This window comes from Argiope bruennichi, chromosome 1 (assembly GCF_947563725.1).
Source record: "Argiope bruennichi chromosome 1, qqArgBrue1.1, whole genome shotgun sequence".
Lineage (NCBI taxonomy): Eukaryota > Metazoa > Arthropoda > Arachnida > Araneae > Araneidae > Argiope > Argiope bruennichi.
The window spans coordinates 19,201,323-19,489,680 of NC_079151.1; the positions used below are offsets into that span (position 1 = coordinate 19,201,323).

A 288,358-nucleotide genomic window follows, 5' to 3' on the forward strand; every position below is an offset into this window, starting at 1 on the left:
TGTTTTTAAAACCTGATAAAACCTTTCAAACAGATTATTCTCTTAAGAATTTTTAAACGAATAATATTTTATTTAAATATGAATTGGGAGCTTTCTTTTTCTAGTTTATACTAAGATCAAATTAACCTAAAACTAAATTTCAGTATGATGTACGAACAGTTTGTAATCAATAAGCGATCATTATGATAAATTTTCATTCTTTCTTATCTAATTTTTTTATATCTGCATCATGTTACGGAAAAGATGACGAAGTATAGTGCTTTTCTCTTTTGAAGAATATAACCAAAGAAGAATATAGAAGAAGAAGAATCTGAAGAATACAACTTTTGATGAATGTAACTTTCAAACGTTTTTAAAAGGCAGTATAATTTAGCAGAAAAAACATAAATCAAAAATGTGATATATAAATGCGAATCCTAACTAAATATGACATACAGCAAAACTTTGTGTTGGGAATTCAGCTTAATCATTGTTGATGATTACTGATTCTAACTGGATCAGCAATGATTTAAGTAATCGTTACTGATTACTGATTAAGTAATCGTTATTGAAGTCATTAGTGATTTTAATGATATAATTAAAATGTACTCACTTTCTGGTTCATTGCTAAACAGGAGGGCGTCTCCCTCATAGTCTCATAGGAATCCACGGATCACAGGTCACTTCACGTGGCTAAGCACAATTCCAGCATAACACTTGCTGACCACTGGTCACACCTTACTTCATCCCTAATAATCCAGGCTTCACACTTGTTGAGTGCTAAAGCAAATCACTGGGCTGTTCTGCTACTGCAGCACGTGTGGTTGCTTTTGTTTTCACAGCGATATTAACACGAAACCCGACACGGTAGCGGCTCTTGTATGATTCCTACACCCAATTTAACATGGATGGCGCTTTCTTTGTTGGACAGAGTTATTGCACTGGCTTCAATTTTCACTGAACTGTTTCACCAAAAATTTGTTAACATAAACTATTACTATTTTCCTGAAATTTATCAGTGCTTAGCACTTCAAAGCACTCATTGGAGATAAATAGCAAAAAAACTGCAAGCAAAATTAAATTCTCAATAAAACCTAACAAAAAATTTTTTGTAAGCCCGGGTTATATTTTTTTTTGAAGAAAATGTTAAAAAATTCCCTCAAAAAAATAAATTAACAAAAACAATACGAACAACAACGTTTTGATTTGGTTTGATTCAAAGTTGATTAGCCGGCAAGAGCTGGTAGAATTGTTTATTTCTTTTTGGATTCTCTTGATTGCCTAAATTCACTCAAGGGAGTGGTGGCTGTCCACTGTCAATACGAGGTCAATCCTAGGATGAGCGCTCAAAATCTTCGAAGTGTGACGTCACAGATGACGTCACGCTTGATAGTCCAATATGGCTGCCGTCATGCAAGCCTGAGGCTCGATACGCGTCTGAGTACCGCAGAAGGTATCCACACTACTACATAACTACGCTAGTAAAAAGTCCTACCTGATGTACGGCTATAGGGTTGCTGTTTACCTGGATCGCCAAGACACTTGCAAGGGAAGTTTCTGGTTTGCGCCAAGGCTTGGCGAAGTTTCTTTTTCTCCGATGGAAGTTTATAAATATTTTTGTTTGCGTCGCACAGAAATGAGTGCATTGATGCGTGCAAATGCGCACTTGTCGCTAGCGCTGTTTTTTCTTTCTTTTCTTTTTTTTATATTTTCCTTTGTTGGCTCGTTTCGGTAAATATCTACTGAGCATGTCTTGTGACGCCTTCAACGTTGATACTCTGAAATCGTTTCGGCTTCGTTTGACTTAGTGATTTTACTCAAACACTGCCGAAAAAGCATATAAAAATGAAAGTGAGAGAAATTGTTTTGACAGAAGGAAGGATGAAAACATGTTGCTTCTTTCAGAGATCTGAATATCGCTTTGATTTAATTTGGAATGATTAAAGCGATGTCAAAATAAATAAATAATAATAATAATAATAAAAAAGCAAACATTCTTTCCAATCAATAAAAGAAATATATAGTTAAAAAAGTTTTAAAGTTTTAATTTAGAACTTTAATTTTTTTTTCTTCTTGAAAAAGACCCGTATAATTAACATATAATATTTATAATTATGTATCATAAAATATTTCAACCTTTAAATATTTTTTTCATTATTTTTTTAAAAAGTTAATTTTAAACATTCATTTTCTGAGTCATTTTTAAAAAAAATCTTACACCAACTTTTAAAAAGAAAAAGGGAAATTTTAAATCCAAATAAATTAGGCATTTGTCGAACTAGAGGCATGTGTGTAGTTATTAAAATTTGATGAAAAAATTAAAATTAGATTAATTTATTTATGTTGGTGATACGATATTAAGTTCGTTATCACCATGAAAAAGTTACAAATACGAATTATAACAAAATTAAGACGATTGTCAGTATTTGTATGATAAGAAAAAAACATTTCACTTTTTAAAAGAATAAAATTTTGTTTAAATCATAATTTTTTTTTTTTTTTGCTCCTTATTAAAAAAAATTTGATGGGAAATAACTTATAAGATTAACTTGGATGCGATCCTGGTGTGGAGATTCCAGCTCATGAGTCGTCCTCATCATCTGACAGCGGTTCAAAATTACGAGGTCAGTCCCGAAATTGCCCTAGTGTTGCTTTACAACGGGACGTTAATACATCTAAACTAAACTAAACTAAACTGGATACTGCCCATAAATACTAATATTGTCCTCATCATATTTGACTAGACAGCTCAGGGTGGGCCCGTGCCTTCCTCTGAATTCTGTTCCACTGCATTATATTTTTGGCACTTGTGCGCCACTTTCTTTCTTGGATAGCCAGGAAGTGTGTCCATCTCATTTTGGGTCTATCCCTGTTCCTACTTGTTATATAAAATAATTATTTTTTTTAATATGGAATCATCATCCATTTTAAATATATGAGAAGCGATTCATACAGAACTTATGCAAATCTTCGCAACTTCATACAATGAATGATGAATTTGATGGAAAATATAAATTCCATGACCCTACAAAGGGTAATCTGAAAATATGGAAAAATAAATACCTTTCAAGATATCAAAACTATAAATTTTAAAATGTACTTTCCTTCAAAAACAGAATTTTTTTCATCTATTATATATTATTTAAGATAACATTCTTGATGTTTATGTTATGTTATCTTTCCAGTTGAACTGAAGCTTTCATTAATAAAAATTGATAAACAGAAGTAATCACTAATGTTAAGATTTAAAATGCAAATATATAAATAAAATAGAATATTTATAAAATAGTGAATCATCTTTTTAAAGTTTCAGTAATCGAACAAATCGTTTACCTTTTAAAAAGGGAAAAAATTCTTTCAAAAGCGGTAGAAAAATTATTTATTATTATCAATTATCAAAAATACTTTGTCAAACGAAATGTAACTAGTTGCTAAGTAATAAGAGAATTAAAGAAATTGAAATAATGATGCAATTTTTAAGAGAATTAAAAACATATGTATAAGAAAAATAAAAATTGGAGACTAAATTTAAAATAATAAAAGGAGCAAGCGTAGAAAAAAAATACTAATGAGTTTGCCGATTTAATAACTATAATATATATTTTTGAAATAGTTCTGCAGAAATAATGAGTGTTTAAGTTGTTTTATCGACAGCATGCTAACGACTATCCAGTGACTTATTCACCATGCTGCTACAGACAGACAATATATTTCCAGTTGGAAAAATGATCCAAATTATGTTATAAATTACGTTTTATGTTATTTGAATCAATAAATGTAATTCCGAAAAGATTATAAAGTCTAAATTTGAATATGGAGCCTCGGTTTATGGTATAATCAATGTAGTCATACTTGGTATTTCAAAAATGTTAAATAAAAAAAAATCCATGGTCAAAAAAATGACCTAATTACGAAACTTTAAATATTTCTATTTGAAAGGCCAGTGAGATTTTGAAGGCCTGCTAGAGAAAGATACCAAATCCACAAACAGAACTTTTCTCTAAGTGGTTTTTAATTACTTTAAAAAAGGAAAATCAAAGCGTCATGATTCTGTTAGTTTTAGTCGCAGAAGAATGGAAATAATTGACCTCAAATGTTAACGCACGAGAAATATTTGATAAAATATGACTAATAAGAAAGAAGGACTGAATAAAATTTTAGATCTTATAATTTTTCAGAAGTAAATTTATTGATTATAACAAACAAAAAAATATTACTCTTTATGTTACCTATAGTATTTGTCCTTCTAGTATATGTCTATTTCGTTAGAAATTAGCTGTTGTGTTCTGATTAGAGGAGAAAATATATTAGCGGTTTTGTCAAAATTTGTGAATTTTTTTTTCATTACAAATTAATATTAATATCTTACAAGAAAGCAGCAATGTTTTTTTTCTTTCTTTCTTTTATTCTAAATTGTTTTCTATGATATTATTTCTACATATTCCAGTCACATATAATGCACTAACTCATTTTTTTACATCACTCTTTTGGTTTAATTATATTAACGTACCATCTGGAGAAGCGTAAAAGCTATTTGAAGACCGACAATGCAGTTTTAAGCCTCAATCAGATGACTAATACGATACATGAGCTCGCATCCTCCTCCCAAAGTTTCCGTACTAGACCAACGGGAAGATGTTGGATGATGAATATGATGAATCTTCAGTAGAATCAAGTTTCGAGCAAGGAACCATCTGGTCCAAAAGCCGAAACCTTATCACTAAATCATATTGGTCATCTTTGGCTTGGATACAGAAAGGAGGAGAAAACAAGTATGAAGTTTTATAAAAAATGCTGTTGAAGGAATAAATTCACGTTTAGATGATATTCATCAATTGTATTGTCTGATTTTTGATATCCAATCTAAGCTTCCGGACTGCAAAAAGGCAGAGCAATGTATTAAGCTGTTTGCATTTAGATATTAGATAATCTTCATCAATATTTCATCTTTGTCGGTGAAACTGGAAGCATCTGGAAAATATAAAACCCGCTTCTTGTATTGATCTTCTAAAATTGAGAATATATATATATATATATATATATATATATATATATATATATATATATATATATATATATATATATATATATATATATATATATATATATATATATATATATATATATATATATATATATAAATACCAAAAATAATAAGGTGCCTATTTCAAAATGAAAGATTTGTATTAATCAATAAGATTGTGTGTAAAAGGTCTCAAAACTTTAGCAGTCACAGTTAAGAAACAAATCAAACAAAATTTCCTAAAAAAAGACCTTTATTCCTTTTAATGCCATTATTTCTCGAAATATTTTGATAAAATAGAATATGAATTATGTAATAATAATAAATTAATATAACAGTCACGATAATAATTTTGATGAAGACAGATCTTACAGCTATGAATGTAATAAATTGTTTGGTCATGCCAACAAACTGAACAAAAGGAAAAGGTTATTTTCTTAAAATATGCATCATTTTATTAAACACAGAAAATAACGCAAAACAATTTATGGCTCCTTGCTTAATAACGCCAAAAACTAAAAGAGAGCCAAGAACAGCGAGAAACTAAAGAATCTGGTACTCCACCCAATATTTCCAAGTTCGAAAACACCTTCAGCTACCAAGACAGGTGATTTGTTCCAAGTTCTTATGACGTATAAATGCGTGCGCGCGGTGAGTGGCAGCGAGGTGCATCAAATAGGTGGGGCTTCTTTCGGCACGCCTTCCTTTTTCATGCCTTTTCCAAAAGAACTTTGACAATTATTAAGAATTTTTTTTTTTAATATTACAACAACGTTGTCGCTTTTATAAAATTTCTAAAAACAATTAACCTTGTGTAGCAATTTACATTTTATATTTTTAAAAGTCAGTAATATTAGAGCAACAATAATTGTCTGACATTAGAAAAATAAGATTTTTTTCCCCTTGAATATATAATAAATATTTAATGCCTTTAAAAATTAGGAAAAATAATAATAAAAAAAGACTTGCGTACATTCCTCACATCATTACATAGAAGTTTATATATTAGCTTTTTTTGCGATATCAAAGAATTTAATCAGAAATTTCAGAAAGGTGTCAAATCAAGTATTCCGCATTTTGGCTTATAAATTACTTTGACTTATTTTATATAGGTTTGAATTATGCCAATGATGTGGGAGGGGGATTGTTGAGAAGTGCATAGGCTCTGTGGCACTTAATCTTCCGCTCGACTAATTTGATGAATGAATGACAAGCAATTTATGTTGAGCATGACTGCTGAGCATAGATAAATAACCTTTTAAAGTTTTAATACTATTGCAAATAAAATTAAATAAAACTTAGGAATATAATTAAGATAAATCTTAAGGGAAATTGAGAGAAAAAAAGAAAGAAAGAAAAATAGGTTTGAATTAAGTCTCTTAGCTTTTTAATTTTATTCTCTGATACATAAATCAATGCATACGCTGAAACACATATCGAATATCTGAAGTGTACTTTTTAAGTCATGAAAATACACCTATTATTTCTGTTTAATAATAATACCGAACGAATGTGAAATTTTATTCTGTTAAAAAAAAAGGAAGAAAGGAAAAATAGGGGGGATTGGAAGGAAAAAAAAAGAATTCCACCGTTTTTTCCACAGACAACCGGATTAATAGTTTAGTTGCGTGTGATGTTGCACCTGGTTAAGTTGCATGCTTATAAAAAAACCCAACTTTTTTGGAATTCTGAAACGGAATGTTAAGAATTTTAAATGTTTGGCTCATTTAGGAGAAGAATAACAGTTTTTAATTAAAAAAAATGGCAAGCATAAAATAAAAGAAAAGGAGGGAGAGAATTTTCTTTACCCAAATTTTTATTTATTGTGGATTAGAAAAGAACTAAATGGCAGAGGAGTTGCAAGATTATCAAAGTATTTAGTTGCTAGGAGGCAAGTTGTTTTCAAATTTGAAAGCTTTAAATCTCAAGCCCCATGTGCTTATGGCGTTCAAGGGAAAAAAAAAAAAAAGAGCTTTAAGATCTTTAAAATCAGAAGGAGGGGGGGGGGGGTAGAATATACCTTCAGAAAATCAGAATTAGTTAACAGTGAATAATGAAAAAAATTCAACTTAAAACAGTTATTCAATTAATTGTAAATTTTTTTTTTATGACCAGCTCTGCCTAGCATTATTAATACATTAAAAAAATAATGAAACTGTAAAAGATTTCTGAAGTTTCCATTTTTTTTCTATGAACTATTAAATATTAGTTCTTAATCTTTAATCTTTAGTTTACGTTTAGATTTAGTTTAAGTTTTAGTTTAGTTTCAGTTAAATCTTTAGTTTACGAAACCCTGATATACAATACTTTAGAATACTTATTATTTCTTCCATCTACCTAGTACTATTGATGCATTTGAAAGATGATGAAGCTGAGAAGGATTTCTAATCTTTGTATTTTTTCCATGATTCTATGAAATGCCAATATCTACTGTTTATGAAAGCCTCTTATTCAATAATGCCTTTTATACATATATTTTTTTAGTGATTTTTTTTCAACTATTTGTACACGAAAATTTTTCTGGGTACAGATTAAACTTGTAAACAAGGGGAACAATATAGCCAAAAAAGTATTAATATATGATGGCTAAAAAGAAATCAAATGAATGTTTATTAGGGAAACATTAAATTGTCTTGGAATTATTTGCAATCATCGATCTGAGTCATTTGAAACAAGGTGTAAACTTTCATGTCACTTAACACCTTCATACCCATTTCACTTTGTATTCTCGTGTTCGTTAATTGGTTCAACATCCTTGCACAATCATTAACCAATCAGTAATACTTTTCCCCTATACATGACAAAAATATTAATTTCCTTCAGTCACACATAACTTTTTATGTATAAAAATTATTATTTCGCGCATGTCCCTACATTTACGAATGTTAATATGTATGTTATGGTAAATGGGATTAATCCGGTGACTACTAAACTTCTTGACGATAATGAATAATCACCAATTCATTACATTTACCTTAACATATATATTTATTCTCTGTCAGAGAAGACGGAGGTGAGTGGTGAAGACTCCCTCTCCATTCTTTTGGCACTTCCCTTGGTGAAGGTGAAATAGTATTTCATTAACGGAAAAGGAGAAAGGAGAGGATAAAGATAATAAGCAGATCAAGATGGTCACATGCATGAAAAAAAAATAAAGATGATTATTAGTTATTTTTTTAATCAAATTTCTAAGTCAATGCACCTTTCGGTCGATATGTGTTGTTATATAACTCCATTGTACATACACTATGAATCTTTTAAATCCAAGAACCTTTTAATCTTTTAAATTCCAGCCAGTTTTGCAAGCTGGCAGATACTAAAAGTTATTAGAGAACTGCCGATTTTCAACTACTTTTTATGTAAATATACAATGATAGGAAAGTAATTTAAATAAAAAGAAAGCGGTAGAATGTCTTTTTTGTCTATTTTTTGGTTAATTCATTTCGATAGACCATTAGTGTTTCCAAATTTTTAACGTGTTCCATTTTTATTATTTGATTGCTGTAATTTAACCAAACCTGGCACTTGCACCATTAAACGCCAACTAAACAAGCAAGTTTCTACATTATTTATCATCAAAACAATATAATTAACTTTTTCAAAGAAATACACCATAAAGAAATTTTTTAAATGTATAAAGAACTCTACTACACATACAATTACGGAAAACTACTTCTCAAGTTGACAAGAAGTTTAAGCAGGATAAAAATAAAAGTACTTTTTGATTTTCAAATTCACACTAGCTTACAATGTATGAATTCAAATATAGCATTTTATGCACTTTATAATTTTTTCGACTTTTTTTTTGTTTGTTTCTTCACATTTGATAGAAAACTGCTGATTCTTAGTTTTCAATCTTATTGTACCAACATTGGATTCCTTTAATATTATCCTATTTCTTTTCTTTTTCTTTTTCTTTTTTTTTTTTTACTAATCGCCTTGTTTTACTTTCCATTTATTCCTTACTAATGATTTTGATTGCATTTTAGGACTCTTTCTTCTGTTCCAGAACACTGTTCCACTGATTTCAGCAATATAATTTAAGTAAATATGTGTGTTGTGTGTCAACCTATTTGAGCAAATTTTGGTCAGCAACAGCGACAAAAGAAATCACTTAATTTATTTTTAAATTATTAAACTTTAATTATTATAGAAATAGTAGCCAAATAAGTTTACCCTCTGAGGAATCGTAACATATTTTGATTCAGTTTGTCACAGCTTAAGAATTGTAAATATTTTATTATTTTCTCATATATAAAGAATACAAAAAGAAAAGACTATTTAAAATATTTAATGGATGATCCCTAAAAGAAGAGACATTTATTCTAAACTTTCAACAATTTTCCCTAAAAAAAAAAGGTTTTCATATATCCGATTTAAGTCTTCGCAATAAAAATTGCTTATTTTACTCCTCAAATTTTTAATACAATTGAAATTATGGCTATAGTCTAATCTATGTCATCCTAGAATTTTTCAATTCTTTTCTATGTGTCATCATCGTTAGAAATTTTCGTCTAGTTTTATAAATAGCGAATTCAATGTTTTTTTTATATTTTTAAATACACATTATATCCATGTTTTAAGTTTTTCTTATACGAAATGAATAAAGAGAATGAATGTATTGTAATCACAAAAAAATGTAAATTCGAGATTTTAACGAATCTCGAATTGGCATCACAGAACGAAAAACACATTTTTGAAATTATGTCTGCGCATGAGCAAAATAATTCAAAGACACTCTTAGCTAGACGGTTGATATTTCTTTTGTGATATTTACGACAAATTAGTAAATTAGTAAAGTCCATAAAAAAGACGGATGTCTACCTATTTATTTGAAATAAATTTTTAATTCATGAAATAAATTCAAATAAAATTTTGAACTAAATGCGTGAGAACCTACGCCATGTTTAGGTTTCTATATTCGCACGAATTCAAACGCGCGGTAATTCAAAAGCTCAACAACTTAGAAAAATGGAATCTGGTATATAATCTCCTTAAAATTGAAATTCTGCATTAAATTTTGCTGTCAGTGAGTGGGGGGGGGGGAGGGACCTTCCAGACTTCAAGTTCCATTTTATTTCACTATGTTACTAAACAACGTTCATGTACTGTGCATGTAAAGGCTCATGAATCGGACTCTGAAAATAAAATTCTGAGCACTCGTGGTGTTTCAGTCATTGGGGGAAAAAGTTTTCAAAATGCATATTCAGTTTTTCTCTATTATGTTACTGACAAAGACACACACACGTGTATGGAACTCTAAAAATAAAAGGCAAATCTGAGTACTCGTGGAGTTCACAGCCTTGCTAAAGGTTCACAATTTTCATATGAGGGTTCATAATACTTTTATAATAGAGTATACAAGAAAGTTTCAGAAAAACTACTCCTACTAATTTTTTCATCTTTTATTGTATTTTATATAATTTCATAATTTAATGAAGGTAATGGAGGCTATATTAAGCTCTATTTCTATGGACTCTGGCGAGACTTATCTCACCATACATCCACCATCATTCCCATTGTGGAAATGCAATGATATTTTGCTCATATTCTATGCCAAGGTAGTTGGACTTTTAGAAGAAAATATCGGTAGAATTCTAAGACACCAAGAAACCAACTTATGAACAAGTCAGTGAGGATCCGGGCACTCCTTCCGACAACTTATTGTGGATTGTGTGGCGAGATTTCAAGAATAGTTGCATATCTTGCATCTCGTAGTTTTTAAGAAGTTGAATGTGTGTGTGCAGTCTTTGTGCAGTCTATAGCAAGCTAGATGCGGCGAACCGAATAATTTGACAGAAAACAGGAAAAAGCGAACGTGAGAAAGTGTTTGGAACTTATATATTTTTAGAAAATCTGCAGATTCAGCATGAGAAAAAGAATGGCACTCTCAATTTAGAAATTAAAATTAAAATTTAGATATTCGAGTGATTAGGAAATTGTCTTTAGAAGTAAATTAATTAGAAATTATTTCGTTTTTATAAATTTCTATATACAAATAATAAAATAATAAAATTGAATAGTGATAGAATAATTCAATGCTTAATACAATTCGCAAAAATTTATTCTAAGTGTCCAGTGTTTAAACCATTTAAAAACTCTTTTATCCAGCAAATAGTTGTTCAACTGATTCATCAAAATAGATGGTAAAGTTTCATTTAATAATATTTTCAAAAGAATGAGAATGTTGACATGTTGGATTATAAATGCTGCTAAATTCAATAAAAAAAAATGATTAAATTTTGCAGGCATTTTGAAAATTACATTTAAATTACAAACTGTTCTACCAAAATATTCACCAATTGTTTTTTATTATTCTAATATTACATGTATTTTCGCCAGCGTTCTGGCATAGGGGTAGCACGTCTTCCCTGTGCTCTGGGCGTTCTGGCTCGGACAAGGTTGTTCTTCTTCTGTGTGCTATCTGTGAGGTGTGTGAATGTGCCCCCCCCCAGGAAAAAGGGGTTGTGTAAGCGAATGTCTGACACATGAAGTAGCTAAGTCGTATTCTTGGCGCTACTGAAAAAACAAGAGACGCTCACTCGGTTTAAATCGCTGGCAGATAACTGTCAACGGTCTTATAAAGTGCGATAAGTCACAACAACAGCATTTATTTTCAGAATCATATGAAAAATAATTTAGAGCATTTTATATAGCTATCGGCTACATTCAAACGAATGTAAGTAATGAAAGTTGAGATTAAATTTTAACCGAGATTAAACTTTTTCTGCAAAAATCATAACCGTATGCTAGACATCTGTGATGTAAACAAATGACCTAAATAAAAGTTCCGTAAAAAATTATAAAATAAAATTTATTTCATAACAACTTTTCATAAAATCTGTTGTTATTCATAAAAATAATCTGTATCTTGATAGATTGTTTTTCCTTTTATCTTTTTAATATTCAAACTTTTTTTAAAAAAAATTATATTCTTAATTTTTTATGTATGTTTCATTTATTTCGGTCCTTTGTTTTTTTTCATTATTTTCTAAACTTTTTTTGAATGTAATGATACTTCAATATATCATGCACACAATATAATTTTCCAATTTTCGATCAAAAATAAAATCAATAGGAAATGATATTTTACTTCAAAATACGAGTGCGTTTGAAAATTTGTTGTCATAAAAATAGTTGTTTTTAAGATGGCAACGTTCGTGATTATAGTCGGCATTTTTAATATCTTGAGAACCGGTTCATTCGAGGGTACAAAAGAATATGCTTCATGGGAACAGAGTACATTCTTTTCGGATTCCGATTGACCACAAATGCTATAAAGTATGACTTTGGGCATGACGTACCATAAGCCATGGAAACAAGGTTTTTGGGAGGGCATCTTCCCATAGGACGGCGTCCTGGCCTAGGGGTAGTGCGTATTCCCTGTGATTTAGGCTTTCGGGGTTCGAGTCGTGGTTTGAGCATGGTTGTTCTCTTCCTTGTGTTCTCTCTGTGAAGTGCATGAATGAGCCCCCCCCCCCTCTTCTGTAAAAAGGGGTTGTGCAAGCGTGTGTGTGTGTGCTAACTTTATTTGATCTAGCAGTAAAACTTTTACCCTCGGGGGCTCAAGGGTCTTTATCCTCAGGAGCTACTGTGCAAAAATTTGGCTTAAAATAGTCACACGACAAAAAAAAAAAAAAAATCTTCCTATAGAACCATTTGGTCCAAAATTTAATTCCGATCTTTATTGTGGTTGACATTATTCCAATTTGCGCTCCTCTGCATTCTTTCATTTAAAGCTGTTTGCTCGTCTATCACATTCACTTACAAATGAATCGAAATACAGAGTTTTACCCGAATTTCAGAAAAACTAAAACAATTAAAATCGCCATACTTTCAAGTTAGAAACGCTTAATTATTAAAATATTTTTTTTTACGTATCTTCTCGTATGAGAGAATTAAAAAGAATGAAGCGAAATTTCATGATCTTACAAATTTTCTAACACAAGACCAAAACATTTACATTTTCCCCAATGAATATTCGAGTATTCTCAATTTTTGTATATTTATTTTTTAAATGTTTAAGTGCTAACAGTTTTTTTTTTTTTTTTTTTTGAATTTTTGAATAAGATTACTTTGCAAAATATGTTGTGATATTTTTTAAAAATTTAAGTGAAGATAAAAAATATGTAGTAGCGTCAGAAATTTTAGATGTGATTGCAAAATTCTTGTTGACACAATTCACTATTACATATGTAATTTATAAAATTCAAAAAAGGAAAGAAAAGCAGAAGAATTTGGTGTATTCTAACGTTTATCAAACATATGAAATGAGATTTAAAAAATTTAGAACTGTTGTAAATTGAAAAAAAATAACATAAAACATTCTAAAGTCAGCAAACATTTGAGAAACTTAGAAACTTAGATAAATACTTAAGAAGATTTGCCGAATTTCTCTATAGGCCTATTCAGAAACCGTTCTTTTATTGGTAGTGGGTGGGTGGGGGGTTAGTATAAAAGTCTCTCAATGCCTTATAAAGAAATCAGAATTCTACATTCAGGCTTTGTATAACCAGCCACCTCTAATTATAAAATCCAGTTATACGTATCAGATTGATTGTTTTGCAGTATTTATTAGCTCATGAGCCATGTTTGGCTGTTACAATAAAAAAATTGCTTAAATTTCTGAAATATATGTTCTCTTGAAAGTTAAGAATTTTTCAAAAAAGTTGTTGAAATCAAGTAAAAAGAAATAGTACGAAAAGAGAAAATGTTAGTCAAGACAGATAAATTGAATATAAAAAAATCTAAAAAACCAATGAATCTTGTAAAAAAAAAAAAAAAAGCAAATTGTTTTGTTAAAAACAATAAAAGAAGTAATGAACCCATCATCCTTTGTATTTCTTTGGTATAGTTATAAGAGAATACCTTTTCTCCCTTTTGGAATAGTAGAGGATGGAAGGGAAATGGAGGGCAGATATCTTTAAATGAGTCTTCGAAATTTTTAGACATATATTCTAAAGTATTACCTTCCAATTTTCTAGAATAACTCATCCCATCGTTAATGTCTGATTCCGAAGATCTTAAAACTATTGGTTTATCAGACGGGAAGAGTAGTGTTAAGTGTGGTTCGAAACCAACAAAATGAGTATGTAGTGATTCGGGAACCACAGCAGTCATTGTTATACTTTGTGGCAAAGAAATCGTTTGTTTGGAAGTAGAATAGAACACTTGTTTTTTATTAATTTAAAGCTTGGGTGGTACAGGTATGTTGTAATTAGATACTTTCTTACGCTTCATTTTTTTAGTTTTCTGCATTTATCTGAGAATCCTTTCTTTTTTTAGAGTTAATTATATGTATCCGTTAATCTCATTAAAAAAAGCACTTTACATGTCCTTAACAAACGACTTTCAGTGGAACGATCCGTCATCAGGAGTACTCATTAACCAAATTTCAGGCTAACAAAGTTTGAAGGGTTAATACAAGGCTGTGCAATTATATTATCTTACATCAACATTGTTCTGTGACAATTTTATGTAGAGAACTGCAATAATTTCATCTTCATCTTTAAATTTCTTGAAATTATAACAATAAAACCAGCTGAAGTGATCCCCCTCCCCAAACTCACCGCATACTCTCTAATAAAGGTGTTATTCCAAAGAATATCTTACTTGGAATCAGCGTACAATAATTACGAAATATTAACCTTTGGCCTAATTTTTTTCATTTTTACTGAATCTATCGTGCCGAGTTATTTGGCGATCAATCCCTGGCATGCGGTTAATAGTATCCAAAAACCGAATTTGTGATTTTAGACGAGTGTTTTCCAAGTGATTGGAACGAAATTTTATCACAAAACTACATTTGTAACCACAAAAATGCCGTACCAGGTTTGATACATTTAAGCCGTTACGTTTTTGAGTTATCGCATTCACATGTTTCTGAAAGTACAGACCGACAGACGGTCAACCTCTTGCCGAATTTGCCTCGAATTTTCCTGAGTATCTATATTATAGGGATTAAATCTGTGTACCAAATTTTATCTATCTAGCTCTCTTCCTTTTCTAGTTATCTAGTCCTATTATATTCGAACAGTCGGACTGATAGACTTCCTCTGAGCGGATTTTGCTCAAAATTCGATTACAATCTACGAATTTGGTGCAAAGACCGTATATCCAATTTCTTTTATTTATCTTAAAATGTTTTTGAGTTATCAATGCCGCAGATAGACAGATAGACGGATAAAATGTGCTTTCAGAACTCAGGGAAATCTAGAATGTGGAGATTGGTCAAAATCTCTAGTTAAAAATTTTTTACGATTACATCCTATTTTCTGTACTACGTATATGAGAAAGTAAAAATAGTTGATGATAATATGTTTGAATAATTAGTAAATAATAAGTAATAAGTTTTAAATAATGGCTAGGTGCAAGTAAATATAAAATGGCTGATGAGTCAGAGGATAAATATATTAATGAAGTAATTTAATTCTTACAATTGTCTTTTTATAATATAAAAAAATCTATATAAAGTCTTTCATGAAATCCTATTAGACAACACGGTATGCTCTAAACGGGAAATTGGAGTACTTACATTAATTCTTAGTCCTACAATTATTAAATAAACAATCAGAACATCTTTAATTTAGCAACCTATCGAAATGTCTATTAATGGAGGGAGTTCTAGTTTTCCTTCTTCAACAAAAATTGAATTCCTGCATTCACCAATCGTGTTTAGTAATTGTTTAACCTGAAATTTTAATTCATTACGGTAATTAATTGAAAAATAAAACTGACTTTTATCTTTCAGAAATTTGACGATAGTCAACATGATCAAAACTTACTAATATTCAATTCAATTCATTTTTTTCCAATGTTACAATTTAATAAAAAAATTATTTTAGACAGCAATTGATTACAAATAAAGTCGGTAAATTGATCACATGTGTAGGTAGTAGATTTGGTAAATGTTGTATTTTGTAACTGTACAACAAAATACAAATTCACCAAAATTCGTATGCTTAGATGACAACTTGAAATTTACCACAGAGAATTTTAATTTTGCATTTGATTAATCTAAAGAAAACTTCTCAATGTAATAAAATTATAAAGTCGGATAATAACTTATAAGGTCATTTTTTTTAATTCTGTCGTGACCGAAGCATCCAAACAGAAAGAAAGCTATTATTCTGAAGTCAAATAATTCAGAATTCGACCATGAGATTTTGATGAATCTCTAAATTTCAACCCTCCAAATACAAGGTGAACACAAAATACAAGGTGCTTTAAGCTAGATGGACTATATTTGGCATAGAATATTTGCATCAAATTTATTTTTGCCAAATTTTGAACCAAATCCCAAGGAAGTTTTTCTGTTCCAGAACAAATGAATGCGATAACTACAAAACGTACATTTCTACATAATTGCAATTCGACAGACGGTTTTACCAGCTAAAAACTTAGTTGGCCATATCAACTTTTTATTTTATCATATTTATACAAAATGTTAAGCTAAATTCGTTCGCGAACTGATCATCTATTGCTGAACATATTTTCATGAACGTAATTCAGAGCGATATAATTTAAATAAATAAATTTTAATATGAGTTCCTGTTACTTAAATTTTTGTTCTGAATCAAATTTTGTTTTCAACTAATCGCAAAAACAGATGCCCAAAATGCATATTTCTTTCTTTATTATACGAAACATAACAAGATCTGAGCTCTAGTAATGTTAATGATTCTTATTCAAGATCTCCAGTTATAATGCCAGAAAAAAAACAGTAAATCTTTTAATAAGTACGCGAGAAAGAGTCAGACAGAATCTCCCTTTGGTTATCATTAGTTCTTAAACAGTGATCACAGAAAGTGAAACAGAAAACTTCCCCCCTTCTAATATTAGAATATTTCAAATGAAAATATTAAGGAATATATCTTTGTAATATAGTATAGATACAGTAGCAATATATTTAAAAAAAAAAAAAAGGCATTTCAAAAATAAATAAATAAATAAAAATAAAATAATAAGCTTTGTTTAAACTCTTGCCAATAACACTCCTGGGTATTGTCTTCAATGACACCCAACCTATGAAGGCTGTTTTTTATTCTTTTTTTTTTATCGCACTACTATCCGGTTGTTGCGTCTAGATACCCTAGGGGCCCTTTACGGTTGGAGCATTAAATTAATGAGTGACTCGTGGCAACACCTGTTGATAGATCACGTGACTCGAATCTCCCCTTCTCGATGATTTTCGTTCTGTTGGGGATGTTAAAAATTTCCGCGGGCCGTTGATCAGGGTCCGCTGTACTTTTTAAAATGAAAGACGTGTTCCGGGCTGCAGTTACTCTAATAAGCGTAGGCTATAACAGATGTTTTGTGTAATTTTTCACAAGATGAACAAAGAAATAAAAGTGGATATTGCGCAATACTTAATTTTATTACTAGAATAGAATCGTTTTCTTTTTTTTTTTTCTTTATTTAAAGTATTCTTTTTATATTTTTATTGGTTCTTTTCTACATGCCATCCTAAAAAATAATATTTTAAAAAATATTATAAGGATGTAAACAATTAATACTAGCTATTTCCAGCTATGTTTAATGAACTTGTAAACTACATTTTTCTGTGTATTTAGAAGAAAAAACGGAAGATTTTAAAGTCATTCTAGCTGATCTGAATAAAGATGAATATTTTAGTTTATTTTATAAAAAATTTCTTTAAACATTAAAAATATTTTGTTTATTTCTAGTTTCGTAAATGTTTTACAAAAAAACGTGGCAAGCTGTCATAGCCGAACATATTTATCTCAAACTGTTTAATACAATTTGATATATATATTTTGATGTTTATAATTTCTACCGCACTTCAAAGGATTTTTTGTTGTTGCCGTGGCTTATGACACTTCACAAGCCCCCTGACGGTTATCTGTTAGCGATTTAAGCCGAATGCGTCTCTTGTTTTTCAGTAGCGCCAACTAGGGCCAAGAGTACGAAACATTCGCTTGCACAACCACTTGTTATATGGGGGCACATTCACGCACCTCACAGATAGAACACAGAACAACCATGCCCGAACCGGGACTCGAACCCGAAGCACCCGGAAAAGACGCGCTACCTCCATGCTAGATTTTAGTGTTATCCCGATATTTCATATGCTATATGGAAATAGGAATTCTTTTCAAAAAGTACAAAATAAATTCTGAAATGTCTCTAAAAAGGCCAAGTAATTTTTGCTGGTTTTAAAAATGAACGGTAGCAAAAATAAAAATCAAATTTCGTGTTGTTTGAAAAATCATGCTTTATTTCAAAACAAATCTCTAGAATATTTTAAGATAGAGAAGTCAAAGATCTACTTTTGCAACTTGTTACATAAAAATTGAGAGTTATAAATGCAGTGATATTGAAATTTGAAATCTATATGCAGTAATAGTGAAGGTTGTTGATATCATCATTGCAATTAATGATATCAATGAAATATTTGTCATAATTATACAAGTTATATTAACATGGATAGATATATAAGACAAATTAAAGCAAAATTTTTATTTTTTTTAATAAATACAAGAGATGAGTTTACACTTCCAAAAAAGAATGCTATTCGTAGGATTTATATCATTCGCTTCCTATTAAATGCACGATTCTAAATTTTATTATCAGCAAATTGGCTCTTTAGTTCGCGTTTAATAAAATTTATATCAGAAATATTTCGCATAAATAAATTGATGTGAAGATCGGGAAGAACAAATTAAAATGTTTTTGCTTTGAGGAAATAAACAATATTATAGACATAAAAAAATGAGATGCCTTTTAAATGAAGATATAATGTAATTTTTGAAATATAATTCGAGAAAAAATAAAATGAAAGGAGCTAACTTTTAAATTGAAAATTTTAATTACTTAAAAAAAATTGTATCGATATTTAGAAGGGAAATAAAAAAAAAAGAACTTTTTTTAATATTGTGCGTTGCTGTTAAATAATGTTTGAGGCTATTCGAAAAAGGAAGAAAAAAAAGTCATAGAATAGGAAGACATATACAGAGAATATAGCCTTTAATTGGATTAAATGTGTGAGAATCATAACATTTGCTGCCAACATTTCAGTCACTTGATTTTTGGTTTAGCAATATCAATTGATTGCCAAAGAATAGCTGACAATGTTAATTTAAAAAAAACAAACAAACAAACATATAAGCCGATTTGAAACCAAACATTCCTATTGCAGAAAAACTTGTTCTGATTAGTATTAAATCTTTTTTAATAAATCGTGATCAATCACTAAATTGATATGTTTAGAAAGAACTCGAATGATAAAAGAAAAAAAAAAGGGGGGGGGGATAGCAAAACATTAGATTGAAAATGTTTCGTTTTTTTGCATTTCATTTTTTTAATTCTGTGATCTATCACCTTTTGTTCTTACCTTATATACAGTAATTAATCTATTCTATTCTTTTTAGAGTAGAAAATGATGTGTTACTAAACTTAAAAATCCAAAAATTTCTAAAATTCTAGATATTTTTTAGAAGGAAGAGAGAGAGAGAGCAAATTGTAGCATCTTTGAGTCCTAATTCAATGTTATTAACTGTTGTGAAAGACGATAGCTGGTCGTTTTATATAACCTTCAAACAGCGTTTTATTTGTGGTATCTTTATTTGCAAATATTTATTCATAATGCAATACGAATCCTAATTTAATGTCCCAAACTATATACTTCTCATCCTTGACTTTGGAAGAAATTTGGTCATAGCCGACTCCATGCCATTTCTGTGCGAGAACCAACCACCATACTTGAGCTTTTTATCCTCATATCTGAGATGTTCCCGAAGGATTGTTCACTTGGAGATACGAAAAATGGTTTCTCTTTAAGAAAACACTCGTGAAAAGGCATTAAAGAAAGCTTCCAATGGCTATGAAGAGAAATCCATACCTGACTTCCCTTTTTAGATCCTAACTTCCTTTTTTTTATTTCTTGGATATATTTCAACAAATATGAATTATCATTCATTATCGCTATTAATAAAGACTAAAAATGACAAAAATTAATTAAAAAACAATTGTAGTTAGTTTTAAGCATCAAATTTCCAAATTTCACTATTTTTTCAATTTGAATACAATCAGCTGTTCTTGAAACAATAATTGTAACATTTAGAACATATTACTTGTAACATTATTATTCAGAATTGTACACTAAAGTGGTTTTCTCTGCAAAATTGGCCCAATGATTTCTTCATTCTGTAATTTTCTTGAATCGTGATAATATACATTTACGCAATAAAATACACTCGTTAAGGCTGCATGTGAGAGTGAAAAAGATAATCTTCTAACTCCTCCCTTAATCAGTGCTTTCATTTTAAATCTTCAACAAATCACAGTATAAAATTACATCTATGGACAAAAAGTAAATTTTGGTTATGATAACATCGCTGTTAGTTTTATTGGTAAGTATAAATAGGTAGGAAATCTTCATTTATGAAATACGTGTTAGAAAATACGATGAGTAAAAGCAAAATACAATTAAAGAAATAAAGGGACAACAATATAGAGAATTTAAACGAAGACTGGTTTTGGGTTCTAGGGACTATGATCGGAGAAGATCTACAGATATTTTCCCAAAGTCATGTCACGAGAATCATTGCAAAAGGTAGTCTTCCTATAAGGAATCTACCTAATTTTTGTTATTACGTTGCCCTATTGTTAAAACCTTTTTGTATTGTTAAGCCACTTGTTTGTTGTTGAACAAGTGGTGTAGCTAATTCATACATGATTGAATGAAATTTTAATTTTTAACCTGAGAGGACTGGTAAAGAAAAAAAAAAGAGCAAAAACTTTTTTTTTGAAAAAAAATTACATGAAATGAAATGAGTGATTTTTATTCAAGAGTAGTTTAGATATTATTATGCATGTTGGCCACATCATTTCAAAATAAGTAAACATTTACGGCCAGAACAATAACATAACAAATGCTGGGAAACCTATGGTGAGAACTAGAATCATTTTCATTAGTAATTCTGCCACTCATAACAATGCATTTCCAGCCATAAGTCGAGTTTCAATTCATTTGAGCACTTTTACATGAGCCTGCACCTCGAATCACAAAAATTCGCCATAAATTGATATATGAAATCAATTAACATCCTCTCCCTCCCAAAGAATCGTCACTACTAAGTGCTTTTACAAATGTTTATCAGCCGCTTTCCTTTTCTGAACTAAATTTAACAACCAATCAGAGTGAGTGTTCTCTACAAAACTTTCTCACGTATTCCCTGATAAAAGTTATATTTCCTCTTCCTCCACTTGGGCAGTTGGGCAAGGCCGTTGATGCACTAAAGCTAGGATTTTTATTTTCCGTGTCCCACACATAGGCGATTTATGCACCGTAGTATAGTGGTGGAAGTAAAGGCATTTTGAACGCCTCCCCCCCCCCCCGCTTTTTTTTCGTCTGATTGAAAACGAAATTGACATAGAACTACAATTTAGTTACAAGATCTCATACACAATTTCATTGATCTAATGGCTGCATTTATAAGTTATCGCATTAACATACATGAAAAAATACAGATATACGGATGGTTAAACTGTTGATGAATTTAGTTCTAAATTTGTTATGCAACTACAATTTAGGATCTAAAATGGCATATTAAGTTTAATCCAAGTCTTTGCGGTATGCAGCAATCACATTCACTTGCATTTGGACAGAGAAATAAATTACCGGTGATAAAAATCAGTTCACAATTTAATAAAAATTAACAAATTTGATCCACAAGCTCTTGTTCATAAGCAAAAAGACATTATACCAAAAAAAATTTAAAAATTCAATGAAGTCTAAAATATGGAAATTCATCAAATTTTCGAGAATGATTACTATATGTTCGACTTGCATGATTTTCTACGTAAAAGTATAATGCCATATTTCAAAAACTGAATAATGTATTTCTGCCAAAATTCTTATTTACACATAATTTGAGTTCCTAATCATTTTGTCATTAGCTCCGCAATAGTGATGAAAATCTAATATACATTTGGGAAATGTTCCCTTCGATCACCTGATTTGAAAATTTGATATAAACTGTACTTTTAGCGCCAAATGTTGGTTACTTAGATTGTGTTTTAAAGTTATCATATTCGTTTGCACATGATCAGGCAAACAAATACAAAGTTTTCTCTAAGAAAGCTAAAATCAAACACTGATCACATTACAATTTTGAAATAAAGATCAAATACAAAATTTAATTCATCTATACATTTTTAAAAATAATGTTGGGTAATTTTGTTTACAAACACACGAATAACAGTTCGAAAGAGAATTGAATCTTCGATGAATTTGAACTAATATTTTATGCATGTCTATAATTTTAGTAAGGAAAATCATTTGTCGAATTTCAGTTACTGATTTTGTTGCTGTTCAGAGCTCTCATGCTCACAGACAAGCATAATTAACATGAAGTTTTTTCCCTGAATTGGAAATTTTAAAGCTTGAAAATTCATCCAAATGGTGAAATCGCATACGTTTCTAAAAAATCTTGATTGCAATACTTTCTGTTTACACAAATATATTTTTACGAGAAATTAAAATAGATCACAGATCTGGAATGACACGGATCTACTCTTAAAATTATACTGTCCCTTTTATTTGTGTGCAGCTCAAGCGAGTTGTTTCGAAGTGGAAACCTCCCCTCCAAAACGAAACCAAATCACTTTTTCATCCCCCGGTTAATTATTCTGTGTGTCCTTTCAACTATTTCACGCATTGGAGGCTGCTAATAACACCGACTACATTACACTTCAAGCTTCGAGGAATGTTCAGTGATCGTAGCACCCTGATTTTATGGTGCCCTCCTGAAACGGCTTCACGCAGGATGCGCCGGGTGCCGTCGCTCAGCTATGCCGGCAAAGAGTGAGAGTTTCGCCGCCACAGATGAGTGAGGGCCTACCGCATACGGAGCGTTCAGAATGGTTTGTACAGGATCAAACAGTATTATTCAGAGAAGTTTATTTTAGGCTTTCAGCTTCATTTGAGCAGGAATGCCGCATTACCAGGCAATGAGTCAGTTTTGGATTTCCAATAAGTGAAAAATCGGTCGTAATGGAGATTGAAATGAGTCAATTGAAGTAATAGATTTTGCTAATTAAGAAATTCAGTCGTCTGTTTTATTTATTTCTTTTTTTGTTTTTTCTTTTCTTTTTTTTGAAATGACAGACTAGACATCAATCTTTCAAATCGAATTAAGGTTATTTTTTATTTCCAATAGTTTTTTAAATTTCTTTTGGAATTTTTTTATACGTTTGTTAGGCATAGTTACCGAAAGGTTATTGCCGGATGGACTTTGTAGTATTCTGAAAGCGAAAGAGTTGAGAACTAATCTTTTAAATTGATGCTTATTTATAAATATGTTGATTTGGTTTTTATTTTGTTTTTAAATAATAGATAAAAATAACAGCATTTTTATAAGCAAAATATTAGCAAATTATGAAACAGTAGGAATTAGCTATAAGTTTTAATCATGTTTTTATTGCCTAAAAATGGTTCAAAAACACGAGTATTTTTTTTCCAAGAATTGTATGATGGTAAAAAAACACGCTTTTCAGTGAAGTTTGCATACCAATATACTTTATTTCGATTCTTTATGCATCTACTTTTCCTTTATAATTAGAAGAAAGCTCAAAATTCACAATTAAAAATATGAACAGCTTTTTAATCAATTTAATTACTTGATTTACTTGCAAAATTGATATCGTGTATGTTTAAGATTTTTAAATTATAGTAATGCGAAGTTTATATTTACTTAGTAATATAAAGTTTTTGCGATTAATTTAATTCATTTTATATTAACACAGCAATGAAATGGTCTTCGATATTGGTTTGTTTAACTAAAGTTAATTTCGCACAAAACATCCATTCTTCAAAATCATATCTAGCATCTGTAAATTAAAAAATAAAATTACTTAGGCTTCCCAGAGAAAGAATTGCTGATTGAATAATGTTACATTTTTTTTTTCGAAATTAAAGTGTAACTTTTAAACATCAGCTTGATTAAATAGTTTTTTTTGAATAGATGATTATTGAAAAGCTATCATTACAACGACAATAGCCATTAAACTCTGCTAATGGCTTAATTTGTTTGTAATAATTCTTAAGTCATTTCCTTACAACTTAGGGAGTCATTACAATAAATTAAACCATTAAACTCTTTTAATAGCTTAATTTGTTTGTAAAATCTCTAAGTCATTTCATTTATAGGCTTATTTATTGATTTCTGATTTTGTAACCAAAATTACTAATGACTTTTTAATGTCTATATTTTTCTCCGACTCTTATCGGCAGTTCAATTGCCTTTTGGCATGAAGAATTTCCGATTTCCAGTTCTTGCATTCTCATTTACGAAATGCACTTGTTCAGGAAAGATAATGTAATTATCGAAAGATTCAACCTAATATTTTGATAAGTTTTGACTCTTTATGTATTCCTGAGTTAGAATAAGTAATTTTTCTGTATATTTTCTCAATTTTAAGTCTGTATGTTTTTCCGCATGTGTCGAAACATGATTAATCAAAAATACAATAAGGTAGATTGAAAAAAAAAAAAAAAATGATTATTTGACACTGACATCTAGATGCTACATCAACCATTTTGCCAAATTAAAACCAAGTTTGGTACCGACGAGGCTGCCAATATAAAATCACTAACTGTGTGCCAGACGACAAAGATTCCTTTGCTTTGATTTTCGAATTTTAAACCGCCAAATATACGAAGAATGCTAGATCTCTACGGATTTTGCACACAAACACTGAAATTGTTTGGAACTAAAACCAAATTTCAAACAGATGAGCTGCCAATATCAAAACATTGATTTTAATGCCAGGGGATAGCGAGTCCAACTTTTGCTTAGATTTTCGAATTTAAAACCAATAAATATAATAATTAAAACATGTTGTATGCCGTTTACAATAGAGTAGATGTTAGACCCCCACAGATTTTTCACATGAATACAGAAATTGTCTGGAACTAATTGGAACCGACTAGCTGCGAATATCAAAACTGTGGCTCTACTGCCAAAAAACAAAAATTCTAACTTCTGCTTTGATTTTAGAATTTAAAATCACTGAATGTAAAAAAAATTTACAATTCCTGCATATCATTTACAATCTGATGAATATGATCATGTCACAGCATTTGAGCTGGTATAACAGTTAGCAATATTTCACATCCATGCCATGAGCACCTAACAACAAAATTGTGAATCCATTTGTGTAACAAATCCGTTACAACAAAATTGTGAAGTTTTCAACAAAATTGTGAATCCGTCTTGTAGTAATTCTATGAAGAAGCTGCAAATCAACTTCAAAACAGTTTTAAATCTTAAGATAGTGCTTTCTTAATTTGCTTATATGTACTGACGACAACATGTAAGTCTCAAAACGTTTAAAAAAAGAGATAATCTTATATAATGCGATATAGAGTCGTACAAATTGAGATCTCAAGTCATATTCTTGTTCCACCTCCAGAATTTTGTCTGCCCGACCTTAACCTTGGCTGTTTTATCTTTTTGAAAAAGATTTTAAATTTTTGTTGCGCATTTTCTAATAAAGCAGGAAGGCGGAAAAGTTTCACTGCACAGCTGAGTTAGTAATCGTAATCGAAGCGTAACTAAGATAGGCTTTCCGTGCATTTATAAACAAATGTTGCAAACACAAAGATTAACTTGAAAGGCAGATAATTAGAGATTTTTACCTTTGTGAAATGCAAATAAGCAATTAACAGTTTTGTTAAAATGTCATTGAAATCTTGTTAAATTCTCAAATTTACTTTTTTTTACTAATCTTTTGAAATATTGACTTCTCTGTTAGGAAATCTCCTTTGTTTCATTTATTATTGATTTAATATGTAAATAATGTGCAGTCGCTTGCAACATAGATTTTTTATAGTCTTCTCAATATAAAAAATTTCTTTCCCAAATTAAAATCCTTGTTTTCAAGCTTTTCCTCAATTCCTATAGCTTTTTTATGCACACTTGACTAGTGAGGATATTTCTTCTACATTATCTCACGTTATATATATCATTATTTCTCACTATATTTCATGTTTAAAAGTTTTTCAGCGGAAAAAAGTCAATAGGGCAGTCTCAAAATTCAGGAATAACGAATCTAACGAAATAAAATAAGTTATTATTAATCACCTTATCTGTTTATGTTCTTCTTTAAAAGGCATGTGGTATCTTTCTTTATGTGTAGATGATGCTGATCATGAGAATTTAATTCTGCGCTATCTTATTTGACACTGACAATTTAAAGCAGCTTGAGAATAAATAACCTGATTTTGCATTAAAGAAAAATTCGCGCTAGAAGAAAAATTCGTTTTTTTTTTTTTTTTGCAGGAAACTTGCTTAGTCATGATATGACTAGGCCTTTCTTGATAATTATTAAATAAAGGTAATCAGTATTGCAATAAAGAAATCATTAAAAGTATTCATTATTTTTTTTCTGGAATATATAGCAATTGTCACTTGTTTATTACAGATATTCATTTATGTTTAACCCTCCATTGCGTATCCCGCGATTTCCGCGGCTTGGCAATCAGTTCATTCTCTTTTGCATCTCGCATTTTTCGCAGTTTATTGTGTTTATTTTTACTGTTACAGATTTTTATTATATCGTATAACATATAGTATCAGATCACTTAGTTTGAAAAGTATTCGAGCTTATTGAGAAACATCGCATCTAATAAGTGATTTTAAAAAATTGCGCAATCAAAGGGTTAATATTTTGCTAAAGACGTAGCTGAGCGTATTATTTTTTAAAAAGTTTATAATAATAAACATCTTGATAGCGTAAAATTTTTTTACAAAAATATATACTGTCTTAATAATTATAAAATAATAAGTTCTTATAATTGCAAATAATAAATTCTTAAAGTTTTGACAAATTTTGAAACATTAACAAAAAGATAACAAAAGTCTAAAAAAATTTGTTTACAAAAATAATAGCAAATGCCTTATAGTAGGCATTTTCGAAAAAGTTTTTTCATGTTGCTGTCAAATATACTCCACTCTAATTTTCATTTCAGATCTAAATTAAGCTGCTTATTTTCTTTTTACTTCGGATTGGAAAAATCGCAAATTCTAATCTTTTCTCCAAATTAAAGCAAATTTCTCTCGACACTTCCTGGAAGTGGTACGATTCGAATCTTTGCTGTTCTTCGAGAAAGAGTCTCTGATTGGGCTATTTCCTGCAGAGCCCGAGATGCGCGATTGTCACGCACCTTCCCGTTTCCTGCCCCAAATGGAGAGAGAGGGTCCCCGAGAGGAAACGGCCGAAATTTGCGATGATCATAAAAAGTATCCGAAACCACCTACGCATGAAGTATGCGCATATAAACCCTTTCGACATTAGTTTTCCTCTTTTTTTTTTTTGAAGAGGGAGGATATAGTGGGAAGGGCTCGTCAAATTTCTAATATTTTACACTTTGTTATTATTTTTTCTTCTTTAATATGCCAATTATTTAGGCAAAGAGTCGTTATTTGACTTTTTTTTTTGACGTGCGACTATTTTAAACCTAATTTCGCGCAATAGCTTCTAATGGAAAAGACCCCTGAGCACCCAATGAAAGAAGTCTGACTTCTAGCTGAAATGAAGATAGCACACACATATTCGCTTGCACAACCCCTTTTTACAGGTAGGCTCATTCACGCACTTCACAGAGAGAACGCAAAGAAGACAACAACCATGCCCGAACCAAGACTCGAACCCGGAACGTTTAGATCACGGGGAAGGAGCTCTACACCTAGGCCAGGACGTCGGCGTTATTTGATTTATTTGCTATAATAGAGGCATTTACTAAAAGGATAAATTATTTTTTCTTCAGTAGAGAAAACTGATAAGATTGGCACTGCAAGAAAACTTCTCATTGCTGAAGGCAAATGAGGCATGTGAATAAATTTTCATGCATGTGGAAATATTGTAAATAAAACTGTAAAAATCATTATATATATATATATATATATATATATATATATATATATATTTATTTATTTATTTATATATATATATATATGCTTTTTTAAACAAATACCAAAAAAATTTTAGTCGATAGTCAGTAAAAATTTTTTACTTTCGGTCATGAAATGTTGGATGACGTTTTCATATTCACCCCAACAATAGAAATCAACTACTTTAATTAAAATTTTGTGCGGTTTATAGCACTTGCTAATTTCCAAATATTCATTATACTCACCAACCAATATAAGTTTATTCAGTCTACTAGATGTCATAGTCTTGTATATGATATCTAGTTTCACCAAAGTTATTTGAATATTCATATTTTAAAAATTCCTTACGAGTTATGCCTTGAACACATAGTCTGTGCTATTGCTACAGTCACTATAATTGGAAAATTACAAGTTAGCAAGGGAAAGACACCCATTAAGACTGAATTTATGAAATCTATTGCAAATCAAAAGTTCTGTAGGAGAAGGGAATGTTATTAAGTAGAACACCAATTAAAATCTGATCACCTTTTAATATTATGAGGATCACCGTCTTTATCATTAGTCCATTTATGCAAATGTAACTAATAAAATCATCTAACACAAATATACCGAGCAAAAAATGTATACCTTTTCTAAATCATTAATCGGTGCTGGTCATTGGTCGTATGGAAGAATAATTGGAAATTGACAATTGTAATCTTGATTCTACGAAAAATTTTAAATGTGGTAAAGGATTGGTACGTACAAAATAAAAATGTGCCGCCATCCTGACCTAGGGGAGCGCGTCTTCCCCGTAATCTGAGTGTCCCGGTTTCGGGCATAATTGTTCTTTACCCTGTGTTATATCTGTAAGGTGTGTGAAAGAGCCCCCCTGTAAAAAGGGGTTGTGCAAGCGAGTGTGTGAGTGTCATTTCATGTGAGCTAGAAGTCAGACTTCTGCCCTCTGGTGCTCAGGGGCCTTTATCCTCAGAAGCTAATACACAAATTCGGCTTAAACCAGTTGACTTCGTCAGCGGGCTTGTTTATGGCGCCATAAGTAACAACAACAAATATGAATGATTTTAAGAGAATGCTACACGTGAGAGTTCAACCATGCGCGCTTCCTATAGCATGTATAGTAAGGTATTTAATTGCATAGAAGTTGATTATTGCAAAGATATCACCAACAGTCAATGGTATGATTTTAAATTAGGATATTAATCTAAACAAAACAAGAACGAGTCAGTTGTTATACGGAAAATGAACTACCGAGTCATCTAGAAAATCTTTAGCAGCCTTGATAAATTTCAGAAAAGATTTTTTAACAATTTTGCCTGCAACAATCCAGCCGGTACATCATTAAAAGAAGAAATCTGAAGCCCTAAAGAAAAATCGTTGGTTTAATATTCACTTATCGTAACAAAAGATAGCATTTAAGATATGGATTATTCATTGCAATTGTCTATCACTCCAATTGATAAAAAGGAAACTGATACTAAATTCTTCCCTCAAAAAAGAACTAATAAAATCCTCGGATTGAATTAAGTTCTCGAGCGAAGAAGAGGCAAACGTTCTCCCCTTGCCAGAAGACGCCCTGCGCAGGAAGTGGCCGGAGATGAAGCGAATCCATCCTCAGGTGAGTGTGACCTCCGTGACCTCCGCGCACTTCCTCTTCGAGAGGATATAATCACGGCGGCACAAAGCCTTAAAAATAGATGAGACTGGATGACATCTTGTTGCCGTCTATGGTTCACTTAGCCCCAACCAAAGGTCAAGGAAGCGTGGGTGGATTTTGCAATGGTGGAGCTTCTGTTCTGAAAGCACCTACCACACATACTGCTGTCAAGAACTGCTTTGTAACTTGTTGGAAAAGCCTTTTTGAGATCTGAATTCCTAGAATTGGTTCTAGGACCACCGTGAGAAGTCTCTAAACCGCATAAATTACACTCAGGTTAAAGCCCAAGTATTATGGTGTTATGATATTAAAATCCGAATGGAATTTGAAGGAAATTATTAAATGAAATAATTCTTGAATTGAAATTACTATTGAGTTTTAAATTACTCATAAAAATTTAATTAGTTTTTTTAATCATTACTGAAATTCTTGCTGGAGGATCTAATGAAATCCGTTCATGAGTTTCATCACGTTAGCTTAGAGCGCAGTTTAAATTTTAGAATGCATTACGCATCTTATATTATCCGTTTGGTTTTGTCGGGACAGGCAGAACGTGACCAGACGTTGAATGATATGCATTATTACGTTTGCCAACCGGCATACCGTATCGGTATTGACTTCCTTTTTGATATCTTGCCTACACTAGTCCGAAAATTCATATTTCTTTTTGATATCTTGCCTACACTAGTCCGAAAATTCACATTTCTTTTTGATATCTTTGTTTACACTAGTCCGAAAATTCACGTTTCTTTTTGATAGAGAGAAAAATATTTTCATCTTGACTTTGTTAGATTATTCAAAGCCTGTTTCATTTTTTATTTTAATTCATATGTAGAAATGCCAAAAATCTTAAAATGAAATGTGTTAAGATACATTTAAAGTCATTATCGCAGATTTACGCTGGAAAAATTTGAAAAAATAAATGTGATGACCTGAGTCTGTTTATAAAAAAATGAGGATAGTAAAATATTTTAACATATAATATAATATAATATTTTTGCATAGTGAATTGGTAATGCAAAAAGATAATAAAAGAGATTAATCCATCCATTCCCTAACCACATGTAAAGGATAGAAGAACAACAACAGCTTGCATTAGACTAGTAAGTGATTTTCTAGTTTTGAAATTTATTTAGACAATATCAGTACTAAATGATTATATTTCATTAATTGCTGGCACATGATTAAATTTTATTATTATGTGGATGGTTGTATACACAAAACGGATTATGTAATTTTTTCATACTTTTGAAGATTATGTTTTCTCCCCCAAGAATAGAAAACAATAGATAATAGAGAAATTCGTAGAGTAAGTTTTTTCATGGAGGAGTTTTTCCAGTTTAGAATGCGGCTCAAAACTTCATATATATTTAAAAAATATAATCAATTTATTCAATACAATTTTTAATTAATTCCTAAAGTTAAGTATTTACTCTTTCTTTTCTTTGTAACATTCAATCGAGACAATTTTTTCCGAATCCTTTTATACGCTAAAGGAAAAAAAAGTACTTATCGTATTTATCAAATTAAAATTTCTCAGAGCAAGCAAATTACAACTTCTGTAACTTCTATCAATCACTGACATTGCTTATGGATTGATTATTCGACTTATGTTAATGTAAACTGCAATTACGTGAGTTATTTATTACTCGTATTTATAAACTTTCTTTTACTCTGTTATTGGAATTTTATTTACATTGAAAAGATAAAAAATGATTTGAAGTAGTAAAATAAAAATAGCAGAATTCTACAGTTTTTGCTTTCTTGTGTATAAAGCATGGAAGTGGAAATTTTCATGATTGATAAAAAAAAATTATCTTGCCTTTATGTATTTCCATGCTTTATATCTATATGTTTGCCGGAAAAAGCGATAAGACAAAAATATAATGATTCAGTATTATGAAATTTGTTATGTGATTGTTACATCAAAATTGCTAATTTTTTTAATCAAATTTTGGACGAAATACATGTCAAGTAATTTTATCTATATTAGTAATTTTGGACGTTACATGTCAAGTTATTTTATCTATCATTAGTATGAACACAATAATTCCTGAAAAGCAACTAGCAAGGTGAATGAAATTTGTCATACAGTTTTATCGTCAAAATTGTAGATATATATTAGATTTTAAAGCAAATACGTCAGATTGAATTCCTATCGGTATGTCTTACCAATAGTCTTGTGAGCTCTTAATTCATTCTCAATATTCCTCCATAACAGACAAGTGAATTATAAACAGCAATAGACGGTAGCGGATTTCCGATTAGGCAGACTAGGCAGCGGTCTAGGCCCAGAGCTAAAAGGGGCTGCAAACACATCATTAAAAAATTTAATTAACACGATTACCAAATAATTAAATTCGGGAAAAAAGTAAAAATTCTATTAATTAAAAATAAAGGATTAAATTAATATTTTGCCAAGTTTAACTTATTAGTTCCTTATCAGTTTCATTGAGTTCTTTCTGGTTTTAAAATATTTATAAGCATCGAAGATATGAAATATATTGTGTTTAAATGCGGGTGGTGGTTATCCATAATTCAAACTAGATGCTCTACAAGGCAGACGACGCTGTGACGCTGCTTAAATTCATAACGGCGTCTGCTAATCCAAACAAGCGACATTTACCTGTCATTTATTGGTTGTTGGCATGATTGGCGTAATAGTTGGCGTAACGGTTTTAGTTATGTTTCAGATCAATACCAATTTTATGAATAAATTCTTTCTATTGGACCGTGTAAGGTATTATTAATTTTATTAAATCATAGATATTGCAAAAAGAAAAAAAAGGAAAGGATTTACGCAATGTTTGTGATATACATATTAGAAAGTTGAAGAAAGAAAAAGAAAAGGTCTTTTCCGAAACCTTAAAAAAAATCATTCTCGATTCATTTCTTGGTGTTAAAGAGAGCTTCTGCTAATAAAATTAAAGTTGGCGAATCATCAACTTTCATATCAGCTACATTTATAAGGAAATTGGAAATAAGCTAAGAGTAATAAAGTGGATTTTGAAATACTGTTTTAAATTGACAATGAAAATGAATCTAAAGTTCTTTTAAGACCCATTCAGAATGTCAGTTAAATACTGATAACCCTTCCCCCCCATATATATATATATATATATATATTAAGCCAACTGAAGTAAACTTAAGAAATTCTGGAACTAAGTATTCTAAAGACTTAGATTGTAGATTATATTATAGAAATATACTACAACATTTAACTGAAATAAATAAATAAAAAAAAACTTTTTTTTCTAATTTTTTTGAGTCCTAACTTGTTTATATATTGACCTTATGTTTGAAAATAAACTGATATTTTTTATGCAAAAGAGAGAGGGGGGTTGAATGAAGTAGTAGAACACAAAAAGAATGTTGCTGACCCTGTGAATTATTTTGTGTAAAAAATTTTGGTGACTTTAATGATTTGAGAATTAATACAAGAAATGCATTACACAAAGAAAGCACTGAGCACAGCATTAAATTCTTGGTACTAATAGGTATGTAGTTCTTCGTCATACTTAGGAAAATCTCATAGTAAACATAGAAAGATCTTATGAAATGTTCTTATAAGAATAAAGAACTACCTGAGAAATTTTTCAATAGAAGATAGACTTCTAAAAGCAGAATGGTTTGTTTATAATTTTGAACTTGTTCAATATGATGAATTCAATGATATGAAAAAAGATTTTGCTGCTTTAAAAGAAGGTCGAGTTGAACTCTATAATTAATTTTTTTAATATATTGTTTTAGTAATCAGCTATTTAAAGGATTATGTTATATTTCACTTGACAGATCCTATAAAATGATAAATTTTAATGTTGCATTTTTTGAAATTTACTATAATTATATCATCTATTGTAACGGTTAAATGCTTTGATTTGGTTTGAATCGTTTGACTCGCTTTAGTCAATTATTTCTTTTATATACATATATGTGTGTGTTTGTGCGTGTGTGTGAGTGCGATATGTAACACACAGATAAAGCAAAAAATCATTCAAAATACATGATGGTACTGACCATTGGACCTATAGCTACCTATTCATAAATGTAATTCAATACTTCTTGTATAATAAGTATATATCTAGCATTTTAAGGTAGTAGTTCTTGGGTTGTTCGAAATATTAAAGAGATTTTTAGTTAGAAGTTAATCATAAATGTAACCTTTTTTTTAAAATCATTTCAGGGCATATAGTTGCACAAAAACTATTTTACACCACTCCAAACTTTAAAGGAAAGAGCTTTTCGGGGATACTAATTTTATTTCTCTGCACTCCCTTTTTCTCTTTATGTTTTAAAAATTACCTTTGAGTATATTTTACAATAATACTTTCCATTGGTTTAATGACTGCATCTTTTCATTCACACTTTGCAATGACATTGAGTACGTTTCTTTTGGGCACATTACTGTAGCTAGATGACTAAGGATAATTATTTTTAAATAATATCGAGACCTCCAAATCAAATTTAAAACATTATCATGCTATGAAGTTTCGACTCTAAAGAATTGAATATCCTTGAATTTTTTTCATGATTTTTCATAATTATTTAATATATTATTAAGATTGTAATTTTTTTCATATTATTAAAAAAATTTAAAATTCAAAATATTTTTCTTTTTTAAAAAATGACTACATAGAATCTAATGACAATTACACTTTTATTTCGCTTATCCATCACGATTATCTATTTATAGATATTATTTCTGTTTAGAATGTTCCTTGTAGAAGATTAAAAAATTACAATTATTATTTGTATTAAATATATTGTCTATATTGTATATATTAATAGCATTGACTCTATACAATAGTCTATCTTGGTTTTCATTTTTCTTCGGGAATTAGCAAAGAAATGTTGAAATCGTAATTTTGTTCAAAAAATATTTGTTTATATTGTTATGTAAACTGATATTTCAACTTGGACGAATGATTGAAAATTGTGAAATTTCTCATATTTCTAGTTGGATTCTTTACCAGATTTAAAATCAAACAAAATGACTTTCAAGAGTTAGTTAAAATAGTAATCGGACAATATCTAAGAATAGTATAAGATAATGGGAATACGAAATATAAATGTTTCACTTATAATTTCTGAAAGTAGTCTAATATTTCATCCATATATATTACACCATGTCAAAATTACGATTTATTTTGAGTTTTGTCTGATTTTTTTAAAAAAAGGTAAAAATAAATTGTCTATCAAAAGTAACTGAAGCAATTAAAATCAAACTTTTATATATTTGAATTTCTTATTTGCTAATATCAAGTAAATCTTTCTAAATTGTTATAAGATTTTAAAAAATAGCGCTTTTGATTATGAACATAAATCTGTTATGGAACTTTGGATTATAAATATTTTTACAATAATCTGAAATTTTTATTTAAGCATAATTTCATATTCCGAATAATGCAAGTGTAGTAATTTTTGATTAAATTCAAATTTTTCATCTTTGCGCTTGAGTAGCTAAATTTTTTTGTTTACTCTACTGCCTAACTTCAAGAATACTGCTTTTAGAACTTCAAGAATAACTACAACCTAACTTCAAGAATACTCTTTACTGTGTTATAATGCAAATTCAGTTAAAAGTCAATTAAGTATTTTTGATATTACGGATTTCACACCATTTTTTTTACTGAATTATAGTATCTCTGTATGAGTTTTATTTAATAGGTTTAAAAATATGACAACTCGACGACCGATTCAGGTAAGTAAGAGATTAACGTTATATTCCTCTATCAGTTATTCCAAAATCATCTCATTAAATTACCGTCCAATACTTAGAATGTTAAGATTCGAAGAAGAAGAAGAACGCATTTTTCAATGGAGACGCTGAATTTAAATTGATTGAATTTAAGCATGTATTTCTCTCGATTCATTCTCATGACTAAGATGCAATTCTGGCTCATCAATCATAAGCAAGTATTTCGAAGTTGAGGGTGATCTCGTTTTTCGTTGCGGAATGCCATAACTTGTATAGTTCACGTTCTGTCATCTCCCAAGGAATGCTCATTACATAATGTGAGCATTTGTTCTGTCGAACGCAGAATTCGCGTAAATTCTCTAGAAATTCGTTTGACCTACATAGTTGTCTAACCGTGGTCAGTCCAGTCACGGCGTCTGACCATTGGGAACAGACGGACCTGCCTTTCCTCGAAAACATATTGGCCAATGAGAAGAAAAAGAACTTTAATTATTAGACAGGGCCCTTTCGGATATCAGGCCAAAGGTGCAGTGTACTTTGATGGTCACCATAAGACTTTCGATTACATTTCTCCACCTTGGAATGCGTCGCGTGTTTGGACACGTGTTGCAATTCTGGTTACTGACACGCTCTTCAAGTTCTGTTCGACGATAATGAGCCCGTCGAAGGAATCGGCAACGTTGAAATATAATTTGGATTGAATTTAATTCTTATGATTTAAGGTTTTCAAGAAAAAGAGAAAAACTGGAAGTGTTTTATGAGTATAAAGCCAGCACTCAATTACCCATGAAAAATGGTAAAGAACATACACTAGATTTTCTTCGTGATGAAATGAATATTGCGAAAGTCTGAAATGGAATTTAACTGATTCCGAGTTTCATTTGTTCAAAGATTTACTATGGCTGTTAGTTAAAGTTTCATGCTAAGTTAATCTTTGGTATTGTTGTTTAATGGTTTGTTAAGACTGACCATTTGTAATGGATCATTCATCATTCATCATTCATTCGAACGCTGAAACGTTAAACGAAGCGGAGATAAGACAGTCTGTACAAGAACAATTTTTCAGTTTATAAATTGTTTTTATTTTCTCGTATACAGAATATTCAAAAGGAAAATAAAATCAAATTTTCAAAATGTTCGGTTTTAAAATTTTCATCAATCTCCATGTTTCAGATCTTCCTAGGTTCGATAATAGCATTTATGAAAGTAGATCTACCTGACAGTTAGAGATCACGCTAATATAAAAACTCAGTAAGCTGTAGGTATGTAAATTGGCATTTGACCTTCTCACCAAATTTACATCTAATTTTGGACAAAATCCACCAATCGAAAATTTGTCTGTTCCTTCATCCATGTTCATAAAACATGATAATCCAAAATAGCAAATAATTACATGAATGCAATTTTGCACATAATATTAGAGAACTGAATTAAATTATAGATCCAGTCAGTCAAAGAATTGACTTTCTGTCCGTTCTGTATGTTTATGAATATATGAATGCGATAAGTGAAAAAAGCAACAATGCAGTCTAATGAAATTTGATATGTGGTCGGTCTTGTCATCATTATGGGAGATCTGCACCATATTTAGGATTCAACCACAGGAAAGAAAGACACCCAAAATTCATATTGAGTTCGCCATATTATGAATCACAAAACGTACCATAACGTCTGAGTATGCAAGAAAAATTGATACAGGAAATTTTTCCGCTCGTTCTAAATGCATTCATTATGTTATTCTTCGTATTAGAGTATTTCCTTTTTTTCAATACAGAATAGCGTTTAGAAAAAATAATAAACAATTCAAAAAATAAAACATAGGAGCGAAAAGCAAAATTACATTAACGATTTGTCTATTAAATTATTTTAAATTAACAGACAAAGTGATTTGCACTATCAAACAGCATGGCTGAATACGTTTAATGTAAAAACATGTCATTTAATACGAATAAATGGATTTACATTCAAGACATTTTTACTTGTTCATATCTGAAACCCACATAAAGCATATAAAAGGAAAGTATTGTAATTGTGAAAAAATTCGAACTCGAAATTTAGGGGAATTACCCCACTTCAGACCTTCTTAAGTCCGAAAAACACATTTTCGACATTTCGTCTGTCTGTCTATTAGTAAACTCGATGAAATTAGACGGTAAAAATTTGTTATATAAATTCACTATCTAATTTGTAGATTTATATTAAATCTTTAATGATATCCATTCAAAAGATCTCTCACTGTTTGACTATTCGAATACAACTTAATTCGATAACTAATACAAAAGATACACGTATTTACCATTTAATATATTGATACTTACCAAATTTTGAACCAAATCTGCAAAGCGGTAGACTGTATGACAGCCTGTACTTCGTATACGTGTGAATGCTATAACTTATAAATATAGTGACTTAAATCAATGAAATTCGGTATGTTATCTAGTGACTAGAAATGTAACTTTGTGTCAAATGTTGCTGCCAGTCAATCGGTTAAAAGGCATATTCTCGCTCTGGACTCAGCAAAATTCCTATATTCAAGCCAAAGTTCTATATTTCGTAATTGTAATTTGAAAATGCCATCCAAGGGATTGGTAACCTTAAACAGAGTCCAATATTTTATGTGGGGGAAGGTGAATCAGCTCTTATTCGAGAGTATTTGAGAAAGCTTTGGGAGGACCACTCCTCCCGGTTAATGCAAAGTTGTATGAGATAAATTGTTGTCACTCGGTTAAGCATTTTCGCTATGCTGAATTTTGTTGCATGTATTTTCCCATGAAGTCAGTCTTTTTTTAACAATAAAATCGTAACTTGTGGCAAGTTTCTCGCAATCAATAATAAATCTAGACTCACGGCACAAAGATAAAAGCTAGGAAATATCCATTTGATCAAATTTATTGCATACGAACAACAATTATTGAATTTTTTGGATGAATTTTTTGGTTAATTCCTAAGTATTAATAAATTTTCAAAAAAGGATACTTTCATAACGCTCCCTAAAAATTATTTAAAAAAACAATCGCGTGGATTTTTCTGGAAATAACTGCCTTTTTGCTAGTTATAATATTAACCACACCATAAAAAAAAAAATAAGAAGAAGAAGAACCATTGCAATGAAAGCCGAATTTAATGATTATAGCTATTGGATAATTTGGCAAATTCGTAGTTAAGGAGACCGTAATTAAAGTTCACTTTATTCAAACAATCGAATTAAGAGAAAATTGGATTTCACACGACGCTTTTATCATAAATATGGCAATAGTAATAGTTTCATGAATAAAAATATAAATAATAAATAAATGGGAAGAAAAATAATTTTTAATCGATAGTAATTCCGTTATTGTACAAAAAAAAGTTAATGCAGTTTACATCTATCGTTTTTAAAGTTCTTTTTAAATTGTATAAAATGTTTAATTTGATTGTATTTTGATTTTTCATTTAATAAGTGATATATAGGTAAAATTACTGAATCATTTAAAAACCTTAAAATATTATTCGCTAAGTATTATTGAAAGCACAAACTATGGAAGCATTTAATTAACGAAATAAAAATGATTTTTTGTGAAATTTAATGATTTTTAATGAAAGCAAATTCGAACTCAATAGAAACAATTTCCTTCTAACATTATTTCAATAGGAAACTCAAAGGACCAGAGAAGAATTTGAACTTTGAGTGAGATCGACTTAAAAAAAATGAGAAATTGAAGTTCTTCTGTATTCAAAACTTTTCTTATGAAGTTTTAGCCAAACGGATATTAAGATTTTGAATCTTTCTGTAAATGAATCTTTCTTAAAAGTTTTCTGTAGGTTTACTTTTTAAAAAAAACGAACCAACATTTTTCTGCAGAAAAAATCGAACTTGCAACTGTTTGAGCATAATTGTCCTACGAAAACAGATACAATATATGATACGTAGAAATAAAATCTGCCAAGTCCAATGCTTTTCGTACCGTTGAAATTACTAAACTACTACATTTCACCAAAACCGCGAGTCCGATCATCTACCACCTGGTATACCAACCTACTCCTACAACTAACCGCAGAATTGGCCCTCTGTCGTTCATTATTATTTTTTGCTTGAAACGTACCATCCTACCCCCCCCCTCTTCTATATCCTCCCACCCCGTGCAAGCATTTGCTCGTGAGTTGCACGTGGCATCCTCACTTCTTAATGAAAAGGGGTGACAGCGGGCACGGGAATCGGCCATGCGTGCGCCATCAACCATCTGCTGCTAATGGCCAAACCATTGCTTCTCGTTTATTAAATTGACACAAAAGGTAAGATTGCCAGATAGCGAAACTAGAAAGCGCGCGATGAGCTACTGAATACAACGGAAGCGAACTAAATGGAAATTTTTTTTTATCCCGCCGTTGCTTCGTTAAAACAGACTTTTTTTTCCTCTCTTTCTCTCTCTCCTGATCTGTTGTATCAATATACCTGAAAGCCAGTGTCTGTTTTTTGTTTAGTAATCTACGAAACCTATTAAATCAATTTTTAAAGATGGTTTTTCCGTGAAATATGATCTGCCTAGCAAACTTGTTTGTTTGGCAATCGTTTCCGCTTAGAACTGCCTTTTGTTTCAGGTCTTTTATCAATTTGGGTAATTACCAGGGACACACGACTGTGGTTTGGCAAGAAGATAGCGACAGTTGTTGTCTGTTTCTTGCACGCGACATTCATAATAATTGCTTTAACGGATTTGGTATTAACAGTGTAACAACTAACTTACGCAATAAATGATTTTGGAGATATCTCAACAAGGAAAATTAGACGCTGCGCAAGCCATTATTTAAAAAGATATCGAAACATAGATTTAGTTTGGTTATATTAACGTAGTGTTTTAAAACAATACTAAGGCTATTTTAGGACGGATCCTCGTGTTTGGAACCGCGGTCAGATGACGAAGACGACACCATAGATGGCCCCCCTCTACACGCCATACCATACCAACGGAAGGACGTTTGGCACGGACGGTTTTGGCGTGAACCAGACCCACTTACACGACGGTTTTTCCGTGGAAGTGGGTCTCGAATCTGAAGCTCTTCGGTTCCAAACCCGAGACCTTTCCACCTGCCCACCGCGGCCCTGCAGAAGCGCCGATTCATCTCGATTATAAAATGTTTTGAACTATAGATTCTTCAAACAAAGTATGTTTCTTGGTCATTTTCACATCTTGATCTGACAGTTAAAAATATAAATTCGGTTTAAAAACATTTTAACTTTAGATTAGCTAGAAGAAACCTCGTATATCATTTTGAAACAAGGATTATCACGAAAAAAGAGAAATAGTTTTCCTTTTTCTCAAATAATTGCGAGATAAGATCTGTAATCTCTTCCGACCGTCTGAAAGTTCACCTTACTTATCATCCTTCTTTTAAAATGCACGCGTCTGATATTCTTAGGCATTGCAAACCTTGGGGTTCCCATTTTTCCTATCCTCCAAATTCAGATATTTATTTATTTTACCGATTTCAATAGATTCTCTATATAAACAATTCTAAGTTGAAAATTTTGGCTGCAAAATAATAAAACAAAATAACAGAATACCTATTAGTTCCAAGGGATTTTGTTTTACGATACGAAAGCAATATTAAACTAAATTCTTTTGCTGCTTAATTATGAGATCTAAAATTTTATAAATTGTCATTGCATTAAATTAATGGAAAGTACAACTTTAAGCCTGAAAATAAAGTTAAAAATCGCCTGAACCTCCAAAGTGTAGGCCCTTTGGGCAGTTGCTCACTTAACTTATTTGATAATCCGGCTCTTCAGTCATGGAGTAGCTGAATAGAAGATTGCGCATATAAGATATTTAATAGGATTATTTCACAAAAATAGTCTTCATCTACGATTCTCTTATCTGAATGAGCAATAAACACTTTCTGTCATTGTTCTGATTATTCATCAGATTTACCTATCAGTGTTAATAACAATGCGATAAATCCATAATAAGTTTGAAAAATACGCTACGCGTAATAAATTCATCATGAATAGAAGAGGAGCATAGAACAATCCACACTCAATACAAAAATGCCTGACGATTTGGGATTCTTTTATTTATATGTGTTTTGTATTACTGTCTTGATACTGAAAAGCTTGAAAGAAAACAACAAACTCAATATGATCTCATTTCCTGGGCGGAACAAAAATATTGTACATTATTTTTACTGTATTGCTTGAAATTCGCAATATAGGGTACAATATTATAAGAATAAATAATCATATTATAGAGTGGGTAGTACAGTTTCTGTTGAGTTACGGTTTACAGTTTAAAAAAACTTGCATTATAACCTGCTTATTTGTCAAAAGAGTTCATACTTCTAGCAATTACTCTAGTTTTGGGAGAGAAAGAGGATTTGGAGAGCACTTCATGATTGAATTTGATTTCATGATGAATTTCATCTCGTCAAATGATGAGAATGGCGACTGAACCGGAACGCCGGAATTCTCCTTCCAGGATGTACAAGAGAGTATTTAGAAATGTAATTTACTCAACTTTAAAGGATTGTTCTAATATTTATTTGAAAAATTTCTGACTGACAATTATTCATCATTCTATTTTGTAACAAGCAATAATAAACAATTTCTATGCAATCCTCCTCACATAAAAACATCCAAACAGTACATAATGTAATATCATTTCAAAATTGGGTAATGCATAAAGAGAAAAAGTTTTCTTGCACAGTTTCAGATTTCTTATTGAACTTTTACAGATTAAAAATATAAATTTTACTGAACCCTTATCTCTTCTTTCAATAAAATGAAACGAAATTTTTTAAAAAAATTGTTGAAAATATTAAAAAAATTGAAAGTATATATTAAAATATAAAAACTGAGCATTGTCCAGAAAAGTCGATCTCGATGTTTTAATAGACACATGAATAAGAATAATTCGATTTTACTTTCTCCATACGAAATATACAAAGAAAAAGTAACTTGATAGTCAAAAATAAATAAATTGAACTCGAGATTTGATGAATCTGTACATTTTAGACCTCTTAAAGCAGGTTTGGGGTCTTTAAATAAAATTTATATTTTTCTATTAAATTTTTGACGAAATCCGATTGGAGGAAATTGGTTGTCGGTTTTCGAGTACAAGTAAAAACGATTACTAAAATAGTGGAAATGGTATCCTAAAAATTCTCTAGCATATTCTCTAATAAAGGTAGTATACATAAAACTCTCAGATAAAACTAAGGATTTAGAACAAGGTAAGCCATGAATGCTCAGCTTTTTATTTTCTCACTGCTGGATGTTGGAGGCTTCATAGTATATTAAGAAAAATCGTACTTTAGTATTATCTGCATACCATTGATAAGCAATTGTAATAAAAGATCGATCTTTCAAGATTCAATATAACTTTTCAACTAAATTTAATTTCCAGTTTTTGATGATCAGTCGATGAAATCCTATTAATACACAAATAACTGAAAACAGAATATGTATTTTATGCTTTTTTCTGATAGATTGAAGTCACAATTTCGCATAGAACTGCAGCTGAAATCATAAGATCACATATTAATTTTTATATATTTAAGTCATTGCGTTTGGAAATTATCGCGTTTCAGATGGTCAACTCTTGCAGATTTAGTTAAAAATTTGAAAAAATAATCTATATTTTTGATATTAAAACCGTCAATTAAATTACATTTACTTTTGTTGTTGAGTTTTTGAATTATCTCCATTGCATTCATGTAAATGTGCAAATCAAAAGACAATTCAATCAGTTCGTGGATTTCTTTCCAAATTTGGTAATCTATATTTAAATGATAAATTTGTGCAAGATTATTTTTTTTCAGACTAAATATTTCCGTTTTATAATTAGCGTGTACACTTGTACTTGAAAGTCGAACAGATAAAGAGATTTCGTTCAAAGTTTAACACGTATCTGCAAATTTGATGTAAAAGCTACATATCCAATTTTATATGTCTAGGGTAAAGCGTTTTTTAGTTACAGACAGATTGGCAGTTTCAAAAATGCGTTTTTTATTCAGGAGGTGTCCCGAAATTGAATTCTGGTAAAATGAAAATATTTTCTCTTTGTATATTTTGCATTTGAGAGTGTGAAAAAAAGGATTCGGACAATTAATATTATTTTATATGGTTTGTACCAAAAAATTGAAGAACCGAGACATTTTTTTTTGTTATAAAAAGAAGCTATGCTCCAAAATGTATATTCAAATCTCTTCACTATCAAACAAGGCTAAAAGTACTATTTAGCCGAGACCTATGAAAAGATCGAAGGGGCAACACTTCCAATATTTCCACTTTAATCCTTTAGAATTAAAGTGGAAATATTGGGAAAATCCTTGATTCTTTGTTAAATTTGCTCAACATTGCAATCATTATTATTCAAAATGTTTCAGTAAATCAAATACTTCATAACAAATAATTAATATAATATTAGTTACGAAGTAATGTTAGTTATAAAGACGAGCTTAAGTGTTTTATACGTAGGAATATCACTCAAGTAATTTGAAACGAAGGGAAATCTAATTACCACTGAGTATTATTTTTCAGTCAGAGCATATATTAAAATGTTACATACAATCTGTTTTGTTGATAAATCTTTAGTCTCTCATGTATTTGGAAGCAGCAATTCATAGAGTGTTGTCTGTAATTGGAGGATTCATCGAAGACATTAACATGGTGTCACTAACATCCATGTTCTGATTACATCAATGACATTAACGTGCGCTCGTCAGAAGTGAATTTGCCCTATAGAAAAATGTAATATTTTTAATAAAGCAATGTAAGATAAATCTAATAGGATAAATAAATGCACCATTTACTAATAATAGTATAGATAACAATCGAAAAAATAGAGTGTGTGTTGTTTTTATTTCAGAAAACTATGTTTATGTCAAATATTTTCTGAAACTTAATATTCTTAATTAGTATAAAGGCTATCATCAGAATTCCCTCAACATTATTCGATTCTCTTTTTTACTATCTCGTTCTCGAAGTAAACGAAAAGAAAGTACTACAAGCGCCTAAAATTTTGAACTCGAGATTTTGACGATTCTACGTTTTAAACCTCCCTAAGTATGAAAAAAAAAATTGGAATTATGCATGTTTGTTTATCTATGAACAAAATAACTGAAAAACACTTTAAGCTAGACGGATGAAGGCGGTATATGGTCTTTATATCAAGTGTGTATACAACCAGAAATTCTGATCGAAGTTCATTCACAAAAAGTCTGTTTATTTGGCTATCTTATTACAATGAACATGGTAACTTAGAGAGCAACGAGAAAAATGAATGAAATTTGGTGCATGATTTTAACATCTAATATAATGAATCAAAATTTGAACTAAATCTGCCAATGAATTGACCGTTCATCGATCAGTGTATTCTCATGCATTGAAAAACAACTTAAATAAAAAAAAGTGGTCAAACTGTGGTAAATTTTGACTTCAATCGTTTGAAAAAAAAAAAAAAAAAGGATTTCTGAAATTCATAACTTGCTTTTATTCATTGTACAAGGAAGCACAAATCGCTGTCTGCGGGAAGTTGATAATAAACGACCGTAGCTAGTTTATTGCTTTGATAACAATTAATTTTTATACAATTTTTGTGCTGAGGGGAAGAGAGTAACTTTATTATGGTATATGAGAGAAATTTCGAGAAGATTACTTCCACTGGTTTCAATTTACTGGCCTTTTTTAAAAAAAATAATAAATAAAATACAAATTTAATCACACTTCGAAATTTCGAGGAGATTACTTCCACTGGTTTTAATTTACTTACATTTTTTAAAAAAAAATAATAAATAAAATAAAAATTTAATCACACCTTTTTAATCAAAAACAGTTTATATATATGATAAAATATAAAATATATTGCATGAATTTTCTTTCAATAAATCAATACGAGGTATGCAAACGACCAAATGTAGCAACATCCCGGATTTGGAGTCATGATCGGTAATTGCAGGTGATACACCCGAATGCTTTGGAAACACACCCCATCGCTTTACTATTGCATTCAGTGATGAATTATATTAAAAGAAGGAATGCTAAATGATGATAGCTTAGTCGAAGAAGGAAAAGATAAAAAAAATTATACAAAAGTCAAAAATAATATCTAAAAAAAGAAGTTAATAAGCCAAATATGGCAAATAAGGAGGGATTAGTTTAAAAAATAATGTTGCATGAAGACTGAGCATACATGAACAAGCTGAAGCTTCTAAATAAAGACGAATAAGAAGTTTAAAAAATAGAAATAACCAATTGAAATTTAAAGGAACATTATAATAGCCTATTTACGACATGTTATGGAAGCTTAAATTTTCTATCATATTATTCTAACATAAATTTAATGCTTTGTTGGAACACGTTAAAAAAATTTAGAAAGATACGAACCATTACACAGATCAATTTGTGAACATTTTGCAAAATAATAATTTTATAAGCTGTTACATTTTTAATATAATTTTTCATAGAATCCAAAAACAAATATCTGTATACATAAATATTATTTCTTTTTTCATTATCTTCATTGTTTCACGTTTTGTATCCTGCATAATAATTCCTATTATCTTTCATTTTTTAACTATATATTCTTCAAGAATATTTCAAGAAAATTTATAATATTTTATAATTAACCTTTAAATGACTTTTCTTTAAATAAATATTTCATCACATTCGACTCAATAAGAAAACCCAAAAGTATTTTCTATATTCTATTATTCTGTAATTCCTTCTATTTTCGAAATAATAAATTTTTAGAAACTATAAACGTCTATATTATCCGAATTGAATTGCTATTTAACATTATTGCAAAAGAATATTATTGTTTAGAAGGGTTAAGTATAATTATTTTGATAGATTAAATTGACTGGCAGTCAAGAACAATTTTTTTAGTATCTCCAAAATGACTAAATAAAGCATTATAAAAAAAATTAATTAAAATTCTAAATGTACACAGAAGCACAGTAAATCATTTTAATTAATTTATATCACAGACAACATTTGATATTAAATTTTGCATTTTTAAAATTACTTTAATTTTATTCAAAAATGTATTGGTTCAAATGAATCCTTTTGAAAATTTTTATTAGAGCTGAATTCTGAAATCCTACCTTAAATTTATCCAAGTTATTCTTAGGTAAAGATTCATTTGACAAAGATTCTTACATAGCTATTTAGCTGCAATCCTTATAAAAGCATGGGCAAAATCAGAACAATTAGAGAGCTAAAAAAGGAAGCAGATAAATAAAACCACATAAATATGATAGATGAAAAGATGATCCTAACATAGATGTTAAGAACATTTTACGGTTTTTCACAATATTAGTAATCTATAACATCACACAGCTTTTAAATTGATTTTACATAATAATGGTATAAAGTGGAAGTCAAATTTTAAAACTTCCGATGCATAAAAAATATTTTTAAACATTCCCGGAGTCTGAAGGGTATATTGGATATATTCCAATTGTTTGTATGTATAAAGTATGTATAAAAATCCCCCATTCATCTAACATTTTCTCCTATTCCCCAATTTCTCAAAGGTAAGAATCGGAGGATGAAATGGGGACGGGGGAGGGAGGATGTAATTGATATTTCCAACAAGGTATTCCATACTAAAATTAAAAAGTTGCCATAGAAATCGTAAATACTCAATTCCTACTTCTATGCAATTGTAGCTATATAGAAATTTTCATTACTGAAATGGATCGTGGTAATGAGGCGATAATTCGCATAATTCGAACTATCCTTCGATATTGAACCTCAGGAGAATTATAGGGAAAGAAGATTTCACTTCCTTCCCCCCATTTCTATTGCATTTTGATTGAAAGCTAATCTACGAAGTTCGAGATTTTCACCCTTCCTATATTATATTATTCTTTTGTTAAAAAATCGGAAGAGAAAAATTTCACTCCCCTCAATTCTCCTGCATTTTAATTGAATGACCAATCTTCGAACTTCGAGATTTTCACCCTCGTTATTCCTTAGCTAAAAAATATATAATTCCTTATATATATTATTCCTTAGCTAAAAAAGTGGGAGTTGTTTTTCAACGCGAATGCCTTTTCCTGAAGTCGCGTCATTAGAATCAATGAAATAAGTTGTATTCCGACCTAAACTATAATAACATTGGCACATCTTTTTTATGTCGAAATTTTATCTATTTACTCACACACTTTAAAGTATTGATTTTTTTTATCTCTGAAATTTTATTTTATGCTACAATAATGTAGAATCTGGGGTCTTTGAAATTCCTTTTAGAAATCTTAAAAACTTACGTAGATATTCTTACCGAGATTCGTCAATGTCTAATTTCCAAGAATATAACTGAATCTTCTTATAAGCAGATAATATTTCGAATTAAGTTAATGCTTTTTAAACAGAGACAAGTTAGTTTTAAAGAATTTTAAAAAGCATGAAAATGCAGGCATGAATGATCAGGGAAATCATAGACAAACATCATTTTAATGCAGATTATCTTGTGAAATTTATTGAAAGATAATTCAAACTACTCTTCAGCATTCCTCATGCGGCAAGAAAATTTAATTGTATTATATTTTAACCAAATTTTTAGTTCTAGTGAATTTTTTTGGAAAAATGTTTTTAATAAGTTGAGTGAAAAATTATACCAGGTTGAAATAGATTGTCAAGTGTATAATCTATGTTATTTTCTACAACATTTGGTCATCTTTCAGTTAATTTTTCATTTTTGTCTAGGAAAAATCGTTCGATTTTGACTAAAAATATTAGTTATTTCAATTTCTAAATAGAATTTAGAATGGATTTTTTTTTTCTGTCATGAAAATATTATTGTGAATTAAGCAAATAATTACCCAAGTAGTGTCTGCAGTATATGGTGGGCAAAAAACATAACTTCACTCAAAAACAAATTTTTTGTTAAATCATTCGGACAATCCCCGGGGAGGCAACTCGAAAATGAGGATGAGATGCTTCCGGCATGGTGGTTGGATTTCGCCACCCTGGAGGGTACACTAATAGGTGCGGGATCTGACTCCTCCCATCGATGACGGGACGTACTTCCTTCGAGGAGGGTTGTACCGTGGCCAGTGATGGCCCTTAGGACTCAACCACAGTTCCCGCCAATGTTGCTGTTGCGGCGGTCCGGTCATTCAGTTTTTATGGTTTAAATCCGTGTGCCTTCGTGGCGGGTCGGACAGTTAGATGGCTGACTTAAACCATTCGGACTGTAATAGGATGAGTGTTATTTTGCTCTATACAGGTGGTTTGGTGATTAAAATTTCTTTTTCTCGATCTGACAATGTTGCCATGATCTGATCATTTTATAACAATTCATAATAGGCCGAACCTTTCGTAAATCATTACATATAGAGCAATATTCCTTTTCATGAAATGCTGGCTTCAGTTTGGGTATATACTTTATTTTTAGAACTTATCTCTTGTTTTTTATTGTTCATTTCAGGAACTCATAAATGTCAGTTTTGCTGATTTTGCTTTGGAAACGAGTGATATGCAGTAAGTAAGATGGGTTCATTTCTGGAATTATTTGTTAAGTTTTGATTTTTACCCCATTAGATGTGTTTTCTTTCAATGTCTTTTTTTCCCTCTATTTCTTATTTTGAACCTACTTCTTTCCTACTTATCATTGTTTTATTGTAAGTCGAAATTTTTTTATTTATTGCTCATATAGGGAATTTGATTTTCCAAATTTGTTGAGGTTTCTTCTCTAGCTATTTCTGCTGATAAAGGGGTGGAAGGGGGGAGATCACTGTATGACTAAATGAAACACAAGCTTCTCCATTTTTCATCTCTTCCTATTTCGATGAAATCAATGCCTCTTGGCTTATGCAATAAAATAAGATTTATCGCATCTGAGAATAATCAGTAACTATCTTAAAGATGACCCAGAAGGAAAATGTTTGCTCAATCTTTCCAAATGTGTCTCCTGAAACTGAAGAATGCATGCACTGTCTATTTGTTATCAGTATAGTCGTTGATCATTTCCCTCATATTCTGTCACTAATAATTTGTCTCACACAAATTGGTTATGTGTATTGGGCCTAATATTCGGTGACAATGGTTCTTGATGCTTTTACCTTTGAACTAAGAGCTGTGTGGTTCTAGAAAAAAAAAACTCATAGTAATGTTTAATACGTTTTAAATGTTCCTTCATCATTTATTCTGTTCAATAAAGTTTTCTCGATATTTCGCCTGCAAGTGATAACAGAATTTAACACGAAAATTATTAAATTATCATTATTAAACTGCTTTGGCAGTTCACATTTAAGATCATCTTCAAGACGAAAATTTTCATTTCGTTGGCCTCAGTATTCTCTAACAGCATTTCGATGTACTGGGCATATCTTCCAAGTAAATTCTGCAGTTTCCATGCAGATGAAATTTTTTAATCATGTTTTGGAGTACATGTAACTTATCGTAAAATATAATTTGTTCTTGAAGTACAAAATGAATTTTATGGAATATTATATGGAAAAATAAGAGTATTATAATAATTATTATTCTCTCCATGCAAAAAAATAAATTTAAATGATTTTATGTACATAATTTTAAGTAGGTTAAAATCTTGGATTATTTTAGAATCACCCTGATACTCAATCTTTATTTTCTGGTAAATATTCATTATGGTCTTTTATACAATATTTTTTACAAACTCAGTCAACATTGGATCTTGTTCAAAAAAAGAACATAAATTCAAGATTCGTATATAACTTTTGTAAGATACACTCTAATCCTCAGGCTTAAAATCTCACAATTGAAAAATACCGGAAAATGCTTTTTAACTTGTATTTTTTGAAGTGGCGAATTATTCGATTTAATTTATGACTGGTATTTTCTTATTAAGCTAACAAAATTGTAATTAAAAAAATGTAGTTAGAAAATCCATGCAAATTTAGTGAGTTTTTTTAAATTTTTCTAGCTAACCTATTTTAGGTTATGCTTTTCTTTCCAGCTGACAGATACTACAAAGAAATTTTTTAAAAATAAGAAACACTCTTTATCTATAACTTGCATGTTTATTTACATATTATCTTTATATAAGAGGGAGGCAGTTATGGAAAATGTAATCTATAAACTTTTGATGGATATCGGAATCAAATCGGTGATAGCAAAATTGTAAATACATTTAATTTCTTAGACATTCCTCTTAAAATGTGAGTTAAAAATTCTTTTAAAATGAATTGTTAATTCATTTGAAGAAATATTAATACATTTTACGCATAAATCAAAATTCATGTTCTTTTAAAAAGATATTGAAAAATATCTTTATTGTCTCTTTTAAATGTTATTCTTTTTAACATTTAAAATTAAATGTTAAATCATTTGAAGAAAATATTAATGCATTTTTTACATAAATTAAAATTTCTATTCTTTAAATATAATAAATTAGAGCAATTAATTAAATTATAAGAAATAATTTTTAAAAGAAATTGTAGAGGTTTCCTGTAACTTAATACCGTGTTTAATGTACTCATTTAAGGCAATAGTTTTTTAATTCAATTACCCATTCTCTTTTATAAATTATAATTCAGTAGACTTTAATAAATTGCTATATTAATTTGTATTTCCTTTTTTTTTTCTTCCTTATGTAACGACTTGAGACTTAATTATCTCGTTTCCTTATTTGCACAGTTCACATAGCGGAAAATTTCCATTCCAACAATAAAATATGCTTATTTTCTAAAATGTGGGAATGTTTTCCTGCGTTTTACGATAATATGACATTAAGTTTCACACTCGCCAAGTAAATATAAACAAAAATCTTTCACGATGCATTGTATTCCGCTGAAAAAAATCAGGTCGCCGCAACTTTCCCAAACGACGAAACCGCTCAGGGAAACAACAGCATCAAGCTAATTGTAAAGTCAAAAAGCGCTGGGTCTTAAATCTACCGAAATCACCTTTTACAGTGACATCCCATCACCTTAAGTCCACCCCATTCCCACGTTCTGTCCCTGCAAAACGACTTTTAAAGTGAGTCACTTTATGAAAGTCCCGTACGCCATGTACCACCCACCTTTTTGGAAAACAGCAATCAATCACTTCAAAAAGTCAAGACAAAAATTGTAGTATCGTATAAATAAAAACAGCGCATTCTTTCAGAAATCTGAAAATCCATGTGTCGTAAGATTTTCGTAAAATGTAAACGTTCTGTAACCTGATTGGATGCTTGGGGAGTCATAAAGTATCCAAGTTTTGACAAAAATAGAGGAATTCATAAGCTTCCAGTGCAGGAAATGTGTTCTTGTCTTTGAATTTTAGAGTACTGGAGCAAGAGAGAATTGTGGATAGATGCTGCGTAGGTGTGTTTATTTGATGAAGTTTGACACGAAAATGGGTCATTGGGAGCATTTCAAAATATTATATAGTTTGGAAACAAATAACTTATTTGTTCGTATAATAGGTTGTAGCCAATTCCTCTTGCGTAGACTGAATTTTTATGCTTTTGGTCGCAGCTGTGAAACAAAGCTACCTTGAATTGGTAAAGAGTTTATGCATGAATTGTATTTTAATCATTATAATCCCGCTTAACAGCTAACTCAGAGGTAGTTTTACTTCCCTCTATTTTGAAATAAACAGAACTGAGTAATAGTTTTAGAAATATATATTGAATTGACCTTTTGTTGAAAATCAGCTAAACAGGAATACTAAGCAATCTGAATGTTACACAGAAGTTGCAACAATAGAATGAAAGAGTTGCTTGTCATATGAAATATCGAATCTAACTATAAAAAATGATTTATGTGCGCGTTAATTTCAATGTCAATTTTTCAACTGTTTCTGGTGTATTTTAAAACTATATTCAAATAGATAATGGACGGGGGTTGTTCCCAGTCAACTATGTGAATGTTAGGATGATTGGATAAAACTCATAAATTAAGTAAAAAAAAGATGGTAGACATAGACAAAAAACTTTAATTCAAAATATTTAATTTATTGAATACATGTTACTGAAAATTGCAAACAAAATATACAGAAAGATTTACATAAAACAAAAAGAAATTGTTGACTGATCAGACCACATTCTTATTATATAATATACATTTAATTATGGGATTTTTCCGCATTTTTACCCTTTTAAAAAAGGTTGAACAACGGGACGTTCGATAATTGGAATCCACTACATGTTAAAAATCCTTGCGATAGTTTTAATTTAAAAAAAAATAATGTAAAATCAATAATTTAAATTTCTTATAATGAAGCGGAAGAATTTCTCAAGGTAATACTTTAAATGGACAATTTTTTCTACCAATCGCATAATTTATCCGAAATCAAATATTTTATTCAATATTATTACATAATCATTTTATTATATATATATATATATATATATATATATATATATATATATATATATATATATATATATATATAGAGAGAGAGAGAGAGAGAGAGAAAGATAGAGAGAGAGAATTATGACAGATTAGAGATGGTAGTGTGTTGCACAAGGATTTATATTGATAAGAAAATAACAAAACCTATAAAAGAAATAACAGAAAATCATCTCTTTATCTCGGGGCATCATAGCATAATAAGTTGGGAGATTTGCTTCTTTCATTATGTACTGCTATTCATTTCATCTATGGAGATTAGCTTGTTTGCCGAGATTATTTACTTTTTAAGCAATTCAATAATTAATATGAAATGCAATTAAAAAAATTTCAGTGTGTTATTTAATGCAACTGAAATACATGAATTTAATTGAATAATTGTACTACAAATTACTGCGGTCAAATTAAAAAATATATATATAAATAAATATATAAATATGGCAAAATGTTGTCAAAAAATGCAAAATGAAATCATAAAATCGTTGTCTTCAAATGAATAAGAAATAAACTGATAATGTTTTGATAGTAAAATATTTATTTTTCTTAAATCGTACGAAGGACGAATCGTTGAAATGTCTATATTAATTATTTAAAACTGTTACCTTTTTTTATACATCACTATAATTTTTTCTCAATTTAAAAGCAAGAAGTTGAAATAATTTCATAATTTTCGTTTCATTTCATTGTTTGCTTTTTTTAGGGTATTTCTTTTATTAGAAAATACCGATTATTCCCAAGTCAAATTTCAAATTTCTACGGTGTATTTTCATAAGTTGAAATTTAATTTCTAGAATCTTCAAAATTTTTAATTTTTTTAACTTTTAAGACAAATAAAAGTTTGAAACCTGCATATTAGCCAAGTAGAAATATGTGTTATATGTGTATTAGCCAAGGAGATATATGTGGCAAATCTATAATTTTGTGTGGTGACCTTTACATGTACGGGAGCTTCAAGCCCCAGCTCCGTACATTTAACGGACAATATTCTTCGCAGAGCAGGGGCGGGATAAAAATATCCATTTACCTCTTACCTATTAATTTCCTAAAACTTTCACAACCTCTCATTTCCAGGGCGCAATCTCAGCTACGTAAATGCTTTGTAATTAGACGGGACACACTCCGGCCGGGGGAAGTGGGCAGCTCGCATAGAATAATAATAATAAAATATAAAAGGGGGGAGACGAGACATGCTCTTTATCTAGCCACTTTCCTAATCACATCCTATATCTGGCAAGCAAACTCCCGAGTTACATCAGGCTGACCCTTGCATTATAGATGAACTTACAGAGCGCTGGCTTTCAATTAGTCTTAATGCTCGGAGCAGTGGTCATTTGGTTAAAGTGGGCTTCTCTGTACGGCGTTTAATAATGCAAGGTCCATTTTATTATTATTGTAATTTTAGGCTTGCTCGGAAAAAAGGGTCCGGTGTTGCTAACGTTAAGCATGGACGTGATTTGGCTGGAATATCGTGTGGTGGCATTTTGCTTCCTAGAAGCTTTCAATGACGATAGCACTTTCACTTAGAAGTTTCGATGCTATGAGATAATCTGTTTTCTTACATTTCCGTATTCCTAACTTCACAGAAAACATGAAGAAGTCCGAGTCTTGCGACGGGAGTGGTTTCATTGCAATTCGTGTGAGGTTAAACATTTTTTGATTAGGCTGACTTTTAATTTATTGTGGGTATATGTATTCAGAAAACTATCAGAAACCTATGGGAACTTTCATCCTTCATCTTTCATAAAATACAGTCCGTTTTCTGATTCATTTTTTTGATACATTCAAGAAAAATGAATATATATTTTGAAAAAGTAGCCCTTCCGGCCAACTAGTTCGTTCCAAAGTTTCATAAACGTCAATGATTTTGGCCCTACATTCCTAATTTCATTTATCTACAACATTAAGTTCTTGAGATGTCGCTCTTATATATATATGCTAATAGATTCATTGATACACAGTCAACCTATTGACGAATTTGCCTATCATACAATAAATAATTGGAACTGTGAATATTATATTGTAAACTATATTTCACCCTTTTAACTCATTGCCTCTTTGAATTATCGGGTTCACGTGCAAATGGATAAATAAACAGTTATATTTCCCTTCGATGTATTTTGCCCAAAATAAGATACATATCTAAAATATTAATGAAAATACAATATTTCTAATTCCGTTCATCTATCATGCTCCGTTTTTATTCATTATATTCAAATGCACTCAAGCAATCAAGCATTCCAAAAATGAAATTTCAAATTCGAAGAGGGAGACTGAAATGCGAGGATTCTTCTAAATTTTCCAAGTAGGATCTTTCGGAGAATTCAATACTTAATCTTTGTGTTCTTTGTATACAAGAAAATAAGTAATAATAAAAGAATAAGCGATGGTCACAAGAAGCTAAATCTTGTCAAGCATTTCATAGCTTGTAAATGCAAATATTGTCAAAAAATTCCAAAAACGAATGAAGGTTATTATGGTCAAGAAATCCCTTATATAAGTTTTATTCGATGATGTTTGTTGCTATGTAATTGTGGCCGTTATATGTATTAGTATTGAGTTATAAAATGTATAAAAGTTTACGTATTAACAAATGTCATAGGTATCTAAATTTCAATATTATAAATGTATGTATATACATTTATGAAATTGAAATTGAAAAATTAAAGTAAAATAAAATTTCATTTGAAACCTGGAAGTCGAAAGTAGATTCTCTTTAAAAAGGAAAGGCAAATTTCGTCCTCTACGCCTAATTAACCTTAAATTTTATAATGCAGGAGCTATGAAGATGAAGACATTGGGTGTGATGAAAGCTTCCTAACAAGGTGTCCCATGCGTTAAGTGAAAAAGCATTTGAAATTTATCCCTAACCCTAACTGATTGTAATACAATGATACTAAACTTAGGAATTCGATTAAAGAATTGCAGTATTAAAATTACTCGGTATGAACAGCTAGGTATGAAGAATAAGATATATACGGAAGAAGGAAAATTTTAAACATACACCACCATTTTCATTCTCCTTGAAAAGTGTGGCACAGAAACCGGAAAATAAAAAGTTGTATCTTTCCAGATGATTTTTTAATAAATGAAAAGAAAATGCTTTTACTAACATTTCGAAGTTTTTATTCTCCCTATTTTAAACAAAACAGATCATTTGAAATCATAAATAAACTGAAGAAACAACATGGACATTATAAAATCTGAAGAAATTCCTTGGATATTATCGCATTTGTTTGGTTTTTTTTCTCTTCAGTTTCTATCACAAAACTGCTTGAAATGATACATTTTTTTCTAAATATTTTTAAAAGTTATTTATCTCACCATATTATCTCAGCATTCATTTATTATTCTTGAATGCCAATGTCAAGTTTGTTCAAGTAAATAATATGATTTTTTTTAATTTCAAAATTTATTTATTTCATACTTTGAAGTAAATTTGGAAAGCATTATTTTGTATATTCACAGAACATAAATAAGAGGAATTTTTCATTAAAAAACAATTCTTTATCGACTTAACCGAAACGCTAAAATTCAATAGCGCAGAAAGAGAAGAAAAGTTATAAAAATTACTGAAGGATTAAATGAAATATTTATTTCTATAAAACAATTTAGGACACTTGTTAAAATTAAAGTAATTATTGTATATACTACAATTGAGCCACAACTTATACTACCAAGTTTTAGTTATTTAGTGTGTTAAAAATACTTGATTTTTATTCTGCTAAGATAAATAATTTTTGTCGTCCTGTATTTTCCTTTAAAATCCTTTGACTGAGATAAATAACCAAATTAAGATCATTCGTGTTGGGGGAAAAAAATACAAATATTGCAATTCAGGTATCATTCGAAAATATGATTCAACGATATTTGAAGTGAGGGAATAAACTTGAAATTTGTTTCAGTAAAATGAAGCATGATTTTGGAAAGAAACAAAAGAAATGTTTAAAGAAATGAAAAATGCGGATGAAATATTATTAAGTCCGTGCAATTTAATAATGAGGCAAAATAATTGCTTTATTTAATTAAAAATGAAACATTTAAAACAATTTACGCAAAGAATGAAAAAGAGTATTTCGATATAAAAATGTCCAGGATAGAACGAATAGAAGCAAATCATGTGATATCACAGTGACATGTCAAACGTTTCTACACATTCCACATAATTGTCTACCCGCCTACATTTGATGCAAATGCAATGTCTTTTCTTCCATCGTATTTAAGGCACATACCATGAGCTTCAATTGGTTTCATCAAGCTAAAATCAGCAACTGTATTTCATGCAAAGAAATTTCTCGATTATATAATTTAAATTTTGGACAAACAGGAGGACTTAAGTCTCCCCTTGAAGAGTGTGTTTAGTTTTGGCATTTAGATGAAAACTATAATTGAATTTCAGTAATAGGAAGATGTGTATTTGAATTTGATTTTTGCATTTGAAACAACAAGGATGTTCAAATTTGTGATATGCTATTACAAAAGGTTTAAAAATTGGTTTTATCATATGATTTCAATACTGGAATGAGAAAATACATTTTACATTAAATAAACTTATAAATCAAGCTGATAACATACGCGATGAATAAAAAAATATGCAATTTTAATAAGAATCGACCAGCGGCTATTAATATAAAATGTCTTTTTCTGAGCAATATTTCGTAACAATGCATTTTTGATATATTATTCTGAATTGTGATTTAATTTTATATATGGTATCAGAAAATTTTAGAAATGTTATCAAATCTTTTACATTTTTCCACATTTAAGGTAGAGAGAGAGGGAGAATAAAAACAACAGCTTGCTCCTAAGTTCAGTCAATGTAATGGAAACATTTCTGTCATCCTCTCCGAAATGCATTTAGTTATGGTGAGAATTACAATAAAGTTACTTTGGCTTAGACTGAGCATATTTTATCACTAAAAATCTTCCTTAACATGAATAGAACAAATTATTTTTGCTGGATCATTTCAGAGAATTAAATAATTTGACAACTGTTACTTTAAATTGACAAACTAATTGTTTTGAAGTTTCCTGGAGATTATTTCGAAATAGGCCTTGTAAGTTTGAATAGTATTTAAATGAGGAAAATATCTCTACAAATTTCCATTGAAAGAATGATTAGACGATTTATCGTGCACCATGCCTGCACAGATTTAATTAGGTCACTAATTCTCGAAGCTCTGGCATCATATTCAAAATTACAGCACTAAGGCTTAGTATCTATATGGAATGTTTTGGAGATCTGTTGGAAATTGAATTTTTATCAAGAACAATACATTCAAGACAGTAGACTTTGATAGAGATGGAAATATAGTTTTCAACGCTATCGTAATATCCACATTACAACCTTCTCTTTATAGCCCAAATGCCTGAAAGTTTATTTTTCTCCATATATTTTTTGTTTGTAGTTTTCTCTGAAAATGCATATTGAAAAAAAAAATTTGTTTTATATCCCCCCCCCTTTTTTTTTGCTGATATAAAAAAAAATTTCACTTTGAATGACAAAACAGTATACCAGATTTTTTCTATCCAATCTCTTTTTTTTTTTTTGAGTTAATGTATTTGTGAAAGAATAGATCGACAAATGGTCAACCTCTTGACAGATTTAATTCAAAAGTTGCTAAATTTAAACTTTAAATACTTATATTTTAAACTTTAAAATTATGTACCAAATTTAGTTTATCTAGCTCTTTACATTTTATAGTTATCGTGTTCATTTATACTCGGACATCCAGACATATTTCCAGAAAATTTCCTGGCAGTGGATTTTGTTCATAATTTGCATCAAATCTGCAAAGTTAGTGAAAATATGATATTTCAAATTTTATCCGTCTAGCTCAAAGTGTTTCTGAATGATCGTGTTCAAAATAGCTCAAAAATAGCAGTTGCCATTCTATAACACTTAATTCTGGTATCCCTCTTACAGAACGATTTCTATACAACCAGAAATGTAATTATTGCAGAAGATTAAATGTTCCAGTTCTTTTAAAAATGATTTTAATATTAAAAAAACATACATTTCTGCTAAACTATAATTTTTTTTTTTTGCAAACTTTCTTTTTTCGTTTTTCTTTTAAATCCTATATTTAATTGATCAAATATCTATTCATGTTTTCATAACGAGTTTAAACAATTCATTCCTCAAATCGCGGCGTTTTATCAACGCATTGTTCGCAGAGTATTCGCGTGCCTCGCACGCTCGGGCCTTGTTAGGATTTGTCCGCGAATCACAATGCCAATGCTTCCGACTGATAGCCACGAAAAGGATATTACCGCAGTGTAAATCGCCATTGTCGGGAGCCCTTTGTGCAATGGATACACTGTTTTTTATTGTTTTTCGATGAGCTTCTTTATTCTAGTCGAGTATCATTCTTTATTTCGGCTGGCTCTTTTGAGGGACTGTAGTGAAATTGCATTCCTGTCTTGCCTCTAGATGTCCCATCACATTTCATGTTAAAATTTTAAAATAGTAAGAACAATTTCTCAATACAGCAATATGATTAGCGCTTCTTTTAATCAATTAACCATATAAATTATATAATCTAAATTATGTTGTGGAAGTATAAAACCAAAGTCATGGCACCATCGATAATATGAAACAAAGTTTAAATTTCAATGAAAAAAAATTATTTAAATACCATTTGAAATGATTATTTTATTTTATTTTAATACTTTTCATTAAAATAAAAAAAAAAATTATGCACATTTCCATCGATATCTTTTAACAACATTATTAGTATGATTTGAGGAATATATTAAACGTCATTTCTCTGCAAACAGAAATTTTATTATTTTTTTTTTTACTGCAGAAGCTAAATTTTAATATGCGTGTTCATCTGAAAAATAAATTTACTTTAATCGCAAGAAATTTTCATTTGATTCAACCTCATGTTAGTAGAGGAGTCTTGGGTTAGTTGTTAGATGAGGGAGCAATTAACCCCAGTTGTTATGTACGTAGATTCGAATTTTTAATTAACCGCTAATTAATATTCACTTTTTTCTTGCTGGATAGTTATTGTCATTCTGCTGATTTCTTTCGCCGATCACTGCTTCTAATGATAGGATTGCTTCATTTAAAAAAACAGTAAAGAGAGTGTTTATTGTAACATTGATTGTATAAATATTAGTAATTTTTAAAATTTTATTTTGTTATTTGTATCGAAACCTTTAGAAATATTTGTTTAAATTTTATATCATGACAAAACTTAGATTTTTGGCAAATGATCGCATATTTAAAAATTCTGTGTAACCTATTATACCTAGCACACTTAAAATGATGCCATAAGGGCCTAGTCGTTACATACCATCCACTAGTCCATAGGAGCTATTTGTAGACTAACTTGCCTTGAGCAATTTTTCATTTTATAATATATGTTTTATGTTCAAAGTTTAGGCAAGAAGTTTAAAAAAAGATATATAAGGAATAACTGCAAATTAAATATTTCTGAGGGAAGGGAAGAAATGATGACCGACTGCAAATTGCGAAATGTGGGTTTTATGTGAGAAATTATTTTCATGACACCTCCAGAAATTCTGCTGAAAATTGATAGGGATAGAAAATTGGAATTCTAAATAAGTTGTTATTTAATGATAGTCAAATTAAATTAATTAAATAATTAAACAATGTAGATATGATTTTACTAATTTTTAAAGATATTTCGTATCTAGATTTAGTTGTGCCTTTAAAAAGAATTTCGATAGGTCTTCATAAATGAACAGGAGGCGAAACTTCAATAATATGTAGTAGTCCCTCGAAGCTCTGTTATTGCCTTTTTTAATACTGAAGTAAATATCTAGTTTTATCAGTAGAGAATTAAAAATTTATATAAAAAAATCCTAGTGAATTGTAATAAATGTTATAGTGCTTCAAGTGATCAGTATTTTAAAAGTGCAAATCTTTCTTCGTACGCACTCCTCAAATGAATTGTCTGAACAGAATCAAAAGTTTCAATAAGAGAAATGTGAAAACCTTCTCCGCCTATCTCGGCAGCTAAAATTCCAATTTTAAGATAATTACATTGTTGACAATATTGAGTTAGCAGGTGTTCAGAAACTAAAAAAGATATTTATCATAAAAAGTACCGCCACGCTTACTGTAACTGCAAAAGAAGATACAATAAGACCTCGCTCAACGTGCTCCTCTTATAGCGAGTGATTCGCATAAAGGAAAACAAAAGAAAAAAATGTTCAAAAAATAATTCCCTTAGTGATTTATGTCTCACAAAATGATTGACGAGGTCATATAGTAACTTCACATTCAGAATCGTTCCTACATCTCAGTTCATATTTAAAGCTTGTTGTTTTTTTATGTTTCTTTTTCAAATTAAAGAGCGGAATTGTAAAATATACAATTAGTTAAAACATGGAAGGAGGAAAAAAACAAGACACTTCGACAAGCGACATGATTTCACGTTGCAGTATAAGGGAGAAGTATTTCAATATCATGTGGACATAAATGCAAGCATAGCCAAGAGTTGCATTCTGTATTACAGTAAGGAGTTATAAAGAAGATTTAATAAAAAAATAAAAAATAAAAAAAAGGAGGATATAACTACTTCAGTACAGCATCAGCTTTGTAATGAAATAAAGAAAATGCTAAAATCATGGGAAACTATTGCACCACAGTTTGAAAACAAAGCAGTAGCTACATGTGCTATAAATTCATTTATTGATATTACTGTGTTTCACTTTCACTAAGTTTTGAAACCCAAAAATAACTTTCGTCTGAAAATTATGCATTTCAAATAATGAATTAGAGTTTTTTTTAAATAAAGTTATGGCAAGTTTTTCGGCAATTTAGTAAGAGCATTGTTCGGTGAGGAAGGCTTCTTGTCAATAGCTATAATTGATTCAACAGATTCACCTGATGAATGAAATGTTGCCAAATATGTGCAAAGCAGTGATACAACAATGGAAGGAGATCCTTGTGTACGAAAAGGTCCTTCTAGGTCATTAGTTAGAAATAGCTCGCACTCCACATCGCTAATATTTTCTTCAATATCGGTGCAAGCAGAGTTTAATAACAAACCATAGGAAATAAGGACTTCTTCAGAAACTGACAATAAGAAAGTGGTTCATAAGCATAAAGGACTAGTATGTATCATTTTAACAGATTTATTAATAAAAAATGATTTGCAAACTGAAACCACAAAACGAATGAAGTTATAAAGAGAAAATAATCTTGTGATGAAAGTAAAACTGCAGCAACCAAGACAAATTACAGAACGAGAATGACTTTAAGCATAAAAAGAATAATGCTTTAAAAGAATAATAAGAGAACAATCATTGATTCGCCATAGTATAATGGTTCCTTCCAAAAATTCATATCAAAGTCCCAATTTCTTGGAATGAACTCACTATAATTGAGCTAAATTTAACAAATGACTAAGTTTTTTTTTTTTTTTTTTTTTTTTTTCTGAAACTGCAGTGCAAACAATAATTGTGAGGATTCTTCATCAGAATAACGTATAAAGTTAAGTGCATTTATAAAAAATGAGGATCATAGTTCTTTTTTTGCTTCTACAAAATTCACAAATAAACAACATAATAAAGATATAAAAACAATATAGTTATTTTTATTGTTTAGCATATTTAATGTCTTTTTAAAATATTCTAACAGTCAACCTCCGTCCCCTAAATGAATTTCTTGGGTTATTTAAGCCATTTATTTGAGCGAGCATCTATTCTGGTATAAAGTTATATTTAATTTTTCACGAATTCCGGTATTCCCCTTATGAATCTTTCCCTTCACACACACACACACACACACACACACACACACACACACACACACACACACACACACACACACACACACACATATATATATATATATATATATATATATATATATATATATATATATATATATATATATATATATATATATATATATATATATATATATATATATATATATATATATATATATATATATATATATATATATATATATACAACAAAAGACATTTATGTTTTATATGTTTAAATTTTCAAATCATTCGAAAGCCAAAATTTAACAAACACAGTGAAAAATAGAATGCATTTTACAATTGCTATGGAAAATTAGGTCTGGTTCATACATCCGATTTGAATCGGACAAGTCGTAAATGGCAATTGTCAGGCAAGCGATTGGGATAATACCGAAGAGCTCAGAAGTACAGTTGGGAAATCTAAGCATTCCTCCGGTTTTCCCTTTAATGTCTCAGAAAAATGCAGAGCTTGAGAAAGTATTGTAAATTTCTGAGATTTTGTAATCATGTATACGCTGTTTAATTCGACAATGTATTCCCCTTTGTAAATTGCCTCTCTTACAATTTGTAGCTAATAATTTGTCTCAGATATATGAGATATGCGTTAGATGCTAAATGCTGTACGATTCTGCAACCATGGATAATGTCATTGCAGTATTATCAAACAGACAAATTAAGCAATGCTTAAGAGCTCCTCAGTTTTGGTGAACCTCGGCCTCCAACAATTCTTTTTTTATATACTAGGGAATTCAACCCCAACTCGTTTTCGCCTCGCCACCCCCAATGTTTTCCGACACTATACGCAAGATTCGACATTCTGGATGAGATATACATTCTGTAATGAGAATATACATTTTCCGATCGGCCTATTTCCGGTTCAAAACTGAAAGTCCACATTGAGAACGTTCTTTGTCCATAGCTCCAATATCTGAATATTGAATCAATTTTTCACATTCTGCAGCCGGCTTAGCAACTTCACGATTAGCTTTTCTTTTCAAATTGTCAGATTCTCGCTCAGTCTTTCTTCGCCTTTTTTTTCGTCCGATATCGCTGGCTGCTCCATTACTATTTAAAAAAAAAGTATTGCAAGGTTAACAAGTGTATTATTTAGATGGACGATTGCTAGCCTAGAGACGAAACATTTCTGTTACTCGAGAAAGGTAAACAAATCAGAATGTGATTGATTAGTGTTCTACCAACATTTTGTCTAAAAGTAGAATTAACAAACAATACTGTTTTAAACTAATTTTCAGTTAGTTTGAATTTAATTCAAGCTTTACTTTCCCTTTCTTACTTTTTTTTGTAATCATTTTTTTATCAAGGGCAATATAAATACTTTCCATGACGGAATAATAATTTTCATTAAATATTTCAAGCAATACTGATGAAAAAAACCTCAAATGTCCTGAGTCAGTTGACTCTCTATCTACCAATCACAAAGTAAATACAACTTAGTGTTTACATAAAAAATTTTTACTTAATAAATGAATAAAAATAGAATTAACAAATTTTAAACCCATTTGCTGTTAATTTGGTTTTAATCAAAGCTTTACTTTTCATTCTTTTGCCGGAATTTCACTGTCAAATGCAATATAAATATTTGCTATGACGGAATAACAATTTCAATGAAATATTTCAAACAATACTACTAAAATAAACCTCAAATGACATGGGTCAGGTAACTTGCTATTTAACAATCACAAAGTAAATAAAACGTAATGTTTAATAAAAAAAATATATTATAGATAGATATGTCCAGGAAAATTTAATTTCTTGTTTCCTTTTATTTTGCAAGAGATTCGGATTCATTAAGAAAAAAAAATCAAAGTTTAAAATCAAATATGGTTTAGATTTCAGATATTTTTCAAAAGTTTTTATCCAGACTTTCAAACTCGCTTGGAAACTGGTGTAGATTTTTTTTTCAAGTCAGCAGGTTGATTCAAATTCCAACAGCTCAAATAAACTGGCTAATACTCGAATTAGATCTTTTATATTGTGTTTTTAAAAAAGTGATTTCCCCCTCCCCTTAATTTTTTTTTCAGTTTTTCCTCCCTGCCATTTTTAATTTGAAATTATTTTTAATCAATATTTTTTTACCCCGAGATATTGAAACCAACCTGAAAATGATCCACTAATGGATATTTTTTAATTCCTTTTTGACATTACGATATTTAAAAATTACTTTTGCACAATTTAAATTAAAATTATTTTTTTTTAAAATTGATTTTGCATGTTTTAGGATTGCGACCTTTAAAATCTCACACATCCTAAGGACCCCCTACATACATCAACTCAGCCCAGTTTTAAGTGCATTCATTTTAAAATAGTATTCTTTAAGATCTATTGTGTAAATAAAGAGTTTTCCTGCCTCAAGGGCAGAATCCTTAAATGTTAAAAGCGCAGGTAACAAGTTTCTCCTCCTATGAAACCTCAGTGCAAAATTAACCATACCCGTGTTCGTCGCGTGCCCGCCTTTGTTCCCGCCTTTTTCAAAAGACTTCCTGTTCCCATTGTTACTGTTCCGGTGCGGGACTCCATCTTGCCGCACGCCCCACTGGCTCCTCGGACATGCGACGGACAACAAAAGAAACTGAACTTCTCCGTTTCACTTGACTCCAAAGGGACGTCTTCGCAGAGGCTAACGATCTCGGAGCTCAATGGGGGTGAAGTTCAGGAACCTGAGGCGTTTGTGCCGGGGTAATTAGGCAAGAAATGAACAATCAGGGGCCATTTTGGTGTCCCTTCATTTCTGGCCATTTAAATATACACTGACGAACAAAAAAAAAAAAAAAAAAATCACCACACAAATGAAGAACTCTTTTCTCACCTTTTCTATTAAAGCTAAAAAGTTCAAAATCTTTTTTTTTTTTTTGTGTAAGTTTTGTTGTTTTTGCATAAATATAAAAATTTAGGATTCATTTCTTCTATGAAATACTTTTTTAAAGGGTCTTAATCTATTTCTAAACGTTAAATAGCTCATCCCTTCCATTACTTTAGTCAAAGCCATCATAATAGAGTAGATTTAGTATAATTAGACTAATGTCCTACTTTTGGACAAAGTGAAACTATTTGGCATTTTAATTCTTAATTTTTAAATTTTGATCAAAACCAAAGACAACACCTCTGCTGGCACACCCATCTTCAAACCTTTATACCACACCAACAGGAAGATTTTTAAACCTCGATGCCAGTGTGAGCAAGCAGAAAGCCAATATAAAAGGGGAATTTTTGATAGAACAAAGTTTTAGTCACGATTCGAGATTTTATCACCATGCCTTAAGAGTATGGCGAAACCTATGTCTTGTAATATTGTGCCAATTTAAATAGTTATGGTTATAATACTAAGGTGTTTAAAAAGAATTACCAAATTTTAGTAAAGCGCCGTTTGAAGAACTATGACAAATATTGTGCAGTCTAAAAGAATTCTTTAATTGTTAGATTCTTGGAACTCTTTCTATATCTCAAGAAGAATAAAAGTAAGCAAAATATTGCTCATTTGTGGTGAAACCTCTTTCATTTTTAAATGCCTTTTTAGTTTGAATTGTCTTATCAAACATTGCAATAATCTCTCTTTTCTAATAAGCTTTTTCGACTGTTGTGTCTCTGTTGTAATATTGGCTTCTTGATGAAAAGTCTGGATGACAGTTTGAAGCCTTATTCTCTAAAACATTCATCGTGTATTCCGACTTAACAAATATTTAAACCATTAATGTTCAGAAAATCTTTTAGCTGATGTGATATGGAAGTTTGAAGAAATCGTTTCGGATGTTATTCTTGTCATCTCCCCCCCCCCCAAATGTCTCCCAAGTCTCAAAATTCAGATTTAAAATATCCCCTTGTATCTTTAAAAAGAATATTTACCTGCGAGGAGGCTCTTCGGGCTTCCGAAATCCTAGATCTTTAAAAAAGTATCTTAGTAAATCAGTTTTTAAGTGGGAAAAAAAAAAACCCTTCAGATTCACAATAGCTGCATTCAAGATTGTTTAGAAACTAACACTGACATTTAAAGGAATTTATTCAGTTTCTTGTCTCGGGGAAATAGATGTCCGAGCTTCTGAAGTCCGATGAATATGTTTCAGTGTTGGATTGCTTAGAAGAAAGTCGTAATTAAATTTTATTTCCAGTTTACTGAGACAAGTTCCTCTTTGCTATCAATAAATTATAACTGCAATAGAAATCTTGTATTTTTTGAATATTTGAAGCGCAGTAATCATTAAAGTCCTTTTAAAGACTTTATGTTCAAAATATTTTTTAAAGAAGAATTTCAAAAGTGATATCTGAAAAAAATTATTTCCTATTTTATATATTCTGTTTTTTGTACAATTGATATTTAATGTAACATAAGTGCAATTTTCTTTGTGTTTTGTTACGAAAAAAATTCGATACTTGATTTCGAATAAGTTCAAGGAACGCACTTCTACGCAGGTTAATGCAACTAGACTATATTGTTCGTTTTCACTTATGAGATCAATTCATTAATAATTGCCTTTGGCTACTATAAGCAATGAGAAAGTAAATATCCAAATACAACTTATTATTTAAATAGATTTCGTTAAATATTCTTTGATTTTTTTCACTCAGAAGAGCCGAAACACTTATTTTATCTTTAGTAAATCAATTCTGTACAAGTGAATAATTCTTAACAGTAAAAAAATAAGTACCAATATTTTCCCTCTGCATGTTTTGCTTTTTTTGTATACATATCGCTTTTTCTTAGTTAAATTGAATAATTTCTTCTGATAGATTCATTGATTGCATTGATATCCAAGAATTAAGTCACCAAATCTACAGTGTTTTTTTCCCCCAAAAGTCGGTTCTCCAAGCAGCTTGCAATTTCTTAAGAAACATTCCGCAAACGTCTCCGAGATTGTCTACTGCATATGGTGGCTCGAGCTCTTTCCTGAGAAACCACAAATATAAATTGTATTGAAAATAACAGAATAGTAATGTTATAAAATTTCGTAATTATTTATAGATATCTACAGAGGGATTCAAAAGTTTCTCGTAAATTTAAAAAGATGTCATAAACAATTAATTTTGCATAAATACATATTGACGAAATAGTTAAACAGGAATTCCCAAAAAATATTGTTTAGTCTAAACTGTTTGGACATATTCCAACCTTATTTATTCAATTCAAATATACGGGAATATAAGTTGGAGCTAAATAGCAGCGTTTAGATCATAGATAAGAATTTAATCTAAGGGTCAACCGATGGAATAAGTTAAGAAACGGTGCATTTACTTTATAAATAATCATATAAAAGACTCATGACCTATAGGTAAGGGCTTTGGGATGGGAGCCATTACAAGTTGAAATCCTATTCTACATAATAACTGTATTGTATGTAAGCTTGGTACATGCAAAAGGTCAAATATCCTCCTGTAAATCACAAGTTGACTTCTCTGATCCATCCTGAAGCACACGGTTAAATCTGAATGACCGGACAGCCATGAAAACATTGGTGAAAACTATGGTTGAGTCCTGAGAGCCATCACCGGCCACGGTACAACCCTTCCTAAGGGAGGTACATCTCACAATCGGAACACTTTTTCTGTATCCACTTGGGTGGCGAGAACTATCTACCATATCGGAAGCTTCTCGTCCACCTATCTGAATTCTAACCAGTGGGAGATCCTCCTGTTAACAGGACGATAAAGTTTGGAAAAAGAACTGTTAACTACAGAGTCATTTTCGTCAACTAACTATTATTTAAAACTTCTATGTTGTCTGAAAGTATCAAGCAAGGTGTCACAATTTATCGTTTTCCAATTTCAGAATATTAATATACCGAAGCAGACGCATGCTGTACCATGAACTATTTACGGCGATGATCTTGCAACGTTGAAGGCTTCAAAATCCGAAATCACAATAGTTCTTGTTTATAAAGGTGTTGTTTCTATCTAAATTACTTAAACAATTATCTTTTCATACGAATGCCATAACATCGGGAAATGTGCAGATATACAAATGTACAAGTGCGCGCATTCTGCATCAGCATCAAATGCATATCTTACATCTCAACATTATTGTACTACTCTATCTAATAACCTGGGATTTTATAATATATATAAGCTTTTGATTTAAATAAAGATAGCTAGAATTAGCTATAAGGCCTTGAGCTAGTAGCATCTTCTTCCACTCCACTTTGCATTGCTATATTTACACTATATGATCAAAAGTATCTAAACACTTACAGATTAAGATTTCTTGTTATCGAATTTCTATAGAACGGTTGGGCTAGAACTTCTTTTAAATGTTTATGGTCCTCTGGTTATGATTTTAAAAAAATATATGCTTTAAATCACATTATATTCACCTTTTACAACGAAAATCGGTTTCTAAGATATTTAGATGATCGACATTAAGAGAAAAGATAGGTGGCTTCATTCGGCTCACGAAAAACTGATAATGATTTCAAACTTTCATTAATGGCTTTGTGTGCAATTTGAAATATTTAATTGAATTAAAAATATTTAACTGCATTCTAATATATTTGAAAAAATATAAATGATTTTTTTTTAATTCACAAATTTTTCTGCAGATTTTTATTTACAATATGCAGATTTTTTTTAATCAAATTCCATAAAACTTACAAACTTTGAGGAAATTTACCAGCAAAGCATTATATTAAAATCCAAAGCAAATACTTTAAATATTCAAAGAAATATAAATATTTATTGTAATATTTAATTGCGCATATGCGAGATAGTATATTTTTTCTTTTATAATATCAGAACCAGATGTATTGGACAATTTATATAAAAAAATTATAGTTAATATTGTTTTCATCAAAGAGTATTATAACGCAAAAAAAATTTCAGTCACATCTAAAAGAAGCTAAATAGAGTATGGTTTCCTTCAAATTGATATTCTTTAAACTTAAATAACACCTAGTAATTATTTTGAAATTATAAAGATTAGAAATATACTTAATATTTCTACATATACACATACACACACTTTCAGAAATATTAAGTATATTACCAAAATTATTATTATATATGTAATAGCAGCAATTTTAATCGGCTTAACTCCTGCCCAAGCAATTTTTAGTTCCAGTGTCACTCCCAAAAACAGAAAATCTCCTCTCCGAATTTGTAAAACGCCGCAATATATATATATATATATATATATATATATATATATATATATATATATATATATATATATATATATATATATATATATATATATATATATATATATATATATATATATATATATATATATATATATATACGTGTGTGTGTAAAAATACGTGTGTACTTCTTACAGAAGCAATCCACAAAAAATATTTGATAGCCTTGCTTTTTGAGAAGCAATCAGTATTGCTGCAAAATGTGGTCCCTTTTTATAATAATAAATGACGCATCTGCTGATAAGCAATACACTAAGGTATTTTAAATTTATTTATTTTTGATGTGATGATGCAGGATTGTTTTGGAATCAGCAGAGCACCGTAAATTTAGGTTCACTGGTGTTACTTAAAGATGACCAGTTACTTATTAATAAAAAAAAGGGCTTGTAAGTGAGTGTGCGAGCTTGTGGATGTGTGAGTCTCAGATATTCAGGCAAATCTGCCTCAGCATTGAAATTTGACAGCCAGTGTTAATTTAATAATGACTCATCGATAGTCAAAGTCCAAATTTCAAAATTTAAGGAAGAGAAATTTTATGAAGAAAATTTTTTGATTAAAACATTTTTCGAACAATTTATTAAGTAATTTTGTAAAGTGAAAAAATTTTTTAAAATCATTGAACTTCAATCAGCCATAGATCATGTAATAAAAAAAATAATGCAAATTTTTCAAAAAGTACAACGACATGTTAACTTGGACTTGAATTCTTAAATGTTTTTTTTTGGGAGGGGGGGCTTTTTCTTTTATCATTCCGAAAATTCAAATATTTTTATCAGCTTGTATATTTCATTTCATGAATTTGAATTAATTATATTTCATTTTCTTTTTTTAAGCCTTCCTTTATTTTTGTGTTGCTATTTTTGAGTCTGCAATAAATGTTTAAACATAAATTCAAGCATTTAAAAACTTGCTACAAAGATTTAAAAATGTCTATATAAAAGATATAACAAGAATTTTTTCTTTCGTCACATAGCTTGTAACTTAAAATGTCTAATTTCTCCCGCTGTAATAATAATTTTATAGAATTGCAGCATTGCAATTTTAAGGATCCTATAAAAATTTTATTTATAAATTTCTAAAAATTTGCAATTTTTCTAACTTATCCCAAAAGATATATTAATATTCGCCATTCTGAAAAATCTTAGAAATTTTTCTAAGAAAAATGGAAAGAGATATGCTGCCTTGAATGTTCTGTTCTAACCATTTACCAAAAATTTTACCCCCCCCCCCTGCAAAAAAAAGAATTTTCAGGAAAAGCCAATAAAACCAAGCATAGATAAATTTTTTCTTATAATAAAAAACCAATGATTTATATTTTAAGAGCTAATTATTTCATTTCACAAAACGCGTATGTCTTCATGCTACAATGAAGCTCTTGTGTTATTCCTGCTGTTGTGTTTGGTATATCTAGACCCAAAAGCTATTTAATTTTGTAATACAATTTAAAATGACATCGTTATTATGTTGTCGCTTCATAAATGTGCTCAGCTTATTATTTTCAAAATGTACTCGATTTTTTTTTTTAATTTTTTTTTTTAAGATTGCAGCATAAGCTAATTGGTCAAGAAAAGTGTACCTACATTGTGCTCGGGACCTTTCGGATCCTTATGCTAAAATGCATTGATTTAAAAAGAAAATTTTCTCTTTTGTGATGTGAAGAAGTCTTATATCTGTAAGTCAAAAATATATTTATTACTATGTATATGTAGATTATTAAGCGTGTAAATACATACATACATATATATATATATATATATATATATATATATATATATATATATATATATATATATATATATATATATATATATATTATGCTGCTGCTTAAGTCACGATGCATGCATTACGAACAGTGAGAGATTATTCACAGAATAATCTTTTATTAATTTGTCCTTGAAAATGATTGAATACAAAAGCAGAGATACTGGTTCCGATTATTTTTTCAGTCAGAAAAATGCTTTAGTTATAGATTTTTTAATTTTTAAGTAAAATACAATGTTAAGTAAAATAATTCGTAACTGCCATTACTTAAAACATTCGTGAAATATAAATATAAATAATCTGCTGATTATTAGCTAGCAAAAGTAGAATATTTAACAAAATTTGACGGTTTTCTAAAGTTTATTTGACTACCATCTCAAATTTCTGTATCATTTAATCGAAGAATAAGATGATACCAAATTGCAGACTGTTCAAAGACAAATTTTCAAAGTAACGGAATTTTCGGCATTCAGCAACATTGAAATGCTGCATTTATTTGAGAAAGTACACAAATAAACCAATAAATATTGCATTGTTTTTAAAGTTCCTAACATATTGGCCATACCATGATATCACTAATGATGTATTATTTTAGGCATTAAAAGATGTTAGGTAAAAATAAATTACCTAAAATTATGTTATTTTAGAGGAGAAGTAAAATTTTAAATTTAGTGAAAAGCGATTTAAGAAAATAACCAATTTTTAACAAAGAAATTGACGGTATTTGGGCAATGTGCTTCTTCTTTTGCTTTTGTCATTAACTTAGAAGTTCAGCTATGTATTTTTTAAAAAATTCCAATTTTTTAAAAATCAGAATCATTGTTTTAATTTTATCTGCATTTGTATTTAACTGATAAAAACAACCTAATAATACATTTAAAAACAGAAAAAAAATTGAAAATCTGCTTTATGAACCTAAGATAATGATTATTATCTCTCAAAATGATAAAAGTAATCAAAATGACTCGGCGCTAAAACGAGGCCATTCTCGTGTTTTTCCAATTTATTCCATTAAACAAACAAAGACATCCTTCGCGATCTTGAACCAATTCCTTCTCTTAATCCGAATCATTAACCCTGAGGCGAAGCCCCGTGTTTACCCAACCATAAGACACAAGGTCAGCTCTTTTTTTCCTGGACAAGGTACGGTATATGCAGTCTCCTGAGTCATTGGAAAAAAAGCACCTTTTCTTCCAAAAATCTGAGGCCGCCATACCTAGAACACTGACCGCTGGATCTTTGTCTATCACCCCCTCCCCTCTCTTTCTGAGGAAGCCAACAAAGCAAGAAGAAGGAGGGGGGGGGGGGGAATAAAAAAAACTGTCGATTGGGGGTGGAGAGAGAAAATCCCCCCTTTCCTTCTCTCTCTCATTTCGCTTCTTCCGGTCCTGTTGAAGCATGTCTCCTGCAAGCGTCCACCAAGGCGTGGACGCACAAATAATAAGGAGTTGTTAGTAGTAATATAGCAATAAAAAAGGAAAGAGAGACGCATATAAATATACTGTTGGGATCGTTATTACGAAGTGTCGCATGCAAAGGGGAAAGAAACCTGGAGTCAGCAAGGTGGTGTTTTCATTTTGCGTTTTCGGTGTTTTCCGGTTCGTGGGTTTGTTTCGTTATCGGTTTAATTAAAGAAGTTGGATTAGCATTTTCGATGCATCGGACGCTATTATTTCGTATAAGTTAATTGCAGCAAAAACTTTCTGATTTGAAACCCAGTATGCCAAGAAAAATACAAAATAAAGTAAGGGGGATAATGAAACAAATCATTATTATGGTTTTCTTCAGTTTTGTTTGTGGTTTATTTATGAAAGTATAAGAAGCCTGAACGTAATAGGCCATACTTTTGGTTAAATAAGCATCACTCGAAGGAAAATAAAGCTTAAATGATTAGATTTTTACAGAACCCCATTTTGATTTGAGAAATCTGATTAATGGTATATTCTGCGATTTATAAATATTTATGGATAATTTAGAAAGAAAAATAGATAAGGGTAGTAGTCATGGTTATAGTGCATTCGTTTGTGGCTATAGTGGCATTCATCATTTGTTTAACTTCGCTATACCCTAGTAAATTTGCTTCTGTTTGAAATGAAATAAAATATATTCGCTTTGAAATAAAAAAAAAACTTAATATGCATATAGAATTACTACACAGGGGTCTTATACAGAGATTAAACTCCTCTACTTGCTTCTCTCATCAACTTCCAAAAATCACATTGTGACTTTTTGAGATCAATACGTGATCACATGCTGCTTCGCTCATTTGTCGTATAGTTATGCATTTCTGCCAGTAAGGAAAAATTATAAATATTTCATTAGTAAAAGTAAATATAAATTAGTTCAAATTGAATGAATTGCTAACCATAATTTTGTATCAATTATTAAAATTTAAGGTACAATTCGATTTTAACGGCGACCAAAAAGCTCCAAGAAAAAATTTCGCCAAATTATTAAAATATGATTGTGTGCCAATCATCAACTTATATAATCATATGTTATATAGTTTGGCAATTGAAATCGTCAAACTGGCAGAATTTTTTCTTGGCGTCTTTTGGTTGCGTTACAACCGACAATGAACCGACCGTTACAACGGACAAAATTGAATGTTTTTTCAACACTTTCATTTTCCCTAACCACTTGTTTCCAACGTTTTTTTTAATCAAAACTACTCGATTTAAACTTATTTTTCCATACTATACAATTCCAATAATAATAATAATGTTCAAAAAGTAAATTTTTCTTGCAAGGTAAGCATGTAGATTCTACGTACGGGAGAGATATTGCCAAATGATGATTAATAAATTCGGTCTGATTTTACGCCTACATAAGGGTTTTATATAAACTCATGTCCAAAATTAAGGTCAGAAACATAAAATCTGCGAAAAAGGAAAAACTATTCACTGTATTGCCACGAAATTTGGCACAGAGGTACACTACAATGGAAGAAAGAACATAGACACTTAACAACATGGAAAAGATTTTAATTGGGAATTAAGGAACAGGGTATATCAAAAAGTGTTAAATTATGAACCAGGGATAGAGCATTTATCTCGGAAAAAGTCTGTCTAATATGGAGTATGACTACCGTGAACTGCAATACAGCTTCACAAAGAGCTTTCATACTGTTTATGATTGTGTCAATAAATGCTTGGGGCAACAAAGCCCATTCTCCCAAAAGCTCGGCTTTTCACTCTTGGAGGGTATTAGTAGGGGGGTTACGTTGTGCAATGACTCTTCTAAGACCATCCCAAGCATGTTCAATAGGATGGAGATCCGGAGACCTCGAGGGCCAGTCCATATGTGGAATATCCTCTTCCTCAAGAAAATCATCAATGATCTGGACTGTGTGGACGCGCGTTATCGTCCATAAACATGAAGTCTGGGCCAAACGCACCCCTGAACAACCTCACATAGGCTTCAATGATCTCATCCCTATAACGATGTGCATTGACAGTACCCACATTGAAGATATGCAGTGGTGTACGCCTGCCCAACATTATGCCATCCCAGACAACGATTTCTCTGCCACCAAATCTGTCGATTTCTTTTACTAGGAGGGATGATAGCGAGCTCCTCGCTCTCTCCAGATGAAGATTCGACCAGTGTCCCTCTGTCTGGTAAATATCGACTCCTCACTGAAAAGAACACGCTCTCATTCTTGCTGTGCCCAAGACTGATGTGTTTGGCACCACAACAACCGGGCTTTTCTGTTGGATGCAGTCAAAGGGACACACTCAACTGGTCGCTGAGCATAAACGTCTGTATCTGTTATACTAGACGTCTGTATACTGTTTGTCAGGAAATTCTTATTCCAGACGCAGCAGCAAGGTCACGAGCAAGTTGAGGAGCCGTTGTCAGCATATGCCGTCGTGCGCTTAATGCCAAATACCGATCCTGTGCAGGTGTCGTTGCTCTGTGACGGCCTTGGCCGGCCTTCCTGGTTACAGTACCACTTGTTTGGAATTGATTCCACAACCTGGATACCACTTTCGGTGCCACTTGTAACCATCGAGCCACCTCCGCTTGAGACTGCCCAGCTTCTAGCCTGCCAAAGTGTCTCTCCGTCTCAAGGAATCGTCTAAACGATTATGAGAATTCATTCTAATTGGAAACAGGTTAAATTTTTTGTTTTAATACAATTTTCACAAAATTGTAGGTAAAAATCCCAAATTCCTAAATGATCTAATTTCCTCAAAAACTTCCTTTCCTTTTTGAGGTAGATCCTCAAAAACTAATGCTAAACAACATTTTTTCCCACAACAAAGATTAATATCGTGTTACCGGTCCTTCACAATACATAAAATATTATTTGTTTAAATTTTACTGGTAGCAATTTAGAATTACTTTGAAAAACATTTTTGTAACCTTAATTTTGGACATGAGTGTACATAAATGACGCATTTGGTGATTTATAAATGATTATCTGCGATTCATTCTACATTCTAATACATAGTGGGCGCTTAGTGTGTGATACATTTAGACTAATGTTGGACAACAAATTTCAAGAGCATATTCTACAATCATTTATAATCATAGACTTATTTATTAATGAAAAGAAGAACACTATAACAACATTAAAAAATAATACATTTTACGGTTACAAAATTTAAAAAAAAAATTTCCAACTAATATTAAAATAAATTAGAAAAATTAAAATGTTCCATTCAGTTTACCAATTAATTTGGAAAGAGGATCAACGCATTTGAGTTTTGAAACATTGCTGAAAAGCTATTTTATCACATATTTAAGAATTTTAGCTGAAAGCTATTTAACCAAAATTGTTTTAGCAAAGTATTATTAAAATGTACACATTAGTTTACAAGCACGCTTGGTTATTTTGCAGTTACCAAAACTAATATATGTGAGACAGGGAACATTTTAGCTTTATAATCGTTTATGATATCATTTAAAATTAGGTACTGGACTTTCATGAATCTCCAAAGTTACAAATATTTAAGGTTGAGAAATTGCTAATTAATTCACCTATTACCTTTCTAATGAAATCGTAACGCTCTGATTATCTGCTTAATAACTGACATTATTGCGTCGGTCTAGTTAGTAGAATGTTTTTCGGAGGTGTCTCTTTATTCTTCGCTTTTAAAACTCGACCAATTGTAGATTCGGAAAAAAGTTAAAGTTGTTCAGAAAAAAAAAATTATTTTCTGCTGATTGTAGAAATTAAAAGGGATAAATCCTAAGAATATTCATTATTTGTATTCTTACAAGATTGTTGAAGTTGACAAAAGGAGATGTGACAGTTTTCAGAAGTGCCAGTTTGGCGAAATAAAAGTTAGTTTTTGAGATAAATAACCAGCTTGAAATTACCGAAAGTCAAATAAAAGTTATACTATTATTCCTATCTCTTATGTAGACTTTTTTCACATAACGTAAATGAATTGAAGAGGAGATAGAACGTTCTACTTGAAGTGAAAGCTGTGTTTTCTACTACTGAATTGAACTTCTAGTTCTTATCTCTTTTAAAGAAAGCTGTGCTTTTTTTTGTTAACTCTTTTTCTTGAGTTTCTAAGTCTCAGATTTTTCCTTCTGAAATTTCATAAAATTCGATCATTATTATTTTTTTTATAAAGGTTCAATTCCCGATCAAATTAAGGCCGTGGTGGCCCGGTGATAAGGCTTCGGAGTGACATTCGAATTCGGTTTCATGTTCGAGGCCTGATTCTAAAGAAGAACCGTCGTGTAAGCGGGTCTGGTGCACGTTAAATCCATCGGGGTCAAACGTCATCCAACTAGTGTGGTGTAAAAGGTTGGAGAGGGGGTGGCAGCTCAGGTGTCGTCCTTATCATCTGAATTCGGTTCAAAATTATGAGGTCCCTCCCAAAATAGCCCTAATGTTGATTTAAAACGAGACGTTAATATAGCTAAACTAATCCCGATAAAATTGGCATTGTTTAATAATTTCTCCAGAAAGAGATTATGCGTTCACATAAATCATAATCTATTTTCCATCTCATACAATCATTCCAAATAGAAGAAAACGAGAATAAAAAATTCGTTCCTATTTACCATAATTATCTCTGTTACAGTAAGTTGAATTTATTATAGATCTTCCTCTTTTCCACAGTTTTTTGAGTAGAAATATCTTAATTTTTACCATCGCATTTCCACACAACGCTCTCCTTTTTTCATTTTTTTTTATCAACGACCACCTCATAATGATATAAATTAGAAGATTAATGGTTCCTCGTCAAATAATACTATATTTAGCTCTTACTGTACTATAATTATGGTTTCTTTACTTTCCAGCATCTATTTAGACAAATAGATATTTTAATGATAAATAGATAATCGCATTTATTTTTCAATAAAAAGTATTCGAATTTAAGCTTTATATTTAACTAGCCGCCTTTGGCGACCAGCCGGTTCGCCAATCTTAATGTTCGTTTAAATTTTAATAATTAAATAGGTTGAACCGGAGTTTAACCCCCTTCTTCGCCAAGTTTCGATAACGCACCAAAGCTGCCAATCTTTATTATGCACTATAATTGAACATCTGCTCCTTTGCTTTTGAACATTTCGCAAGGCCGCTGTTGGCGATTTTTAAAAATTGCGCAAGCAGGGGGTTAAACTCCGGTCGTACCATTAAATATTTTACGCAATTCCAATTTTAATAGATTCTTCAGCAAAATATTTTAAAACTTCAAATTTTGATAGTCATATAATTCACTCATAATATTATAAACGCCTTCAGTCATAGCGTGATATGTATCTCTCTAATTTTCTGTTACCCCTCGTAAAAATTATGCTTTAAATTAAAGTGTAAAGGATTAATTTGCAATTAATATAATAATATTTTTTACTGAAACAAAGCATTTTTTTAATAATATGATTACTGATAATAGAGTCACTGAGCGTTTAAACTTTATGGGCACTAAAGAATATCTTTCTTAATTTATATAATATCTGAAGAATTTGTCAACAAAATTTTCTCAGATTCATCATGAACGGATCGATTCATTAACAATGTTTCATTTTAAATGCATCAAACACTAAGAAAATAAAATGAATCGTTTAAAATAATCGGTCGAAAACAGGTTTAAAAAAACTACTTAAAAAACGATGTACTTAAAACTATAAGCATATACAAAAAAATATATAACTAACATAAATACAATTTAATTACAAAGCATGCAAATAACCTAAAAATAATTTAAATCATTGAAAACAGGTTAAAAAAAACTACTTAAAAAACGATGTACTTAAAACTATAAGCATATACAAAAAATATATAACTAACATAAATACAATTTACTTACAAAAGCATGCAATTAACCTAAAAATAATTTAAATCATCCGTTGGTTGTCATGTCAACAATCAGAACACAGTGCGCATGCGTGAATTTTCTTCGCCAGTTACGTTAACGCAAATGCGTGAATTTTTTTACGCCAGTTGGGGTAACGCTATGCAGATTAGACATTTTTAATTTCCTTTATTCTGTGTTATTTTAATTCAAAAGTACTTCCGAATGAATCTGAAACATGGATTAATTAACGATGTTTAATTTTAAATGCATCAAACATTAAGAAAATAAACAGAATCGTTTGAAATAATCCGTCGAAAAATGTTAACCCTAGCCTCGTTACTGTTGGGAGAAAAAAACAGCTGAAGCCTTACTCATTTGGCGGTGGGGAAAATGGAAGATTTTTTTGGCGGGAAAGTTAGTTTTTAATTAATAATTAAAATTCTAAATAAAATTTCAAAAAAATTGACCCCAGGTGCACATTCCCGACCTCTAAGGTATACATGTACCAAATTTGATAGCTATATGTCAAATGACCTGGCCTGTAGAGCGCCAACACACACACACACACACACACACACACACACACACACACACACACACACACACACACACACACACACACACACACACACATCGAGCTTTATTATAAGTACTAACCGCGTTTGGCGACCAGCCGGTTCACCAATCTTAATGTTCGTTAAAATTTTAATAATTAAATATTTTATGCAATTCCAACTTTAATAGATTCTTCAGCAAAATATCTTAAAACTTCAAATTTTGATAGTCATATAATTCACTCATAATATTATAAAGGCCTTCAATCATAACGTGATATGTATCTCTCTAATTTTCTGTTCCCCTCGTAGAATTTATGCTTTAAATTAAAGTGTAAATGATTAATCTGCAATTAATATAATAATATTTTTTACTGAAACAAAGCATTTTTTTTAATAATATGATTACTGATAATAGAGTCACTGAGCGTTTAAACTTTATGGGCACTAAAGAATATCTTTCTTAATTTATGTAATATCTCAAGAATTTGATAACAAAAATTTCTCATATTCATCGTGAACAGATCGATTCATTAACAATGTTTAATTTTAAATGCATCAAACACTAAGAAAATAAAATGAATCGTTTAAAATAATCGGTCGAAAACAGGTTTAAAAAAACTACTTAAAAAACGATGTACTTAAAACTATAAGCATATACAAAAAATATATATACCTAACATAAATACAATTTAATTACAAAAGCATGCAACTAACCTAAAAATAATTTGAATCATTGAAAACAGGTTAAAAAAACTACTTAAAAAACAATGTACTTAAAACTTTAAGCATATTTAAAAAATATATAACTAAGATAAATACAATTTACTTACAAAAGCATGCAACTAACCTAAAAATAATTTAAATCATCCGTTGATAACGGTTGTCATGGCAACAATCAGAATGCGCATGTGTGAATTTTCTTCGCCACTTACGGTAACGCAAATGCGTGAATTTTTCTACGCCAGTTGGGGTAACGCTATGCAGATTAGACATTTTTAATTTCCTTCATTCTGTGTTATTTTAATTCAAAAGTACTTCAGAATGAATCTGAAACATGGATTAATTAACAATGTTTAATTTTAAATGCATAAAACATTAAGAAAATAAACAGAATCGTTTGAAATAATCCGCCGAAAAATGTTAACCCTAGACTCATTACTGTTGGGGGAAAAAAAAACTGAAGCCTTACTCATTTGGCGGTGGGGAAAATGGAAGATTTTTTTGCCGGGAAGTTAGTTTTTAATTAATAATTAAAATTCTAATTAAAATTTCAAAAAAAGGGACCCCAGGTGCACATTCCCGACCTCTAAAGTATACATGTACCAAATTTGATAGCTGTATGTCAAATGACCTGGCCTGTAGAGCGCCAACACACACACACACACATTGAGCTTTATTATAAGTATATAGATAGATAGATGACGTATGAAATGAATTGTTTCAAAATTTTATTATTGTCTAATTTCTGGAGTATTGAATTAAAGAATAAGTCTCAAAGAAATGATTCAAAAACTTGTTAAGCTGCTATCTATTGATTCTTTCAAAACAACATTTTGTACACACACACACACGCACACACACAACACACGCATACACACACACACACACACACACACACACACACACACACACACACACACACACACACACACACACACAGATATATATATATATATATATATATATATATATATATAAGAAATCTGTGCAAGGAACTCTATAAAAATACTCGCATTTAAAATGGTTTTTCTGTTCATAATTTCGAAAGTTCTGCCATTATTGACCTGAAAAAAAAGATTAAAAAATTAACTTTCAAGGTGAGGAAAATTTTTAAAACAACCGAAAAAACCTTCATCTTATTTCGTAAAATATATAATTAATTCATGATATTTTTAGAAATCATATAATTAAGTAAGCCAAGTACAATAAAGAAAAAGGAAACACCGTTCCAATTCACTGATCTTGTAATCAGTCAAAATATTTCATAACATGAAAAGTAATATGAATCAATGGAAAACATGTATAAACAGTGTAGATAGCAGACTTTCTAAATTTCAAACAATTTAATGTATAACAAGTTGAAGCGGTCTCCGGACGAGTTTCTAATAAAGGTGTAATTTCCAATCCCATGCAAAAAAATTATGGATCGTGGGCAAAGCAGAAAACGTTTTGCATGACAGTGGAATACCTTCAGCATGAATTTTTATTGAATCCCTCGTGTGATACTTGGCGATTTTTTTGGCAATTAATATCTGGCATGCGATTAATAATATCTGAAAATAGAATTTGTGTTTTTGACACATTTTTTCCATTCAAAAAATTCTCAAGCGAAAATTAGATATATAATTATAATTGAGGTAACAAAATCACATGCCATATTCGAGATATTTAAAGCACTTTGTTTTTGAGTTATCTTGTTTTCATGTTTCTGAAATTAGAGACCGACAGACGGTCAACCACTTGTTGGATTTGGCTCAAAATTTGGTAGATGTCTACTCTGTAAATGTTAAATTAGTGTACCGAATTATACTTGTCTAGCTCTTTTCATTTTGCAGTAATCGAGTTAATTTTTGAGTTATCTTTGTCACTAGCAGACAGAATTTTCCAAAAATGTGTTTTCCGAACTTTTTGAGGTCTAAAAATTAAAAAATTAAATTGAGGTATAAAATTAATTTTTTTTATGAATACAATTCTTTCTCTATACTTCGTATACGAGAAAGTAAAAAATAACATATTTATAAGTATAAAATATTTACAGCATATTCTCTAAATTCTGTTAGTAGATTATTTTGCAGGTATTGTCAGTTCTCACTGGTTAAAAAGTTACCTCTTTCATATATCAACAGAATAATGAATATCGAATACAAAAAAAAAATAATAATAATAATAAATTACAGAAAAAAGTGGAATAGGAATGGAAAATAAAGGAACTTTTCCCTTTGTAAATCAGATGAAATTCACGAAAAAAGCAGTAAAATAAAGCAAATTATCATCCGAGGAGGAAGTGTTTATATTTAATGCATCATTAAATTTAATGTTTATTAAAGTATATTTACTTTCAAATCGTGATGATTCCAAGCCGTTGCGTGATCGAGACATATCGTGAAAGAATTTTATTGATGTTAATCACGTCTTAAACCTGTTTCTTTAGAAATTGCAAAAGTAAAAAGAATTTTTTTGCAAGAATTCTGCTTAAGAATGATGGTTTGATTGAAATTGAAGGAAGAAGGTGGATATCGAATTGACATTTGAGTCAGCGCTAAATCATATTATTCGGGTCATTTATGTGAATTCTGTCATTAAGGAAATAAGAAAAAATGTTTTTAAATCATTTCGAAATAATAGAATTTTTTAAAATATTCAATTGATAGCTCGTAAATGAAAGCTTTCACTAATATTTTAATCTCTACATTTCTAAACATGTAAAAATATATTTATTTCGTTTTCATTTCTATCAGTAGAGCACTTGTCATAAACATTAATTAATCAATGGCTTAGAAAGACGGTTGAGTTACAATGATAAATCGGAAATTTCCTTCTTGTCAGTGTAGGTTTTCGTCATCAAAATAATGTAATTTCTCAAATTAAGATTATTTTATTTTTCATTGGTTGTACTTATTTACTTTTTTGTTTCTAGATATGACATCATGGTTTTTTAGTAGTTATTTCTTAGGTAAAAGTCTTAAATTATGTTTCTTAAATCAATCTCAAGATATTTTTAGTCAATGGTTCACTATCCTATCTAAGTTAGGACATTTGCGGTGCATCTTTCTTTTTTTCCGACGTCTTCAGTATCTGTTTTAAGAAAATCCCGATTTCATTACAATAATTTCCCTTTAATTAATTTAAATATAACCTGATAGTTTTGCTTAATCTTTCAAGGTCATGGTTCTGGACGAAATTTCGTTCATAAAAGTGGGCCCAAAATATTTTTTTTTTATCCACAAAATGTGGTCACATTAAGATAAATATCTATTTCATACAGCAAAATAGCTTTTTTGGCACTATTATTGATAATTGTTTGAACATTTTATGTTATAATGATTTTCAGAATAATTTAAATAAAAATATTCTCTCTTAGGTAATTCTGAACTATAACTAGATGAAAAAGAAGCCATAAATCCTCTTCAAACTTCTTTTCTACGTCAACATAAATCTTCAAAAAATGAATAATGATGTTAAGGGCGTTAAAAATGAAAACCCAATTCAAAAATTGAATTAAATAAATCATTGATAGAGAGATATGTTCTGTTATTTCATGATTGTTATATATCCTGTAATTTTTCTGCTAGTTCTTGATCATTGGGAATAAGTGGACTCATGATTTGAAAATTAAGCCACAGTTGGCGTTGCTGGAATCCCAGAACTAATAACCGGACAAACTATATAAAATTTATCTGTGATTTTTCATCTGTTTCTCCTTATAACTGCTTCATTATTGGCGGCTAAAATAAAGAGTTTTATTTCTATGGTCTAATTTGAGTAACAATGAAATTAATTCAATAATGTTAAAATTACATTTAAAAATGGGATTAGCACTATTTCAGCAGTTTTAAAATGCACTAAACAGCAAGAGAAATCCTTACAGACTCTCTATTTTCGGGAAATCGTGTTGTCAAGAAACATTGACTTGGAAAAAAAACAATATCGTCATTCTTTTTTCGAAAAAAATTGCTTTAATATTTTTAATTCTTTCACTAAGAAAAGCCTAAATGATGGGCTTGTGGTGACGCTTTATAAGCCAGATAACAGCTACAAGACATGAGTAATCATTTTTGTCTTGTGGCCTTGTTACTCGGCTACAAACCCAAACATTGCAAGTTCGGTCCACGCTGTCGCCAATCACTACAGGCTCATTGGCTATAATTCCGCTTTTTGTGTTGCAATACGATACGTAATTAAACTATTTTCACTTTACTGTAGTTTATTTCTTGCATGGAATTTTCCTCTTCCTTTTCACTTCCTGTTATTAAACGTTTTCTTTTATGAAGCATTAATAATTCTCCTTAAAGTTTTGTTATAGATCAAAGCGAGGAAGTGATGATATGCTCATTGAAATTCATCTTTTAGCATTGTGATTAATTTTACGAAAAATCAATTATTTCATCGAAGAAAGCAATCCAACGTATATTAAAAGTATAACATAAAGTTTCTATTGGAAAATTGATGCCGAGAAGGCATATAGTGACGGGCAGACCCACATAGAATCTGAACGCAATCATCATTATAATTCTTTATAGCAAATATAAGGAAAAGAAAATGGCGAAATAAAATATTCTTTCCCTATGAACAATTCGTCTATTATATAGATAGAGTAAAGCCTAAGATCTTTGATAAAACAAAAAGCTCATATTCGCCATATATTTTCCTTTTACGACATTCTATTGAAAACTGGATTCAAAGGCAATTCAAAAGTAGAATTCTGACGAATTGAGTTCTGGAAGTAACGGAGTAATGGAATGACTAACACATCCGAAGGAAGTAGGATTGTCAGTTCTGCTAACTCTAACTTATTGAGACTGGTTTCAAAGAAAAAAAAGTATATCAAGCAAATTAAGTTTAGTCAGAATCATTAACATCTAGTCAATAATTATTAACAAAATCAGAAAGGCATCTGTAACAAATCATTCAAAAACCATTCATCTAAACATGGACATCCATTCTATTTCAATGTGATTGAACCTCCGATTTCTTTTCAAATAGGATATAGAGATCTAATCACAAAGTCTAAGATGAACCTGTGTGATGATGGGAAAGTTTAAATAATTTATATGATTCCTACACAATTTGAATAATAGCTAATAAGGAATGAAATTGCAAATCAGCATTTTTTTTTAATGTTTAACTGGAGAAGAGCGTACTTATTCTGATCTAGGCACAAAAATCATATCAAAAATGAATTTGCTCACTACTCCGACAAAACTACTTGCACATCTGGTAACTTTCAGTCATCCTTCCCCTGACTTTCAAGACTGAGTGCCGTGATTAAATTAATCTGTTCCGAGATGGAGATATAACCGCATGGTGTGATTTATCCCCTCCGATTTCCTGAAAATCATAAATGTCCACAAATTATCTCCCACCATATGGCGGGAGGCACGCACCAGAAACAAAAGAAGACAGCTCCAAGACGCAGCGAAGGAAGGGCGGACGGCAGGAAGCGGGCTCTCATTGGCCGGATGGAGAGGCAGGTAACAATGGGAAACGGAGATGCCAAATGACAGGAAAAAAGCAATTTTGTCTTTCCATCGTTTGGAGGCCTTCGCTCTCCCCGTAAGATCGTCTGCATCCTACAAGATCGCCTATCTTTTCAGCCTCGATATGAAAACCGTTAGATTTTTGAACAGAAAAGGAATTTCGCTGGGAAAAAGAATGTCCATAAGCAAGAAAAATTGAAGAGTCCCTTGACTAATGAATTGCCTCCTTTCCCACAATTTTTTTGTAAGCGCATTTGAATTAAGGCTCTAGAACTTCACCGATTTTCTAGATATTTTACTTTTATTGGAATACGATTTATATTATATATCTTAAGCTAAACAATACAATCAATTGTTTCTACAACAAAATACTTAAATTATATCGCGACTTCAACTCGATTAAGTTCTTAAGTTGTTAGAAGTGTGCATAAAGTCGATGGTTTATCAATTACTTATTTAATGTGACACGAACAGCATTCGACTGCTTGCGTGTCTGTTCATATTGTGAAGAACACATACCCATTAATTAGATTATTGAGATTAAGAGATTATTGAGACTAATTAGATTAAGAGAAAAATCCACATTTTTCAGATCCCCCAAAAATATTTAAAAACGTAAAGGGAAGTAAAATCAGTAGTAAATCCCTTTATGAAACTTAGTGTCAGAATTTTGGAACTTCAGAATTCTGTTCAAAACTTCAGAACATCTATGCAAACAGAAGCTATATAAAGCATCACTTAAAGATAAGTAAAATGAAACTATAATGCGCTTTCATTCTACACAACTTATAAATCAAGAACATAAATTTCCAATGAGAAACGAAATTCATCGCATAGCTCTCTGAAGAGTTAATACTGTTCGAAATTCTGCCTTATGCGCAGAAAAATTGTTTGTACTTAGAGCTTCAGAATGTTGTAAGTGCTTTCAGTATATCCTCTAACTATCTACGGTACATGACATATATTTAGTCGAATATATGTTCTTGTCGACACGCAATCGAATATATGGAACTGCCAGTCAATCTCTTTGGTAAAAGACAAGTGATGCATTCTTAGAAAAAAAAGACATTGATCGTTGTGGTATCCATTTTGATCATTTTGAATTTTAAAAAGCAACTAAATTACTTTAACAAACAACTTAATAAAAAAAAGCCATAAAAAATGTGAATGCTTAATTAATGCGCTTTGCCAAATCTTGCCTACACATATGCACATTGCAGTTTCAAAAATACAAAAATATATACATCAACTATTCAAAAATTTATAAAGGGAAAAATATTTTTATAGAACTTTATTTAAATATTAAATATCTATCGCATATTATAGAATATTTAATCAATATGTATTTTTCTTAAAAATGTATCTTTATTAAATATTTTATTGTTTATAATTTATGATGACGGATTTAGTAGATTTTAAAAAAAAATTGTAGTAAAAAAAAACTTTACATGTTGACAGAGTCATTTCTTAACATAAAAATAAAAATAATTTTTTTAAAATAGAAATTTTTTATCATTTGGGAAACTGACTTATCCGTACATTAATCTCATTTATTTCATTCACCTATCATTAAACGAAGATTTTCTTCATTATGGTCATTTAATAAGATGTCATTTTGATATGCACTGTGAGGGAGTATCATTTTCCTCCCGGTGGATAATTCTCTTGATATTATTTCAGATCGTTGCTGAACCATACATTTTTGTGTCGTTTAAATTTTACTTCAGAAATATTTTTGAAATTTCATTTCCAAGGCAACTAGAAATAATAAGAAAAAAAACTTCACTGACATGTTAGATTTTTTACGATATACCAATCACTTGCCAGACAGAATATTTAATCTCCATAATTTTTAGTTTACGCAAGACTACAGAAAAGGATAAAATTTACAAACCGTTTATAAACTATTTATTTTTATTGTTTTATTATTTTCATTTAATAACATTAATTTTTAAATGTAATCAACTCTTAGGTTCACGAATTATAATTGTAGAGCTTCTATTTCTTTACATTTATTCTCAATCACTTACACCAATCAACTACTCTTATAAACTTTCAAAATTTATTTAATTTTATCTTTCCTGCTGGCAATGTTGATCTTATCGGAAGAACTTGTGATATTTTAAATCAAAACATTAATGACAGCCATTTAGGATTTAAATCGAAAACGCATTAAAATACTTCCATCTATGCTTGTATTATTATTAATCAGATAGCATGTGATAGCATCATATAATAATTAAATTTATAATAATGAAACTATTTGTAAAGTATTAAAAAATTTTTCTACTAAGAAATTATTTTGTATTGATTTAAGTTTTCTCGAATACTGCGACAATACAACGTATTAAGTGTTAATCTTAGCATTCCAAATAAAGAAATCGTTTGCATAATTTGGATATCTTCCTTCTCACTGATTAAAGTCCAAAATTTTATAAAGATGAATTTCTGCTATAAAATGAAAAATACTATATGCAAATTCCTTAATCTAGCTCATTGCGTTTTTATTTTCCTTATACGAAGTATAGAGAAAATTTTAAAATTGTCAAAAAATTCCAATTCAGGAGCATTGGCGAAGCTCTGTGTGTTAGATCTTTAGACCATACTATATTAAAAAACCATTTTTGGCACTATGTTTGTCTGTATATCTATCTGGTTGTCTGGGACAAAGATAATTCAAAAACACATTGAGCTAGATGTATGAAATTTGTTTTACTGTTTTTGCATCAAATTTATAGATTTTTTTTATCAAATATTGAGTAGAATCCGTTCGGAAGAAGACTATCTGTCCGCTATTCGAATATATGTTAACACGATAAAAAAGAAACGAAGAAAGCTAGATTAATAAAATTCAATACATAGTTTTGAAATTCATAGCGTAAACACCTATCGAATTTCGAGTCAAATACATCAAGGAATTGATCGTCTGCCGGTCTGTAGTTTCAGAAATGCGTAAACACGAAAACTCAAAGATGCGGTGACTTAAATATATCAGATTTGGTATGAGATTTTGTCACTACAAGTATTGTTTTGTATATAATTTCTGTTTCAGTTGGTTGAATAAACGTGTTCTAAAACACAAATTCGATTTTCGGATACAATTAAACACACACTGCTAAAAAAAATCGCCATGGATCACGGAGATTCTGTAAAAATGCTGTGTTGACGTCAAAGGTTAATATTTCGTGTCCAATATACGCCAATTCCATGCAAGCTTTTTTCTGGGACAAAATTTTTATTTATACGAAAAAATTTTTGATAAACCAACATTGAGGGTGAGTTATTGCCTTTTGAGTTCATATACACAAGAATATCCATAACAACAAATGTATTTTGTTCAACATATATTTAAAAATCTACAGTTCTAATAATAAAATCATATATCATATTTCAATTGTCTAGTTTGTTTCATTTGGGACTGTCCTTTCCGAAGTGTAAAAGCTTACATAAAGATTCCCTTTCCATCGGCGGACTTTACTAAAAATTTATGACGGAAAACTACAATATTGGTGAAAAGCAGCATACGAAATTTTAACTGTAACTGTTCATTAAGTTTTGAGGCGTCAACTTCACAGAATACAGAAAGACTGAAATAAATCCCTTTTTACCTTCTCAAATCTGAAAATTTTAAACAGAAAGTATTGCAATTGTCAAAAAAATTCGAGCTAAAAATACGATAATACAAAAACGCTTTGAGCTAGACAAATGAAATTTGGTATGAGATCTTTATCCCAAATTTGAAGATGTCTGTCAAATATCTTATCGATCTTATCGAAAGAAATATCTTATCAAAAAGTCTGTTTGTCTGGTTATCCACTTGCAAGTGAAAATGACATTTACAAAAACATAAAGAGCTAAATAGATAAAATTTGGTATATAATTTTGACATCTACTGTATGGATTCACATCAAATTTTGAATTAAATCCTCAAAAGAGCTGACCAATTATTGGTCTATACATTAGCATGTATGTTAATGCGATAACTCAAAAACACAAAGCAAATTAAAGAGATTTGTTCTATTATTTTCTAATTAAAATTCATACTCTCTATATATTTCTATCAAATTTTGTTTTCAAATGACCAAAAAATTTCGTTCAAAATACATACTCTGTTTTATTTTCGACACTATGAAGTACAAATCGCTTATCTGTAGGATTCTGGAAATAAAAATCTGGGCATTTGTGGAGTTCACGGTCTTCCCCAAGAAACATAATTTTTTTCCGGGGCAAAGTAGGATAATGCGAGAAAATTTCGAGGTGATAACACCCCCAAAGTTTTTCTCTACCCAAGGAGGTCCAAACCGGGGATTTTTATTAGAATCTTACTATCAACTCACTCTATACGAGAATATAGTCGAGATATATATAGAATAGTAAATCTAGAATTCGATTAAATATTACGAACTAAAGTCAGTATTCATCGAATGAACGTGGTCTCAGAGTGCCCGTGATCGTTTCAGAATTGACGCCTCATTTTGAATCTGTAGAAATGTATTTGGGATATCCCAAAAAGTCTTTCCACAATGTGTTTTGGTTTCTAAATGATAATACTAACTAAATTAGGATATAATCATAAATTTTTCTTTAAAAAAATAAGACGTCCCATAAATAAATGTTTAAACTTTAATAAACCTCCAATTAAAATCCATTTTTTAATTTTTCATGTTAAAAGTAGTTGCATTTCAAAATGTAAAAAGTAATAAAATTAAAAGTTATTTATACGAAATGCATCATAAAAGAATGTATTTAAAAAAGTTCCACAACAATCAGAATACTAAAGAAATCATGTTACAAAACAAAATTTTATTTATTTTCAATTAAACAATTGCAAACCATATAGCTGTCAATGTAATGTTATTTTTTATTTACTCATAAATTATATTCAAAGAACCTGCTTCCTAAAAGAAAGATTTAACACCAAGGAAATTTTGCATTTTTATAAAATTATCTAATCTGTTTAAACAACTCACAATATTTGAAAAGGATTTAAAACTGTCGAAGTTCGTATTATTTATGAGACACAAAATTAACTAACATGAGTGTTAGTTAATTTTGAAGGCAAAGTTAACGCAACACTTTCTTTTATCTTCTTTATCTACAATTAAGTGTTTTACAAATTTTTGTGATAACAAGGTTACTACGTAGTGATTGTGTGTTCAGAGTTTTCACTATCCAAAAATCAATTTTTTTTTAAATTTTTTTATTTTTTTATTTTCTTGACGCTATTTTTTACTCATATATTATTAGAAGTTTGCATATGCTTGGTAAAAAAAAATCAGTTGTTTTCTTTTCCTCATTCAAAATATTATCGAATATTTGCGTATTCCTTAATTAGACTTCCGCTTACAGTATCTCCTAAGTAATCCCACACTTTCGATATCGCATATTAAAACATCCTCTTCCGCAATCATACAAGTATCCGCAGCAACCCCTCCATCCTGTTTCTCCAATACACACACAACGACTTCTCAATGATCTATCGGCAGAAACCGCGGGAACAGGCTGAATAGTTCGGAAAAAATTCACGCTCTGTCGGCCAGCCGAGAAAACGAAAAATATACTACTCTCTCCCCCACTCATCTAGAGTGCGGGTGGAAAATTCTGGGGTAATTTGGTCGGAATGACAGAAAGAAATGCTACAGAAAGTACAGACAGCCGTATACCGGGTAATTATAGCGCCTGTGCCTTAAATGCCTCGATCCCACACACTGTGCCTCTTTAAAGTAAAACTGTGGAGGAATTTTTGCCGATTGTTCCCATACCGCTCGTGTCTTTAGATCGATTTTAAATAAAGTTCTCACAGAAAAAATGAGATATAATGTGGATTTGACAACGGAATGAATGTTTATTTATTCTCCCCTCCCCCCCCTCTTTATCCCTTCCTTTTTCCTTTTTTTATTCAAAAATATTTACTCTTGTAATGCAATTTTATTGAGAAGGATTAAAAAGTTCATGACAAGACATAGCAGAGTAGCAGTATTTAAGCAAACTGTGAAAAAAAATGAATTAATTTAGATTTATCTAGTCTTATCAGGGCCCATTCAATTGTTTTTTTATCATCATTTTAATTGCTCTTTAGATTCCAAACTTGCGAATTGTTTTGAAATACTTTTGCAAAGCAATAAATATCCTTAATGAACACTACAATATAATTACATGTTACTAATGTAATATACAACAATTCAATGTAAAGTAATGTAATTACAACTCAACATTGTAATAATATCATTACATATTACTAATGTGTAATATAATTCAGCATCGTAATAAAAAAATTACATGTTACTAATGTGCAATATAATTCAACAGTGTAATAACATAATTGCATATTACTTGCAATATAATTTAACATTGCAATAACATAATTGCATATTACTAATGTGCAATATAATTCAATATTGTAATAACATAATTGCATATAACTAACGTGCAATATAATTTAATATTGTAATAATATAATTGAAAATATTCGCAAATAATAACTTCTCTTAACAGAACTATCTCTTAAAAATTTTTGATTTTAAATTTGCAATAAGTTAAAATAGAAATTAATTTTTAAAAAATCCTTTGCACTCTCTTCAGTTATTCAGGTTACATTCTTGTATGAACTGAAATAACATACAAATATCCCAAATAGTTTATATAATAGATCAAGGAAAAAGAAAAAGACTTTTCAATCACCGAATTTCAATAAGTTTTATACTTTAAATCGTCAGCTCTTGTAAAGAGCTTGAAATTTGGGGAAGCAATTACAAAAAGGATCTAAATTTGTCTTTATGTTAAAATTGTACAGGCTACAGCTTTTGGGTTCAAACAAAGTCAAAATATATTTATTTTAATATCATGGTATAAAATATTTTACAATTTGTTACAGCTTGAGATTGCGCAAAAGGCCTAAAATTTTAGAATCTAATTTAAAAATTGAAATTTTATAAAAAAAATACTTGTCATATTACGAGCAGGCGCATTATAATATTTTAAATAGAAAATATATTTATTTTTAATGTATGTGATTTTATAGATTCTTTTATAATAAGAATTCTGTTATGATTCTATTATATAATTTTGCAATTCCCTGCTGATTTCAAAATATTTTTATAAAATGACTAAAAAAAGAAATATGAGGAAGTAGCTACAATTGTAATTCCACTCACACCCATCCAACCCCACAATTATTTATATCATGCTAATTTCCTTTCTTTAGTAAAAGATGTTGCCTTAAATCAGATTTCTTGTATAAATTTATAATTTATCTTGGGAGTAAAAATTGATATCATTAAGTCCTCTGTGTTTTCTTGTCAGTTCATTTTTTTTCTACAGACTCTGCAACTAGTTTCACAACTATTTCAACAATTTGATTTGGTTTCAAAAATTTAAAAAGAAAATCAAATTTAGGCGCAGTTTTACCTTGCATAGCTGATAAATTATTCTTCCTAAGATTTGTAGCTTTGAAGAGAACCACAGCTTTCATTTTATCCAATCTATCTGTAATCCAAACCATCAACATTTTTTAAAGGACCCTTAAATTCAGATTTGGAATTCTTGTTTTTAATATTCTTCTGTAAACAAAATCTCGTATGAATGATTCCTTATTCCTAATCGTAGTCCACAATGTATTCTCTGGGTGGCAGAGAAGCTCATATTACTCACTCTCAGAACAGGTTATTCTTTTTATGTTGGCGCGTCTAAGACTGATTCTTTAATTTAATATTCTTTATCTATTCGGCTTCAAAATATCCTTAGGGCCTTATTTCCCGAATGAATATCTTTTAATGTCGATCAAGGCAGGAATGTTGTCATTAGATAGTTTCCAATAATTGTTAATTCCTTTGTAAATCTTGGTTCGTAATTGAGCAACCGTCATACCTGGTTTGCACATGTTAGGACAAAGGTCCAAGATCTCCTTCGGCTAGATCTAGGAAATATTTTCCAACTTACAGTTGATGACGATGTCGTGTCCGCGTTACCACGGAAAGGGGGTACAGTAGCTTCTGAGGGTAAAGACCCCTAAGCACCCAAGGGCAGAAGTATGACTTCTACCTCATATGAAGATGAAATCACACATTCGCTTGCACAATCCCTTTTTACACGGGGGGGGGGGGCATATTCACACACCTCACAGATAGATGTAGAACAACCATGCCAGAGCTGGGATTCGAATCCGTGACGCCCAGATCACGGGGAAGATGCTCTACCCCTATGCAAGGACGTCGGCACCAATTTACAGTGCTTTGACATTATACAAAAAGTTGTTTTAGATTGTGCTAAGATTAGTTTCTTCTAATCTGTTGCAACTAATTTTATAACGGGTTTCTTAGTTGAAATGAAGCAAAAAATGAGTGCTGCAGACGGGGATGAATGCTAGCTTTCATGCAGCGAGTATCACCCTGATTTACTTTCTCATATACGAAATATAAACAAAGCATTGTAATCGTCAAAAATCTGAATTCGAGGTTTTGACGAGCCTCCACATTTTAGACTTCCTTGAGTTCGAAAAATACATGTTTGGCATTATTTCTGCTTGTCTGTCTGTCTGGGAACATGATAATTCAAAACCGCTTCAAGCTAGATAGCTGAAATTAGATATGTGGAATCACAACCAAATTTGAAGATTTCTGTCAAATTTTAAAACGAAATCTCTTTACAGAAAGTCTGTATGTCGGTTGTTCGAATATAAGTTTACACAATAACTACAAAACGAAGAGAGCTAGATAGATAAAAATTTAACATGCACCATGTAGGTACCCTTAACCTCACCGGCGTTCTGGCAGAGGGGTAGCGCGTCTTCCCCTTGATGGGGGAATCCTGGGTTCGAGTTCCGGTTCGGGCATCGTTGTTCTTCATCTGTTCTCTGTGTGAATGTGCCCCGTTCATGTAAGAAGGGGCTGTGCTAGTGGATGTTGCGCGTGAGTAGCAAGATCGTACTCTTGGCCCTAATTGGTGCTGCTAAAAACAATAAACTATCTCTCTCTCGGCTTAAAGTCGCTGAATTCGAAGTTAGCGGGCTTGTCCATGGCAAGTGCCATCAGAAACAACAACAACAGACATCTGACAAATTTTAAGCCAAATCCAATAAGTTTGACAGTCTGTTGGTCTGTATATTAAGAAAATAACTCAAAAATGCTATGACTTAAAATTTGGTATGCGATTTTTTAACTACATGTGTAGCTCTGTGTATAATTTTTCTTTCTAGTGGTTGTACACAAAATAAAAATATTATTAATGAAAAATGTTCCAAACTTTTAATTAAACCTTTTTGAATATGTTTTGCACATTTATATTTCTTAATGTTAACTATTTTCATCAATGATTTTTTATATATTTGTTCCCGTTCTTGATATTAATTATTTATTGTATTTTTATTTCTTTTCTCCTTATTTTAGTCTCATTAATAAGCTGTTTTAACCTGAAAATAAATTTCATGTTCGTTTTGTATCATTTGAATCAATATTTATATCAACAATTTGTTTATTCCAAAAAGAATTCCTTGTCACACAATGCTTACACACTTGCCAGGAAATGTCTTCGTACAAATTCACAGTAAACATTCTAGAGAGAATAAAAGTATATTAAAGTGGCTATATTAATTTAATTTTTATTTAAAGTATATCTTGAACAATGCATTAAATACGCATAACAATGACAGAAATATAACACATATTATTTTAAAATAATAATAATAATAATAATAATTTAAAATTACACAAAATGTTATCATAAAAAGTTTGCTTTCAGATGAAAAAAAAAAATTCTTCAAGAAATAGTTTCCTTTGACTGTTAATTAAACATTAATATCTGATTGGTTAGTCTTTATGTCTAAGAAGCCCTGTCAATCATTTAGGCATAGATTGGACTAGTCTGGTGGTTTCTTCAGATGAAATATTATTCCATTCCATAATAATCATTCTTTTCAGCATATATTTCGATGTTATGTTGCCGAATCTTGCGTTCTAATAAATCTCATAAATGTTCGATAGGGTTTAAATCTGGCGATTGCAGAGGAGTATGCAACTGATTTTGATATTACACAAAAGCCAAAACTTTACATTGTAAGCAGTATGTTTTGGACCATTGTCTTATTGAAACCAAAAGTCATCGCCAAGGTTCAAATCTTGTGCGCTCTGTTTCAAATTTTCTTTAAAAATATTTAGATATCCCATTTGATTTAATGTGGAGTCTATAAAAGTTAATCAAGCTACTCCACTTGTTGCCATGCACCCCAAGATCATTAAGCCATCGTTTTTAATCGTGTTTAACTGTAAAGACACTCTGTTGCTTCTCAAAAGTCGTACCTTGTTTTCTCCACACCAGTTTCAACCTTTTGATGCCAAAGATACAAAACTTGCTTTCATCAGAGAATGTTACTTTTTTCCAAAACTCGGAAGGTTTATTTGCATACTCATTGACAAAATTTAAGCGTTTTTACTTACTGACAGCTGAAATGTTTAACTTTCTACTACTTACATGGCTATGATAGTCAGTCTTTTCAGTATTTCCCACATAGTGTCTTCATGCAGAGATTTTTTAAATCGCTCTCTAATATCAATTACTATTTGAGGAACAGTAATCTTTGGATTTAAACGCACGGATTTCAGGATGTATCTCTTTTCTCGTAAAGTCAGCTTAGATGGACTGCCATTACGTGGCTTTGAGACAACTGATTTCGATGACTTGTAATTATGGATCACTCTTTGAACAGAAGAATGAGTTTCTTTCAACTATCTTGCCAATTTCTCGAAGAGTTTTACATTCATTCCTTAGTCTTAAGACAATATACTGAATACTTGTTTGCTAGTATGTACCATATTAACAAAACCATGTTTTTTATTCTATTTGCTGTATTGTCATCAAAGTTGAAATAATAAGTAGCAAAAAATAATTTCAGAAGATATTCCATTTCCGGCAAGTTCATGGAAGCTAAAAAATGAATATTTATAAATATCCTAGTAATTTGTACCTGTACGCAAACTTGTTCTGCTAGCTTTTTGCGTAATTTTAAATTATTATTATTATTACTTTAAAACAATGTGTGTTACAAGGGGTATTCAAATGAAAAGGTACGAAACGTCGTAACAACGTAACCGTTAATATATTTGCCTGTGCCGCTTTGGGAGAACGTAACGAGACATCTAGGGATGCGTTTGGAATCTCCGGTGTGGAGCGGAGCATTCGTGGGCCCCCACATGCGCAGGAGAGAACGAACCGCATGCGCCATTCAATTGACGTGGCATGTCCTCTACTTTTGAATTCTTGGAACACAGAGGAACTATTAACTCTGTTGTGTACTGTGAGATACTCCGAAGACTACACAGGTCCTTCAAGAACAAAAGATCGGGATAACTCACGGAGGGTATGGTTCTGCACTATGATAACGCGCGTCCACGCGTCTCCAGGGTCACACACGTGGAACTGGCCAAATTCAAGTGGCAGCAGCTCGACCATCCACCCTACAGCCCGGACATGTCGCCCTGCGATTTTCATGTGTTTGGTCCCCTGAAAAAACATCTGAAAGGGAAGCTCTTAAACTCGAACGGCGAACTCAAGTACGCTGCGAAGGACTGGGTTCTCTCCACGGCCACAGGAATTCTGGGAACAAGGAATCCTTCGGTTCGTTAATCAATGGAATCGTTGTGCTCCGGCCTATGGTGTATACTTTGATTAAAGTCTTCCTTTATACCCACAGTGTCGTTTCCTGCCTTTTCATTTGAACACCTCTTGTATATTTCTGAAATTGTTATTGGTATTTAAAAAATGTTCAAGAAATACTTTACATAAAAATTAAATTAATATAATCATTACAGTGCGCTTTTGTTGGATCTTGAATGTTTACTGCGCATTTGTACACAGATATTTTCGGGCAAGTGCATTTATTATTAAAATTTTTGTGTTCTTTATTTGGAATTAAATTATATTTTTGAAAGGCTGTCCTAACGTCTTTAAATACAATGCTAATGACAGAAAATTTATTGTAATAGAATTTGCACTCAAAATCCATTCTAAAGGAATCCTCACCCAGCATCAACAAACGCATAAATTATATTTGTTTGATTTTTTCCTTAAATGAAAATCTTTTTTTTTCTAAGACTGAATGTATATAAGATTTGTTTTATAGAATTTCATTAAAATAAATAATTTGTGTTTTCTTTTCAAACTGACGAAAATATGCAAATATGCTTAATCAACTTTCAGAATTTAAGTTTTTTTTTTCCATGAGAATCTAGCCATTTACTTACAACAGGTAACTTACTTTTTTATATACACCATAAATATGTTGATGTTATTAGTTGACAAATGATGGATTCCATGTTGGAGCCGGGAACAGGGTTTTTGGAGCGCGAGAGCTTAGTCAATATTTGTCTATCAAATTTTTAATGATAAGTAATGTTAAAGCAAAGTTATTTTCATTTGAACTATATCCTTGAATAAATAAAGCTAAATATTTTTTAATTGCTTTTCTTATTATTTATAATTGTTGAATTTTAGACCCCGCGAAAGAGAAAGTACTTAAATGGCTTTGATGTCGAATTTTCAAATGTGACGGAAGAATTTTATTCTTCGTTCCCAACAAAGATGTAAACCTATTTTTGTCCTCGATAGCTTTTTTTTCTGCTGCAAAATCCCATGCACATATCATCATCTGAAAAGATAGAAACATTAAAAATAATTATAAGAAAATATTTATCTGTATTGAATTAAAAAAAAAAGTTTACTGAATACAGTTTTCAAAGTTACGGATGTGATTTTCCACATTAAATTCCATGTGACATCCGTTCATTATACTAACCACCTTCATTCATTACAATCGAGTTTTCTTTCAAAAATTTTGATAAACATCATTTATCAAAAACTCTTTTTTTTTATTTCAGATAGCAAACGTTACCATTTTGCAATGTTTCAAAGTGGTAAACAGGTTATTTTACCTTGTAACATGTCACAAAATAATAGATGTTTGAAATACATTTGACACTTTAAATTTTTCTAATCTTTAATCATCCTATTCCGGTTTTCTTGTGATAACTTAAAATAAAAAATGCAAAAAGTCCAAAAACACAGTCAGAATAAACTTTTTCAGTTTGCTTTATCGGCGCTATTGTAATCACAAAAGCTGCCAATTTATAAGATACATTACCGGCTATATGTAAGAAATGATTAAAAAGCTAAAATTATTTCTATATAAGTTGTTGCGGAAATACCATGCGTTATTTTAAGTTCTATATTGTATTTAGCGCAGTAGAGTCTCCTCTTGTTCTTAGTGACAAAAACAATCTAAGCATTTTAATTCTTTTTACCAGTATTTAATTTTTTTCCCATTAAGTCAAATTTTTAGGGACAAAATTTTGTAACAAGCTTCCTCTTTGAAATATAGAATCCAAAGGAACCTGATGAAAACTTATATAGGATAACTAGAGTAATTTTGTTTGGATTTTAAATGGCTTGGAATATGTTGTTAGAAATGTAAAAATCTCGGACGAATTCATTAATGGCCGATCTATCCAAGGGGGTGAAAATGGTGGGAGGTTGACATTTTTATTTCTCTATAACTTTCTTAATATTGAAAATAGAAAAATAAATCGAACTATCAAAATTAGCGCCTCATTTAAAAGAACAACTTTTGTGCTTAAAATTTTCGATAACTGTTAAATTAGAGACTGAAAAGTGATTTCCAAGCTCTAATTTTGACTTTCTTTCAAGTTTAATAACCTTCTAATAACCTTTACTTTCAAGTTTGCCGAGAGGAGTTTTTTTAAGTTTAAATGTGAGTGCCAAAACGGTCAAATTTGCAAGCAATATTTTTAAAGGTAAAATTTTTGGGTCACATTTCATTTTTGGAATTTCAAATACAACAGAAAATAAAAGAAACCTTACATGGGACAAACCATTTTATCGCGAGTGTGTTTATATTTGATTTATCTGCTTAGGGCATTAAATTACGATTCCAAAAAGAGTGAACGATTATTGTATTGTGAAAAATCTCGTTTTCAAATTCAAATGTAACAAAAAGGCAAGTACATGCACATAATATTTTTAATGATAAAGTTTTATGAAACACACCATTTTTAAAATTTTAAATGCCATAGAATATAATCGAAACTTTATATGGGACAAACCTAAAGAAGCATCGGAAGTATGTTTCTTTGATTTATCTGCTTAGGATACTAAGTTACGATCCTAAGAAACGGTGAGCGAAAGGAAGCATAAATCCGTCCGTCTCCTCGTAGTAGCGCTGCCTCTTCGTTTAGCGTCATTATTGTTTGTTTAGTGTGTTGGGAAAAACCTCGGCGTTCACGCAGAGGCAGCGAGGCGAGAGTTTTTGCCTTCTTTCCTGGTAGAACACACGTGGGAAGAGTTTTTTCATATTTTTCTGGGGGGAGGGGGGATATTGATGGCTTGTTTCTTGATCATTATGAGTTCTCTGTTTCCTCTCGGTATTGATGGCTGTGTTCGTTTGGGTTCGCCAATTCTCATTGAGAGACTTTTTTTTAGAAAAAAAATTGTTCAGGTTATACCATATTCCCACTAATATGTTATTACTGTATATTACAATGATATAAATAATCTTCCGAATTTGCCGTACGTTACTGAAAAGAATCTAACAATAAAATCTTTGGAAATGAAAAAAGTTCAATGTATGTCAAAAAAGAAAAGAAAAAAAAAAATTGATAAAATATTGTGTATTTCCTTTTCTGTATTTTCAATTTCAAATTATTGAGAATAAAGTATCTGAAAACAAAAGCATTTTATGTATTAAGATATAACGCAAGTCATGCAATTCTGGAAAATCATGCGAGCATTTTCATGTTATAGTTTGATATTTAAAATATTATTTATTTATTTAAAAGTACCATTTTATTAATAATTCAATTATATTGGAAACTCTTATGTCAAGTTTAGTAATGTATTTTATTGGATTTTTAATATAATACATTTTTAATAAAGTAATTACTAGAGAGCTATATCAAAAGGGAAATGAGTAAAGGAAGAAAGAACTTCGAACGACTTTTAAATATTTAAATTATGTAGAAATTTTTTTTTAATACTAAAGTGAGGAAGAAGATAAAAAAATTTATCTCCTGCCGCAAGGAATTACAGAACTAGTTCCAAAAGTGGATGCATATAGATCACTGTTTTACACTTGCTGTCAATAAAAGAGCTATCATTTATGATATAAATTTCTGTATTAGTGCATAACATTATTGGAAAATACTGTGAATACTGTAATTACATCTGACTTCTTTTTTACTCATTCGCTCAAAGAACATTAATTCCACAGATGAAGAGCAGTAACAAAAAAAAAAAAAAAAAAAAAAAAAAAAAAAAAGAGTAGTTTATAAAAAAAATTATAATGGATGCATGAAAACTTCTTTTTTTCGTTTTTATTTCCGCCTTAGCATTATTTACTACAACATTTTTTTTTATTTCCTGGTAAATTTTAAAGTAAACTTTTTTTCTTATTATCTGATGAGGAACTTTAACTCCGATGTTGATACGTGACAGGAGTTTGCAAGGACTATTAGTATTCTAAAGACTATTAGTAACTTCCCGAGGTTGATTATAAAAAGTTAAGCAGACACACTATATATATATATAAAGTTTCCAGTAAATAAAAGATTACTTATACTGACGCACTAATATTTATATCAAAACTTTTTTTTATCAATTTTTACTTATTCTAAATAATTATTGACAAGAAAAGAAATGAAATGCTTTATAAGAGTGAATTTCTTCTGCAAAATGTGATTTCCCTTTCGAAGTTGACTTGAATTCTCCGAAACCTAACAATGAAAGGTGGGCAAACATTTCAGGAAGATACTGCTAGCAAAAAGGTAATATTGCTCAGGTTCAGTTTCAAAAAATAGAAAATAGAAAATTAAATAAACAATAACCGAGAAATTAATTGATTAATTTAAAAAAATGCCAATGAAAAATGCTTTCAGCATTAATTATTGTTTGATAATGCTTCTCAATATTTTTATAGATATTCCTTAGTGCTTGCGTTCAGTGAAATAAGGAATTAAGGAACATTTTTGTATGCTTAGAAATATTGTGCTGAAATTTTAATAATTCGATCATTTATAAAACTTGAAATTTTTTGTTAGAAAATACTGAAACATTATACTGATTATATTAGAAAATACTGAAAACATTATTTTAAAATATAAAGTTTAAATGATGGATGAGGAAAAAATTATATTAGTTGAAATGATATCAAAACTTAACTTCAGAATACGATTTGTTCAACAGTCAATTTTTTTTTCCTTTGCAGGCAAAAATGTTCACCATTTATTATAGAAAACTCTTTGTTAACAATTGAAACTTTATTTATGAAGTAAATAAATTCATACTCTCGTGCTTCCAATCGTCTTCTTTCTATACCTAAGTATGATATATATCTTATTATTAAATTAACGATATAATTTTCTGAAAATTTGAAAAAGTTTACAGAATATGTGCTGCCAAGTTTTGTGTTTCTACAGTCATAAAAAATGAAAAGGTTTGGGTAATAGAAAAGAAGTATATGACAGCTGTTTGCTAGGTTTTGATTTCAGTTTTACTGGTTTTAATTTTCACTAAGCCACTTCCACAAGAGAAATAATGCCTGTTCAGCAAATTTCAACATTCTTTATAGAAATTTTTGAGATTTACTGAATATGAGACAAGGTTTGTTAGAAATAACGACATTAGCAAAGAACTCAGACTTGCTATATTAAAAGATTTCCATAAACATTTATCAACAAGATTGTTTGATAAACTGGACAGGGACAACAACATCGCTCTTAAAGAAATTGAATCATTTGATCCCAAACTTCTGAAAGACGTCATTAGCCTTCGTCGCCTTATCCATTTACGAAGTCTAATTTTAGCTTACCACCTCGACATGACTTCTGACTGATTTTGTTGAAAATTCCTTACGTATAAAGTCCTGTCTTTTTCTTTCGAAATATTGTTAATATTTTATTATTATTTTTCATTGTCGCTTCTAGTCACCTTAAATGCAGAATCACTTGCTAAGTAATTTCGGTGCTATATTGATACGCTTATCATCTGTATGTCCGAAAGTTAAGAATTTTGAGTTCAAGAATTGTGTGACCCATCCCTGAAATCTTTCAAATCAAGACATGGTTTACAGATTTTGGGAGAAAGCTTTTCAATTTTGTATCTAAAAGATGGCTTAGATGGATTCCTAGTTTTGAACAATAGTTTAAATATCCCAGACTACACATGGACATGAACCTGCTTCCCCTTACTCACACATTTTAGAAACTATCATTATTAGAAGTTTGTGCCTGTGCGAATTAACCTCACTGCAATCTCCTGTTATCGATGTGTCTTCAATGAAATCGTTATTCAAATATTTATGAGGCCCATTAGGATATCAAGACTGTGTAGCTAAATTAATGAATTAAAAAATCAGGGCTCCATATTATAGTATTTTTGTGTACTTAAAACGTGCTTTTACGCACAATAAATGCTATAATATGGAGCCCTACTAAGTACTTTGAAAAACATAAATGCACAGTTATAGTATTTTCATTTTGTAAGGAAATGTAATTTTTAAATGTATTTTTGTAAAGAAATGTAATTGTTTATTATCACAGACAATAATCAATATTATATGTTATTTTTTATACACTCAAGTGAATAATGTCATTCTGTAAACATTATGGCATATTTATGTTTGTGAAATTCTTGAAAATTTTATTTTTCTATTTCACAATAATATTCTGTTGTCAGATGAATCAATTATTACACAATGAATGTTGTACTGTAAAAGACTCTTACGATTTTTATACTTTGAATGTTGTGCTGTAGGAGATTCTCACAGATTTTTTCCCATGGAATACTCCGATGTAGGAAACTGATAAAGTTTCTGAGATCTGAAATTCCGCATTGTTGGTGGAATTAACTACTTTTTACACCGCAGAAAATATTACGGTGCGAGTATTAACAATTCAATTATTTGGCTTTGAAGTGAATGTCATAGAAATTTTGTATTTTTTTTTAACTCCATTTAACTTAATATTGAATGATTTTTACAGACATATTCTCTTTCTGAAAATTTATTATCTTTTGTCTTACTTATATGAATTAAAAAAGAGGATAAGACGAAGAATGATAGACGAAATCAGTGGAGCCAGATGACAAAAGTAATAGCACATATCATCTAGTTGTACATTGACTTACAATATATTGTAGCTTTATATCACAAATTTCTAATACAAGATGTGCTATAGATCCCAAACATAAATTAGCGTGATCCTTTTAATATGTTACATTTAATACCATAAAAGTAAAACTATATATGAAGTGCAAAGTTTCTTTATCTTCTAAATTTTATTTGAAGGTTGTTTCAACATTTTCTTTGTGTTCTATACCAAAAAATTGGTCAAGGTAAAAGAAATTTAATCATCTCATATAAAAAGTGACTAAACTAGTCTGCATCTCTAAGCGTCAGATCTTTGCTCATTATCTGTGCGCACTATTGCGTAGAATTAAAAACTTTAGTAGAGATTTAATGAGGTTTAACGTTACCGAAGCAAAACGTTGATGAGATAGATCTCCAGAAACTAATGCAAAGATAAAGGTTCGTTAGTCAGGAAGGAAATCCAGGTCTCTGACTCAGGATTAATTGTTTACAAAGCCTCAATGAGAAACGAAATTTTGAATTGCATTTATTTACCAAACATCAATAATGTCCCGTATAATAACAGAAAATAAATCGTCGGTTCACATTACAACTCAAAATCATGGGTTTTTTTTTTCTACTTTGTTTGAGGCCTAATATGTCTCATACTCGAAGAAATCTTTTATTTTCCCCGAAACGATTTCTTTTACAACTATATTACAATTATTTAAATTTTCAACATTATTTAAATGTGTAAATTATTTAAATTTACACATTTAAATTTGTAGAATTATAAAATATCTGAAAAGGAAAAAAATTTCAGAATATAATTTTAATGATACGTCTGCTTATATCTGCGCGTTATGTTTTATCATTAATAATTCAATTCCTAAAGAACAAGAATAACGCCTAAGAATTCAATGATATTAAAAAAAAAAACCAGTCGAAGTGGTCTTCCCAAAACTTTCTCGCATAATCTCTAATAAAGTTGATGTCTTACTCAACTCGCATAAAATTTTGGATTTTGAGTAAAAATGCGAATACTTTATATGACATTGGAGAACAATAGTTACGAAATATTGATCCTAGTCGTGAAAGAACTTTTACTCAGTCAATCGTGCAATCCTTGATTGTTAGTTCTTGGCATGGTTAATAATACACGGCATTCGAATTTGTGTTTTAAATGCTTGTGTCCTAACCAATTGAAACAGAAATTTGACACAAAGCAATACGTATAGTCACAAAATCTCGCACCAAATTTGATATATTTGCATCATTCCATTTTTGAGTTATCGCGCTTCTGAAAGAACAAAACCGCAGACAGACATTTTTTTTCTTCTTTTTTTTTGTCTTGTGACTATTTTAAGCCAAGTTTTCGCACAGTAACTTCTGAGACCCCTGAGCACCCGAGGGCAGTAGTCTGACTTCTAGCTCATAGGAAGAAGAAACACGCACACTCTCGCTTGCACATCCCCTATTTACAGGGGGACTCATTCACGCACCTCACAGATAGAACACAGGGTAGAGAACAACCATGCCCGAACCAGGACTCGAACCCGGGAAGCCTAGATCACGGGGAAGACGCGACAGCCCTAGGCCAGCACGCAAGCAGACAGTCAATTCTTTGTTGGATTTGTCTGAAGATTTGATAGGTGTCTACAATATAGATCTTTTAGCAAAATATAAAATAGTATAGTTTTGTTTACAATATTATAGTTATTAAAATAGTATAGTTTGAAAAAAAATATCCTTCCACAAACAAAAAAAATTGTAATGCTGAAGAAAAATAGAAGTAATAAGTTCTGATTATTATGAATCAGCATAAATATGAAATAATAAAAATTTCAGATCTCAGCTTATTAACCTTTGCTACAAACCAGCATAAAAAATAAATAAACTGCGAAGTTTACTATTCCATAATTAATTTTTATTCATTATTCAGATTTATTCACATAGCGATCAATCAGGCAGTTTAAGCATAAAAGAAATATTTATCTTAGTTTCTATGCAGAAGCAAGGATTTCACATCGGATAATGATGCAGATCAAAGGAACGACGATATTTTTAACTCCGTCTAGCAAATCAAAGTAATTAGGGCATTTACGTATGTCATAATGATGAAATAAGATATATCAGATTATAGCTAATAATCAAATAATGTAGTGGTCAAGAGTGGTCTATTGTACAGTCTCGACCTTGGGTCTTGAAAGTTCCAAGTTCAGCACCCAAATCAACTACTTTTTTCGCTGATTTGTTACGTGTTTAATAAGGTCATGAGTCAAATATCTTTCTTATGCAGAAAACTTGTAGGTAAATTTGAAGAGGGGACAGTATTCTGGCTTCTATCCAAAATGATGAGTTCCAGAGAAAAATAGCCTTCATACATCTTAAGAATCAAATATAACTAAATTAAATCTAGATACAGCAAAAAGTATTGTGAGGAATAATTATGAAGAAACTATTAAACATAGATTGCTGATGTTTTCAAAGTTTAATGAAAAGAATTGCCGGTTTCAGCTAAAACTTTTTCACATTACATAGAATTTTTCAAAGTGATCGGAACCATCTTTAATTGTTGATTTGTATTGAAACTTAATAACTTTTTTTTTTCTTTTTGAGAACGATCCAAGGCACTGTAAGCAATTTTGTAAAAAATTAGAAAGATTACTGAAATCAGACCTTGACTTTTGAAGATATCATTCTGAATCTTATCTACACAAAAATTCCTGCTGCCGATAATGATTTAATAATAATCGAATGATCTCAATGATTTCCATCCAAATTTTTCTCAAATACTTAATGATTTGCTTGATAGTTCTACTCGAAATAACTGATCTAGATATCATTTTAAGTCTTTTGCACTCAGACAAGATAAAGTTAGCTCTTTGATTTCCAGTAATGAAATTCAAAGAATTTCATGCTCTGTCGATATTTTTTCAAGGCTATACGTCGAAAATAACTGACTTCCGAAAAGTATCTCTTCTTTTTAAAGCACAGAGATATAAAGCATCAAAGACAATGCGAATTATTTTTGATTTTTTACAGTTATTATAAATTACTGAAAATGCGTGAATTTATTGCAATTTTATTGCTGAATGCTTAGTTAAAAAATCAATGCTAATGAATAAATTTTACTAAAAATTTAAGGCAGTTAAATTATTAAAAAACATTAAAAAAACATTTACACACGCACACACATACACATGCATATATATATATATATATATATATATATATATATATATATATATATATATATATATATATATATATATATATATATATATATATATATATATATATATATATATATATATATATATATATATATATATATATATATATATATATATATAACCGTGTTAAAGGATAGCGTTTTTGAAAAAAAAATCTAAAAGAAAGAATAATAACATAAAAATTTTCAATATAGAAAAATCAAACAGAAATATTTCAGGATATGAATTTTATCCTTGTTTTCAAATAAATTTGAAATCATGCAATTCCGAACAAATTCTTTTGAAAGAATTACTTTAATAGCAAATCCTAATAGTTAATTAAAACTTTTAATTAATAGTTCCTCTTGTCTTCTTTTTATTTTTCCTATTTTTCTGCCCAAAAAAAGGAGGGGGGAGGGGCATTCAACCGCCTTTCAGTTAAAAGAAAAAAAATTACAGTTTTCTTTTTTTATTTAAAAAAAAATTCACGTAATTCCAAATGTACAAGGAGATCATACATTTTTCTTTTCTCCTTGATCAAAATACATTTTTCTTTTTCGAAACATTGCAATTAAATTTATGAAAGGAAAGAAATTAAGTTTCATATATAAGCAATGAAAGATACAGGAAAAATCATTGGAGTGAGATAAGAAAATGGGTCATAGTGAACGCGCGTGAAATGAATTATGCAAAATTTCATTAATGCTCGTGCGATAAAAAATGCGCATACAAAACTGAATGACATACAACATAAAATTCACAGGAAAAAATCTTTCACTAATCAACGTTAGGTTCCACTGGCCTACAAGCAATATTTTTTTTTCCGACATTGATTTCACTTGAATAAAAAATACTCCAGCGGTAACTTTGGGTACATTTTTTTTATTTACTAGTGCTCAAATTATACAAATAGAAAGTAATGTAATCGTCAAAAAATTCGAAATCATGGCGAAACCCAACTTTTAGACCTTTCTGAACATGAAAAAAAAATCTTATGGAATTATATTTGTTTGTAAATATGTTGACTTAAAAATACTTTGAGCAAGACGGCTGAAATTTGATATATGGGATTTTACACCAAATTTAAAGATTTATATCAGATTTTGAACGAAATCCATTCATCCAAATTCTGTCTGTCCGACGGTCCGAGAGCAATTTAACACGGTAACTACAAACTATAGATAACTATATAGATCAAATTTGATACCCAAGTTTAGCATCTAAAACCCAAGTTAAGCATCTAAACTCGGGTATCAAGTTGGGTATAAACTGTAGATTGATATAAACTGGTTGAGTATAAACTGTAGATCTATATCGAATCTGAGAAAAAAAACTAATCAAAGACAGCTTACTTAAACTTTTGTATGCATACAAGCGCGATAATTCGAAAATTCAACGACAAAGGTAAATAAAAATTTTTTGACAATTTTTAATGTCTAAAATGTATCAAAATGTAGGTATAATTCTATGAATCTTTTCAAATTTTGAACTAAATCTGTCAAGAAATGAGCGTCTGACGACCTGCCATTTAGCAACATATGAACCCAATAACTGAAAAATGCATTGATTTAAATAAATGAAATCTGGATGCAATCTTGTGACTATGTTTATCTATTCATTTTGTTTTCAATCGGTTGAAAAAAGTCCATACTCAAGTTCCAGTTAAATGTGTATTAATCGCATGAAAACGATTAATTGAGGATAAAAATTCTTCATAGGTGGCTCTCTATAACTCTGTTTTGTAACTATTGTTCGGTAAAAGTATACTATTAATATACAAGTACTGCTCTTCTTTATTATATTACGAAGCATACAACTTTTAAATGCAAGACTGAAAACAAAAGTCTGAGATTCGCGGCATTCCCAGACTTGTCAAATGTTTACATTTTATAAGCTGCGGAAAGGAGGACAACATATGAGAAAGTTTCGAGATGCCTCTCCGCTAATTAATTACATTTTTTTTTCTTTTTTGGAGGGAGGGGGGAGAATTTCTTTTTCCACAATTTTTACAGTCTATGAAATTTTGTGTTATTTCATTCATGGATTTTAACTTACAGATGTCTCGAAACAAGGAGAATCATTTTATGATAATCTTTTATTTAATATCAAACGAAAGAAAATCACTTTTATTATTTTTCAATGCAGATAAACCCCGCTGAATACTCTACTCTGCAAAAGACGAGGCATTTTTGATGCGTTCCTTTTTATATTCAAATTTCTTTATTTTAGATTCCTATGGAATAAGGACAATATATTTTACTAATTATCCTTTATGAACTGTTTGTGATTGCATTAATTCTGAAAAAAAGGAAAACAAAATCAAAACAGTAATGTTTGAAATTAATTGGTTCAGTGTTGTAGAGAAATTATGTACAGTTGCACACGGTTAGCAGTGAATATTTGTAATTATAATAATGAAACCAAAAAGACAACTGTGTTTTGATTTCCGATTACAGTGTAGTCAAATAGATAAAAAGATCTATCTAGCAACAATCCTCTGTTTTCCAATTATTAACGGAACACAATATATTCGATATATATCGAAATATATGTATTACTTAATTCAGTGTAATGTTTAAACTCAGATTTTACTAATAATTTTGTAGATAAGTAATAAAGTTGGAAAAAAATATTAAAAGGTCATTAAAATGTCCAAGACTAAATATCATAGAACGATAATGTTTAAAATGATATTAATTTGAGTGTATATTATTTTTAAAATTTTACATTTAATTATAACAACGATAATAACTCCTCAGAAATGTATTAAATATCGCTATAACTCATCCACGTATAACGTAGTAACCATAAGAATAAAAAGTGTCGTTGTAAATTATTTTCCTGAAATTTATTTTAGAAGAAAAAAGTAGGAAAATAAATTTATTGATAAGGACTTTTTAATTTAATGGTTTGGAGTTTTGTGGGCTTTTTCTAATTTATTTACTAAAATTTAATTAAAATTGTGTATAATCCTTTTTAATAAGCATTTACAAGAACTGAATGTCATATTTGGTAATTCTATGTCTCATGATCTGCTATGTCTGGGTTTTAAACGCTTTTTTAATCTTGTACTTATTTAGTAAATGACAATTTACTTATACAGTTTCTTTATATAGACTTTTTAGTTTCCAGCATATAAACATTATCATGTTAAAAAAAATTGTACTGCCGAATACTGAGATAAACTTTGAAATAATTCTAGATCCATCGTTACTGCTTATTACTATTATATCCTATCTATAAGAAAAATCGATAAATGTTTTTTTAAAAAATATCAAGGAAGTCATAATAATTGACCAATGAAAGCAAAGAGAAAAGCAAAAAGTAGAAGAGAACAATTTTCCTTTAATGCGAATGGCATAATTGGCCAGCATTTGGCGCTGAGTGGTTCAGCCAGTAGCCGTCGTCGCAACGGCTGACTCCCGCAGAGATCTGCTCTGCTCCCGGACGCAGCATCGAGCCGTTCTGTCTGTCGTAAACGTTCCCTGGCAGTGAGATGAAGCATTGCTTGCTCCCTTCTTTCAGAAAATCCACTCCCTGTTTCATGACTTTTCGGTAGCAACAAATCATAAATATTAATCTGCCGATTTTCACCTTGTGAGGTAAATTCTTCTTTGGGAAGTTGTCAAGTATTCCGTAGAGATACAGGAAGATGAGAAACGAGATTCCTAGAACAAAATAATAATAATAATTAAAGTCAAATGAAGAGTAATTACTCTCTGTTAATTTTCAAATAAAATAAGTGACAATAAGCTGTATTTAAGTCAAGCAACTGTTTGATTCAGAGGATACTCAAGGGTACATTGAGACAGTATTTTGAATTGTGATTTGATTGCGAGGGCACCCACCCTCCATCTGAATTATTATAACACATCAAAGGGATGATTATCGACACAATGCTGAAGCAGGGTCAGGCAGCACGTCATACTCAGTTTAAATTATCAGAACCCTGTCCACCAAAATATAAAATAAGTTTATTGAAGAAGAAATTTTTTTATGCAATTTTAAAGTAAAGAAGACATGATTTTAATTATTATGTGAACAACTTTTTTAATGAAAAAAAAAACCACAAATAAAACGTCTTTTTATTAATAAGCCAATTTAAATTGGCTTAGGTATATTTTATTATGTAAATAATATATATTTTTATTATGTAAATAATATTTTTTAATTGCATGTCTTAACCTTATGCATTATTATTTAAAGGATTTACTTTTTACCATTATGCTGAAATGCCAAAGCCGATTTAACCAAAATCATAGAACTTTCAAATGATTCATAGTTTGAACCATAGAATTTTCATCACTTTCAAGTAAAAATTATTAAAAAAATGTTAAATTAATTGCTTTTTAATTTATTGCATTTAGTATGATTGTAATTAGTTATCGCTGTATTTTCGATGGCACTTATGAGCTAAAAAAATTTGAAAGTAATCATGTTTTATTCTAATATAACGGAAAATAATTATTTATTTTTAATCTTAAGAGATCTCTGAATACAATAGCTTTTTAACTATATAAAAATGACCGAGGGCTAAAAAAAAGAAGCAGATGTCATGAAAATATTTCTTTTTGCAAGATGCTAGATACTTAGGAACATTGCTCAAATGTAATATCCTAAATTTCTCATGATTTTTTTATATACTCAACTTCTACTTTTTAAAACCAATTTCAAATGATTCAACAGCCTTGCCAAAAAAACAGAAAGAGAACTTCAGGAAGTTAAACTCATTCGGCAGGGCCTTAATCCCAAAGTAAATAACTCGAAACACTTTACTTTTTGAGAAAGTATTTCTTTTTAATATGATTCCACATGTGCTTCGAAGTTGAAAGCATCAAATTTTCAAACGTGTAATCGGTAGCAAATGAGGTTTTTTTTTTTAAAGTTACGAAACACACGGTGCGAACAGCAGCCAAAAGTTAGACAAGTAAATAGGCGTAGATAAGTCTTAAGTCTAAGTAAGACCGACAAAACCATCAGGAGCAATAGGTTAAACGTCACTCATAAAAGGCGAGCTTTGTGGTCAGAGGAATAGTCGAATGAAAAACCTGACGCGTGCTGCTGTGGAAAAGGGGATGTTCTCTAATTTACTTCAAAAACAGAGATTTTAAATTATTACCAAGATGCCCAAAAATTTGAGACCTGTAAAAAAAGAGGCATGATTGCTATCCCATCAAAGTAACTTTTAGAGGTTTCAAGTATGTGATTACGTTCGGGATGAATTTTTCGGAAAAAGCTGTGAAAAGGTTATATTTTTGAATTTTTACTTTAAAAAAAAATTGAAAAAAAATCTATGGAACTAAAATATACATTAAATAAAAAAAAATTATCTGGGAAAAAATGGCTTTTTTTAAATTAAAATAAAGTATAAAGTAAAATTCTTTTAATTTAGAGGTTTATGAAATGATTTGTTTAAAATTTCATAGACAGCTTAAAATATATATTACCTAGTTCCTGAAAAAATTAACTGTCTCTATCCACTCTTTAAATATTGGGAATCGATTAATAAATAATATAAAATTTTCAATCTTTTCTCGCATTGTGAAGCATTAAAAAAATTAGAAAAAATTTCTAAATGAATAGATTACTTATTCTCTAGTTCAGGAACTGCAGAATATATTGAGAAATTATTATATTTAAAACAAAAAATATGCATTAGTTATTGATTTATTAGGTATTAATTTATGAGGCTTTCCACAAGAAAATTCAGCAAAAGATAAGACATTAATAACACAGGAAGTTTCTATGAAATCGGTTATATCGAGCTCATTGTAGACCATTTCGTAACTATATAAAAAAAAAACTTTTGGATACAATGTGTCGAATATCTTTTCACATTGAAAGTTTTAGTTCAAAGAGGCATTTAAGTAGTTATATAATAAGGAAACAACTCCAGTTTGTAAAGCTTAAGATATATCTGGTTTTATAAGACATTGCCGTCAAACGCTATGTTATTTGAAATTGATTGCAAAGTTTTAAATATACTATTCGATTTGAGAAGCTACTTAAATTTTATATGACAAAACAAAATTTACTCGGGATTGCAACTTTTAGGCTCAATTTAAAATATATCTAATGAAATACACTTAACGATAATTGGTGAATGAATCTATAATTGTGTGTCTACCTAAAGCGAATTCACAGAAATTTCCGAATAAACTGAACTAAAGATCATGTATACAATAAGAAAAGAGAGAGAATCTATTTTTTTATGGGTGATACTAGATGCTTTTAGAAAGTTTAGACGATATCAAATATTTTTACAGAGACATACAAAGACATGATGTAATGATTAAATTGATCTAAAACCATATCGACATCTTATTTTTAAATATCTTTTTAATTGAAATTTAATTAAAAAAATACAATAAATTGCATTTTATACTCGTAATCTATATAATATCAATTCAATTTTTGTGCTATTTTATACAAAAAAAGGACAAAATCCATTTCAGATTGTTAAAAAGATGCAATGAAATCGGTTACTTAAAATACAATTTTTTTTAATTTTAATATTTTACAAAAAAAGGTACATTTTTTATTAAAAAAAAAAGGAAATAAATCCTAAAATGTCTAAATGATAATATTTTGTGTATGGGTACAAGGGTTCGTATAGAGTTCATTCTCGGATTAGGAAACACTCCGCGCATTTGAGCATGCGCCAGGAGGTATGTATTTTTTTTAAGGGGTGAGAGAAAGGATGGAAAAAGGATATGTTTACATTAGCATAAGGACTATTCGTGGATTTAGAAGGGGTAATAAAGGCTCACTTTTCTGCATGTCACCACTCTGCGAAGTACAATCGTCGAAAAGTGCTAGTCTCGAGATCTTGAAACGAACAGCAGGTGTCCGAATGTATACAAGCGTCCGAAAAAATTTTGTTTCTAAGTATTTTCTATCCCTTGTTCCTCTCACTTTCTCTAAAAGAAAGAATGGATATAAAATTTCAAGTAACTTCAAATCTAAAAAATAAAAAAAAGCAAAATCTATATCAAAAACGGACTTTTATAGAATCGCAGTTTATTTATCTCTCTTTCAAAAAGATTTTATCCATTAACACACAGTAAAAAACTGTACCAGTATTTCAATTCTTTTCTTGAACATCCGAATTTTCAGCATTAATAGCAATTTCTCCTTTCACTTAAAATATATTTTTCATCATAAAACATTACTTTTTTTTTTCGGATTTTTGAAGCTGCTACTATGATTGCATCTTTTGAACAAAGTTTAAGACGTCAACAATTAAAATAATATTTAAATTCTAAGAACAATTATGTCACAGAATAATTTAATTAATCGATTGCTCTAAATTAATAAAAAATTAATTTTCAAAGAAATTCTGAAATATAACAGAAAAATTATAATAAATTTTTAAAAACATTGATGTTTGAATTGTAATAACAATTACAATCATGACATCCTTTAGATTCTTCCCATTGCTATCTAATCGATCACATCCATATAACAAAAAATTGAAAAATCTAAACTTTTTACTAGGCAAAATTTCGTTTTAACCCTTTCTAGGGCAGTGGGAAGTATACTTCCCACCAAATTTATCAATCTTTGTATGAAATTATGTAAGTTAGCATAAGTTCTGACAAATTTTTTTAGTAAGTCAGAAACTTAGATGCTTCAATTCTTCATCTCAGACAAAATGATGTGTCTTGATTTGTTACTTAATTATTAATTAATCAAATTAAATTTATTTAATAAACTAAATGAATCCCTTTTCTTATTCTAATTTCAAGCCTTAAAAATATTTTAACATAATATGACTAGAAAAAAAATTGGCCCTTTAAAGGGTCAAAGTATTAATTTTACAATTTGAAACGTCGACTTTATTCATTAAATTTCATTTATAGAATAATTTTTGAAAATAAACCAACTTTCTTTTATAAGATTAAATTGAAATAAAAAAATTTCATAGTGAGAAAAAAAGAATTTTCATAGTGAGTTTCCAACTACCTTGTAAGTTTTCGCTCAACGAGCAAATATTTTTTATTTATTTCTCATGTCAATAAAAAAACACGTAAAAATGGTGAACAGAGCTGTTTCTCTACCCCTGCCCTCGTAGTACTAGAGTTTTACATCCATTGTCTCTCCCTTTTGCTGTACGCTCATCGCAGACAAGAGTCTGAAAACAGTACATGCTGTTCAGTAAGCCGACCCCCTACGGTTCTAAATGTTTGAGGGAGTTTTCTTACGTGCGTCGACCCTTCAAATCGTTTAATGGGCGCTCTTAATAGGCCCTTGTTGACCTTCGAGGTCCCAGGGTCTCGAGGGAGTGAAAATCAAACAGGACGGTGATAGATTTTTAAGCTCCGAATGATGGAAGGCTTTTTGCAGCCTGTCAAACCGTGTTTGGCGAAAAGGCTTTCGCAAAAAGCATTTTTGAGGCTTCGAGAAATAGTCATTCGGTTAACAAACTAGTTTGCTGCCTGTTTAATTCTGCTTTTTAAGTATTGGCTACCCTTGATATATAGGGTGAGGCAAAGAAACCTAGGCAAGCAATTTTGATATAACTTGATTAAAAATTAATTAATTAGCAAAATATAACAAATAATAATAAGAGTAGACTTTTACTAATAAATAAATTTAATAGGTTTCAAAGTGGCAACGATGCGAAGACGCACACGGTTATTGAAATTTTCAACAATGTGTCGCAAGTCTTCTACCTTTAATCTATCCTACCCCAGCCGAAACGATTACTTTGGAGAATCCAAACTTTTGTATGATTTAATGCAGGCTCTAGACTCCAAAATGGACCATACATTGTAATCCACGGAACTGGAATCCAGCAAGTAGGTGGCCATTCCCCAGATGATATTACGTCCGAAAAATGCTCCTTGCACCACTCTTCAGTTTTTCTTTTACCTTGTGAGTTGGTGCGGAGTCTTGTTAAAACGTAAAGTTTGTATTGCTGAAGTGCTTTATGGCCCAAGGAAATACAACAGCTTCTAGAATATTCAGCGGGTACAAATATTAAAAATATTATTATTCAATATTATAAAATATTAAATATTATAAAAATATTATAAAATATTTTATAATTAGAATGATAGACAAATAGAAATGTACACACAAATTAAAAAGAAATTAGTTAACTTCTATTCTATGATGCAATAACTTTATCCGAGGTTTTTTTTTTTTTCTGCACCCTGTAGAAACATCACAGCCTAGATAGATTAAATGTGTTCGGGACATCAAATGCCTGATAGCTATTTTAGGACGGTCATCATAGTTTTGAAATACGATTGGATAATGATCAAGTCATATTAAACCGGTTCCCATTTTGCTACTGTTGATTCCACACCAATGTCAGAACGTTTAATTCATGAGAATTTTTTCCCCTCCTAGATACATCTTCGATGGAATAGATCCTAAATTAAAATTTTCAGAATCTATCGCAAAAACTTCTAATAATGAAAATGATTAAATATTGTAAATCAATCAGAACCCTTCTCTCTTGAAATTTGAGGTAATCATTGCATTCTGTTCAATTCACAGATTCTCTTTTTTTTAAAATACAGTATCAAAATTTTACAATAATCTCTTTTCAGGACTTGAGAAAGACAGGAGCAATTAAGCTTACATTTGCTTCTTTAATTATATGATCAGATTAAAACCGATATCTTTTTTTTTTTTTTTAATACTCGCGATGGAATTTTTATGAGCTTAGAATGACATGCTAAAATATTTTTAAAAAAATCATAGCCAACATTGTAATAAATATGTTTTTAAAATTTGAAAATACATGTTTATAAACCATTATAAGCTTAATATCTTTTCATTAGGACTGCCTTTTGCTAAAAAAAAATAGTTTCAAATCTGATCATTATCATTAAATGTTAATATATTTGGTTTGTAAATCACATCTTCAGATCATAGATTACTCATTCGACTTGATACATCCGTAATAACAATTCCATCTCCATTGCGAAGGATTAGTGGTCCAAATATACGCAGTTGCAAGTAATTATGCTTAATGCAAATCTTCGAGGTCCAGATTTTGGCATAAATTAGCAGTTAAGAAGGATAAAAAGATTTGGCGACAGATGGTGAAAGTGGTGGAAATAATCCACGCGTCACTGAAGGAGTTCAACATGAGCGCGTGAATGGAAAGGGAATCGGTGTCTAATCGATGTGCCCAGAGGAACAAAAATAGTTGAATGTGCAGCAAATCTTCTTAACTTTTTTTTATATGGACTAAAGTATGCACATACACTATCAATAGTACTCGCTTTTCCTGCTGCTATGAGGATATATGTCAGCATAGTTATTATATATATATATATAAAACATTTATTGTTGAACTTAAATGATTTTTTTTGATACTGTAAGTTAAATCAGCAAAAGAACAAAATGTGTTGATTACGGATTAGTTTTCTTCCTTGATTTTGTAAATATTTAGAAGATAAATTCAACAATAAAATGAAACTGTCAAATAAAATTATGGAAGTGTAGAAAAATAACAAAAGGCAGATTGAGGGTATATAAACAGAATATAAATTTAGATTTATTAACAAAGAAATTGTGATAATTATCATAAGGAAGGATAACTTCACGAATTTACCAAAGTTCTATATTAATTTCCTTATTATTTTTTTTGCCTTAATCATTTAGCAAACAGCATGCGACCTTTTAGATTTTTCTTTTAAAAAAGGAGTACTTCGGTTTAGCTGCCAAAATTCAAATTTGGTTTAATGAGCTTTCACCTGTGTAATACCATTGCCCGAGCCGGCTTCCTGGCCTTCGGGTAGCGCGTCTTCCCCGTGATCTGGGCGTCCTGGTTCGGGCATGGTTGTTCTTTAATATGTGTTCTATCTGTGAGGTGCGTGAAAGAACCCCCTGTAAAAAGGGGGTTGTACAAGTGAGTGTCATCTTCATATGAGCTAGAAGTCAGACTTCTGCCCTCGAGTGCTCAGGGGCCTTTACCCTCAGAAGCTACTGCACAAAGTTGGCTTAACCCTTTAAAGGGCCATTTTTTTCTAGTCATATTATGTTAAAATATTTTTAGGCTTGAAAATAGAATAAGAAAAGGGATTCATTTAGCTTATTAGATAAATTTAATTTGATTGTTTAATTAATAATTAAGTGACAAACCAAGACACATCATTTTATGTGACATAAAGAACTGAAGCATCTAAGTTTCTGTCTTTCTAAAAAAATTCGTCAGAACTTATGCCAACCTACATAATTTCATACAAAGATAGATAAATTTGGTGGGAAGGATACTTCCCACGGCCTTAGAAAGGGTTAAATCACTGACTTCGTCAGCAAATGCTATAAGTAACAACAACTATTGTTAGTACAACCTTATCTCAATAAGCACCGAAAAAATCTCTCGTTCTTAGAATGGTTCTTTTTATATAGAACGAAGACATATTAAATAGTAAATGAAGCTAAGGGATTTATTAAAATTTAAGCATAAGAATGATTGCTGAATCTTTAAGATAAACAACTTATTAATATTTACATGTTTGCTTTTACGTAAATATTAATAAGTTTTTGTATATCTAAAAATTCTTTAAAACAATTAATATTCATTTTAAAATGATTAATAAAAATCACTGGATGAAATATGAACTGAATACTGGGTGTAACATAAGGGTTGTAATGTTGTTCGCATTGCAGAATTGCATCTCTTTTTAAACATGATTTTAAAAGCAAGCTGAGATCTTAAGACAAATCATTTTTTCTTCATCTTGATTTACTTTTTCAAAATTTCTTTGATGATTCATTTGCACGTTGAATTCCTCTTCTTTCATTCTTCAGATAATATTTAAAGTCCCGGATAAAATTCATATTTAATGCATAGAAAAAAAGACCACTACTCGTTTATTAATGTTTTGAAAAAAAAATTTCGAAACCATTAATTAGCAAATATTTTCAAGTCCTGTGATTAATCCTGCAACTAATAATCTTAATTGGAATAATATTACATTATATAATTTCATTATAAATGCAATAAATATTATGTTGTATATAAACTTTATTTTTATTTAGAGTTCTGACTCGCATTGCTGCATTTCCTCATATAAATCCCCCCCCCCTCAAAATCTTCAAAACCTAATTCAAAGTCAGCAAATATTCTATCCCAGTTAAAATTTGTAAGTATTAAAAATGTGCTAACTTAAACACATAGTTCACAGATTTTAAATAACTCATCAAAGTTTCACAGATAATAAGGCTCTAAAATGTCAGCCAGATCTTCCCCAACACATACTCCCTTTGATAAGGTGCGAAAGTTTGTGAGAAGATGTCAGCTCAAATGTCTTCCTCGCCATCTAATTGCTAATGTACATAAGGTACATCTAATACATCTCTATAATGTAATACATAAGTACCCGAAAATCAAATATGTATTTTGGACGCATTTTTTCCCAACCGATTGAAACCAAAATCATAGAACTACAACTGTAGTCACAGAATCGCATACCAAAGTTTATTTAAATAAGTCACTGCGTTTTTGAGTTATTGCATCTACATGCATCCAGAAAGTGCAGGCTGGCAGATCGTCGACCCTTGATGACCCCCATTCTTTTCTCTGGATGCGACGCGGATCTATATTTAGATACTTAATTTATGTACCAAATTTTATCCATCTAGTATAGTTTTTTTTTGTTTCGTATCATGTTCACTTGCACTTGGCTAATCATACGATAGACTTCTCCTAAACGGTATCGTCCAAAATTTAATAGAAATCAAAAAGTCGTTGGTTGTTAAGTATGTAAATCAAATTTCATCCATCTTTTTTAGTTATTCCGTTCACCGATTAAAAATTTCAAAAATGCATTTTTCAACCTCATAAGGTTTCAAACGTGTATATTTGTCCAAATCTCGAGTTTTCGATGATTACAATACTTTTTCTTGGTATACTTCGTATAAGAGAAAATAATCATGATTGCCATACTTGAATTTTTTTATTATGGTATCCTTTTTTTTTTGTTTTTTGAATAATGGTAATTGAAGCAATATTTTTCAATTTTTAAAAATCACATGTAGCTTAAAACTTGATAAATCATACAAAAAGAATTCTATAATTTTGGATGAGGAAAGAATTATTTGCACTAAATTTGGCCTTTTATCAAACGCACTCGATCAATCACAAATCACTGGAACAGTATATTTTTTTAGTATACTATAGTGCCATTATAGAATAACTTAGGGATCGAAGCAAAAACCAAAGTATTTAGAACGTGTAAGATTTTTTTTTATTCTGAAATCCTATTATTACTTTTTTTAAATTTTAGATTCTTTCTAAACCTTAAGAGCTATACAACTTTATAACAAATCACCATCCCGAAGATATTTGGTTCATTTCTTAAACAGTATCATAGTTAAGACGTGTCAAACTTCAGTAAAACATCAGCATTTTAGCTTTTGTCAATTATATAAGTGGAGTAAAGAAAGCTCTTGACCCTAAGAACTAAAACTAGAAAACGAGCACAACCGAGAAAAAATACCTTTTATATAAATGATATATATAACTCCAAAAATGCTTTCATTAACTTGTTTGCTTGATGCTTTTAGCATGTTAAATTATATGATACTATTATAAGTGGAATGAAAATAAATTAATAATATTGATGCATCAAAAATTATTAAATGATTTTTAAAGAAAAATCTGAAAAAAAAATTAACTGTAAAAATAATTTATTGTTAATTGTTCAGAATTTAAAAATAATTTTATTCCTAATTTCATTAGAGCTTCGTCCTAAATTTAAATTCATTAGGTAAACATGCTGAATTGAAAATTACTGAATCCAAAACCTTGCTTTTATTTAACAAAGACCGATTAAAGTGCATAAAAATAACCAATTTACCAATTACCAAACATAATAATTATTAATTGAAATAAATACAAAAATTCTTAATATTATTTTGAAGGCTGGCTTGTTAAATAATAACAATAATAATGATTAAAAAATTTAATCCGTCCTTCCCCCCCCCTCAATATTTGTACCACTATTGTTTCAAAACTAGAATTTTTCAGTAGATTTAATAAGTCACTGAGAATAATTACTTTTATCCGTTAAAAAATTCCCCTATTTAAATGTAATCTTCTCATCATTAAACTAATAATACCGTTAACGAATTTTTAATCGGTATATAATCGATAGGAATTGAGTCGGTAAAAAACAACTTAAATTATTATTAAAAGATACTGTTTAGCAATTTATTTTAACAAATATGACTATTACTTTTACAGAAAAAAAAAAGGATGGAGTATCAAGATCGCCGGCCGATCGAAAATGATATATTCACCAGGGACCAACAGATTACCAATTTACTTAGCACCTTACCACTAATTTACCTATTACTTACCTTATTACAATAGATTACCAATTAAAGCTGACAGTTTATAATATCGACAAAACACAGTACCATGAGCCGATAGCTGTCCAGTCATTTATGAGTGTCGGCAAGAAAGTAACTCCGGGGGGGGGGGGTCTTTATCATGCTTTCTAAATAATTCGTTTCACCAATATTTGGGGAACCATTGAAAATCTTTACTGGTGCAAAAGGCCTAAATGTCATGATCCAATCTTCTGGCTGTATGACAATGATCATAAGGTAGATATACGAATCGTCCATCTGTTGTGCAACTTTGACAGGATAATAAAGTGGAATCATATTCTATTGAAGTGAAGTTTCATATTTGACTGTTTTCTAAAAGTTATATTTTCCAAATTGAGACGTTTGATTAGAATCAGAAAATTTGTCTTAAAAATTAACACCTTAAAGCAATTTTTTTTTTTTTTGTTCTGCAAATCCAAAGTTATTATTATTATTATTTGATTTGATTTTTTTCTATTTCAGAAATTTAATATTTCGACTTTGACTCTTTCGTTTAGACAATTTTTTCATTTAAATAATTTTTTAATCATAAAAAAAAGAGCAAAATTTTTAGAGATGTTCAATGCCATTGATCACTGCATCTGGAGAGACAGCTGAGTTTCGAAATAATAAGTGCAAAGATTTAAACAATAGTACTTCAAAATAATTTTGATATTGCTACAGCCGTCCTGAAAACTTCTTAAATACATTATAATTGACAATCTTTCTCACAGGACTCACAGTGACGTAAAGTTTTAGGTTGTCCGAGACATGAAATCCAAAGTTCTCACGTTTAATCTCTGAATTTAGAAGTATTGCATACATCTTAAAGAATCAACTTGTTCTGAAATGGCTTTTATATCGTCGAATTTAAGATCTTATTCTTTAGAAAATGCCAACAAAAAAAATGGTACTTTCAACTATTTATTCAGTCAAACACTACAAATATTTGCTATATAAGGTATATAAAAGTTTGCTATACAACGACTATCAGCGTCGACTATCGACTAAAGGCAGCCTGCAAAAAAGCAATCTTTTTAAAATTCCCGAAAAGAAATGCCTCCAAAGCAATCTTAGTGGCATTAGAAGAAGAAAAGATTAGAACAAACAATATTCATTCCGTGTTGAATTCATGAGATGAGTCAAACGTACACAAATGTGATAAGTAGGAAGAAAAACTAGTTTTGCTCCAGACGGTAGTTATCTTAGCTATGATACTGTCGCGAAGTGTTGATGGTCAGTCACTAGTATGTATCCTCTGGAAAGACATTACAGTAGTTAATGCCTTTTATTTTTGAAATCAAATATAAAGGGAGGGCAAATATAAAGCGAAAATCTGCTATGTCTTTCGAAGACTTTTTACCTTTGGCGAAATGTACGCCTTCTCTTCGGATGGCAAAGAATTTTAGCTGCCTGTTGAAGTAATAAATGTAGAAAAGTACCCAAAACGAGTTTCCTTTTGACGCTAATGCTCCGAAAGATGATTAACCTCCTTTCGAGACGCAGAGCTCTTTGCTAATGCAAACACTCCCCATTGTTTGGAGCGCATGAATTTTACGAATATTATACATTAAACGCTATAAATAGCGCATTGCAAAATAGTTGAAAGAGACAGCACGCTCGCGGGCATTATTTATACCGGTATTTTCCACTCGAAATTAGTGGGAACAAGTAAAGTCTGCAAGTGAATGAAAACGACCCCGAAGAGGAGCGTTTCAGTGTCAAACATACACGCGCCACGTACAAGTGGTACCATTGATGACCTTGTGGTCGTCCTTTACTACACACATACTACTTCATTAATGGGAAACAAAAGATTGTGAGACAATACGGCTTCCTTCTCTCCATTCACAAAATACTTGGGCTGCTGCGTTTTTCTTCTCCCGAAACCGAGGGAACGGCCACAAATTCAAGCGAACGCATTCACGTAATAGTTGCTCAAATGATCTTGTCTCTTCTGCTTCTGAACGATAAGCTGAACCACAATTAGGATAATAATATAACGATAAATTGAACCACAAATAGGATAATTCGATAAATTGAACCACAAATAAAATCATTCGATAAATTGAATCACAAATAGGATAATTCGATAAATTGAGCCACAATTAACTTTAAAAAATACAAATTCATTCAAGGGAAATTTGTCCATAAGTGAGTCAATTCATATATAACTGAGTATGATAATTCAAATGGATTCAATAAAAAGTATGGGTTGCATGGATGGAATGCATTTCTCTTGATATAACTGGAGATCAAATTTTGAATAAATCAGCTATAAGAAATACTTTTTAAATCACCGTTCCTGTTTAACTAATGTGCGTTCTTATATACTCATAAACCAATTGTAATTTATCTTTGATAAACTTTCTCGTATATTCTGTACTAAAGGTGTTATCATCCCTACTTTCCATATAAAAATTTGAGATCTTATGCAAGGCGGACAATCCTCAGTTGCTCAGATATTTATTTGCAGAGTCCCGAACATGAATGCTTTAGGCTTCGTGACATAATGAAAAAAGGTCTTATAAGAAAGATCTGAAAAAGTTTGAAAATTAAATATCTAAAGGCAAAACGACAGTGAGTAATATCTGATACAATAATGTTCAAAAATGACAATTTAGTGGGATTTCATTTTCTAAAAAAATTTTGGAAAAAAAAGTGTTGAGAAGAATATGATAATAATGATTTGATTACAATTGATATCATCAATAACCAACTTTCAATTATTATTATTTTTTTTTTTTACATTTAAAAGACAATATTATGCAATCCTACTGAATATTTTTAAAAGTTGCCACAAATACGTAATAATAATAATAATTTTCTTAGAGTTGTTCACTTGTTGATGTGACTCTCAAATTTGGATAGATTCAGACATTACCCTTTTCATGTGACCACGACTCCAAATTATGAAATCCATCTCAAATTAGTCCTTGTGTTTCTTGAAAAATTTAATTTAATTTAAATAGACATGAATTTCACAAGTTTATCATTCGATTTTAAAATTTGTGTTTTTCATAGTTAAAGGTGCCATCAAGAATATGATATGAATAATTTTTAAAAATAAATTTGAATTCTGAAATTTTTTCTCTTTATGATTAATAGAAGTTTTCTAGCATTATTTGTGTTTCGAAAATATCTGAAGATCCTAGATAAACATATATGTAGGAGAATTACAAACTAAGTAATAAAAATTTGGATCAGCATAATTATTTGAAAAAAGTTTAATAATCTTTTAAAACAAAAAATACAATCTTAAATACATAATTTTTTATTAATAATGAAGCATTAAACAGAGGTACGCTCCAACAGAAATTTTGCTAATTTAAAATTCACCTACGAACTTATCAATCTCAGAATCAATGATTTAAAATAATTCATGTTAGTAACCCAACCACTGCATCATGCTATTATTCCCTATTAATATAATTTTTGTCTAAGTGATAGATATGGTAAATGTAATAAACTGTTGATTATGCATAATTACCGGTATTTACTTATAAGCTCCTGTGGTGATTATCCATAATCACTAATAAGTGTAATGGTAATTACGAATATTCACTGGTAATTACACAAAATCAGCTGACTAATCACATTTACCGTAACATATAGATTGTTAACTTGTTCACCATCCAATCTCATTGTGAATTAACTAATCCCCTATCCTACTACATCACTCTTTGTAAGATGGCTTCAGTAATTGTTAATGAAAGAGGAATAGTTATGGAAGTACCACAAGTTGTTGTAACTGACAATGGACTTTATAAACCTCCCAGTGATAACTTTAGGTTGTCTTTGGGACATAATCTTATCTCCCAATGATTTTATAAAAAGAAAATCACTCCTCTGTTTTTTATTCCAGAGCCCTAGTTTGAAATGATTGTTTTGAAAATTTATTCATCCTTAATCAGAAATTTGAAGAGCTTTAAATTGAAGAATTGAGAGAAAATTAAGATAAAATTGAATTTCAGAATTCATTGATTAATAACTTTCAATCAATTCTGAAAAATAAAATTATCAGATTATCAACTAAATAAAAAAAGACACTATCGAAGTATTCTCCTCGCAACTTTGTCGAATTTTATACAAAATGAATGATATGAATTGTATTTATGAATGATATTTTTTGAGTGGCATTGTAGTATAAGGAAAAGAATCAAGTATTCCCTTTCGATTTTATCGCATATTTACATAAATGTACGGAATTTGGGGATGACATCTTAGTATAAAGAGGAGCATCGAGTATGCATTTTGAATTTCTTTATGTTGACCGATCGCATTCATGGTATAAGATTTTGCTACATACCAAATTTCATTCATGTAGCTTATTGTGTTTTAGAGTTGTGGCAGAAACTTTTTTTTTTGTATTCATGTAAGTCTGAAGCTTGGAGATTCATCAAAAACCTATGGTAGGTTTTTTTTTTTTTTTTTTTTTTTTTTTTGCGATTACATTGCTTTATATATTAGAAAGTAAAAATAATTTGTGTTTTCTTCCTCACATAAGTTAAACTATATTCAACTTAGAAGGTAGGTGACTACGTTGAGAAGTCGATTTTTGGTGGAAGTGTAAAGCATCTTTATTCAATATTCTCAATTTCTCAACTATTTTCAATATAAAGAATAGTTGAATTTTGTTTCTAAGTTGAGACTTTGATGAGTTATATATATATATATATATTTCCATAAGCCTTAAATGATCTTTTCTCAAATTATAAATTTTGGTAAAATTTTCTTATGAAAACCATCGTAAATAAAAATCTAATGTTATTTATTATTCAAATTTGGTAGAATAATCTCTCAGTATTAATCGCTCTGCAGTTCCTAAACTGCAAAATAAGCAGTCGTCATTTGAAAAGATTTTGCAGTGGTTTTAATGATTCACAGCTTGATAGAAATTGAAACAAATCTCTTTTAATATAAGTTGAACGCCAATATTTAAAAATTGGGCAAAAATACAACTTATTTCATTCCTTACTTTACATTTATTACTTTATTTCATTTCTTAGTTAAAATCGTGCTTTGGTAAATTATCAAAATTATTAGTGTTGGAGGTTACGGAACGTGAAGCCAGTATTGCATCAAGAATTCCGTCCTCATCTTGACTATTTCATAGTACAGGAGATACTTAATATATACCTAAAGCAATTTGAAAAATGTCGAACAAATTATTTAATATATATCTAAAGCTATTTACAAAATTTTGAACAAATCATTTAATAATCTCTCTTAATAATCTAACTAAAAAGTTTTGCCTGATGCCAATTTTCAGTCTCCCCCCCCCCACACACACAAATAATCAATTAAAAAAGCTTTTGATTGATTGGAAAATTTTTATTTCATAAGCGTTTTTCAATCAATTTTATACAAAAATTCAAAAATATTAGCATTTTATTGTATTTTTCAAAAAAAAAAAAAAAAAAAACCCTCTTGAACGACAAAACCCTTAACTCCTTAATTCTCATTTTTTTGGGGGAAATTTTTGGTCTTATATGTTATATATATACGCACAAAAAGCTCTGTAACTGTATAATTATATTCAAATTATGTTTTGTTTTGAAAATTTTATATATTTTTTAAAAGGATAACATTATAAAATGATCAATAACATCATTCCAATAAAAAACAAAAGATAAATTCAATTACAGAGTTTTATTATAAACCCTAAATTACATATTAATCCACAGTATTTCATTATAATATTAAAACCAAGCCAAAATATAATGTTTCAATTATGGCATTTCTGATCCGTTCAACTTATAAAAGAATTTCAAATTTGCGCGCCTATTGTAAAGAAAAGAAGCACTGAATACACATTTTCTGCTTCACTCAATGTTGACTGATGTATCTACAATGAAACTAAACTGTCAGACGTGCCAAATATATTCTTGATACAGAGTAGTTAGTATACGTAAAATTCCAAAATCTCCAGACCAGGATAGTGTCAATTAAAGGGTTAAGATATCCAAAGATCGTTCGATTAGTGAACATCTCAATCGCTGTTCAGATGAAATGGAGACCTTTATGCAACTCCGTATCTCTTGGTCGCCCCCCTCGCATCCTTACTCCAACAAGTATTTACCCGCAATCAGTTCGCTTCCGGTTGGAATGGAGTTCTCTCTGTTTGCGAACGTCATCTGAGAAAGAGAAGGGATGAATGGGCCGCAGGAATGGACCGGATTGGACAGGATGAGAGCTCAGCGGGAGGCTGCCAGAGAAACGGGGTCTCCGACCCCCATTTTTACTCACGACTCTAAAAATGGATAAAGAGTAATTATTTATTATTTACTTGTGGAAACTGTTCGTTCAAGTGATTGTGACCTATTGAGGAAAAATTTACTTAAGTAATTGCTTGATCGCAACATTTTATTTTTATTTTTCATTTTATATGTGTTAGTATGTTTGTTATTTATTATACACAAATATTAATTATATAACCCATTAAGAATGGAATTTTTATTGAATATTTTCAATATGCTCATAATTTATTATACATTATTCGAAAATATTTTAAATAAACTTACAATTGAAACATTTTTTTCTTTTTTATTACATTCAGTTGATTCGCAAAAAGCACATTATTTATTACATAATTTTTTGAATTAAGTAAGAAATAGAATATTGGGCTTCTATGATTTAAGATTTACTTCTTAAATGAATAAAATGTAGTAATACCCTGTCAGAAGATTTACGCTTGGTGTAAATAATTTTATTTATATTTTTTTCGAGCTCGTGTAATCTTAAAGTGTGAATCCTAATAACATCTTAAACGTAATTTCTACGCAATGTTCTTTGATTTATTTTAGTTTTTAAAATATTAAAATGCAATTGTTCAAACTGTAAGTCCCATCTACAAACGAAATGATGTTTACAATTTCAAAATTACGAAAACATGTGCAGTACACGCTTGTATAAAATGTTTAATTATTTTTTAAAAGAAAATATTAATTAAAATTGAAAATTTACAGTGAAATTCATTTTTATGTCATTTCAACTTCATTAGGTTTCAGAGTATTCGTCCAATATTTTTAGCAAGTTTAATTTTAATCTTCATCAGTATTTTTGCCAAATATTTTTTTGGAGAGGATTCCAAAGATAAAGATTCAAGTCAAAGATGCAATGAAAAGATATTCAATTTGACCTCCATCGTAACTGGTGTAATCCGGTAATTTTCTTATCTATACAATAAAACAATCAAAAACTATATGCTAATCAGTTAACGCTGTTTCTTTTTATTAAGGAAGATAATTGCGATTTAACTTCTAAAATTATTTAAGAATTTCTTCATTAAAAGATCTTTATAAAAGTGGCGATACGATCAGGCCGCATTCTAAAAGTTTTTGTATCTTTCCATTTCACCCAAAACCGGTTAATATTAGAACAGGAATCTGTCTCAAGATGTGATTGAAGATATTCTTATGCATTTATTTATTTTTTTAAAGGTTTGTAAGATGGAATTTTTAACCGATTTTTCTCAAACTTCTTGATGTTTCAGAGTTTTACAATCTGTAAAATTGGATGTTCTTGATGATAGTGCCCTTTTTTGATATTAAGAACTCACATGTGTGTAGCTAGACACCTATTAAACAAAATTTTGATTTCCCTACCAGTTGCTCCACCTGAAAGAAAAACTGAGAAGAAGAAGAAACTATTTTTATTATCAGAAAACTAAAAACTATTAATTTAAAATATTTTTGCAATTTAGTGTGCTAATAAAAGTTTGCTTGAAGAACTGTTTAAATTGAATTTTTTCTTGCTGAATATAATATTTTATATTTTAGTTGCGTTAACGTCCATTTTGGAGCCACAGAGAACTATTTTGTCTGACCCAGCAATTTTAAGTCAGATGATGAGAGGCGGAATTTTCCTCCTCTGATGTGCAGAGGAAAGTAGGGGAAAAACTCTAAAAAGAAAATTTTAATGTGTTCAACCAGCAAACACGACGAATTTCAGGGGAATCTGGCTCCACTTCATTAAATGTCTGGCCCCGAAGCCGGAACATTTACACAGCTACTAGAGCCCAAAAGAATAGTTTAATAAATCATTCATAACGAAATATTAAGATTGATCTAAAACCTTGGTTAATCTATTGGTCAGATACTAAAGAATCTTTATTAGCATAAAAGCATAACGTACAGATAACGCGATTTTGTAAATTTTATGATTTTCTGTCCATAGCATTTGGCAGATTTTATATTATTTCAATTAGCTGCCAGAAATGTCACTTCACTAGAATAAAATGACTGTATGATATACAGGCTGAAAATACTTAAGATTTAGAATGACTCTAAAGCTATTGATTAAATTATAAATCATAAATTATATCTTCCAGCCTCAAGAGATAAGAATGTCAATATTTAGAAAAACGAGCTTTTATTAGGTTTGGGGGAGTTATTTAAAAGCCATTCTAAACAAAGGATCAGATTGATTGCATCTTCACCTAATTTCTACGTCACAATTTCATATTGAAAGAAAATTTTGTATTCATAGCAGCTCCGACCATTTAGATTTATATATTTTATTACTTCTGATATTCGTTTTCCTTTGATTATTCGCAATATAATCTCATAAATTTCCTCCCCAAGGGTCTTTTGAGCTTTGAACTGCATTATTAATCGTCGACAATACAAGTTCAGCTATTCTACTGTCTAAAAATATGAATTTAAATGCAAAATCAATAACTAAGATATGATTTGGACTGTTGATGTTGTTGAACATAAAGATAGAAAGCTAGAAAAGAAACAAAATCTTAACCAGGCCCACATTAAATATTCTATGTCAAGAACAAACTCCCAATTACCGCATTCGGAGCCTCACACCGAGGGGCATCTCAGATGAGAAATTTCGTCATGGTGGTTGGTTCTCACCTTCTTCCTTCATAGGCGCAGTAATGGTGTGAGGCTGAGTTATCCTTTCTCCCGATGATGACATGATAGCAGCGATGACAATTTCTTACAGAATTTCCTACAGGATATTGTACTGTGGTCGTTGATGGCCAATAGGATCCATCTATAATTACCGCTTCACTGCAATCGCGGCGTCCAGACTGTTCAATCAAATCAATATATCTTCGGGAATGAAAAATTGCGGTAGGATTTAGACAATTGATAAATGTAAGGATTGAAAGATGCTAACAGAAAATTTTGAATTCATTTAACTATTCTGTCAAATATTAAAATAAATTCTAATTGGTCTTGCTTAGGAGATTTAAACTTTGCGTATTGATAATCTAGAGTATCGTGGCTGAAGTCACGAAGACGAGATTACAGGGAACCGTAATGACAAGATACCAGAGATGCGTTAGAGATTTATTTTAGATTCATTAGATTATCAATCACTGAAATTCAATTCCATTTAAGATCCATCATGTATATGGGCTTGGTGGACATTAAATTTCCCTTCGTAGTATCTTTATACTGGGGTGATATTGAAGTGGCGTGTCAAACTATATGTTCTCATACGTGACAAGTATTCAATATTAGGAAGTATGTTCAAAATAACCTTTGTATAACGTCAAAATAAGATATTAACATAACAAACCAAATAAAATTAATTGAAAACATAAAATTCCTATTTGAAGTCCGATTTATAGAAGACATGCTATTTATCTGGGCAATGTATTTCCAGGTCAAACATTCTTGCGTTTCTACCGATTGAGAAATTTGAAGTTGAATTTCCAAATTTTATAATTTTGGCTTTTAAAACATCCTTTTAGAAGGGGAAAAACCGAATGATGAATAGGTTTTTGATAAATTCAAAAAATGTTGAATACATTTATTTCTTAATTTAATTTTTTTTTCTTTTATATTGTGATTGGTAGGTTTGGAACTTAGTTTTACTTCGGTTTAATAACATGTCCCGCTTTTGACATCATATGCTGCTTATTTTGAGAAAACAAAACTGAAGGATCACTCGGTGTGGAAGTTTCTATTCCCTCATTTGAGTACCTATTTCATAGATAAAGAATCATTTGAAAAGAAATATATTCAATTATTGTGATTCTAAATTTTTATTTCATATCTAATCTCTTTTACCTTTTCATCTTCATATAATGGAAGTTATTAATTGTTTCTTATCTCAGCAAACATGAAAATCAAGGAAAATAGTTATATTCTATCAAACAGAGATTGTTTTTGTGGAGGGAAAAAAATGAAAAAAAAAGTAATTTAGAAGAATAGCCTGAATATTCACTAGCAGTAAAACAGTTGCAGAATGTACCACATAAAACTTTCATATTTATCAAAATAAATATTTTGCCAGAGAAAGACGTCGATTAATTCAGTAAAATTTCCATGTGCTTGTATATTCCTTTCTATTATTATTTTTGAAATAAAAATAAATAAATAAGCAGGGAAGAAGAATGATATGCATTTTATTCATATTCAAAATCAGTTCCAGGAGTGACAGGTTAAAATAAACCGACAGATACCTCAAGGTGTTTAACCTCTTATTCCATCTCACCGCATACTGCTGTTTTACTTTTTTTTAACAGCTCTTACATTTAACCTCAATTCAAAAGAAAAAGGTGTCATTCATATATTCTCTTTCCACCCCCGCGCATGCGTATTCCCTCCTCAGGTGGAAGCGTGAGAAAATATCCACGATTAAAGTAACTCGAAAGGAAAGATGAAAAAAAGCAGGAAACACACAAAATCACTGTTGCGTGGCCCAAGGACGACGCACTGTGACGTCATCTCAAGATGATGGACTCTTGGGAGGGGGGGGGGACGTCTCATCTGAATGACATTTGGCTCCAACGCGTGCGACCTGGCATCCGGCCTCCAGTCCCCCCTCCTAAATTATGAACAATGAACGCGTTCAGCAGATTACTTTTTAATCTGGATAGCCTTTAACCCCCAGTTGAGAAAATGACGAGTCAATTGTTGTTAACAGGGCTTTTTAGAATGATATTGAAGAGATTAATCTTTTTGCTACCCTAAAAATGACACGAATGATCTATCTGAGTAGATGGAATGATAAATTCTTTGGGTCTGAGTCTGATCTTCAAAGATCTAGAATCCTCTTTAACTTCTTATTTTCTTGTATACGAACCGAAAGTATTTAAATCATTAAAAAAAAATCGACTTAGATATTTTGATGGACCTCCACATTTAAAATTATTTAGAATAAGTTTGTTTTTAAACTTATGTTCGTTGCCTTTTGGCACATTAATTCCAAATGCGACGAAGTAGGATTTTGTGTGGCACATCCATAGATTTCTGTCGGAGTTTTGACGAAATCTATATGTCATCCAGTTTGCATGCGAACACGATAATTAAGCATGCGAAGAGCTTGATGTATAAAATTTGGTTCATAGTTTTTTGTTTTTTTTTCACTAGGAACTGTAGCGAATTGTGGATAAATCAATCAATAATTTGATCTAATGTTCAGTCTGCTTATTCGCTTGCACATGAGCATGATAATTCAAAATGCGACTATTTAGAGTGATGAAATATGATATGGACATACATATGTGACCAAAACTGTACATCGGTATCTAAGCTGAACCAATAAAATCTAAAGGCGGTGTCTAAAATACATATTGGGTTTTTTTCATAGTATTTGGGTTTTTTTCATAGTATAGTACACTAAACACACCTTACTATGCAACTATACGCGAAAATCGGAGATGGGATAGTCTTAATTCAATTTTCTATTGCATTATCCTGAAACATGATTCCCACAAGGCTTTGCATCCTCATAAGTACCACTGAAGGGTGCAGACTTGAATAAGATAGTATATTTCGTAAGTAAATTAGACATTTGAGAGAAGAATCCCCACGGCTGCACAGCAAACTCCGATTACACAGAAAAATGGAAAGATTGACTGTTTTTGAAAGTGCTTCTTTCTTTGCGAAAAGCATATTTCCTGCGCTTTGGTTTTATACTAAGAAAGTTGAAGGATGATTGTGAGAAGCAAATTTTACAAGATCCAACCTTGTATCAAGCAACTAAAATTAACTCAAACAGAATCGAAATCTCCCTTTATGGGTTCAAAATGCATTGTTGCTTAGCAGTAAAACACATCATCATAACCCATGTTTCAATGTGGCGAAAGTGTTTCTTGCATGCGCTAAGCATTTTGCACCTGTACTCATCATACGCTTGCCAAACTTGGTTCTTGTGTCATTAAAAACCAACTTCCGAGGAGCGCTTGCCCATGCAGTTAAGAAGTTTAAAATTTGTATCACCTGTAGTCAGTTGCTAATTCAACGAAACTCACTGTTCGATATGTCTAATCCTGTGTTCTCTAAATTAACTCTGTTGTTAACTTTTTTATAAAAATCTCTAAAAATTTAAATTGTTAGTTAAATGCCTTGATTCCTTTGAATTCTGTATAAATCAATAGAACATGAAATGTCTTATGGAAACATAGTTTTCGGTAGTACCTCGCACTTTAGAGACAGCTCCCAGTATTGAATAACCAAACATTCCTATAAGACTAATTCGATTTCATACGATTAATATCACTTTAAAAGTCTTGTTGATATATAACCCCTTTTAAAATTCATTTTTATATTTATCAAATAATTACCAATTATTTTAGGATAAATAAATAATGAAAATAACATAAAACATTTGGTGTAGCATTGTTACGTGTGGATTTTGCGCCATAAAGCATAAATCAAACTAAATTGTGTCTCCTTCCATAAGAAGAACAAATATTATTTGTTCCATTTCCATCAGAAAAAATTCGTCATAAACCAATATTGCCAAAATAAATTTCCAAATACATCATAAATTAGCGATAGTTAAAAAATTCTGCTAAAAATAGTTAATACAAAATTTCAAAAATATTGTAATTTTAAATTCGTTTCTTGATTACTTTTACTGAAACCCTTAAAAGAATTAGATGGGGTGTTATCCTACTAAAAATATGTCCTATCTTATTGCGGCCGATTAACAAGCGGAAGTTGTAATTGAAAATATTATGCACCTTAGCAGAGTGCTGAAGGAATGTATATATATATATATATATATATATATATATATATATATATATATATATATATATATATATATATATATATATATATATATATATATATATATATATATATATATATATATATATATATATATATATATATATATATATATATATATATCTGCCGTACCATTGAGATGTAAATATATAGTTTTATTTTCTTGAAATGGGATTTTCTCTATCCATTATATTCACAATAGCTGAAATCAAAGCTAATCACTAAAATTGGATTGAAACAAGAAGTGATCCAAGAACAGGAAAAAATGCTTCATCAAATACAAAATGAATATAAAAAATGCTGAAAGAAAATATTAGCAAGAATCTTTAATTTGGTCCGTGAGGGAAGAATATAATGAATCAGCATAAAATATTAAAAATTGTAGACCTCAGCTCATTAACTTTAACCATTTATTCATGTTTAGCTTTATTCGCACATTAATAAATCAATCGATTTAAAGACAAAAAAAGCTAAATAACCCTGAAATGATCCTTAAGCTCTGAAAAATAATTATTTTATTTAATTATGGTGCAATTTTAAATGCTGATAAATGATGTTTAGAGTTAAATTGATTTTAAATGAAAGCTGCTTGATTTAACTATTTTATAACTTTAAAATGCAAAGAAATTCGTTTTCAATTATTTAGAAGAGAGGTGGCTTCTTTGCAATGTCAACTTGGAGTTGTTGTTGACAATAATCAATTTTCATGAAAATGTGAATATAGATTTCTTGATAATGATTCAACTTTATGAAAGAAATTTAGCTTCTACATATTAATTCCAGTTCTGCTGCAATTTCACTTGTTTAATGTTTATAAACATTGTAATCGATTTTTCTAATTTCCTCATGCATTAGATTTTTGAAATTTTTCATACTTGGACATTTTTTGTTATAAAACACGATATAAGTATTTTATATTCGAATTATCATTAAATCAATTTAACTATTTAGATATAGAACGATGGGAATTTTTTGAGAATAATTTCAAAAAAAAAAATTAAAAAAATAGGATTTTACAGTATTTTAAATAATTAAATATAAATTAGAGATTAAAAGACAAATATTGATTGAAATAAAAGTAATATCTACATCTTCAATACACTATAAAAAATATACTTTTGAAAATTGTTTTCATTAAATTTATTTAAATTAATAGTTGGATATGTGCAATATGGTAACCAACTTCCCAATTCAAATATATATATCCATCAAAATTTTCTTGTACGCGATATGGAATCTAAAATTTGCTTCAGCAAATTTCGAGTTTTTTTATTTATATACATGCCATGTAAACGTGATGTTATAAAGAGTGCATACATCTCATTTTTTATTTCAAGTATTTTCAAATGTTAATCTATTGTGAAATGGACATAATATATACTTTTGACATTTGTATTAATTAGTTTTCTATAAATTGCAAAATATGAGCTTTGAAATATGGTTATAAGTCCTTCTAAAGATCAATCTTCGTTACAAAATTGTTTTAATTTTTTTTTTTTTTTTTTTTTTTTTTTTTTGTGAATGCTAGTAAATCACAAATTTTACAAGGAATTAAAGGTACTTTAATACAAATTTAGAATCAGTGTGCATTTGTTCATTTGTGAGTAAATGTATGTGGTGGCTGTCGCGTGAATACTGAAATCACATTTGTACTCCACCTGATAAAAAATTTGGATAACGCTTTAAACAAATTTCACAACATTAATGACTTCTATCAATGATTTTATCTTTATATCTGCTTGTCTAAATCGGCGGTGGCTAGATACTGTAATCTAAGTTTCGGAATGGAAGAGTTCCACTTTCGAAACACGATTCCAACAAAGATTCGTCTATATGTGCCCTTGGCCTGAACTGAATCTGATGTTGAGGATAGAACTTCTTTCTGTTCGTGTGAGAAAGGGAAGTTCCGTCCCTATTATTTGACACTTCTCAAATTTGTGAGATTATCCCTTCAATACCCCTTGTAATGCTTCAAAATTTTATTTTCTAAAACGTAGAATAATGATAGGTGGTTTCTTTCCGATTAAGAATAAAACAAGTTACAATAATCCGTTATCTGACCACGGCTTGAAATTACGACGTTCGTCCTGAAATAGTTCTTTTGTTGCTTCGAAACAGAACATAAATATAATTTAAATAAATGAAACTAAATCCACTGGTAATCAGTTACCTTGCTATCTGGGAAAGGGATATTTACCAAAACTCTCGCGTGATCTTGAAGGACAGATTATCAAATAGGCAAAGTAGGCAACTGCTTAAGGGACCTACAAAATTAAAAGACTCCAAAATTTCTATATATTCTTTTTGCTGTGTTTTCTGAGTATATCAATTTTATGCTTTCATTTAATTTATATTCGAATTCGTTAAAATTAATTCCAAACAGCATTCAAATATGAAAGCATTATTCGAATATTTCTTATTAACTATATTTTGCATTAACCTTTATGTTCATTTTGTATAGTATACCATACTTACAACTTTATAAAAATATACTATATAAATATTTATATATATAAAAATAATAAATATAATAATATAAATTAATATAATTTAATATAAATAAATACAATAATATATATATATATATATATATATATATATATATATATATATATATATATATATATATATATATATATATATATATATATATATATATATATATATATACACATTTTGTTTTTGTTTTTGTTTTTCTTCAAAAAAGCAATCTTGCCACGATAAGGGTTAATTTGCTTTGAAAATCCACCCATGCCCCCAAAAAATGTTGCTTCATAATTTAAAAAAAAAAAAAAATTCTAGTCCTGTAATAAAATAGTATTTGCAATAGATTCATTTTTTTTTTCCAGTTTCGTTTAAAATTGTTTTCAAATTTAAATCTTGAATATTTGAAATATTGAAACCAATTTTGTCAAAAGGAACGAGTTATTAAATGTTTTGTCTCCTTATCATAATTTGCTACAGAAAGTTACTTATATACAGAATTAAACTCACTCATTAAAAAAATATCTGGGTAAGAGGTTAAAAAAGCGAAAGATGGGCAGCCGAGACTTGCATTGCCTAAAGAGGCTTAGAGAGTTTAGGTCTTGATAATCTTTATAAATTTTAATGCGTTTTTGTCGGCTCATCAAACAGTTTTAACAAATATTTAATCGTATTTTATGTTCCATAGCAAATACATTTTATGATATCAGAAACATGGAGAACGAAACAACAATATCAATAGAATCCTATATATTATTTCTTTTGTAAATTTTCTTTTCTCTGAATTATAACAAAGCATGCAGCAATGAATAAAGCACAGATAATTCCTGATGTTGATATTTTATGATATGATTTGTTGAATCAAAGTTCCTGTATCATATGTTGTTATATCGGTGCATAAAATAATCTCTACTTATAATAAGTGTGTGTGTGTGCGCGCGCGCGCCCTCTTGCGTGTGTATATATATGCATATGCGTGTGCGTGTATGTGTGTGCATGTGCGTGTATATGTGTATGCGTGTGCGTGTATGTGTGCGCGCGTGTATATGTGTGTGTGCGTGTATGTGTACGCGCGTGTATACGTGTGTGTGGCATGAAGCACACACATGTGTGAGTGTGTGTGCTCTACAGGCCAAAACGTTGGACTTAGAACTATCAAATTTGGCCCAAATATACTTACGAAAGAGGAAATGTGCACCTCGGAGTTATTTTCTTGAAATTTTAATTTGAAGAATTAATTAGAATTTTAATTAGAAGCTGGATTTTGACGTTTTTTACGTGATATCTTCCGATTATATTCAACGATTTTTACACCGTTTTAAAGTTTAAAAAGTTATCTTTTTAGAGATGTCAGGTTAGTAGCTGTGAAAATTTTTAATCTAACTTTAAATTTATTCACTGTTTATTTCCCAACAATATTTTCATTTTTATGAATGAAGCCGAAATAATTGTTTCATTAATCATTTGATCATGTTATTTTCTTCGATTGTTGAAAGTAAAGCAGGTTTCTGTTTAATATATATTAATTGCTTTTGACAATCAGTTGGTTTGCCAAGGATATTGGTTATATTCAATTTCATTTAAATTAGTTAGATATAACTTCGTATCCATGATACCGTCAAACTGTCAGACATTAAAGCCGTGTTATTTTAATCACTTTTATGCTCTGTTAATTTTGTATTTGATTTTTTATGAATATCATTCACAAGGCATCACAACACTATTAAAAACATAAATGTCCGGTTTATATATTATAACTTTCATGGTGATGAAATTTCCCTTTTTTTATTCATCTAGTAAACTACACAGATATTAAACAGAGTCCTTCTTCCTTAACTTTCAGCAGTGGGAGAAAATTTCGTGACAAAATATTTGATGAAACAATACGGACGATCTGCATTTCAGGAAAACAATGTAATATATTATTGGAAATTCAGCAAAAAAAAAATATTTTAAAAATAGTCAAAATTCAGAAAGCATTTTCACAATTATTAAATTGATATCATTGAAAAGGTATTTTAAACTTAGGAACGATGTAAAATTCAATTTTGTGCAATCTTATTTTCGAAAGTTATCGTGGAAAAACGAAAAACTTCTGCTTAATTTTTAATTAATTAAAATTTTAATCAAAATTTAAAAAAAAACGTGCTCCGAGGTGATCATTTCCACATTCCAAGGTATGTGTACAAACACACTCATCATTTAGTAGCGAAGCAATTTATAGAACGAATAAAAAAATGAAGTTCCAGTATCCTAATTATAAAAGATAAATAAACCAGACAAAATGAAGCTATAATGTCATGGAACTGGTCTTTATTAGAAAAGTTCATACACAGAAAGACCAGAACATACGTAAGACTATCAAAATAACGCGGTTTTAATCTCTGAAGAACTGATGGAATCATGGACATGAAATTACGTCTGAGGAATCGAATTGAAAATAAATGTAATCAATATATTTAGCGAGTTAGCTTGTCACTAAACACGACTAGCGTTTAACATAAACAGATCCAAAACTAAAAAATTCTGTATTTTCTAACATGTTTTCTTAATTTAAATAGTTTGGTTAAAAATATCCACATTTCTGTTATTGTTATCAGTTGATCAATATAGCCAGGGATTTGGATTATATGGATTTTATGGTCTTATATGGATTTGGTGTAATTGCACTTTTGAGTACAGTTATTATTATTAATAATAATAATTATATAAATGTACTAAAATTTATTCCTTTTAAAAACGGTTTTTTTTTTTTTTTTTTTTTTTTTTTTTGCCAGAATACAAACATAAAAACCAATTAAAAATTTTTTTACTTAAATATTTAGATTTCGATTTCAAGCACACATTTGAAAGATTATGCATCCTATAAATTAGTTTTTTGCGTTTTTCTAACAAATTTCTTTATTTAGATATTTTGGTTAAAAATATCCACATTTCTATTACTGTTATCAGTCGATTAATATAGCTTGGATCTAGCGTAATTGCAGTGCAGAAGATAGTCATTATTATTACTATTTATTATATGAATTTACACAAATTTTAGTTCCTTTTTAACCCTTTTTTTGTTGCCAGAATTTAAACATAGGAACCACTGTCCTTTTACTACTTTTACCTCCCTGGGCTAAGAAGGAGCTTAGGAAGTTTTTAATTCAATATTCTAATTACATGATCATTCTATTTTGAATATTTATGGTTGCTTCAGTCCATATTTGAAAGTAAATTACTTCTGAGATATTTAAGCGTTCCTGGTAATTTTTCTATTCAAAATTAATCGCTAAACTTCAAATAAAATATCAAAAATTCTTCATATCGATGTTGAAATATCAAAAATTCTGCAATTCGATGTTCAAGTCAGACTTGTCATTACTTGCGAAGGAAAGAGCATTTAAACATGAATCAAAAACTTCTTTTCTTCGAATGTCACAATGGTGTATTGAAGGGGGACCGAGGGTATACTGTATATGCTCCTGGTATTAATCTTAGAAAGTGAAGCACAGTCAAGAAAAAATAGGAGACCCCTTTTAAAAATTTGTAATGCCAGACATGAAGGCGGGGAATCCTACAACTGAAGAACCTCATTAAGCCTCTGTACATCACAATCAATTTCCGGTGTTGATTTTCCCAGGACTTAGAGAAAGGAATCTCAAAAACCGAATTCTCGTTAAAGTTTAATATATATCATCTAAATTGACAAATAAATACTTTTCGAATTCTTAGAACACAAGTGTTCCAAACAAGAGCAGGTAATAAAAAAGTGAGTGAAGAAGGGGGGAGGGGGGAGAAGTTCCACTATTCCACAAGGACATATTGTCCAGAGACAGTGAAGCGAAACGTACCGGTAATCCTTACACTATCATTTTCACTTAACTGACCAGAGTTGATTCTCCATGAGAAAATACAATTTTTTCAAACACGATTTCCGAATGTTTACCGTAAGGATTCTCTTGAAGTCATGGATCAATTTTCCCTGCTCTCTGTTTTTCTGCAGCAAGAAAGAAGATCGAAGGGAAAGTGTTCTGTTTGTCAGACATACCTCATTAAGCATGCAGAAAGCCATGATGTTGGATGGAATGGCATATTTATTATTTATAATTACAGTTAAATGCTAAAAAAGTTTTCTTTCTGAATTTTATATGAATTTTTGTTCCAGCCTTTTTACTGTTGCCTTACATTTTGAGACATACTTAAAAACTTATTCGATACAATTTTTCTCAATTTCTTTCACGGTTTATTTCTTACCTTTTTCCTTACTTTCTTATAGATTAAGTAAAAAATAATTTACCTTTGGATCCTGACGGTTTAGATTTTCCAGACTGTGAAAAAAAAATGATTTTTTTAAAAAAAAATTTAATATTAAAAGTGGTAGCGTTATAAGGGCCAAGAGCGAAAAATGTTGGGAAAATAGCAAACACCTAATACACTATCAAGTACTTTGCATACACTTTTTAATTACTTAGTGAACAGCAGACACTTTTCACATTTATTACGTTATAAAATCCTAATTAATTTCTTAATTCATATCTTAATTTAACACATATTAACTTCATTCTAAACTGTTCTCTTATTTCCTGATCCAATTCCACCTTTTTTTATTTAATTAATGCTACAGGAGCTTTAAAAAGGCTTAAATCAGCGGTTCTCACGCTCCGAATGAAGGGATAAAAATCTGTTGATCTAATCAAATTTTTTTAAAAGATACCTATAATTTCCTTACCTAAATCGATACATGTAAAGAAATCTCTATCAGATTATCATAGTATATAATAACCTTGAAAAAATGTTTCGTTCTTTTTCACTTTTCTGCTCTTATATCGCTAGCGAACGGACTTCAGTTTTGTCCGCGCTTCTTGTACATAAATTATGCCTCCCAGGACGGAATAAAGTGAAGTTTGAAAATTCGAGTGTCTTCTCTCTCTCTCTCTCTCTCTCTTTTTTTCACTCTCTCTCTATATATATAGCTAGAAATTACCTTTCTTTTATCAAAAGTCCTTGATTCAAGAACTAGATTAGATCAGCTACCCGAGACTAGAGTAAAAAATAGGTAACATGCAAAAAAAAAAAAAAAAAAAAAAAAACAGCAAAAAAACAGTATAGTGGTGTGTTGTAGTTTTCTAAGGAACTGCCCGGTTTTAAATACACTATTTTTAATCTTCACAAACACAGCTACACTACAAAATTCACAAACACTTATTACTACAGACACACATATAAAATTAGGTTAAAGAACATTATGGTGGAGGGATTTCACGGTTTCCAGCCGAAAGCATTCGGCGTTAGCGCAAGGGTTGTTCATGGGGAAAAAGTCGACCTCAGGGTGCAGGTCTGCAATTCAATTGGCTGTCTTCTTCAAAAGGCCACAAGGGGGCGCTCTCTACTCAAGGGGAAAAAGATGTGCTAAAACAGCTAAATTAAATTTTACACCAGAAAGCACATTCCTCCTTAAATTTTTCCTAAGCACAGGCTCGTTTTTCATTGTTCTATGAAACTAAACAGAAACAAGGATACATTTTCATACAAGGATACATTTTCAAGGATACATACATACAAGGATCAAAGAAAATTTTGCCATAAGTATTACCGCTGGTTTTGAATGAAAGTATTGAATGCCCTTTTAATTTTCGTATCGATTTATTTAGTCATTACTATTCGTTAAATATATCTAAATAAATGTATTTATTTCAATGCCGATTACCATAGCTATAATTAGAAATATATTCTTTAAAAAAACTGTGCTATCTGGGTAAATATAGTAGAGCAATCAAATTAGTATCAATAAATATATATCTTTTTCTTTTTTTAATTATAAAACGTCTTAAAAACTGTTTTTATTTATTTTGGGCGACGGAAAATTCCGCTAGAAAATGTCAAAATAGGCATTAAAGAACAATATTTGCAAAACATAATCAGAAAAAAGCAATTTTATTTATTTCCAGACAATTTCTCTACTTCTGTTACACACAATAATTGATTAGACACAAGATTACGATACGATTTCATCTACAAGTTCTTGAAATATTCATTAGCAGCAGATCATGAATAATAACAATAAACTAAATCTTGCTTCAGAAACAGTCATTTTTTTTCATTTTGTTGGGTTATAATAGAACTTTGTGAAATGCCATATTTTGCCAATTCTAATCAATTTTTGAATTAATTATTTAAATAATTCTTTGTCTATAACGAATTTTTAAATGATTTTTTTACGAAGAATTAATTCGACTTCCTTTCAGTCACCTTCAAAATTTGAAAGATATCTAGTCAATAGTAGGAATTTTGGAACTGCCTTAAAGAAACTTTACAGAGAAACTTTGTAATAAAATCTAGTACGAAAGAGCCAAGATTCTTTAAATATCTGCATTTTAATCTTGCAACAACTTGGCGATGTTGAAATGTTTAAAGTATTTTCTGATGAAATCCTGAAATCCTCTGTTTTAGGGGTCCATTTTCTTCAAGAAAGTTATCAAGAATATTAATCTCTAATAGAAAATGTTTCTAATTTCAAATAAAATTTATATGCATTGGAAGAAAATTTTTGCATAAAAAAATTTATAACTGACTATTTGTTGTAGAAAATCGTCGATGGAATTCGCCCAATACGTAGGAACATAAAAATAAAAAAAGGAAATAAAAAAGAAACTGTTTTACTTAATCGTACTGCAATAGAAATTCAAGGATTGCCAGAAGTTTGAAATAATTAATAAAGACTTCTCGATGTGTTGTACTATTCGTAGCTGCTCTTCAACAAATCCTTTTCTTAACACAGTGAGAAATATTTACTTTTAATTCACCTTTGGTTATGAAACGGGAACTATCTGAGTGCGAAAAGGGAGTTCAATTTAATGAACGACATTAAAAGCGAATGAAAAAATAAAGACGGGACCAAAAAAAAAAAAAAAAAATGAAATTCAAAAAGCACATTTTTCTTAATTAAAAAAAAATCATGATTCAGATATTAAAATCTTTGAAAATGATGGAGGATATATGAAACGATTTAAATCCTTAAAATTTGACAAGACTGATGAAAGCAGAATTAAAATGGGTAAAAATTATACGTCATGTCTCTCACTAAACATAAAGCAACTTAAATTGCTGTACCACTAAAATTGATTGAAAAAATTGAATCTCACAACCAGTTCTAAATGGTTCAACAATTTCAAAAAGTGACATAACATTTAAAAAAAAAAAGTAATATCGTGTGAGAACACTTGCTTATCGGATGTCCATTATTATATTCCCAATAGCAAAACACATTTCTGAAACTTCACTTTAGAAAAACAAATCACTTTAGAAACTTTAGAAAACTTCAAAAAGTATTAACCGAAAAATGGTGTTTATCATAGATGAAAATGTCCCCCCCCCGCCTTTTATGGTTTGTACAATGGGTATCTTATTTATAAATTCGATTAACATTTTGTAGGAAAACATATTAAGGACCGAATCATAATTCTAGAGTGTGTGAATATGACCGAGAAAGATATATTAAAATCCTCTGTGATAAGAAAAAAATAAATAGTCGTATTATTTCAAGATAAAAATAAAACTGTATAAAGTTGACAATGACTGAAATAAAAAAATATGGATAAAATGAGAAATTTCCAGAAAGCAAGCTTGATAACCAGATACTCAAACAAACAAACAAAAAAAAAAAAGCGTTTCTTTTGTAGATAATTGGTATGTCCATTCGTGTTCATTTCAACGAAAATTCACTAACATTGTGCTCATTTTCTTCTCATGAAAAACAAACTCTAAATTAAAATCCATGAACCAAATGTTCAGTAAAAAATTGAAAATTTATTACCTAAAATGAATTTTCAAGTGCTTAATCCTTTTATTTCAAAATGACAAAACGTTTGAAAAAAGTAAATCTTCATTTATATATAAGTGTATTAGTCGAAATATAAGAGAATGATGTCTTAGCCACAGCAATGAAAAACTGTTTTTGTTTTTTAAAGCTGGTTTTTAGAAGAAATTTCTGTTAAAAAATCAGTAATATTAAAGAACTACCACAAAATTCATTTCATTTGGAGAAATAAATGGCGATGGTTAATTCGGAAATTTTTATATGAGAATAAAATATAATTGTGGCTGACTACCATACCATACCATACTATTTAGAATATACAGGTCGACTGAATTTGAACAAGATAAACCAAAGGATGAATTAATTAAAAAATCAGCGAGCAAACAACTATGGCAGCATTCCGAATCATTTGAAATGGCTTAAATTTTATTTCTAGCATTCCTGGGGAAATTTTCACTTTTCAGAATAAAAATTAACATTAGTTTGAAACTGCTTCGATAGAACATTATCTTCAAAAAGACATCAGAGACTTCTTTGATCACAAATAAAAAGTAAAAATATTTTAATTGAAAAATTACTAATTGCATACACAATTGTGCATTAATTTAAAATGCATGCCTAATTATACATTTTTTTTTGTTTATTGGAGTTTCTAAATATCCTTATTTCCAGAAAACTAATTTTTTCCAGCATAATTTAAGTTAAATATGTGGAGATTCGCCTATGCTTCTGTGAATTTATTTCTTCCGAAACAAGTTGATTAATACTATAACATCTATAATTTCAACTAGATGGCAGCACGAAGTAAAAATACGGATGTGATTCAGGTTGCAAGGTCAAAATTACTCTGTACCTATGTCCGTGGCGAACATATAATTTGAATCTGATCATCCCACCTTATTTTAAAGTCTCTCTCTCTCTCTCTTTCTCTCTCTTATTATTATTATTATTGCATTTCTGGTTCCAAAATTTGAATAATTGGGCCCATCTAGATAAACACAAAGGTTAGGAAATATCATTGTCATTTTATTTTTTTTATAAAAAAAAAAAAAAAAACTAAAAGCTCTGTTTTGTCTATTCTATCTGTTTCAGAAACCTGGGACTTAAATTATCTTAAGTTACTGAGGAATAACATGCAATGAGCAAGATTTCCTCATTTCTGGAGTTCTTTATTAGGCTTTCATACTCACATTGTTAGATGCATTTTCTATTAGATTTTTTTTCTGCTTGAATTTTGAACAATTTTGTTTCAATTCGAAATCTATTGACCACACGACCAGTTCAATTTGCGAATTATTCACGAATTTTATGCTACCAAATTCTACTGATAATTGGGATTCACTTTATTGCAAAATAGTAGATAGTAAAGTAAAAGATATTTGCAGCAGTGCAGATATTTTTTCAATCGTTCACCTTTATTTCATGAAATTAACATCTCCTAATGCACGCGCAAAAAAGCAAAGAGTTTCTGTGCCTGGGAATATTAATAGACAGTAGACGTAAAATACAAATAAACTAATTTATATTGTATTTTTACCATCAGTAGAGTTACTTAGGATAAGCTACAAAATTATTTTTCTCCTATGGCCTCATACAGCCAAAAAAGAATTCTTCAGATTTTTTTTATTTTTTTTATTTTGCTTTGTTAGGCCAGTAGTGGTAAAACCAAAACATCGAATTGAAGGTGTGGTGCTATTTATCAATGTGTTCAATGGATCCCGTCAGCAATACACCAAGGTAATCTGCTCCTATTAATAAATCTATTTCAGGAGTGTCTTCCCCTGTATCACTTAATCCTGACATTTTTCCCATTTTGAAGAGAAAAAATATAGAATTAAGTGATACAGGGGAAGACACTCCTGAAATAGATTTATTAATAGGAGCAGATTACCTTGGTGTATTGCTGACGGGATCCATTGAACACATTGATAAAAATTTAGTAGCCATAAAAACAAAACTCGGATGGACACTTCAAGGTAAACAAACGAAACAGTCGAAATCTTTGGAGAATATTATTTATGTTGCCAATTTAGATTTGACGGAATTATGGAGTCTAGATGCCATCGGTATACGAGATCCTGTAGAAATTAAATCAAGGCAGGTAGCCGATGAAGAAACAGTTGAATTTTTCCGTAAAACTATTAAGAGAAATGAAGACAAGAGATATGAAGTATGTTTGCCGTGGAAAAGTGGATATCCAGAGTTAGAAAGCAACAAAGAATTAGCCACTAAGCGTTTGATGTCAACTACAAAAAATCTTATTCGATCAGGACATTTAAGCGAATATGATGATGTGTTTAATGAATGGATTCGAGAGGGAATTATCGAAATTGTAAATGAAGATAAGAATAAAGGACATTATTTACCTCATCATCCTGTAATAAAGACTGGAGATACAACTACAAAGATTCGCCCTGTTTTCGATGCCTCAGCAAAAGACTCTAAAGGAAATTGCTTGAATAATTGCTTAGAAAAGGGTCCAAATTTATTAGAATTAGTACCAAAATTGATAATGCAATTTCGCAAAAATGCAATTGGAATAACATCAGATATTAAAAAGGCCTTCTTACAAATCAGTTTGAACCCAAAGGATAGAGATTATTTTAAGTTTTTATGGTGGAAAGATTTTTTATTAAAAGAGGAATTGATCACCCTGAGACATTGTCGAGTGGTATTTGGTGCTTCTCCTAGTCCATTTTTACTTGAGGCGACGATAGCTCATCATCTAGAGAATGTCTCAGATGGAAGGAAGGAAACAGCTCGTCAACTTCAAAAATCCTTTTATGTAGATAACTGCATAACTAGTTTAGAAACTAGAGAAAAGGCAGCCAAATTTATTTCTGAAGCTAAAGAACTAATGTCTGCAGCCAAATTTGATTTACGAGGTTGGGTTACTTCTGAAGAAATTGTAGAAGAAACAAAAAAGAGATATATTCCAATACTAGGACTTTCCTGGGATACTGAAAATGATGAACTTTCTTGTAACAGTGCTATTAAAATTTCAGAAGAAAATATGTGGTGCTATTCCTCGTGTAAGTAGTCCTGTCGCGGACGCCAATTTGTAAAATATCTTCAATAATTACTATGGATGTGATATGAGAGAACACTTTATTTGCGATTATTTACATAGCAAAGTTTCGAAAACATATTCCATCCATAGTAATTATTGAAGATATTTTACAAATTGGCGTCCGCGACAGGACTATGGATTATCTAAAACGGGAGAGAACACAACTCAGGCGATTATTTACCAAATCGTTGAAAGAAGTTGAAAATGCTGTGAAAACGGAACCGGTAAGTAAAATTGAATTGATACCGGTATTTAATATTTTAAGTGATAAAGCTGAAAGGTTATTTGTATTAGATGAAAAAATAAGAGTAAAATGGTCCGAAATGGAAAATATTGACGAAGAAGAATTTTCTAATGACCTTGACGTAGCGGAAAATTATCGCGATCAGTGGATTGCTTTGAAAACGAAAGTCGATTTTGTTTTGGCTACGAAAGAAGAAAATAGTGATGCTTCCTGTGTATTAAATGAAACAAAACGAACTTTTCGCCTTCCCAAGTTGGAATTAAAACGTTTTGACGGCGATATAAAGAACTGGCTCGGATTCTGGGGACAATTCAAAAAAATTCACGATGATGATACTATTGATTCGGATGATAAATTTCAATATCTTTTGCAAGCGACGGAAATTGGTTCATCGGCAAGAGATTTAGTAGAAAGTTTTCCGCCGTCGGGCGCGAATTATACAAAAGCTATTGAACAATTGAAATCGCGTTTTGCTAAAGATGAGTTGTTGATCCAAATTTATGTTCGTGAACTTTTGAATCTTGTTTTAACGCAAGCAAAGAATGGAGAAAATTTCACTTTACGTGCTCTTTATGATAAATTAGAAACCCAGTTAAGAGCATTAGAGACATTAGGAGTGACATCTGAAAAGTACGAAGCAATGCTGTATCCATTAGTAGAGTCAGCTCTTCCAGAAGATCTTGTAAAAGAGTGGGAACGAACACGTAGCAGAGTTGAAAATAAAGTCAAGCCGAATATTTTGGGAAACTTGTTAGAATTTCTTCGATCGGAAGTCGAGAGTGATGAGAGATTACAACTTGCTCGATCCGGTTTTGCGAAGGATCAAGAGTTCCAAAGAATTAAACCGAAAGATAAAATTCCTACGGCAGCTTGTATTGTATCTAGTGAAAAGAAAAGAGCAGAAAAAAATGACAAGCAATGCATATTTTGTAATAAGTCATTTCATAATACAACAGAATGCTTTAAAGCTCCTGATATGTCACTGGAAGAGAAAAAAGAAATATTAAAGAAGAAAGGTGCGTGCTTTATTTGTTTGAAACCAGGTCATAATTCGAAGATTTGTAGGGCCTATTTGAAGTGCATTATATGCAAGAAAAAACATCATAGTATTATGTGTCCAAATATAAATCAAACAAAACAGAATCCATCACCTGAATTAGATGCCAAGATTCTCCTGTCACCAAGAAATTCATCTACATTATTGTTAACGGTATTGGTGAAAATCATCAATAAAGACAGATCTTTAATTATCCGAGGATTATTCGATACCGGTGCTCAAAGATCTTTCATAAAAAAGGATATTGTGGATAAACTGGGATTGGAACCAGTAGATCAAGAAATGTTAAGTCATGGACTTTTTGGGGGCAGTGAAACTAAACAAAAGTCCCATAATGTGTATAACATTACATTGCAAAGCTTGTGTTCAAATTTCAGGCACAACATTTCCGTTTTAGATGAAAAGAAAATATGTGGTGCTATTCCTCGTGTAAGTAATCCTGTCGCGGACGCCAATTTGTAAAATATCTTCAATAATTACTATGGATGGAATATGTTTTCGAAACTTTGCTATGTAAATAATCGCAAATAAAGTGTTCTCTCATATCACATCCATAGTAATTATTGAAGATATTTTACAGAAGGCTTAGTAAACAATGAACTGCACTGAATTGATTTAAAAGCCCCGACGAAAAGAAAATAAATTTTGAAATGGATATGTTTTATGAATAAGCTACTGTATTAGAAAATAGTTGAAATTATGCCAGGAAATAATTTTAACTGAATTAAATAATTTACTGTTGACTTCTGTTGCAATTTTTTGTATGATATGAAATATTTCATTTTTTTTTATTTAAAACTAAAAAAACTATTCGAGTTTTTGATTATCTTTAAATTTTAATATTTAATGATTTTACTATTGTACTTGAAATATTCTGTGATTTAAAATATAAATGTGTATATATTTGTAAGTAATTTTCTTTTTTTCTTTCCTTTTATTTCTTTGTACCGTATCGGGTGTAATTGGATTCTTTATTTTTCTTTCCATTTTCTTATTATAATTACATAATTTTGAAGCATGGAGGAAATCTTGCCTACTTATTTGTTTTGTTTTTCTTTGTAAATGTAATGATAGCCTCTGAATCAGAATAAAATATTGAAGGTTATTTAGAAAGAATTATTAATGAAATAGATTGAATGTAGTGCCATTTACTTAAGAAAATAAAAATAATGTTCATTTTAATTTTCATATCATGGTGGAAAAATGAAATGATATGTTTGGAACGACAAAGAACTATCTTATAATTGTCATAATCTGAGGAAACTAAACAAAAATGGAACTTTATATTCACAATCATCTACTTGATATGATGATTTTTTAAAGCATTCTGTTCTTGCATTATATTGTTTGCTGGAATAACTATTTTTCTTTTTATGAGAAGTTATTGATTCACTTTTGTGCTCATATTTACATGTGTTTAACTTAAGATTGTTGGAAAACCATAAGTTAAAAATGTTTATTAAATAGACATAATAGAAACTTGCTGTGTGTGTCTTAATTTAAAAGCTCATAGCAATTATGCAAAAATGAAAATTTTCAGAAAAAGAAGCAGTTACAATAGATATTGCAACTAAATGATATGTAGATATTTTAAAAATTCTTGTTTGAATAGACTACTTATGATTCATTATTAATAATTTTTTAATATTATTTTTTAAGTTTTTTTAAATATTAATATCTCTCTCTTTTTATTTCTGCAATCATGTTTTTGAATTCATTTTTGTCAATCCAAAGAATTATTTATTAATTAATATATGTAAAATTAATTTCTTTAAACATTTATTAATTTAACTTTATATTAAATGGCAGCATCCCAAAAATGTTTTTTGTTTTACTTACTAGTTTATAAGCTTATTCAAATGATGAGTGCACTGATGTGTCCAATAAAATAAAGAATATTTTATTAAGTTGTTTTTAAATTTCTTGTATTTTAGAGATTGAAACAGTTAAACCAAATTCAATGTATTAAATCTATTAATGTTTATAATTAATCAGTATTAATAAAGGTATTAAATATTGTCTATTTTTCCCATTGAAGAAAAGTTCTCTTAGAAATTTGGATAAAATATATCAGATATATTAGTTAAAATAAAATTTTAGCTATGATTATAGCCATGCTAATAATAAAAATATATCTTTTTTTTAATGCTAAATCATACAAGTATTATACATTTTTTAAATATCTTGAAATATATATTCAATATTGATGAATGGTGAATTCTTTATTTGGATTTGATTCATTTGGATTTATGAATATATTTGTCAAAAGTGACAGAGTAAGAAAAATGTTATTCTACTTAGAATTTCTAAAAACAAAAATGCTTTAAAAAATACTCAAATTAAAAAAAAAAAAGAATAATTAAAAGTACATTAGATGAATTGTGAAAGTCTTTTGCCTTAGATTTAGTTACAATACATTAATAACCTTTAAATTTATAGATTATGTTTAATTTAGATTTGTATCATTTTTTTAAAGATCTTCAGGAAATTTTTATTTTAAAATCTAAATTAAACATAATTTATCTTACATTATCTTTAAAAATAATGTGTAAAAAAGTTTCTTCGAATTTATTAGTTTTATTCCTAAAGCTGCCATTTAAAAATATTTTTTTTTTGTTGGAAAATATAAAAATAATTATTTTAGTGAAAACAATTATCAAAAATATGTGATTATTGGTATTTTTGCTATAAATACATTATATATAGGTATAAGTGAATATATCTATTTCAATATATATAAGTGAATATATAATAAGTGATATAAGTGAATATATCTAGCAATATTTTCTATTTCTTTTACCAAGCTTGTTAATCAATATACTTATCAATATATCAAACCTTTTCTAAAATTGGAAAAAAAAAAAGGTTTATTTTAAATTCTTACTGTGTAATTTTATGTCATCTGCTGAATTCACATGGAGAAGAAAATTTGATCAAGGGGGAGGAGGGGAAATTATTATTTTTTTATTAATTATAATTGTGACATTTTGTAAACATTAATTATTTTTAATCTTTTATTTAGATTCATGTATTGTAGCTGATAATTTATATTCAAATCAGTATGGAATTGGAATCATTTACTGGTGAAAATCATAGAAGAAACTTGGGTATGTTATACCCCCTTCCTTCTTTTTTTCCATTTTCAATCATCATAATGATTGTGAAAGCAAAATCAGTAAACCTTATTACTGTTTTAAGGCTATCAATATAACTAATAAAAACTACTAATGAAAAAAAGTGTGGTTGTTGTTTTCATAATGTTTATCACATGACTTAATGGTTTATATTTGTATTCACTATTTTTTAGGAATAGAGAAGAGCATTGATTTTAAATATTCATGTATTTTTATGTTGCTTTAGATTGGTTTGTAGAAAATACTGAATTTAATGCATTCTTGAAAGTTGGTAAATATTTCCTATTTGGAATGTATTCATTTTATGTGTTGCAAATAGATTCTTTCATGAAACTGAAATAATCAAATTATTTTTAGGAATGCATTAAATTTATGTGATGAGAATTAGGTTTTATTTTTCACTTTCAATGATTTTTTTTGCGTGCATTTTTCATGAAGACTGAATAAATTAATCTATTTATTAATATTGCATATTTTTAGATGCAGATCATCATTCATTCAGGAAGTTTTATAATTTATTACCGAGTAAAAGGAAAGCTATATTGACCATCACTCAAGTTACAGTTCTTGTTTTTCTTTATGCATCATTGTATGGCATCTTGGGTAGTGATGCGTTACCAGGAAGTGAAATATTTGCTTTGTTGCTACTCTCAGTTTCAGCTCATATTGTTGGAAAACTTGTCAGTCTAATTAAGCTACCTCCCCTCATAGGTAACTCTTTTATTATAATATGAAATTTTTTAACTTTTATCAATTTCCATTGTTTTTTTAAAGAAAATTTCTAAGCATATAAGTTATAGTTTAAAATGCATGATTTTTTTAATCTATTGTTAGATCATTACATCATCTATATTTTCTAAAATTTTTGGGCAGTTGTTTGATTTCTATAAATAATCTAGGTGTAATCTGCATTTGTAGCAGAAATAAATCAACTTGTCATGAAATAAAACTAGAATAGGTTCAATTATATCTTCATTAGAGCTTAAATAATCTGAGTTTATTTTAGAATAATTTTTACTGCATCTAAAATTTTGAAGGCTGAGTTTTAATTGATTCTAAACTTTAAATATTATTGTTTGTTCTTAATTAATTTTTATTATTTTTATTCCTAAAATAAATACTAACTTTTAGGTTGTAAAACTAAAATTTGATATTATATACTCTTTAATATTTTAATTTTTTTTTCTTTGGATGTTTGTAATAATAATTTTGATATTAATTGTAATGTAATAAGGATGCAGTCTTGTCTCTTGATATTTTCTAATTGGTTTTTAAACTTGCAGTTCAGTTTTTATTAGGATTACATAATTTTTTTTATTTTATATCTTATCTATATTTTTGTTCAGTCTATTATAGATTAAATATATGTTTAACTTTTTTTTGTAATTCTTTATGTTAAGGTAAATTTGCACATTAATTTGAGGATTGTTGACTAGTCCTTAAATTTAGATTTTGAATTTGATAAGGGAAAATACTTAAAAGTGCATTTTTGTATCAATTTTTTTTTTTTTTTAAATAAACAATCTCCTAATTATATGATATCCGTAATGGAAGTGAATTTGGTCGAAATTCACATAATTGAATTAAATTTCAGTTGCATTTTTAGAATATACAAACTTGTACTTTATTTAATTTTTAGATCAAGGTAGGCTCTAAAGATTTATATCTGTTGCATTCATCTTTTTAAAAAATGATGTTAAAAAGTTATTTTTCTCTCAAAAAGATGATCAAATTATGTATTCCAAATTTCTTAACATTATTAATAAATAATATCTGATTTACTGTGAACACTTACAAAACTGTTATATTCAAAGAGAGATAATATCTAAGGAATTAAATTAGTTTACATTCTGGGCAAGTATTACTATTAAAAGAATTCTCATAAAAAATTTTTTTATAAAGTATCTTTAAACTTTAATTTTATAATCTGTAATCTAAAAATATTTTGATTTAGAATTTAAAATATAAATATTCATAATTTTGAGATCATAAAATTATTATTTTTTTTCCTTCTACAAAATTATAAGAAAAATTTTAAGTGAATCTGTTAAGATAGGCAAATATGGAAAATGCCTACCCATAAAGTGATAAAATTTAAAGTCAAAGCGCAAAATCTTACAAAAATAATAATATTTGGACTTGAATATATTGTGTTCACCTGTGTTTATTTCAAACATGTATTAAGGATAACTTAATATAGATTTTATGCAACAAAATTTGTCTACTCAGTAGGAAGCATATTTAAAATTTATATGAAGTTAACATATCCAACAAACTTCAACACTGATAAAAATTATTACATTTCGTATTTTCAAATATATTCTGTTTTGACTTACAAATTTATTATATCTCATAAATAAAGCCCACATGTTAAGTTTGCTGTTTTTATATACTTTCTTTTTAAAATATTGAAGATTTACAAAGAATATTTAAAACAAAATTGTTAATTTTTTTTTTCTTTTTTTTTTATAGGTATGCTGATTGTGGGATTTCTTTTCAGAAATCTTCCATTTATCCCTTATTATCAGAACATCTCAATTCTCTGGGCCACAACATTAAGGTATTATAAAAGTGTATGAAAGATGAACATATTTTGATGCCTTCTAAAGATGTAGCTTCATTTTCATTGAATTCTTTTGTTGGTATTTTTGTCTCTTGTGATTTATTAAAATTTTTTTTCCTTTAAATTATTTGTCCAGTCCTGGAAAATGCACATGGTTGAGGCAGCCAAGGTCTGCTAGGGCTGTTGTGCTCATGAAGAAGAAATTAATTGGTCTTTCATTGTGAAATGTATTGAACATTGAGACTTTAAAAACATATTCTTTTAGGTTTCATTTAAGTATTTAGCAGATGAGCTGAGCTGGTATTAATTTTAAATGAATTTTTTGCTCATAAAAATATTATACAAAGAGTGTAAGCTGCAGTAGAGAAGACAGTGATAAATATTTGTAAAGCTTATATATATATATACATTCCATCTTATAGAAAATTAGTGATGGAAACTAAAAGCATCAAATTTGTAATATATATAAAATTTAGCTTTAAATGTGTTAATCTCTCACTCTCTTTCTTTCCATAAGCAGGAATGTTGCATTTAGTGTTATCTTTTTAAAATGAATTTTGTCTTTTAAGGGTATAAGTAATTTTTGTTTTGATTTAAGCATATTGCATGACATGATGGTATGAAATAGAATATGGATATTCAAATAACAAATCGAAATCCTTTCTTCGCATATTTTTAAAAGAACAATTGTTTTTTAAAGAAAAATGTAGGACATTTGTATCAAAAATTAGATTGTTTTAAATCAAAAATTTTCTCTAAATCTTTCTTTAAATATTTATTGTTCTAGAATGAAATCTTTAAACATTTTTTTTTAAAGTCTAATATAGGAAAAAAGGTAATTTTTAGTCCCATGTAATAATAGTACATTTGAAATAAAGATTTGAAGGCAAGTTTTTTTTATTGATATCTTAAAGGAATGTTTTTATGTTTAATAAAGTAGGTAGTAAAATAGTATGTGTTTAAAATGAGAATAAAAAAGGAAACCTGCAGTTAATCTACTAGTATATTTAAAATATTGTCAATGACTTTAATTCAATGTTGCTTGCAGTTTGTTATATATTGATGCAACATTTTTTTATAGAGCCGCAGCATTTGTTGTTATTCTGTTGAAAGCTGGACTGGGACTTGATGCTAAAAAATTAAAGTCATTGAAATTAATTGTTTTTCAACTGGCATTTTCTCCATGTATTGTAGAAACAATAGTCATAGGAATTTCATCACACTTTCTGTTGAATCTGCCTTGGGCATGGGCTATAATGCTTGGGTAAGTAATAACTGCATTTGATAATTTATTTATATATGTTCACAATTTAATTTTTTATCTTTTGCTGTTAGTTTTATATAATTAAATATGGATTAAAATGTAAACTTCTTAAAATTGTTCTAAACCTAAATATTTTATGAATTTAAATTTATTATTCTATTCTTCTTAAATGTTGATTTTTTCTGAAGACAGCAAATAATTGAAGAACAATTTTAAATGACTATATATGAGCAAAGACAATACAATGCATTTTGCATGATTTGTTGCAAAATGTATATAAAATTACTTCATTCAATCTTTTGATAAATGATATAAAGCTTTATTGCTTACAGGCATGTTCCCAGTTGGAAGCATCAAATCTAAAAATCATTTAAAAATAAAATTTGCATTTTATTAATTTGAAAAATGGCTTAATGATTTGATATTTAAATACAAAATTCATGATTCAGATATAAAATGGATAATGTGCAGAAATTCATAAGAACTATATATATATATATATATATATTTTTCTTATATTGTGCACTGCATAAAAATGTATATAAAAAAACATATATTGAAAAACTTTCCAAAATTTCTTGAAAAAATATGTAAACTTATGTAAAAAGATTAATGTTATTTATAATACATTAGATACAATAATACAAATAAAAAGTGCATGTTCTATAATTCATTTAATTTCGGTGTTTCCATTTGGGAAGATTGAGCAATTATCATTATTCCCTGAATGAAGAAAATTTTCTTATAGAAAATTTGATTGAAAAGGGGATTTCAGTGGAGAAAATCCTTGTATTTCAGATTCAGTAGAGAATATCCCCTTCTAATGTAGAAAGGAAGTTCTTTAATCTTGGCTTAGATATATGTATCAAGGATCCAAAAAATTTTATTTCAGATTTATACACCATTAGAATGATAATTTTGTTGTTGTTATTGTTTCTTCTATTTATTGCTTTCATTTATTTTAACCGAGTTAACTAAAAAAAATATTCTCATGCATGAAAGAAAATAAGGTGCATATAAAATAACCAATTTTGGTTCATAATTATAATTTTAGTATGGATGAAATTTATCAGTTGGATAAAATATATCTACAGTCATAGCACCACAATAACAGATGTATTATATATGGCTGTTGTTGATGATGGCTTATCAACATACTGAAAGGAGAACTAAATCACTTATCTGGAGTTATTTTGAGAAGTTACGTAGCTAAGGTTGGACAATAAGAGGTAGAAATCAGCCCAGACCAAAAGTTAATGGATAAATATAGTAGAGAAAAGTAGCATCAAGTAGATATGCTCAATACTGAGAACAACATGATTTCATTGTATTTTGGAAATTATTCTAGAATAACATGAATTACCGTTTTAAAGTTTAAATTTCTGCTTTTTATGCTAAAAGTATTTTTTATTCATTTGTCTGATCATTCTAAATTCTCTTTTATGTCTAACATAATGAACTTAGAAATTGTCAGTGTTCTGTTGAGAACTTGATAAATATCACATATTAACTGTTTTCATTTGATTTAAATAACTGATATCTTTAACCTAAAACAAAATATGTTGTGTCATTTTTAAGGCTTATATGAAAAATTGCTTACTTTTAATGGTACTTGATATAAGGGCTTTAAAAATGTTTCTAATTTTGTTGTGTGTGTGTGCAAATGCTTATTTTTCTTTCTTAAGATTAAAAACAAAAGATATGAATGAAAAAATTGAACAAAGAGTTAGATAGCAGAATTTCTAAAAAGAAAGAAAAAAATGCTTACATGGTTAATAAAATTAACATGTGATCTTATAATTTAGATTTATTTTTTCATGCTCCTAACTTTTTTTTTCTTTTTGTAAAGAAATTAGAATGTTAATGAAGTGGTAGCATAATGCCCCCCTCCCATAATATAGTAACTGCAATGTAGTAAAGTAATTTTAGTCATGCAATAAATTTACTTTAGTAAGATATTCTTTTAGAAGCTTGCATAAAACTCATTTTAAATAATTTAGGTCATTGTGCCATGAAAAGTATTTAGAAATTATTATTGATATCTTATGTTTATATTTGCATACAATTGGATATTTTTTTGCTGAGCTTAATTAATTTCATTTTCACACCTAGTTTTATCATCGAAAATTCTCCTTTATATTGGTTCTTGTTTTTCTGTCAAGGTGCCTATAAAATGCTTATTTTTTAAGATGAAGTTCGAGTACTTACCTTTAAAATATTTCAAGGTTGAATATCAATCAATCAATAAATAAAAATGAATTTGTATTTGGCCTTAAAAAGTTAAGATGCATTAGCAAGTATCACTCATTTAGGAGTTGATATTTTTTATATTAGCAAGAGAAATAAAGATATGAATGCCTACACAAAACTTTGATTACATTTTTTAGTAGCATCTTTTAGAAATTGAATTTTTTAATGCATAGTATGTTTTAATTATATTTGATGCATTATTAAATCATACTGATTTATGATAGCTGTTTTCTAACTATTGTAATTTTCTGCTATTTATAGATTTGTGATTTCTGCTGTTTCACCTGCTGTAGTAGTTCCAGGTCTTCTAAGTTTACAAGAGAGATCCTTTGGTGTTAGAAAAGGAATTCCAACTCTTGTAATAGCCGCTGCTTCTGTGGATGATATTTTAGCAATTACTGGCTTCACGATCATGTTGAGTATTTCATTATCAGCAGGTATAGTATCTTTGCTATGTAAACAATCCTATAGTTATAATATTTGTTCAGATCTTGCAAATCAGGAAAGAATGAAAAGACACCCTTCATACAATTTCTTTCTTTCTTTATCTTTTTTACAGGTGATAGTTTATGGGTTACCTTGCTAAAAGGTCTTCTGGAACCTATAGGTGGATTATTGTATGGTGTCTTATTTGGTGCTTTGTTTTGGCTCATACCTAGTTCCCAAAGTTCTTCAGTTGGTATAAAATTTATAATTTTTTCCCATCAGTTTATTTTATTAGTATATGTTATAATGTAAGATATGCCAAATAATTTCTATTTATTGTAATGGAAATAAATATCTTTAACGAAGATTAAAATTACATGGCTCCAATCTGCATATATATAAACTGTGAGACATTTTATTAAAGGATGCACATTTCAGAACATTTTATCATATCATATAATTTGAAGCATATTTCTGTTCACATTTTTATTACACTTAACAGCTTTGTTGATTGTACTACATTTATATAAGATAAATTTTGTTATAATATTATCATTTTTTAATATGCATATCAAATACATCTTACGATGTTTTAATATTTCATGTTATTTTTAACTTAGAATTAAAAAATTTCCAATTTTTTTTCAAGAATTATAAATTTGAATGTGTACTTTGAATTTATATGTGTTTTGAATGTAAATCTACTTATTTGCATCAAAAATTGCAACATGTAGGTTCAGTTTTTTTGGGAGAGGGGATTGCATTATAAATGATTTCATTCATATTATTTTTATTTATTTCTGACATTTTAATTTTATGTTTGAAAAACATCTTTTAAGTCTTATAAAATTCTAAAATTTTTTTTTTGATAAATTCAAATAAACAGTCAAGAATGCCAATGTCTGATTTAAAATTATTTTATGTTTAATTTTTGCTTTATAATATTATTTGAAAATATAAACTATCATTCTTTTTTCAGTCAACACAAACTTTTTATCACGTTGTATTGCTGTGCTTAGGAGGATTTGCAGGCATGTTTTTGAGCAAAAGATTAGGAATTGCTGGTATTGGTCCTATGGCTTGTTTGGTAATGGCATTTGTTGCTTCATTAGGATGGAAAAAAGATCACCAACATCTTGTAAATATTACTTTTTTCATTTTGTGTTGGAAAATTTAATAAAATCTCAAGTTTGAATAATTTTATAATCTGATATCCATTTCAATGAATTCCTGTTACCAATTTCTTTTAGTGGATGGCTTCAAATCAAATCAAATGTGAAAACATATTTAATAATCTAATTTAAATGTTTTCTGAATGACCTTGTTTTTCTCAATTCCTAATGCACAAAATAATTATGATTATTATTGTTATGATTTTGTCATTTTTTAAGATGTAGTTGCATTTATATCCTGTATGCCCATATTGTATTCCTTGTATAGTGGAATTTAGTGCTTTTTAATTTTTATGAATTTATTTTTGGAGATTTTTATCACTTTTAAACTTCCTATATTTAAAAAAAAGTCTTTGCAGATATGATTTTCCTGTTTTTTACAAATTTCTGATTTGAGTTGCATTTGCACTACAGTTGACATGTAAAAAAATAGTTACATTTTATTATTACCTTTTTTGTTTGGGAATAAGAAACTATTTTCTTTCCTAGATAATAAGAAAAAAGTTGTCCTATTATAAATAGGCTTTATTGATGCTGCTGAAAAATTAAATAAAGTATCTATTCAATATATTGTTTCCACCAAACTATTTAATTATGCAAAAACATTCATTTAACCTATTCAATAATATTAACATGTGTGTTAGTTTAGAATTCCTTTAAATAATAATGATTTTGATTAAAAAAGTGTTAAATCTGTTAGATAAAAATTTAGAAGAATAAACTCAATTATTATCAGTCTACAGAAATATTACTGGTGTAAAATAAAAATAATATAACCAAATAAAAAAAAATTATGTGTACTTACTTTACCCATGGGAACTTAGATCAATTATCTGATATTTACTAAAAGAATGAGCTAAAATCTATATGGGGAAATACAATTTTGATTTTGATTTAAACATTGACTTTGATAATTTATTGTTGTAGTAAGATTGTAATGATTTATTGTTGTAATTATAATTTATTATTATTTGTGGTGAAAATCATTTTTCAGTGCAAATGTGCAGTTCTGAATCAAATATTATCATTAATTTAAATTGTTGATTAAGCAAAAGTTTTAAACTTCAGATTTATTGCAACTAAATCTTGCAGAATAGAAACCTTATTATTACTAAATGGTACATTTTTTAAATTAACATTTTTATTTAAAATTCTTAACCCTTATGTTCATTTTGTATAGCATACCATACATACAACATTATAAAAATATACTACCACTATAAAATAATTTTTAACTTAGTTTTATTAGCAATGTATAGAATAGTATACATCTTGATTTTTTCAAAATTTTCATATCACAATTTTTTAATTTATTTTTTGATGTTTTTTATAGCATAAAGAAGCTACCTATATAAATTTTTTTGCTTTTCTTCAAAAAAGCAATCTTGCCACAATAAGGGTTAAACGTTATACATCAAATCAATTTTTATGTCTAATGCTCTTCACTTTGTTATAATCATTAGGAGGAGATTGAAAAAATAATTAGTGTTATGTGGATCATATTACAACCATTTCTCTTCAGTCTGATTGGGGCAGAGGTGTCTGTGCAAAATTTGCAGTCAAATCTAGGTATAATTTTTCTGAAAATATCTTAAAATCTTGTAATTGAAGTACTGTAGTACTGTACTGTAATTGAAGTATATATAACAATAATATATACTTCTGTATTATATATTATTGTTGGATTAATTTTTTGTATATTTTTTATATTTATAATCAACAATTGTTTTTACAATATTATAATTTGTGCTTTGTTTTAATTATTTTGCACATTTGTTTTTAGTGACTTTTTAATGAATTTAAATATGATTTTTATTGATTTTTTAATATCATATGTTATTCTGTAATTTTTTTTTTAATTTCACTAATTTGTTAATTTTAAGCTAGTTATTATGATTTATTTATTTCAAATTATTGATTTATATGCTGTATGTAACTTTTAGAAATAAATTTTCTGTTAAAATATTGTTTTAAATCCATTAGAATTATTTGATGATAAAATAATTGCCTTTTATGAAGCAAATATTGTTCTGCATTTTACTTTTCTTGAAACTAATATTTGCTGAAATTTGCAATGTTTATTTAAAAATAATACAAAAATTCATTATCTAGCAAAACTGAATTAGTGATATAAAAATGTTTGATTCATTTTATGTTTTCAATGTTTTGAGATTTTTTCATTAATTATGTGATGAATTTGTGTTTCTGTGATATGAAATCACTGCAAGTCTCTAATTAAGAACAAGCAACCTCCTAATAGTTTGGTATAACAACCATTTGGCAATTTAATACTATTTAAAATTGATGGCAGTGTTATACTAGTCTTCGTCCATTGATGATACTGTTTGTAACATATGTATTTTGATTGTAAAATTTTTAGTTAACAAAATAAGAAAAATTAATTCAAGAAAAAGATAATAAGTTATATGTATTGATAGCATATTTTTAAAAAGTTATATGTATTGATACCATATTTTTTAAAGAATACTGTGCCTTTATGCATAGAATCAAACACTAGTATAGTCTAACTTTTTCTGCAAATAAAAGTAAATTGAAATTTGTTTAGTATTAAAATCATATAATTATTGTAATGTGTAACCTGTCTATATAGATTGTACATCTATTAATTTTATGTCTGACATATTTGTTTTATATCTTAAAAAAATTATTGAAATGGTTGCTACAAATGTCTTTTGTTAAAGATGGTTTATATTTTAATGTTTTTCTCTTCTGAATTCTATTACACACCTTGGAATTATCCTCAGACATTTATTGCATGTTGAAAATACTCATTCATTTTTTAATAAATGCATCAAATTTATTAATATAAAGCACTTTAATCTGCACAATTATGAAAAAAATATTATTCATGGCTGAGGTTCAACAAAAATATTTTTAAATGTTTAATGTCAAATCACACTTTTATGAAATGTACTTCAAAGTGAAGAATTTTTCTTCAAATAATGCCCTTATATATATATATATGCCCTTATATATTATGCCCTTATATATTAAATGGCTGTAAATCTTATGGATTAACTCAACAGAAAATGCCATGGTCATCAAAACAAAATGCGTGAATCATTATTGCATGTAGTATATATTCTTTTGTAAAACACTGTAAACTTATTCTTTGTTGAAATATTTAGGAAGTACTGTATTGGCTCTTTTGATCGGATTTACATTTCGAATTATCACAGCAGCTTTTGCATCATATGGTGGCGGTTTCAACATAAAAGAAAAACTTTTCATTGCTATTGCATGGTTCCCAAAGGCAACAGTCCAAGTAAGGATAACTTATAAACTTTGTAATAAATTTGAGTGTGATTTTTTATTATTGTTTTATTGATTTTGAAAGAAAAGTGCAGAATTAAAAAAGTATGTTGTATATAAAGTAAGGTTTCATTATTTTAAATTTGTTTTGCTAAATATAATAGGTTTATTTTTATTTCATATTTGTTACCTCATATCTATTTTGAATGTTCTTGCTTGAATATTATTATATTATGATTATACATGAATATTATGATCTTTAAGATGAGATTACTTTAATATTTATTATTGGCATATGGAATAATATCATCCTTAACTTTGACATTATAGAAATACAGCCTTTTGAAGCTGCAGTTATTTAATAAAATAGAAATTTTAATTACATTAAACATTTTTAAAATAATATTTTCTTTATCTGCTATAATTTGTGTAGTAGCAAATTGCTGTATTTATCTTGACTTAAAATTGTACAGTACTATTGCATGCACCAAATAAAGTGTTGAAACTTTCATTCTGTGTTTATTTCAGCTGTTTGAATATTTGATATTCCTAAAAAGTTTTAAATTCCATTATCAATTTAAACAACTTATCCATTTAATCAATTTAAACTAGTGTTGAAACGATTTAAATATTTACACATACTTTTGAAAACAATTTAAATGTGTTGATGTAGTCTTTATTTATGTGCCAATATTGTTTATTTTAATTATAGGCTGCTGTTGGACCACAAGCTTTAGATTATGTTCTGTCTAATAAAATGGGAAAGGAAATGGAAGATCAAGCTCAAAAGGTTTACTTTTATTGTGATTGCATGGATTTTAAAAAGTATATCATGTATCTTTTAAAAACATTAAATTGTGTTTTTAGCTGAACTCAGAAAATGAATACTAATTATGCTAGATTATTGAAATTTGAAAGTGTTGTTGAATATTGTTTTTTATTAATATCTTAAAAATTAATACAAATTCTGTTTTTATTCTTAGTTGTAATATAATGAATTAAATTATGATAAACAAAAAACATAAAATCTGTATTAGGAATAACAAAATTTTAAATAGAAAGAATGTGGTATTTAAAGGTTAGTTTATAAAAATCAAACATCCTCAATTTTATCAAATTCTTCATTCTCAAATGTATGTGCCAAAGTTTAATTTCTTATGCTAATTGTTTTAAATCATAAATTTTTATTGCTTTTAATTCATCTAAATCTGGAAAATATGTGTTTCTTTAGTATTGTTAAAGGTACTGAAAAGATTATTTTTATTTTTAGAATTCGATTGCATCAAATTAATTAATTTAAAGTTATTTTGTTTTTCCTACTAAACCACAAGGATTATTCCATGATCCTGCTATTACTTCATTTACAGTAAGGCAGCACTTATTTACAAATGCATTCAACCACAAAAGTTGATAATTAAATAATATCAAGGCTTTTTGTTCCATGCACTGTGTAATGGCACAAAGTAATGTTGAAAAAAATGTTGTTATGGTATAAAAAACAATTTACTGAATTTGCTGTGAAATGTTGCCAAAAGTATGAAATCGCTTAATAATGAGAATGAACATTTTGAAGTTAGGTGTAGTTTCTTTGAACTTGAACTTGTAATGAGTAAATCAATCTAAAGTGCAGATACAGTTTCTATCGCCCTCCCGTTTTCTGAAATGTGATCAGAATCTTTTGCTTGCAGTAGCACTAGTTAATATTTCATTATTGCCTGTCAGAACTATATCTTATGCATATCTTGTGCATAAAACATTTTATTTTATCTTCAATCTGCAGAAAGGTAATTAATAATTGATTTATAATATAGAAACTAAATATGTTGATTCTGTGCTTACTATTGCATTTATTTTACTATATTGTGTTAATTTGTTATTTTATTCATTATTTTTCACAATAGAGTTAGTCATTATTTTTCACAATAACTAGTATTGTTCTTAGATAAATTATGGTGAATATTTTGTTATCACTACAAGCTCTTTATACAGTGCATTTTTACAAGTTCTATGAGTTGTCATTCGTTGAAAAAAATGAAAATGCATTAAATTTGTTTTAAAATACAGTGCAATATTGTAATAGAATCTTGTCTTCAAGGCAGAAGGACGGTATTTCAAAGTCACAGTGATTCTATACTAATTGCTTTGGGCTATTAGCTGGTTCGCTACATATATTGGTTATATTCAATTTTATTTATATCATTTATATATAACTTCATGTCTACAATGTTGTCAAATTGCCAGATGTTGTCAATGTCTACAATGTTGTCAATTGCATATATTCTTTCATTTTATACATAAATCTTTCTAATGGAGATCAGTCTAATAACATTATAGAGGTATTGAAAATGTACATGTGCAATTTATAGTTTTTTTTTTGAATTTTGTAGTATTTTATTTTACTTTTTTCTTCAGTATGTAAACTACTGAGATATTTTCATATGATGAATCATATAATAATTGATAGACATATGATGTAACTAGTAGGCAAATGATCAAATACCTCTCATCTAAAAAAAGTTGATTATATTTTGTGAACTTAGATTTTCATGAAGCAGTATATTACAGACCAACAGCATTTTATATTGATTGCTATGAATTGTTCAATGTTGTATTTTTATTGAGAAGTCAAGTTATTTTTCCTTGTTATGAAAACTCTTCTAACAAAGTTCATTGCTTTCTCCAAAATGCAGTTTTAGTGCTCATGCACTATGAAAGTGTCTCTTGCTTGCAATTGGAAATTGTATTTTTTTCATTCAGTTGATTGATGTCTTGATTTGAAAGTCATGTAGGGCATCCTAATTTCATCTTCTTTTAGATATAACTTAAGAATATCATTATTTTTATGTTTGTAAAAGATAAAAAAATATGACAACATTTGATTATTATTTCATTTAATGTTTCTCATAATGTAATTTTGAAATCCATTGCCAAGTTTTTTGTACTTTGTGATAGAATCTTTTTAAAAAATCTCTATGAAAATTTTAATGATAGCTTGAAAATGTATTCTAATGATAGCTTAAATCTCCAGTTCATGCAAATTTAAGTTTCATTTTTCTTTCCCAAATTAACTGAAATGGCAGATGACATATATAATGGCAGATCATATATATAATATATATCATACTATAATACTTACTGCATGTTTTCATTTTTAACTTGTATTTTTTAAAATTAAAAATATGATTTTTTTAGATTTTAACTGGTGCTGTGCTTAGCATTATTATGACTGCTCCAATAGGAGCAGCACTTATAACACTTTTGGGGCCATTGTTGTTGACTAAAGATAAACCAGAAGAAAGAGATGTTTTAGAAATGGCTGGAGATACTGCCAAAAACGAATGTGGAATCTGAATTAGGTATTTAAAATTTCTTATTGACTGAAATTAATATTTTACATACTTGAATTTTATCTAAAGAAAGAAAATAAGTTTCTAATAATTTTCTTTCATTTAAAATAGAAGGAGGGAAAAAACCTCCGTAGATATTTTCTTATTATCTGCTGATTGATAAGAAAGTTCCTTTCAGTTTTATGCTAATTAAATATAAAAATTAAATTGTTACTACCATTTTTTACATTTTATTGTATTTTATTTACTCTATAAATCATAATGTTTCTTGGCTGGATTTCTCTGCATAAAATTATTTTTTGAAGGACTATAAAAAATTTACATATGTGATATCAAATAAAATTTTTTAATGTAATATGCTTAAATAATTATTTTATTTTTTTGGACTGTAGTCAAGATATACAAAATTAATTACCTAGATTGGTGAAATAGTTAATTTTTTTCTACCATTGTTTAGTTGTTTTCATGGGTTTGACCATAAAAAATATTGAAGTGAACCATAAAAAATATTGCAGCAATTATCTTTTTTTTTTTTTCCTTTTTATGTTATAACAATTTATTAAATTTTGATTATTTGTATATTGGATACATATCCAATGCATGAATCTGAAGTTAATTAAATTAATTAATTCATTTATTTCTAATTTAAAAAATTTATATTTCCAAAACTTAGTTAATTTTTAATAATAATAATTAATAATCAAGTTTCTGTTTCTTAAAAAAATATTTTCTCAATGTGTTGAATTTCAAAATGTGTTATTTAGGTAGATTTGATTAATTTAATTTGAAAAACATATTATTATACATGTACAAATGTGTGGGAAATATGCTAGCATAAATGCTAATTAGACTGAAAATAAGAAGAATTGTTTGATTAACTTTATATGTTTGTTAATCTTTATGTGTTCTTATTTTGTATTGATCAGTAATATAGGAGTTTAAAATAATACTTTGTCTTTATAAATGTGTTATCTTCATTGAGACATTTCTTTCTAGATAGAATAATTTCCTTTATTCTCTTCTAATTTTTTTTATTATTATATTGCCATTATTTTGAGAAAATTCCATTCTAATCATGGCTTAATAACTAAACTGTTAGACATAGGCATATATTTTGATTGGAAAACATGCTCTAAATGTCGTTTGAGTTATTAGTTGTTCTATTGAAAGAATTACAAAAATCAGTTTTTTATACAGCCTCTTGTCTTATTTAGTAAAAGATTTTCAACACTTCAGCAATACTGAGCAAAAAAGTCTCACTTTTAAGTTATGAAGTTTATTAGAGTGCACTGTTAAGTTCATTTGTGTTATGAAGCTTTGAATTTCATTATTTTAGGCAAATCAGCTATCATTTGTAAGAAGCACCACTCATTAAATGATGAATTTTCCTCGAGGTATCCATTGAGTTTGTCTAAAAGAGCATCATTCCAAGCTTCATAATTTGTTTAGCTTTAACTACTGGACAGTGGAACTATTTTTTTTTGGTTTAAAATGTTTGCATATTATAGTTTATTAAATGCTAGTTGACTTTTGTGGCCAGATAGCTTGCTGGTAACATTGATTACTTTTAATTTTTGTTAAATCGTTTAGGTATAACTTTATAACCATGATAATTGAAATTGCTGAGTATTAAAGATATTTTACTTTAATTATATTGTATATGCTCCACTCATTGTATACATGAAGCTTTCTGATAGAAACCAAACCCATGACATCATGGTGCAATTAAAATTTAAATGTGTGATTCATATAAACTTTGCAGTATTGTTATTTCACTTTTTTATATGTTTTGAAACTACACAGACATTAAACAAAATCTTTCTTCTTTAACTTTCAGCAATGACAGAAAATCAAGCAGTCAGATATTTGATAGAACAATTTTGAACTTCAAAGCAGCAATGATGCAGAAACTAATGTTAGAAATTAGGCAAAAAGATATTTTAAGAAAATTTCCAAGATACAGCAAAATTTCTCATGACTATTAAATTAATATAATTAAAAATAAATTTTTAAAAATTTTGAAATGGTATAAAATTTATTTTTCTGTAATAATATTTTAAGAAGTTATTGAGGAAACACGTCGAAATTTCTCTTAATTAAAATTTTAACTATTTAAAAATTAAAACTTAAAAAAATCTCCCAGAGTTATATTTTTGCCTCTTTCTAAGGTATATTTGCACCAAATTTGGTAGCTGTATGTTAAAGAATCTGACCTATAGAATGCCAATTCACACGCATGCTAATTTCTATTATAAATAAGGATGAATGATAGGACTAGGCTCTATATAAAAATTTTCACTTAATAATTTTTTGATAATACACTTATGATTTCAAATAATATAAAGTAAAATTTTAAACTTCATTAAAAAATTTTTCATTTGAAATTGTATGTTTATCTTTTAATAATGATTTTAAAATTAACTACTGGACTGCAATTACAGTAGACACCCTGTAATAATATTATATACATTAAATTAGCAAATAATGTTTGGAAGATGAAATTCTTATTCATTGATTTAAAAATAAATTTCTTGTTTTATCTTAATAAAAAAAATTTAATTGATTTTTCTTCTCTTTTTAGCTTGAAATGATATGCTGCTGTAGATAAACTTTGGATCATGACAATATATATTCTTTACGAAAGATAATATATATTAATAAGTGAATTTTTTCATAAAAAATTTGCTTCTCACTTAAATTTTCATATTGTGATGCTTTTAAAATCTGATTTTTATTTGTGATATATATATTTATTTCTCTTTTTTTATAATTAATTTATTTAATTTATGCTTTAAGATTGGGGAATGCTATAATATTTTTTGAAAGGTTTAGAAAAATATTTTTAGTATAACTTAAATAACTTTCATTATATAGTAAAATAAAATCATCTTTTGTATTATTTTTCAGTCATTTGGAAATTAGTTTATAATTGTTGCATTCAAATCTTTTCTAACTGAATCTGATATTTTATTGCTGAATATAATCTCAATACTTTTAGCATTCGTTATAGGGTTTATACAAAATACCAGTTTTAGTCGATTTTCGAATTTTCTCAAAAAAAAAAAAAAAAAAAAAGAATGGGGGAAATATTTTATTTAATTTATATGAAATAACAAAAAACAAAATCAAAATATTAAAAAAAAATTTAGGATTACATATACGTATTACTTACACAAAATAACGAAAACTCAAACAAAAATTTCAAATAATATTTATATTATTTTTTTAAAATTCAATTTCTTTTAAGAAAATAGGATTTTAAAAAACATAAAAGTATCCACTGAGCGGTGACTAAGTCTTGTTCTTATTTTGGACACTATTGCCTGAAATTGAAAATATTTGTTCACTAGCTATTAAGCTTGATTTTATAGTTTTTATGGCATCAAATAACAAATCTAAGTTTTTTGTTGTTTGATTCGTTGCCTCAAATAATGGAAATTCAGCTTACATTGTCTTTGAATTTGTAAAGTTTTCTTCAGGGTCTTCAAGAAACTTATGAATTGATTTTTCCACGGCTTCCCTTAAAAAAGCATTACTCTGATGAGTAGTTTCTTCGATTTGCTTTTCATCCAAATCGGTTTCCATATAAGAATTTGGAAATATTCTAGACAATATCTTTCCAGATAACTTCATAATTTCGGTTTTTGAAGCTAAAGAAAGTACATTAGATTTCTTTGCTGAGCTAGAAATGTTTTGTGGATTTTGCAAATACAGCAAAAGAATTAGTAATTCTACTTGTCTTCTTTCTTGAATTCGTTCTTCTAAAGCCCAAACTTTTAAACCCAAAACAACTTTCAAACTTATTTCAGTGTTTAAATTTGTTAGTTTATTTAACATAAATTCATATATACCTTCACTTGTTATTAAATTGGCATCTTGTTACCCTAAGCCTTCAGCTGTTACAGAAATTGGTCCGAACTGATAAAATTGAAAATGCTTATTTGTTTTTGAAGAAGAGGAATATCCAAGAGTTTCAAGAAACTGGTTTTCTTAATTTTAAAATTGGTTTTGATATGTGACAAATTTACTTTAAAAAAACCATTTTTTTAAAACCGTTTTTGAAAAACCATGAAATTCTAATTCATTCAAGCTGAATGGTGAAACTAAGAAAATAACCCTTTTTGTTTTGAAGGGTATAAAATTATAAATAAAATAATAGTTTAAAAGAATTTGGAAAGAAATGCTTCCCAGTTCTCTAAAATTGAGAAAAGAACTTTGCTATTTTACAAAAGTCTTGTTTAAAATGCATTTTAATATATTTTTATTGAAATACTACACAAAAAAAAGTTTTTTGTTAAGTATTCTTAGAACCTGTTACTGGATGTGTAAATTGCACATTTACTTATTTTAATAACTTATATTTCATTAAATGTTTTATTTTGTATATTACACTATTTTAGCATGAATTCTCTTACAATCATTCATATATATATATATGTACAAACATCATGTTCCAAAACATTAACAACTACAATAATATATTTATATTTATCCTTTCACTGTTATACTTTCTGTGATTAAATGGGATCTTCTGCATCTCAAGGGTATCTTTCAATTCAATTAAGAGCATTTGAGGTGTTTTTGAATTTAGTTTGATTTTCAAATCAAACAACCATCTGGGAATTGAATTTATATTAAAAAAAAAAAAAAAGGATTTGGTGCAATTGCAACAAGCAGGCGAATGAATTAAGGTTGGAAAATAAACCGAATCATTTCACTGTTCCCATCCCAAATTCTAATTGTTTTTAATGAATTGTACTCATGCCATTAATATAAATTATTGTGGAAAAATGTTCGAATAATCAAATCTTTTCTTAGTGCTCATAATGTCATTTAAAAGATGGATACTTATTTTGTAAATTATTTTTCAATAGAAAATTAAGAAACTACATTTTCTACAGCATTTACAGTTCAAAAGTATTTGATAGGAAAATTTTAAAATATTTCATAGTTATTAAATTTTTGATGACTTTTTCTATTAATTTACTTTTAATAGAAAAAAATCATTTAATATCAGATCAAACTGTGCTTTAAAAAATTTCAAGTTTCATAGGATCAATGTATAAATTTCTTCTTGCATTAAATGTTTTTATACTGGAAATACCTTTTGGAACTGGCATTTCTTTACATTTTTATCTAATGTATGCACTGCTTGTATGTATGCATTTCAAAGTAATAATAATAATAATAAATTTTTTTATAGTAAATTAGGTTTTTGTTAAGTAGTCAATTTGAACTGTAATTCACACATGTTGTTTCTTTTGTAAGCAGCTGGGTGCACACTTTCACTCTGATTCAAGCAATTCCAGTAACTTATTTAAATATTATTAGAGGTTCTATTTACATTGTAAAATAGATTAGTAGTATTTTTTTAACGATGATTAAGAGTTAGTTGATGATTAATGATTAGTTACTGTTCTTTAAATCTGTTAAATTGATGTGAATGTATTGCTTTATGCATTTTATTAATCCCACTTGCTATGAAATAAAATAATTTCTTATATTTTGATAATGCTAAATAATTGAATACTATTTAAATTCAAATTGTAAAGAAGGAATTTCTTTTCAAAGAATATAGATATATGTAGTTTCAAATTTAAAGATATATTTCTAAGAGGAAAATGATATATTCTTTTTGAATACACTCTTAATTAATTTATTTTTTCCTTTTTAGATATTTAATTATCATAGTAATTTACCTATTTGCATTGCATTGTTTATTTTGAATTATTTCTATGGTATTATTTTTATATATACATATGCAGTATTATTTACTAGTGTCATTTTGTAATATTATAATGATATGGAAAATTATATTCAATATTTTAATTACTTTATGTAATATCTGTATTTTAAGGAATTGTGAAGAATTTTTCAATGAATCTTAATAGCCATAAAATTTCTTATTGTTTTTATTTTTAATGAATCTCAGTAAGAAAAATGTCTTATTACAATACATTTTAGTTTTATATGTTATTATATTTATTATGATGTATGGACATAAATTGCTGTGATCTTTTGTTGATGCATTTTGTATTTCAGATATATTATTATAGTGTTTTACATACTTACATTATATAGAATTTTATGTAACTGTTATTGTATACATTGCATAACATTTTCAAATATTATTTTATTTGTTAGATGTATTCAGTTAAATTCGTTCTGTTAAAAAAAAAAAAAAGGTACTTAGTATTTTTTTTAAATATAAATTGTTTTAAGAAATTTATTATGTGAAACAATTTTTTTTATTTTTAAATTATATGTCCTTTTTTTTCATTTATTTGAAAATGCATTAAATGTTTATTACAATTTGTTGCTTGAAATAAATATTTTTAAAAATAGAGTTGTATTTGTTATTTTATACAGAGATTTTTAATTATCGATACTTTTTGATCGGACTTTTAAATTAAATAATACAATCATAAAATGATTTAAGATTGAAATTTTCTATTGTAGTAACTTCTGTTTAGAAATGTGCTAAGTTTCTACAAATAAATTTTCATTCTCTTTGCAGCTGATTAATGCTTAGCAAACTTTCAACATTTAACTGTAATAATTGCATTTATAGTATTTTAATAAGGTAAATGTTTTAATTGTTCATCTCCATTTTTTTATTAACTAAATAATATTAAATATTAACTAAATAACTCCATAATTTATTAACTAAAATAATATGAATGAAACAAAAATGTCCCCTTTTAAGTGCTGATATAGCGAGCAAATTCTTTTAGAAATTAAAGATTCAAACATATCTAAAATATTTTCATATTGTGATATTCATCTCATATATCCTGATTTTTTTTTATTTTTTAGTGCGTGTGTGTGATTAATTATAGTAATAATTAATCACACAATAATGTGATTAATTATAGTATAGTAATTAATAATAGTAAAATAATACAATAAACATCCATTGGGTTTTTAGGAAAAATACTATATATATTTTGAAAGAATGTGTTAAAGGGTTTATTATCCATGACTTAAGGAGTTGCATTAATCAGTTTACAACTTATATTGCATGGTAATCATAAAAAATTTACATGTTTTGATGCATTACTTAAGGGAGAAAGCATTTGTACCAAGTCTTCAAGACCAGCCATTTTAGTAATATTCCCTTTTATCTCTGGTATTTCCTGCTTTTACTGCAAAGGATTTTGTATGTGGAATTTTATTACAACTGAGAAATTATTTATATGATTACACTCGAAATAATGTTTAGGTTTTGTACAGCATACATAGAAATTTCAGCTTCACAACAAGTACATGAGAATTTCTGCAACCTTGAATAGGTTTCAAATCCTATGTCTTTTCTTTGTCACTCTTGCCATATTAAAAAAAAAATAGTAGTCTATAATAACTGCAATTTCAGTAATTGCTATGAGGATTTTTAATATGAGTTAGCATTTGACATTGGTAGTCAAAACAAATTATTTAATAAGAAAAATATCATATATATTTTTTGTCATGAAATATATTTATGAATAAATATTACTGTACAATGTATGTAAAATTAACGCAGAAAAATTCTTTTCAATAATGTATAAAAATGGGTTAAAAATCTAAAAAATAGAAAAAAAAAAAGAAAAGAAAAAGCTTTAAATGAATATGAACTTTAACAAAATATCTTTGAAGGTATTTACGGAAAACTGGTCATTATATTTTAATATTTTACTTATTACATTGGAGTGAAATTATAAGAATTATAAATTAAACTTTTCTTGACTGTATTTTTAATTTATTTTTAAAGAACAAATTTTTAATGAAATATTAATATATATCCTACATTATAAACTTTTTAATATAAAAATCTGTTTTCAGCTAAAAAATAATGAATTTTTTTAATTATTAAATATATTAAAAATTAATGGAATCCAGATATTGCTTTATCGGATTAATACTTGTTCCATCCATATAATATGGCCTGGCTAAGTAGCTCTTCCAGTATTACGCAGATACGAAAAATTCGATCGATTAGTGGATAGGATTTAAAAAATAAAATGAGTTATTTTTCTGATGTGGAATCCGTCTGCTACCAGGAAAAATGGGACAATGTATTGACTAGTGATGGGCAATACTTTGAAAAATAACATTGCACGTAATTTTTGACAAAATCTTGAAATTATAGAAAAATTATCAAAATTTATTCATAGTCCTAGAAATATGATTTGAAATCTAAGTAAATCAGAAAATTGTATCTTTATGTTAACCATTTCACTGCTATATTTTCTTTAATTGGATTACATCTTCTGTTTTATGAATATTTTAACTTCCTAACTCAGCTAAGAGCCCACAGAATATTTCAGATGTATATGGATTTTACGTGTCTTTTGTATTGAATCTCATAAATTTAAAAGTTTTATAAGTGAAAAAAATTATCAGCTCATTTAATATGTAATATGGTTTCATATGTTATAAGTGTTTTAGAAAACTTAGAAGATAATTTCACGGTGTTTTTTGTTTTCAAATTTCAATTATTTTTAAAAGAATTCGTTCTTGCCATTAATGTGGAAGTATTGCAGTGTTAAAAGAAATAAAATTATTCTTTCATCTTATCATTTTAGTTGTCATGTCTAAACACATTAAAAAAAAAAAACCATTTTTTAGAAGGTTATTGCTAAAATTAAACGCGATACCCAACGATTCGCCTCTCCGTTTCTTAATGATCCGATCGGAATGAAACCATATATTTGTTACTTCGACAATGGAGTCGAGGTTTCCTTAAAGAAAAAAAAAAAAAAAAAGAAGAAGTTTGAAGTTTTTGCATTTGATATAGTTGTACTGCGTAAAACCATGTGCTAATGAGTAACCCATATAATTTCAGTATGAAATATGTATATACTTCGAAGAAATATTCGTGCCAAGAAAATACTTATAATCACAAAGAAAGAAGCTTACATTTTTGAACGTTCTGATTGAATAAATCAATTATGTATCTTTAATTTCAACCATTTTAAATTTTTCTTGCTACTGATTGGTCCATTACAAACAATAGCTAATCCAGCAGCAGCATCGAGAACCGGCAAAGAAGTTCATTTCCTCCTCTCCATCCTCAACCCTACGAAACTGCTCTACCATTGGCCAATAAAACACAACCCTCCACTCTCACCCAGAGCCCACGAATTTTACCTAGAGACTGTTTGTTTATTTCTCATTTTTGTTCTGGAGGTTTAACAGCTAAAGTTATCTACCAAAGGCCAGTCTTTCTACGTTGTTAAATCGGAGGTACCTTCAATACTTTGAGGCGAGTACTCCAACGAAAATTTAATCAGTTGAAGAAATCGTACGCCCACAGTGAACATGCTGATGACCAAGAAAGAACACACATTCTGTGTAAAATTCTTTTATCATAATACGAGCCATGAATCAACTGCATTCCCTACTTACCGACGGAATGCAATTGAAATACTCAAGGTGAGGACCCATGTCCGTAAATGCAATTGAAGTCATGATGCATAAATTTGAAAAACCAGTTGGCTGGATGTAATCCGTATGCATGACTTTATGCAAAATTCTGAAAATGTATCCTTACAAGATGTATTTCGAGCAGCAATTGAAACCACAAGTTTACTCTACAAGTCTTGATTTTGCGCTGCGTTTTCTGGCAAGAGTAAAAATGGAATGAGTACTGCCCATTGCACATCTTACGAACAGTCGAGGCTCATTTTCACTTAGATAGTGCTGTGAACACAGAGAACTGCCACAGATAGGGATACACCATTCCTCATGCCGTGCAACAACAGTCGCTAGATTCCTATACGTTCACGGCAGATGTGGATTCACGGCGAATTTCATTGTTGGCCTGCATTTTTCCGAAATAGCCACAGTGGGAGGGTTCCTTAGGTTACAGTCACCAATGACCGATGCAGCAGACTGCAGGAGGATCATGTTTTCCCTGAGTTAATATAAAGAAGCTATTTAGTGACTACAGTATTAAAGCAAGACGTTGCAACTGCTGTTATGGCAAAACGTCTAATGCTTCAAGCTTTCCTCCCTGATGAAAGTGTCATCTCGTGTGCTTTCCTACTTGCTAGGTCAGCACAGTCCGAATACTTGCTACTTCTGACTGTGGGGCTTTCTCAAGGATGACTAACGAAGCGGACTTGAAAGCCAGAATCATACGAAATGTCTCTTTCATTCCTAATGAAATGTTGATTGCTGCCGTTGATAACGCGGTGGTACCCTTTCAGCATATTGTTGACGACACAACAATATTCTGAAAGAATATGGACATGGAGCACAGAGGTGTTTAAACAAATCAAATATTCTTCTTATCTTTTTATTTTTGAGCTGTTATCTTTCGTTTTATTTCGTCACAGCGGTACCTGATGGCAAAACATCATTCTTTTTTTTAATGCACAAACAATGGCTGCTAAATAACAAATATATAAAATGTCATTCAAATTCTTTCAGTAGAAATGGAACTACGAATCTCTGAATCTGTCAGTTTAATTTTAACCAATCTATATTTGATAGAAAAAAAATTAAATATTTAATGTACAAAAGTTAGTAAAATGAATCTGTATATAATAGTTATTTTTAAATAAATTGATTAGAAGTTTGGAAGAAAATATCATGACTCATATAGCAGATCTGTGAAATTCTTTTGGAATAAATTGCTTCTTACGATTCTTGATAAAAAAAAAAAAAAAAGAGAAAGGTCTTTTAAAGTATCTATCATACAATCTTTTGATTATACATACCGTATATTTCAAAGTCTAAAGCCGAGAATGCATTTTTCCCTCCTAAATTTACCCAAAATTCAAAATTCTTATATAAGAGAAAATAAAAATATTAAAAAAATTCCGTGAATTTCACATTTATCGCTTAAGGGCAAAAATATTGCCACAAAAGTCAAAAGGGTGGTATATTTTCCAATCAAATCTCCAAAAAATAAAACGTCAGCGGTAATAGTTTCAATTTGGGTAACTTAATCTGAAACTAATAATTTTTTCTCCATTCAATTGCTGTCCTATATAGATGTGCTGTATATGTGCTAGCTTTATTTTTTGAAATTTTATTTTTTTGTATCAAAGATGAACAGTAGAAGAATTTTTTTTGTATCAAAGATGAGCAGTAGAAGAATTTTTTTCCAACAAATTCCAAACTACAGGCTGTCATGTTTTCAGAAAATGGTAACATCATGGTTGTTCGGTATTTCTCTGTGAATCTTTCAGCTGGTACGTAAAATCAGCAATAATAACCAATTTCGAAAATAAATAAACTTATTTTCATACATACATACACACAATAAAAAACATCATTTCATTTAAAAATGGTTTTTTCTTTAACTTAAGCAATATCAACTACAGATATAAAAAGTATTGTATTTGGCGGTATTTAACGATTTACCGTTTTGGTCTGACTAACGAAAATGCAACGACGTTTTCTCCAAGATTAGCAGATCCGATATAAATTGAATCCCACAGTTCAACTTTAGAAAAAACTCCAAATATGCTCAATTTATACCTTTAAATATACGGTACACTAAATTTGAATATATGAACCCTTTCAAAATTTTAACTCTGACAACTGTAAATGTAGTTTTGCAAGTTAGAAAAAATACTACAGACTTTGAAACAATCTGATAAATAATTTATTATCAATGACTTAAAAAGTTGCATTAATCAGTCTACAACTTATATTACATAGTAATCATATAAAATTTACATAATTTTGTACATTGTGGAAACAACAAAGAAATTGTGCCAAGTATTCAAAATAAACCATTTAGTAATATTCTTTTATATACTTCATGCGTTTCTTGCTTTTAACATTAAGGATTTTTCTGTTGCAATCCATTACAACAGAGAAATTTTTAATATGATCATTCTCGAAATAATATCTAGGTTTTTTCATAGCATTTATAGGAACTTTCATCTCACAACAAGTGCGTGAGAATTTCTGCAAGCTTGACTGATCTTCAGATTGTTTGTCCATTCTTTGTCATTTCAACTCTGTTCCTTGCATTAAAGGGATTTTATTGATAACAATTTTAGTTAAAGTTATGCTAAAATATTTTCATATTAACATTTATAGAGAAAAGAACAATCTTACTGAAGAAATCATATATCTTTTGAAACATTTTGTTCCTATATAAGCTCTTCCAAACTGTTTACTGTTTTAAAATAATAGTTTTATAATCGATTTTCTTAGGAATTTTATATTAAAAACTTCAGACATCTCTTAGAAAACTTTAAATATTTCCATATCCTCAACTCAATCTAGAAAGAAACACAAATATGTTTTCATTTTATTATTATTAGTAAAAATGCATATTTTGTACTTCCATAATTATTTCGCACTTGTTGCCAACGACTACTAGTAAATACTAACTTAAAAGACGTTTAAGTAGCCTTGTTGATTGACCTTTGCAAAGAGAAAATATGCATTTGAATTTTTGTTTCATACTTCTAATTTTCAGTTTATTCACTGAAAATTTTTTAATATAAAATTATTATCTATTAAGAGGAGAAAAGAGAAGATTGATTTCATTCTTTAGAAAAAAAAATATATTTTCAAAAATAAGATGAGATTTGAAAGAATATTTCTTAAAATATATTTCTTCAAAAATATATTATTAACACTTAAAATAAAGAAATAGAAATATAAAAATGCTCCAAAATATATGAAACCCAAGCAAATATCTGTCAAAAGTAAATTTTTAATGAAAATTGATCATTAGGATTCACACACATTTTTCTACATTTAATTGAAATAATTTGTAATGTTAGAAATTTTTATCTAATTCATTTATTTCTTGAATAAAATATTCTTAAAGAAATATTTATTGTATATCCAAAAAAGAGGAACAATAAATATTTCAATATAAGTGCTTTTTATATAAGCACTTTTTTGTATAAGTACCTACTTTTTTTGTACATAATACTTTTAAATACAAAAATAAAAAAAATTATTTTTAACTAATAGATGATGCAATCTTTATTTTAGTTATTTATTTATTTTGAAGCATGCTTGCTTTCTTTATTTTAATTTTTAAAAGTGAATTTTCTGATTTTAATGTTTAGTTTTATCAATGTTACTTTCATAAATAAAGTCTGCCCCATTTTCAAATTTCATCAATTCTATTATTCTAGCACGTTAGCTATAAATATTTTCTATTCACTGTAAAAACTAACAGCTACCTATTATCATATATTTGCAGATATTTAGTAAATTTCTTATGCTTGAAGTCATTTCTTAACTCGCACAAATCTTCTTTCAGAACTTTTATGATCAAAGCGTTTGGAAACACCAAAGTTCTTTGAACAACGCTTATACTGACACAACATGAGGTATTACAACATTGAAACATATTATGTACACTTGTATAGCACTGACTTGAAAGTCACTGCAGAACTTGTCAGCTTGGAATACTTCTTGATTTATTATAGCAGTGCATTTTTGCTTTCTATCATAGTTTTTCAATACTATATATATTGTTACTAGTTTCGTTACTAATGCTTGGTAATTTACCATCGTCTTTGGTACCATAAGAATGGTAAGAGTTTTGACTGTCATACATGGGAACATGGGTGTCTGGAATATCAGGTTTCGGTTTTTCACGAATACTGCTGTTCACATCTCTTTCTAGCAGTCGAGGGGCAAGGAGTGCGATGGAAGTTGCGCCTAAAGGTGCTGCAATTAAGATAGACAATACAGCTGTCGTCAGGATCTGTAACAAAAGAAAATCAAATTGTTAAAAGCACGTCTATTTTGATTTTAATTTATTTCTGAAATTCTTTATAGGAAAAGAAAACCAATTGTAAAGTAAAATTTACATTGAAAAGAATATTTTGGTATTATTTTCGTGAGAGCAATAATACCAGTTTTCACTATTAAGTACAAATTAGTGAGTGAAATTATATGTATAACAGCACTTAGTATCTCTAAAAATATTCAATTGTGATTGTTAGATGGAAAAGAGTTTTAGAATTTTAAATTCATCCATCGTAAATGCTAGAAAATTTTGATTTTTCAGCAGTTTTATTTAAATATATCGGGCGCAATTAGTAATTTAATTTACCCTTACAATGAAATGTCATACAGTAATTTATATATTTAAAATAATTATGTAAATTTAATCCTTTAACTTTAAAAGTGACCTAAACGTTATTTTTTTTCATATGAAAGTTCATGACCTCTAGATAAATTACCAATGGTCAACGTCTATTTTTTTTTTTTTTTTACATGAAATTCGACATGCCGCTTTTACTGTACATTCTCTATGGAAAACAGTTTTGATGTGGTTCTCCTCTAGCCATAACTGTTATACAAACTTTGAATTTTTTTAATTCATTTAAAAGCTTTTGACCCGTAAAAACGTCATCAATGTTCGCCTTCCTCCTACTGTCTTAATGCAATGAGAGATTTTAGAAAATAAAGCTATTTAATAAAGCTATAATAATATTTTTAATAATTGACCAATTTCTGGTCACCAATTTTATTCACCAACTTTCACATTTAAAATAATTCGGAAGATCATTGCGCCGCTGCGGCCAGCGGTGGCCTGGTGGCAAGGTCTCAGCTTCGGAACTGGAGGGTTTCAGGTTCGTGATCCGATTCTACCGAAGAATCGTCGTGTACCGGAGTCTGTTGCATGTTAAATCCGTCATGAGCAAACGTCCTCCCGATGGCGTGGTGTGGTGTGGAGAGAGGGATACCAGTTCAGGTATCGTCCTCGTCATCTGACCGCGGTTCAAAATTACGAGGTCCGTCCCAAAATAGCCCTAGTGTTGCTTTAAACGGGACGTTAATATAACTAAACTAAACTAAACTTTGAGCCACTGCTTCGTCCCAAACGATTTTGACGCATCTCCGTGCTTTAGACTTGAGTTCAATAAATCATTGAGTTTAATAAATACATTTTTAGGAAATGTCTGTCTGTGACATAGATAAACTCGAAAATGCTACGAGCTAGACGGATGAAATCTGGTATATGGTCTTTACACTAAATTGCAGATTTATGTCAAATTTTGAGTAAAATCTGTTCTGAAGAAATCCGTCTACTCGGCTGTTCGAATTTAAGTTAACGCGATAACTACAAAGCGAAGAGAGTTACATAAATGAAATTCAACACACAGATTTAATATTATAGAATAGACACTTATCAAAATTTGAAATAAAACCAACAGAGTTGACTGTCCGTTGGTCCGTACTTTCAGATGCATGGAAACGCGATCATTCAGAAACATAGTGACTTGAATATGTCAAATTACACATAGAATTTTATGACTACAAGTAGAGTTTTGTGTCAAATCTTTGTTACAATCGATTAAGAAAAACTTATCTAAAGTACAAATTCGATTTTTGGATACTATTAACTGCATGACAGGGATTAATCGACAAAACATTCGCCAAGATGATCAGTAAAAATTCTAAATTCATTCCAAAAGTTAATATTTCGTAATTATTTTATGCCAAGGCGTTTTCTGGAATGAAAAATTTATTAGAGAGAAGGCGAGAAAGTTTTAGGGAGACCACACTCACTGGTTTTTTTAACAAATGATCGCTTTATTTTATTTACTCCTCTAAAAATGAATATTCTAAAATGAATCAAATAAAGTGATTTTCTTCCAACTCTAATATTACACATATTATTTATTAAGAATATAAGAATATTGTTCCGTCCGTATATTTGAGTTGCATTATGATTTCATACGCCTCAAAGGAATATTTTTCAAAAGTGAAAATCTTACCATTATTCCAAACTCTTCTATTTCAGGTCCCAGTTGAAGCTTTTTGGCTAATGAAAGAGCTACAGGACCTATCGCAGCCTGTGAAAGGAAAACAGGAAACATTTTAAGAAATTTCGTTATTGAAAAGCAAATAATTCTTATATCAGAAATATATCTGCAAATTACATAAATATGCGTTGATTAGCTAAATTACACCAACTCTGTAATTCATAATAATCTAATACTAGAAGCTGTTTTCCATTTTATATCTTATTTTCAATTTTATTTCATTCAAACCTTGTTATTTAATCAGAAATCTTCTCCGTTCATATTCAAAATGCATTCATTAATCACTTTGAAAATAAAACAATACAGCTATGAATTAATCAACTAAAATCTGTCAAAATTAAGCAAAACATGAATTATTAGTGTACTTATTGCTACATTTAAGAGATGTTCTCGTTTCAATTATATATATGTTTAAAATTTTTGTATTTTTGTGCTTCAAATGCAAGACTTTATGAACCTTATGTCAAAAAGGCAAAAGAGGGATAAATAATAAATTTTTTTATATTTATTAATATATTAATATAATCATAAAAAGAAACCTCATTTAGAATAGATTAAATAAATGATGAAAATAAACAAAAAGATAAAGAAAGGATTATTAGGACCAAAAATATTCTTTCTAATTATGAACAAATTTTTAACATCATTGCTGAACAAACTCTCAATATAACTTATAATACATTATATAATTCCTCATATTTACCTGCACAGTTGCTTTAGGTAAACCGGCAAAAGTGACAAAAATTTGTTCTTTAAGTGTTAGGCCTGCTGAAAATGCAGATGCAAAAGCTGCGAGCATACGCGCAGCAATACCGATGAACATTGTTGCCAGACCAAGACCTTCAAAAAGAAAATGAATACATTTATTGAGTTTTAGGAAAATAAAAAATATTTATTATTCCATTTCAGAACATTGAAATAGACAAAAGAGTTTAAGTAATGTTGACTAGATTATACAATTATATTTTTTTTAGTATTTTTATTTTAGAAAACTCGAAGCTGGTTATATTATCTATCTTAATACAAGAAACTGAGTAACGCAGGATTCCCATAACTTAAAGACTCTATTTCAAATTAGTCAACAGGGGAAACTAGTTATCCAAAATTCGAGAAACAGATGAGGGACAGCATGAAAGAATGGGAATTTATTTCAGAAAAGGGGAAAAACAATAAATAACACATGTCGCCATTAGAGAGCATTTTATCAAGAAATTGTACGTTGGGTTGGCTACTTATTCGAATTTTAAACTCTTTTACAATCTGTACGAATCGAAAACAATTGTATAATTATTGATATTATTTTAGACAATTTTACACTTTGTACATTTCAAAACAGTTTCACAAGCATTACGATTTTTCAATTTCAAAACTGCATATTTTGTTTTGTTCATTATACCACCAAGAACAAAACATTCGCTTGGGGAAAAAAATCTGAGCATTTGAGCTAGTGGAGTTCACTGCCTTGCCCAAGGTCAATAATATTTATGAGATGGACGGAGATAACAATTTTATTAGAGAGACCACTCCAGCAGATCTTTATCACAGGAAAGAGCTATCAACAATTCATAATCAGTTTTATGAACTTTACAAAGAAATTTTTACATTTTTTCACCAATACATGCATAATGCACTTGTCATTATTAAAGTTAACCAAAATATAAAAACTTTTATGTAATCAATTGATTCTAATTATTATTACTGAATCAATTGGAAAATATTATGGAGTTATCCAATGCTTTAATTTTAAAAGGATTTTGCAATTTTCATTAAACGTAACTGAAGAAATATTCAATTTTGTTTTGAATGAGATTGAAATTTTTCTCATGATTTCATACATACCAACTATATTTGGTTGTAAGTAATCAATTCGGATTTCTGAACCAATCAGGCCGAATAAGAAAGGTTCAATGATCCTCCAAACAAAAGCCAACGCATCGCCAACAGGATTCTGAAAAGAAATGAAAGATGCATAATGTTGTTAAAATGTTAAAAAATATGCGTTTTATTCGCAATTGGCGACACATGCAAGATGCAAAAATAAAACACTACTGAAACATGATAGTAAAATATATAGGCTGGTTTAGTTTAGTTATATTAACGTCCCGTTTCAAAGCAACACTAGGGCTATCTTTGGGACGGACCTCGTAATTTTGAACTATGGTTAGATAACGAAGATTACACCTGAGCTGGCACCCGCCTCTCCACATCACACCAGCGGGTGGACGCTTGGCCCAGACGGATTTAATGTGCAACAGACCCCCTTACACGACGGTTTTTCGGTGAAATCGGGGCTCGAACCTGAAACCCTACGGCTCACCAGCCAAGACCTTACCACCAGGCCACCGCGGTTCAAAAATGTAGGCTGGATACTATTTGTAATTGGCGACATGCAAGATAATATAAAAGACATCTAAAGCATGATAATACGTAGAGGGTGGATATTATTCGTAATAGGGGGCATGCAAGATGCCAAAATAAAAGACATCTAAAACATGATAATATGTATATGTTGGATATTATGCATAATAAAGATGAAAATAAGTATAGACTGGCTACTATTTGTAAATGGAGACATGGAAGATGCCAAAATAAACATGAAAATATGTACAGGTTGGTTACTATTTACAATTGGTGACATACATACCGCTAAAATCCGAGCTACCGAATGTTGTGTATAATTACTTTGTGGAGAATAAGTTGTCATTTATAATGGGCTTTTAAAGATGTTAGTTATATTTTAAATTCATTTTCTCTGGATTTCAATGTTTTTCCTCAAGAGCTTCGAAACATATCATGCAAAAATCATTTTCACTCTGTCCCCAAAATTAAATTTTGAATGATAGCATTTTTATCTCTGTGCAGTGCTTCTCGACATTTTAAAAAATTGCTTTCATTAAATTTCACAATAATACTTTTCATTGTTTTAGGTATTGCATTTATAGACACGCACGATATTGAATGCCTTTTTGTAACTTATGCTTTTGTTGAAATTTTTAAAAAAAATTACCTGAAGATAGTCGAATTAAGTCTTAAACATAATGTTTAATGTAATAGTATAATGATTCTGATTAGAGACTGGAATCGTAAATTTTTCCTTTTCTTCAGCTATTATTTTTAAAATTCATAATAAATAGATGAAGTAATTTTAATAGAGAGATGAGGTAATTTTTTCGGTACTGAATTGGTTTTTGTATTCTTTAAATGAAATTTTTGAATATTGTAGCAACTGCAGCTAACATATAACTTCAAAAGTAAACTATGATTAAAAAAAATGTTTAAAGTACCCTCATTTTTAGACCTTCAATATAATCAGAGAAATTTTTATTGGATAATCCTGCAATATATTATACAGGATTATCAGGAAATACAATACTTTTATAAGATTGAATTGAAGTTTTCCGTAACCAATAATTTCGGTTAATCAGTGGGCCACCAAAAGCTTTTCAATGTTTTTCAATAAGTATTTCATTCAGTAAATATTCTGAAATTTTTCCTCTTTTCCTTTCACAACTAATATGACAAAAAAAAAAGCCATCAATCTTTGTCATCTTTTATTTAACCACTTTTCCAATAAACAAACGCAGTTAACATACCAACATGTCAAAGGATTAAAAAAATTATTTTACCATGAATTCAGATGGTTTCTTGTATCATTCCAAGGATGTCCATTGTACTACAAACTTGGATGACATTCTTTTCTAGCATACCCCTTCTCTCTATTTATACATTATTCACTTTCCTATATTTTAAGTATATCCATATCACTGTATAATACTGAGATATGGTTTTCTTATGATCACAAATTTTTGCTCTACAGTAATGTAGAAAGAGATACTTTGATTCGAAATATCTCCTAAATATTAAGACTTTTTGATTCCAAAAGTCTCATTTGTAGCTTAGAATCATGGAATATTTTACTGTCATATAATAAGAAACAATTTATGAAAACAAATTCTTGACTTACGTTATCATCGTCCCAATCCTTCTGCTTCCATCTGATGGCAGCAACAAAAGGCAGACATATACAACCCAGAGCACCGGCGGCACCCCAGTTAAGAGCCTGGCTGCCAAACAGAACGCACATTCCGCCGAAACACAAGATCAGGAAGCGGAACACGGAAGTGCTTTTCTGTAATGGACATAGAAAACCTGTTTCATTTCTCTATTAAAAAACTGTTTCACAAAAATCAAAGAGAAAGTGGACGTACCTCATCTGGATTCGGAATGTACCATGCAATGACTCCTAAAAGAATACCATAAATAATACCAGCAATCATTTCGAGAGGACCTTGTGCAATAGTCCAACCTAAGGTACCTACAAAGGTATGAGAACTCAATTCATTATTCAGAAAGTTTAAAATTATTGACTCTTCTGGATTTTCTTAAAAATAACAGTTGAGTTAAAGAGAAAAATATTCATTGTTATTCAATTTTATACAGCAGAGAATATGAGTACAAAGCAGTGTTCGTTTAAATAAATCGAATGCCTCAGTTTTTATAGTCCATTCTAATTTATGGACTTCCAACTGCAGATGAACATCTTAACAACTAGAAAATATTATGATACTATTGCTAAATAGCTTGTTAGCGTAAACGTATGGTTGCAATGTGTGCTTTGCTGTTCTACAATTACTGAAAACTTTTGCTGGTTAGGTCACATCATTTTGTAACATTTATTTTATCATATGATGATTAGAGAACTATATGTGATAAGATAGAATACTTTCAATTAGAACTTGCACTTCATATTCATACTAGTACAAGAGAATTGTACAAGTCTGTACAATATATTTTGTTGAATGAAGTTTATGGTGAGAGTTACTAAATGCTGCAATTCCATTTAACACTTCATAACTAAAACCAAGTTTCTTTTTATGCCAGCTTTCTGTTTCCATTTTGTGTTTCAACTGAAATAAGTATATTTCATTTTGCCTAAAAATTGGCTACTTAAAAAACTTATTACTACTTTGTATTTTACTTCGTTAAAATTATTTAATTGTACGTTTTCTGAATTGTTAATTGTTGAAATTCTGTTTTTCAGTATCACTTTATATAAAGACATCTAGATGTGTTATTACCTCGAGCCTTAAATCGGTGATATATAATCCGACATCAAAGAGCATTTAATTTTCCTTTTCTTGAGGTTAATATTTTAAAATAAAATTAATTCTCTTAAATGAATTTTGTGTAAAATGATTGTGTCTATACTTTTTAAATATGAAATATTTTTCTAAATTTCGTATTAGAAACAGTTGGGAAGGGGGGAAAATCAGAAGATTATTAAAAATAGCTTTAATAATTAAAATTTTCAGTTGTGTTAATATGAGAAAATACTGTTCTTTTAAGTGAATTTTTCTGAAATTAAAAAAATTTTTTTGAGACGATCTGGCTTTCTTACCTGTAGCGAAAGTTATTCCTAAGAGGACCTCAAATGCTGAAAGGGCCAGCACATCGTCTATACCGGCCACCGCGATCACCATAGTTGGCACTCCATTGGTAACGCCGATGCCTTTCTTTTGCAATTTCAACATAACGGGAAGCACGACGGCCGGAGACACTGCAGCTAACATCGATCTGAGAGGAAATAATACATCATAAATAACATTATACTGTTTATTTTTCAAAAGTATTCGTTTCCGAATATGTTATACTAAATAATAAAAAGGCAAATAATTTTTATGCTTCTATGGGTTGCTAAAGGATTTATTAAATTATATATAACAATTAAAACTGTCTTAAATAATTTGCAACTTAAGGTCAAAATTGATAATAGATTCTATAATCTTAAACGCTATTTTTTTTTTCATGTATGATTCTCATTTTAATTCTTCGCTCGTTTATCGGGCAACCGCTTGCTTTAAAAAATCCATAATCAAAATTAATTAAAAGTTGTTTCAGTTTTATCAGACATAAAAACCATTCATAATTTAGTTTGTAAATGACATGTACCTAAATTTTACTTGTATTGTTAAACATTTGCAGTCAATCTCTATTATACCCTATAACACACACACGCGCACGCACACACACACACACACACACACACACACACACACACACACACACACACAAAGAAAAGAACAATCTCAAATGAAAGTCTTGTGTATTTTTTTAATATAACTGAAAAATTTGTTTCCAATGTACTTTTCTCATTATAATTTCTCTAAATATTTATTTAGTAATTTTTTTATTTATATGATTTTTTTTTATTTTTATGAAATTTGTTAATCACACATATTGTTCTTCCTTTGAATAGTTAAAATTGCAACTTCACTTTAAAAAACAGAATCGAAATTTGAACTTGTAAAATTTTTCAGATTTCTGAAAGAAGTAGGGGAATAATGAACAAGCAAAACAAATTCTTTGCTCGCAATCGTGTCATGATATTAAGCTTTTTAAAAAGATTCTTTCGAATTCCCAGCATACTTGTAGGAAGTGTATTAACTAAAAGGCTTAGTGATTGCAATCAACAGGATTTTCACATCGAGAACGAAAAGAGAGAAAGAGGTATTATAAAGAAACAGGAGTTGACATTTTGGCTTATTTATTTTTTTTAAGTTATCCCCATGCTAGAATATGAACAGTCAGTTTAGAATTTAACACTCCAAAAACGACACACCGTAAAGAATACTTCAACATAATAAATGACATCCATGCATCCTTAATGGATTTCATGAACACAACAAATATATCATGACTGATGTCAAAGGTTTTTGCCTTTTTAAAATAATTAAGCTCTAATGCTTTTGAGATTAGAGGTGGAAATGGTTTATCCCCCCCGCCCCCACTTTCTTTATACCTTTATAAAAGAAATCGCCATCATTTTATGCTTAGGCAGCGAGATCCTCCCTCTTCCCTCCATCACAAGTTTCAACATACAGTGGATAATCAAAAATTAATCTTGACCGATGAAATATATCTTTAATTGTATAAACAGATATGAGTCTAAAATTAGAGTTTGCTGATATGATCAGGCACTGACCCGAATTAGAAACTCTCTTATTTCAAATACTTGTATTTTCCGGTACAAACACGTGTGGAGCATGAAGAAATAGATTATTTTATTAGATTTCACAATTTTGTAGCCAGCAAAATTAACAGAAAAAAAATATGAGTGGGTCAGACAAAAACAGGATCGAAACTTCACTTTTTTTATATTTCTGTTCTAAAATTTCATGTAAAATTTAATTTCCGACGTAATTACCTCCGTTATTTAAATATTTCTCGATGCTTGGCACAAGTGTGTTCAGATATCTACTTCAAAGAAATTTGGTGTGATGTGGAAGTTTGCAGAGGTGGGTGACAGCTCAAAATTAGATTTTACATGAAATTTAAAAGCGTGGTTCAAAATTACGAGTTCCGTCCCAAAATAGCCCTAGTGTTGCTTTAAAACGGGACGTTAATATAACTAAACTAAACTAATTTACAAAGAATTCTCTTCCAACGGCATTCAAGCTAGCAGCGGTCTCAGAATTTGATGCAGTTAACTGCCTTCCTTCTTCATGCTCAACATAGCCTATGGTTGCACGTTCATTCAAACCTGTTGCACTACTTCGCGATAGTTTGATGTGGCATTAGAATTTCGCCATACACTTCATACAATTTTCGGTAAATTTCGGTGCAGATATATTTTTTTCGTCTATAAAAATGAATCACTGCACGTATTTTCAAGCTGGATGGCATGAGTCGCTGTGCCCTAGTGATAAGATTTTGATTTTGAGCCTGGAGAATTCCAAGATGGAAACCCAATTCCATCAGACGCCATGTAAGCGCATCTGATGTATTTTAAAAAGGTCAAGGGGCAAAATTTCTCCCTTTGGTGTGGTGCCGAACTTTGGAGAGGATGTGCCAACTCTGAGATCCTCAAAGTCCTCTGACCGCGGTTCAAAATTACGAAGTCCGTCCCAAAATAGCCCTAGTGTTGCTTTAAAATGCGATGTTATCGCAATTAAACAAAACAAACCTCACTCGGTTTGGATGATACTTGCAGCTACCAAGACACGTTTACAATTAATTATCAGACAATCTAAAATTATGAAATGGAAGCCGTTTTGTCACTGGACACAGATAAATATCTGAAGTGTTGCCACAAAATTTCATCAAAATAACTTTTATCGAAAACACAAACGAAAAAGTGCAACCAACTTTTTGATTAACCTATGAACTAACATTCGTAGAAACATATGTGGATAAATCATTTTGAATTTCCATAATTATGTATAAGAAAAAGATATTTTCATATTGCCCACATTGATTCAAAATGGGAAATGTTCTGAAATATTGTTTAAAGTAATTAGAAATTTCTAAGATAAGATAATTAAGCTAATTATATATTAGATAAGTAAGTAGATATTTGTTTTAAACTTTTGAAATATTCTACTAGATTTACTTCTTTACAAAAAAAAAAAAAAAGGTGGGGAAAGAAAAGAAAAGAAAGAAAGAAACATATGCTGTTTAAAGAATGGTAAAATATTTAAAAACGGTATTGACTTTATTTTGTAAATATTTTAATTTTGAATTCTTTGTAATTTTCTTTCTTACTTTATTACAATTAAAAAACTTTTGGAGATAAATGTGGACTGAACAGTTCATTTTTAAGAAATTCAGAATCTTCGAAGATTATTAATTTTTCAGATTTATTCAAAACCATTTAGAAAAGTGTAACAGATTTTAATAAAAAAATTTAATTAAATTAAGAGTTAAATTATAATTACTTAATTGCTTATGTTTTTATAGTTTGTATCAATTCAATACATATGGTGTAAACTAAATATCCAAATATGTCGTATTTTCATCACTGATATTATACAATTTCATTTTATTACACATAACTTTGTTTTTATGTTAAATTAAACATTAACTTAAATATGTGTTTTGAAAAGTAAAAAAAAAAAAAAATGTAAAAAGGTCTCTTTTGTTGATAAGAAAAAAATATTTTATCAATATTTTCAAATAAATTTTAGTAACTACGTTCTCTAAATTCTCTATTCTTTTTAAATGTTTACCTGATTTCAGGGTTTAAGTTTCGCAATCTGTTTATATTTTTTTTCTTTAAGTTCTTACCAAACTTTTTTAATTATTGAATAGTTTGGAATATCTTCTAATAAGATATTTGTATATATATCTAAAATAATTTTTAAGCCGATATCTTGTGAAATACTTCAATCATGAAAACCAATATTAATTAGATGGAGCTTGTAACCCAAATCTACTTAAGAAATTTTTACAAGAACTTAACTGATGATGAGATCCAGCATTTATCTCAAATTTTTCTGGATTATGTGATAATTCAATGTATGTTGGAAATGAATAAGCAAAGTTTGCTTATGTTTAAATATGCCAGTTCTAGAATATTTTGAATTATCGTCAGCTATATTTGCTTGCGATAAGATTGAGATAAACTGTTCGTAATTAATGTGTTGCGATTTATTTTTTGATACTGCTTTTAAAAAGTTGAAAGGAAGTTTTTGCATTAATCGAAATTATTCACTAAAATTATCTTCGGCAAATACGAGTATATCATTTTTCAATTTTCGTTAAATTATGTGATTTATTGTAGGAGTTAACGCGTACAGATAAAAATTTATGTCTCATCTGTTTAGTTAATACATCAGCTCTATGATATCTTCTCTTGTCACCCATTGATAACAGTCACCATTGTTGATAACGTTAAGATAATACTTCCGAAAGAAGAATATTATGCCTAAACGTTTATTTTTCCTCAACATCTTAATTTTCATATTTACATGATCTCCATTACCTATGATTTTTTTTCAGATCTTTGGAATAGGCATTTGATGAAAGATTATTCTTTAAATTCAAGGTCTCTCTTCCAGCTGTTTTGAGGGCCGTGGTAACCTGGTGGTATGATCTCGACTTCCGAGATGTAGGGATTCAAGTTCGAGACCCGAAGATCTGTCACGTAATCGGGTGTGGTGAGCGTTAAATTCGTGGGGGCCAAACGTCCTCCCACTAGCGTGGTGCAGAAGCTTGGAGATGGGGCGCTTGCTTAGCTGTCGTTCTCGTTATCTGACCGTGACTCAAAATTACGAGGTAAAACCCAAAACAACCGTAATGTTGCTTTAAAACGGGAAGTTAATATAACTAAAGCAAACACCTCTTCTTTGAACGTTTCTTTATTCTGATTCAAAATTGGAACGCAGTTAATATTTATTGATAACAGAAAAGAAATATGCGATCATCACATCTTAAAAAAATAAAAACTCCATTTTTTTTTCTTCTATTGTTGCAGTGTTCATAGGAGGAAGTATATTTCTGAGGGAATATTTTTTTTCTCACGACGTTCTCAGAAAAAAACGTTCAATTCCTTCCTAAACCAAAACGTCTAAATTAAGCGCATTGTAGAATTGATTGACTTGATTAGATGTGACAAACTTATTCGCCTTGAGGTTATTTGAGAGCTACTCGGATAATTGTGCGATTAAGATGAGATTATAACAAGCAATTTATTTCCACAATTTCATAAAGTGAAGATAAAAACGAAAATAATGCAAACGATAACTAATTTATTAGATGTTGAAGGTTATTGAATGTTAAAAAATAACGATATTTTGTATTATCGTCCTGATATGAAATACTGCAGTCTTACTCACTAGAAAAAAAAAAGAAATTGCGTTGTTTGGATAGTTCAGCTGAAATCTGTCGTTACTACGGAAAGAATGTTTAAAATTTAGAATAAGAAAAAAAACGGATTTCCATGTACCTGTAAATATAAAAAAATTTAAAGAAACCAACCAAAGAACAAAATTATTTAGACGTGCAATTACAAGACTAAAATTGTTTCAAATTTTAATCGATATTAAAAAAAATACTCCTTGTTGTAAATGTGTATTAACATGAAATAATGCATATATAGGGGAAGTCTATAAAATTCTACTTCAAATTTTACAATTTAATTAATACAAATTTTACAATAATTAATGATATTAGAAACTGATTTAAAAAGAACTGATTCAAGCAACTGATTTAGGCATCCTTTAACTAAATCAGTTGCCTTTATGATGGATTGTAAGGTAATTCTTATGATGCTTAGTAATAAGCATGCATTACAGATAGACTGCATATGCTTTTACAGTAAAGTATCTGAAAAGTTAGATGTTAGATGAATCTACTTTGATCAATTAGGATAAATCAACACAATTATATTTACGACAATCCTGTTATTCCCCCGCTACTTGTTCTCTGTTTCATATTTATCCCCTCTCACCAAATAGACTCAGTAGATTCGTTTGTTCATTCGAAGAATTATAAATTGAGTACTCCCAACCACCCTGAGGCACACTGATAAATCCGAATGACCGGACCGCCACGGCAGCACTGGTGAAAACTGAGATTGAGTCCTGATATCCATCACCGGCCACGGTATAACTCCTCCCGTGATGGTTAGTCTCTTCATCGGTAGGGGACAGCAAACCTCAAGTCCCGTTCCAACGACCTGTGCGCGTCTGGAGACAGGCATACTTTTCCCTCTCTTGTGGTTTTTCAGGGTTCTTTGATGTCTGTTCGGCTTACCGACAATTGGCAGGAAGCTCCTGATCGCGTCCACAGGCGAGGTTGGTCCAACAATGTGTTAGTTGGCAGATTTATAACCGTCTGCATCTGTGAAGTCGCGTCGGAACGCGACTTCACGACATTTCTGTGGCTACCTGAATAGCGAGAACAAACGGAAGCTTATTATCCTCATACTTGAGATCCATCCCTGCCCTCCTCCCCCTATTGGATGTTCGTTCGAAGAATAACCATCTTGTCGTAAGAGCTTTAGAAATATCGCCACTTTATATACAGTTTGTTTCAAGTAAAGACGCAAAGAAGAATGAAAAAAAGGAAAGGTTTAAACAAAAGCAACTCGTTTTCATAAAAGGAGGTAAAGGTAAATTTTAGCTCAAAGCACTTACGCCATGAGAAAGCTCCATATCCATGGCATGTAGAGTAAGTAGTGAGCTGAAATGCCTGCTGCAATGAACTCCGCTATGAAAGGTATGAAGATGAGTTTTGAGCAGGTGCTCTTGTTATTCTTCAAGACGTCGGCGTCCACCTCGAGGCCAGCTCGCAGGAGGATGAGGATAAGGGCCATATTACTGGAAAAAAATAAAACAAGAATGATAGTGTTTAATTAATCTAATTAATCCATTCCAATTCATGTAGTAAAAAAAATTCTGTCTATTAATTTTGCCTCAAAAATATTTGGTCTTGATCTACCCCACGACGATTCGCCTACCCGAAAGGGTGTAAGACTTTGAAGATCTTTGGGGAGAGAACCCTTATTTATTTATTGAAATGCTTAAAGTCGTCGCCAGAATATGAGTGGTAAATAAGAGATACATTATTGTTCATTTGACTAAAATAAAATATTTAAATTAAATAGTTAGCAAACCAATTCTGAGTTCAGGAGATTAAGTTGAAAAGTACATATAGAAAGCAATAACACACATAAGAGTAAAAAAATTCACAATATCTGCAGGTTGGAAGACATAGAAAATATAGTAGTATAGTAGACACAGACATATAGCAATATCAAACCATGTACCAATATCTAAAATCATATATCTATCCCATTATATAAAGTAAAAAATAAGTAAATGGCACAAATAAAAGGTGAAAATATAAAGCAGATTTAGACCAACAAAACACATTAAAAAAAGCATTACTAGAAGGTAAATCAAGAATATGAGCAGAAATGTACAGTTTTTAATAGCTATAAAACTGTACATTTAAAACTTGTACTACATAAACATTGTACTACATAAAAAACAACTAGAACCTGTGCCAGAATAATTGCATAAATAAAGAATCAATTAAAACTAGACTGCCATTAACCCAAGACAATGATCCGTTCATCCTACCCTCCTATGAATTTTTTCACAAATATCTTTAGAGACTTCAAAAATCTTCCCCATCATCTTGAAAAATATTCGGATTCCAATTGTTCGTTGTACTGAAATTCACGGGTTTGATATTCGCACATGGCCCAAATGGCTGTTAAAGTCTATACTGACGGGCTGGTTTTTATTTCGTACAAATAGTACAGGATGTAAAACAAGTTATCACCAAGGATGCCCTCGCTTTTCATGCAGCAACCCTCGTTTTAAACTGAAACTGGACCGTCAATAAAAAATTTGTACGGCCAATTGGGCCGAAACAGTAATGAAAAAGGTTAAAGATGATGAATTCTAGAGACACCTCAAATGCTCTATCATTGTGTGGCATGTTATTCTTTTCCTTGAGACCAAAGGAGATGCTACACCAATAAGACATTTATATTCTACGAGATGATATACAGATGTTATAATAAGTCTTTAGGATTTCACTCCAGCTTGTATGGAACTAATCTGATTTCCTCTAATCACAAAAATGACGGAGTTATTTCTCTGATTTACTGTGTTGCATAATGTGTGATTATTGCTGAGGGGGGAAGAATTTGAAATAAAACAGACCGAAAGTACGGAGGAAACAACAAGTGCAATTTCCCAATGACTTAAAAAAAAGCCAAAAGTGTTTTTTTTTTTTTTTTTTTTTTTTTTTTTTTGCGTGTCGAAATTCCCAAACTTAAAGAACGTTTTATGGCTGTTTACGATCAGATAATAATGGTTGTTTAGATAATTTTAGAAGCATATAAAATATTGTTACGAAATACAAATTATTTTATTCTCGAAAAGTGGATATAAGATTACTTCTAAATGATAAGCTTTAATAGCCTTTTAAACTCTAAGATCACATTCGGAGTCACAGAGTTAATTTTAAATATAAGCAATGTTTTCGAAAAATCTGATTCAAAATAAAAGAAAAAAAATTATCAAAGTTGTTGATTTTTGACAAGTAAATATATTTAATATTTCAAAGAACTTCTATATTATAATATTTATTTCTTTATTTTGTTTGTTATGCTTTATTTCGCTTACCTCTTCAGAAGCAATTTAAAAAAAGCGTTTCAACAAAATGTCGAAGTATATTTTGCATTATCATCCTTTACTCTTTGTTTTCTAATATTTTCTTCATAATTTTTACGATACAACGCAAAAAATAAACCCTATTGTTTCAAATGATATCGGGTAGAAATACTATATCTTAATGTCATAAATTGCCATATGACTTGAAATATTTTCTCTGTTATTGTAAATGTTATCGACTAGGTTATAAACTTGTTTACCTGCTTTTAGTCTGCAAGAATTTAGCACTAATTCAGGGGTGTGTAATGTCAGGAAAGAATCTCGAAGAGTTTCTCAATGAAGATAAAGAACATTTGAAACTACATTTCAGTCAACAAGATTAGAGCAATAATTCTTCTTACCGAATGTTTCCAGCCCATTCCTCTGGAATGTCTTTGGCTACGTTGATGTGAGGTACATTGCGCAGGACAAAACCGAAAACCATCATCCCTGAAAAACAAAGATATTTGACATTAATTACCAAGATATTTATTACTATTAGTCAAAATGATACACCTTAGTAAGTTTCTTGCAAAGATATATGCAGGTAAAAAGTATTGCAATTGCAAAGAAATTATCTCTCGATATTTTGTCAAATCTTTATAATTTCAGATTTCTCTAATGTTTCTGAAAATTATTTTTTTGTGACCAACCTATCTCTCTGCGTAGTCCTAAGGGGGAGGGACACCTCGTAATTGAGGAGGGGAAATTTCTGGTATGGTGGTTGGTTCTCGCCACCCTTGTGGGTACAAGAAAAGGTAGGGGTCTGGTTCCTCCCATCGATTGCAGGACGTACTTCCTTAGGGAAGTGTTGTACCGTGGCCGGTGATGACCTTTAGGACTCAACCACAATTCCCGCTAGTGCTGTAGCTATGGCAGTCCGGTCATTCAAGTTTTTCCTTGTGCCTTCCGGCGGGCCGGAGTAGCCAGTTTGTGGTTTATGTTTATCTCTCTACGTATGCACGAAAAAATTCAATAGCTCCAAAAACAGATTAAAGAAATTTAAAGTCTTTATTTAAATAAGAACTGGAGATCTGTAGCAAATTTTGTCCTAATTTTTCAAAAGAAAGAAGTGCTTTTCCTATACAGATAATCAATTTTCTCTTCTGATTTAAGAAATTATTCGAGAAAGGACTCTACTTTGAAAATTTTTTAAAAATAGAATTAAATATTCAAATTGGATTAAAAAGCAGTGCATCCGAGAATTATTGACACATTACAAATGTTGGCAAGCAAAAATAACTTAGAACAGTGACTTTTTTGATGTCACGTTTCATTAACACGACTCATGAAGTTTTATTTCACAATATGTTTATTCCAAAAGTACAAGAAATGATATGACGAAAATTTTATGAGAAAATTTCATTCCGTAATAATATAATCTTTTCTTAATTTCAGATTAAACTTTGTTGGATTTTAACTTGAGGAGTTTTGTGGAAGACAGAACTCTCAACTTTTTACACTTTACATTAATCTACAGGAAGAAAAGGGACTTATCACTTTTTTTTATTCAACCTCTTCGGGTACTTCCAAATACATGACATGAAATCGGGGTATCGAGGTAGCATATTACAGGCACCCGAACAACCTCCATTGAGATCGATTATTTTTTTAAAAATTCTGATGTAAGACAGTAAAGATATTTAGCTTCTATACCTACTAGTTTTTTTTCTTTTTTTACTATAGTTTCATAATTACTCTTTGGATACCCTATATAGTTAGCAGTTTTTATTATCATATTTATTTATGAATAATTTCCACAATGGCACAACGAAAATATTTCGCACATTTTCAGTAACTATGCATATTAATTGGTTTCCAGTCTGGCAACGAAAGTATTCAATACATATATTTCTGTAAAAGTTAACGAGGCATTAATTAATATTATATTTAGAACAATTAATATAGCCTCAATGAAACTTTTTCAAGAATTTCATATAAATATTCTGAAGCAAAAATTAAAAAATTGCCCTAAAAATGATATTTCCAAATTGCCAGTTATCTAATTATGTTTTCAAATTGTCTAGAATGTATTTCCATACCCAGTGTCATAAAAGTTCTAATGTAGAGAGTAATTCAAATATGCACTAGTAACTAAAATATGCAAAAGTAACTCAAATATTTAAATATTTAGTAACCGTATCTTTTTTATCAGGTGTCAAAGAAATACCTAGCTTGAATATTAAGCAGAAAATAATTTTTGTCCATCAGAAACAAATTATGAATGTTACCTTGAATTTTGAAATACCTTAATATTTGAGTTACCTTGTTATTACAAGGTAACTCAATTAGCATTACCTCTGTTAATGTTACCTGTAATAATGTTATTACAGGTAATATCGTTACCTTGCAATGTTATTGCAAGGTAATGTTATTACCTCGCAAATCATTTATTTGCAAAGTAATAACTGTTACCTTGCTAATGTTATTGCAATGTGTTGCAAATAAATGATTACAACATTTATTTGGAATCTTATTACCTACAGTACCTTGAATCACAGAATTTCTCAGCAAATTTCAAAATGTTTAAAATCTATTCATATGAAGTCTTTTCAGAATATTTCTGTATGTGCTTATGAAATTTCGTGTAGCTGTAGTTATTATTTTTGACTCAAAATAAAAAGCTTCGGAAAATGATCTTGAATATATCGGTGAAAAACACAGAATCATCATTAGTTCGAATAATAAGGTATTTTTGTTTTTGTTTTAAGAAATAAAAATAGGTCACAATGAAAATAAGGACGTGATGAAACAGCAAATAATGCATTGTGCGTAGTAAATACAGACAGTAACGCACTAAAAATTATTATAGTTTCTTCCAATTCAAATATACGAAGCATATATGGAGAAAATTCTCTAACTAAGCCACAAAATTTGATTTACACAAAGCGAAAATTTAGTCGTCTTTGTACCTGATAAAAGCATTTTTGGAATCATATATGTGTGTGGAAGCCTAAGGCACCACTTTAACACAAGGGAGCTTGATATTAAAATGGATCATATTCCTTGCTCATCACGTATAACGATGATACAGCGAGGAAGTGAGGCAAAAAAAGAAAGATGCCAGCTCAGGCGCAATCTCCATCAAAGGAAAAAAAATTATTTTTTAATATTTGGCAAAACACAATAAAATAAATATATTAAATGGGCGAAATCTTTAACACTGTATTAATAGCCTTTCGCGAATTTTATGACGTTCCGTAAGATGCAGGTCTATTTTTCAAGTATCCAACATTTGTATTGAAAAGATAAATTCAAATGTAAATATAGATTTTTTTTTCAAAAACCGCTTTATTAACATAGATAATTTCAGCCTCATGCTGATAGAGTATGCGAGGCAAAAGGAATTCTTACGTCGGTATTAGAAGAAAGATTAATAACAAAAATAGAAAAAGATAAACAGAGGATGGCACTTTGCTTTACTAAAGAAGAAAATATAAGTTCAATTAGACATTGAACCCTGTATGTAGAATTAAACTGTTAAGCTTAAGATTCTCAAGTAAATTTTTTTTCATTGTTTACCATTATATGTAAGAGTCATAATAAATATCCTTGTATCGTCAAAACTTCTAACGTGACTTAATTTGTAAAACTGACAAAATAATTAGCATTATAATTTTTAATTGTGTACAATCACAATAAAATTTAAGTGAAACTATATAGAATATTTCACATCATATTTATGCAAATACCAAAATTTCATTAATAAATTTGTAAATGAAAAACAAGAAGTAAATTGTAAAATGTTGATACATTTTGATATCTTATCATGTGTATATTACTGTTAATTGAGTAAGCAAAAGCTTTATACATAACATACAGAGTAAGGTGCAATAAAATGCTGCAGAGCAGACTATTAAAATTAGAAAGAAGAAATTTGGCACATAATTGGAAAAATTTCTTGGCTAGTTACTGTTTTTTAAAAGTTTTTCAAATTGTAATTAGATATTTGATAAGTTAATTAAATGAATCAAAAAGCGTCCAATTAATTAAATTAATTAATTAAAAAAAATCAATGAATTAATTTAATCAGTTAAAAATCGAAAACATCGAGTAATTAAAAAATCAATCGTAATGTTAACATTTTCCACATATTTTTAAACCACATAAACTCATAAAGCCCCTTTATTTTATTTTAATAATCTTTACAGTGATACAAAATCTATTTCGAACAATTTTTTCTTCAATTTGAATAGATGTTTTCAAAATTAATGCCATATAGAATTCGTAGTATTAATTTTTATTCTTGTAATGAGATTCAAACCAACTTTATTGTTTTATTCAATCTCTCACTCGTGTTATTTCGCAACGTTAACGTTATGATTAAAAAAATATATATGTATTTTCATCGAATGTTTACTTAAAAGTTGATTTTTTTTTTCATTTTTGCTTTCTAACCTAGTAATGGTAACTTGTGCAACTTTACGACACATATAATGGCAGTTTGCTTTCCTACAGGGCTTTCAAAGGAGCACGTTACTCTCATTTCTTTTACATTCAAAGGAAAGTTAGAGTAATTTCCAGCAATTATTCATTACTGGATTAAGGTAATTATTCACTACTCGGTGGCAGTGAATAATTTGATGTTAAAGTGAACATTGGTAAAACGATTTTAGAGTAATTTTGATTAACGATTCAGTGAAAGAATCCATAACATATTTCATCAGATTCTTGGCCTTTAATCATGCCATATCTTAACCCATTAAACTGCTGGTGGACCGTTTCTTTTGTTCAAATTTTAAATAATCATAAGTTTCTTTGCCATGATTGATTTATTTTTATATCACCAATATACAGAATTGTATGCAATGGGTATCCCTCTATATCTTTCTATTTAAAAAAATCTATATATCTTTTATTGTGACCATGTTCTTTCCATATCTTTTTTTCAGGACTCAGAAACATTAATTACAGAAGTGAGTTTTTGACATAATTTTCTTTGCTTTTTTTATCTGTTGATTTATTTCTTGGCGACATTTGGTCATATATTTCCTTCATCCCACAAATCGAATGCCAGAAGATGATCAAATATCTTAGTTCCGTATACCATATCATTTCTAAATATAACATTAATAATGAATTTTTTGTAAGAAAATGAAAAGAAACGTTGAAGAAGATAAAAGTGTGGTATTTCACCTATAATAGAAGAATTAGAACGCAAATCTATATTCTAACCATCCGACAAAAATTGATTGAAAGAATTAACTGTAAGATTCACCTTATAGGGAACTGACGGAAGATATATTGAAAAAAAATGATATATTGCACAAAATTGTATGCTAATAAAGTTTTATAATATATAAAATACTTTAAAAATAGAGTAATTTCTGATTTAGATAATATTGAAACCAAGCAACTCGTCATAATATATGACTTGAAGATATTCATATTCAGTTTAAACCAACCAGAATCAATTCTAAACTGTAATTCTTTGTTGAGAGCAAAAATTTTTTTCCATCGAAATTAAACTTCATTCAATAACTGAGAAAAAAAAACAGAGATAAAGAAACACTTTTACAAAAAGAAATATTTTCAGAGTCAAATCATAAACGAGAGAATAAGACTATTTCAGATTCAGATGCATCGTTTGTTTTTCCCCATCTAATAAAATTAAACAAAAGAGTAAGATCTTCTTTGTTCATGAAAAATTTTTTCAATTACCAAATTTTTGGATTTGTGAATGAGGTAGTATGAGTTTGTTAATTTTTATTTTAATTCCGTTTTATATTTCAGATATTTTAATTTATCACAACAAAAATAGTGTTTTCAGTTCAAAATTTTCAAATTTTTTTTCAAAGAAGTGCCTAAATATGAAAAATTCTTCGAGGCTTACCTTCGAAAAAAAAAAAAAAAAGAATTAGAATAGCGAAAGTTCAATATTATAGAAAAGGAAGTTTCAAATTTGGCTTAAAGTCATGTGAAATAAAGTTCGTTTTACAAGGTGAGTTTGAAATTATATTGCTAATGAACTATTTGCAAACGAATTATAAGTATTTCCAATTTATAAATCTCATTTTTTTCAAAATCATAGATGCCTGAAAGTTAATGTATCAACAACTAGAACATATTGTAACTTCTAGAAATGTCATTAAAAACAAATCTTTAAGAGAAATTCTCTTAAAATATATTTTGTAAACAATAAATAGATTCGTAATCGCCTGAATTAGCTCTATAATATTACGAAAACATTTTAACTTTTTAGGATCATTTCAAGTTTTCCTTGGCATCTAAATCGATTTTGTTAAGAAAATTTGAAGTCAAGAAGCGTTTTGCCTATTAAATGCTTTTGCAACTACCCAGGTGCTTCGCCTATTTTTGTCCATACTGTTGGTAAAGAATCGTTCAACTTTCCCAAACATGGAGCTTCTTGAATTGATGTTTATGTTTGTGCAGATTGTATTGTGGATAGTCATGCAGTCTAAGAGATGCTGAGTTAACACAAAATGCAATAAAATGGCAGGTAGTTGAGTTCGATTGTTTTTACAGCTGCAACATATCGCAAAAACGTAAAATCCAATAAAAGTTTGAGGTGTTCTTTTTTCTTGTTTGATTTTGCACAGGTGATAAATAGAATTAATCATTAAGTCTGGAATTGATTTCATGGATGAAGAAATGACATAACTCAGTATTTTCAGGAATTCAATTATATCGAGTCACCGCACGTTACAAATACCTTTACATTTTTTTGGAGCACAGAAGCCATTTTCAAGTTAAACGAATATAATTTATTTAACAACATATATATTCGAAAATTTGCTTTTGTTCACATTAAATTAAATAGTAAAAAAGATTTTAAAAAGCAAATAAAAATAGGAAAAATTCCAAACTTTATATTACCCACATCAATTCGACCAGCAACGGATATTTTTATATCTGTATTGATGGGGAGGATCCTTAATTTTCTGATTCAAATTTTCGTGTAAAAACAATTCTAACAAATTTATAATGAACTATATAAGTTTCTTCAAATTGCGATCGATCGGTGGACCACCAAAATATTTTGGTGTGACCGCTTTTACTAATACCTAAGACGCCCATTCTATAAGAGATATATTTATGGAACACCAAAGAAAAATTTCAAAAATATTTCTGATCAGTTGTTTAAAAACGGAGGTACATTAAATAAAGAGAAATATTAGAATGAAATAATAAAACTTCACTCCGAATTCGAGGGACGTTTTCAAGAATTTTCTAGACTAGACCAATTGTTATATTCATGTGTGACACATTTGGAAATGTTGAGTGGGAGAAATAATTGAGAATATAAGTTATATATTCTCTTTATCACTTGAGGGAAAATGAAATTTTTCTGTTTCAAAATGGCATCATTTTAAAAGCACGTAGTTTAGAATTTAAGAATAACTTTTGGAATCTAATGAACGAATTAAAGTATCCTTATTTAAAAAGAAGTTGCATATCATTTAACATCGTTCTTTGGTTCTACCTACCAGGGTGAATCTGCATTTTCAACGATGAATATAATTAAGACAACCTGTCGTTCTCATATCACAGACGACCACTTGGAATCCAGTGCCAGATTAGCAGTTAATGATTATATCACGAAATATTCAAAATTGGTGGAAAGTATGCAAACTAAGTCTTCTATTAACAATAACTACTAGAACTAATTTCAGAGGAAAATTATTTATTTTAATGTATTTTGAATTGCTTGAAATTAAATGCCTCATTTGATAATATTATTATATTTGTGGCTATTAATATTATGTTTGTAGTTATGTTGGTAAGTACATATTTCACATTTATTATTAAATTAAAATCAATATTGTTATCCCTTTTTTTTTAGCTCAACACACCTATGTCACTGGGTGGACCGCAACAGCCTAAAAAAATTAGAAGTAGCCCGTACTCTGGAAAAGTCTGATCACTCCTGCTTTAGGTTAATCAAAAAGAATTCGCCTTAAATACAAAGCAGAAATGTGCACTTACCTACTAGTGTGGGAAGTTTGAGGATCCTCATGAATTGTCCTCCTAGATAACAAACGACGACTAGTGCAAATAATCCGAATATGGGGCCACCAGGTAGGGCCATTGAACCAGTCAGGCCCCAGAGGGTGCCGTAAATGAGGGCTACCAACAAGATGAGCGCGCATATTGTGGTGAGTGGAGTGACAGGTGGACATGTTGAAATGGAGGTGACAAGTGCTTCCCTTTTAGTGGTTTTGATAGGGGAAGCACTTTCAACACTTGATACACTCATTTTTGATGACGATAAAATGGGGCGGCGTTCTGAAAAAACAAAGGCATAAAATATTAAAAGGAAAAATTTTTAATTAAAAATGATTGTAAATGATATAAATGAGATTAGATTGTTATCCGAAGAGGCCATGACATCAAATGAAACAAAGTTGATTACAGTTTCTGGATTAGCAAGGAGAATGCCAAATTTTGATGTTTTTGCGTCGCGGTTAAATAATAGTCGTGTAATTATCCGGAATTAGAATTAAATGTCCTGGATCATTTCAAATTAATGTTATTCATTAATCATTAGAATTAAATGTTCTGGAATATTCCAATAGCAAATAGTTAAAAATCCATGAACTGGAATTTCTTTTTTAAAAAGTAAAGTCAGTTTCTGAAAAATCGTCTTCATGGTGACGATATTTTTCATATTCTTGTAAGAATATGAAAAGTATCGTCACCATATCGTAGCCAATATGAATGAATGAACCTAAAGTAAAAGATCATTATTTGTATTTGTTTGTATTAATAATTTTTTAAAAATATTAATAGTCGTTTTATTATTATTTTATTATTAATAATAATAAAATTATTAATAATAAAATGAATAGTACCTTTGTCAAATAATACCTGGAATGCGGTATAAAATATATGATTATTTTAATAATAAAAGATTTTTCAGAGTTCAAAAAAATTACATTAAATAAAATGAATGACGACACCTTAATCGAAAAAGGGATGTAAATGATAATACTGTTTCTTTTTTTTTCTACTTTCTATTCGTAATTTTAAAATTATTTATTTATTTTTATTGTTTCTTTATTATTTTTGGATTTTATGCAACCTCCGGGGTTTACCTTCCAATAAAATTTCAAAAAAAAATCTATAAAAACAACACTTGTAACTGATTTGTTAATTTCAGAAATATTCATAATAGAAATGAAATACATAAAATAATTCGTGTATTATATGAATATCACAAATTGATAATTACAATAAAACATTTCGCATTGCTTATGACATTATATTATTTGTAGTCATATTAGCATTAATTATAAATTCATGAATAATTTATACTCTTTCATATAATTTATTTTATGATTTTACTTCAAAACTTTACATAAGCACGTAATCAATCATTTTAAAACTAAACATAATAGAAATATTTTTATGTTATCGAATTAAATATGACGTTTTAATACTTTCAATTCAACATATATTCCCTTGGTATTTTTCATTGGAGCTATAATAAAAAGAAACTTGTATAATTCTCAAAGAAAAATGTTGGGGTTCGTGTACATAACTGTGTATCCTCCAGTTCTAGATTTGATTGCAAAAGGATGTTACGCTACTGGCGAGACAGAATTCCTGTTTTGCATTAAAATTATAATCATTGAGAAAATAAAAATAAAAAGTTGAAGGCTAAAATAAAAATATCCCTTCTTTTTAAAATTATCTTCGAAACTTTATTAAATTGATTCAGTAACTGCACAAGAATGTACAAGTGCTTACACAGATAAGTTACTTTTGGAAGGAACAAGAGGAGCTTACGAAATATAGGATTCTTACAGGATTCGATCTGGTAATGCAATAACGAAAATACGAGCATTAAATATTGCAGAGCGCCATATTGAAATAAAAACCAAAAGAAAACGAATTTTTAACTTTGAGAATACTTTTTCCTATAATACTCAATAATCCCTCGAGCCATGATGCCAATAATTCGATATGAAATTTCGAAGTTCCAAATTTAAAGAGTTTGCAATTTAAAAAATATATCATTTTAAACAAGTCGTGAGATATGTAGGCAGAAATGATAATACTTCTGCAATGAATATTAAGAACAAGAAAAATCGCCACAGTTCGACATCTTATTCGACACTCTTGGCATTGGCGTAAAATAATTATGAAATATTAACCTTTGACCTGAATTTAGCATTTTTTTACTGAATTTATTGAGTGATCCTTGGCGAGTTTTTTTCGCCTATTATTCCTGGCGTGCGGTTAATAGTGTCCGAAAATCGAATTTGTGATTTAGAAAATTATTTTTTTACAACCAAATTAAACCAAAATTTAACACCGAATTGTAACTCTAAGCACCAAATTACATGCAAAATTTGATATAAATAAGTCATTGCGTTTACATGTTTCTGAAAATACAAGCCAACACACAGTCAACCCCTTGCTGGATTTGGCTCAAAATGTGATAAGTGTCTACGCTATAAATGCTAAATATCCATCTAGCCTTTTTCACTTTGTAGTTATTATGTGTGTTAAGTTGTATTCGAACAGCTGGACATTCAGACTTTCTCTGAACAGATTTTGCTCAAAATATGATAAAAATCTACAAATTTGTGCAAAAACTGTATATCAAATTTCTTTTGTCTTACTCATAAAGATTTTGAGATATCTGTCATAGACAGGCAGACATTTTTTAAAATGTTCCTTTCCAACTCGAGGAAGTCTAAAATATGAAGATTCTATTCTATAAGAAATCTCCATTCGAATTTTTTTTGACTATTCTAACACTTTCTCCTTACTTTGTCTACGAGAAAGTAATAAAATACTGCGTGAAAATATTGTCAACTCAAAACAGGCTCCATATATAATGGAGAAAATAAACAATCTGGAAACGAGAATTTTTTTTCTTCCTTATCCTAACTAAGCGGAACCCTCTATTAGATCCAGGAGCTTGGAATATAGCCCCCATGCTTGCCTTTGTTAGGTTGTATGGCCGTTATGTTATATATCAGTATATACTTTTATTTAAATGCATACTATGTTTCATATCTGTAAAGTTTTAAAAGTAAGTCTCGAACTTGGGTTTTGACTACCAATGACATGTTGTTTTTCTGATATTTCTTTCTAAATCATGCATTTTATTTGGGGCAGAATGGTGTTTATCATTTGCGAAATGCCTTCGGAGAATGTGATTTCCTGATATTACTTTCTTCCGTTTCTGATTTTGTTACTTATCGCAAAAGATTATCGCTTTTATCTGTGTACTTAACGACTGGGCGATAATCGAGAAGATATGACACTCCCATTTAAGATACCAATAGCGCGTTTAGAGATTAGAATAGAGAAAAATTCACTATTAGCGAAAAATGCTTTCCTACCAATAAAGATAAAGTATCACTTAATTAATTGTTTAATCGTTACTGTGATCCTAGAAGATTTAAATTTGTGTACATATTGATCTAACTATTAAAGTAGAGTTATTAAATCAAAGGATATATTTCACGGGGAGCGAAGTACGCGAAAGCAAAATGAGTAACAACATAAAACATAACAGTTTTAATGGAAATTTGGTTTTTAGAATTTTTATTTTAGAACTTGGAAAAAAAGTTTTAGAACTTGTTTAACAATAAAATTGTAATGTAATAATTGTAATAATAACAAGTACAGCAGTAAACTTGAGGCATTTCCAGACATAACATTATATTTATCTTTATTTCAAAATTTAATGCAACTTAACTCCAATAAGATGCTCAATGAATAGATTTACGTTGCCTTCCATTTCAATATTTTATTATCACAATTAATAATTTCTGGCTAATGAAAAACGAAACCTATCTCTTAATTAGTTAGGAAGAGCAATTAAGGCTATTAGAAAAATAGAATAAGAGGAAAATAAAAAAATAAGCAAATATTACAAAGTTAATTCAAGTCGTTCGCTTCGAACCCATAAAATTATTTAGAGAAAGATTCCGAGAATGGATGGTTGGGGGAGGGAGGGGGGGGGAGTTTACAGTAGAGGTAACTTAAAAAAATAATTAAGGGATATAGGAGGTGATCAAAGTTGAAAATTTCAAGCTTAGATATATCCACGTTCTATGAAATATTGCAATACTCTTTGCATCTTTGAACAGTTAATACTTCTCAAATATATTCTGAATCCAACGGACATTCAACAATATATTTTAGGAAAAACACACACAATGAAAATAATATTTTCGGAAGTTATTTAAAAGATAGTTTTATTTATAGTTGAAGTTGAATAATCAAACACAGTGCAACAGTTTGAATCTATGGATTCTTTTTAAAATGAAATATCTGACTTGAGAAATATAAAAAGCACATTATTATTTTTGGAATTACTTTTTTAAATTGATTATAAATTTTTATGAGTTTCTTTCTGTTATTATTCAGTATCAGTTATTTCATTATCTTCAACGTTTCACCTTTAGGTTAACTGAATCTATAGCTTTCACAATGCTCTTGAACAGAAATATCCCTATAAAAAAAACGTTTAGCCATTCATCCGGTTTTTATTTACAAACATTATATTAAAATTAAAAATAACTACTTAATTTAATTTTGCAATTTAAAAATATTATTTTAAAAATGCATATTTCTCCTATAATTTTTATATCTAAAATATTAATGAATTAATATCAGATGCAGTATATCATTTTAAATCCGATTTACTTTTTAGAATGAATTAAGAAAAAAATATTAAAGGGAATGTGTTCGAATGGATTTAAACAAAGAGAGAGAGAAGTATCTCAACCTATTAATGCTTTCTAAACGCTTTAAAAAGGAAAAATAATGTTTCCAATTGAATGGAACAAGTTGAAGTTTTTTTGAAGTGTAAATTATGCTGCAAGCAAAAAAAAAAAAAAAAAAAAAAAAAAAACAGCAATTTTTTTATAAAAATGTAAATAAAATTAATTAAGTTTTATGGAAATTTAGTTAAAATAATTTTAATTAAATTTTTTCTGTATTTATTTATAACAAAAAAAAAATTAATTTTACCTTTTTTACTTTGAATTTTATATTCAAAAATTAGATTCAAGCCAACACAATACGCATTAAAGAAAATAATAAATAATTTTTTGGATTATTTTTGTAAGTTTCAGTTTCTACGTTATAAAAAAAATTACATCAAGAAAATTTCGAGATGTTACGTATTCTGCAATCAAATAATTGTTTTAAAACGTATCATGAATAGTAATTAAATACACTATTTGTAATTTTTTTTACTGAAATGAAAGCCATTTGTAACAATATTTATTTATTAACTGTTGTTTAGCAATCAAACCTATAGAAATAATAAACTTGATAAAAATTCTTTTTGCATAAGATTTCGTTTGTTAAAAAAATTTAAAACAAATCATACCTTAAGCCTCAAAAATAAATTAATAACATTTTATTGAATTCAGAATGAATGATACGACTTCATCTAAAAAGAATGAGATAGAGAATTCAAGTTTGTCGTTGGAACTGGGAGTGTTTTTAATTTTATAAATTACTGTTATTAAGTTTTTAATGCATTTCAAAAATTCTTGTGTTAGATGCGTGTCTATTTAATACATTCAAATTATTTCAATATTTAAGATCTGAGCAAGAATATCGTATGAAAGCATATAAAAATTTAGAAAATTTTTTGTAAAAGATTAAATTTGTAGCATTTTTTCGAATACAGTTTCAAAATTTTATTTAAAATGATCAGTAAAAAATAAGTTCTGAATATATTTTCCCCTATTCTATTCTTCTATTCTATTTTAGTTAGTAATAATTTAAATAATCATGAAAATGTTAATACAGAAAAGAAGCAATTTTTAGGATATAAATGTATTTTCGAAAAGTATGTATTGAAAATACATTTTTTCGATCAAAATTTAAATGCAGAATTTGTTTTAAAAAATGTACCATTCTTCTTAAACCGCATAAGAGTAAAAATGCCTTTGGAATAGTTTACAGAATTTTTAATAATATTTATATAAGATTTTAATAAATAGCATTTATGATTCAAAATTTTAATCTCCTTTTAAAACGTCTAGAATACAAAGGTATTTAACGTAAAATCCAATTGATTGAATTTCATGAGAATAATCCAATTTGGTTTATCAAAATTAAAGCACAAAAAAAGTTGAAAAAATCAATTAAAACAGAAATTAACTGAAGCATATTGTCTTGTGCTAATGAAAATAATCCTGGATACCAACTCAATTCTGGAAAAAACTATCATATTTTGCATTAACATCTGATAGTTTTAAAAATACATCATGATACCTATTGCTATTTTATTATTTTAGACAAAAAAAAGTATAGAAACAAAATTGTTCTTTAACGCAACAACATAATTTTTTTAAAAAACCAAATGAATCAAAATCGTATCAAGACGCGTTTATTAGTCCAGTATTTATATATTGCGGAATAAGAAGTAAATTTCTACATAAATGAACATATTTGGTTGTTTGATTTTTAAAATAAAAATTTATATTATATTTTTAATGCTTATTCTGGTGACATTAAATGAATAAAAAAATTGGCAAATTAGCTTTATGAGATAAAGCAAATAATTCAATTTTGAAACTTAACTGAATAGTTTAAACTTATATTTTAGTATATAATTAAAGCAAAATAAAATGTCAAATTATATTTAAAAACGGGTTTTTTCTTTTCCTCGAATGTTTGTTTAATTTACATTCCGATTGACCACTAGAATTAAGATGTTACCCCATGATTTTTTAAAAACAGCGCTATGTTGAAATTTAAAGAGTTATATTCGCCCAATATTTTTCAAAGAATTTCAAGTTTTGAATAATAATTCAAGTTTTGAAAAATGATCGGGATCGGAAAAATTATTTGAAAGAAAAAAGTGCTATTTGGGTAAATAAAAATTGAAGAAGTGACATTTTTAAGTAAAGAAAAAAAAAGAATAGAAAATGCTTTTGGCATTTGGAATACTGAATTTTATAAAATTTTGCAGTTATTTCAATAAGGATATTGACTTTTTTTTAACATGGTTTTGATTGCTAATAATTATGATTATATATGATCATCATTATTCCCTTAACAACTGCAAACGCACTATTCATAATTAAGAGAAATTAAATCTGATATTTTATTTCTACTACCATGAGTCTTAACGATCTTCAAATAAGTGTACAGTCGTAAAACTTTCTTCTTCATTTATATGAATTCCAAACTAAAAAAAATATTTCTAAAACAATTACCGTCTCTTATTTTGAAATAACGAGAAGAACACATGCTTGACTTTTCACATACTTTATGAACGCATCTGCTGTATAAGTAAATCACTTTTTGCATCCAGTATTTAAGGACGTTTATGACGTTCATCAGCAAAAAGGCATACAAATTTTTTAAAAGAAAAGAAAATCCTCACCGTCATCCGGGCATGGTGAGAATGAGTCGAAGCCGTGCAGCGTGTCGTCAGGCATGTATTCAACTTTCCAAATCAATGTTAAGATAAACCGTACCTTTCGTTCACGAAAAAGCACGTGTTGTTTATGTAAATAATTTGACTCACCGCTCTGGTTAACACTATTGCAGTTGCAGTTATTTGAAGTCCGTTGACTTTGCGGAGAGATAAAGTAGTAAAAGCTGCAGAAAACAAATTAAGACATCTTGAAACGTGGAATTTGGTGGCTTACGTGCTAATGGAAATTCGGTTGATTTCTTATCAATTACCATTCTTTGATGGGCATTTTTAATCGCTTTAAATTTATATGGAATAAAAAAATAGTAGAAAAAAACAAGTTTGAAAAAAAAAATATGAATTTTTTTTTAAATATTTATTAGTGGATGTAATAAAATAGAGAATAAAATACTGGTAATTAATCGAATTTTTAGTAAATGATTCACCAGGCTTCAAAATGACTATGTATGTGTTTTTTTTCAGAAGTACAATATCTCTTAAAATGGACGATATAACCACCGGAAGTTGTCTCCTAAAAACTTTCTTGCATACTTTGTAGCAAAGATGTTATCTCAGTGAAATGAAATGAGAATCGGTGTCTACAATATAATTACATTCATGAACCGAATTTTATCCATCTATGTCATTTAGTTTTTTCAACAGACGGACAGACGGACTTTCTCTGAGTGGAGTTTATTCAAAATTTGATATAAATATACAAATTAGTTTTAAGCCTGTATACCAAATTTCATACAGCTAGCATACCCTTTCATTCAGCTCAAAGCATCTTTGAATTATCTTTGTCACAGACAGACAGACAAACAGACATTTTCCAAAAGTGTAATTTTCAAACTTAGAGTTGGAGATCTTGAGTTCGAATTTTTTGACGATTACAATACTTTCTCTATACTTCGTACACAAGAGAGTAAGAAAATGAAATCATCAAGTTTCAGATATATTCTACAGCTATTCAATTTTAATACACTTTCTAAAAAATTTCTCCTCATTTTTCTCATACTCTAATGAGAAAAATGGTGATGAGAATATGTGTGCACCTGTATTCAAGAAGTATATACTAAAGCAGTAGTAACGTACTTTTGAAATTAGTGCATATCAAAATGCGGATAAATAATCAATTATTTTGAGGCTTTTATGAGTGTTGGTTTATTGGAGCATCTGATTCCAACAGTTGTAATGCAGTTCGTAAATGGATTTTAATCTGAAAAATTCAAAGACAGCTAAGTATAATAGCTTTAAAATGTAACGAAAATATATCAAGGAAAGCAGAAAGTTGTTTTTTGAAGTATTAAATATTAAAAATATTCTGTCAATTTTAAAATTCATTAGATAAATTAAAAGATTCGATTAACCACAATGAAAGACACTGCATGAGATGACGGCAAAATTAGCGAATTAGTTTTTCTCTAAATATTTTTATCTTATTAGAGATTGGTATAAGCCGACTTAAAAAAGAAAGTAAATAGAAAATTTGTTGGGGGACTGACGACCACTTATCTAGGAATCATGAGATTTAACATGATATAAAAATTAGCGAAATCGATACAGTGATCAAGGGGTTGGTTCTTTGATTTTCAAAATTATTTTAAATGCATAAATTAAGAAGAATGCCGCGTAATAGTTATATCTAAATTATATATCTATGATAAATTCTGTGTTAAGTCATTATTTTGGGAAGAAATTTAAATATTCATTCTCATTTCACTTTATTACATTATGATGATAATAGCAAAATTCCTCTAAGAGTTATGCTGTAGCCTAAATTTTTAAATCTTATATGACCAAAGAATTCAACCGTCCTTTCAACTCATGCAAAATTTAAATTATTTATGTATTATATTTTACTTTAGAAGCTGAAGTTGGTCCATTTTATCTTTAATAAGCTGACAAACTCGTAAATTTAAGAAAAGAAAGAAAACACAGATAAAAAATATCAATTAATTTGCCTTGTAATTGAAACTACTTTAGAATCTAAATCTAAATAAAAAAGCATGATTGTCGAAAGCAAATGTTTGGTCATTGAAAATAAGTGTTATGTAACAAAAATATCTCATGGAAAAGTGAAAGTGATGAATTTATTGCAAATATTCTTTGAAAGTAAGTTAGTGAATAAATCTAAATAGAAATCAATATAGTAGATTTTCATGAAGATGAGTATGAGATCTAAAAAGAAAAAGAATGAAAACACTCTGCAGCACATTCCACTTTCAAGAAGAGAACGATCATTCCTAGCGAAGAATAAAATTCAGAAGAATAAATAAATGAAGAGTCCGTTGATTTATATGCCGCAATGCACAAGAATCGGAAAACTCACTCACTCGCACATACATACGCTCACACATACACATATCTATTGTTTTAAGAAATGTTCTGCAATAATAAACAGCATGTCTTACCAAGAACAATTTTTAAAGAGTAAAAAAGAAAAAAATCAAATAGCATATAATGTGTTAAAAATTACTAAACACATATTATTTCTTTAATGCCAGAAATTAATTAATATTCAATAAAAAATAAAATAAAAACGATGGTAGTGTATAAAAATACAGCCTTTTTTGGAACCAAAATAGCATTAATCAAATATGTAAATATCTGGTTGTTTCTCAGAGCTGGAAAAGGAAAATAATCTTTAATTTTCAGTTTTTGCAATAGAAAAATATTATTCAAGCATGAAAAATAACATACAGCCATAGATGGAAGGAAAATGCCTTATTTCATCATTGAGTGGAGGATTTTTTATTATAATTTCATCTGCACGGATATTTTTGTACATGGTTTCATATTTTTAATCAAAGTTTTATGTTTTTATAATAAAAGGTTTAAACAGTTCTATTCCGTTTTACTTTTTTAATTATTAAAATGAGATAATAAAAGAAGTCTATTTCCAAAATAAGCAAAGGGAAAAATTTTACATAATATTATATGGAAAAACCTCATAACATTACGTGACAGTAGATATAAATTAAATATGATTTAAATATTTATGATAAGCTAAATATTTTTCCCGCATTCGTTAAAATATTAATAACATAAAAATGAAGCATTTCCAAAATGTAAATCGTGAATCTAATATTAAGATCCTTTGAAAAAGGGCAATGATGTTTATTCCAAGTTGTCTAATTATATAATTTTTAGTAATGAATTTCTAGTTGCACTATTAATAATAAGGCAGATTAAGGGAACTGATAAAACACACATTTTAACGTACAATCATAAAAATTACTTATTCAACACACATTTCGAAGTACTATAATTTATTATAAAAAATACTTATTCGACATTTTTTCAAATTTCATTTTGCATGAAATATAACTAGTTTTTGCTTTCTTCAGAGTGCAACTGGTTTGCCTAGTCTTGAATTCTAATACATTTTGACATCCAAATAAGTTTGAAGAAGAAATAAAAACATGCTAGGTGATTTAAAATAAATTAGGTCCTCTAAGTTCATACAAAATTTGAAATAAATATAACTTTCTAAAAAAAATATGTCATTTAATTAATAATCACTAAGTATTAATTAGTAAATGAATTAATGTTAATCATTTAAAAATAAAAATGTACATTATGAAATCAAGTTTTCTGAATTTAACTAAAGCAGATGTGATAGGCGCCTGAGAAATTTGTTGACTATATCAATTATGGAAAGTAATCAAGATTTGATTTGAATCATAAGTTAACAAATATTTTCTAAATGATTCATTCCATTTCTTTGAATAATTATGATTAAAGGTATGGGTGAAAGTTTTAAATTTATAAATCTACGACTGCAAAGAATGCAATATGTGAGTCACAGAAACAAAATTTAAACTATCTAAGAACGAAAAATAAAAGAAAATATAAATAATGTTGATTTAGAAATAATGTTAAGTGTGATTTTGTAATATTCTATTTTTTTTTAAATCTTTCACAGCTACAATAGAAAAAAATACGACATCAATATAAAAAAATTAATATTTTGTGATATTTAGAATAAAAAATCAGTATAAATAAATAATGTCACTTTTAACAAAATTCTTAAAAATTTGTTTACAAGGCATGAAAATTTATTGAATGTACAGTAAGAAAATATGCAATATCAGTACAAAATATAATTTTCTAATTATCTACTTACTTTCTTTGTAAATTTTGGAATTTTAAAACTCGGGCAATTTACGAAAATATTTCTGAATTTAATGAAATTCTTTTAACTCTGGAAATATGAATCCTTTAAACATGCAAAAAGAATGTAGCTTGAGCGCCAAAAACAAATTTTAAATCACGAACCTACCTGCTTTGCAAATCTTAGGGAGAAAAAGCAACAAGCAGAATTAAAAAAATGACCTCACATTACGAAACTGACAAACTGCAGAAAACAGCGTCATGACATTCAACTAGTATGCCTCGAACAAAAATGCATGAATAAAGGACGAAAAAATTTTGTAATAATAGTTTAGATTCTGCTTAATATATGCTTCTAGGAAGGACCGCTCTCTTTACCGAAGTGAATTAAATAAATGCAGGAGCATTTGGCAATTCTCTCATAGCCTGGATTTATTTACCTGTGCGATTTATTTATTTTTTTATTATCTGCCATTACGTCTCAAAAACGTATTTTTCCATCTAGGCAGGAAGATTGCACATTTTTATGGGGTGGTGGGGTTTTAGTGGTTTATTTATTTAATTTTTGTGATAATGGAGATGGCAACAAAAATTTCAAAGATTCTGCGACGTATTTTTTATTATGCTTTATCTGAAGGCTGTTCTTTTTGGGTGACAATTATTTGATTTCGGATCATCTAATAAAATTTTTCCTTCAGTTATTTTTACTCTCGTAAACTGAAATACACGGAGGAATATATTTATCTTTTGCTGTAAATTAATATGTATCTAACTTTATTTTTTTAAAACACTTCAATTATGATTAAAAGGAAAAGGGTTGAACTCTTTTTTCAAGGGGTTTTCGGGAAAAATATTTTCAAAAAAAAAAGCATTATTTTTCTTTGTAATATAACATACTTCAAAGATTTTGAATGAAACATTGACGAATGGTAAAGTGAAAAATGATAAGAATAAATTCATTTTTATCAAGGCAGCTACTCTATACAACTATGCGTTTTTGCCATCATTTCATATGAAAATACAAAAGTGTATTATTAACTTCCTTTTATAACCCTCAATTCCTCCTGTACCTTAATCACTGGACTGGAACTTGCAAATCGTCGCCCTTTAAATAAATTCTTCATCTAAGGAAGCAGCACACAAGGCAAAATCTGAAGAATAATCTGCTTTTGGAACTACCTGAATGTGATATTTTTACCAGCAGTTTCATACTAGGAGTATTTGACTTACCCACTTATTATGATTATGAAGAGACACCCACGATTTGCCGCAGTAGCAGACTTTAACTACCTGCATTCTCGAGTTACGCGCATGTGTTGTATACGTTTGAAATGAAAGAAACCTATTCTATTAATCATCCAAGTGATATTAGTCGCATAAAATGGCATAATTCATTCAAATTCGAAAATTATTTTTAGATGTTTTTGAATTTTTTGGACTTAATAGAACAACGGCAAATTTCATTTTAATGCAGAGACAAAAAAAACATATGAATTGTTACACTATCCAGATAGCAAACATTATTGTTACTGAGTAGTACTTGCTTAAAAAAAGGCTAAGTGAACATATTCTTCCTCTTCAATTTTCACCAAAAAAAATAATAATAAAAAACGGCCCTGCTGCAGCTATCTGGTTGGTACTAGTCAATATTAATACAGTTCATAAGTTTCTTCCATTGTGGCAAATATATGAATTTCCAGATATAGCTCTATATGACTTGTTCTTGCTTTTTATCAAGAAAATCAGAATCGTATAGCTAAAGATTTGACTAATGAACTGTTGTGTAGAAGAAAACGAAAACAGAGATCATTTCTGAAGGAGATGCCAAACAACGAATTTATTTATTTATGTATATATATATATATATATATATATATATATATATATATATATATATATATATATATATATATATATATATATATATATATATATATATATATATATATATATATATATATATATATATATATATATATATATATATATATATATATATATATATATATATATATATATATATATATATATATATATATATATATATATATGGAGAGAGAGAGTGAGGAAATAATATTTAAATAAAGCATTAAAATAAATTAATGAACACACATAAATTCTGAATTCAAAGACAAATTAGTTTCCGTTATTTCATTTTATTTATGCATTTCTTAATCTGTTACAAAGAATGTTAGGATATATTGCAAGATTTATGCATAAAATATTTCAAAAGTAATATCTGTAATATTTTTCATTTCAAGGTTAGTCTTTATTACAACTGACGGTTATCGTTTCCATCGGCCTTATCCCATCAAAATCGAGCGACTATGCATTGTTTAAGATTCATGCTCTTAAAATTTTATATCTATTTGCCATATTCATCCTCAAATTTTTTTTTTATTATTTTGCAAACTAAAAGTATAATGTCGCTGTTTTTTTCCATCCAATGCTAACTTCACCTTTAAATTACGAAAAAGGAAAATTTAAAAGCATTTCTTTTAAAATTGAAAGTTTCGTAATATAGAAGAATATTAGAGAATCTAAGGAAGTTTTAATCTTAAGGAAACTAAGTGAACTTTTTGTCAAAACTGAAGAATTTTACATTCTATTACATTTATATTTGCATTAAATATAAGTAATCTGTTTTTGAAATGGAGCAATTCCTGGAGAAATTCCGGTTCAATAAATAATCTAGTTTTTATTGCGTTACCAAATTTGGCGGCTTAAAATTTTCTTAAATCTAAACACTGCTGATTTTTAATTCTTACTTCAGAATATATATATCTTAAAACACTTATTAAAATCAGGAGTAAAATATATTCTACTAGAAACTCAAAAATAAATTAGTAGAAGAATTTACCACTTATTTATAAGTAGAACCAATTTCCAATTCGTTTTAAATTAATAATATTGAAAATCAGCCAATCACATATAAAAACATTGGCTGCTAATATTTAATCTTTCAATAAAACAGATTTTATAAACCATTATGAGACAGTCCGAGCCATTTTCAAAGCATTTTATAATGCATCTAAATTATTCTGCTCTGTATTAAAATAAGTGAATAATTAAATTAAGTGAAGTAATTAAATTATGTAAATTGAATAATTTTATAGCCCTATAAGTATAATTTAAAGATATAATTCCTGCTACACCAATACTCTAAGTTGAAACTCAAATCACATTTAAATGTTTTATTGATAAATTTTTATTGTTTTGAAACACGTTTTTATATTTATATTCTATTTTTGATCATTTCAAAAAACATGTAAACATTAATCCTATTTTTAAAATACCTCAAGAGATTAAATAATTCTTTAAGAACAAAAATCTTTATCCTGCAAATACAGTTTTAATTTTCAGGAACTAATTTCTTGATTCTCAACAACTGATAATCCCGAACAATTTATTTGACAGTACGAGAGAAAAAAATTGAATCTATGATAAATAACTACACGATTTACTCTTTTACTCATTCAATTGCTTTTTACAATAGCGGAAGAATTGCCTGCAAGTCATCAAATTTGCGTACATTCTTCCATTCGAATTATTCTTGTATTATAATAATTGTAATGAATAGTTTAACTGCAAACTATAAATAAAAATAGACAAATGAATTTAAAAGAAGAAATTTATTTTAACTTCAAATAAATTGAAGATTAATATCTTAATTAAATAATTTTTTATCAAATTGATTAATAAAGTATTTAAAATTTTTTAAATGAATTTCAATTTTATAGTTAATTAGTAGATTAATTAAATATAATATTAATTTAATTTTATTCAATAAGATAAATTTTTAGTTTTTGATATTTGAATAATTTTACCAAAATTAAAATAATATGTTTACAAACAGTCCATTTTAACGGATTATCAAACTTCGTAAGATGCGAAGTTGTATTGCAAAGTATGTTGAAAAAAAGTCGTCAAATATCTTCATTAATTTGTAGCAATTTTTAATCTTTATTTTTTTTTTAATATTTCAATGCTGAATATTTTAATTTAATACTTAATAGCAAAATATTTAATATACAATAAGTAATAAATATTTTTGGCCATTTTACAAAATTATGTACTTCAATAAGCAACAGAAATTTTCAAATAAATTAGAATGCATAAATCTTAAAAAAATAAAAAAATAATATGCTGTGACTGTTGATTATTTTTCTTTGTGGTTAGAATAATAAATAATTTTAAATTTCTGCCTTATTAATTCTACTAAACATTCATATTTGAAAAGTCAAAATGCATTTTCGAATATAACAATATTTAGTAAAAATTATCGGGCGAAAAATATGTAAATTAATGACATAAATATCATTTTAAACTGTTTCCATTTCATACATGAAAATTCTTAATCCGTTGGAAAAATGTGACAAAAGCAAAATTTGCATAAAATATTTTTGAATGCACGTTTACTGCGCTGCAAAATATGAAATTTTTAAGGAAATATTAAAAAATAAATTTTATTTCACATTTGTTTTTTGTTTTTTTCGATGGAAAAATAAAGTGATCAGACAGTTTAAAATTACTTTGCATAGCTTTCATTTTCAAGAAAATCAATCAAAAGAATTTTTACTTAAGTCGATTAATGTGAATAAATTACTAAGAACACCGTTTTGGTATAATTTAAATTTAAAGTTAAATGAAAAAGCTTATTCAACGTTCTTAATTATCCAGGATAAATGAATTTCAATAAGAAAGGACTTTCGTCCAAGCATTTCCCCCAAGGAGTCTTACCTGCATGTTTCTACCCTTTCTTGATGAAATCGCGTTTCTCAAATGGCCGCTGCAATGAAATCTTGTTGGTTTGAATACAGCTGTCGAATTTTGAGAAAAATGATCGCGCACCTACATGATTCGTTTATTTCGTCATTTTTACTCACGTCGAAGATCGCTGTTGAATTATCCCCCGTCAGACGAATGCTGAATCATTCAAATGAATTTTATCCTGCTCTGTATAGTTTCATAAAGAATTCTCCATGTCAATGGGGAGAATTGTCAACTCATTAAATTCTAGTTTTAGGTTTAAATGAGCCTTCCGTATACGCGTGTCTTTATATGTTTTAGAATAAATTAGTTTGAACAGAAGCAGAATGTTTTGGCAAAATGTCTAATGATATTTCTGTCCTTGACAATTCATGAAAGAAAGGTAACGTCTGCGTCGTTACTAGCAGCAGTGTGTTTAGATGCTGCACGTGAGTGGTCCCTTTGTTTAATAAATTCTCATGTAAGAATTACAAGCATTTAAATATTTTAACTATCATTTATATTTATAAACTTTTTGTTCGTAATTTAAGTAATGCCGGTGTTTTTTGCCAAGACAAAAGGAACAGAAATTAAATGATACATTCATGGGCGAGTAAATTCTACTGATGGCATAACATTCGAAATTTAAATAACACTGAAATTTATTTTTTCTTAACAAAGGAAGCAGAGAATTCAATTTATATTCAATAATATAAGAGAGTAAGTGCCTTTTATGGCATATTATTTGAAATTTTATCACGTTGAAATGTATTTTATAAATCAAAAAGAAATAAAGTAAGAAAGAAACTAATACTTAGTAACATAAGGAAGTAAATGTCACTTAGAGCCTAATACTTTGAATTTAAATAATACTTGAGTACAGTTTCAAAATAGAAGAATCTGAAAATTAAATATTAAAACAAGGGTGATGGCGTGTTTGGGTGTCAGAATGTATGATACATATCTTATATTCTCATCATATTCAATGCTTTAAGGTAAAATAAGTATAAAATATTTTTATCTCAAGGTGGCTCATACAACTATGAGACAACCGTACAGTTCAAACGATTCTATATTCTTATAGCAATGGCACCGTGCAGTGGTTAACGTTTACTAGAATCTTTACTATTTATATTCTTTTAACATAATTTTGAGTGTTTTGAATAGTATATTAAATAATTAATACATTATTAATATTTTAAATAATTAATTTATTATTTATTAAATATTAAAATTTAATATAATACATTTTTATGCGATTTATTACACAAAATTAAGATATTTAATTTTCAAAAAGTTCATATTTAGATTCTAATGATCTCGCTATTTTAGAACTCCGCAAGGTAGAAAAATCCAATTTTGAAATCATGTCTGCTGGATTCTGTATATGTTAACTTAAAAACGAAACTGACTAAGCAGGTGAAATTTGGTATATGATTTTTGCACTCAAATTGTAGGTCTCTATCAAAATTTGGCAAATATTCATTCCAGAAATTTTTTCCACTTTCTGTGCACGTGGAAACGGGAGCTTAGAGATGAGATAGATAGATGAAATATCGCATGTGATTTTATATAGAAATGTAGATCTGTGTTATAATTTGGACAAATTTCGTTTATTAAGAGACTTTCTGTCTCAGATTCTTCAAATATGCAGCCAGCACAATAATTTAGCAAAATAGTCTTTCCACGAAATCTATAGATCTTTGCAACATTCTGTATGCAATTTGCATAAAGTGAATCGATCATATTCTTCTGTAAATATAAAAAAATGGTATTAAAGACCTTTGACTTTATTTAATAGAGCCTTTTTTCAAAGAAAATTTAATTAAGTACAACTTTATTAACCTAATTTTTAATCGAAAATTTAAAAAATAATCCCCCCTGAATTTCTTACACATTAGTATAAATAATGCAATTACATTTATATAATATAAGTAAATAAGTGTAAATTTAACTGAAAAAAGTTGCTTTTACTTTCATCTAATTCAGCAGAACAGTTGTTAAAAAAACGAATCAAAGTAAATTGAAAAAAAATATATATAAAATTTCTTTTCCGCTTAATTCCGAATATTATTACATCCAGAGAAGTAAATTATTTCAAAGTGTATATCATTATAATCCACCTTCCATTTTTTTAAATAATAGAGAATTAAAAAAGCCTTAACATAACTTACAAGCAGTATTGGAGGAATAATTTTAAAGTTATTTTCAAAGAATTTTCATTTTAGACTAGAAAAAAAATTTTGCTGATGAACTGTATTTTAGACCTGTTTTCATGAGAAATCATTTGCAGTTTAAAAACAAACATGAAATAAGCTACTTTGAAAATCAAACCATGAAATAAGATTTAAATGAACGAATACGAACACAATAAAACTCCTAGAATTAAACAAAAATCCTATCATGTTATAAAGTAAGCTTGATATCAAAGGCATATAGTTGAACACGATCACATCAAAAGAAAAAGAAAAATTATTTGATGTAATCAAGTTGCTTTAAAATATCATCTGTGTGAAAAAAATTGTACACACTGTCGACATATGCACTAAAACATCGATATATGCACAAAAACATCGATATATTCACAAAAACATTGATGATAAAATTATAAGTTTGGTAATCTAATAGAACTTCAACACACTAAATCATTTTTCTTTTTGTTTTGACTCGTTCATCTTCAGTTACATACAGATGAAACACGCTAAACAGGATATGTAACTTACAAAAAAGTGCAGTCTTTTATTCCCTGCTCAATTGCAAAAATAAAAACATTTTAACTTGATCGTGATTTAGTACTAAAAGAAAGTTAAAAAAAAATCTTTTCGCCAAAATATATCGTTTTATTCTTTGTACTAAACAATGCGTAGCACTTTTAAACCATGTAGAACAAAGGATAAGCAGTAAGTATCAAAATAGTATGAAATGGTCTGCATTCAATTTCATGAAACCAGAAGTGCTGTTTCATTTTGATAATTAAAGGAAATAAACTATAATTTGTATTGAATTGTAGAAAATTAATTTATAAACTAAAAAATTATTACTTTAAATTTAATTTATGAGAATTTTTAACTACTACAAAAAATAGGGTTTATAAAAGTATGATTCTTAAAAGTAATAAAAATGTTTTTTTCTTGTTGCAATTATTACGGAAAAGATTTTGTTTTTATAAGTTTCAATTCATTAAATAATTGTTAGTATTTCTTAGGGACAATAAAAAATTATTTCCCGAGATTGACAGAATAAAAATTATTTTAAATATTGACAGAATCGTACCAAAGATATTTATTTTGCCATTTTAAATATAAAAATGTTTTTAGATTTTGCACTTCTTACAAGAGGTAACAAATAATGATGCCTTTAAAACTTTGAGTAATTTGCAATTAATTATGAATTCTACACATATAAATTTAAATTTTAAATGACTTATACTATTTTTTTTCAGCATGATAGTTACGTTTTGCCTTTAACTAAATTTTCCTGCTCTCGAATTCTCAATGTAAAAAAAAAAAAAAAAAAAAAAAAAATGTATGGAGTAATTTCCATGGAGTTTTTCCATGAGTAGTACTTGCTTAAAAAAGGCTAAGTGAACATATTCTTCCTCTTCAATTTTCACCAAAAAAAATAATAATAAAAAACGGCCCTGCTGCAGCTATCTGGTTGGTACTAGTCAATATTAATACAGTTCATAAGTTTCTTCCATTGTGGCAAATATATGAATTTCCAGATATAGCTCTATATGACTTGTTCTTGCTTTTTATCAAGAACTCCACTACAATCTGAGTTACGAACTTTCTATTCGTTAAATTGATGGAAATTCAATAGTTCAGATGAAAATTATGATAAACAGCAAAAGTATCTAGCTTTGAGAACAATGTATAGTGGAAATTATTACAGATTTTTAAAAATGCTACCTTCTCAGAGACATACCTTTATATATCACAGCTGGAAAAAGCTTGAGGTAACTGTATCCTATAAAATTTAAAAAGTGAAAGACCGATGAAGCATCAGCAATGACAAAATTACTGGCAGGCTTGTACTTTGCACCATTTTTATTTTCCAGATAACAGGTGCTTTTAAATTTTAACTAGGTTAATACTGTGCAGTCAGCTCATTTTTATTCCGTTTTTATTACTTTCATATCATCTCTGGAAATTAAAGGAAAATGATTATCATGATAAATAGTTCTCTTTGTTTCCACTCTTACATAACTTTTAGAGGATTTGTGACTTAAAGAACAGGTTTCAAAAAGTATTTGGAATATTTAGAGGGGTTTCCCGATTTAAATCAAATATTAAGTTTTTTTTTTTTAAATAATGAATATTTTTCTACTTTCTCATATACGAAGTATTCGAAGAAAAAATATTTTAATGGTCTAAAAATTCGTCTTCGAGGATTTAATGAATCACCACATTTTTTGCCTTTCCTGATTCTGCAGACGGTTTTCCTTTTAAATTATATCCATATGTGATCATGATAATTATAAAACACAATGAGTTAGACGGTTGAAGTTTGACAAGTGATCTTTACGCCAAAATAATAATTTTTGTTCAGATTTTGAGTGAAATCTGTCCGAGGAGAGACTGCTTGCATGAAAAAAAGGAACGAGCTGTATGTAAAATGTAGTCTATGATATTAAAACCTAAACTGTGAAACGATTCAAATTTTGGAACAATCTGTTGATTATTTATCAATATATTTATTTGTGTGTAAATGAAAACGATAATATTAAAACGCAACAAGATAGATAATTGTGTTCGAGCATATGATTTTGTAGTAGGCCTATGTAGACTAAAATAATAGGCTACATGACTAATTTTTGAATAAATACACTTATAGGTAAATTGCATATTTGTGTATGTATGTAAGCGACATGATAACTCACAAGCACTACAAAAAGGAAGAATGAAAACTATGCATATAATCTTGTCATCAAAGTTTTGTTTTTGTATTAGTATTGGACCCAATCATTTAAAGGAAAGAGGCCTAAAGTCATTAAATTACGAAGCTTATCACAAAATGTCATATATTGTGTAAATAACTGTGAGCACTGGTTCTTCAAGCTGTGAAATATATCTGTACAAAATTCATTTCTCTATTAAATAAAATGTATTAAATAAGTTTTATTAAATTAGGGGCATTTATAACAGAATTTATTTCTCTTCAAACTGTGATTATTTGTAAGTAATAATACAAATTATATATAATCTATACATAAAGCCGCTGCTATTTTGAACTAATATATCTATTTTGATTACTATGGCGGTGATTGTAATTCTACTTGATCCAATATAACGTTCCAAAGAGTTGTGGTGACAGATAAAAGTGGTTTCTCCTTTTAAGCAAATCAATTTAGAAAGTAGATTATTTTCCTAGAATAATTCCTGTGGAAAATGACGCATATTTGCCTTTGACGTAGCGAAGCACCAGCTTCACTAAGAAGAACAGTGAATTTTCCTGCCAGGATCTCAAATGTAAGAATGAGAAGAGGATGCTAGATAAGTAAGGTTATTCTAATTAGATGAAACAATAAATTGAGATATGGTTGTGTTGGCTACATTTCCAATATTGGTTGTATTTTCCGGAAAAGTTGGTGCATAAACTGATAATGGTTATCTTGTAATTAACCACAGTACTCACTGTGACCGGGTCATTCATGAGCAAGATATTTAGACAGGATGGGGGACAAATTTTATGGTTATTATAGTGCGCTATTTCTTGCCAAAGCACACATCTGTCTATAAGTTTTTGAATAAAACTTATTGAGAGCAAAACTGAAGAATAGAATCCATGATTCTGCTAAGTTAAGCTGTATCTTATGTTATTACACTACTGGTATGCTTTTCTCACTGTATTCAATGTTACTATAAAATATTAGTATAAAGAATGGGAATCACATCCCCTCTGAATGATAGCATGCGTATCCTAAAATATTATCCTGAATTTCAAGTACAAAAACAATTTTTTTTTTTAAAAATTCGATGTGCAAATTAGGCAATTTACTTAATATAATACAGCAGAGTAACTTTTGATATTTAGGTCAAAAATAGCCTGATAAACACTAATAATTTTTAATCAAAAAATGAAACCTAAAATTGAAAAGGTGCTTGACAAAATTGGATTTTATAAAAATCAGAAAATACATAAAGCATAAATTTTCAAATATACTTTTCTAATCACGTGCTGTGAAGACATATTTAAAAATCATATTTCACTCATAGCAAGAGTCTTTATTGCATTAAATAATGCGTGTGCAATATGAAAGTCAAAATGATATTTTACACTGTAACCGTTAAAATTATTGTATCATTGTCTCAAGTCATGAGTAACGATTTAAGTTTTCTCGATGAAACCACCTATAAAGCAGTAAGACGTAATTAAACTTTATTACATATGGCGCAACTGTCAAATGAACACGGCAGATGGCACAGAGGATGCGCTTTGTTGGCTAAGCAAATTATAACTGATTGTATTATAAAATTTATTTCGTCTGCTATTGTCAGAGAAATTCTCAATTAGGGGTTCAAGTTATTTTACTTCATGTATTTCATCAACCGCTTGAATATGGAAAGAGAAATAGTTGAATTCTTTAAAAAATCAAAAATGCCACTAAAGATATAAATCATTATTATTTTCAAATTAATTGAAGATTTCATATTTTATTTCTTGAAAACAGATAATTCTTTATAATTTTACAGTACGGATTGTTAAGTATATACAAGAAATAACACAAAATTTTTCTTTGCCTTTTTTGAAGAGGGGGAAAAAACAAACAAAAACAAAACAAAAAAAAACGTTTTAACTTACAAATTTCTATTACAATAGAATTATTCAAATTTCGATGAATTATTTCGGGTAAAAAACAATTAGAAGCCATTTTCATGCATCCAATGTCTTTTTTTTTTTGCTCTCTTTTAAACTCGAAAATTAATGTTAAATTACATTCGATTTTAGCAGTTATTAGTTAGCAATACGATTGTTCGACGGGTATTTATTTTGTTACCTGTAAACTGTTAATGTCAAATGGACACATTTAGTGTTGTTGAAGCTTCTAAACCAGTTAGACAATTGTGAGATGAATGTGATGCACAATTGTGATACACATGAAAAAGAGTTCTTCTCTTTCGCTATTGTGGCAACATCTTGTATCCCGTTGGCTTGTCGGGGTTTTTTACACTTTTTTCCTTTGCCACACAATCTATTTACCAATTCGAAATCGACAATACCTTTGTATTTTAGAAAATTGAGACTGTGGTTCTGGAAAGCTTCTTAAATCTTTTTCATTAAAAGCGATGTTCAGCAAAAAAAAAAAAAAAAAAAAAAATGTAGCACCGTTTCATTTCTTTATTTTTGTTTACTTGAATTAGATTTTCATTAAATTCATCTGTTAACTATTTTTTTCATTTAATGTTGCGGTATGCATTTTTTGCGCACTTTTATTAAATTTGATTTGTATTATATTTGCAGAAATAATATTTTATAATAAGCTTTATTTTACTCGCTTTCTGATGTACTAGGGTTTTTGTACATTTGTATGCATAAAAGTTCTAATATGTCAGAAATCGCAATACACTGTTTTAATATATTCAGAATTTAATTATCAATTAATCGATCATTTTAATTAAATTTTTATTTCATACTAAGGGGACTAATTGATTTCTATTTACAAGGACATTTTGATTTTAACATTTGTTAATATTTATATTGATGAAAAATAAATCAAAAAATAAGAAAAAGAATATAAATAAAATAAACAAAATATTTACTATATTTTAGTACATTAATAGAGGTATGCATTTAAGAACTGTTTTAAATGAATTTTTTTAATTATATTTTTCAAAAGAGCATAGGAAAATTAATTATTAATTATTATATTTAATCTTTTAAATTAAAATCAGTTCATAGAAAAATATGAATGTTCTTTTAAAAAATTAAATAATGTGGAAACTGTGACAACTTTATTAACATTTCTTTAACAAAAGATGTTCTATTTCAATTAAACAAAATAACATGAAATGACTAATTATTAATTGATTGATAAACTATTATAGACTAAACTAAAAAACAATGACATGCATGACTGCGCAGTGTAAATTTATAGTTACATGAGATCGTTACAATCTAAACATAAAAACTTAGTAAATTGTTCTGGGGGTAGATGTACCTCATGTTACAATCTAATAATAACAGATAATAAAAGGTTAAAAAAGCATAATTACTGGAAAAATAAAAAAAGGAGAATTTTTTGAATAAATTATGATATTTATTTTCTCTTTTTTTTAACTGTGCTCAATAATCTTTTTTACAATTTTCCCATTCGGATTTACTGCTGAAGGTATTTTAAGCTTTTCAGGACAGAGGTACATACCTTCATAGTCATCATTTTTTATCCGATTTTTTTTATTGATTTATTTACAGATAACACAAAAGTTTCAATTACATTTGTGTATGTAAGATAACAGGTACTAATAGCCAAATTATGATAAAATATATCGTTATTTGTCACTATTTTTCTAAACTGGTAAGTTTTTCAGGCAAAAGGGGTTTGGAATTTTATGCACATCATCCTAATATGGTCATTTTGGTAACATAATACATTGGACATTGTATTGGACATTGTACATAACATATTACATTGTATTAGTAACCTGTGGGAGTGGATTCCTCGAAACTTTCATGCATAATCTCTAATAAATATATTTATATATTATTAACTGCATACCAATCACGTAAGAGAGAAAATCTTTAGCGATTTTCTATTGGTGATTAATCACTGGAATGGGATAAATACTCAAATATCAGAAAATCAAGTATGCGTTTCGGATGCTTTTTTCCAAGCACTTGAAGCCCAAATTTGACCCAGAACTACGACTGAACTTACAACATTACATAACAAATTTCATATATTTTAGTCAGTTGTGTTTCAAGTTATGTTTTTGAGTTATAGGTTTTTCGTACTTGTGGTTCAAAGTTTTCTAAATATCTACACTTTAAGTGTTAAATATGTGAACCAAATCTTATTCATCTAACAATTTTTGTTTTTATTCAAATTTAACATTTGAATTTGTATTCGAACAGCCGGACAGACAGATTTTCTCCGAATGGATTTTATTCAAAATTTGATGTCCCACCTAGATCAAATCGTTTTTGAGTTATCATATTCACGCACATACAGTCGTATTTCCAGTAATATATTTTTTACAATCAAACACATAAAGGTTCGTCAGAATCTTGTTTGAATTTTTTGACTGGTATAAAAGTTATTTAATGATTAAATAAATTAATTTCTTCACATTCTGATTTCGTAGCAAATTATAAATATTTAGAATTCATTTTAGAACTTCTATATTCTTCATATCCATTTATAGAACATTTTAATGTTTGGTTGTTGAGTAAACAATTTATTTCTGCTCAAAATCTATTAAAGGCAGTTTTCGTTAAACATTTTAAGATATTTTTTATTTGATTTTAAAATTCATAATAAAATTTTAAAGCATAAAGTAATCAACAAATAAAGTAACTTCGGTATAGTTATTCTGAGAAAAGTAATTGGAAGCATGCATTTTATACAAACAAAAAAATTTTGTGTGTAAAAATTTCCGAAAATATAAGATTATATAGTATTTATTCAATTTTCAAATTGAAAGCATATTATTAAAATGAAGAAATTTTTCGTTCTTAATATATATATTTTTAGATAAAGTTAATATTATATCAGGAAATCTTATTGTATACAGTCAATTTTCCTTAAAAATATGTTGTAAAATAATACCAAAACTTTCTCACTAAAAGCATGTCCTTTAGATAAATTTATGGACAGCGTCTAAAATGTTGCATTGTTTTTATGTTTTAATTTATTTAAATATTATTCAATGATTTTGAAATAGCACATTTCTGAACTAAATATGAAGTAACTAATAAAATTTATTTTTTATAAACTCGGTATTCAATTTTATTTTAAAATCTATAAAAATGTTATTTCATATATTTAAAATTTAATCTTAAATGTATTCCGTTTCATGAGAAAGAGTTTTAATTCAAATTCGGGGAATCTGTATGGACATATTTTCAAGAATTGAATAATATCTTCAAAATTCATTTGCTTACATATCACTGTAAAAAGGATATATAAATAATTAGACAATTATCGTATATACATAATTATTATTATATAAATATGCATATTTATATAATAATACATTTTAAAAATATTTAAAAAAACCCAAAAACATTTAAAAAAAGCATTATTACAAACAAACAAAATAACATATTTTACAAACATCATCAAAAGAAAAGTCTCTAAATATTATTAACAGAAAAATAATACAAAATACTTAAATAGCGACAGCAGCAATAAAGGGGAAAAATATGACATAGAAAAAATTTATGAAATTTTCATACTCGTATATATTAATTTAAAAAAATGAAAAGAGTAATTTAAAACTACTTTTGCATAAATGTTTTATTCATAGCGTTTCAGCTGTTATAAGCCCTTGTAATTAAAAATATAAATACTAAAAGTAATTTGCTTATTCGGTTTAATTTAACGAATTTCATCAAATTATTCTATGATATAAGAGATCAGTATCCCAACAATAATTTTTAATGAATTATAATTGTAGTTTCGAAAAAAACTCACTATTTTCAATATTTTCAAAATTTGTTTTAATTCTCAATTAAATTTTCAACTTTTCAAAACTTTGTGAATTAAAAATGATAGTTTTACATGAATAATTTTTACATTTTATTCATTAGTAAAAAGATGTTGAAAAGAAAATATCATAAAAATTTTATTCTTTTCAAGATTTTCTTAAAAATGTATCGCTCAATATATATCAAAATTCCTTTAAATAGATCGAATTCAAATTTAATATTGAAACATTTTCATCATGCTTATGATTTTATCTAAAATAATTTTTATTCAAAATGTATAAAAAGTAATTTCAACTTACCTATAACTGAGTGGTAAATAAAATACTTCTTTTTATACATCTTTGCAATTAACAGCTCCAAATTTCATAAAATAAAAGCTATAACAGGATGAGCTCTCATCCCCCAAATTTTTTTTTGTTTTATTCTGTCAATGTACACAAAAGTGATAGAAATACTTGATCAAAGTATATATAGTTTCATTTCGATTTAAATAGAATATGAGAATTTTTATCCGAAACCGTTTATCAATTTACCATTAAAATTACTTTGGCGTTTTTCTTGTTTTAATATCTCCTTTTATAGTTCTGAAATTCATTTCTTTAAAAAACTAATCTATAAGAATGTTAACTTGGTGGCATTCTTTTTGACAAAGGGTTATTGGATAGAATCCTGATTTCATTTAACATTCAATATCTTGGATAATCTGATTCGCTTTAATTCCGGTCATACAGTTAGTTTGTAGCAGTATGTTGCTAGAATATTCTTTCTACGGTCAATACTAGACTAATTGAATACAAGTTAAAAACAACTTCTAAAAGAAAGTTGTGCAGAGCCAATCTGAACTGCATGTGTGGTTGCAGAAGGAACGCGTTGTCTAATGTGTCAACCGTCACATGATCTCTATTCAGTCTCAAAATAGCCTAGTTTCAAAATGGTCAGTTGACCTTTATAAACTTAACCTAAACCTGGAACAAAACAGAGGAGATTGAATGAAAATGCTTGTAAGACTAACCTTCGCAGGAATTCCGAACTTCCTCGGAATAACTGCCTAGATATTGAACTGTCTTCTCCATGAGAAATGAAAGAATTCATATCACAGAAAAATACGATCCAAAAAATATTTTTCAGCTGTAATGCAACTAAACATGAGTGTCAGATTCGCAAGAAATACAGTAAGCAAGCACACTGGGAGCCAAAACGCTGCAATCGAGATAAGCCGGCACACGATTTGATTATGACAAATATTTTCCGGAACAGAATTCTATCGAATAAATTCAATTGTTATTGCTTTCCATTCGATCCATGTTTGGTTTGGCGAATCAATTTTAAAAGTTTTTTTTCTTGTTTTTGAGTTACTTTATCTTATCGAGTCACAGCTGTTATTCTGCATCAAGCTAGTTTGAAGAAAAGCTCATGATAACGAAGAATTTAATTGATATTGGCGTGTGCTCAAAATAGAAATATTGATACATGTAGATAATGATCTAATCTGAAATCCACTGAAAGCATGCTTACTGAATGAATGGTTTAAACTTTGGAAGAGTTCATTTTCTTTTGAAGGTGGTGTTCTTTGTGAATAAATTAAGTCTATTGAAACTAATTAAAAGTTATTTTTTATATAAATTTTAATTTCATATCTGAAAACCGTCGAGGGATAAAAAAAGAGAGACAGCAGAAATTTAGACAGATAATAAATTATCTTCTTATTCATGATATCAAAGGAAATCCATATCTATTGTAATGCGATGTTAGCTATTGAGTTATAAGAGTTTGATAATGTTATCACAATAGGTATACTCTTATTATAAATATTTATACAGTCTATTTAAAAATAAAAAAGTATTATATCTTAGTTTTCCTGCAGTCTAAAAACTTGTGATATAAATATTGAATTAAATAGACATTCATTGGAAATTTGATGTTCCAATTTAATTGTTATTATTTTTCATTTAATTATTTAAAAATTTCTTTAACTATTTTATGGTTTTTATTATAATTTTTTTCACAAATAACATTAGTGGAGTATGATATTTGCTTATCTAAATAAAATTCTTTCAATTTAAATTTCATTAATGATTATCGAGATGCAAAAAGAGCACCGATACGATGGAAATATTTTTTATAATTAACTTTTGAATTAAAATAATTATTATCATATTGCAATTTAAAACAGTAACAATAGAAAATAATATTAACATAATAAAGATGCAATACGTAACAGTGAAACAAAAAAAAATAACTAATAAAGATCGTTTCATTTCATTAAGTTTTTTACCTTATAAATTATTTTGGAGTAAAGAATTTTTTTTTAATTCTTAACTATCTGATTAAAAGAGAAACATCTTTACTTATTATAAAGATAAATGTGCATTTGAAATCAAGTTTCTGTCATTTGTGTATCTCTTTGCAACTGATTGTAATGAAATTTTTTTCTTTTTTAATAAAGTTTTCTTACATTTATAAACAAACCGGAAAGAGGCCACATGAGTTCTAGAAACAAGCATGTGATTTGGTGATGTTAAGATTTGTGCTAATGTGAATGTTGCTCTACGGACTAGACCGTTTGACTTAGAGCTATCAAATTTGGTACATACTTTAGAGGGTGCAAATGTGCAAATTGGTACGATTTTTTAATATTTAATTTAAACTTTAATTAATTAAAAAATTGAAATTGTCTCTTTTTTCCGCGATAACTTTCGAAAATATCACAGTAAAAATAATTTCAATATCAACTTAAAAATCAAAAATTATCTTTACAATGGTACAAATGTTTTAACATATAAATTAAAATTCTATTTTTAATCAATTTTTAAAAATATGTTAAGTAGATTTTCCAACTTATTTCACACAAAACAAAAAAATAATATCTAACCGGCAAGAGTAAGTTACGCGTGCATGGACAAAATTAGCTTTTTCCAACCTGTTGCCATCCTGTTGAGAAGAGTTGAAAGTAAAAGATTAAGTGAAGTCTCACTGCTAACTAAAGTTAGAAAAGTAATTTTCAGCACGCGTCTATAAGAATTGAAACAAAATGAAGCATATATTTTCTAGAAAAGGAAATATGTTTCTGAATTTCTATTCGTATATTTTCTGAAGCAATATTTTCTAGAAAAAACAAATGCAAGTAAAATCTTTCCAAGAACTTTATTAATTCAATAATTCTGTTCTATTTAATTCAAACATGCCTTATATATAATACTATATATACAGTATGTCTACTCTATTCGGATCCCAATTTCTAAACAATTAGTATTAAGTAAAATATCGAGCAAGAAAAATTATCTAAATGAAATAAAGAATTTTGTTTTATGCAATTTGAATCAATAAATGTTCTGATAAATGGAAATTTTCCTATTTTTATGATTCTGGGTCCTACGAATCATATTTATCAAAATATTTTTAGATACTAAAATTTTAAATAAAAAGAAAGGTACACTCTATTATGACTAAAATTGAGAAATCAAGAAAATCTGAATTTTACTATCTTGTAAAATCGCGTAGCTTTAGCCCACTCCATTGATCGTCTCAAAGAATATGCGTCAATCAGCCCCCAGTGTTCCCCCAAGGCTTGTTAACCTAAAGTTATGAAATTGTTTATGATCCTGAAATTGAGATATTCAAAACTTCAGAACTTTGTCAGATTTGTTCGCAGAAGATTAAACGGTTTTTCTCATTTAAAAGTTGAAGTGTCAAGCAATATATTTTAATAATATTTTTGAATATGAGACCTGAGGATCAAAGGATTGCATAAAATTTAAACTTCATGATTTTTATCAGTACATTTATTGTTTGAAACAAAATAAAATATTATTATTTACTTTATTTAAATCCTTTTGAAAATAAAACTAAAAGTAGAAATTAATGATGAACAGAGAAAGTTTTGTTGAATAATTCTTTGAGATAATACATATTAAAAAAAATTTTCTGCAATTAAGATTTCAATATCAAAAGAGCAAATTTTCTGTATTAATACTTAAAAAGTTTTTGGTTTCAGTAAAAAAGCTTTCGTATTATTTAAAATTTAATCACTTCCACTCAATTTAAACTTCAAATTATACCGAACATACCTGCAAATTAGAGAAATACATTGTACAATAAATAGGATGGCGTAAGGCTTCTATATTAGTTTGAGCTATATAATTAAAATTTGAAATTTAAAAATATTTTGCTGGATTTATTTTTTTCCTAATGTTTCACAAGAACTTTTGGCGGATGTTTTCGCAATTTTGAGCTTAATAAGATATCGATGACGAATGTTCTTTCAGGCGAGCCACATCAACAGGCGCTTGGATTTCGACAGATTGATTGCACGTATTCTGGTACATGCATTATTAGTGAAATCGGGTCTGAAATCCGAGCGAGATATAAATATTTAGTTAATATCTTATTATTAAAGTGCCACGCCATCAGAATTTGCTCATAGAGAACATTTAAGAAAATATATTAACTCAGTTAAAAAAAAAACAGAATCTTGCAAATATTATGCTTGCATTTATTTTAGCTATTTATTGGTCTATTTGACGGAATTAATTGAAATAAAAGTAATCTATACGGCTGTTAACTGTTTGAGAGTTTCCAGAACTATTTTTACAAGCATTTAATTTAATAAGTATCTTTTTTTTAAAAAAGTTTGAGCTTTTAAGTTATTTTTAAAAAAAAACATAACTTTTAAGATTAAAAAAAAAAACTCGTGTTAAAAATAAAACGAACTGGTTTTGCATGAAATAATGCTTTTAATGGTACTTTAAAAAAATTCTTATTATATAACATTTAGTGTTTTTTTATTTGCTTTCAATTTATCAGTTTTCCATTATTAGAATGATAACTTGATCCCATTACCTATTTTACATTGCTTTCAACTCATCTGTCAATTTTTGTAATTTATTTTCACTTGATATCGCTTGATATTCCGTTAGAACGTAAACAATTCAAATGGAATAATTGATAAAAAGTCTTGTTACTATTAGATATTTTATTTATGACAGACGATAAACGTAAGAAAAAATAAAATAACAAATTTTCATGTCTTAAATGGGTGAAAGATTGTAATCACAAAGAAATGGATCAATGTTATAGTAATAAAATTCTAGTTATCTAAACAGCAAACTGTTTAGATTATCTACTCTAAAGAAATAACATGCCACTTGAGTTTCTTTATTGATTATAAAGGAATTGTATAACAAAGGACACAACAAAGAATGGAGAAAATAAATAAATAAAAAATGAAAAGGATCCAAAATACTGAAATGGTAAGTGTATTTAATGTTTTTAAATAAATATGCATCCAATTTATTCAGTTTCAATATTCAACCCATTAAAGAACATTAATATTCTTAAATTTGACATTATAAAAAAGGAAAAGGAGAGAAATTTTGATATTCTAATGAAACAAAAATGTTAATGCAGATTTTTATGAAATGTTATGCTTTATAATGATAATATAACTGCCCAAACACCAAATTCTACTTGCGCTATTAAGAAGAAAATACTACACAAAACGTTACAAAATCTTTACTGAGATCGTCAAATAGATTTTCACCTTCAATTTAAAAAATAAAATAATTTTTAATAAAATAAAAATGGCTCTATTTCAGCATCACCATGATTTGTCTGCTGCTGTTCTGGAAAGAATTGATAACTGTTGAAAATATTTTCAAAAATATAAAATACAATTAAGGTGTACGTACATGTTTGAAGATTTTTTTTAAATTTTAACTTTAAAATTCCAGTTTTTTCACAGTAGGTTATTAATATATGTTTAAACTTATTTCAGTGAGAAAAAAACTTATTGCACTAATTATTAATTAATTGAATAATATTTAAGGAGCTAATTAGCCTATTTTTTGAAACATGATATCTTAAATTCTAATTTGTACAGACACACAATTCTATTTGGAAATTATGCCTAATATTAGTTTTGATGTTGCCTGCCTCAAACAAGTTATAAAAATGTATAGTTTTTTTTAAACAATTTTTTCATCAACGATGAATAGAAAAAGCGAGATTTTTTCAGCTATTAAACAGCTATTAAAAATTTATTTCTATAAATATAACTTTGATTGGGGCACAAAACATCCGCCATTTCATACAGATTATTTTGATATATAAATAACTGTATTTGGTTCATTTCTTGTTCAGTTATGATTGTTTGAATGAAGCAACATAGTGGAAAAATATCATTCTTCATAAAATGAGTTTTAAAAACACCGTAATTAGGGTTTTTAATGAAAGTACCTCAAGAAAAATAATTATAACTCGAGAAATATTCTGAATATTGACAATATTTTGGTATCGTTTGAAAGTTAAAGGATCAGAGAACATTATTAAGCAATAAAAAAATATTCGACATTTTGAACGATTTTCGAAGTGTGTACATACACCTTAATATATTTAAACCAGTTTTTGTTAATTTGTAATCAGTTAGCTTAAATACACATCATCACGTAGCAATATATTACATAGCATTTATATCTATTCCTATTTCATACAGTTTTGTCCCTCTAGGAAGGATGCCAAGTTGCTGGATAAGTAATGTCCTCTCAAGATCCAGAAATGATGATATTATCATTGCCAATTATAGATAATAAATATATTCTACAGCAGTGGCTAGTCTAATAGCCATCATCAGCATTCATGCTATTGATATTGATGATCACTTTTTTAACTGAGTTTAACATTCATCGTACTATCTAGGCTTGTCTTTCAAATACAGTGCATGGCTAAGTGCTACGATGGAAGGATTTCCATATAAATTATCAAAGTTATCAAAAATTAAATTATCAAATTAGATGTTATCAAATTTCATGTTTCATTAGTAATGTAGTTTTTCATTTTGCAATAGTGCTCATTTATTGTAGTATCCAAATCTATGCTATAAACTTTATTTCAGCAAATTTTATCGCAACTGAACTTTTTTTTAATTCTAGAGACTCTTTTTATTTGTCTGTGAAATTTTTATATTATAGTTTCCCACTGAAATAAAGTCACAATCAATCAGCTTAACAAAATGATTTTTTTCTTAATGTGCGGTTTTACAGTACCATTAATTGAAGTTAGATTTGTTAATGCAATATCGTTTCTTTTTTTGTTAATGCAATATGGTAATTGAATTTTATAATTCAAATGTTTAAGTTTATGTAAATCTTTAAAAAAATCATTCACTTTTCATAGAAATGTAGTTTTATTTCGGGGGAACATCGTAAAAATGGAGAAAATAAAATGAAAAAGTGTGATACCATGTTTCCTTTCTAATACTTGACATCTCTTTTCGTCGTATCTATTTTCGGTGGCTTTCTTACTTGCAGTGACTTCTTCTAAAACTGTCGCAAAAATGATGTTAGTAATTCTGGACCTGGGAAGAGACTTAGTTTCTTCAATATGTGTAACTTATCATTTGTATTAATAATGCAAAACGTTAGATGTCGATATAAGCACTATCATCATTGGATCATTGGAGAATTCTGTAAATCTTTATTCCGAATCAGAATCGGATAGAAAAATTTTAATTCAGAAAAGGAAATATCAAAAAATTTTGTTGCCGATTGTGCTATGGTGCAAACTATATTCATTTCGGATTGCAAGTTTGATGAATTTGCTTTACAGCAATTATTTGATCTTCAAAAATATCTAAACAAACAGACAATCTCAGATTTCAGCAGATCTTTTAAATTTGATCGACTAGACAAGCATGCTCTCAGTGTTTCCTAACAAAAATACCTTATTCAGCTGTTATTCATACATTGATTAATGACCCATTATCGAAGGGAGGGAGCCATTAAACAATGTCACTGATTTAATATGCCAATCCAGAGCCGTCATTTCATTCTCGAGTATGAGGTGGTCCTCAGATGAAACCAATTACAGGTAAACACAATATAATTTATAAAAATAGGGAAACTATAGATGTTTATGTAAAAAGACTGAATTTAAGAAAAAAAACGGAGTTAAATAATAAATTTATTGGTGAATAACAGTCTTAACATAAAACTTTCTGCAATGCTGTATTTGTCACATATTTTTAAAAAAATTATTCGCGGGAGATTCTTTTGAAATATTTTTAATAAAATTTTATGAAAAAAGAAAACAAGAAAGGAACGATAGTAGATATACTGATCTTATTCGATTTCAGGGAAAATTTGAAAAAAAAAATAGAGTAGAAATCAAAAACATGTTTAGTCTTCAATGTGCTAAATATAATTTTTTCCCAGTTTATTGCATTTAATCAAACAAAAACAGTAGAGAAATTTTGAACCAATTGTTTTGAAAACAGGAGTAAAGAGAGAATCGATAGAAACTTTAAGCAATTTAAGCTATACTTGCATTCTCAGAACTTGCATTAAAATGAAATATTTTGCACATATTTCAAGGATAAAATCATAAACATGCCATAAACAAGTCAACGGCGAAAACAAATCGAATTTCAACAAACCTCCATCTGAATTTTAGAAATAAACACAAAAGCATCCAGTATACAGTATGGAAACAGAATTCGTTCATCACCATAGATTTCTCCATCATCTGTTCATATATTTATTCACCTGGGATTTACATCTGTGAATTGGGTTAGTACTTAAGGGATGTCCCTGAAAGGTACAAATACGAAACGCTTTTATAAAACCGATTATATGCAATGTCAAAGGAAGAATTTATTCTTTGGCCTTGTAAACCTGATTTCTTTTTTCTAAGGCTCTTGGTGAGTCATTAATACAGGAAAACAGATGCATGTTTAACTTCATGAGAAAATGCGTCAGAAAAATGATTTCGCTTTGATTTTGTTCAATTGATTATCAATATATATATATATATATATATATATATTTATATATATGTAATGTCAATATCAATATGTAAAAATATTTTTAAATATAAATTAAACTTTAATTAATTCACAAAGTTTTATCTTAATTTAGCTCATTGTAACTTCATTTTAAAATGTTTTCTTTATTCCTGAACAGATTTCACCTTTTTTTAAAAAATTAATTCAAAAAAAGCTCTGCAAAAATGCTTAATTCAGCGGTTCCCACGCTTCGAGTGAAGGGATAAAAAATTGTCAAGTAAGGCGAATTCTTTGTAAAAGATACCAAGATTCTAGATTTCCCTATCTTAAATCGACACGTGTACAGAAATCCCTATCAAAATCTCAGAGTATATAATCAACGGGATCGGGATAAATATTCTTGTCATTTTCATCTCTTTTATATATATATATATATATATATATATATATATATATATATATATATATATATATATATATATATATATATATATATATATATATATATATATATATATATATATATATATATATATATATATATATATATATATATATATATATATATATATATATATATATATATATATATACTGCTTTTAAAATCCCTTTCTCCAATCAGCATATAAATCGTTAATTCTGCTCAATGGCATCTTAAATAACTAAACCTTCTAACCAATCTAATCAATCAGAATGATTTTAATTAATTAAACAAACGATTAGCTAAAAATTTAAAGAAACATATAACCACTTAAAATTAAAGAATTTATTTTCGCTTATTGTTTGCATGTGAGAATTTGTTCTGGCTATAAAAAATGTTTGGGCTAAATTGAATATGCTATTATAATTGATTTATTCACTAAAAAATTCAAAAGAAAAACCATAAAACTAAAGATAACTTATTCTAAATAATAGAAAAATTACGCATTTTATATAGTAAATAATGAAATGAAAAGAAATGCCTCATTTTATAAAAATGAAATATACTATAAAATACAATTACAGTTACCAATCTGAAAAGAATTTATAATCTGAAAGAAAGGAATGACATTACCATAATGTTTGTTAGAAATGTTTTCCTTTGGCTAGACTATAGAAACCTATTTAAGAAGGACATTTTCGCACTTTATTCTCTATTATTGACGTAACGGATTCATACGTAGTGAGAGAGAACACGATTTATCGAATCTGCTGCGCTCGTAGATTCTCTTCCGTAGACTCATTATTGCCTTATAAAACAGACATGTGAAGTGTATAAATGGAAATAAAAACGTGTAGCCAAATGGCTACACGATGCACTTTAGGGTGTATATATATATATATATAATCTATACTTATATAAAGCTCAATGTGTGTGTGTGAGTTGGCGCTCTACAGGTCAGACCGTTTGACCTACAGCTACCAAATTTGGTACATGTATACCTTGGAGGTCGGGAATGTGCACCTTCGTTGATTTTTTTGAATTTTTAATTAGAATTTTAACTATTAATTAAAAACTAACTTTCCCGCCAAAAAGTCTTTTCATTTTCCCCACCGCCAAATGAGTAAGGCTTCAGTTTTTTCTTCCAACAGTAATGTGGAAAGGCTTAACATTTTTCGGCCGATAATTTCAAACGATTCTGTTTATTTTCTTATAGTTTCATGCATTTAAAACTAAACATTGTTAATTAATTGATCTGTTCATGATGAATCTGAGAAAATTTTGTAGAAAACTTCTTGAGATATTACATAAATTAAGAAAGATATCCTTTAGTGCCCATAAGGTTTAGTTTAAATACTCAGCGATATTTTTTTTAAAAATGCTTCGTTTCAGTAAAAAATTTACTTATACTAATTGCAATTTAACCATTTTCACTTTAATTTAAAGCATAACTTCTATGGGAGCTATAGGAGTTACATAAAATATTTAATTATTTAAATTTTAACGAGCATTAAGATTAGTGAACCGACTGGTCGCCTTATATATATATATATATATATATATATATATATATATATATATATATATATATATATATATATATATATATATATATATATATATATATATATATATATATATATATTTGAGGATGGTGGAGAAATTATCTGTATTAAAGAAGTTGTATTGTTTTTATAAATCGATCAGCTTTATTCACCAAAGAAAGCTTTTTTTATTTAAAATTGTAATCCGTCAGAAATATTTTACAAATTTAAAGTAATAGGAATAAAGGACAGTGTCAATATTCCTATATCAGAATGTTTTAAGCAATGCATTTATTGATTTAGTGTATAGATATTGAACTACGAAAAGAAAAATAATAGAATAAAGAATTTCACATTTTTAAATTATATTTTATATAACAAACTAAGAAAAAAAACTCTTATGTAATGTACGAAATTCTAAAGTATTCCTGTTAAATCTCATTTGTAGCTTTTTCTTCAGATTGGAGAATAAACAAGTTCTGTGAGGAAGAGACCGTGGGGCAGAAAATGTATTGACCGTGAAAGAAGCATTCCATACAATAATCTCTTTTAAATTCTGCTCCTTAGCTTTGTTTATTATCATCGTCAGCCTCTATCGCCATTTGCAGTAAACTGGATTGAGATGGCAATCTGACTCAACCAGATGGAATTTTATAATGTCCCCCTGACCAACGCAATTTCTTTATTCTAATTCAAATGTATAAAAAATGTATACGCTTAAGAATCTCCATCATGACAATAAAATTAACTGAAAGCTTGTGAATACATAGCATCTAGGTGGGTGATTTTTTCGATTGAGAATGAACTTTTCGAAATTTATTTTTTAGGTATTAGTATAAAACTTTAGTATTTTTTATAAAAATATCCGAAATACGTTAACTGCGAATAGAAGTAAAATATTTATTTGAAGTTGATATTTTAGCTCCCCCCCCCCCCCAAAAAAATGATTTAGTGCTAACCTACCCAGTTCAGAAGTACAGAAATCAGAACTTTTGCAGCTGAAAAAAAAATGGGCAGTTGGAATCTTAAAGTAAGCATAATATGTTTGTTCTATCCTGAAGCTATTAATTGAAGATAAATATTTGAGAAAATCGTTTTTCTTGGCGTTAAAGATCATTATGGAACTCGGGCAAAACCTGTATCATCATGACTGTATGCTTTACTTTTTAAGAATCGGATTCAGAATCATTTACAGACTTTAATGATGAGAATATTTTTAAACTATAAATGAAAGGGTGTTTATTACATTTCAATTACGTATTTTTTTTATCGATAAATCCACTTGGAGAAAAATGATTGCAAATCTGATTTCTAATATTTCTGCGCTGTAAAAAATAAAATAATATTACAAATATTATTGTTTTCTTCGTGTAACTACGTTGTAAGTTATTACTGGCAATTTTTTATATGTTGATAAATAAATAGCAGAAGCTCTTTCTATTAAATTCAAAAACTGACATTCAATATCGTCAACTACTTTTCCAACAGTAGGCATAGTTGTGAATTAGAAACAATATAAAAGGATAATACTTATTTATTATAATGACCAATTAATATTCATTTGATATCTGTTAAATGTCATAAAATTTTCAAATTCTGTTTGCACAACATTCTTATACGCCTCAGTTTTGAATATAGTGATAAATGAATTTCATCATTTAGCAGCAATTTAGATCTTAATTTAAAATGTTACAAGAAAACAGTTTATAAGTTTCAAATCATTAGTGTAATTGTACGAGTAGAAAATTTACCGTCATTATATATGATCATTATTTATAAGAAATTCAAAATTTCACAATTAGTAGAATATAATGATTTTTACGAATTCATCTTTAAAACTAAAGAAAACAGGATAATACAAAAACATATTGCTTAATTTCATAATTTTATCTGTAATAAACAAAAAATATAAATGCTCCATTTATTTAAAAAAGAAGCCAAAAAAAAAATAATAACATAACTTTTATCAGAATTCAGATGTAGTAGTTTTTTTAGAATAATTAATCAATATCTTATTTTTTGATTGGAAATGCATAAAGTAGATGATAAAAGAGTGATAAGATAAGATATGCATATTATTCGGAAATCTAAAATTAAGCCCACAAAAAAGTCTTAAATTCTTGCTTTGATTATAGCATTCGAATGTGCGGTTGAAATCGAACATACCTAAAAAATAATTCTAATGAAAATTATATTCGAATACTATAATAAGTATTGGTTTAGAAGATATCGAAGTCTCAAAATTATGCCTTTTATTTGTAGTGAGAATATATTTGTTTCCAGAAGAGAATGCAAAGAACTTAAAGATGCACACATGAATCAATAAGAGTATTCTTTACTCAAGTTTCTGGTATACCAACGCAATATGCCAGGCTCTATTCATTTCCTTTAATAAAAGTCTGTATTTTTACGATGTATCTCAAAGTCCTCTAATGACTAAATGCCCGGATAAAGATACAACCAAGTAAAGCATTATAATTACAATACAGGGCTTTTGGTACTTCGTAATACTTTTATTTGTTTTGTATATTTGTTTCCAGAAGTGAATGCAAATAATTTAAGATGCATAGCTGAATTAATAAGACTGTTCTTCCCTCAAGTTTCTGGTATACTAACACAATACGGCAAGTTCTATTCATTTCTTTTCATAAGAGTCTACATCCTCTCGACGTATCCCAAATTCCACTAATGACTAAACGACAGACACATTGTAACGATGACGATATTGACGATATTGTCTGTAACGGTGACGATACAGACAATAACACATCAAGATGCAATAAGCGCTTTTGGTACTTCGTAGTACAATAGTTATTTTTATGTCTTCATTTCGGTCTATTGGAGCCATGATACATGTTTGCACGTTTAGCTAGAAGATTGCCATTACATACACATACTACGCATCAATTTCTTTATGTTCACATACAAATGAAAATAAAACGAAAAATCCTTTACCATTGAAAAAATTTGGTCCAATGTTTGAATCAAATCTACATTTTTGTTGTTAAAACCGTGTACTACATTTTTCCCATCTAGCTGTAGCTATCATATTCAAATGCATATGAATGGACAATCAAACAGCCTTCCGAAATAAAGACTCTCTTCAAAATGCCATAAAAATCTCCATTTTTTTGCCATGCCATCCTCTTGTTTAGATCTTCACACTTTCGAGTTATTGTGTTCAGATTATACCAAAAACAATTTTCTTTGGACTCTTGGATGTTTAAAAACAGGATGGTTCATCAAGATTTAGATGACGAAGTTTTAGAAGTGATTATAATATTTTCTTTTTGCGTACCTCATATACTAGAAATTTGAATACTAGTATTCCTTTTACTTTTGAAGTTAAGAGCATTTTTTCTCATTTAAAGAGAAAATTTGCGATCGATCTGATTATATTATCATATTTCATGATCACGAAGACCCGATTTCTTTGCAATGCGTATGTGTATGCGCAAAGTATGATTTTAGAGTAATTTCAAAACGGATGATCAAATGGTGAATCTACAAATCAATCAATCTTCGGTTGTGGAGGGCATTCTTACACAATTGGTGGAAAATAAAAAAAAAGTATGAAAAGGTAAAAAATATAATATTAAAAGATTATTATATAAGCCCTTTGGAATCATTTCAAGAAAAAAACGCTAAGTCATTTGTAACTTCAAATTTCAAAATCTGTTTTTTACAAAAAATTTATATTGATAATAGTGCTACGTATAATTGCTTCTCATATAAGTTATAAGATTTGTTTTTTTTATGTGTGGTCAGTAAATAATTAAAATAGCATGTTGATTAACATTTCTAGAGATGAGTCTGCTTATATAGTCTCATGTAGATTTAAAAAAATTACGTCAGTTTTCACAGTCCATCTTAAAATAATTTACGATGGTTGACTAAAATATTTTTGCTCAATACTATTCTTTCTCTTTCACAATATTACAAAAAAAAAAGCGAAAAACACCATTTTATATTTCAAGAAGTTGCGTAAAATCTAAATAGAGCATATGAAATTAATGTACAGATAATATACATGTCCATATAAAATAATAGAGATGCATGCTTAAATGTCATACGTATTTATATATGTAATGGATGAGATACCACATGAATTGAAATTTTGTTGCAGTAATATAATCTGTTAAGGCAAAGTTATTGCCTCACGTATTAAAATAGATGCAATAGAAATCTTTGGACCAATAAGGACAAATAGATACCAAATTCTAAAAGACTGAGTGCACCAGCATTATTGTAAAACTGTATAAATTATTAAATAATTGAATTATCGAACGTCATTGAGCAAATTCGAATGACTTTCTCTATTCTTATCCATGACGGCTTCATAGCAAAAAATAAGTGTTATTTTTAAAAACTGATTTATGGACAGAAAATAATGATACTTACTAATTAAAATTTATGTGTCAGGATATCACTCCTTCTCTCATTTATGCAAAATTCTTCCTTAATAAGCAAGAAAAAAAAATCACTTGTAATATTGCAGTCAGCTTGTTAAAAGATATTCGACAAGTAGTGCAACAGGAAAGAGACAAGTTACCGCAATCGAAGTTTGTTCCAGACTGATTTAAAACGTTTCACGAGTACATGATGTTTTAGAACTATGCAAGCAAATAAATTACTTTCTGTAGAAAAATCTGTAATAAAAAGTTAAAGGTTATAAAACTTTGTATGACTGATTTTAGAATAAACTTTATTGAGCAGCCTATAATGCAGCAGTTTCGAGAGAAAAATACACTCAGAACATCAATCACGTAGAATTTTTATTGTTTTGTAAGAAAAAAGTATTCTACTTGCAGTACTTGCAATAAAAAAACAAAAAAAGTATATGATTTTTGTTTCAGTGGCTGTCATGAAATTTTGGATGAAGAGGGGGAAAAAACTCACTTTGTGGCAAATGGAAACTGAAAACAATTTTGATATATCTTATTATAGCAGAACTATAAGCGATTACAGCTTTAATTTTTTTCATCTAGTTTTTCCATTTATTTAATATTTTCAATCAATTTTAAACAAAAATTTTAAGAAGATTAATATTAAAGAACTTTACATATCATAAGATATTGAATAGCTAGCAATTCACACAATAGAATTTTCAAATATACAAATTTCCCCCAAATTACACTAAACAATAGTACAAAATAAGGAATATTAAAAGAAATGAGAACATTTTTAGCTAATTAGGTTTTGTATGTGATATCAGGCAAAAATTATTTTATCAATGATACAAATGCTAAAATTTAAGATTTGTTTTTAATTAAGTAAGAATGATTAATTGTTAATCTTCGGAGAAATGAAAAGTAGAAGATGAATGATTTCGAATGATTTTGGTGACTGATAATTTCAAAGGGTAAAAAAAGAAGGTTTGTGTTAAAAATTGATTGATGATAATATAATTATTTATATATACTTTTAATTGTTTGTACACATACTCTCTGTATATAATTATTTATGTATACTCTGTATAGTGAAAAAAATTGATTGATGATAAAATAATTACTTATATATTCTTCTAATTAACTGTCTGTACATGTACAAGGAAAATAAAATTGATTGATGATAAAATAATTACTTATATATTCTTCCAATTAACTGTCTGTACACGTACAAGGAAAAAAAATGTTTGATGATAAAATAATTACTTATATATTCTTCTAATTAACTGTCTGTACACGTACAAGGAAAAAAAATTGATTGATGATAAAATAATTACTTATATATTCTTTAAATTAATTGTTTTTACACGTTATCTCGTAGAATGAAAAAAAAAGATTGATGATAAAATAAAAACTTATATATTCTTCCCATCAATTGTCTGTATATATATTCTCGCACAGTAAAAATACTAATATAGATTAGGACTGAAATATTTTTATTCCTTAGCATTTCAAAGCAATTGAAAATTAAATTTGAAATTAACAAATATTTATTAAACTATTATTCTTAAAACTGTAGGAGAAATATTTTCATCATATAATAAGCGAAGCATCATTTAAATAGTAATGTTTGATGATGATTCTAACTGTAATGGCAAATCCTCTACGCCTTAATTAAAATATATTAAAGCACATTTTTCTTAAAAAAAAAAAAAAAAAAAAACTTTATTTAATGTATATTCTTATAAGATCTCAACTTTCACATGTGTTAACCTCCCTAAAATGTCTTAAAACATTAGGGGGAATTTTTTCTCCATTTTTATTTACCAAATAGGGTAAATAAAAATAACCAATACCAATTCCTTTTTAATTATGCAGTTCTGATTATGCTGAAAAAGTATAACGGTGGTCGTAAATCATTGTTCTGATTAACTGTGCCAGTATGCGAATGTTCCTGATGATATTTTTGCTAATAATGAAGATGAATGTGTATATATGTTGCCGTTTTATAGGCCAAACCATTTGACCTACAGCTAGCAAATCTGGAGAATACATACTTCGGTGGGGGGAAATGTGCCGCTCAGAGCAGATTTTTCAAATTTAAATTAGAATTTTCATTAATTAAAAATAATGATAAATTTTGTGGCTTTTCCGCGAAAACTTCCAAAAATATCATTCCAAAAAAAATAATTTTACGCCATTTTGAAATATAAAAAAATATTTTATTAATTATACCAATATAATAATCGTAAATAGTTTTGCTGAATTTTGGCAATTTTTTTTAAAGAGACTTTTTGCCTAGTTGCAAATAATAAGATTCCCAAAAAAAATTTAATTCAAACCGTTTTCAGTTTCATTAAATATTTAATCGCGTAAGTTTCACCCATTGTTGAAAGCTAAGGAGGAAGGTTTCTGTTATTTATCTGTGTAGTTTACAAAACAGATAAAAAAATGAAATTGCAGCAAAATTTAGAAGATAGGAAAACGAGATGGGACTGTCCCTTTTAGAAAAATTCATGTATACAATAAACAGAACTTAAACAAGGGAATTAAAATAAGATGATTTTAGTGTGGAACAATTTGGCGAAATCATGAATATGAAGTTGTATCTAACTGATTTATCAGAAAAAAATGTAATGAATGTTCCGATTGAATCAGCTGGTCACCTGAGGCGATTAGTGTTAGAATAAATATAGATATCAAATTCTTCTTAGCATTATTGAATTAAAAAAGAGAGAAGCATATCATCCTTGAATAAGTTCAGAGGTTAAATTGATTGAGCAGAAGTTAAAAGGGTTCTGATCGCCATTGAATGGGATAGGCTTCAGGTAATTGCCAGGGAATATTTCTTGAAAGATACTTCAGCTATAAAAATACAATCTGGAAAATGAGTCTTCTTCCTCGTAAAGTAAGCACGATAGTTGACATACAGATTCACTGTCGCTTAAGGATAGTTCAGACAATACGAACTTGGCGTAGTTATATCATTTTATCTTTGAAGTAATCATATAGATTAACCAGCGGCATTTATGGTGCAAGTATTTCAAAGTCTCCAGAGTTGCCGATGTAGTTTGTGATAATGTTCGCTCTATACACTTACATGGTGAAAGAGATTAATACAATATGCTGACAATGGCTTTATACAAAGTTCCGACGTATATACGAAGTGGAAGAAAAGCACTTTAGTAAAAATATTCCGCAGTTAGCTCTTCAAACTTAGATTTGTCCACTCTGGTTTCATAAATGTTGTTTATATCAATAATTTATCTCTACAGTGCATTCATGTGCCCAATCTATAAAAGATGAGTGATAGATGCTGATATGCATTTTTTTCAACTGGGCGATGCATTCAATGAACTTTTTCAATAAGTCCTTCAAGAAAAAAGAGGTTCAAATGTTTTCCCATGGACGGTGTATAAATAATCCAATGTACGAAGTTTCGCAGCCTTTAATTGTGTGAGGCGTGTTTTGCAATATAATGATCTTCAACTGTTTCAGTCAATGATTAGTATCCTACGAAGAGTCATGACGCTCACTTGTATGGTTATGCATCATGATCTTCCAGATTGACAGAAATCCTAAGTAGCATCTTTTTTTTTTTTTTTATGAATCTCATGGCGTATCATTGTAGCATATACCAAGGTCACTTATAGTTTTTGTTCTGCTATATTGCACAATTACTATTCTTATCCATTGTTTTGTAAATATATAGTTACCACGTTCAGTTTTTTTCCTTATTTTCTTATCAATCGAAATCGCCGATTAATGCAGTTATCAGCATCCATTGTATTCTTTTTTGAACTTTCGTGAACTTCGTAGTTGAAAACGAAATTTGCTGATGGTCATTATTTTGCTTAAGATATATTGCAAATTCTTTCATTTTTGTTGAAAATGACAAAATGTGATATTTTCTACTTTGATACAAACGATAATTATTAAGAAGTTAGACTAGCTGAACTGTTAGATATGCATAGCGTATTGTTTAGTTACCCTGGGGGCGCTTGAAAAATCGGGATAAGAAGCTTCCGGAATGGTGGTTTGTTCTCGCCGTATTGATAGGTATAGAAATGGTGTGGTTTTTACTATTCCTTACCGATGATGCCTCCTAAAGGAGGGATTGTAGCGTGGGCGGTGATGATCCTTTGGACTCAACCATAGTTCCCACCAATGTTATTACGGTGTTTCGGTCATTAATTTAGAGTTATTTGAACACCATCGGGCGAGGCGGAGTAATTTTTCATGATTTATGGTCAGCATATTTTTCAAATTGTAGATGACACTCAATTAAATTTTAATTCAGACTGAATTAGAATTTACTCAATGTTATATCAAATCATTACAAATTCTCGAAGTTTCAGCCAAAACATATGAAATATATCTTAAATTCGAGTATTTAAAATGCAGCGTAAGTGTTATATATTGATATTCGGGCTCTGATATTCATAGATATTTAATTTTATGGCAATTTGAAAACAAAAACAAATTATTTCTTTTAATATTAATTGCATATATATATACCGTAAGATTATCCAATTTATTAAAAAAAATTATAGTACCATCATGTTAAATTTAGATGCAATTTACACTATCGAATTCACGTAGAAACTTCACTGAACATTATTTTTAAATAATATCTAGCGTCACTGATACGATAGAGATCAGCTGAACTTTAATATATGAAACAATGAAAGTAAGAAATTTTAATTGTAAAGGCATTTCAGATGTTATTTATTGATAACATTGTGACACAATTCAAAAACTGATATGAATAACTAATTCAATATTCGTCCTTAATTTCAATTGGAAACAATTGTAAAGTGATAAGATAATTTCGAAATAAATAGACTATATAAATTGAGAAAATAATTCGCTTTTGTTAATGAATCATAGTAACTTTTCTAAATTTACATTTGATAAAGAAGGAAAAATAATTTCTCTCCAAATATAATGTTTCATTTAAGTTGGTGTTAATAAAAAACAGCGGTAATTTAATATATAGTGATATATAGCGATAATTGAAATTCATTCACTTTGATTAGGTAAAATAACATTGCATTTTAAAACTAAACAAGGCTATAATTAAATGAATTTTGTATTTAATTTTTATCATTTTTCTCATTCAGGAAAAATACATCATAAATACCATTGAATACTATATTCAGATAAGGCTTATTAAAAATACTGCTCTCTAATTACTTTTATATCATTGACTGGAATAGTGCATAAGGTGATTTATAATTAAAAACTTTCATTATGCAAATAATTTTTTTGTTTAAATCATCAAATCATAGAATTTCAATGATATCGTGATGAGATTCCAAGACAAACCAAAAATTTATTGACTTCCTTTCCAAGTTTTAAAAACTATCGCCATATATCAACTTAATTGTCCTAAAATCATCCAGTTTATGGTCATTATTAAGTTGCCATCTATCTATAAAATTTTAAAAAATTATTTTCTATATGGCTTTTTTACCAATTTATGATATTTTGATCCAGTCTTATAAGCAGATCTTATAAGCAGAACATTGTTAAGAATTTTTTTCTGATTTTATTCTTATTTCTTGCAGAAAATTAAAATCCAGCACGGGAAGAAGATACCTTAGACATCACTCGACTAGTATTCCACATGGTACTAATATGTTGATGTTTCACCTATTGTCGTATTTATAGACAATGAATTAAGGGTAAAATCTATACTCGAATTTGGGACTTTGATACCCCTTGAATTTAAGAAAAAGTTTTATTAAATGATCAAAACATTTACCGAAGTTTCAAATCTATCCATTGCTCCCAAGTCACAACAGATAATTCGTTTACATCTCACAAATTATTTGAAACCATTTCATTGATTTAGTTCAGTTAGTGAAATAGAGGAAGGATTAAAGGTCATAAAAACGGAAACAATTGATTTTGTTATCTAATATATCATTATCAACATAGGCTATCAGAAATGTTTGTGGGTCGTTACTCCATCAAATTCTTGCCTGGTGTCGTTGTATGAATCATTCACGTGATTCTTTTTCTTATATCTGTAGCAATAATCATAAACTTTATTTCGAAAAAGGATAAAAAAAAAGTTGATTCAAACAGTTTTATGAGTGGAACAATAAAAATCCGAATTTTTCCAGTGCATGGAACCTTATCTTTGCCCACGAGCTCTCATCAATTATTTTTTACATGTTATTGAGTTTTCAAGATTGATGAAAAGGCAAGAAATAAAACAATGTTGAGTTTAATTTGAGAATTATTTAGAAATTTATTTTCCAAGAACCGAGCTGCAATTGAAATTGTTTCAAACGGGTATAATCACCAAGATTATAATAAAAGTATCCGTTATTTAGTTTTACACCACAAATAAACTAGGAAATATTTGAATAAAGAAGCCCTTGTGGCGAATTGTGATGAGAGATGATAGAACCTGAGACCTTGTGGTTCGCAGCCGAGTAAGATGGCCACAATGCGAAAGCAATTGCTCGTGTATCGTAGCTTTTAACTTTGGCTTATAAGCTTGTACTACACTCTGTCTTAATAAAACTGTGCTTTCCAATGCATTTAATTCAGTATTTCTTTAATGCGTGCATTTTCTGGTAGAAGTTTTTACTTTCTCGTATATGAAGCATAAACAAAGTACTATAATATTTAAAAAGATTTAGAGATTTGATGAATTTCCATGTTTTAGACATCCTTGGTTGGTTGGTTTGTCGATTTTTATTTCGCAACAGCCAGATATGACTATACTATGCCAAACGTATGGAAGACATAAAAGTATATTTAAAAGCCTAAATTCTCTAATAAAATGCTTTCATTGTTATAAATAAAGTTTGGTTAAAATTGAAGTTAAGGGCAATTTTGGCAAAGTTAAAAAATATAATACCAAAGTAAAATTCAAGTTCCCAAAATTGATAAAATTCATCAGTTCAAAAATAAACAATGTACCAAAACAAGAAAAAAATGTCTTCCGAATGATTTGAAAGAGGGTCAATTCAATTTAGACGCTTAACAGCATATTGTTTAACGTATTTGCAACCAACAAAAGTACTTAATGTACTATTATAAAATAAACTAGTATTCCTTTTACTTTTTGAATAAAATCCACCCATCGAAAAGAACTTTTGTCTTGCTTATGAGTTGCCCTATCCAGATTCGCAGAATTAGTATAAAGTTGTGACAGCTGGTCGACCACAGAAGGCATTTCCTTCATGGTTCTGTGTGGATCATAGTAAATAATATCTTCAGTTTTAGGTGATATAATTTCTCTCTCATTGTCATTAGATGATATACGGTCAACGGGCATGTCTTCCGGATTTGCGATGTGAGATGGCAATGCAGTAGATTTTTCTTTAGATATCCTTAGGTTCGAAAAAAAAAACACTTTTGGAAAACGTTTGTCTGTCCTTCTATCTGTGACAAAGATAACTCAAAAACCTATACAGTTGGAAGGATGAAATTTGGTATATAGTCTTTACATCATATAGTTGATTTCTATCAAATTTTGTGCAAAATCTATTCAGAGGAAATCTATCTGTCACCTTTTCGAATAGAAATTAACCCTACAATGACAAAGCGAAGAGTGCTGAATGGATAAAATACGGTGTACATATTTAACATCTATATTGTAAAGTGAAATCCAGCAACGGGCTAAACATCTGTCTATCTGTACTTTCAGCATAAGGCAAATGCAGTAGTTCAAAAACAAATGATTTAAATATATAAAATTTGATATGTGATTTTGTGACTGCATTTGTTGTTCTGTGTCCTATTTTGGTTTTAATCAGTTGCATAAAAATAAGATAAAAATATAAATTTACCTCGAATAGAGAGTACTCGAATAAGTTTTGGGAAAGCCACTACCACTAGTTTGTTATTGGTGCATCTTATTTATCACATCTATAGTCTGTGTATTTTCTGTAGGAGGTTCAAGGTCACATTTTCTACCGTGTTACTGGTACCAGACAACCAATAACGAGGTAGGAATATGACCTTGAACCTCCTACAGAAAATACACAGACTACAGTTCCGTAATAAAGCAGTGTCCACGCAATGCTTCTTGATTGATAGTGTTCTTGACCAAACACAAAACGTCTTTATGATATTGTGCATAACTCAGAATATCGGAAAACTTCTTAAAAATAATATTCAATATCTTTATGTTAAAAAGATAATTTGCCGATGAAATTGATTTCTAATCATCTTTAAAGATATGATTTGAAAGTAAAGGATAATACTATGTCTTCACTGATATTTGAGATATGTACCTGCAAAATTTTCTGCCTCGTTTGAGAACAATAAGATTACATAAATTTTAGCAAATAATCTTTTTTCCCCCCATCTTACAGGATTTTTTTTTTTTTGTATTATAAAGGAAGGTTGTAACCTAAGTTTATAACAAGTACACTCCTTTTTGTATGAGGTGATATTCCCCCTGTTTATACGAGCAAGCCATTTCGATTATTTGCTATCAAGAAACAAAAATGAATTTTTATTTAATTTTTAATAATTAAATACTTTTTCCATCAGATTTATAAGGCTGACTTCAATGATGGGTTTTCATTTTACTCACATTTTCGAAAATGGAATTTTGTAATAGATTCTCTATTCTTTCTGATATGTTATTCATGAAGTGAGGATATATGATATTCAAAGTTATGAAAGTTGATAAATTCATGTTTTCCAGGATAAAAATTTAATTATGAATTAATCGATGTTTTAATTTAATTTTGAAATCAGATGAGTGGTGCCATCTGCTAGTGAGTTAGAGAAAAAGTGATAATAAGATTTCATATTAGTTATGGTAATAGATTATTAAATATGACAAAAACTAAAATATGGTGATAATAATAAAATTAAGCATGATTTTATAATTGTTTATTCCTAATGTATAAAATAATAATTCTTTAAAAAATTCCGTAAGTTGAAGTAAAAATCGCAAAACTGTAGGAGGCTGAAATGAATGTTTTAACGGAATTAAGCCACAATGAATATTATAAAATTAATTTTTAAACATTCATTTAAAACTAATCTAAATAATGATGTAAATGATTATAAATGTAAATAAAATTCTAATTCATTTAGATAATTTATATACTCTTTCCACAGTTTAAATATTTTTTTTAGTTCTCAGAGTTTTGAAATTTTTTTAAAAACTTTCTATCGTACTACCTTCGAAACTCATAAAGATCATGTCCCTCAAGAAAAGGAATAATTCATAAAAGTATGAAGTCATTTATTATTTCATCCTATATAACTTTAGATACAAAATTCAGCCACGTGCATACGTTTAGAAATCGGGTGAAACAAATATTACATATCACCTGCAATGTTGATATTGCTCAACTTACGAAACAGATTACCTGTAAATTATTTTCTATAAATTGGAAAACTTCTCGTAAAACTTTAGAAAATATTTTTATCTGTTTACTCAGGATGGAGTTTTTCAATTACTGCATTTTTAAGAGAATGTTTTGTTTTCTGAAAATGTATTAAGATTCTCATGACTGAGACCAATGTAATAGAAGGTCGATTAGATTTATATAACAGCATTTTCTTCAGTTTCAAACCTGTGCAGGTATATTTGCTTTAGACGGATATAAAACGAAGAAGAAATTCAGTACTTATTTTGTAAAATACAGCATAAGGTGTTGCTAAAAATAATCTTTTCAATAATGTATCTGAGAGTGTTTACATTCGTACATTGTAGTAATGAACGAATATTTTACCAATTTGAAAGATCATAATAATAATAATAATTAAATTTTAAACAAGAATAAAAATGTATGAAATAAAGTGTTCTCGAAATTATTATCGAAATTTAAGTTTTTATAACGTTTTGAGAAAATATTGATTTAAATAGAAAATTTCACCGTTTGAAAATGTCTCTTTAAACTTGATGTTCTTTCATTCCTAGAGTGAATCTATTCTTTCTCATAGAATACATACGCATTTTCATTTGGAATTCTTTCTTCATCGTGGAAAAGGGAAAAAATACACGATTTCAGAGCGCAGTTTTAACAAAAAATTTTCCTTTGTGACAATATCAGTAAATTGTAGTTAGCTACAAAATGCCCATCATCGGTTTATGTGTCTATCCATCCCTGTAGGAAATACGTCTTACCATCAAAAATATGGAAAACAAAACATCGCCATCATTATCGCATCTTCCAGTAAAGCTGCAACCTGTTTATTTATACCATATGCTGCTCATACCATATTTGAGATAAGAAATTATCTTTAGAGAGAATGAAGACTATGTGCACCTCCACAGGCAATCCATTTAGTATAATGATTACCATAATCCTGCCTAGGGGTCTAAACAGAATTAAATGACAGAGTTCCATAATAATAACAGAGGAATTTTGATCAGTCCCCTAAAGACCATCAATATCAAGGCACAGATCCCTCTTATAAAGATATAACCCTCTCCAGAACTGAAACCAATAGATTTCGGCACTATTAATATAAACCCAAGAGAAAGGAGAACATCCTTACTTCTCCGCCGATTTCTTATTCAAGGGAAGTTAACACAGAATGTAAGTATAAGCGATGTATTTCCTCCCTGTCTTGACATCCAAGGTCATCTGAATGTTAGTCATCGCGACATCAACATGACAAACTGAGAATTCAATCCTATCATCCCCCTCTGCCCACGCCATGAAAGTTTATTTATCCAGCAGATCTCAACCACGTATTCGGGGTATTCCCTTTCCAGGGCATAAATTGCAATTCAGTGTTAGAATTACAATGCTCAATTCAGTTCGTCATGTGACTGTGATACATGTGAATGGTTTTCATCAGATACAAATATCTTTACGTGCATTAAAACTAAAAGGTTTCATAATATTATATGAAATTTTTTGTATGTTTTAACTTTGCACAGAAATTAACAATTTTTTTTCAATAGTTTATATATATTTTGAATTTAGAATTAGTCAAACAAACACTTGTAATTTCGTTGCTACATCATATTCACTCAATGACATTTGCATAAAATTTCAATGAAATCTATTGAAATATTTCTGAAATATTAAATTATTCATGCTGAAAACTGCAATGAATGAAATTTCTTTTATGGATCAGAGCATAAAGTATCTGTTTTTCAGTGGAATTTGAACAAGAATTTAATATAAATACAATTTACAAAATGTATCATACTCACCTTCTAATATTTCGCCCGAAAATACGTTACATATTCTTACCTTGGTTTTTGTTTACCGAACAAATTAAACAGTAATACCTTGAAATCGATGGATAAAACAAGATTTGAAAATCTTCAGCAAATTTCATCTTTTAAAATAAAGACATACTTTGAAGATTACTTGTATGAAAAGTGATGCTAACACTTTTGGAATAAAGGATCAATGAAAATCAATACATTTTTATTGTGCAATTGAACAATGCCTAGTTCTTTGTACATTAAATTACGCAATAACTTGTTGCTTATTTATTAACTATTTACTTCCATCATTCTCAAAAATCAAAACTGTTGTTAAAAATAATCGAAAACTTTTGGTAGATTTTACTTTGAAATTGAAACATTTTATTTTCATTTTCTAAAATTAAATGCATCTGAAGAATTAAGAGAAATTGATTGAAAGTTTAACAAAAATACTAAATAAACAAAATTTCTGTATCGAAATTACGACGATGAATGATGATTGCATTATTGCTACGCATGAAGTCGCCAGCAGTCATTAAATATTTGCTTAATTATATACAACTGTAGAAGATATAATGTCATTGGGCGATCTACCATTTGCCTTGAGATGCCTCTTCCTGTAAGAGAGATGAAGCATGCACCAGAATGAATACAAACAAAAGCATACCATATTTTTTTAGCCTAGGAAGGTCTCGATAGGTATTTCGCATTTTTTATTGGTGATAACATAAGAATCGATAGTAAATTCCAGAAACTGAGCATTACTCAGCAGTATAGTTTAAAAAACATATCGAGGTTAAAGAAATGGAAAACTGATGTCATTTCTTTGTCAAGGAATGTCACATTACTTTTGTCCTTTTTTAAAATAAAAGAATAACCAATGTGGATCGGAACATAAAACTTTTATTTTATTCTGAAATCCCTTTTTAGAAGGTAATGCCCTTTAAAGCATTGCTGGATTCAACCATGCAAACTATAGATATGCTTTCTCTGCCGTTCAAAAATGTTTCACTTCAGTTACTTTTCAGCTACTTCTTCGCATTCTGTTAGTAATCACTGATAAATACCTTTAACATTTGCAACCCAAAGCAAGATACAAAGTCAATGTAAATATACTATTTCATATTTCTCCTCTGTTACATTACTTCGTACTTGCAGGATTCATAGGATTTGTTTTTATAGTTAATCAATGTGTATTAATTGTAGAGTGCATAGAATTGTAACTGCAAAAGCATATATGAGATATATGCCTTTGTAAACATAATAAAATACTCGTACTATTATGTTCTTCTAAACACGCTTAGATTTCTTACTAAAATTTAATATGATAAATTTTAAATGTTATCAAAACAAGAAAATAAATATTTTTAAAAATTCAGGCATGATATCTTCACTGAATTTTACTCCAATATTTAAATAATACAGTATTATGACATATGCCATGATGTTACAGTTTTATATATAAGAAAAAATGAAAGTAAATTTAACTGCTAAAAATTTAAAATCCATAGAATTTGTAATCACTTGAGTGTTAAGTTTTTAAAGAATTTTTCCTATATTAGTTTTATTAACTACTTTCATATGATTCTTGATGAGATATTAATATCTTTAATATTAAGTTAGAAATAATAAAACATTTATATTTTTCTTTACATTTCTTGCGTTTGTCGAAGCAGAGAGTCATGCATGCATGCCACAGTTAGACATAACAATGAAAAAGATACGTAAACAGTATAGATCAGAGTATAGTTCCTTTGACCAATTGTACCTAATTACTTCAGCTTGTGTATGTAATTGATGGCTAAATATAGAAATTTATGTGCTTAGTGCAAAGATCAGTGCTTAGTGCATTATTGCATGATTTTTTAGTTTGTTGCTGTTTGAAAGAAATGTTTACCGTATTGAATAAAAATATTCATCTGATATCTCCTCTGACAAATAAGCATTACAAAAATTACTTTTTTTGCCTCGTAGCATTTAAAAAATATATATAATTCAGAAATGATATTAATATGTGCGTATTACAAGAACGACTACTAATCTCATTACGTGCTAACTCTGGTTTACTTATTCCTAAAATGAATTATAGAAGTTTAAACGTGAAACTCTGCGTTGCAACTTTGTCCACCATAATGTGTTGTTCCTTTGACCCGATCAGAAGAGCAATACTTATTATTTAAAGGAAAGAGGATTATTTGATTCAAGATAATTTTCACAAGCTGTGAGATTACAGGTATTTTGTATGTATTATTTCTATTTGACATTTAGTTTTATAGAAATAAAACATATAAAAAAATTTCAAATCTGAAAGGAGTTAGGCAAGAAATTTCCATTCCAATCTAATCCTACCATTATAATAGGTTTTTACCCATTATAATGGTAGGTAATTAAATATGTTAGTGAGTCCAGAAAAGTTTTCACATTTTCATTCCTCCCAAAATTATTCATGAAGAAATAAGGAATTACAATATTTCTGCGTTTTAAGTATATTTCAAAAGATAATTTGACTTCTTAAATACAATATCTTAAGATTAGACTGAAATTCCGATCCTACCCAAGAAAAAAAATCCTCTCAACACAAGAATTTATATATTTAAGTATAGTTTGGTATTTACAGCTGGTACTTCATGCGCTTGCCATATGAATTTGCCGTTGTAAATAAAAGAAACCAAGATTACGGGTTACCTACAAAAGGGTAAAGAAATAGTAGCTGCGTATCTACTGCTAGCTTTTTGTAAAAGACACTTCCTGAAAATGATAATAGATTTTTTTTCAAACTATAAAAGTAAATAAAAGTTTGCCTCATTCATTATATAGAGGTGCAAAGTTTGCTGCCTTTAGAATCTATTTATAATAAGGAATATATTCGAAAAGGAACGATTCTTTTTAAATCAGGAAACTAATTTCTATTATGTAAAAAAGCTTGAATTTAATCGAAAATAATTATCATATTGTTTTATGTGATTAAAAGATCTATTTCATTTACGTATATTTGTTTTCATAATAAATCCGGGTCAAAAGTAAAGCAACCTCTGGTAGAGACTAAGTTGTATCATTTTCACCGTGGAAGGTGTTTTTCTATAATTTGAAATGATACAAATGAAAAATATATTTTTAATAATGTAATAAGTTGACAAAGTAAGCTTCAGTATTCGTGACAGAAGAGTGAACTTATAAATGAAACCAATAAAAAATTAATACGAAAACCAGTCAAATGTATGACACTCTTCCCTGCATCACAAGAAACAAAAATCAAAATATAAATTACATTAAAAGAGATTTGCACTATTAAAAAAGATTTAATTTTTCGAATGCAAATTTTTTTTAAAATTTAATCGCCGCAGCATTGGACTTTAAAAATATTATGAATCCAGACGTTTAGGATTCCCTTCACACTTCTTATCATTCCACTGAGGTTGAAAAGGTCTTTTTTAAAAAATCCTGTATGTAAGTGTGTCATCAGATTAATCTAAAAGTGCAGTGATTCAGAATAATTTGATGTAGAATCTTTGCACTCAAGATGCACTTGTAGATGACTTGCTTGTTTTATAAAATTGGAGGTGAATATAAACACAAGAGAAGTGGGAGCACACATTTTAATTGCAAAAGAAATTCATATTCTCACATTTTCCTGTTTATTCTATTTCTTTATTCTTTATTACTTTTTCAAATAATTCAACATGAATATGTGATATAAAAGATTGCTTTTGACGTTATTATAGTTATTATTAATGCCTACCTAGACAGGATGAATATGCAATGAAAAATGATTACAATCAGTTGTGCTATTAAACAATTTACATATTATTTAATACTAAATAATTATAAATAATATGAAATATAATCAGGTATAAAATTTTTCTCTCCCTTGCGCCACTCATGGAAATATTTGTTTGCTGCAGGTCATATTCTTGTCACATTCTATTGCAATTTTAACTTTTAAATCGAGAAATTCTTAAATATCTCCTTTCCATTGTTTCACTTCTCCATTGCTTCAATGGAAATCTCTCTATTTTTCGTGATATTTTAACGTACTTTTCTCTCTCAATATTGTTCTTTTAAGGAAAATGTTAAAAGGTTTTGAAACATATATTATATAGAGTTTTCTTTTAGTACCATATTTATGGTATTATAAATCAGAAAGGCTTCCAGATTTCTTGAAACATAAAAAAAAGTACCACACATTTGTCTGTACAAGCACATAACGTGAATTTTATAAAGACTCTTCGAAAATATCTACGATTGCAACAGACATCTGTTTACAACCTGGTCTGCGAAGTCATTCTTTCAAATTTGTCGGTTTTCCTTTTTTTAAATTTTTTTTAAATTTTTTTGAGTTTTTATCATATAGTATCCCTCATAATTTGCCCTCTCTTTCTTATTCGGAAATTAATTTTATTATATTTTTTGCTTTTCGCTTGAGGTTTTCTCATCTGATTATACTTGTAAATTTTATTACCGATTAATACTGGTATAATTTTTTACCACTTACAGCAAATAAAACTGTTAATCATCGATAAAAATTATATAAAAATATTTAATTAGCAAAAATAAGAGATTAGACATTGAAAATTTTCCATTAAAAATTTGATACTGATTTAGAAGTTGTTGTAATTTTTCTCTAACGCGAGTTATAATGTCCAATGAAAATGTGGTGTTTGCAAATTCTTTTATGAATATGACATTATAAATTTAAATTAAACAAATAATACTGTTGGTAAGAATAATTTACAACGGTTTACAATAGGAACGCATGATTGCATCATTCTTTAAGTGACGGTATTGGTCTTTTGTTTAAAATACGACACACTCTAGAACATTTTCATTGGCCATTACTAAAAAAAAGATTTCTAAGGCCCCAGTCTATGAAGGAGTCACGTTAGCTAGCAGACAAGGTGATGTATTACGTGGAAAGAAAACGTATTCCGGTTTTAAATACCTTTATCCTTTGTACTTTAAAAAACTATATTCTGTTATAATTCAATTTATGGGCTTCGGTGAGGGAATATGCTCTTTTGTAGAGAAGAAAACCTAGTCACATAACAATAACATTTTAACACGAGAGAAATAATATTGTAATGATAAATTCCTAAACTGTAATTTATCAAACTATATGATTTTTACATAATTGCTTCATTTCGAAATTTATAACAATATTTCATTTTTAAATGAGCTCGTGTATTTTGTAAAATAAAATGTTAGTGGATGATTTAAGTACGTATAGGACGATTCAAAACATAAACTTAATATGTAGGTTAGGTATATGGAAATTTTATACAATTTTTCATAAGAATTTCAAACAGAAAAAAGTGATAAAGATTTTTTGAGCGTAAATTAAGTAAAAGGGAAAGATTTACTAGATAAAGTGGAATACAAATTCAGAACAGCACAGTTCCACAGATGATAACATCGCAAATTATAAGCAACACGATTGTACAATGAAAAGAGAATGCAATACTGACAATAAAATTCACTACATATTAAGATAATTCCAAGGGAATTATTATACCAATACGCATTTCGCATGCAAATATGCGGCTGTGCTGTTATGAATTTGTATTCCATGAAACTTGTGTTGTAGACTTATTACTTTCTAATTACTTTCTCGTATATGAAGTATGAAGAAAGTATTATAACCACAAAAAACTCGAACTCGAGATTTTGACGGATTTCCACATTTTAAACCTCCTTGAGTTTGAAAGTCATCTAACTCTTCGACCCGCCACGGAGGCACACGAATTTAAACCTTAAAAACTGAATGACCGGACCGCCGCAACAGAAACATTGGCGGGAACTGTGGTTGAGTCCTGAGGGCCGTCACCGGCCACGGTACAACCCTCCCCAAAGGAAGCACGTCCCGTCATCGATGGGAGGAGTCAGATCCCCCACCTATTAGTTACCCTCCAGGGTGGCGAGATCCATCATGCCGGAAGCATCTCATCCTCAATTCGAGGTGCCCCCCGGGGGTTTCTTTGAGTTTGAAAAACACATTTTTTGCTTTGTTTGTAAGAAAGATAACTCAAAACCTCTGTGAGCTAGAAGAATTAAATTCGGTATATAGTCTTAATAATAATTAGTAAATTTCTTTCAAATTTTGAGCAAGATCCATATAGAGGAAGTCTATCTGGGCAGTTTTTCGAATATAAGTTAACAAGATAACTACAAAATAATGAAGAATAGATAGATAAAATTCAATACAAATTTAACATTTATCATTTAAACACATATCAAATTTTGAGCCAAATCCAAAAAAAGTTAAACCGTCTATCTGTCTGTTTGTACTTTCAGAAGTATGTAAAAGCGATACTCAAAACTGCAGTGACTTAAATACAGCAAATTTGCTATGTGATTTTGTAACTACAAGTTTTGTAACTAAAACTTTTTTATCGGTTTAAAAAAAAATTATCGGTTTTATCAAATTTATCGGTTCAGAAAAATGTGTCTGAAGTACAAATTTGATTTTTTGCAATTCGTTTTAACCGCATTCCAGAGATTAATTGCCAAGAAACTCGCCAAGGATCACACGGTAAGTTCAGTAAAAATGCTAAATTTGCGCCAAAGTCTTAATGTTTCGTAACTATTGTACACCAGTACCATTCAAAACGTTCTTTGGGAAAACATCTTTATTAGAAAATATGCGAGAATGTTTTGGGATAGACACTCCCGTAGGGTTTTTTCACTTAATCAATTATAGCACCCTCTATTTATCGATAATCCTCTATTACAAAAATGACTTGCTTGAAAATAACTACTACTTCTCTTATTTGTCTAAAAGATTTTTTTAATCACTCTGTTTTCCCACAAAAAATGTGAGAGGTTTGTAGGATGCTAGTATTCCAGATAAATATAGATAGGATGTAATCCAGATTATTATATAAGTAGTATTATTTCGAACAAATATATCACGACTTTATGATGATATCTGTAAATATATTTTGAAACAGACATAAAACAGTACATTTATATAAAATCGCTAAATGGACATAATTACGTATTTATAACTGTTCGTGTCATTATTTACAATTTATAATCTTCAAAACAAAGGAAATCATCCTCCGTCTTTCAGAAAGTTTCAATTTCTAACTCGTGTCACTTTTCCTCCATCGTGATATCTTCCAAGCAGAGAAGCAATTGCATTAAATGAACAGAAGTGTTTGGAAAATTACCATAAAGATGGCTACAAATCAGGTTACTGCCTGAAAGTCCAGGGTTATATGCCCTGAGGAGTGGAATATATAGCTGTAACATCATGTGCAGTATTCGCGTTTTAAATTTCCCAGTAAAAGTTCAATTTTTTAAAGCTTTCACAAATTTCCAGTACCTAAGCCATATGGTAGATTATACGAATATCAAAAAGCTTTTGAGTGTTATTTAATTGATTGTTTTAGAGTAAAATTACTTCCGTTGTATGGTTTAGATTTGAGTCTATCTTTAACCATTCATCCACACATTGTACTTTCGAGGTACAGTTTCGCCCTGTACACTTTAGCGGTGCATATCTTTCTGTAACGTTGCATACACTCATTGTATTTGGCTAAAAAGAATTTTATTTCTACTTTTAGACCTAACATTATCTTTAGATATGTAGCATCTTGTCTATGTTCTAACCATGAATATTGCTGTGTCTGTTCATGGGGGAAATATTTGTCATTTGTAATGTATCTATAAATGAAAATAAAAATGTCATCTCTGAAATAAAATCAGTGAATGCATTTCTCTTGCTTTAAAATGCACTAAAATAATCTGAAAGCAAAGCCACATATAGCATCATTGCGTTTCTTACTTAATTTCTACAACAGAACGTCATTAGCTAGAAATATACAAAGCGAGACAATGAATAAAATATTCCTTTTTTATGTATTAATGCCCTTATATTAATAATTTTATGCATTAATTTTCAACTTATAAAAAGGTCAAAGTGGTTTGGTTGTAAGGTTCGAAACCCGATTTCACCGAAGAACCATTGTGCAAACGGGCCTGCTGCGTGCGAAATCCATCCGCGCCAAATGTCCTCCCGCTGCTGCAGTACAGAAGCCTGAAGATGGGGATGCCAGGTTCATGTCATCTGATTGAAGTACAAGATCCCAAAATAGTTCAATTGTTTCTTTAAAAAAGGAATGGTAATATAATTAAACTAAACTTCTCTGCTCATGAAACTTTCATTTCTGGAAATTAGTGAAGTGAAATGACGATAGTTTTGAACAAAAAATATTTATTTTACGTGGTATGTTGATCTAACCCAAAATATCCGTTTTCATTGCAATCTTATAACAAGATTCCGGGAAAATTTTGCAACATGTTTAACCATTGCAGTTCTTTTTTTCCTCAAATGAGCCTTTTTTTTTCACTTCTAATATTTCTAAGAAATTGAATAACAGAGAAAATCATCGGCGTTATGGTTCTTTTATTAAGGTTTCAGACAGTTGGACATAAAGAGAAAAGTGCGTCTACTTATATCTCAATCAAAGTTACACCTAAATAAGACGCTTAAAATTTTATAGATTTTGTAAACGGCAATAACCAGGTTAGTACCACTATTTTTCAAATTGTGAGAGTTATTGGAAAGTTCTTCCTACTTTCATTTTATAGAATCATCTGCTGTTATAGATAAATTTTGTACAAAAACCGCTGAAATATTGTTTAAAAGGAAAGAATTACTACCAAGCTTAAAACACGATAGTTCAACAAGTACAAGAACAAAGAAATAGTTTTCAGTGTCTCCTCTGGAAAGTAGAGAAATTGTGAATTGAAATTAGTGATAAAAATTAAAGAAGAGTAAATGCTTTTTTTTCAGTATAAATAATGAATTACTTAATATCTCATAGGGCATTGTTAGTTAACTTTATAAAAAAAATTGTGAAATAAAATATAAAAGTAAAAATTAATTCCGACATAACCAAAGAATAATAATAAGAAAAAACAGAATGTTTATTCCTTGGTTTCAAACAATGGAACAAAATGCATGATTATAAATGTGTTGATACAATGAAAATAGGTTAAATTTCATTGCAGAAATGAAAAGTATAACTGTAAAATATGCATTAAAATATTTTTTAAATGCCAAATTTAAGAAAAAGGTTGCATGATATTAATTAATATCATTAAAAGAATATTTTTTTCAATTTTAAAATGGTGAAAAATATTTCTAGATTCTAGAAGATAATAATTCTTCTTTCTAGAAGATAATATTTCTAGATTTAGCAACAAAATCAAAACACCAGAATTTTGCTTGACCTTAATCAATTAATATTTTTTATAATTTTCAAAAATCTATCCTATTGCATTCCTTTTCACCAAAATATAATATTTTTGCCATATTTGATAGCTTTATGCCTTCGGGACCAGCTTCCTAGCGTAGCGGTAGCGCGTCTTCCCCGCGATCTGGGCGTTCCAGGTTCGCGCATGGTTGTTCTTCTGTGTTCTCTCTGTGAGGTGCATGATTGTGCCCCCATGTAAAAAGGGGTTGTGCAAGCGAATGTGACGCATGAAGTCGCTAAGTCGTACTCTTGGTTCTAGTTGGCGCTACTGAAAAAACAAGAGACGACCACTCGGCTTAAATCACTGACAGATCTGTCAATGGACTTGAAAAGTGCCATAAGTAACAACAACATGTCTTTGAGTGTAGCTGAAAACATGTTTTCGGGTGTAGCCGGAAATAAATACGCAGTGGTTTTTATGATTAGTAGATACTAAGCGTCTGTTTTTGTTTTCGAGCCATCTTCAATGTAGAGGATACTATTTTGGAACATTTTAATTATGAATACCTGTATCATTCATAATATTTTTGTAGATTTAAATAACATGGAAATAGTGTAATATCATGATTTTTAATTGACTCTGCAATTTTTTGCAATGCAAACATGGTATTCTTATAAATGGTACTTAGAACAAATATTAATATTTTAAAATAATACAAATCAGCTAATATGCATTTCCAAATTGTTCGAAAACAGAAATATTTCAGTCTGCCGATATCGGTTCAATAGTAGATAACAAAAAAGACTAATCAGGATATAGAAAATGATAAAAATAATTTTAGTTATTGTAAATTTAAAAACAGTGAATTAAGCTGCAGAAAAAGAAAGCACAAGCAACAAAAGTTGATGAAAATTCTTTTTATTCTGTAAGTAAATTAAAAAATAAATTCAGGCTATATTTTTAATGAAATGTGATTCTCTTGTTTTTTCTTTTAGAAACAAGATATCAAATATTTCTTTTTAAAATATCAACCCGAAAATTTGGCATATATGTCATCATTCAAAACATTGCGTAGAGATATATACGCAACGATTATGATAATATGATAAGGATCTTTTGTACGGTTTTACCGCTTTAAGTTTCAAAGTCTAAATTCAAATAATAACTTTCTAATTTCACACTAATATTCATATAAATTTGCTAGTGCATTGAGATAATCTAGAAATAAAAATAATTATTTACACACTAAAGTATATACTATTAAAATCATTTTTTAAACCAGAGTTAACAAAAAAAGCCCTATTTACTGAAAAAATTCTAAATCTTCTCGAATCTCTTTGAAAAATATTCAAATCACTAAACTTGTTGATATGTTCTATTAAAGTTTAGTGTAAATGTCCTTTATATAAGAATAAAATATTGCTCAAAAGTTCATGCTTTTCTTTCTAACAAAAAAAAAAAAAAGAAAGAAAGATTGTGCGATTCGAGTGCAATCCGACATTAACTGAATGATAACCATAAAGAAAATGATCCATCTTTTGAACGCAGCAAAAAAATTGCGGCAGTTTCTATTCATAAATAATAATCCATTTTTGAGCTGTTGAGTTACAAATGGAGACATTTTGTAGGTTTTTTTTTTTTTAGACGGAGGTGGGGAGAGCTGCTGTCAGAAAGAACGAGGTATATTTATACTGTGTGTTAAAGTCTCGGGGTTTTATTAATTTTTTTATAATTTTTTTTTCTATTTCTATTTGTTTTGTAAATAATAATGAGTGTACCAGGGAATATAGGAAAATATTTCTGACCAACTTCCATTTTCGTATGATTATGCATTACGAATAATTAAAATATTTACATTAATTATTACATTTAAATATTTACATTCATTAAATTATTACATGAGTAACATGCATGTGAACGGTAAGCGTTCTTCACCTGCTGTAAATATTTTGATTTCAATTCACATTTGTTTCATATTGTTTTAAATTAATTTGTGTATCTGATGAAATTTAAAATATCACATAATTTTTTTGTAGCGGTCTATTGCACTGCTACTATTAATATTATTAGAAGGGTTTTACAAAATTGCTTAGAAATTTGTGTAAAAGTTGGCATCAATAAGCTAAAAATGAAGTTTTAGACCAAAGATGGCGAACTATCGCAATACTTGACAAATTGTTGTATGATAAAGCATCTAAAATGTATTCAATCTTCATTTGTACAGCTGCATAATATGAAATTTTGTGATATACAAGATTTTATTGACTTGCTAAATCACCTACTTTTCACGTGATTTCTCTTTAGTTATCAGTTCAATTATATATTTATCTAAATCTGTAGAAAAGCGAATAAAGTCATAAAAAAAACCAGTTCAAGTTTTTTATTAAGTACGGAAAAAATTGGTTACATCTAACACTCTCCCCTTTTCGAAGAGAATAAATATTTCTTTATATGGCGCTGCTTAATGTAGATTTTACTGCTCATTGTAGCTTGTAGAATGTGCTTAGATAATATTGGCATAAAATTGTGGAAGAAGCCTCACTCTTATCTAATTTCGACTTGTATTCAGCTATTTTGGATGAATTCTTTAATGTCGGAAGATAGTGTCTTTTTTTGATTCTCCGATTTCGTTTAAATAGCGATTAGATAGCCTTCAAAAACATATAAATCTTATTTTTTTAAAAAATTGTTTATCTTTAAAATGCTTAGATCCTATAAATGAATGCATTCCAGAATTACTTTTATGATATAAAGTATCACTTTTTTTATTTCAAAGCTATAATGTAAAGGGAAGTCCGAGGCAACCTATAGAAGGTAAATTTTACAATTGTAATTCATTACGAAACCTAATAAGAATGGGAAATTGCATCATTTAAACGACTATTGAATTGTTTTTATTTGTTTTTCAGTAACGAAACAAACACTGGTGTAAACTTAATGCCTAAACTGTCTTAAAAATCAAGAAAACAAAAGATTGTTGAAATATATGTGACTATTGAATTCAGTAAGACATTGAAAATGCTATGCAACCTATGATGTAATGTCCCCAAGAAAATGTTAAATCAATTGTTCTGTGATTTGCAGTCTTATAAATTATACACTCCAGCAGATTTCGCAAACAAATAAAAAGACATTTCAAAGACATTTGTGGCAAGTATACATCAAGAAAACTTCGACAAGCTCGCCTCAGTTGGAAATGAATATGATAGATATGCGCAATCTCGTGCCAACCAACCGTCTCCAACCATTTAGACAGAAAAGAAAAAATAGACTTCTGATCATATGCGTGAAAAAATTTATGGTGATCTCGAGACTTTCGAATCACGTGATAACAAGGCAAACTATCGATACTTTTCTTTTAATTTTTCTATAAAGCAACATATTAGCAGATTAATAGCAACATCTCAGTCTTATAAAGTCAGCGAAGATTTAAACTGTAAAGTTGTAACTTGAAACCGCGAAGTATGGCACACAAAATAGTTTGCCATGGTTTTCATGCGTATTCGTTATTATAAATGTCACATTATGGATGAAAATTATGTTTAAATATTCTCCGAGTCACGAACTTTAAATAATGATAAAATGTTTTGTCCAATTATATTTTTTGTTCTTTTCAATGTTTAACGGAATTTATGCCTTGAAAGTCTTAAATATTTAAGTGGCAAACTATTTACTAAACAACGACATCGTGAACTAAAATTTCTCTTTATTTAGTATGCGTTAGAAAAGCAATTTATCAACACAAAAAATTCACGGCTTCTTATTTTTAACAATGCTCTTTCCCTCCTTGATCAGATACTTGTTTATGAGAAATAATGAAAATAGTTTGCAAAACCTTCTGCAATGTTGCAAATTGAGTGTCTTTAAATAAAGGATAAAATACTCATCCAATATCATTTTTCTGGCATTAAAATACTTGACAATGGTTAAAGATGACTTGACTGACATCTATATACTCCATGAAGTAAATATATGTACTCCATAAGATCACAGCACCGTTAATCTTCTTATACTTTCTAATATAAGAAAAATACAGAGCATGTTTCCTTTTTTTCACACTTACTAATTTTCTGAGCCAAAATAGCATTTTTCACTGATATATAGTTCACTGGCGATCTATGCATCATTGATTGCAACATTTTTAAAATAAATATTACAATCATGCTTAAAAATCCTTTTTTTTTCTGAAATCAAAAACATTTAATATTTTTTTCCATCCTACACTGCAGTCACTTTATCGATTGAATATATATATATATATATATATATATAGCGGATGCATAAAAAGGCAAAAGTGGGTTATGATTCTATGAAATTCTAAGAAATGGTTGAATACGGTTTGCAGTATATGTTAAATCAGCAGAATTGACTTTTCAGAATTGACTTCCGCAAAAAGAAAAGAAAAGAAAAGAAAAAAAAAAATTAGCCTTGGAGAAGGCCGTGAAAGTACTCATTTATTTTCATAGGGATTTCATTTGTTCAGGATTTTTATTTTCAGAGTGCCTCTTCTGAGCATTTTTGTGTCACACAGTATAATAAGGAAAAACCAATTACGTATTTGGGAAGCTTTTTGATCGGCCAATTGCAATCAAAATTTAACACGTAGCTACAATTTTAGTAAAAAGATTACTTACAAAATATAAATTGCAAGTGCATGTACAGACATTGAGGGTTTCTTCAAAAGTTCATACTGATCTATACTTTAGATGTTAAAGCTGTGTGACAAATTTCATCTATATAGCTCTTTGCTTTTTGAAGTTATCGTTTTCACTTGCACTGGAACAGACAAAGAAATGTAAATGTGTTTTAATTAAAATATGATAGAAATTGCAAATTTGGTGTTAAAGAATAATACTAAATTTCATCCGTCAGCGGCGTTTTGGAGTTGCGTGTTCACATGCTTATATATGTAATTCCAAAGCTTTGTTTTTCGGAGACCTGAATTATGGAGATAGGGCAAAATTTCGAGCTCGAAATTTTTTATTTCTTTATGAGTACTATTCTTTATCTTGAATATCTCGTATATAGGAGAATAAAAAAAGAATTTTTATAGATATTAATTTATTTTTGATATCCTGGACAAGAGTAAAAATGACTTAAAATAGTTTTGAAGCAGTATGGACATTTTGCTTTACTTTTTATTTTTGAAAGCTTTGAACTATTTAGTGGATTCTCTCCTGAAAATCCACAGTAAATTAAATACAAGCTTTCCCGAGATATTGTCAAAAAGTTCCAAAAACCTTTTTTTCTTTAAAATTTTCTTTCGGTGAAAATATTTAAATAAATTACTATTAATGGTTTACTAAATAACACTGAAACATAACAAATGCTTTACAAAAGAAAGAAATCAAAAGTACTGTTAAGCAAAGCTGTGCAGATGTGTTGAAGTCACTTTTAAAAGCTAACGCTGAAATTTTACATGAATAAAGCTCTCCCTAAAGTTATACTATAAAGTTATCCCTAAAAATAGATGATTCTTTCCCTCTAAACAAGCATAAGAAAATGAAAGAAGAGTGAAGTAAATGAAACAAATGTATTTTCCTCATATTATTATTAGTTTGAATTGAAAACTTTTCCCGCAGACTTCCGGATTTATCGAACTTATTGAGAGATGGAAGATCAGAACCGCAAAGAAAATGTATTCATATAATCAGGCAGATCTGGTGCAGTTCTGTAATGGGATGAAATAATTTTTTCTTTTCAGAAAGACAAACGAAAAATGTACTTTTAAAGCCCTTATATAAAAGCCATTAAAAATGCACAGAGTTTAAAGATTTTTTAATGACGACACGCACTTTTTTATTTTACTCGTCGTATGTTGGCAATTTAATAGGCCAGTACTACTGATAAGGAAAATTATCATCAGGCGTGAAAACAGGAAAGAAAAACTGAACTTCATTAAAAAACGAGTTATGTTAAACATAAACATTAGAAATAAAATAAATCTGATTAATTGAAAAAATAAAATGAATAAATCTATACAAAGAGTACTTGAAGTATTAAAAATATTGCAGAATTATTACATAAAATAAAATTAAGCGGTTTCAAGAAAAATTAATATGAATACTAAAAAGCTGAAATGTGTCATTGCCTGCATTTGTTACAATGGTAGAATTTGCTTTTATTATGAAATTTGGTTATATACAATTTTTTTCCTATGCGGTGTAACGTGTGGTGTTCTTAATGTTTTTCAATGCTGTGTTTTAAGTGTATACATTTTCAGAGTTTGAAATCTTTTTTTTTTGCGTTAATTCCCAAAGGTAAGATGTGCAGTTGTAAATTCTATTTTTTAATAAATTATTATCTTGTTTTTGGACGAGGATTGTAAAACTTTTTTAACGACTTCTTCATCTTCCTGTCGGTATTATCTTTTCACGATCCACTTAGAGCCTCATATCCATCCAAATAAATTAGGTTAGTGTAAAAAAGAATGATTCATATTATATAATTTTAGTAACTTTCAGACATTTATATAGATAACGCTACCATGGTGCAAATCCTTTTTAAAAATTACAAAAAGTAATTTTGACGCAACTAATAATTTCTTTATGAGCCCACTTCATTAAAATGATTTTTAAAGACATTTAACTAATCATTAACATTTTCTACTGAATTTCGATTCAATTTATTTCGAGTGAACGAAAAAATAAATATCGCATTCTATTTAATTTTGTTGTAAACTTCAGATTTTTTCCCCGTTAACTTTGCAGTGAAATAATTTACTACAAACTAAGTAAATTATTTAAGAAATGAAACAGATGAATCAGGTATTTATGTTTCCATTAGTGTGCAAAAGAAAAGTTAAAAGTACCTAAAAACAAAATTTTAAGAATTATTATGTAAAGGAAGAGCATTTATCTTAAGAAACTGTGGGGAAACAACTTACGTTTTTAAAGAAAGACTCTTCTGCATTTTACGAAAATAACAGAAATGCTTTTATAGAATTCAACCTTTAATGATATCTATATTTTCAATTCTTTTATAGCATTTTATAAAATAATTATTTATTTTTTAAAAATTCGAATTCGTTTGAAAGTAGGAAATGTACTCTTTACTTGATAACAAAATTATTTCTTGGTTCAACTTAATATTTAAATTATTTTGTAACTTTCTTTTATTGTAACGTAAAAACTTCCAAACGTTTTCATAAAATTTTATTGCCATTTAAAAATATTCACTCGCGAACATTGGATATTGTTTTCAATGTATTTGTTGGATCAGAAGTAATCAGTTTCTCTTTTGGTGTTTTATAACAATGTTATCTGGAAATGCTTTTATTATTCTAATAAAAAATTTTATCTCCAAAGAAAATGAAATTTTCAGGAAATATCAGCACTTGAAGTTTCTTATTTATTTATTTTTTTAAAGAATAAAGATTGAGCTTTCGCATCAAATACTGATAATCCGAAAATGCCGCATTTATAAATACCAATAAAAATGTCCAATGAAATATTTTACAAAACATTAAAACGGTTGCATTTTGATTGAAAAACTGTGAAAGAAATTTTTTGCAATTTTATAATCTTTTCAAAAATGTAATGTAATTTCGATTTCTAGAAATTTTATTGCATCGTATAATATTTTAAAATGAAATTTGCTGAAACCTTTGACGCTTAAATAGCTTTCGGAAATTGGTGGAATTGGCGTCTTTGGTGGAATATAATAAATTCTTTGTCCAAAAAAAATGCTATTTATTCAGATATTACTCGCCTGCAAAATCTTTTTGAGCGTCGTTTGTTATTTACTAATGCTTTCTAAAATTTCCAAAAAAAAAAAAAAAAAAAAAAAAGATTTCACAACAATTTTGTTTAATTTAACTTAAATTGTTTCATTCTTGTATTGATGAATTTTTTTAATCGAATTTACATTCCCTCCCTAATGTATAGGGCTACGAAATTTCAACTTTTATATTTTCAATGATAATACGCTATTTATTATATATTTTCATTGCTGTTTTAAAGTTTTATGACCTAAATTTACTGTTCATTAAATAATTTAATTTAAAATAATGTACGTGGTAAAACTTTATAATGAGTCTAAGAAAAATGGTTTCACGATTTCGTAACAATTATAATAGAGAGTTATAAATTAGATACTAAAAAGATAATTAAATATTAGTATATAATTACTATAAAGATAATAAAATTAGGTAAAAAAACAATGATTAAAATAAAAGAATTTCAATTTTTGTAATGTATATCTAAAAACTCATTCTGTTGAATTTATTATGGATATGAATGACAAGTATGTAATTAACGATAATGTTAAATTTTTCAAAATAACCGTTTAGATCGAGAAATTCTAAAAGGATGAAATTATTTCTTTCATTTGAGAAATGTATACAAATAACTAATGATTAAAAAAAATAATTAGGATATGAAAACTATTTTGTAATATTTAAATGGTATTATTAATTTAATTTCTTTGATTAGGAAATAATTTATTAATTTTATTTTTCATACTTTAAAAAAATCCCTTTAATTTCTTTATAAGCTCGTCATTTCTAAAGTATAATATTTTCCGAGTATTTGCATTAAAATGTGAAATTACATTTTCAAATAAAGCTACAATTATTTATTACTAGTTTTATAAGTCGATTATGAATATTTAAAAATTTGAGAATATGCATAATGTATGATTTAGAAGATGAAAACGTACTATTTTCTCTATATCCTCAAAAATTATTTATTATATTTGAATTCAAAATTCTCAAATTAAGGGAGTTTCTCAGTTCCCTTAATTTGAGAATTTAATTCCTAAATCTTAAATTGAGGGTCTCCTAAATCTTCCAGTTTAAGGAAGTTTCGGAAGTAGAAATTATTCCAGAGATTGGGCACTATCGAACCTGAATTTATAATTAATTATTTACAGAAATATCAGAATATTGTTTTAACACAAAATTTAATTTAGTTTAATAAGATCAACGCTTCTTTTTGTAACCACGCAATTATTTTGAGACAGACTTTGGAAGAATTACAGATGACGAGGACGGTAGCTGAGGTAATGTCCCAATTCTCAATTTCGACACTTCTCCAATAAAGAACTTGGACTGCAATGATATATTATAAGCATGCATTTGTTTCCTCACGGAAAAGTTATTTATCGAAAAAGACATCAAAATGGCAAGAAATCAAATATGGTGTTTGATGTTTCTTATGAGAACACAAGAGCTATAAAGATGATTTCATAATAACTTAGTGAACTGCTTTGGACGGGTTTTGCAAAGATTTATTTGAAGCCGTTACACTGTTCATAAGTTCTTTCATCATTTTATTGAATTGAGACAATATGATGCATGTTCGTTATAAACAGCGTTGTTTTATTCCCTCAAATGAGACATGAAAAGATGCATTTCAAATATAATAAAATAGACAGTGTATTTTAAGAAACTCATATCGCTAGGCACAATTTTTTTTATATATTTGAGTTAAGATACTTAAGCTACTTTTAGAAACATTGCATTTTGTAATCCTAGAAAAGTGGAAAAGCCTCATATAACCCACGTTTGAGGTTTCACTCAAAGACGAAAATGACGATCTTCCCAGAATAAAACATATTATGATAAAAGTTTAAAAATAAAAACATTTAGAATATGTTAATTTATCCCAGAAAATAAAGTTATTAAATATTTTGAAAAGCAAAAGGAAGTACTACACTTAGCTAAGCTGTTAGATTTTTCTTTCATAGATGAATATTCTTACACTACAAAAAGAGGCTTCGCTTTATTGGTAGTTTACAAAATATTTGACGCCACCTAATGAAGAAATTTCAGCTCAATTAGAGTATTGTGAAATAAATGATTTATTAATCACATATTATATCCTAACATAAAACATTTGGAGCCATTTAATGACGAAGTTAATAAAGAAATCTCAATTAAATAAAAATATTATGAAGTAAACGATTCATGTACAAAATATACAAACAAAAGCTGAGATAATATTCAAAGAATATCTGAAGATGAATATATTTCATTAATAAGAAAACTTCAATTAATGATGATTAGTTGTGATGTAAAAGACAACATTATTTATTACGTATTTAAGTATACTTTATTATACTTTAGGACGAAATTTGATTTGAAAAAGATAACTCTCTATAAACTATAACTGTACTATACACAAAAATAACTTGAAGTATTAAAATTTTTTTGAAACCTACCTCCTTTTTTCATATTCATTCTTTATTTCGTATTAAATCTAATACGCGTTAGATTTAATATATATCATGCTACTACGTACATCATACCACTACATTTTTCGCAGCCTATAGTCCATGCTATACAAGAATTATTTGTAGTTCAAATACAGATCATTAGTGTCTTTTTTTATGTACGTGTAGCTTTATAAGTAATTAAATTCTCCTGATTAGCGTTTTCTGGAAAATTTACGTGCGTGGAATACAGAGATTATTCATTATATTAGGTAGCTTAGTTGTAAACACAAGCACAGAGTTATATAGCTCTCGACGTATTCAAAACAAACTAAATAAATGAAAGAATCCTTTCAACTTATATTCAATCGTTTTGCATAACTATCTGTTAAATTAAATTTTCATATAATGGCCCGTAGTTTCTTATTTCATTTAGTATAAATAGTTATACTTTTCTGAAATGCATAGATTATATTCATGGATACTTGTAAAAGGCATGTGTGTTCAGAACTACAAATGATAATAAATTCCTCATAATATCATTATATCGCGGTGGTATATATTTTATAATGTAGGAAAATGGATGATTGTAAAACAGCAAAGAAAAATAAAAGATGCAATAACTCTGAAGCAAACTGTCATTTCCCCCTTCATTCGCAATACATAAACTTATCCACACGCATTAACTGATATTTTAGTGAGATTAAATATCAGAATTCCTAGGAATAATTGCACTCTTGCATCATTTGTTACTAGGATATATTACATTTTTATTGTTAGTAATGAACATACATTATTCGTATGAATAAAATATTATGCAAGGATTAATGAATTAAGCTTGCTTTATGGATTTAGCGTAATTGATTTATCGTAACAGTTATCTTTCATTTATGGCATCAACCTCTTCGTTATATTCCGAAATGTATATCAAGTATTTCAAAAAGAGAACTTTAATTCTAACGATATATAAGATCATTATTCAAAGCCGTAAACTAATTACATTATAGATTTGACTAAATTTGAAATTGAATTTGCTATATGATCTTTGCATAAATTTCTATCAAATTTTGAATGAAATTCATTCAAAATTTATTCAAAGGAAGTCTGGCTGGCTGGCTGTTCGAATGTAACCCATACCTACAAAACCTACATTTATTAACACCTATTAACCTACAAAACAAAACAAAAAGACAGATAAAATTCAGTACATAGATTTAATATTTATCGAGTAGACGCCTATCACATTTTGTGCCAAATGCAAAAAGAGGTAGACCGTCTGTCTGTCCGTGTTTGAAAAGCATGTAAAAACGATAACTAAAAAAAAACGCAATGACTTAAATATATTAAATTTTGTATATGATTTTGTGACTACGTTTGTAGTTCTGTGTCTAATTTTGATTTAAAATGGTTGGGAAAAGCACATGTAAAGTACAAATTCGACTTTCGAATACTATTACCCACAAAGTAAAGATTAGTATTTGAAAAACACTCCAAGGATCTCCCGATAAATTCAGTAAAAACTAAATTTGCGCCAAAGATTAATATTTCATAACTACTATGCGCCAATACCAGAAAGACATTCTGACTTACCCAAAATCCATGATCTTTTTTTGCAGGGGATAGGGGAAGGGTTAATTTCTTTATTAAAGAGTGTGTTAGAAAGTTTTGAGGAACCATTCCCTCTGATTATTATTAGTGTCTACATGCTTGAGCCCACGCACATCCATGTATGCATCAGTGCATTTCTATGTGTTTAATGCTTGATATCTCTTGACATGAAAATCTTTTATTCATTTTCTTACAGTTATTCTAGCATTTATAAATATCCAAATACAAAAATCAGAAGAAGGAACTTACCCGATGAGCGGATTTCTTTTACTGCATATTAAAAATGCGAAATAAACACTCTTTTACATATTGCCCGTTGTTTCGAAACAAGTGGAATCATGTCAAGAGAAATTATAAAGAATGACATAGTTCAAGTTAGAATCGAAGAGAAACACGAGCGTGGTGATAAAGTTGAATTTGAAGGTGATGCATTTTACGAGTCAGACATTTATTTCGTTTCCCCGAACAAAAAATAAGATTGTTTGTTTTGTTACTTTTTTGTATACTAAGTGTATAAAGAAAAGGCAAAGTAATCGTTAAAAAATTTGAACTCGAGATTTTTTAAGAATCTTCAAATTTCAGATTTCCCTGAATATGAAAAAAAAAAAAAAAAAAAAAAAAAAAATGAATTTTTAGAATTATGTCTGATTGTGAACATGATAAATAAACTGAACAGGATTTGAATGAATCCTGTTCAGTTGAATGAATTTTGGAATATGATTCTTACATCGGATACGTAGATTTCTAATTTTATATGAAATCCATTCACATGATATTTGACCATCCGAATACAAAATAGCTTGATAGCTATAAATACAAAACGTAAAAAAAAAAAAAAAAAAAACATATATATTTTTTTCAAATTTGAAGTCCTTCCGTCTGTATTTCGCATGCATCTAAACGTATTAACTCAAAAACGCTACAATTTAAATAAATAAAATTTGCTAGTCTTATTAATGAAATCGCAGTTTCTTGTCAGTTTTGGCTTTAATCTGTTGGTTTAGTTATATTAACGTCCAGTTTTTAAAGAAACGCTAGGGCTATTTTGGTACGGACCTCATGATTTTGAAACGCGGTCAGACGACGATGACGACACCTGAGCTGGCACCCCCCTCTCCACACTACATCAGCAGGAGGACGTTTGACCCGGACGGTTTTGACGTGCACCAAACACACTTACACAAGATTCTTCGGTGGAATCGGGTCTCGAACTGAAGTAATCCGATTCCGAGATCTTACCACCAGGCCACTGCGGCCCCTTGATGTTTTGGAAAAAAAGGCATTCAAAATGCATATTCGGTTTTTTTTAGCTATATTATGAAGTAGGACCAAATTGAGCACTGTAGAAGCTCTTAGGCAATATAAAATTTAAGCCTTCCTTCTAAAGGAAATAACTAAACATTTAAATGATGTTGCGTCCTAAAGAACTGGTTTCAGTACCTCAATGTGTAAAAAAGTTAATTTAAAATTAGTTTAATTTTTTTTTTGAAACAAAATAGTAAAATGTTATAATTTTTTTTTACTCAGTTTAAATGCTTAAATACAAGAATTTAAGAGGCACTGATTTATGAATCGGAAGGCCAACCTAAAAAACATTAATCATAGATACAGGAAACATGAAACAAATCCCATAATTAATATTCTGACATTTAAACAATGCTTGATTTAAGTTGAATATTTTCAAGTATATAACATTAAATTGAATGATGGCACAAAATTATCCTAAAAATATCTCCACCCCCTCCAAAAAATATCAGGTCTGAAGTTCCTCTACAGTTACGGGCTTTTAAATAGTTGTCTACTTTATCTATTTATATATGCGTCTATGCTAGGAAGTACAGCTCTCATTGTGGGACCTTGAAAATAAAAATTTGAGCACTTATCTAAAGTCCCCTCCCCCCCATTTCTTTCGGGGTAGGTGGAATAACACCTTTTTGTAAGATTGAGCAGAAAGTTTCTGACAAACTACCTGACTAGCTGGTTATTTATTCAGTTGGCCAATTCTGTTTTTACATATGGTGAATAATAATATAATTTAGCTTGTGCCCTTCACCTATTTTACATTGTTTTTATCTGAGCAGATTTAGCATGTAAAAGTACACAGCGAATGGCAGACCTTTGTAATGATTAGGACTTCATTCTGGACATGAATTGGGAACCTCGTGAGATGGGCAGTAGCAAAGATGACCGCTAGGTTGGTAGTTATATTACAACCAATAAGGGAATAATTACTTGCTGCTGTTTTATTGTAATCTGAAGTAAAATATGCATTTTTAGATAAAGTATCTTTGTACAGACATTATAAAAATTATTCTAATTCAACCGTTCCCTAAAATCATCTATCAAATTACTAATAATTTACTTTGAAGCAGTTTAAAGTTTATTTAGTTTCTAATAATAAGATAAAATACAGAAGGAAATAGTGAATTTGGAACCTATAAAATGGTAATTGCTCCTGATTTGCATAACTGAATCCTATTAAAGAACACTTTGTTTCAAATCCGGAAAGAATCACAGAATTAGTCCACTGAAGTATGATATAAGCGTTTTAAAACTATGGGAAAATATATTAAAAGGAAAACAATGCAACCAAATAATACTCACGTGAAACATATCAATTGCACAGATCAAATTTAATTCTGGAATTATAGTTGTCTTACGAGAGAGAGAGAGAAAAGGGCATGACCTCACATCATAGAATATGGCAATTTACAGTTAAATGGCACGTTATCATGTGATGTAATGACACGTGAATTTGTCTTTTAATCCTTTGTATCCAGACGGTGTTTGAAAGCACTAGTTTAATCAAGCACTTATATCTATAGAAGATTAACTCTTTGAAGATATTACTCATGAGAATAAAAAAGTGTGTAATTTCGATAACAGACAACAGCTGAAGGCGGAGATAAAATTATATTATCTAGTAATAAAATATTTTTAATTAATTAAATTTTATTTTCATCTTCCCTGGATTTATTTTGTATCAAAACGTATTTAAAAGATGTGTAAATATAATTAAAAAGTTATTAAATCAATTCAGGATATACCTCTCAGGAAATGCCTCACTTTAAATTGCATGAAATTCATTTTTAGATAATTAGAATATATTTCAGAATATTATTCATTTTATCATTTCATATATTTAGGATTGATGCCAATGTACTTCAAAATTAATATGTTTGTTACAGTAAATGACATAAAAATACAATTAAAAATCAATTTAAAAATAATTTTACTTATTTTTGTGACTTAGAAATTGTTTCTCCGCTATGAAATGAATAAATACTGCATAATTCTCTTTGTTACTCCATGAATAATCCACAATTTTCTGGTATTTTTAAACATTAATCAGATCTTGAGAAATTGTTTACTTACTTTTTTATAACAAACTAAGTAATGTTTGATTAGATGTTTATAACAAGTCACAAAATGCTTAATTTATTCCTTTGTGAAGAAATATATTTTTCAGCTGTTATTAGCTATTATACAGATATCATTGTCCTTTTACTTTTGTCATTGTTTTTAACAAAACATTTGAATATTCATCATTTGTTAAAGGATATGTTGCTAAAGAACTCAGGGTTATGTCTCAGCAAAAAAAACGAGAAAAGTGAGCTGTTGTCCACATCTCGTTAATGAGTTGCTTCTTATCTCTATGTACATAAAGGAAGGATTTTGAAATGAAGGCTATAAAATGGCAGTAAAAACATTATACATTTCATCCTGCATTGTGAAGACAGCCATAACTTCAATGGAGCTATGCAACACTAACAAATATATCTTGGCCAACTATAATTTTAGTTGGATGTTTTAATTAATAAAATCTTTATAGCTTAATAACAAAATCGATGCTTGCTACAACATTTCGTCACATGAAAAATTCATATTCATATACGAATCGTAAAGATATTGTGTTCAGATGTCATTAATATCTTCTGCCTTGCAGCATTTTTTTAATTACTTATGGCGAAAAAGTATACAGCTCATAAAAATTAGGGGTATTTTGAAATAAATATACAAAAGATGAGAAAATCTAAAAAGCAATTGATATTTTCTTCCTTTTTTTAATGAAACTAGAAAATTAAATAAGAAACTACAAAACAGAAAATTGTTCACTTTTGCGGAGAAAGATGTTTGGCAAATGATCAAATATCTCACACTGTATACTTCCTGAGTTATATGTTGTCTTGCAACAAGAGTGACATAGAAATCTCACAAGAAATTTTTTTAATATTCTGATCTTGTTTGCGACCGATGGGTGTTACTGCATTTTGGTTATCTTGGATGATCAAATTCTTTTGGTATTCTTTTCCAGCTTTACAAGTTTATTCTGTTCAACTTCATCATTATGCTAATAATTACCTAATCATGATAATTGGATTTAAATTTTATTTATACAATCTTGTTTAATAAAAAAAAAGACCAATCAAATGCTTTTTTTATCACTTTATCTTTAATATCCCTTAATTTTTGGGAGCAATTATAATAGTATAAACTTGCAAATTTCTACTGATCCCTATCTATTCTTCTTTATTATTTTTTTAAGAATGGAAGAAGTTATTTTTCAATATCTTACCAGTCTATTGTGAATTGTATAGATTTTTCATTAAAAAATTATTTTAGTTCGTTTAGAAATAATGGTTTTGCTATATTCATTCATCTGCAAGTAAAAATATTTCATTTTCATTACCAGACTTTTATATTCGTTTTCATTACAAGACTTTTATATTTATATTTTAAATATACCAGAAAAGATTTGTAAAATCTTCATGCAGATGTGTAACTTTTTCTTCTTATATAATTGTGTAAACCTTTTTCTTTAATTGTCATTAAAATGGAATTTCATTTGAAAGAAAATAAACTACTCTTTATTTTCATCACTCACTTTTTAATCATTTACTTTTTAAAAAAAGGCAAGCAACTATATGCATTTAAAATTGAAGCGTAAAATAATATCTTCCGCTATATTGCGTTTTCAGAAATTATAAACGTCATTATTGCATTTTCAAACAAGATTTTATTACTTACTAGCCGCCTTTGGCGACCAGCCGGTTCGCCAGTATTACCGCTCGCTACAATTTTCAATTAAATATTTTAAGTAACTGGTCTCTTAATAGATTCTCAAACAAAACATTTTTAATCTTCAAATTTTGATAGTCATACCAAACTTATACTGTTGTTTAGATTGTTTCGTTCAATTTATTATATATATTTTCCTAATGTGTTGTCATTTCCGATAAAACTTCAACTTTAATTTAAAGTGGAAATGCTAAAATTGCAAATGGTATAAAGATATTTTTTAATGAAACCAAGCTTTTTATTTTATTTATCATTTTTATTGTTATTTATTTATTATTATTATTATTGAATATGAGTACTGCAAACAGAATCGTTCGGTATTTAAGTCTTATGTGAACTACAAAATATTTTTCATAATTTATGTAATATCTCAAACAATAATTCAACAAAAATTTCTCAGATTCAGCATAAAATTCAGTTTTTAGTTTTGATTTCAAAAAGATTGAAATGAAATCAATAAAAATATTTTGTTCCGGCCTATAAATATATTTCAAAAATTATGAAGTCTAAATTTTTATGCAGTAAGGTACCATATTCTGAGAAATATTCTGGACACACCAAATTTTAAATAAATGAATGAATGTTTCTATTTTCCACGATTAACTAAGACTTATTTATAAAGTTTTGAATGATAAAAATTTAGAAAAACTCAACATTTTCATAATCTTAGGCCAATTAATCTTGAGAAACCTGCGCGCTGATTGGCGTATTTTCTTTGAAACGATCGATGAAAAATCTAAAATTATACTTTTTTTTATTGAATAGTGATATTCAAATTTTTATAAATCAATCAGTTTAAGTGATTGATTTAGTTGATTGGAAATTAACTCTTTTTATTTAAAATATTAGTGTTTCAAGAACATTTTGTTATTCGTGATTTCCACAGCAGAAGCTTTATGTAAAATCAAAAATTCGTTATTTATTAGAGCATTTATTGAGTAAAGTTACATAAAATATAACCATTTTCTATTTAGACCATTTTAGCAGTTCTGTGTCTTACTAAAGGTTTACAAATTAGCTGTGTGGCTCTGATTTGAATGGATATCCTGTTCATATTAAGCAAAACTTGCCTTAAAATAAAACTGATTTATTGGATTAATAATATAGAGAGTGTAAAAGATCATGAAATAATTTTTCTTGAATTTATTTTTTAAAAAATAATAATATTTCATATTTGTTTCATTTCCTATAGACACGTGCCGAAAATTATATTTTTGCAGATTTCATTTCCAAAAAGATTTAATTTATTTTTAGTTGGAGTCAACACATGGCAACACATGTGATGGCAACACTTTGAAAAAAGCTAATTTTTTCCCATGAATGCGAAACGTGCTCGTGCAGCTTAAATTTTATTTGTACGAAAAAAATTGTTGAAAAATATAGTTAAAATATTTATTTAAAAATTCATTAAAAATAGAAATTTAATTTTAAGGATAAAACATTGGTAACATTTAAAAGATAAATTTTTGATCTTTAACTTCATGTAAAAATCTTTTTTGTGCGGTAATATTTTCGCCAAAATTTCGCTTAATTTTTAAATAAATAAAATTCTAATTAAAAATTTGAAAAAATAACCCCCAGATGCACATTTCCGGCTTCCAAGGTATACACGTGCCAAATTTGGTTGCTGTAGGTTGAATAGTCTGGCCTGTAGAGCGCCAACACACACACACACATTGAGCTTTATTATAAGTATAGATGACCACTTCATTTTGAAATAAATAAAATCAAGCGATCTATTGAATTTATAAACTATGAATGCGATTAATATAGCACAATTCATTAAAGAAAAATAAAATACATTCATTTTAAATAATACATTATTTAAAAAAATTATAAAGCTACTTAAAACTACTACTATTATCTTTTAAAAGTCTCTAAAAAAAACTTAAAATTACAAAATGGTCAACATTAATAATAGCAGAATTAATAAAAAAAAATATTTTTGGAATTTGATAAATATTTTAACTACTTATAAGAAATTCAGTCTAAATAAATAAATGAAGGTTGTATGAATTCAATCAAAAAGCGAAATAAATAAAAATGAAATAAAATTCGTGCTGAATAATGAAAAGATAAAAATATAGAATACTTTCTCAAAACGATATTAGAGAAAAATCTCGTGTCCTGTCGCCATCTAGTAATCCTTTTTGTAAAAACAATCATCGTATTTAGTTAAACTGGAATATTATGTTCTTGTAATGCAATGTATACGATCTTAGTTAAATGCTTAGCGACGCTTCAAAAGGGGGAAAAAAATCTGTTTTTAATTCTGTGGCAAATATTTTTATTTACAATATATTTTTCACTGCTATTTAATCATAAATGAAAAGGACTGTTATACGAAATATCAAAATAATTAGAAGCAAGAAAAATAATGCAAACATCCATCGACTAAATTAAAGAATATTGTACATGTATTATACAAAAGAGTTTTCTTTCTGTTAATTAAAGAAAAGTCTATTCACTGAATTAACTTTACTTAGTGAATGTATCAAATGATGTAAATTCAAATAACATATTTTAGCTACTTCAAAAATTAATATTAAATAATTTGATATTTAATGAAATAACTTTTTTAAATTTTCAATTGCAAGTAAAAAATTTTGAAAATTTTAAAAGAATAATTAAAATTTATATTAGAAACTCAAACTGTAAATTAACATTTCAGATTATTTACTCCGTATTCTTTATATTTACATAAATTCACTGCTATTGAAAAAAAAAAAAATTGAAAAATACTTTTCAATAAATGCATGGATAAATGTTTAAATATTAAATTTAATTTACTTTGGGAATTAAATTTTATAATAATGATCATTTCCAAATGTTATGGACTATTTAAACTATCTAGAACTTTTCAAACTTCTAAGAAAAAATTTTGTGAATTCATTATTAAAATTTTTTCTCAAATGATTGTAAACAAAATGCAAATGCTGTACTTTTTATACTGTTGTTGCTGTTATGTTGTATGCTGTAAACCTTCGTTTTTTCTCTGTGACAGATTTATTCTAACTGAATAGCTAGCATTCTGTTTATATTGACAGAGCATGAATTTCAGTAATATAATAATACATGGATCAAAATTTGAACAGCGTTTCGAAGGAAAAAACTATTTCTCGTAATTTATAATTTATGAAGTTTCTTCAGATAACCAAAGCAAGATGTCATCTTAAAGGCATGTGAATAAATATGCTTTGACCATATGAATTCACCAGTAGTTTACGTTGTAAAATTTATGCCTAGATTTTATTACTTAATTCACTGCAAAACTGGTTTGATGTATATCCTTATTCATAAAATTCATATGTGATATCATATGCTTATTTAAATCAAATATCAAAATATTTTTGTCTTTCAAAACATATTTATTTTAAAAAATTATTTTTAAAATTCCCTTTTGATGAAGATGTAAAATGATCACGATTCTTGGAAAATGTAGAATATTGAGTGAATCGGATTCTATTTCTGAATGCACCAACTCATTCAATGTATTTGCAATCAATATTAAAATTATTTCTTTACACAAATTTTTTCCGCTACTTGTTTGAAATAATAAGCTGCTGATAGAAACCTGCTCTAATTTCATGAAAAAATATTTTTTCTATATAAGTATGATAAATTTTCGATATATAAAATATCTGAGGGAAAAATTTAATGAAGTCTCATTAGTTGTCATTGATATAGATTTTTAGGATCTTTTGTCTATTTATACACAACGTATATATTAATTTGATTAACTCGTCATTACTTCCCTACTATGCTTAAAAGATTGTAGTCTCAATCTAGCTTTATATATACCATTTAAATGCAAAATATGTATATCGTATATCTGTTGTAACTGGTTCATTTTATACTGACATGCAGCACTTGAAACTCATAATTTTGTGATATTTTCCATGAGCTAATTGAAAGGATTCATTTAGGTATATTATCATTGTAGTTTATGAATATTAGAATTTAGTTCGAAGATTAATTGACCTCATATTAAGTATTAGAAAAATTAATCAAAATATTATACTATTAATTAAATTATGGCTTTAAAAAACTTGAATTTAGTAATTCGTTGGCGAATAATATAAGGTCAATTTTAACTAATATTTCGACATCGAAGTATATTGTAGATATTTTATTATATTTAACTAAAATAAATAATTGCTACAAATTGAAATATTTTCTTAACGATTCAGTAATAAAAGACTTTTGGAGTTGAACACCTTTTAAATGTTTTTGCTGTAAAAAAGAAAACAAATTACTAAAAAATAAAAATATACTAATAGCAATTTTAGAATAGTATCCACCTAGCATTAATTTTTAACTTAATTAAATATTACTAATGCAATGAAAATGTTGGATTGTCTTGCAATTGCTATATTTTTTTAATGATTTAAATAAAAAAAATAAATACATTTTAAGAGAACAATTGAGAATAATATGGAATCGATATCGCTGTTGCTTTATAAAATGATCATTCCCCGAATTCACGAAGAATGTAAATCTTTAGGCAGAAATTGTTTTAAGAAATTTTTAGAACAAAGATCCAAAATTTCAGATGTCTTTCTTTACTTCTAATATTTTAAAGCATTTAAAAATGGAAAAGTGTGAGTGCATATATATTTTCTTCCTCTAAAAACACTTAAAATCCATTTTTAATAAGATAGAAAAAATCATTTAAAATATTTATTAAAATCTGACATTCAAAATAATGGAAATTGGAATGAATCACAAACATAAATTCTATTTATTAATAATTAGATTTTCCATCAATGGAAATAATTCTTTTCTTCTTGCACATTACTCTCTTGATTTGACTAACTTTGCGAAGATATGTAAATAATAATCAAATGCATTAGTTTTTTATAACATTTCTTTTCTTCTAATTTTTTTTTCATCCATCTTCCGTACCCTCTGACTTTAAATACATAAAGCATAAATCACATGCAAAAGTTCAAAAAAATTTACTTCAAAATTTACGTTTCAAAAAATTTCACTTTTAGATCGCTTCTTTAGTTTTGCAATTTTATATGGCAACCAAAAGAGATGGAAAATTTATTTCCAAAATGAAACGTACAGTTTCAAGATGAATGTTATGTTTCAGAGAAGATAAATATACATTTCTGTTCTTAGTGTAACATTTTTTTGAACATTTCTTTTCTTTCAAATTTTTTCCTGTGATTCTTCTATACCCCTGCCTTTTAATATTTAGAAAATCTGTATGCCTGGAGAATACCATGAAGTTGAAAAAAATGAACTCACTTAAAAAAACACACAAACATTTATGGATTTATCCTCAGTTTTGGAAATTCAAAATAAATTTCATATGGCAAAATAATAATCTTTTGTATTTTGCAATTCAGTATAATTCACAGTTTGTAGTGTAATGATTTTAAAAAATACATAAAAGTGCTAATTTAAACATTTATTTTTTATAAACCTGTTTTATATTAGTTAAATTAAAAAAAGATAACTGGAGG

The 288,358-nt window shown here is 28.8% G+C and overlaps 3 protein-coding genes across 13 annotated transcripts; 2 read left to right on the plus strand and 1 right to left on the minus strand.

The window, feature by feature from the left end:
- The first annotated feature begins 64,739 nt into the window (after positions 1-64,739).
- On the plus strand, positions 64,740-147,229 carry LOC129962722 (uncharacterized). Its single transcript, XM_056076670.1, has 4 exons — positions 64,740-65,014; positions 145,839-145,926; positions 146,009-146,765; positions 146,829-147,229. The coding sequence occupies exons 1-4, from the start codon at positions 64,740-64,742 to the stop codon at positions 147,227-147,229; spliced, it is 1,521 nt and encodes a 506-aa protein (XP_055932645.1).
- A 1,960-nt stretch (positions 147,230-149,189) lies between these two features.
- Positions 149,190-168,725, plus strand: LOC129968064 (sodium/hydrogen exchanger 9B2-like). Of its 2 annotated transcripts, none has more exons than XM_056081933.1 (13): positions 149,190-149,466; positions 151,583-151,667; positions 152,175-152,405; positions 154,167-154,254; positions 155,339-155,521; positions 158,033-158,208; positions 158,331-158,446; positions 159,177-159,335; positions 160,833-160,938; positions 162,519-162,655; positions 163,355-163,432; positions 165,835-165,998; positions 168,571-168,725. In XM_056081933.1, exons 2-12 carry the CDS (start codon positions 151,622-151,624, stop codon positions 165,991-165,993), a joined length of 1,479 nt encoding a protein of 492 aa, XP_055937908.1. In that variant the 5' UTR covers positions 149,190-149,466; positions 151,583-151,621; the 3' UTR covers positions 165,994-165,998; positions 168,571-168,725. The 2 variants fall into 2 exon arrangements, with proteins under 2 accessions (XP_055937908.1, XP_055937910.1); XM_056081935.1 differs by having other exon boundaries at positions 149,192-149,321.
- Positions 168,726-178,853: 10,128 nt separating this feature from the next.
- Positions 178,854-278,075, minus strand: LOC129963150 (sodium/hydrogen exchanger 9B2-like). 10 transcript variants are annotated; one of them, XM_056077268.1, is made up of 11 exons: positions 231,576-231,825; positions 203,629-203,928; positions 196,044-196,131; positions 193,651-193,833; positions 187,134-187,309; positions 185,944-186,050; positions 185,700-185,864; positions 183,575-183,683; positions 182,439-182,575; positions 181,688-181,765; positions 178,854-179,664 (listed from the first exon to the last, which is right to left on the minus strand). In XM_056077268.1, exons 1-11 carry the CDS (start codon positions 231,634-231,636, stop codon positions 179,404-179,406), a joined length of 1,665 nt encoding a protein of 554 aa, XP_055933243.1. In that variant the 5' UTR covers positions 231,637-231,825; the 3' UTR covers positions 178,854-179,403. The 10 variants fall into 10 exon arrangements, with proteins under 10 accessions (XP_055933243.1, XP_055933262.1, XP_055933290.1 ...); XM_056077287.1 differs by lacking the exon at positions 231,576-231,825 and adding an exon at positions 230,863-231,545; XM_056077315.1 differs by lacking the exon at positions 231,576-231,825 and adding an exon at positions 223,841-223,898.
- Between the last annotated feature and the right edge of the window lie 10,283 nt (positions 278,076-288,358).

Coding starts and splice junctions, on each gene's coding strand:
- LOC129968064 (XM_056081933.1), top strand. CDS start 151,622: ATGGAATTGGAATCATTTACTGGTGAAAATCATAGAAGAAACTTGG. Junction 151,668..152,174: donor AAATCATAGAAGAAACTTGG/GTATGTTATACC, acceptor GCATATTTTTAG/ATGCAGATCATCATTCATTC. Junction 152,406..154,166: donor TAAGCTACCTCCCCTCATAG/GTAACTCTTTTA, acceptor TTTTTTTTATAG/GTATGCTGATTGTGGGATTT.
- LOC129962722 (XM_056076670.1), top strand. CDS start 64,740: ATGAAACCTCAGTGCAAAATTAACCATACCCGTGTTCGTCGCGTGCCC. Junction 145,927..146,008: donor CCCGTCAGCAATACACCAAG/GTAATCTGCTCC, acceptor CCCATTTTGAAG/AGAAAAAATATAGAATTAAG. Junction 146,766..146,828: donor AAAGGCCTTCTTACAAATCA/GTTTGAACCCAA, acceptor TTTTATTAAAAG/AGGAATTGATCACCCTGAGA.
- LOC129963150 (XM_056077259.1), bottom strand. CDS start 210,969: ATGAACGTCATAAACGTCCTTAAATACTGGATGCAAAAAGTGATTTAC. Junction 193,834..196,043: donor GAATGGGCTGGAAACATTCG/GTAAGAAGAATT, acceptor ATTTTTTTCCAG/TAATATGGCCCTTATCCTCA. Junction 181,766..182,438: donor TACCTAAAGCAACTGTGCAG/GTAAATATGAGG, acceptor TTCCTTTCACAG/GCTGCGATAGGTCCTGTAGC.